We start from the raw sequence: 288,358 nt of genomic DNA on the forward strand, positions 1-288,358 counted from the left end.
ACTTACCGTGCACTGTAGACATAACTTTTGCATTTTGATGTGCAACAGCAAAACTAGCAGGCATTTTTTTTCTTCCTTACAATTTTATGGATAGAAGACTCTTACCTTAGCTCTTTCCAACCTCAATGTATTATTTTTTTCTTTCTTGATTAAGTCAACAACTTCCACCTTTTCACTGAAAGGCAGCGCTTTATGGCTTCCCTTCAGCATATCTACATTGCCAGCATCACTACTCTTGCCCTTTGGAACCTTATTAAGTAAAATAACAGTTACTTACCACAGCATTGCAGTACCATGAATGTCCATCTGGTCACCTGGAAGGCTACTCAGTGACTAAGGGGCAGGTAGTGTATACAGTGTGGCTACGCTGGACAAAGGGATGATTCACATCCCCGCAGGGCAAAGCTGAATGGCATGAGATTTCATCCAACTCAGAGCAGTGCATGATTTAAGACTTATCAATTGTTTAATTTCTGATATTTTCCATTTAATATTTTCAGACTGTGGTTGACTGTGTAACTGAAACCACAGACAGCAAAGCAGTGGTTAAAAAGGTAACCACTGCACTTAAGAACTCGTCTACTTCTAAAAGCTGTGGGTTCCCTTTGCCTTTAGGTTTTCAAGTTAGTTGGTAAATGTGACCACATGTCTTACTACAATTACCCTCCAGAACCAATAAGAAGGATTCTAGCTGGTGCCATGCAGTGTGCTATTATTCAAAGGTATCTGTAATGCCTGGATGTCAAATCATCAAAATCTACCTCTACTTCCTATTTTCATTAATAAAAAATGCAATGCCACAGAAATATCATAAGCAAAGTGAGTTGGCTTTTATAATTTTGTTGAATTTTACCATGCTTTTGACTCTTAATATGAATATACTGTTTGGAGGCCAGAAATTCTATTCTCAAAAGAAATGTGGATAGTAAAATAAGCACTCCAACAAACAATTTTTTGAACCTTCAAAAACAAAAACAAGAAAAAAAATAATGCTACTAAAATGTTTTAAGGCAGTTTACATCTTCCCATTGTTAATGGAGTTACCAAATTCTTTGACCACAGGAGTCTCAAAATATTGAAACTATCCCCAACACTCCTATGCTCTCATCTTCCATGTAAGAAGTAAAATGATATGGAGAATTATATGCAGATCCTTTATTTGAAATATTACTCATTTATACATTATACATTTTAAATCTAAAACACTGTTAGAAATTATTTTCCAGTTCCTAATTTTACCAAAAATATAATGGAAGCCTAAAGAAGTTAAGAGATTCTTACAATAATCTCCATGTTTTCTGGTCTTTCAGAAATTCAACTATGTCATTTCTGGACTACTATACAAGTCTTATTACCATATGCATCCTTCAATGATCTCTTTCTCTTTCCTAGAAAGCAAGTTTATAGAATAATTACCACAATTAAAATTAGTGTTTTACTATCTGTAGATATTTTACAGACTATCTTCTCTATTGTATGCTACCCAGAAGTACAATTAACCTATTTTATGTATACCTTGATATTGTTTCTTCAGAAGAATCACAATCACCTCCAAAATAAACCTGAACCACATTTTAACCTAGTTCTAACCACATTTCAGTTAGAATTACATTTCTCTGTAAATAACCACTCATTTTCATCTGTCTTCCATAGTCCCTCTACTCATTTACCGCCCCTCCACAGCTTACTTCATCTCGATTTATAACAACATTCTTTGGAACCAACTAACTATACATTTTTTTCAAATATCTTCAACTATGGCCCTGCTGAAATCTATTTATTTTTGTTCTTCCCAATTTATATTTAATTTGTTAGTTTTGGGAAGACGGCTGGCAAAATTCCTTTCTGGGCACCATTTCTTCATGAATCCCTTTCTCTATTTAGTACATTACATTTTTTAACAGTGATGTTCACGTCATTGATTTACAGACAGCTCTTCACTTAGATTTTCCCTGGCAATGCAGGTCGATTATACTACTCCAGCTATGTGCCTGAAACCATGGTCAAAACTGCATAGCTTGTGAAATGTTTTTTCTGCACATCGAGATAAAGGGCCATAAAATAATGGGCATCATGACTTTGATGTCATTAGTACCATCACCAAAGCACCAGTTAACAAGAGAATATGTTGACCCATCGTGGCTGTCTTGTGTTTTTGTTTACTGGTTTTTGTTGCTGTTTCGTTATGTTTCTTTGTTAAGTTAGGATGTGCGCTATATGTGGGTAGGTTGTGTGTATTTGTGTTTTTAGTTGTAAATATATGGAACACCTGAAAAAGAAATGGCTTTGTAGTTTTAAATCACCTAAATTCTAAATTATCAGACAAGCAAGCCAGGCAATACTTACTTAAATTCCTCTAGTTTCTCTGGCAATTTCAGACTGGCTATTGCTCTTGCTGCAAAATGAGTAAAAAGCAATAAAGAACAACAATCCCAATTCTTGCCCCACTATCACAAAAAAATGTTTCTTTCTGTTTATGTGTCTGTGTGCATTTGTAATCTCCTCATCAACCCTCAACTAGATCTAAAAAATTCTACTCATAAAGTGAAAGGCTCTAAAAAAGCAGACTTCATAGTCTTGTCTTGGGATAACACATAGCTCTGGATATAATCTTTCCAAGGATCTATAAAGCTACATGTCCACTTTGGTTTTTCATTCTCTCCTTTCATAACTTGGTGTTTTTCAAAGTCATTTTCTGCTGTTACAAAAGAGAATTAGGATTGCAAAATGTCCTTTTCCTCCTTTTACGTAGATATTCATTAAACATTTATTTCAATAAATGATCTCCTACACTCTTCTCTTCGAAATTTTTGGAAATTTGATATATATTGGTCTCATTGAATTGTAAGCAGTTTCGTTTTCCTTCATCATTTAGATTTTATAAGTTTTTCAAGAAATATTAAATTAACATGCTGAATAATAAAAGAGCCAATAAGATATTTTTACAAGCTTTGCATATAAATTTAAGGAAAAGATTGTTGAAGGGCTGACAGATTGAAGACAGTAATAGTTAATGGACATATAGTGCAGGATAAATTACATTCTTTATGGAAATTTGTAGCAAATAATCTTTGAAGACCGTTTTCTTTCATGAGGTTAAACCATGAGAAGAGATTATGAAAACGAAACTTCTATGTTACACTTAAATGAAGAGTCCAGACAGGATTTTTTAAAGTAAATCTATAGTCAAAATGCCGTGCATAAAAACATACTGTGTTCATCTGTGGTTTGAAAGAACCACATGCACTTCACTTGCCCTTGAATTTTAACACCTCATTTTTAACTGCACTTAGTTTACATTTTACTTTCAGAGATTAATCTTCTCTTTTGCTAAGTGCATTGGAAATCATGAGTACTAACTATGTAAATGATGTGAGGAAATATATCCCCCAAGTATGAAATAAAACTCTAACTAGATAATGCTAATAAATATTAATATGTGAAGATAGCAAAGGAATATTAAATACTTTAGAGCTGCCCAAAATAAGAATAATTACATACCTAAAGTTTTCAAGGCAGTCATTCAGTATTTTAAGGCTCTGCAAATATTAACAAAAGCAGAACCTAATGAGAATAGGATGTCCTAAACCTTAGGCCTTAAATCACCATAAGATGAGGAATGGGCAGTGGCTACAACTAAACAGATAAAGAATTGACTCAGTTGGCTAGAGCTGGTAATAAATTCTTATAGACATAGCCCACTTTTTCACGTTTCAATAATCATTTTTTTCCTATAGAAATTACAACACTCCAGTCTTTCTAATTTTTTTAAAAAAGATTTAAGAGCCTTTGGAGAATTTGCTTTTACATGAAACACATTACCCATTTTTTCAGTTTTTAGATAATTGGATAATGAATATAGGAGTAGAGGGAATGGACCGGTGTTGTGTAGAATGTAGAAGCCTTTGTTACCCAAAGCAGAAGGGAAGTTCACCAGCGAACATTCCATGGGTGCCCTATATCTTTGCAAGTTCACACAGCAAAACATGAAATGAGTGGCAAGTTCCCTAATTCCCTAGTGCAAGACAGCATCATAGAGCCAGCTTACATTTATTTTTTATTGGTTCCAGTATTTGAAGAATATCACGCCCACACCATAACAGATTGCTTCAATTCAAGAGGGCATTCTCTCCGCTGCCCTGCATCTGGGTTGTTTCCAATATACTCTAATATTGCTATAAAGTGACCGGACTGATGACTAGGTCAGTGGGGTTTTGTAAGGATTTGTACGAGGCCATACATGTTTTGTTACCATATCAAAGAAGGTGGAGGAAGTAGGTGATGTTAATCTTGCTTCGATATCAGATCGATGCTCATGTTTCTCATCTCATTACCACTTCCCAAACCCCATCTCAGTTCCATCAAGGAAAAGATACAAAATTATACCACCATCCAGAGCAGTAGTGTAATAATAAGCTCTGAGCATGGTTATAAGACGAGGTCTCATCCCTGTGAGAGTTGAGAGGGATGCTGTCCACCTGCCACAGGAACAGTTACCTTGTGGTCTGCCCTGTAAATACAGAAACTGAGTTGGAGACATTAAAAGTCAGTGTTCTTAATCACTGAACCACTGCTGCAGTCTAAGCTGAGCTTCTTGCTTATGGGGATTATGTAAAACCAATATTAAGAAAATGACCTGGAAACAATTGAATGGTCATAGCACGATTGTTACCCTGCTTGCAAAAATCAGAGGCACGGGAAAAAGGGAACAGGGAACTATTAAAAGCAAGCAGCACAAAGCAAAGAGGCTATAGATGTAATTTCAAGTAATTCAGTGAGTTTCTATACAGTGCACAGCTTTCGGCCTCAATAAAAAGCCAACTGTTAATCCCACAATTACCCGGCCTTATCACCACTGTCCACACATGCTGACTGTGGCTGCAGTTCTAGATGATATTCTTTTCATTAGAGAGGCCAAAGGGAAACCTAATTAGGGATGCATCTCTTGAATGGATAAGGGAAAACATAAGGAGTAACACATTAATCCTGATGCTTAATTATATTAAAATGTTTACCATTCTGCATAGAAAATATTGACACTCTAGCTAACCTCTCTTTTATCTGCTCTCTCTTATATAATTGTGAAAACACTATGTTTGAAGAGGGAAAAAAAAAGTGGAATATCCTTCCTGCCAGCTTGTGTACTGAATAGGAAGAAATAATCAACCGAGTTTATTCTGGACCCTATCTGTTCCTGACCACATTCCATAAATGCAGGCATTTGGAAGAAAAGAAATTTATACACAGGTAACAGAAACCAAATTCTGTACTGATGGCGAGATAGGAAAGTGTGACTAAATGAATCCAGGTAAGCCTAAAATGGAGTAATGGAAAGAAGCCCTGATGGAATATTTAAAGAGATAGTCATAATTGCATCACAAACCTATATTATCCACGCCAACAACTAAATTCCTATTCCATAAATTGCAATCTCCCCTTGTCGGAACCTTTCCCAGGTTCGTTTCTTCTTACCTTCTTCCTGAACTGCATGTGTGCACAGGGAAGATAGTGTGTGTGTGGTTTCTTGGTGGGTTTCTCAGCTGTTTATAAATAAGGCCCAGCTATATGGTTTTAGAACACCCACTCAAACCTTTCCATGCGTGTGCTATAAATTTACTATTATTGTTTTGACGTTTTAAGAAACAGATGCATGTTTTTTACTTTGGAAGGCAGGCATCTGTTTTTCAGCATTCTCTCCTAGAGTTTTCTAGCAGGAACACGAATCAAAGAAGCTTTAGCATTGTGCCTCCTGCTTGCGCCCTTCCACCCAAAATATTTTAAGAAACGGAAAAGAGACATCTATGAATAAACTTATAAGCATGAAGACATTTTTCATGCTGATTAAATAAATCTATACAATGTTCACTCCAAAGTAATCTATGCTAATGTAATTTACCAGTAAGAAAAAAGAAGGAAGTTGCGCTCAGAGCTGTGATATATGGAGGGTCGCCTGAGGACCCAGGTAGCTCAGAACTTCAGAAAAAAATGCATAATTCCCAGGGAAAATAAATTCTGTCTGTGTTTATTAAGAAAAATCTAACCTAGATGCATATAATCATTTGTGTCTGGTTCCAGCCATGTTGAATGCCATGGTTAAAGCGGGGGGAGGGGGGGAGGATTATCATGAACTGTGCATAGGAAGAATTCCTTTTGTGTGTGTTGTTTTGGGAGGGGGTTCTGTTCTGATTTTGTTTGGAAAAGTAGATATTGCCAGCTCCATCAAAGTGTCATTTGCAAAATATGAAATTGCAAAGCCCTCAGAACATATCTAGTTCATCTGGAACTTGTAAATATATTAACTTGCTATTCTCCAGGGGGAACATGGTATGTTTTAGATGAATTTTGGATGTAAATTCTAAACAGGTGGACAGAGCAGCAGGAGGGCGATATCAGGCTTCCCACAGGGGGCCCGCACCATATAGTTGTAGAAAATGAATCACAGAGATGGGTGATAAAGGAAATCAGATTTGCCAAGCTGAATATTTGTATAGGAAAGGCGCACCAATGCTCAGTAAATTATAGATCAGGGATTCAAACCATGCATCTATGCAGACTTGCTGCAAGCCACTAACTGTCCTTCACAAAAGCTATGCTCATATTTTCAATTTAATTCTTCAAACCTTGTGCTGGAGCCTAAGTGTTCACATGATGAAAAACATTTCTGTCTATATACATGCATGTGCTGGGAGTACCGTTGTTTTTTAATTACAAACATTTATAAGCTTTCTGCTGCTGACACCATTTGTGACACGGGCAGGAACTGAGTTCAAATGGTGAGGTGATGAACTTTATAGTCCCTCCTAGTTAAATAACACAGGAGAGAGCAAGGGAGTTCTCTGTGTCATTTTCTGGCAAGGTACAAATTGTCCTGAGAATAAATAACGGATGTTGTTGTTGGTGGCATATTCCCAGTGGAGACATAGATCTTTTTGTGGAATTTCCATTTATTGCTGGTATTCCAAGAAATGGCAGGGTTTTTTTTGTTGGTGTGTGTGTGTGTGTGTGTGTGTGTGTGTGTGTGTGTTTTCCTAGTTGGCAATTTGCAGGAAGCTTGAGTGTTTTAATTAAAATATGTGTCTTAACATTTTCAAAACATTGGAAGTTCAGTGATTAAATGGCCTTGGTTTACAAGGCTTCTTTAAGCATGATGAGTGTGTCTGTGTCTCCCAGTTGTAATTGAAGAAGAATACTCAGCAGTATTTGTCTGGTGGTTTTCTTACAGGCACACCGATAGTCCAGGATGGTTTGCTCTACATGACAGGGAATGTAATGATAATAATTTAATTAAGATTTACTGAGCATTTACCACTTAGAAGACATTGGATTAAATGTTTTACATTCATTATCTCATTTAATCCTCACTCTAACTCTGGGAGTTATGTAGCATTATTATCCCCTTTAAAAATGGATGATGAAGCTGTAGTTGGGAGAGGTTAATTAATTTCTCTAAGATTACTCATTCTAATCATTGTTACAGCCAGACTCACAGTTAGACTTCTCTGACAGTGAAGCTATATAAGACCTCTCAATGCAAAGTGTACTGATTGTTTTCCAAATGGGTCATTTTCATTTTTACTAATTACAATTGTAGTGTCTCAGCCTTAAAAAATTACCTCAGAAAAGGTAATGAGCCCATACTGCCTGATTTTACATGGACTTGCTTTCATAGACCCTGGGAAAGATAACAGACTTTCCCCTCAGCAGTCCCCTTATCCCATGAAAATCAGGGTAGTCACTTGGTTCTCATTCCTCAGCCCTAGGTGGTTAGCTTCTTCTTGCTGGAGCCTCTCCTCTGGGCAACCCAGTGAAACAAGACCCATGAAGACCACGTATATGTTCTATTCCTGGTAGCCCTCATCTATTTGACAACAAGGCATTCATCGTTGCTTCACCAAAATCCGAGCTTCTCAACAAAATAGCACTTGATCAGAAGGGCAACCAAGGTAGGCACCTTTATCCTTGATGTTTCTATGTGGGAATTAGAACATAGTTCATCATGCCCTCTAATTGTAGCATGTCAAATGTAAGCTCTCTGTGATCACCATAGAAGACCTCTGCCAACAGGTTTGATGAAAGAGGAAAACAAATTATTTTAGTACTTGGATAAAGGAGAGGATGAGTCTCAAAACACAGCTTTTACAAATATTGTATCCTAATAAGAAGTATCCCTTATTCACTCTCTTGAAGTCTCAAAGAGGCTGAGGACATTCAAAAGTCTTAGAACAGTTTCTACAGGATATACATTGTAAATATGCATATGGTGATGTGGCAAACACTTCAGCATATTTTATATAAGTGACTAGTCAATTTATTTTTTATATCCTGTAATATCTATATCTCTATCGTTATCTATATTGATATAGGTTTTTGGGCTTTTTTTTTTTACTAAACTTTGTAGCAGTTTCTCAGCTTAATAATTATCTTTCAAGCATTGTACTTCAAATGTACTCAATATTACACTTGCTTAAGCATTCAGTTAATTTAATGTATCCTCTATTGTTCATTTAAAAATAATATATGAACAATATGAAATTTTTAAAATTTTAAAATAATATATAATTTAAAAATAATATATAACTTTAAACTTTTTAAAATAATATATAAACAATATTAATTCATAAGTATTTAACCAAATCCCTAATTTAAAACTAAGGATAGGCCCTTAGAAGTATAATGATTGAGTCTGCATGCAAGAATTTTAGGATTTCTGGTACATATTATCAAATTTGCCTTCCAGTAAGTTTTAGAATACTACTTATTTTTCTGTACCAATAGGAATATTGAGTATTATCATTTTCAAATACATTTGATATTTTATTAAATATATTTTAAAATGATGGAAGTATGTTTATATTTAAGATTGTTGCCTTTCTTTTTTATATTTACAGTAATCAAATGTAATACATGAACAACTTCGAAAGGAAGAATGTGTTAATGGCAGTAAAAATATCACTTATGTGATTGAGCATCATTCTAATATTGGATTATTTTAAATGCATAAGGTAAAATGAGCGTAGATACTAATTAAGATAAAATAATCTATGATTACTTATTTCTTACTAAAACAAGTATAAAAAATAAAAATCTTCATGCAAAACAAAATATCTCCTATCCTTTTTAAGAAATTCCCTTTTCTTTAGACTGTCATTGTCTATTTTATTTCTTTTCTACATTTTCTAAAGTATGCAGAACACACTCTGCTAGAGTTATCGATGTGTCAGCATTTCCATCCTTTTTGAGAGTTTATAAATCAGCCATAAACAATGTGATGCTGGCGTAAACTTGGCATGTTTTCTTAGCCCAGGAGCATTATTTTTCCCCAAACTTTTAAAATGAAATACTTTGGCTGCTATGAACCTACAAAGGGGCAAAATCTAAATGTGTTCTGACTCTATATGTATTATGCCCTTTTCCTAAAAAAGAACTGTTCAACAAAAAGAAGGGCAAATTCAGAGACAGTTCAAGATAACAGCTTCAGGGAAGTCATTACAAGTTTGCTCTGTCAAAGATTCCTGTGTTAACAGCTTCATGTAGGCACCAATGCGTGCATAATAATGACTTTAGAACTTTGCCTTCCACTTAGGAAGCAATCTAAGGAAAGTGTGGGGAAACATATTCAAAAGAAAATAGGCAGCATACACAAGTATTTATTTCAACATTGTAACTATTGATATTTTTTCTTTTTATTACCTACATTTTTGTAATCAAAGCTTACTGAACATAGGTAATAGAAGATAACAGAAGTGGCAACATATTACTGAAAAGGAATAATATACACAGATCACTCACAAACATGCTTAACTCCTGTGGAGAAGTCTCTACATGGTGACAGTTTGTTGGGTAGGGAAAGAGGAAGGAGGGGAGGGGAGGGGGGGGCAAAAGTAAAATAGATTTTATTATTGTTGTTTAAATCTTTTAAGCTTTAGAAAAGTCTGAGGTATGTTTTATTTGCTCATCCTAAAATGAAGAGCATTATTGAAATAAAATATATTTTTAATTTCTTTATAACCAATTATTCCATAATTATCTCATTTATAAACATGTCACTGAATTAATTAACCACCTAACTATTGAAAAGCAATTAATGAAGAATTAAAGGAGATATTTAGTCATTCTTTATTTCCTACTTGTAAGACAAATATTTCCCAAATAATGGTAACTAAAATAAATTTTATAGTTTTACCACATAGCTAATAGTCAAAGCTTGTAACAATAAAGTAAATCTTCAGGATTTGTGTGAAGAAATTCAAGTTTGTATCTTCTATACCTTACTTTTCAAAAGGGAAAATGGAGTGAACGTAATTAGCAATCATTTCTTAAGGGAACTCACTTTTTCAATGAAATATTTAGTGTCTTACAACAAAATCATCAAAGGACTTCTCAATAGTGTTCACTGACCTCAGAAATTATATTTCACTTTCAAAGGCTGCCAGTTTAGTTTACCAACAAGTAGACTACAAGAAATATTTAACTTTATGCCTCTGCTCTAGAAAATGCCTTCCCTTATTAAGCATATAGGAAATAAAAATAAGTTTGGATGGAGAATCATATCATCTACATGCAGAAGGAAAGATGTTTCCTAGTATAATAAAATATTATCCAGTTCCTTGTATCTCAGAGGACTGATAAGATATCCTTAACCAGATGGTTTTGACTTGCTCTCATTTCAAAAGGAATCAACCATTTCCAAATCACACGATTCTATTCCCTGACCAAAAATTATTCATCAGCTACATCTCATAGTCAATTCTACAATATGTAATACACTACCCTTAAATCATTTTGAGGGACATATGAAAATAATTCTGATTTAAGATTTAATGCACTGCTGTTACGATCTATAAAATTTCTGACAAATAAAAGAACTTGAATAGCTTACTCATCCTATAGGATTTGTTATCCTCTCTCTTCTTATTTCTTTAGTACAGAAATGCTCAGGTCTACAATACAAAAAAAAATTTAACTTGTGTTTGATTCAACTTTAGATCTGTTATCAAGTCTCTTTTCAGTCTACAGAGACCACTTTACCTTTGCAGGCTTCAAATGAGAAAATTGTATTCAGTGACTTCCAAGGTCAGTTCCATCAACTACACTTACTTCATGTCACTGGAATTCCTATCCCTATAAATTTATAAAAGACAAGAGAACTAATATTTGTGCCTATAATATATGAAGCCATATATACATACTATAATTTAAAGAAGAAAGAAGGCAATTTAGCAGGAGTGGGGACAATGGGCATGTGGGCAAATTCTTCATGTAACCGCTTTGTGCCTTCAAGGCCTGCTCAGGGCCAATCACATACATGCCACTTTCATTTAATGATGGAGTGCTGATGTTCATTCCCAAGTTTATGTCTTGGTGGGTCAGATAACACTCATTTCATGGTGGACATTTAAAGTTACCGTAATTAATTGTGGAGTTTCTGAAAAAGGCCGGTAGCAGGACAAGAGCTGTTTCTCAAAAGGGGAGTACAGGTATCCCTCGCTTTTCACAAGCTTGCTTTACACCACTTTTCTCTCCTTTTTTTTTTTGCCTTTTAATATATTTTGTATTGATTAAGATATTACATATGTGTCCTTATCCCCACGTTACCCCCTACCCCCCCCACTCATGCCCTCACCCCCCCCCCCCGTTGTCCGTGTCCATTGGTTAGGCCTATATGCTTGCATATAAGTCCTTTGGTTGATCTTTCCCCCTTACCCCCACCCTCCCCTACCTTCCCTCCAAGGCCCGACAGTCCAATCAATGCCTCTCTGTCTCTGGATCAGTCCTTGTTCATCACTTTATGTTGTTCATTATATTCCACAAATGAGTGAGATCATGTGGTATTTATCCGCTCTCCAGTTCCATCCATGCTGTGGCAAATGGTAAGAGTTCCTTTTTCTTCTTCCTCTTCTTAAAGAATACCTTTCAGCATTTCATATAATGCTGGTTTGGTGGTGATGAACTCCTTTAGCTTTTTCTTATCTGTGAAGCTCTTTATCTGACCTTCTATTCTGAATGATAGCTTTGCTGGATAAAGTAATCTTGGTTGTAGGTTCTTGCTATTCATCACTTTGAATATTTTTTGCCACTCTCTTCTGGCCTGCATGGTTTCTGTTGAGAAATCAGCTGACAGTAGTATGGGTACTCCCTTGTAGGTAACTGACTGTATTTCTCTTGCTGCTTTTAAGATTCTCTCTTTGTCTTTTGCTCTTGGCATTTTAATTATGATGTGTCTTGGTGTGGTCCTCTTTGGGTTCCTTTTGTTTGGGGTTCTTTGCGCTTCCTGGACTTGTAAGTCTATTTCTTTCACCAGGTAGGGGAAGTTTTCTGTCATTATTTCTTCAAATAGGTTTTCAATATCTTGCTCTCTCTCTTCTTCTGGTACCCCTATAATTCTGATGGTACGCTTGAAGTTGTCCCATAGGCTCCTCACACTATCTTCATATTTTTGGAATCTTTTTTCTTTTTCGGTTGGGTATTTTTTGTTTCTTTGTATTTCAAATCTTTGACTTGATTCTTGGGATCCTCTTGTCTGCTGTTGGATCTCTGTATGTTATTCTTTATTTCAGTCAGTGTATGCTTAATTTCTAGTTGGTCTTTTTTCATATACTCCAGGGTCTCACTAAATTTATCGGCGGTTTCCATAAAATTCTTGAAAAACCTTATAAACGTGGTTTTGAACTCAATATCCAGTCGTTTGCTTTCCTCCATTTCTGTCATTTGTGACCTGTTTCTTTGTCTCTGCATTTTTTATGCTTCCCTGTGTTGGTAGAGTGGTTTTGTGTGCTAGGTGTCCTATAGGGCCCAGTGGCTCAGCCTCCCCAGTTACCTGAGGGGGACACTCTTAGTGCACCCCCTTGTGGGCTTTGTGCACAGTCTTGTTGTAGTTATGCCTTGATTGTTGTAGGATCACTGGGAGGAATTGACCTCCAAGCCAATTGGCAGTGAGAATCAGCTGTGTCTGCAGTGGGAGAACTTCTGTGCTGAAGACACCCTTCTGGGGCAAGACTTGCTTCAGTGGGGCTTTGGTGCTCACTGAGTCTGCCCCCTGAGTGTATCCCTTATGGATCTGAGGAGTTGTAATCCGGGTGGTCCCCCTCTACAACTAGGTACACTGGCTCTTGGATATAAGGAGGTGCTAATTTAGCCTCGGCCTGAGGTTACCCAGCAGGAGCTATGAAGAGAACTGCAGATTCCTCTTCCTTTTTTTGGAGTTTGGAGGTGCCCTGATGAGGCCCAGCTGTGAAACAATGCAAGCTGCTCTGGGGCCTTGGGCCTTCTCTTGGAAGTTCTGGGTCTGTCTGGCCCAGCTGCAATTTTTTAGGTAATTTTCAGGTTGCAAAGGGCCGGGGCATTCATATGCGAAAGCCTCTGCCAGATCCTCAGCCCTGCCCTAAAGGGCCGCATGTCTCAGTGTCCAGGTAATTGCTGCAAGCACCTCTGAGGGAAAGCTGCCCTCAAGCTCCGAGTTCTGCCTGCTTCCAGACAGTCCAGTTTCTCCCCGTATGAGTCCTGGGTCCCCAGAGACTTCCCGGAACCAGAGTTCAGAGCAGTCGGGAGCTTGTGCCTCCCTCCTGATTCAAAAAGATAGCCGCATCTTCAGGTGCCAGCCCCTTTCCGCGTGCGCGAGCCTCCGTACCTCTGCACTTTACATCCGCAGCTCCTCTGGCTCTCAGTGTGCTTTTCTTTCCTTCTAGTTGTAGAATTTCCACTCAGCCAGCCTTCCTGTAGTTCTGGATGATGTCTGTTTTGTCTAATCACACCTCTAGGTAATAAGATCATCTCTTTCTTTCAGAGGAGGAAACTGGATTTTTGAGGGTATAAGTAACTTGTCCTGTGTCACAGAGATAGGACAAAACAGAACTGAAGCTTGAATGCAAGATACATCTTGTTTATTTGAAAGATTGCATTTGTTCAGTTACATCATACTCTTTTTGCATATAACCTGTCCCCTCTCTGGCTTTATGGAAAAACTGTGGTTATAGCAAATATAATAATAATAAGTGAATTTATTCACTTATTCTACATATAACATTGATAATTTACCATGTGTTAGGCCTATGCTAGTTTTGGGAATATAAGTATTAAAAGACATCATAATTTCTATCCTCAAGTAGTTGAATCTAGTGCAGAGACAAATATTTATGCTAGAACTACATATTAGTTAAGTGGATTAGCTTAGAATGTTCCAAGATGGAATCAGGAAGAAACAGATAATCTGAACAGACAAATTATTAGAAACAAAATTGAAGCAGTAATAAAAAACTTCCAACAAACAAAAATCCAGGACCAGATAGCTTCATGGGTGAATTCTGTTAAACATTAAAAGAAGATTTAATACCTATCCTTCTCAAACTATTCTAAAACATTGAAAAGGAAGGAACATGGATTAATCTGAACCTCATAATTTAAGTAAATGTAATATATATATTACCCTAATATGCAAATAGACCAAATGGCAAAACAACCAACCAACCAGTCACTATGATGTGCGCTGACCACCAGGGGACATGCACGGAACATGGTGGGCATTGGCAGCAGGCTGCAGAGTGTGGAGCATGGGTGGGTGTCGGCCATGGTGGGATGGTGGAGCAGGTGAGTGGGGTGCCAGACCAAGGCAGGGTGCTGATCTCTGTCATTGGGTGAGCCTCTGGTGGTTACTAAAACTTCTTTGCTCCCGCGCACTGCAGTCCTGCCTGGCACTTGCACCGCTGCCGGTTTGCTGGTGCTGATTCTCTCACCCACTTCTGGCACCTGGAGCCAGCCCCGATCACTCAGTGCTGTCAGCCCCAATCACCCCTCAGGGCTTCTCCACCTCCCCCTGCTCCTGAGGGGCGATTGGTGCTGGCAGCTGCCACTCACACCCACTGCTGGTGCCAGCCCTTCTTGCACCCACTGCTGGCACTAGCCCCAATCGCTCCGCACCATCAGTGGGCATGAGTGGGGCCAGTGCTGTCATCATGTGGGAGCAGCGGCGGCAGGAGCCAGGCTGCCAGCAGACAGAGGACTGGGGGTCACGGTGGGAGGGACAGGGCAGGGGCACGAAGGATGCCCCAAGACCCACCCCTGTGCCCACCACAGCCTAGTGGCCTACAGTTCCTTTCAAGGTGCACAAATTTGTGCACTGGGCCCCTAGTTAAACATAAAACAGGGTAAACTTATATGGTTCCTTTACATGACATTCAAAATCAGTCATAACTATGTATATAGAAATCAAAACAGTGTTTGTCTTAGGAAGAGTGAGAATTGACTGGAACAGGGCCTGAGAAAAGATTCTAGGGTGATAAATTTTTAAATCATAATTAGGGTATTGATTTATCATTACATTTGTCATAAGTCATCCAGTTGTATTCTTAGAGCTGTAAATTTTACTTCAATTTTAAAAATCACTATATTTAACCACTATTTCCCCTTATTGGAATACAAAAGATACACACTCAAAATTTGAAATAGCTATCAAAATTACCTCTACTCATTTACAGTTGACAATTTATAATTAACTGTTCAAATAACTGGGTTGGAGCACAGGCAGTTGAATCTTCTCTGACATTTAATTGATCATGGTGTGTGTGTGTATGTGCACGTGTGTGTTTTCTAGGTGAGTACTCTTGCATAATTGTATGTGTATACACATGTCTACGTCTGCATTAGTACTTATTTGCACATTTAAGTAAGTTCAAGTATGTCTACAGAGAAAACATAAAAAACATTATTTTGAAGTCTCCATCATTCAAATTGACTCCACACTCAAGTTATTTTTATTGAAATAATACAAGTTTAGGGTTCAGAATAAAAGAGCAGTTTTTTTTTTCTTTTTTTTTTTTTGTTTATTTTTTGCATTCTTCCCCACCCAACTGTCCTTCTCCCCAAAGAAAGCATTTCCAACCATTTGGTCTTATATTTGCCTTATTGATTCCATATTTTAAATATTATTCAATGAAGTTCCATTATGGTAAATCAGATTTAGTTCTTTTAAACCAGTATTCCCATCCTGGAATTTTTTACCTACGATTCTAATGTAATATTTACTTTATTTTTTTTAAAATATATTTTATTGATTTTCTACAGAGAGGAAGGGAGAGAGATAGATAGTCAGAAACATCGATGAGAGAGAAACATGGACCAGCCGCCTCCTGCGCATCCCCCCACTGGGGATGTGCCCGCAACCCAGGCACATGCCCCCGACTGGAATCGAACCCGGGACCCTTCAGTCCGCAGGCCGACGCTCTATCCACTGAGCCAAACCAGCTTTGGCTGTAACATTTACTTTAAATAATTATTTGAGGTTCATACTATTTTGAATTTATAAAAAGAATACACTGCTAAGTCAGATGGATTTTATTTATTTATTTTTCTGGAATGACTAGTAGTTTCTACTATTAAAAATTTCCTTTTTTGTTTGCATACTTATTTCTGTTCTAATCAATCCTATATAATAAGTGTGTAGTATGAAAATTGTCCCCTTGACAGGGAGTTTGACCAGGGGCCAGGGCTGGCGGGGGGGAGGGAGGGAGGCCCCAGCCAACAGCCAGAAGCCACTAAGGACCCTACCAGTGCACGAATTTCATGCACTGGGCCTCTAGTATATCTATAATTTTTTAGTAGCCATATTCAGATATCATATAATTTATCACAGATTTATTTGCAGAATTCTCTTTGTTGAATCCCTTATATCTCCTGATCCAATATGAATTGGTATTCTTTTGGTCCACCACATAGCTCTTGTTCTGGAATTTCTCTTCCTAATTATTTTTTGATTATCTTGTTTTGATTTCCAGTATCTTTGATCTCATGACTTGTCCTTTCTTTTTTTTAAAAAAATTTCTGTTTATGCTTTTTATTTTTTTTTCTTTATTGATTAAGGTATTACATATGTGTCCTTAATCCCCCATTGCCCACACACACACACAATCCCCTCACTGGTGCCTTCACCCCCCTAGTGTCTGTGTCCATTGGTCATGCTTATATGCATGCATACAAGTCCTTTGGTTGATCTCTCCCCTTTCCCCCCACCCTCCTCTGCCTTCCCTCTGGACTTGTCCTTTCTTGTTTAACTTTATCATTTTGGTCAATTCCTAATCAAGTATGCAAAGATGTTAATTTTTTTGAGGAAATTACATATATGATATGTCTCTTTGTATCTTCCCATTGATGTGAAAGACACACCGAGTGGCTGCCTTCTGCATGTGCCCCTACTGAGGCTGGGATCTACCTTGCAACCCAGGTACATGCCCTTGACATCTTGACCAGGAATAGAATCCATGGCCCTTTGGTGCATGAACCAAGGCTGTAACCACTTAGCATCACTGGCCAAGGTTCTTTATTGATTTTAACGAGGGAGAGAGAGAGAGAGAGAGAGAGAGAGAGAGAGAGAGAGAGAGGAGAGAGGAGAGAGAAACATCTATGGGTTGCCTCCCATAAGCACCCTGATCAGGGATGGAACCTGTGTGGTGTATGGGATGACACTCCCACCAAGTGAGCTACCTGGCCAGGGCAATCACTCTCTTTGTGTTTGGGGCAGTGGGCATGGGGAGGGATACCTTTTTCCCTGAACTATCAGACTATTATCCTTGTTTTCTAGAATCTCATGAGCAGTTCTTTCTTAGTTTCACTTTCCAGCTAAACCTGTAGGTACTGGTATGACCACTTATAATCAGCCTTCTCTTAGCCCACTTCACTTCTCTAGGTAAACTCTTCCAAGTCCATGTCTAAATGCCACTGGTATGATAATGACCTCCAAACCCATATAACCAGCTGCCTATTTTTAATACCTTTACTACAATAGCAACTCATAATAGCTAAGAGTAATTGAGTACTTTTTATGAACCAGAAATTTTTCTAAGAACAGTTAAAACATGAGCTAATATATTTGATTTCATAACCTCTAATTTTAACAAAGATGACAGTGAAGTGCAGAGTGCTTAATTCAGTTCTTACTAGTAGATAGCTAATAAGTGATTAAACCAAATTTAAACCTAAGCCATCCACCTCAACCTGCCTATGCTCTTACTGACTACACTGTATTTCTTCTGGATAATTAACTGGTGGAATTTTAAACTAAATACAGAAAGACATTCAAATAAGATTTGTTTCTAGTATGAACCAATGCAATACCTATGTGTGCTTTTATGTAAATATACAACCCATATTTAAAGAGTATACAGATATATGTTCAGGAAAAAAATGAAGTATCAGTTGATTTCCAAGACAGTCAACAAATATATACTTTCCAAAAATAATATTTTGCATGTTTTCTGTTTTCATTCAGCTAAAAAGGCAGTCACAATACAGTAAGTATCAATGTTCAGGAACTGGGAGGGAAGAAAGCCTGGAGGCTGTGGTAGTGGTGGGAAAATATTTATAAATATGAAGGTAAAAACCTATTAAAAATTTAAATGAACTGGTAATCATTTAATAAACTGGTAAGCATAGAGTAACTATTTCCATCACTGAATGAAATTGAAGATGATAAAAGTAGGCTAAAAGTATTTCTACAAGATAAATGAACATGTTTCTTGCTTCACACAACATTTACTATTGATTTCATGTAATTTGGAAAGCAAGCATAACGAATAGTAATAGACTGTATCAATAACTGCAAGCAGCACAAATTGACTAAAAACAACATGAAAAGAACACTACTCACTTACAGCAGACAATATTGGGCGACTGATGATTGGTAATCATCTTAGACATAGTGAATGTCAGTCAGGTCTTCCATGGTCCAGGAAAACTTGAGCCACATATTTGAGGTCTCACAGATGGTTGGAATCGGCAATTCAATACTGCTCAAATCATTTACTTTTTGTGAGAAAACATCTGAAGAGCAATCTCTTAATTTCTTAGGCCATTTCTGAAATCCAGGAGAATTTATGACACATTGATCATGAGCATAAAAGTTATTAGAAGCAATTGTTCTTTAATAAAAATTGAGTGCACATAATGTGCTTATAGCACAAACATCTGCCACTCATGCAGACATTATTCTGTAAACCCATCTAACTAACTCTATTTTCCCCTCTGATTGTATCAGGGTAGCTTGCAGCATGACAGTGATTTGAGTGACAGGCGTCTACCCTGGTACAAGGTGATGCATACTTATATTTTGTTTGTGGGAATCATCCCTTCTTGAAAAATGTAAATTTCTAAATTGATTTTTATTGAAAAGAGGTATATAAGGAAGCAATGTTGGTGTCTTCACTCCTTAAAAGGCCAAAGTTCTAGTCTCCAGCTTTCATAAAAATTTTACTAACTTTTTAAATTAATTTTTTGACTTTGCAATGAAAAAGAATATGAATTATTTAAAAGCTCCAGACAAGTTTTCCTGAACTATTTTTTCAAACTTGTTTTTCATATGCCCCAGGTTCAAAAACACCCTCTAATTCAAACAAATTGGCTTGCAACCTCTCTTCCCCAAAAAAGACTGTTCCTCAGTGCTGTGCCTAGCTGATAGGCTACATAAAACCTCTTCAGTCTGCAGAACCCAGGTTCATGACCATTCCTTTACACTCCTTCCTCAGCTCGCACCATATCTTACCTAATAATAGACAAACATGCAAATTGACAGTACAATGCTATGCCTTAAGCCATGCCCACCAGCCAATCAGAGCAACTATATGCAAATTAACCCAACCAAGATGGTGGCCGGCAGCCAAGGAGCTGGAGCAAGCAGGAGGCTTCCTTGCCCCGATGATGGAGGAAGCCACGGTGGCTCAGAGCTCCACTCAAAGCAACAAAGTTTTAATTATAGAAGGTAAATAAACCCCAGATACCTGCTTCCGGTCATAATGGCCACGGAGCTGGAGCAAATAAAAAAAAATTAAAAAAATAAAAGGAAAGGCTGAGAGCTTCGGTCGCCGGGGTGTTTGATCAGTCTGAAAACAGCCCTCAGCCCCTCACCCAGGCTGACCAGGCACCCCAGTGGGGACCCCCACCCTGAAGGGGGTGTGGGCAGCCTGAAAACAGCCCTCAGCCCCTCACCCAGGCTGGCCAGGCACCCTAGTGGGGACTCCAACCCTGAAGGGGGTTTGGGCAGCCTGCAAGCAGCCATCAGCCCCTCACCCAGGCTGGCCAGGCACCCCAGCGGGACCCCCACTCTGATCCAGGACACCCTTCAGGACAAACCAGTCGGCCCCCACCCATGCACCAGGCCTCTATCCTATATAATAAAAGGGTAATATGCAAATTGACCCTAACAGCAGAATGACTGGGAATGACTGGTCACTATGACACACACTGACTACCAGGGGGCAGATGCTCAATGCAGGAGCTGCCCCCTGGTGGTCAGTGCGCTCCCACAAGGGGAGCTCTGCTCAGCCACAAGCCAGGCTGATGGCTGCCAGCACAGTGGTGGTGGCGGGAGCCTCTCCTGCCTCCTCAGCAACATTAAGGATGTCCGACTGCAGCTTAGGTCTGTTCCCTGCTGGCAAGTGGACATCCCCCGAGGGCTGCCGGGCTGCCAGAGTGATGTCTGATTGCCAGCTTAGGCCCAATCCCCCTGGGAGCCAGCCTAAGCCAGCAGGTGGTCATCCCCTGAGGAGTCCCAGACTGCCAGAGGGCATAGGCCGGGCTGAGGGATACCCCTGCCCCGAGTGCACAATTTTTTGTGCACCGGCCTTCTAGTCTGTATATATAAAAGCCTACACAGCCGGATGACCAGCCTGTAGCTATGACATACACTGACCACCAGGGGGAAGATACTCAACTCAGGAGCTGCCCCCTGGTGGTCATATTGCTCCCATAGCAAGAGAGCTGCTCAGATGACAGAGGGCACCAGACACCTGGCTAATGGCTGGCAAGTGCAGCTGTGGTGGTGTGAGCCTCTCCCACAGACACTCCCCCTGATTGCCGAGCAGTGCCGGCAGCAAGCACAGCAGTGCAGGGATAAGCGGGAGTGGTGCAATGCCCAGCCCAGGCTCAGGCTCCTCCACAGCTGCCTGCTGCTTCCCACACTATTTTGTGCTGTTCAGGATTGACGTGGTCAGGGGGCTGGAGCTCCACGAGCTGGCAGGTAAGGCCAGACTGCAGTGGCATGGAAGTCCACTGATCCCCGCAGGCCAGGCCGAGGGCCTCTAGTGAATATATATATTACAGCCATACAGTACAATGGGAAAGACAATGTCCAAGAAAAAGCATAGCATTCACTACATTTATAAGAGATTAACATCCTCACATCTGCCTCCATAGAAGAAGATAAAATCAGATTTTGAAAATATTTTTTTAATGATTTCAGAGAGGAAGGGAGAGGGGCAGATAGAAACATCATTGAGGAGAATCACTGATCAACTGCCTTCCGCACACCCCATACTGGGATTGAGCCAACAACCCAGGCATGTACCCTGACCTGGAATCGAACCATGACCTCCTGGTTCATAGGTTGATGCTCAACCTCTGAGTCACACCAGCCAGGCCTGCCAGAATCATTTTTAAAATTTAAAATTATTTTGGTAAGGTTATTAGAAGTCATATAAAACTACAGTAAATATCTGTTATGGAATCCTTAATTGAAAATGTTAGTGTACTCTATTGGGAGGGGACTTTTGAGGACATCTGCCATGATCTTGGAAGCAATGCAGAAATTTTCTCAAAGGTACTCCTGTCAGAGTCTTCCAGCATTTGCTCAAACATTTACCTGGATGGAAAATTTATAACTTCATAAGGAAATATTCTATATTAGAAAATATACTGTTGTAAAAAGACTTGCTCATATTAAGGCAACAATGTTTTTGCCTTCACTTCACAGAAAGCACCTCCAAAGCTACACTACACTACACACACACACACACACACACACACACACACACACACACACAACTTTATAACAGAGACCCTGAAAATTTGTATACTCGTGTGAAATGTTATTTTGATGTTTAAGTATAATCAATTATTTCAATTGTTCACACATATATCATAAAAAACTTTCAACAAATATGCCCTTGCAAGATGGCTCAGTGGGTTGGAGTGACATCCCATACACTGAAGATTGTGGGTTCTATTTGGGGTCAGGGCAGGTAGGAGAGGCAATCTATAACTCTCTCTCTCTTTCTCTCTCTCTCTCTCTGTCTAAAAATCAATAGAACATATCCTCAAGTGAAGATTTAAAAAAAACTGTTAACCAATATGAATTTTTTAAAATATGTTTTTATTGATTTCAGAGAGGAAAGGAGAGGAAGAGAGATATGGAAACATCAATGATGAGAGAGAATCATTGACCACTGCCTCCTGCACACTCCCTACTGGGGATTGAACCCGCAATCCAGGTGTGTGCCCTTTCCCGGAATCAAACCAGGGACCCTTTAGTCGCAGTCTGACACTCTATCCACTGAGCAAAACAAGCTAGAGCCAATATGAAATTTAATAGAATTTTAAATGCTATTAAAGACATTAATCATGATGTCTTTATGTACCAAAATTACCTTTATCAGAAAAAAAATCAATTCCCAGTTTTGACAAGACAAATACCATAGGCATGTGGGGAGAAGATGTATAAAGATTTGGATCTCTGCTCTTTCCTTTGGACCATTTTGACCACATCTTCATTCCCTCACAATGTAGCAGACACAATGGGTCATATATCAAACATTATAAACAGCTTTCCACCACCAGAGCTGCCCCATAGGAGAAATGTGGTCCCTTGACAATAAACTCATGCTCTCTTCAATTATATAGATCTGTAAGTTGGCTTTATACATTATGTATTTATTTTCCAAGCAGTAAATTGATGTGTAAGGAGGAGAGAGAATTTTAAAAAGGAGAAAACAATGCATACAAACTCCAATAGGCTTGCATCACTGCATCACTCACTGTACTGTGCTAAAGAAAAAACAAATGTTTCTTTTTTTGTGTCTTGGTTTGTTTTTTAATCCAGTAGCTGCAAGGAAAACTTGGCCCTTGTGGCTATATTTTTGTCTTTGAATACCTGGCACTTTCTCAATATAGTTATTAATCAGGAAAATGTTCCAATGGATCACTTAAAAAGGAATATAGAAATTCAGAATTTAGCCCAACCACATCATTTTAATGTTGATTAAATGGGGAAGACATGAGTAAACCTCATATCTTTTAACTCAGAATTCTGATTGTTTGAACAATATAGGCAAAACAATCAGAGGGTTCACTAAAATTTTTGTTGAGTCATGCATTTTGTACCTTTTTCATAGCAAATGTGTGCTATCTTAAGAAAAAAAATTCAGACACACCTTTCACATAAAATGTTCTCTCCACTTTGAGTTAGGAGGAAGGGGATAGTAGGTAGGCAACAAGACCTGTCTATTCCACTGTCAAGCTTGGGTAATGAAAAATAAGTATAGAACATATATTTAAGACAATTTACATTTTTTTCTTACTTATATTGTGTTACAGAGAGAAGTTAATTCCTTGGAACTTAGTCATTTCCACTCATAATCCTAAAATATATGTAAATGTTTAATTAAATAAATCTTGGGGGCAGAGCATAAACAAAACTAATTGTTTAATGGAGATAAGAAAAATGAAAGTTTCTTATAGGAAAATGATGCAGTATAACACATGGAACAATTTATTTTGATAAAGTTGTAGGAAAGTAAATGACTAGGACAGAAGCATGTAAAAATTGAAGTGTACAGGATGCCAAGAACATAAGATATGCACACAAAAAGCTTGTGGACTAAAGCCCTGCACAGAAAATGAGTAAATTTGCTGTTGACATACTAATCAAGAAGAATGAGGATTTTTTTTATAAATTCTCATCAAGTTGATGTCTTTCTTTTAAGACTCCAAGAATATAGCCTATATATTTAACTCTGTTTTTGTTTTATACACCTCAAATAGTATAAAATATTGAGATATAGAAATCATACAACATAGGCCAGAAGCAGAAATACATTTGTCTTTATCCATTACAATGAAAACACTAGAAAATGATTCCATTTAATTTTATTAATAAAAGTAGTTTATTCTCTAAGAACTATATCCTCATAAATGAGAGACATATTAGCTCAATCACTAATTGTTACTTTGAAGTCATTCAGGAAAAGCAAGTACTACCTCTCTGCATCAGATCTGTGTATTTTCAAATAATTCAGAAAGAAAGGTGACTAAGTGTCCTCGTTCACCAGACACCAGAGTTTCACTGGACATAAAACTTACCGTGTTAAAACTAGGAAAATCTCAGGCAAACTGGAACAGTTGGTCACCCCCAGTGGATCCATAATTACCAAGGAATCTCTAAATGCCACCCATATATATCAGTGGTAGGAAAGAATTCATGGCACTATTTCATTAACTGAAAGCTCAGGAATTGATGATCCCTCTCTATCTTTTCTCCCAGATGAAAAGAGTGGGGATTATTAACTATTAAAAAATGGTAGCTACCTTAGTGAATGTGTTTGTCCTGTTTTTTTTTCTGTTTTTTTCTTTTTTTAACTTTTGGAATCACAATTTCTCCGAATGTAGAGAGAAGTTCCATTTTTTAAAATATATTTTATTGATTTTTTACAGAGAGGAAGGGAGAGGGATAGAGAGTTAGAAACATTGATGAGAGAGAAACATCGATCAGCTGCCTCCTGCACACTCCCTACTGGGTATGTGCCCGCAACCAATGTACATGCCCTTGACCGGTATCGAACCTGGGACCCTTGAGTCTGCAGGTCGATGCTTTATCCACTGAGCCAAACCGGTTAGGGCCTATTTTGTTTTTAGTGTGGGTGGTGTTCTTGGTAGTAGTACATTTAAAAAATAATTATTATCCTATCTAATAAAAAGGATAATATGCAAATTAACCATCACTCTGTCACAAAGATGACAGCACCCATAGCCAAGCACCCAGCCCTCTCAGCCCCGCTGGAGTCCCCCAGTTCCAGGGGGGGCAGCCACTGAGAGTGAGCAGTGTGAGCGGCCTGGCAGAATGCTTGCTTTGTTGCTGCGGTGACAAAGCAAGTGTTCCACCCCAGCCACAGAGGGCCTCTGGGCAGCAGGCACAGATTGTCCAGGGGGCTGGGGAACACTTGTGTCATTGCCCCAGCGACGAGGCAAACGTTAAGCGCCCAGCCACCGAGGGCCTCTGTCCAGGCCAGGCGCTAAACACTTGTGTCATTGCAGGCCGGGCTGAGGGGAACCCCTCCCCCCCTGCACAAATTTTGTGCACCGAGCCTCTAGTCCTTTCATAATGAGGGTTTTTTTTGAAGGACAATAAATACTCTTTTTCTCCATGCGGAGAATTGACTAAGGGAAATCCAGAGCCAACCTACCCAATATGATGCAGTTTGTTACTTTAGGGAACAAAAGCTTAATGGGATAAAGTATAAAAATAGTAAGAAAAAAGAATAGGAACACTGAATTCAGTGAGAGGAGCTACATAAACACTGCATTTTGCAGAACACTGAGGATATTCGCTGACTGAAAGAAGAAAGCCTTTTATCAGTAAGAGAGAGAGAGGTGAAAAATACACAAGGAAAAAGTGAGAAGGAAAATAGTAACTCTCACAAAATTTGAGAGCTGAGGTAAGCAAGAGTGTAGGAAAAAGGGCTGCTTATAATAATCTCAAGGAAGGAAGCAAAGCTTAGTAAAAATAGAAATAACTTGGTACTTAGTCACCGTTAAAGATGTGTGATTCTAAAGTCCCTGAAATACATAGAGTAGGGAAGGGATTTTTAAAAATGTCAATGGACAAGAAAATATGTGTTTTTAAGAATTTGCATGTTTTGGAGAATACACAATGTTCTTTTCATAGGTGATCTTATTCAGCCATTTGGCTTTAAATATCATCTAAATGCTGATAATGACCAAATTTATATCTACAGAACAAGCCTCTTCCCTGAACACCATGCCTGGTTCAAAACAAACATGCACCTTAACAACATTGCCCATGTCCATCCCCACAAACCTGGCCTTCTCCTTCACTTCTCCATCCCCTTCAAACCTTTATGTACTGAGGATGAGAGAAGAAAGGAGAAAGCCAAAAACTTTCAAACGTAACATGCTCAAAGAGTAATACCAGATGCCCATCTTCCCCTTCACCAGTTCTGCTCTTCTCCTCTGTTTTCTACCTCTTTTTATGGTACCATTATTCACACCTTTTCTAAAAATATATATATTTTATTGATTTTTTACAGAGAGGAAGGGAGAGGGATAGAGAGGTAGAAACATTGATCAACTGCCTCCTGCACACCTCCTACTGGGGATGTGCCCACAACCAAGGTACATGCCCTTGACTGGAATCGAACCTGGGACCTTTCAGTCTGCAGGCCGATGCTCTATCCACTGAGCCAAACCCATTATTCACACTTTTGATGCCCAAACACCTAGGAATCTCTTTCTCCTTTTCCCCTTAAAATGTAGCATTCAATCCATCATCAAGCAATTTTACTTATAAAATAGATATGGAAAATAACCTCTCCCTACCATTCCACTTCTATCCCTCCGTCTCCTGGTTTACTCACATGGTCTTCTTCAGCAGCTGCCGCCGCAGGCAGGACCTCAGCAGTAAAGGCATGGCATCCTCAAGCTAAATGAAGAGACCATTTGCAAAGGTTTGGGAAGGGTTTAAGAAAAGTAACAAGGGATGACGTAGCACCCAACGGATAGTAACAGTGAGCATTTGTGCCAATTTCTGGTTGGTCTGGCAATAACATGCTGGAGCCAGGTGCTAACAAGCCTTGGTTAAAGGGGTGGGAAGTCACCTGTAAAGATGGCAATGCCAGTGGAGCCTGTTGCTTGAACCTCTGGATTGCATCCTGCCACCAGTTGTCCACCCAACAAGCCCCTGGACCTGCCCCTCCGGGATGTCTACATAATCGGTGTGTTGGTACTCTCCTTGTGGACTGAGTAGAGACTGGTGTTCTCAAACCCAGCATGGTGGTCACCTTTGCTCCAGTCCACATTACAAATGATGTAACATCTCATGAAACACACCATTAAGATTTGAGTGAGGTTCTTCCTGGGGGCCATGTGGGCTTCAGTGTCAAGATTGTGTCTGTCGCCCTAACCCGTTTGGCTCAGTGGATAGAGCATCGGCCTGCGGACTCAAGGGTCCCAGGTTCGATTCTGGTCAAGGGCATGTGCCTTGGTTGCGGGCACATCCCCAGTGCGGAGTGTGCAGGAGGCAGCTGATCGATGTTTCTCTCTCATCGATGTTTCTAGCTCTCTATCCCTCTCCCTTCCTCTCTGTCAAAAATCAATAAAATATATTAAAAAAAAGAATGTGTCTAACAAAGATGTTTGTCGTGGCAGTGTGGGTAGTGACAGCAAAAATGACCCACCAATGGAAGAAGCTGGCTTCACAGCCAAGGTGATTATCCCGAAACCATACAGGTCAAACCAGTGCCAGATATGCACCTGTGCTGGATTGTCACCCAGCTCACAGTGCTCACAAATTTGCTAGGCTGAAGGAGATTAGTCATCATTCTAAGAAAAAGCTGGAAGGTAGCCAAAAGAAACCTTCTCAAATATCAAAACCTAACAGGTTTAAGAATATAGTATAAATTAAGCAGAAGTGATCATATTAAATTTTCTTTGAAATGCACCAACCATTTAGAGCTAAAATGACTTGTTAAAGACAAAGGAGGTTTTCAAAATACATGCTAAAGCTTCAAACTGATACCAAAATAAATGAAGAAAGTTAACAAAGAGCCACCCTTCTGAGCATTATGCCAATGGAATCAATATACTCATCCTTCAAAGGGAAGGCTAATCTAAGACCTACACGGATTTCTAGCCTTGAGTATTATTAAGGAGCTCTGCATTAACTTCCAATTCAATGACAGAGAAGCTTTCATTGTCTCTTTCTAGCGCTGAATGGAACAAATCCTTACTTTTCTCATTGGATGACTTCAACTGAGTCAGAGAGAGAGAGAGAGAGAGAGAGAGGGAAAAAATGGCATTAGCCACATCACACACTCTAGGGGATTTTAATATCACTGTCATATTATATCCCTCTGGAATGAAAGCACCCAAAGAGCATGAAATGTTATTTCTTCAAAGAAGCTCTTCAAAAGGCAAAAGCCTTTCATTGACATGACTGAGAAATTGTAATTCCTCTTAAGTGGCTATGTATCCTGACCTGAACATACATATAAATTAATATTTTCCCCAAATATGTATCTCATCTGTTATTTGTTTGGAATATACTTTTCTTTGCAAAAGCCCCTTGATAAGCACTGTCAGGTTAAATGTATAAGTAATCAATAATACAGTTTTAAGTTTTCAATGTGCATTTCCATAACTGCAGAAAAAAATACTGGTAGGAGAAAAGGGCTCTTCTTGGTTCACAGAAAAGCAAGGAGTCATTTGTTCTCATATAATGACTCAATTATTTCTATAAATAGAAGAGGTAAATTCATGCATAATTCAAAAGCATGAATAATAACACATTGTATTATATTTGGCTTTGTGCTACATAATTTGGGGGCAAACCTTTACCTTCCTGACATGTAAGCTGCTACCAGAATGATGAGTAGGACTTGGACAAGTTAAAGTGGGGACATGATACAACCTAGAAATGAAGTAGTTTAATAGTTCTTGTGTAAAGAACATCGGCAAAGCTTTCCATTATATTGATCACTAAATAAAATAAATTTCACTCCTGCTTCCATGAAAAATTAGGTTTATAAGCTAGCTGACTTCTTCTATGGGATAAATAACCCTGAATTAAGACTCAGAAAATTTTGATTTTGATTCTGGCTCTTTCTCATTAACTCATAAGCTTTATGTTCCCCTACAAATAGGTTTCTAGACCTCTAGTATTCCATGTAAAAAATGTTGGAACTACATTAAGCCCTCCAGGGTACTTTCCAGATTTTAAAATCAGTAACTTGTAATTATTTCTAACACTGAAGCTAACTATCTCAGGGAAGGAAATTGGGCCCTTAGCACTAGTTCTTAAACTTGTTTCCACTAGACACACATTTAAACAAGATATTTTATTGGCTATTGGCCCCTGTTCTTCTTTTCTTTAATTTTTTAAAATATGTGTTTTATTGAGAGAGGGAGAGGGAGAGTGGGATAGAAATGATCAATGATGAAAGAGAATCATTGATCGGCTGCCTCCTGCAAGCCCCACCCTCCAGATCGAACCCACAACTCAGGTATGTGCCTGATTAGGAATCAAAACATGACCTCCTGATTCATAAGATGATGCTCAACCACTAAGCTATGTCGGCTGGGCTCAATATTTTTTAAAAAATACATTTTTATTTATTTCAGAGAAAGGGAGAGGGAGAGAGAGATAGAAACATCAATGATGAGAGAGAATCATTGATCTGCTGCCTCCTGCACTCCCCACACTGGGGATGGAGCCTGCAATCCAGGCGTTTGCCCTGACCAGTAATCAAACTATGACCTCCTGGTTCATAGTTTATAGGATGACCAACCACTGAACCATGCCAGTCAGGCCCACCTCAACATTCTTGAATCTTACATTTTAGACTTTTTACGTGATCATTATTTTTAAATGTTCCATGTGGGTCTGAAATTCTTTTCTAGTTTTAGATACAGAATTTTTTATGTCTCTCAGATAAATTTTGTACAGATTTTTTTGTCTGCTTTTTAGTGTTTGAAATTTTTATGTTGAAATTTCCTAGGGTTGTGGTAACTTTTCTAATTTCCCCTTGCAGTTTTGCTTTATATATTCTCAGGCCATTTTATTAATTGTCTATATGATTAAAATTTCTATATTTTCTTGATGAATTGAACATTCTGTTCTTATGTAGTGACCTTCCGATGCTTATGATGTTCTGTTAATAATAATAACTCTTTTAGTCCGTTTACCACATAACAGCCAGAGTGATCCTTTAGAACATAAGTGAGAGCATGTTAGTTATCTACTGAAATTGTAATGCTTGCCCTTTGATTCAGAATAAAATTCAAGACCTTTCAATATACCCTCTCTGTTTATTCTGACAACAGCTGCCTCATTTAGCTGCTTTCTTGCCACTTTCCCCTCTGCTCACTCCACTCCGGTTACAGTAGCTTTTCTCTGACCTGGCCAAACACATGCTTAGTTCAGGGCCTTTTGCCAATGCCTGGATGACTCCTTCCCCACACAACTCAATGCTGGGGTATTTTCTTCTCCCAAATCTCCTACTGGAACATCATAAATAAATGCCACTCGCCAACAGACAGGAGTCTCTCTGGCCTTCATCTGTATGTTGTTGTTGTTGTTGTTTTGTTTTGTGGGGTTTGTTTTGTGTGTGTGTGTGTGTGTGTGTGTATGTGTGTGTGTGTGTGTGTCTGTGTGTTTAAAGAATTTTCATCATCACTTGTTTCCATATCAGTTCCATAAAAGGCTTGTTGCCGAAACCGGTTTGGCTCAGTGGATAGGGCGTCGGCCTGCGGACTGAGGGGTCCCAGGTTCGATTCCGGTCAAGGGCATGTACCTGGGTTGCGGGCACGTCCCCAGTGGGAGATGTGCAGGAGGCGGCTGATCGATGTTTCTCTCCCATCGATGTTTCTAACTCTCTATCTCTCTCCCTTCCTCTCTGTAAAAAATCAATAAAATATATTTTTAAAAAAAAGGCTTGTTATTTTCACCTCTGAAGTCTAAGTATTCCCTCCTCCCCTCCTCTCTCTCTCTCTCTCTCTCTCTCTCTCTCTCTCTCTCTCTCTCTCTCTCTCTTCTCTTTCCATCTCTCCTTTCTCTTCTCTCTCTTTCTTTTCCTGTTGAGTTACCTCATTCTTTAACCACTTATTACAACTGATATAGTTCAAGAGTTGCAGAATTAAAAGTGTGTACTTAAATGTTGAGATTTCCTATGGGAGAAAAGAAAATGAATAGAAAGTATAACCGACATATTTTCAAGACATCAGAGAAGAAAATGGACTATAAAGTCAGGAAATTAAAGGAATCAAGAATCTTATATTGAGTAATTAACTATTTTAGAGAGCACAACTGTGGTCTCTAAGTGTGTCACTCAGCCTCTTTGGAAGGGAGAACCAGTGTTGAGAAATGCTGCTAGTTGACAGCCTCACCTGCCACGCCTTTGAGATCTATCAGTGTTTGGTTGAGGCACACCTTTCTTGGGCTGCTCCCACAAATTAACTGCCCACAGTGTGGGACCAGAGCTGAGCCACTCCCCCAATTCAACTAAACTCTAATGAGAAATCATTGCTCTGGGACCCCAAACAGGTCGCTCAAGATTTTCTCAGAGCTCATTGTGTTTTGGGATCTTTCTACCAAATTTGTCTTTCTTCCAGCACTCCTTCACAGGTATCAGAACCACATCTTAGTTTGAAGATGCTCTCTGCCTACTCCTGTACCATCTTCCCTAGGTTCTTTATAGCTATCCCCAACATCTCCATAAATCTATTTTACTTTTAATTCCACCCAAATTGACAATAAGCACCAGAATTTTAATTGGGATAGGTTTGAAATCTGTTGACTATTTATTTATTCAACAAATATTTAGAACCTCTAGTACCCATATGGTTGTCTTAAGAACAACCATGAAATAATAATTTTAAGGCTTAATTAAAGCAATTTTATTTTTTGTTCTTTGAAATTCAGAGACAATATCTCCTGTTCTTCCATTGTCTGAACCATGATTGTAAATTATCAGAGTGTTACCTTATCTCTTGTAAAATGAAATAACTTTCATTTTAAATTATTAGGCTTCATAGACTAGTCAGGGTTGCCAGATAATAATAGGCCATAAAAAATAAAGAAAGCAAGTAGCTAACTACCCAATTAAAGAGCAAAGTAATAACAATGCCAAAGCAGAATATTATATTTCTGAAATGCTTAGATTATCCAAATAATTGAAATTTGATTAGAAACATAAACAACATAAATTATTATCAAGGCTTTTGAAATGATTCTTTCGTAAAATAAAGTCTATTTTCCTTTCCTGCAATATATGTGTCCTGGAAAGTTTCATGCAAATTGAACTTGTCTGATCAAATCATCTATTAAAGCTTTTTATTGAGGAAAATTATGAATCTCTTACCAAAGAATTGTCCAGAGTTTTATACTGCCTTTGCTTAAATCAAGGTAAATTCTCAAGATGGCATATTTCAATTTACTAAAAATGACAAATAATTGGAGAGGAAATATCTAATAATTAAATTTAAAAGGTATATCTGGAGTCTAGACTCCTACAAATTGAAAAGGGAAATGTCCCTAGTTCAACTCGATTTCAGTATTTTTTTTTAAATAACCAGTTCTTTTAAACCAATACTTCACTGTTTAAGATATCTTGGCCCCTGTTCAAGTTACCTTTCTTTTTAAGTACTCAGGAACACATTTTTTTTCTATATGTTAATATACCCTCTTTCCAAAGAATGTTTTTATTACAAATATATAAAATCAATATACTCTGCTACCTTAGGTAATATTGATATAATATTTTAAGTTTTAAAAATCCTAAATTAGATTTCATATAAAATAAATCTTTAAAAGAGTAAAAGATTGTGAAGTTAGCTAGTTGCTGTGGAAGAACCATGATCTGCTAAGTAATAACTGCAACTCCTAAATTTCAAAACCTACTATTAGATAAAAACCTCAAATACTTCCATCACCAGAATAAATTACCACACTAAACTTCCAGATCCCATTCAATACCTTGTTTTCTATGAAACTCATTCTTATTTTCATAACAGTCTGAACACATCACTATGATAATTAGATATATTAAGGTCAATAAAATTTTGATGTACTGTTTACATGAAAAGTTTTACATCTAGATGAGAATAAAGATGGGGGAATACTTATCCCTGATCCCAATTTTGGGGGAGAAAAACTGTCCCTGCTCAGATAGTAGTTTTTGAAATTCAGTTTTACAGAGGGTTTCCAGAATAACTTTTAAAAAATTTTGCAAGCAGATTGTTTCAAAGGGACAGCTCTTTCTCCTGAGATCATTTAAGTATCTGTAAGCATGATAGTGATAGGTCATATGTTAGATTTCTACTGATGATTCAGTACTTAAGGGGTTACACTGGGTTTCCAATCACAGACAGAGCTAATGTAGGATGCAGAGCAGAACTACCTTTGAATTCTCAGTCACTGTTAGCCTTTTTAGCATAAAACTTCATGTGCTATAGACTTTGAAGACATAGTGGTTGAATCCACATATTTTCAGTTTCGAACAAAATAAAAATGTGGAATTGTACAATATCCATTGCTCTTACCTAGGGATGAAGTTCAGAAAGCATTAAAAAGAAATAATAATTAATGCAAACTATTTAACTACGCTCATCAGCATTCCAGCTGCCCACCAGTTATCTGAGAGCCAAGACTGAGTTTAAGTTCATATATATTCTAGAGGTTGTTCCTCATAATCCAGTCTTGACTATTGAAATTATATATTAAGCATTGTTTTGATTCTTCCTTGAATACTTAATATCTAAAGTATATTATGTATTTATTCTCACACATAACATTAGAGGAAATCATAATTCCAAATTTCCTTTAGGAGTTTCAATGACAATATCACACTCATCGAGTTGATATGTCCACCTTCTGACTGACGGAAGGACAACCCTTCATTGCTTCTTTTCAGGATCGAATATAGAAGTTGTTTTTATCTTTAGTTTGATAAATAAATGAATGATTTTTTTTCTTTTAAAAGGGGTGTTTTTTAAATGTAGTGTTTAAACAAGCCAGTCTACTGGAGAATAGCAATTCAGAAAACATACATTTGACTACTCTAGCATTCCTTAGTGATTTAAGATAGAAAATGAATGCCTATAAGATTTATTTGCAAACAAAACTTATGAGGATCTAGGCATGCTCCCAGAGGTAGCCAATAGCCAGCTCTGTAGAGGAACTTGAAGGAGTTCCCATTTGTCTCCAGCCAGACCCTCTTAGTCCTATCGCTCCATCTCAGCTAGCTTAGAAACTCAAAGCTCTTTTTTTAAGTATATTTTTATCGATTTCAGAGAGGATAGGAGAGAGAGAGAGAGAGAGAGAGAGAGAGAGAGAGAGAGAGAGAGAGAAAGAGAGAGACAGAGAGAGAGACAGAGAGACAGAGAGAGAGAGACATCAATGATGAGAGAGAATTACTAATAGGCTGCCTCCTTTGCCGAAACCGGTTTGGCTCAGTGGATAGAGCGTCGGCCTGCGGACTGAAGGGTCCCGGGTTCGATTCCAGTCAAGGGCATGTACCTGGGTTGCGGGCACATCCCCGGTGGGGGATGTGCAGGAGGCAGCTGATCGATGTTTCTCTCTCATCAATGTTTCTGACTCTCTATCTCTCTCCCTTCCTCTCTGTAAAAAATCAATAAAATATATTTTAAAAATCTAAAAAAAAATAATAATAACAGGCTGCCTCCTGCACACCCCCTACTAGGGATCTAGCCCACAACCTAGGATGTGCCCTGACAGGGAATCCAACCATGACCTCCTGGTTCACAGGTCAAAGCTCAACCACTGAACAACACTGGTCGGGCAGAAACTCAAAATTCTTTACTAATAAAGTTCTCATTATTTTTCTCTGCTTTTTTTAATGCCTTTTAAGTGATTCCTGTTTTTTCAGTTCATTTTCCTTGATTTCTATGTGACCAAAGCTTAGCAATATAAAATTATATAAAAATAAATAAAATGATCTCCTAACTTTTAGAATATTTTTAATGCTGGAAAGAGAAAGATATGTTCCCAGATTACTTTACATAATTATCTCCCCTTTTATTGTAAGCATTGGCACATGTAGTCCTGAAACATATATTTTTGGAAGGGCTCAGCAGCCACTAACTGTGGCATGGTGTAATGAGTGCTATAATGATAGAGAGTTGAAATGTTGGTATCTCCAGGGGAGCACAGAGGAGAGAGAAGGTAATTCCTCCTTGGGAAATTTATGTGATACCACCTTGAATGCAGGTAATATTCTTATTTCCTTATCTATGTGGCATTTTGTAACCTGTAAAATATAGGTATTAGAATGTGAAGAACCCAGAGTTCAAAATCATTTAAAGGGTGATTTTAATTTCAGAGAAGTATGGACAGTTTAATTCTGAAGGATTTTGAGTAGGGTATTCTTGCTCTTGGTTATACTGGACATGAAGATTTAGTGTAATGGACTGTGAATTTAGAGTTCTGAATGTGCTAATTTTATAATGCAGGGGTCCTGTGGAAAACCTATGCCTGGGGAATTAAGTTAGACTGATTTATGTTAAAGAAAACTTGTAGAGTTGAGAGCTTCGGGCCAAAATAGCTGTGAAATATAATGCAATATTTTCTTTTTCAAAAGGGGAAAAATTTTACTGTCAAGGACGTGATTCTGTGTTCCTCTATTTTTTTCTGTAACATAGAGATATGCACAAGGATCTGTTGAAGGATTTTATAATTTCTTTGATTTGTTTTCCTTTTATTATTTCATATTTAAACATATGTTCTCGTTTGTATTGGCCCATCCTTTTGTATTAAATTGCATTCTGCACCAATCAACTATTAATTACCTAAAAATCACCCCAACATTTAAAGACTTACAAAAATAACCAATTTTATGTTTTTGATGGTTCAGCAATTGGAACAAAGACTCACTTATGGTTCTTCTGCTCCACATAGTGTTAAAAGAGGTTACTTTGTGTTAATAAACTGAAAGGAGGGCTGATCTTGAGGACCCAAGACAGCTTCATTCTCATTTCTGGAGTCTTTGCTGGCACAGCTGGGAGGCTGGGCTCACCTCGGACTGTCTACACATGGCCTCACTGCATAGTCTCAGGATAGTCAAACTTCTGTATGGCACTGGACTCCCAAAGAAACTATTCCATGAGAGGTGGGTAGAAGCTAAAGTCTTCTGATACTCTAGCCTTGAAAATCACAGATTATCACTTCTGTCACATTCAATTGGGAAATTAGATTTCACATTTCAATGGGAGAAGTAGCAAAGAGTTTGCAGCCACTTCTAGCCTACCACATCTGATGTTTGGTCGACAATTACTTATATTTTTGATATTTGAGAAATACACTCAATGCATTCTCAAAGCCCCCAAAAGTGTCATCTCATTGCAGCACTGGACTCAAGTTCAAACTCTAGGATTTTGATATCTAAATCAGGTTCAGTTTAGTAAATATAGCTAAATTATATTCCAGCTATGTATTTCTACATAAAAATTTTCCCAAAACATATTAGTTTTAAATATCTACACTAATAAAAGAGAAACATTCAAATTGGTGTCACTCTGCTACACCCACAGGCCACACCCACCAGCCAATCAGGAGCAAGTATGCAAATTAACCAACCAAGAAGGCAGCAGCTAAGGAGCTGGAGCAAGCAGGAGGCTTGGGTTGCCCCGGCAATGCTTCCCGCCTTCCCTGGCCAGCCCTGGCCTCTACTCAAGGCTACAAAGTTTCAATTATAGAAGTTAAATAAAACTCAGATACCTGTTCCCTCTGCTCAAGGAAGCGCTTAAAAAAAAAATGTAAAAAAGGAGGGGCTAGGAGCTTGGGTCTCTGGGGGCCATGGCCAGCCTGCAAACAGCCATCAGCCCCTCACCCATAGAAATTCTGAAATACATCTGTGCACACATTGACAATGCATCCATTAGGAACCTCCTCTGATCCTTGGAGGTGATTCCTTGGCTCTGTTCTCTGTTTTTTGTTTGTTTGTTTATTTTTGTTATGCCCTTGAATTTATACTTTCTTTTCCATAAGAAATTGCCAGTGTTTAACACTATGTAGCCTTTTCAATCTGTTTCCTGTTTGTAGAAATTTGGAGCCACTTTTCCTGTCCCTATCCTTTCTAGGCAAAGCTATGGTACAATTCTCTTCAAAACTTTGTAGGTTTTTATAAGCTATATTAGAATTCACTCAAATAAAACATACACCCACAAATTGCCTTGAGACAAGCCTCTCTCCATCATTGGCCAGCTGGACTACTGTTGTGAAATAATGTCTTTAGGTTCATTAAAAATCCTTTTGTCTAGAAAAGAGGATTTACAAATCAAGACCTTAAATTTTTTGAGGACTTTAAAGATGTCATCATCCCTACTCTTAATTTCTTCTTTATCCGAAGACCACATTTTATGGTCTTAGAGTTGGTGTTTTCTTGAGATCATGTCTGACATTGAGACAATCCCTCACTAGGAGAGATTGATAATGAGAAACAGTTTTAATTTCAGCTCTAGTATGTCCTGGTTCCTTTATGTTTCTTCTAAATTCTGCTGGAAGACTAAAACATTTTATCTTTAGGTTACCTCCCTTTTCATGTTTTATCTTAAAGAAGATGGCACTTTTTGTATTCTTCTAGAAATATCTCCAATGAGATTGATGACTTCATTCAGTGACTTTTCTATTTTTCACATTATTGCAGATAACAGGTTTGTTAAATTTTGCCACTACGTAAAAAGAGTGTGTTTTGCTCTAGCTTCTAAATGTTTTTACAGTCCTTCAATTGCTCAAGTTATTTCAAGACCCTTTTAACTTTCAAAAAAATTTCCTCTTTTTTTATTTTTATTTTCTACCTGTCACCTGTGCTCCAAGCCAGTGTCATGTATTTTAGGTTTGAGTAAAGGAGATTCCCACTTCCTGCTTCTAAACTCCATTCTGGTTATCTATTACTATAAAACAAATCACTCCAAAATTATCAGCTTAAACAAACAATGAATTTTATTATATGTTATGATTTTGTGGCTCAAGAATTAGACAAGGTCTCGGGCCTAAAGTTACTAGGTATTCAGCTGGCAGAGGCTGGTATACATGGTCAAATATGGCCACTTACTTGTCTGGAACCTTCACAGGGAAATTTGAAAGACTGGCCTCTTTGGGGACTATCAACTAGGATACCAACATTCTAGTGGCCTTTCTAACTGAGAAGACTTAGGATGGAGGACATTGTACATAGTGTCTTAGGGTTCCAAAAAGAGTGTTATATAAGATCTCAGTGGAAATTGAAAGCTTCTAATGATTTAACTTTAGAAATTCCAGGATGTCACTACTATTTTATTCAATTGGACCCCAAGTCATTACAACCATGATTTTGGTGAGGAAAAATATAGAGTGAGCAAAGATATACTCTACCACTTAACATGAGACGTAGCAAATGATCTTCATTCAATTTTCATGTACCACACATTTTTACTACATAGTAATATTTTGATATGGGCTTTTTGGTATCTTTTAATATGAAGGATGTTTTGAAACTGGCTGTTAATTCTCCAATGAATAATGTTGTTGTGTTAAGATTCATGTCATTGCCCTGGATTGTGTGGCTCAGTTGGCTGGACATTGTCCCACTCACTGAAAGGTTTCTGGTTCAATTACTGGTCAGAGGACATGCCGGGGGTGGGGGCTTGACCCCCAGTAGGGGGTTTACAGGAGGCAGCTGATCAATGTTTAGCTCTCACATCGATGTTTCTCTCTCACACACACACTCTCTCTCTTCCTCTTTCTCTAAAATTCAATTTAAGAAATCTCTTTAAAAAGATTCATATGATATGTTTTCATGAGGAAATTCTTTGAGTTGTAACTAGTCTGCAAATGCATATTTCAAATAATTAATATCTAAGGGTTTCAAATGAGTGCAATTACCATTTCATTTTGAAGTACAGATATTGCTTTGGGAAGATTAAATGTTATGTAGGAGTTAAGTGTAATGGTTATGTTTAAAATTAAATCTGGGAAAGTTTTTCCCTTCCAAAATAAGACCAGCCTATCTCAGCTCGTACCAAGCTCATCCGTAGTCAGCTGAATGAGCCCAGCCAAGAACTGAAAATTACCTAGATGCATCCACTGAAAATGACCTCTTATACTTGTCCACTTAGTAAATGCTTATTGTTTTAAGACTTTGAAATTTTAGCATGATTAGTTGGTGTTTTATGGCCCATAGGCATTTGATATATTACCTTTAAAACTTTTTATTAAATATTTCAAGCAAACATAAAAGTAATGGAAATTCTAAAATGAAGAACTACATATCTAACCATGATAAGTAATAAACATTCCAAAATATTTGAGGTTTCTGTGTGTAACTTACCCTTAAATTCTCCTGTTTTCCTACATTCCAGAGATAACAATCTCTAATATTTTTATTATCCTCAAGCATTTTCATAATTCTATTATGTATTTTTCTGTAAACAAAATATAGCATTGCTTTTTATTTTTTAAAGATGTTATATATCCTTTATTGTCTGCAATGTTTTTTTAATATTCAACATTATTTATTTTTAGTTCTTAACATGTTAAAACACATTGTTCCAGTTCATTCATTTTTACTATTTTTTTAATTAAATCTTTATTGTTCAGATTATTACATTTGTTCCTCTTTTTCCCCCCCCATAACTCCCCTCCTCCCAGCTCCCACCCCACCCTCTGCCCTCACTCCCCACCCACTGTCTTCATCCATAGGTGCACGATTTTTGTCCAGTCTCTTCCCGCATCTCCCACACCCCTTTCCCCCCCAAGAATAGTCAGTCCATTCCCTTTCTATGTCCCTGATTCTATTATGATCACCAGATTATTTATTCACTTGATTCTTAGATTCACTTGTTGATAGATGCATATTTGTTGTTCATAATTTGTATCTTTACCTTTTTTTTCTTCTTCCTCTTCTTAAAGGATACCTTTCAGCATTTCATATAATACTGGTTTGGTGGTGATGAACTCCTTTAGCTTTTCCTTATCTGTGAAGCTCTTTATCTGACCTTCCGTTCTGAATGATAGGTTTGCTGGATAAAGTAATCTTGGTTGTAGGTTCTTGGTATTCATCACTTTGAATATTTCTTGCCATTCCCTTCTGCCCTGCAAAGTTTCTGTTGAGAAATCAGCTGACAGTCGTATGGGTATTTCCTTGTAGGTAACTGGGTTTCTTTCTCTTGCTGCTTTTAAGATTCTCTCTTTGTCTTTTGCTCTTGGCATTTTAATTATGATGTGTCTTGGTGTGGTCCTCTTTGGATTCCTTTTGTTTGGGGTTCTCTGCGCTTCCTGAACCTGTAGGTCTATTTCTTTCACCAGGTGGGGGAAGTTTTCTGTCATTATTTCTTTAAATAGGTTTTCAATATCTTGGTCTCTCTCATCTTCTGGCACCCCTATAATTCTGATGTTGGTGCGCTTGAAGCTGTCCCAGAGGCTCCTTACACTATCTTTGTATTTTCGGATTCTTTTTCCATTTTGCTTTTCCAGTTGGGTGTTTTTTGCTTCTTCGCATTTCGAATCTTTGACTTGATTCTTGCGCTCCTCGGGTCTGCTGTTGGGTGTCTGTATAATATTCTTTATTTCAGTCCGTGTATGCTTAGTTTCTAGTTGATTCTTTATCACAACATTGAGGGTCTCATTAGATTTCTTGAGGATCTCACTACATTTATCGGCGGTCTCACCAGTCTTTTTGAGGGCCTTACTAAGTTTATCGGCAGCTTCTAGACAGTTCTTAAGAGACCTTAAAAGTGTGGTTCTGAACTCAATATCCTCCATTGACAGTTTTGTCCTGTTTCTTTGTCTCCGCATTTTTTATGCTTTCTTGGTACACCCCCTAGTGGTTTTTGTGCACAGTCTTGTTGCCTTTAAGCCTTGATTGATGTCGGCAATACCGGGGGTGATTTGACCTCCAGGATAACTGACTATGAGAGTCTGCTGTGTCTGCAGTGGGAGGGCTTCTGTGCTGGATCTCTAGGGCAGTGCTAATCTAGCGTTTGCCTGAGGCTATCTGGCAAATGGTTCTGCACAGGGCTTGGTGGGGGCGGGTCCCCAGGGATCTACAGGGCGGGCAGGAGCAAGCAGTTATGGCTGCTCTCAGTTCCTTCCCCAGGGGCTCTGCCTCTCAGAGTCCCAGCAATGGCTGCAAATCTCGGAGAGAAAGCTGCCTTCGAGTTCCGACCGAAGTTAGACAGTCCCGCTTCTCCCGTTTGAGTCTTGGTCCCCAGAGACTCGCCTGGATCTGGAGCTCAGTGTCTGAAACTCCCTCCCGATTGAAAACAACAACGGCGCCCTCCGCCGCCAGCCCTCTCCGAGCACGCACTCCGCACCTGAGTATTTCACTTCAGCACTGTGCCTCCTCTGAGTCTGGGTATGATATTCTCTTTCCTCCTAGTTGTAGAATTTCCACTCAGCCAGCCTTCCTGTGGTTCTGGATGATGTCCGTTCTGTCCTTTAGTTATATCTCTGAAGTGGTTGTTTGAGGGCAGCAATCTCCGGCATTAACCTATGCCTCCATCTTGGTTTCTCCCTCTTTTTTCCATTTTTACTATTGTATTTCATTACTTTATATGTCTATGCTACAATTTATTAAAGCATTTCCCTCTATATGGGCATCATGTTATCATCTTAGGCCACCAGACACCATTTTGTATATTAGCTGTATGTAGAAACTTGTTTTTAAATTTTATACCCTACTGTTCTGAGTTACAAAAGCAATGAAAATTCCTTACACCAGTATATATTTTATTCATGTTTCAGGATTTGTCTCAGGTATTTAGCTAACAAGCACCAAATGTAATACTATTCATGTTGACATGTTCTATATTTCACAACTCTGCAAAACTAGCAACATTCGTATAAACAGACTGACCTCAACCACCAAGAACATTAAGACATTTTAAAAAATATATATTTGACTGTTTTGTACAGATTTATGTTTTCAATCCTGGAAAACAATTTGCATTTTTTTTCACAATTTAGAAAAATCAAAACAGACTCCTTAACACTTCACTTTTTAGTCTTGGCCTGGGATCTTTGTTCTAGGTATGAATTAGAATATAGAGAAGTATTTTATGTGAGATTGGTTAATATTACTAAGAAGACATTGTTGAGAGCATAAGTGTGTAATTTTGGCTTTTAAACGGATAATCATGAACTATACATAAAATTAAGTTAGACATTGATTTCATTGTTCATAATCTCTCATAGTGATTCCACATGGTACTTACCTCTCTTATGTAGTTATAAATGTTATTTTTACAAAGCAATTCGTGTGTACTAAGTGAAGGATGCCATTATTTCAATAAGCTCAGAAACATTAAAGGCAATATAATCAAATGAAATTTTGTGACCTCTACTCCCAATGATGCCTGTGCTGCAAAATGTTGACTTAACTTAATATCAAAATACTTATGTTGAAAATATTTGCAAATCTTCATTCACTATTTAATGGAGTTTGATTTTTAAACATGAAATCTAAATGTCTAGACAGACCCATATTAAAGAATCATATAAATAATATTTTATGTCTCAAGATAATAGTGATATAAAGGATTCATAATTGTAATTATTTTTAATAGACCAAAGACATACCTAATTTACTCTCCTTATTTTTAATTGTTACAACAGTTTCTATTTCATCCTCTTGTAATATTATTTAGGGACTTAAGGATCCATAAGAGCTAAGGAAAGAGTTTAAATTAAATAATTATCAAGAATTTCATTAGTAAACATTTTCAAATAGCAATGATTTATTCACTTTTTGATGAAAATTAGTTACAAACATTTATATTTTATCCTGCTTGAATAATGTTTAATTGTATCAACTTGCTACATTCTGTCTTGACTTGATTTTAGAGCTGTCTACATCCACCTATTTAAATTTTGCCTTTAGTCTTTTTTAAATTATCACAATTTTAGAGCAACCCCATTTTCTTTAATTCATTGAGGTATTAAGTTATGTTTTTATAAAGATTTTCCTAATTTTATTGGCTACTTCTATGCTTGTCAATTTTATATTAAAATTATCTATGAATACCATTAAAAGTAGGTATTTATTTATGCTTTAATTATAATATATATTATACTGATTCTGAATTTTCAATATAATAATGATTCTGAATCATATTTTAAGTAACTAGGCATTATCAGGCCACAAATCCTCAAGTTGAAGTCATTACATATTTTTTAAGCAATATTCTGCATTTAAAACTAAACTTAAAGCAACCATTTATAATTTGAGTTGCTTTCACAATCAGTGCATTAATATTCATTAACAGAACAGAATCTAAGGTTTGAACGTAGTGAGCAATTGTCTTCACATTTTAATTCAAATCTATTCTTCTGAAGTTACAGATATTTCTATTGTATTTGAGACTCTTTCAGTTATAGGTTGCTATGCAACGAACAACTCTAAAACATAATAGCCAAAAAAATCTCAGATTATTGTTTTTCCCAATCAAAAGTTGCTTGAGCAACTTTTTTGTTGGCCCCATCTGGACGTCTTCATGCAGCTATGTTCAACTGTCAGTCAAATCATGGCTAAGCTCGGCCTGAATGGTTGAGACAGTGGGTTTTTCTCACCATGTCGTATTTTATTCTTAAGGAGTCTCTATTAATTACTTCAGATCACGGTAATCTCGGGGTTTCAAAGGGGCTAGTCTGGCTACATAATTTGTGGGGTCTACTGCAAATGGAAGAATGGGGCTCTCTTGTTTAACAATTGTTGATTGTTTAAAGATGTTGATATTAGAGTGTAAAACCAATGCAGATCCTTCTAAGTATGGGGCTCTATAAGACCGCATAGCCGCATGCCCAAGAAGCCAGTCCTGGAAAAGAGCGACGGCAGAAATTATAAAACTTCTTGGAGCCTTGAACCTTGAGCCACACAATTTTTCACTGCCCAGATTCTATGGGTTAACACAGTCCCAAAGCCAGGGCGTAATCAGAAGGGTGAATCAGGGTGGGAAAAATTAGTGATTATATTTTGCAATCTACCTCATAGATGTTCTAATTCTTCCCGTTCTTACATCTAGTGAACCTCAACATTTTTTATTCAAAATCAATCTTTAAACACTTCAATTAAATTATCTAATGAAAACAAGTGCACTCTGCTATTTCCAACCCTGTTTACTTAATTTTCAGAATTTAATGAACTAGGGAGGAAAGACTGAAAATGAATAAATAAAATCATTTTTTAAAATTATAGGTTCAAAGAAAAATATACTTGGAAGGAAACAATAAATCTTAAGGGACCATCAAATTGTTTATATGACTATATAAAGATGTCTGCCAGGTAATTTACTACAGACAAATGCATCTGGGTAGGTGTGTATGGAGCTATTCTAATTAAACAGAACAGAACCCTGTAAACCCCAGACCTGGTACAGCTCCAGAGTACTGTACTATAGCTCAGATGAGAATTATCGTCTCCATGTGCAGAACAGACCAGGCCCAAATCTTTAAATCTAAGGAAGATCAGGAAAAATCTGGGGTACTGTCATTTCACTGTGGGCCACATATGTCCTTAGAGCAACAGTGTTAAGGCCACTCTGCTCCAATTGGCAACAGAAGGTTCTTCTATGCTCTTGAGACATTCCATTCATTTTTTTCACCAACGCTTGGATGTCTTTGATATTATTCTACTACTCTGTGATTTTATTACATTTTCTTTAAAGGCAACTTCACCACTAAAGGAAATAGGTCCTAATCCTATGAACTCTGATCTTTCAGTGGCATTCTATTATATCTGCTCAATATTCTGATTCTAAATTCTTCCTTTTTAACGTCTAAGGTCATTTAGGATGATAGTTGTTTTTAGCCTTTATAATGGCTGCCTTTATCTTATTTTTTCAATATCAAACCATTTCTAACAGAAAGGAAATTGACAAACTTTGCTATGAACTGATCACTGTGACACATTTGTTAGACCTATTATTACTAGGAAGGAGGAGAAAATTGAGTAACTGAGAGCCACAGGTTTCCTGGTATCTCCCAAGAAGAGCTCAAGGTTTTTGTTGTTACTGCAGTTTTTCCACTTGAGGAAGACACAAGGAAAGGGGAAAGGAGAGCAGTGATGTCTGTTTCCAACCGCAGGGTAATGGAGGCATGGGATCATTCTGCTGAGAGTGCACCAAAGAGAAGAAAAGCCATTACTTGATGGGGGTTAAGAGCCCCGGGAGAGGCCAGATTGCCAGAGTGTGAATCTCACAACAAGGAAAGCAGGCATGAGACAGACCCCTACAGATTCAGACAGAAGGATGCCTTCCCTGCCCCTACACGGATCCTGAGTGAGGCTGAGGACATGTAACAGGCTGGGCTTTGTGGCGATTTGCAGCTTTCTATATGTTATTTACTACTGCAGGCTTCATTATGTTAATTAAACCTCCTCCTGTCCAGCAGTGTAGAAGCCCAGGAAGAGAGGAAAGGGCTGCCAGGAGATAAGGGGAAGCTCAAACACCAGGACCTAGGCTTTTTTGGTTTGGGATGCAATGTATACTCAAAACTAGATTAACTGGTTTCTGTTCTTGCAAATGAAACAATGAGCTCAGTCCCCAAAAAGACACTGTGGGTAGTAGATACTTTGGAGCCAAATTTACTAATTAGAATAGTCTCAAATGACCCTGCATCTCCTGCCAAGGACATCAGCAAAAAATAGTCCAGTGCTTGCTTTCCTCTGCAGGGCTCTTGCCTTTCCATCCAGCCCACCTCCCCACACCCATTACATGGTATGGTTTGAAATAGGAAGTTTCACACTAGCAATGAGAGAGAATATGCTGCTGAAAAGTTGTGTAACAAGATCCCGTTTTTGTAAAATAACGACAAAAATAAATTATCTACGTGACTGCAGATAGAAAATTGATGGGTAACTGATAAATAGGTTAGATAGATAGGTTAGATACATGATAGATAGATAGATAGATAGATAGATAGATAGATAGATAGATAGATGATAGATAGATGATAGATAGATAATAGATGGATATATAGATAGATAGATGATAAATGGATGGATAGATAGATAGATAGATAGATAGATAGATAGATAAATAGATAATAGATGGATATATAGATAGATAGATGATAAATGGATGGATAGATAGATGGATAGATAGATAAATAGATAGATAATAGATAGAACCTTTGTTTATAATTATGTAATCCTGGAGGAAAATAAACTGTGAACATAAGTTGTGGTCATTGATCAGAGGTGCTATAGAAAAGGGAAGAGAGAAGAGATTAAAAAAACAACAAAATTAGGCAAAAAAGGACACTCCTTTTAAAAAGTTATGAGTATATCATTCAAGTGAAATGCTGCTTGATAAGAGTATTTTACATATACCAGTATATGTAATGAACAAAATTTAAAGAACCTCATGTAATCTGAAACATTGATTCTTAAAAGAATAAAAGTTACTTCTATATTCTTTTCATACAATTCCTGAACAAGAAAGTATCTGAGCAGCCATTAGCAGTTATGATACATTTGCTGAGGCCACATAAATGTCAGGCATTGTTTAAATTGTAGGATCTAACAGCCTCCTTCCTTGTAAATCCTCTTAACACATCAAAAGGGCAATATCATAGAATGAGGCCTCAATGGCCATGAGCAAGAAGCTCTCTGTAGTGGAACCAACTCTACCAAATAACAGTCAACAGCAGTAGGGGTGGCAGATTTTTCCTGGTAGGGATAAAGCATGAAGATGTTCATTTATTCACAGTACAAATGTGAAAGGTGAAAGTCTCTAACCATGTCCTACACACACACACACACACACACACACACACACACACACACACGCGCGCGCGCCTTTCCTCTCTAAATAATAGTCTCAAAAATATGAATGATTTTGTTAAATACACATTTTATAAAGTATTACTTAATTTACATAAGTTTTCATTTTCTTAACACACTTACTTTTGGGCAATGTAAAGTAGGATCAATTCTTTACAGCAATTTAATTATTGCATAGAAAATCATTCCTCTTAAATGTGTACCCACCCAGTTTTTCTTTTCCTCCTATTCTCTCCTATGTAGCTAAAGATTTAATGCGACTCATGGAAATCCTGTAAAAAATTAATTTGGTATCAGTACCTCGGTACCATTGTTCATACACTGGCCAAGCTAGCAATGAGATCAATCAGAGCTTTCCTTCTGACCTAAAGAGAGTGCAATTGTGTCCCAGTGCAGAAGAAAATGTGTGCAAACACAGTCGCTGTTTGGCCATCATTGATTGCTCAAACACAGTTAGGAGAATGTGAGTCCCTTATCTCCCACTGATGGTGACCTTAAAATCGGAAGCAGAGCTTAAGGAATAAAGGCCTGTTTTGGAAAAATCCCACTGCCTTTCTTACTTTGATATTTCTGCAGTCATTTTTTTTTAAATTTCTCATAATTTTTGCCAATCGTCTGTCTCATGAAGATTAAATTTAGAAACTTGGCTGAGTATGAGAAGAAAGAATAGGGATGGTTTGAGCTAATGGGAAGCAGAGAACGGAAGGAGATATCGTGCATTTGACCAAATGAGAAATTAAATGGGGAGACTGGAAATAACTTCCCTATAGATATTTTTTATAGGATCAATAATTACTATAATCAATACAATAAATTACAACATAACTTAGTAAACTATGTTTTTAATCCCCAATGCATTTTTATATTTTCTAAGACAAGAAAATAAGCCTATATGATTTATACTTTTCCCTATCATATACTATTACAGAATATTAACTAGAACAAAAACATTTTCATGTATTATCTGAATCATTTAACTTTACTCATGTAAAAGCGCAATCAGAAGCAACTAAATTATTCTAACTATTCTAAAGTATCCTAATACTGAAATCGTGTTTTCACAATAAACTCATAATTTATTCACTATGCATTACAGAAATTATTTATCCATAGGATTTTCTGCTCATAACTTCCTCTACAGTTAATCTTTGGCTAAAAGAACATGCTTGAAATTATGTTTTTAATGATTTTCTATTGAAATCTAAATGGTATGTTGTTTTTTATTGTGGCAATAACACTTAACTACCCTTAAACAGATTTTTAAGTGTACAATACAGTATTGTTATCTACAGGCACAATGTTGATTAACAAATCTCTAGGATTTATTCATCTCACTAACTGAATTTCATACCTGTTGATTAGGAACTCCACATTTTGCGTTTACTCCAGACCCTGACAACTACTTTTTAATTCTTTGCTGCTAAGAGTTTGACTATTTCTGATACCACATATACTTGGAATAATTCAGTATTTTTCTGTTAGTGACTGGCTTATTTCACAGGTCTATGGCTTTGAAGTCTGTTGTTCTTGAGAATTCATGAAAATTTTGATGAAAATAAACAAAAATTACACTCTCTGTCTCAAAATCTAACTCTGGAACTACTATTCTCTCTACATTTGTATATGCCTCCCAGTTCTGATGGACACTCACCATGGAGGCAGATATGGTACAAAAAAGTATATTCTGGATTTGGAATCAGAAATCGTCAACTTCAAACCTTGTTTGTTCACTTAACTAAAGGGTATGGGGACTCAGTGTTGGAATAGAGGTTGTTTTAAACATTATTTGATCAGTGCACAACTCACTACTGATGTACAATAGCACGAATAAATCTGAAAAGCAAATATTATCAAAAGAAACCAGACACAGAGAATACAATATATATGATATAATTCATAGCAAGTATATGAACAGGCCAACTCAATCTGTAGTGACTCAGAAGGGTGGTTACTGAAGGGTGGGTAAGGAGGATGAGAACAGAGTAGAGTATTGACTGGGAAACTTGGTGGTGGATATGTCCAATATCTTGACCTTGGCGTGTTTATACAGTTATATAAATTAAAAATCTCCATGCAGTATTACTTAAGATTTGTGGGTTTTATTCTAAATAATTTATGTCTTAAAAATGCCACACAAAAAAACATGGAAAGGAGAAGAAGAAAATGAAAATATAGAAAAGCTGAGAAGAACTTGAAGGAAGGCCCAAATCCCCATCTAAGGAAGAAAGAACATGAAATCAAAACTGTACCCCAGTGTCTATCTCTGGATCCCCTCAGCCTGTGAAGAAGGGAGAATGACAACCTAGACGCCAGGGACCCAAGGGACAGTATGTCCTCTTTGAATAAGATTCCTCTCTTGACAACCATGGGTCAGTTCATTCCCCTCATTTTCATGATTCCCTCAAAGTCCAAATTGCGGTACAAGGCATGCTAGGAGTTTGTGAAACAAACAAAACCTCTCTTACTTATCTCTATCTGAAACTATAAAAGTTTAATTACAAAATAAAAATCAAAGTATTCTAAGTTCTTAAAATAAGCTGATGTGTGATATCCACATTTACTATACAATGGACTGCCTGGTTTTCTACATTATTATAGCTTCTAATTCCAAAAGACTCCGCTCATGCGTGCGCGCACGCACACACACACACACACACACACACACACACATACACACACACAGTGTTGCCGGGAAATAACTTACTCGAGAAAGGGCACATCATATTCAAGTATTTAGAAATATATGGTTCTGAAATGGGGTATAATTATTCATTAACACTCACAGAAAATTAATCTGAGGCACCCAGTTCATCTCTTTGCCATTTCAAGTTTTCTCTCTCCATTAAGATACTCATATAGTAATATAAACAAATAGTATTGCATTTTATTAGTTCACATTTTAATATGACATTTGTATTTCATTTTCTAATTCAATAGTTGCCATGTATATTCCTATTATTTATTTATTTTCCTTTTGCCAATAGTGTTTTTTAATAAGAGTTTTCTTAGAAAGTCAATTTTAAATGTTTTGATGTTCTATATAATCAAATTTCCATAGTTCCATAATGATTGCTTTATAACATTTTATGGCTGATTTTATTGCCTTTGTTTTCATTTATAAAATGAATACTATTATAGAAATGTAAAATATAAATGCGAGTGTAGGGTTTACCATATCACTGAAAAGGTTTAAATTCAGAATTTTTGCAGAGCAGTTTGTAAAAACATGACAATATAATCAGAGTTACGGGGCGGTGACTTTCTGATGAAGCATTGTTTTTGTCAAGCAAACATATAAATGTACCCTGAACGATGCCATGTCTAGTTAATAAGCAGGGCCTGATTTCCCCATAGCACCATGGCCCACTGGGACTGCTCAGCAAACCTAAGTGTCCAAGTAATAGTTTTCTTAAATTATCTAAAAATTAAGGTGATACCAATCAACACATGATTCTAGTATTTGTCATTTTTATTAGTTTATTTCTTTGCTGAATGACAACAAAGACAAAACAAGTAGTGCATACAATAAATCAATAGATGAAATCTTTAGTATTTACCTCACTGATTTTCTATCATTTGAAAAGCATGCGTTCACACACAAATGAGAATTAGTGACAAGAAAAGTATGAAACACATTATGCTGCAGAAAAAAATGTATGTTACAGGCAGAACTACTCCTAGAAACTTATAGTATCCAGGACTACCCCTGGGTACAAAACTCCAGGCTGTTGGTTCTCAATCCCAATTAACTTAATACCTCCTCCATACAACAAACATGTTTATAATGTCACTGTTATTTTCCCAATATGAAATTAGCAAGACAATTTAAAAATGAATTATGAGCTGTAATATGAAGGAGAAAATAAAGAAGTTATTTTTAACATACTATCACTTCAATATATGAATTTTAGACATCACTATACTAGCAACTGTAATTAAAAAGGTAGATGCTCACTGCTACATGTGTCATCTCTGTGAATGCTACAGATAAAAAGGCAAATCAACTCATTTTGTTGTATTCTTGCCTCAACAACACGAGAAACGGCGCCAATGGTGATGTGATTTTGAGAAATGGTGAATCACTCTTGGGAAAAGTCTTAAAAAAACAACGTATAGTCTTTCCTCAATTTACACAGTAGTTGCATTACTGGAAAAAAATCTGTGCATACTAAAGCTATTTTACAAAAATACTTGCTTTTACTAGGCTGGGTTGTTTATGAACAGCTCTTTCACTTACACGGGTATCAGTGGTGCATTAGGAAGTCACACAGAATCCGCCACTGGACAGGACTATGTCATGCACATTCAGAGCTTCCAGCCTCCCTGGCAATTGCTAAGTGACAGCAGTGCCTCTGCACTTGTCATGACAGTCAAATGCCCAAGACATTTCCCAAAGGACCTCAAGCGGATTGTACATCCAGTTAAGAACGAACCACTGTTCCGAATAAATCACACTATACCTGTTTGCTACTGAGGCTGAAGCATTCTTCTAAACAATTACAACAACAAAGTTAAATTACTGTGCACGAGAATTCCTGTACCTCCCTTTTTTCCTCTTGCTTTTAGCCTAAGAGCCTTGAGTACAATGGGAAGAAGCAACATATGGATTCACATTCTAGCTGCTTTGACTTCAGAGAGGTGAATTATGGCTTGTATTTTTTTTTCATTTTTTCAGAGGGCAGCTAGCCATGTAAGAGGTTTATGTGTAATCATAAAACATAAGCATAGAAAGAAACTTACCCCATTCACTGTGGGACTTCGATAACAAAGGCTAAAACTTGAAAGGGCAGCTGATGGTTGTGCCAGGTACTTCCCTACGCGGTGTTATAGAGATTAACACGTTTAATTATCAAAGCTGGAAAGTGGTAGGACAAGATTAAAAACACTCTTCCTGACAGGCATGGGAAAAGGGAGTGAAAGGATGGTTACGAACTGGCTGTTGATCTAAAAGCTGTAGAGTGGTATTGTTTCCATTTTCTTTCTTTAAATGTCCGATGACGTAGTTATTTCCTTCTCTATCAGTCATTTCCTTCTGCTCCAACAGCTACTTCAGTGTCTCCTCAAATTACTGCTGTTGTTCAAAGATAATATCTGAGGCCCCTAACATTTAGGTTCCCATGGGGGTCACCCTTACCCTCAGCTTTCTGGTTCTGGAGCTGGCTCTGATGTTAAAATTTTGACGTCTTCCAGAATATGCATTGGCACATTGCGTCTCCATTTATAAATTATTGGCTCTCCACTTTTCTATCCTCAGTTAAATTGTCTAATGGACCTATGTATCCCACTAATATACTTTAGCACAGTAAATTTATAGGTATTTAGGAAGTCCAGAAATATTATGGATCAGAGATTATATAATCCAGGCTATAAATTCTATGAAGGAAGATAAGATGTTTGCTCTAGTTAATACTTTGTATACTAGCACAGTGCCTAAAACCTAGCAGATGTTCAATAATGATTATTAAGTAAATTAAATAATTTAAAAATAGTATATATATATGATTTTTAAAAGCAATAGCTTGAATTTCCTCATCTGATATTATTACTATGGCCATTCTCTCTTTTATCAAATTTGTTCATCTTTTTTCATTATTATCATCCAAACTGGTCCACATTCTATGGTCCTCAGTCAGACCTGATCCTACTTATCATGGGCCATAGCTCCTTGAATTAAATACAGCTTCACATTTGTATGGAAATCATCCCTTTAAAAAAATCTCCAAAATATTTTTTCATTACATTAAAGCATCATTTGCTATGTATTTATCATGTAAACTAAACCTTATAAAAAATAATGTTCCATTTTAAGCATATTTTAATGCTACAATAAAGTTCTGCATTTAGAGAAGTTATTCTCTAAGCACTGAAATAAAAAAAGAAGATAACATTTATATGTATAAAGGTCAAAATTGTACGCTAACTATTCAAAAATTATTTCTTCCATTTATATGTGTATCTGAAAATAAGAGAAAACATTCAATAGTTTGTAAAACATTCATGGCATCATTAAAGTGGCATGCCTATGTAAAGATTTGTTTATTGCTGTGATATGTCAATGTTGGACAATGTGGTATGGAGCTGCAACACAAATTGTACTCCATGGCATGTATTTTTTAAAAAAGCATAACGATTTAAAAAGACAAAACCATTTTAATATAAAATATGTACATGTGACAGTAAAATGCAGTGAATTAACCTTACATTTATAGCAAAGAACATTTTCTCAAAAAATATGAAAAATAGTTAGGAATACAATATTTTAAAACTGTTATTAAGTGTATGCACCAACTGGAACACACCTTTCAGTGAAACTAAAAAGAATTTTCCCCCAGTTCTGATTGTTACTGTTTCATCATTTTAAAGGAAAATCCAAATTTTACAAGAAAAACCAATAACTCAAGCCAAATAAAGCAAAGACCAATTGAAAGTCCCACCTAGGAACAGACCCTAAATTAATTCTCTGAGAGTAGTTATTGGAAGTGAAAATGAACTACAATTTCCAATATAAAAATGCATAAAAATATTCCCATTGGAGAAAAAAAACACCCCAAAAATTGGCTCCGGTATTCAAGTCTCAGAACGGCATATAAAATCAGATCAGAATGCCTAAAATCTTAGGGAGAAATAAGTATTTACAAATGGGAAAAAATTAAATATATTTTTTATAATATTTGAAAGAATATTTTAAAAAGGTAATGAGAATGAAAATAAAAGAAACATGTTATTTTGGCATTGTAGACCATGGCTAGATTATAGTTCTCATAGCTGACCTTTGTCAAACTCAAAATTACAACATAAAACATGTATGAATCTGTATCCTGATTGGAAGACTTAGAGAGAATTGAACCTTTTGTTGATATTGTCTAAAATTCTTCCATATTTACTTTGTCGTAGGGTAAGTCATTCTCCTTTATTAGTTTTTGAAAGCATTCTCACCTGCTCTCCTAATTTATTTTCCTCCCTTACTCACCTCTTAAAGTTTATCTAAAACCAGAAACCCTGTTCCTGTTATGACTATTAGAATAAAAGAGACAGGTGCTGCTATGTCCACAGACATGCTCCCAGTGTGTCATCACATTGGCAGTGTATTTTCTTATAACACGTTGCCAGATTCCTACCCATTTAATAAATTCATATATATATATATATATATATATATATATATATATATATATATATATATATATATATATAATTAGCTGAATCACTATGAGTAGAATTTAAAGAAGGTACTATGTCTATAGATGCTTCTATGTCTTAATATTCAATAAAATTATTTATTTAACTATGTTTAGGTGATTTTGTGAGGATTAAAAACTTTGTCAAGCAATCTGCAACCTGCATCTAATCAGAGAGGTGATAATTATAAACTTTTTCTTAATTCTCCAAAAATAACAGCTAGCTGGACATTCAACACTTTCAAACAAAAACCGAGTGAATACAGAAAGAATTTCCTAGGTACAACATACTGTCTGGGAAATTAGAAGAATGATTTATTTTGCTTTTTTGTTTTCAACTTAGAATTTAATAACCTTTTGAGAAGATGGTTTGAAGCAAAAGAGTGATTAAAGGCATGGACCAGGAACCAGACAAGCTCAATGACCTTGAAACAGCTACTTCTCTGTCTCATTGACCCTTCACTCATAAAATGGCAAAACTGATAATAAGATCCATTCATAGGTTTGGAAAGAGAATCAAATAAATTGATATACTATGTAAAGAGTTTTAAATATTTAGCATTTGGCATATATTAAGGCCTATATAATTATTTACTGTTATGAAGATGATGATGATATTCTCCAACCCAGAAATAAATGATGCAATTTCAGAAACTATCCTAACATGACTGATGTGAATATAGACTTATATATCTATATCTATTGAATTCTTTTTTTTAAAATTTCTTATCAAAATTACATGACATGAGGCACATATGTGTACGCTTTCCCAGTATAACAAATATCTACTATTATTTTCTTCTTTTGCTCTCTAGACTAGACAATCTGAGGACATACCTCTTCAACTTGGTCAAATAGGGGTCACTGCTGGGAGAGCCTTGATAGAGTATATCTCTAAAGATGGCCTCATCGAGCAGAGGGCAGAGTTCTAATGCCCAGAGCTGATTTCCCCAGGGAGGTCTTACTGGCTATGAAGTGTCACTAAAACTCACACCCAATAGCAAGTACAGAAAGGGTTACCATTAACCACAATGTGTTCAATTCTTCAAGTGAGCTCTTACAGAGACAGCTAAATTTAACCCAGGTGCTCCTTTTGTGCCACCAGCAAGACATATTAATTGAAAATAGAAGCCAGGGAGCTTTTGAATATGACATAATAACAGAGAATTCTATATGTCTTTCTGCTGTTTGATTATGTAGACACAGCTGGGAAGAGATTGTCATGGGAGTCAAGACACCATTCTTGATCACCAGGATACCGTTAAAGTTATGCTTATTCCAATTGGAAAAGTAATAGAATAAATGCCAGGTTTCTATTCAGAAGTCCAACCTTGGACAGTGTTAAAAATGAATAAGAATGCATATTTTCATCATTTAATTATTTTTTGGAGTCTTTAAAAGAGATTTTTCCACAAACAACAATTTTACTTATCACAATCAGAAAAAATATTACATTTGGTAAGTATTTCTTTATATCTTATTTTATTTATTTATTGTAGGGCGAGGACTACATTTGTTGATCAAATACGTTTGGTGGTGCTATGATAAGTATATTACATACATATTCTTATTTGAAACTTTTAAGAAACAAGTATGATTATATTTTTTAATTTTATAGTTAGGAAACTGAAGGTCTGTAAGTAATGATGTCACACATATGTAGTGCCCATGGAAAAGAAGGAATTTAAACCTGATTCTGTTGCACTTCAACTTTTATGCTCTTTACACTACCCTGTGCAGTTGTTCTATCTGACATGACTATTTGGGATAAATTATGTATTTTTTTCTTCAACTGATTGTTATGACAGTGTAGTAAATAAGGCTCAGTGTTTTTTCATCTTTCCTCAGTTGTTTTACTTTTTATTTTCCTGTTTCTTCCATTTTATTTAAGTACTAGTGGCCCAGTGCATGAAATTTGTGCACATTAAAAGGGGATTAATTAGAGGAAATCTTTTAATATTGCTATTTGCCCTTTCTCTACAATAGAAGTGCCAGAAATGAAAGAAAATTAGTAAAATGTATATAAAAATATTCCTCCTGTCAGAGTCTGGGGCACGCCGCGGGACCCAGAGTCAAGTCCCCGCCCACCCATGGCGCCTCAAAATTGTGCGAGACCCAGATCCAGCCAGCCCCACCCTAGGCAAGCCCTGCCAGCCAAGCAGCACAGCCTCAAGTTCCCTGTAAAGCCCCTCCAAGTGGAGGGTGTGGCCTGAGGTCCCCCGGCCCAGCACCGGGGTGGGGGGTGTGACCTGAGATCCCCTGGCCCGGCACCAGGGCAGGGGGTGCTGCCTCAGGTCCCCTGGCTTGGTGCTGGGGCAGGTGGGTGCAGCCTAAGGTTCCTCAGCCCAGGCTGGGGCAGGGGGCACAATGAGGTTCCCCATCAAGCCCCACTGGGTGAGGGGTGCAGCCTCAGGTTCCCTGCCCCGGCCCAGCACCACACAGCCTCAGGTCCCCTGCCCTGGCCCAGCACCACACAGCCTCAGGTCCCTGCTGATTGCTCGTTAAGGCTCGTTATTGGGAACTAGGCCTCCTCTGTGGGTGCAGCCATCTTGTGTTACGGAAACCCTGCCTCTGCTGTGGGCACCGCCATCTTTGTGATGGCATGATGGTCAATTTGCATATTTTCTCTTTATTGGATAGGATTATTTCTTTCATTCATCTTTTGGATTACGGGCTAGCATAGCTTAAACAAAGATACTGATTGAATCATGAACACAACAGATTGTATGACCAGATAGGTGGCTTCTAATGGCCATTGATAGCATCAAGATACCTTCTACTATACTTTTAGGAAATCTGCTGGATCATTTCCTCCATTCCTATTCTAAGAAAGCTAACTTGTGATAGCCTTTGAGAAAATTTGGCAAAGTCACGTGGAGGGCATTAAGAGCCACTTCAATAATAATCAGTTTCTGTAACCAAACACCTGCCTCTTGTCAAAAGAAGAGCATCTTCACAAAGTTGAAGCTAAATATGTTACTTTCAAAACTTGCCAATTCATTTACCAAGGCCTCATTCCTTGGGTAGATTTGAGACATTTTAAAAGAAAAGACAGTAGAAAGAAGAAAAACAAGCTATTTAGATTATTCAGTGATCTTGTTATTAAGTTTACTTTTTAGAATATTTTTGAATGCTGAAATTAACATTATTGGTTTTAAAAATCTTATGGGTTTTAAAACTATTAATGGGGAAATGAGATGATATATAAGACATTCTCCAAAATCTAAGAATCTTTATACAATATTCATGATGTCTAGAGCTAAAGGCTAACATAACATCTACAGAACTATGAAGCTCACTCATAAAGCAAGAGTCATCAGTTTTCACATTTCTGGATGAATGAAAAGTATAATTACTTTTGAAATAGGAGAGAGACCATCTCAGAGTATTAAATTAATCTTGCCTTTTATTAATTAAAACTAATCCTGTCTCTGAGTCTATGAGGTCAGGGACCTCATCTTATTAATCATTCTACCCCTAGTACCTACTGCTATCTATGAACTGTGTGGGTGCTTAAAATATATTGGGAAAATGTGAATTAGTAAAATAATAAATGGATAACTTGATACTAGCCACGGGCAGAAAACATGACATGTTTCCAACATAGGATAAGAAAATGGCAGAAACTGAGAAGAAAGATGGGTAGACCACAAAATAAGTAGGGCATTTTTTTTGAGGGGGTCAGGTTTGTTTTTGGTTTTTTGTTGTTGTTGTTTTTGGTGTGTGTGTGTGTGTGTGTGTGTGTGTGTGTGTGTGTGTGTGTTTTAATTTGTCTCTGATTATATGCAAACCTAAGCCAAGGTGTTTGTGAAAGCTGCGTGTTATACTCATTCTTTATGTTCCAACCTCAGAAAAGCGATGTCTCTGCCAGATTCTGGTTCATGTTTTCTGTCTTCTTCCTATTGGTCACTTTCCCATTCTTCTTAATGTCACACTGAATGCAAAGCATACATTGCACTGTTCCTGAATTCCCCGCCTTAAAAATCTGGAATTAACTTAAAAAAAACAAACTTAATCTTATAAACTTCACACCAAGATAAAGAATATCAGTCATCTTAGAATATCCACCTAAATATGTAGTTAAATTCCTTAATCAATAATCCCAAGCCAAGTAAATTTATATAATTTACTAAGTAGCCTTATTCGAGTAATATTTATAATTCAATTCAATATAATTTTCCAATCCAGTCTCTGTAATGAAAAAGCTTTTGTTTTGAGGATTCAAAAATGGTTAAGAAACAGTTCTTGACCTTAAGATCTTACTAATTAAGTGAGAGATAAGATTAGCATTCAAAGAACAGTATTAATATGAAGTAGAAAATATATTCACTTATTTTTGTATGAAGAATTTTTTTTTTTTGTCATTTAGGACTTGGAGGTGTTTTCTAGATAAAAATCTTTTAAGTTGGACCCTGATGAAATGGATTTAAATTCTTCTTTAATGGTTTTTAGTGAGGGCAAATACCATGTTCACTTAAGGGTATAAAGCAACAGGGCCAGACAGATGAGCTATCTGTTCTGCCTTCCAGCTTCTCCCCAAAACCCAGGGAGAAAGGAGAAGGTCATGTATTTTCAGCGGAAGGGATGAGGAAGTGGTATTTCCCTTTTGTAACAGGAAAAAGGAAACCCATCCATTTAGAGTGTTAGAGTTTGATCTGGAGCCTTCTGATCTAGAGTTGTCATTTGTTTGTTAGATAGGAAAGTTGTCAACTGACCCAAAGGAAAACAACATCTGAGTCATGACCCTACTTCCTTCACCAGCAGCCACTAAAAAGAACCTACTGCATTCTGAACTATACAAGTCGATAGGGAAAGTTTGAAAGGGAATGTGAAATAATGTAAAAGATGGAAGAAAGAGACTCCCCAAAAAATCACTTTATTCTCTATTAAGTATTCTCATTCAGGGGAGGAGAGGTAAAGGAAAGAATAACAATGTAAAAGCAATATCAAAAGTGTACTCAATTCTTAGTTTTATTCTTGCCATTTAACCTTTTGCACTGTGCCTCATCTCTAAAACTTTTAGGGTTTCATAACAAATTTTATGTATTTCTTTTGTTTATATTTTTTCTTATTTCTAATTTTTCAATTACAGTTGATATTCAATATTATTTTATATCAATTATAGGTGTGCAACATTGTGTTTAGACATTTATATAATTTACTAAGTGATCCCCCAATAAGTCTACTACCCATCTGGAACCATATATAGTTACTACAATATCATGGACTATATTCCTTATATATCCCAAGGACTATAGTGTAAAAAAAAAAAAAAGGAACTAGACTTAAAGCTTATTCTTTGTTAATAGTTATTTGTCTGGCAATGACTCATAAAGGAAATAGTCACATTTCCTGCTCAAGTTTGAGGTGATTTTGATATTTCATTTTAATGTCTTCAATATTATTGACCCATTATAATTTACAGATAATGGTCATATTGTATGATTAAAAATACTAAGGACATTACATGATTATTTCTTAAATAAAAATGCCATTTTCTATAGTGTGACCTCTGACTTTATGAAATAACTGATCTGTTCACGCAACATAGCGACCATCAATAGAATATGAAAGTACCAGGGATGATATGTGATATGTTTGCAGCAGATGCGACATTCCATGTGACTGAGCACACTGGGCTTTGCTGCTTATTTCAAGCTTAACTGACATGGCAAATCCAATGATACCAAAGAAGATATTTTTTAAAAAAGCATTCAGCCCTCCAGGCTCATTGTTTCAATACTCATTGTATAATTTTACATTTCAATTTCAAAATATCTTATTGCCTTTGTTAGCATTTTAAGGTCTTTAAAGCAAAAATGGCACAGCTATTGTTGCCAGGACTGGAAGAAAAATTAATCTTCATTTTTCCTTTTGCTTGGAAATATTACTTTTATATTATATAAATGAATACAAAATTTTGTCACTTTTTCTGAACATACACTTTTAAATACATTAGTATAATTTACATCACATGTAACGTGAAAATAATATTCTATCGGATTCTACAAGAACCAGAGATGAGTGATTACAAGTAAATCCCAAGGTATGTATGCAATAAATATTTGTTATATTAATAACAATTTATGATTCTTATTTCTACTAATTATTAATTTTTAAGTTTGAAAATTATAGAAATATAATCAAACAGATTCAAATACAGAAAAGAGTAAGACTGATTAACTTCATAAAACTCAAGTCCTGAAATTTATCTTCAAGTATGGTTAGGTCCAGGAACTCAAAAGACATCAGCACTCTCTTCTCTGTTTATATTTACACTCTTTCCCCCGCCCTCACCCCCATCCCTGCATCATGGTTCTACTTTTCTCCATGTATCCTAATTTTCACGTAGGTCCTTTCTTTCCAGCATCCATGGCATTTCCCAATTTCTATCCTGATACCTAAGGAATTAAGAGAGAGGGAAGTCTCTTTTTTTCTAATAACTCTCAAAAGTAGTGTGGGGGTGAGAGATCAACCAAAGGACTTGTATGCATGCATATGAGCATAACCAATGGACACAGATGAGAGGGAGGGGGTGAGGGCATGCTCTGGGAGTTAGGGGCGGCTGGGGAGAGGTCAATGGGGAAAAAGGAGACTTATTTAATACTTTAAACAATAAAGAATTAACTAAATAAATAAATAAATAAATAAATAAATAAATAAATATAAAATGATATTGAGAATATTTCCTTTCTTGAAAATGATAATTTCATCTGAAAAATTACTTTAAATTTCTAAAGAATCTGGTCAGGTTTACCTAATAAATGATATTATTGCTAACAAAGTGATGACAAAATGCTTGAGTTATTTTTCCAGGACTAAAATGAATTTTTGTGCCCTCTCACAATCTGGGACCCCTCGGTGGATGTCAGAAAGCTGGTTTCAGCCCGATCCCGTAGGCCAGGCCGAGGAACCCCCCTGGTGCACAAATTCATGCACCAGGCCTATATATATATATATTAATATATATATAATATTTGTCCATTCTTTCATGAGTGGCTTATATGTGCAAGACGCCTGAATGACCAAGGTTAGGTATACAGTCTGTGGTAACTGTATAAAAAAAAAGGTAATTGGCCCACCTAACCTCTCCCTCAATATGTGTAGATCCAAGTCTACTGGGCCTACCAACCATAGACATGCAGAAATGACATTAAGTACCCCAGATTTCCTGACATAGGTTCCTTCCCTACCATGCCAAAACAGAGTTCAGTGATGATTCATTCATCTTAGAAGCAGCCATGCACACCTCAGTTTCCTGAGGAAGGAACCAGAAAAGCAGGCCAAACAATCCTGAGAACCTGATAAGGTTTAAGTCAGCACCTTCTTCATCAACATTGTCCAGCACCCTCCGCTGACTCCTTTCCCTTGGCACTACTATTGTATAGTAGTTACATCATTTCCCAGGAAATGGAACCCAGAGCCTGATGTTCTCAGTAGAATTGTAGTTATTTGTCTTTGTTACAAGAAACCTGAGTTGTTCTTTAAAAAAATTCTCTTATTGAATGTTAAATCCAACTAAATGCATCTCTGGTTTCAATTATATCAGGATTTCATCTCAATCACTATATTTCAAGTGCACTTAAGGTAATTTGAACACATTCATAATATTTTACTTTTTCGTACTCTACAAATCAGGTTACAAATGTATGTTGAGTTCTTTCAACATCTAATAAACTTGTTTCATCTTCTCCATCATCACAGTTTTTGGTTTCTTCCTATATGAGAGATCGTTCCTAGCCCTTGACTTATATGATTAAAAAGTCACAATTCACATTTTGTGCATATGTAAAAACATACTTCATACAATTTTATAAAGTAGCAACTGATTGAATGCACTTATAGTACTTCGTTATACATAGTTAAAATATTTGAAATGACTTTTTTACTACTTTCACAATGCATGCATTCTATGATTATATTAACATCAGATTACCACTTAAAAGTCTTTGATAGTGAGCATCATGATCAAAATTCATAGACTGAGCATTTCTTATTAAAATATATATTATTTTACATGTCTTGATACTAAAACTCTATTCTACTTATTACTCTATAGTGATAATAGGGTTCAAATTTTCTGAAGGTTGAATCAGAGTCACTGTCATTAAGTGCCTGATTTCATCTCCAAATATATGAATAAATACATCTTAAAAAAAGAATGTCAATTTTGTTAAGTGATATTTTAAGCTGAGAAGGAAGAAAGAAATGATTGGAGGAAGAAAATAAAGGAAGAAAGAAAGAAGGAAGAAAGACAGGGAAAAGGAGGAAGAAAGGAGAGAAAAAAAGGAAGAGACGAAGGAAGAAGGGAGAAATAAAGTGAAAATTGCTTATTGATTTTCCATAAGCTTTAAATGGTATGTTTATATATGCTAACTAAATCTATCTCTGAAAACTATTTTAATAAAGTATACTATAAATTACCCTTAGTTGAAAATACTTTTGTTAATGTAATACAATATGAAAATATAGCTTTATGTGCAATAGATGCTGAATGAGTATTTGTTGAGAAACTCAGATAAAATGGCTGAAACATTTCTAAAATAGATTTCTTATTTTTTTCTCTTTCAAGCCAAAATACACCAGAAGGAAAGCACAAGTTCACAAAAGAAAGAGAAGGGACGTGACCATTTTTATTTAAAAGGACTTGGCAAGTCACTTCTCTCATAGTGTTTGGGAAGACTCTTCATGTGCACTTAGAAAGCTGTGAAAATATTGTATATTGTACAACTGAAAGTGTTACTGACATCCTGAAAAATAATAAAAGTAAAATATAATACTGTTTCAATCACACAAAGTTAACCATAAGGATTTACAGTAATGTAACTTACATGGATAGTTATAAACACATAATTCTAGACACATATAAGAACAAGTATAAAACACTGTAATTAAAACATCCATTAAAACACATATGGACTTAAAAGTCTCACTGAAACTTCACTATTAACTTTTAAAGAATCTTAAAGCTGCCAGTTCAGCTGTTTAAATAATAAGAAGACTTGTAATAGGAACATATTAGATCATTGTATTAGAAAAACCTACATTTACACCACTGTAATATGAGCCTTTCTGATATGTTCCTGACAGATTTTATTAATAATAGAGACCCAGCTTGGGTGTTATTTTAACTACAGTGTATTTCTACGACCCAAATGAATGTATTTGATTGGGTAAACAGCATAAATAAAAGCGGTTAGCAGGAAGTGTGCATATGATGACTATTTTATCTCTCATTCAGAATTCCATTAATGGTCATTATCCCACAGTGTCAGTGCTTAAACACTCTCTTGGAAGAGAAAGGTTGTGTAGCAATGAATTAATAGAATGCCAGACAAAACCTCAAGTGCCCATGACTCTTGAAAAGTGGAAAATAGGATGTTTATTTAGATCAATTTAAAATTAGTCTCACCTGTATCAGTAGATGAATGGATTAGAAAACTGTGGTACATCTACACGATGGAATACTATGCTGCTATAAAAAGGAAGGAACTCTTACCATTTGCAACGTCATGGATGGAACTGGAGAGCATTATGCTAAGTGAAATAAGCCAGTCAATAAAGGAAAAATACCACATGATCTCACTCATTCGTGGACAATAGAGACCATTATAAACTTTTGAACAATAATAGATACAGAGGCAGAGCTGCCTCAAACAGATTGTCGAGCTGCAGCAGGAAGGCCGGGGAGGGTTGGGGGGCAGGAGGTAGGGGGGTAAGAGATCAACTAAAGGACTTGTATGCATGCATATAAGCATAACCAATGGACATAAGACACTGGGTGATAGGGGAGGCTAGGGGACTGTCTAGGGCGGGGGGATAAAATGGATACATATGTAATACCCTTTGTAATACTTTAAGCAATAAAAAAAAAAGAAAAAAAAAAGAAAAAAAAATAAAATAAAAAATAAAATTAGTCTCACCTGTAAGATTATGTCTTAAAACTATCTTAGAAGGTATGTAAGTATACATAAGGAATTAGTCATGGCAATGAAGCCATATTACCTATGGAGCCATAGTAGGGGAAAAGATATAGTATATAACACAAGAAACAAGGTAAATATGGATCAAGTGACCTCACACTGGCTCTACACTACTTCCAGGGCACCCATGTGCTCTGCAGCACTCACATCTTCAGTCTCATTCCTCTCCTCTGCTAGAATGTCTAGTGCCTACCCATGTCTACCTATTATTCAAGGATGCAACTGAGAGATCAATCTTGGTGCACTATGCTGTTCAAAAGATTTTCCCAGGCCCTTTCTGTCTCCTTGCTTCTTTCCACTTTCCCTTTCTTTCTCTTTTTTTTCTATTATTGTGCTAGAAGCAGTGTTATAAATCTGTTTTGTTTTTAGGGGTTGCACTCTTCCTTTCCATACTTTCCTCTTGATATGCCTTTAAACATTTATAATGTATCCAACTTATGATTCATCATTAGCATCAGTTTCCTGTAAATAAAAAGTCTCACAAAAAAAATGGGATCAAAATATCACGTACTAAACTCTTCCTAAAATAAAGCCCATGCTAGATACTTTTACAAATCACCTCGTTGAAAATTTGCAACTATCTATTCCCCTCAACCCAGACTGGGTCCAGGTTATGTGGGAGAAATAACACCTAGCCTCAGCACTGACTTTTCTCTATTGTGTACCAGCTGTTCAATCATGAGCACCCCACTCTGCCCATTGTAAACCTTGGAATTCAAGCCAAATGCAGATAATAATGGACAATGTCCACACATGGCAATAGATGTGAAAATTGTCTCTACATTTCAAAGTGCTATTCAAATATCTGTTATTAGAATCTCTTACAAAGGTACACAAAAGACTACCTTCAATTTTTCACATAATTAACTCTTTGAATTATAAATTATAGCCATTTAAAACTTGTCCCTATAACAAGGTCACTATCAGGTCTTTATGTGTTCTTATTTGGGAGAAAAAAAGGTTAAAGTAAGGATATAAGGATTGGAATTATGCATTATTTGGGTGGTCAGTATCTTTAAGCTTCTTCACTGCAATTGTTTTCTTTTTTCTTTTTTTTAAAATTATCTTTGTGGTTGAAAGTATTAAAAATGTTCACCCTTTTTTCCCCCCATTGATCCCCTCCTTCCCACTCTTGCCCTCTCCCCAGGCCTTTACCTCATTATTGTCTGTGTCCATGGGTTTTGCATAGCCTATATAATAAAAGCCTATGTGGCATCATGCCCTCATGCGACATCATTACAGGATGTCCACCACAAGATGGCCACCACAAGATGGCAAGCCGGGGAGGACAGTTAGGGGTGACCAGGCCAGCAGGGGAGGGCAGTTGGGGGCGACCAGGCTGGCAGGGAAGCAGTTAAGGAATCGATCAGGCTGGTAGGGGAGTGGTTAGGGGGTGATCAGACTGGCAGGCAGAAGCAGTTAGGGGTAATCACGCAGCCAGGCAGGCAAGCGATTAGGAGCCAGCAGTCCTGGATTGTGAGAGGGATGTCCGACTGCTGGTTTAGGCCCGATCCCACAGGAATCGGGCCTAAACCAGCAGTCGGACATTCCCCAAGGGGTTCCAGATTGGAGAGGGTGCAGGCCGGGCTGAGGGACACACCCCCATGCACAAATTTTGTGCATCGGGCCTCTAGTATGCATATAAATTATTTGATTAATCTCCTTCCCACTCCTTCCCTCTGAGACTGGTCAGTTTGTTGCATCTTCCTTGTCTCCTGATCTATTTTTTTCATCAGTTTATTTTGTTCATTAGATTCCACATATAAGTGAGATCATGTGATATTTGTCCTTCTTTGATTGGCACACATTCCTCCTGGAAATGAAACTTATTAAGCCACAGTGGATAAGGCTTCATATTCTGGAAAAAATAGAAAAGAAAAAAAATCAAGGCTTAATTGCCTGTTGGCTAAGGTTTTGGGGACTGGGAAGGGGAGGTGCTGGACAGTGAGACTGAAAAAGAAGAGATAAACGGCCAGTTAGGTTTTGAGTCAGGGCAAATTAGTGGCACTTTTCTGGTTTGGGAAATGGATGAGGAACTTTTGAAATGGTGTAATTACAGCATACTTTATTGAAACACCTGAAAATTTTTGAACCTTAGTAAAGGCTGCTCACACACACACACACACACACACACACACACACACACACACCCCTTAATGAAAGGTAGTGGTACTAGTGGTAGGGATTAAGAAATCAAGACAGCATCAGGTCTATAATAATGTGGTATGCAAAAGGAGACTAGACAAGCAGGGTGGGACTGTTGGAAATCAGAACTGCAAGGGGCTGGTACACCTGTACACATCACCGGGAGGCCTTAGAAACTGGATTCAAATCTGATATTGTAAGTGGTGTGATCTTGGGAAAGTCTTTTTCCCTCTCTAAGACACTGACTCATCAGTAGTAGATGATAGTGACAATAATTTCCACCTTGAGACATTATTGTCTAGATTAAATATGGAAAAAACACATATGACCAATGAAAGATTATATAGATGCACTCCAACCTCCTTAAGCTTTTCTATTCTATTAAGAGTTAAACAAATGTTAAAACTGCACTCCTCCTTCTTTGACTACCTACAGTGTTAATAAGGGTATTTAGGCAATAAAAGTTAAGGACAATGCTCTAGAGAGCCAGGTGGTAGCTTTGACTCTGTGCTACATATGCTCTTTCCACGTGTAGCTCTCTGTGCTGGATCTGTGGTGTGGGTTTCACTGTAGCAGTGAGCTGGGTAGAACTATGCAGGCCAGTTCCTGTGACAGCATGAGAAATAAATGCTGACTATGTCTCTATCTTCTTAGCAATTCCTAAGATTCTGCTTCCCATTGTATTGCAATAAGGGAAATGATCTGATAAACTAGTTTTCATTAAGGTGATATTAAATGATAGTCTAATATATCAACTTCTCTGAGGGATAAATACATGTTAAAAATAATAACATAACATATTCAGATCCATTCCTGTGTTAAAAGCCAATCTTCTAAGCACTCTATGTTTTTTTATATAATACTAGAGGCCCAGTGCACAAATTTGTGCATGGGTAGGGTCCCTCGGGGTGGCTTGCCGGGATCAGGCCTCAGCTCCCAGCTTCACAGCCCCAGAGCCCCACCTGGCACCCTGCCTTGGTCTGGCACCACCACCTCACCCGCTCCACCATCCCGCCTGTGGGGCTATCAATCAAGGCCAGGCCCCCCCGCCTGGCTCCCTCAGTGCTGGGAGCTGGGAGGTAGCCCCGCCCCCCACCACTGCCATCGGTGTGAGCCTTTACTCACACCCACCTTTGCCTGGCACACCTGCTCACCTGCTCCACCATCCTGCCATGGTCCCACTCTCATCAGGGCCCATTGGTGCCAGCAGCAGCTTCACAGTCACCTGCAGCCAGCGCTGCGTTGCCGATGCCCACCATGTTCTGCACTATCCCTTGGTGATCAGTGCACATCATAGCAAGTGGTCGAACTCCTGGTCAAACTCCCAGTTGAATAATTTGCATATTAGGCTTTTATTATATAGGATTTAATTTCACAGAACCACATGGCAAAGTCACTTTTAATATCCCCATTTTGACAATAAAAATGACTAAATTTTATGTGTTAAAGAATTTAGCTAAGTAATGTATCATTGTTAAATAGTGAAACTAAGATTTAAACAATTTTTAATATGTAATAATTATATATTACTAGTAATACCTTTATTAATAGTAACTAGAGGCCTGGTGCACGTGGGGTCCCTCAGCCTGGCCTGCAGGGATAGGGCCTAAACCAGCTCTCCGACATCCCCCAAGGGGTCCCAGATTGCAAAAGGGTGGTTCTCAGGTGATGCACCCTGGAACTGGGCTCCCTTCTCTCTGGTTCTGGGTGTGTCACCCGAGAACCGCAGCTGTCAAGTCACCACAGCTCAGCAGCTCCTGTGTTGATCGTCTGCCCCCTGGTGGTCAGTGTGCATCATAGCTACTGATCAGAGCTTCTGCCCCCTAGTGGTCGGCTGGTCAGCCAGTTGGCTGGGCACTTAGGCTTTTATATATATAGATAGTTATGTTAATAATTAGTATATTTATTATTTATTACCATTGAAAGGATTTTATAATATTCTATCTCAAAACAATTTAGGTGATCTTTTTACTTTCTGACAAAAAAAAGAGAATCTTACCCTACTCTCATGGAAATATTTTCTAACAATCTAACCCTCCATATTTAACCATGACTTTGGACTGTTAATATGCTTGAGCTCTAGACCTCTCTATCAGATCACTTCCTTGTTAAAATCCCTCAAAGCTTTTTTATAACTCATGGAACTTTGTCCATGTTTTGATAAAGACAAGGTGATTAGCCTCTCTGCTTCATTTCATAAATGTAAAGGTTCTCCTACTTCTGTGTTCCTGTGCTGCAGGCAATGCAAGCCCCACACCCTTCATGGCCTACCTACTTCCACTCCTCTCCAGGGCCAAACTAAGTATAACTGTCACTGTAGAGCAGCGGTTCTCAACCTGTGGGCTGCAAGCCCTTTGAGGGTCGGACGACCCTTTCCAAGGGGTCGCCTAAGACCATCGGAAAACACATATGTAATTACGTATTGTTTTTGTGATTAATCACTATGCTTAATTATGTTCGATTTATAACAATGAAACTACATCCTGCATATCAGATATTTACATTACAAGTCATAACAGTAGCAAAATTACAGTTATGAAGTAGCAACGAAAATAATTTTATGGTTGGGGGTCACCAAAACATGAGGAACTGTAGCGGTGGTTCTCAACCTTCCTAATGCCGCGACCCTTTAATACAGTTCCTCATGTTGTGACCCAATCTTAAAATTATTTTCGTTGCTACTTCATAACTGTAATTTTGCTACTGTTATGACTTGTAATGTAAATATCTGATATGCAGGATGTAGTTTCATTGTTCGCGACCCACAGATTGAGAACCGCTGTAAGGGTCGCAGCATTAGGAAGGTTGAGAATCACTGCTGTAGAGAATTCTGAGAGCCAGGCCTGAGGCGGGGTTAGATCTACCTGTCAGAACCTCTTTCTACATACTCCACCACGCCATGCAACACCAACATGGCTCTAATTAAATCTAATTTTTATAATTGCTTGCTCTCTATTTTCCAATTGATAGGAACAGTCCACAAGAGTCTGTCTGTTTTGTTTTTCTTATTTTCACCAATTTATCCATTTTCCTATTATACCATAAACAGTATCCAGTACCTACCAGACATTGTCTTATACTCTCACAGGCACATCAAGCTCAAATTGTCCAAGACTCCGCTCCTTAACCTCTCCCTAAAACCTTCCTGAAAATGTGTCTTCATCTAAGCAGTGACATCCATATACTTATAGTCAGTTACCCAGGGACTATCCTCCACTGCCTGCCTCTCTCCCTCTGCTCTTTCCTAGTCATTAAGTGGTGTGACTTCTGCATATAAACTCGTCACCTTCTCTCCACTTGCAAAACCCAACACTCAATCTGTCTTGAGATATTTTCAGAACTCGCCTGGCCTCTCTGCTCCAATCTTCCCCTCAATTTTTTTTAAACATACAGCTGATCAAGCTAATTTTCTGCTGTAAGACTTTCCATGAACAATTTAACTGTCTTCAAAATATTGCTCCATACATCTCCTGTTGTCCTCACCTACCTCCATATCCAGCCTCCCGTCATCAGAAACATGCCTCCAATTCCCTAGATAAATATTTTGCATTCCATGTGCTGCTCCTCCCCACCACTTGAATTATTTTTCCTCCTTTGGTAATGTAGCTACTTTTATTTATTAAGAATCACCTGTTAATTCCTCTAGGAAAGTTTTCTTATTCATTCTTTTTTAAAAAATGTATTTTATTGATTTTTCACAGAGAGGAAGGGAGAGGGATAGAGAGCTAGAAACATCAGTGAGAGAGAAAAATCGGTCAGCTGCCTCCTGCACACCTCCCACTGGGGATGAGCCCACAACCAAGGTACATGCCCTTGACAGGAATCAAACCTGGGACCCCTCAGTCCTCAGGCCGACACTCCATCAACTGAGCCAAACCGGCCATGGCTCTTATTCATTCTTATACCTTACTCTGTTATTTAGGGTTTGCTACTTCCACAGTGCCCTGTAATCAAATATACACATTTTGTATTGTATGTTGATTATCAATCCTATATAATAAAACCCTTATATGCAAATTGACCAAATAGCGGAATGACTGGTCGTTATGATGTGCACTGACCACCAAGGGGCAGATGCTCAATGCAGGAGCATGATTGGCTAGAGGTTGGTGCCAGGCCGCCAGCCAAGGCAGGTGTCAGCAGGGGTCCCCAGATCGCCCTGCCCGTCAGTTGCCCCACAGATGGCCCTGATCACCAGCCAGGCCTAGGGACCCTACCCTATATATTGGGAACAGTCTCTTAGATTTAAAAATTAAAACCTGGCAAGGCTACTCTGACACTGAAAAAACAGGATGATGCAGCGATGACATGCATGGACTCTGGCTTGCACATTTTGTGGTCAGCCCTGATTCTGACACTTATAACTGTGTGACAAAGCCAATTACTTAACTTCTCTCTGCTTCAGTTTTGCCACCCATAAGATGGGGAAAATGGTACTACTGCTTCAGAAGGATCATCTTACATACTACTTTTTATAATCAGGGCAAAAAAATGTAGCTGCCCATACAACAGCAAGATGCCTTTCACTTGTATGAAAAGTATGGTCACGGGTGCATGTAGCATCCTGGATTGTGAGAGGAATATCCAACTGCCTGTTTAGAACCAACATCCCCCAAGGGGTCCTAGATTGTGAGAGGGATGTCCTACTGCTGGTTTAGGCCCGATCCCCAAGGGCTTAAACCCGCAGTTGGACATACCCTGAGGGCGCAGGCCAGGCTGAGGCACACACACACCAGAGCACAAATTTCATGCACCCGGCCTCTACTTAATACCGAAATAAGATTTGGTCAGAACAATTTCAAAATTCAAATTAGTTAGAAGGAATACAATTTTTCCATTTTTTGCAGTTTTGTGGGGTATTCAAGATTATCATCCTTGATTCGATTTCAGTTTGAGAGAAAATCCAGATATCACAGGAACCCACTGCAGGTGGTGGTTTTGTTTTGGTTTTAGAATGAAATATTTGTAATAAAATCTTTCTAATGGTATCATAAAGCCCACGGGATCTGTAAAAACACTCGGTTCCCCAGGGCTATTTTTTTGTAGCTTTAAAATGTTGGTTTTTGAGGTAAGGCTTTAAAAATGATTTGAGGTACTTCCTGCTTTTTTATGACTACAAAGATAAGATTCCAACCTAATCAGGGTTTTCCTGCATTAAGGGAACCTAAAAGGAATCTCCACAGAAGTGAGCTGTGGTGTGAGAGAGGCACAAACCCTGACCTCTCCTTCTTTCAAGGAATTGGTTTCCTCTTCTTTTCCATCATATGTGTGTGTGTGTGTGTGTGTATGTGTGTGTGTGTGTGTGTAACAGAAAGATCTAAAGAAAGAGATAGAGAGAGAGAAAGAGTTAGAGCACAAGTCCTCAAACTATGGCCCGCAGGCCACATGCAAATACAAATATTGTATTTGTTCCCATTTTGTTTTTTTACTTCAAAATAAGATATGTGCAGTGTGCATAGGAATTTGTTCATAGTTTCTTTTTAAAACTATAGTCCGGCCCTCCAACGGTCTGAGGGACAGTGAACTGGCCCCCTGTTTAAAAAGTTTGAGGACTCCTGAGTTAGAGTTTGATGATGCCTTTCATCTGCATGATTTTTTATTTATCCTCCATATTTTGGGGACTTATGAAGTTAAATGTTTAAAATGTGAAAGGAAGACAGATTTCATTTTAGCTAAACTTCTGTGTCTTTTCAATGTTTCCATGAGTGTTTTGTAAAAATTACTGTTGAACCTATTACTTTACTTTTTATATATAAGAGGTGGTTAAATAAGTTTGGAGATATATATATATATATATATATATATATATATATATATATATATATATATATATATATATTAAATATGCTTTGTTGACTTTAGAAATAAAGTAGGCAACAATTTTGCCAGCAAAGAGGGGTTTATTTAGGGACAGCAAAGAATTGCAATTCCAGATGAGCCCTCTATAGCAAAAGCCAGAGCAAGTCCAAATAACAAAGGAAAGGAACATTACTTTGTGGAGAAAAAGGAGGGAGCAGGGAGAGGTTGTTTTGAACAAAAGGCCATCGGAGAAAAGTGAGCGTTTAGGGAGATGGTGATTTCTCATTGGCTGAGTTTCTGGGGTAATGGGTTTCTTGTAGAAAATGCAATGTACATACTTCTTTTCTTGTTGTGGTCTATAATTGATGATTCTTTCATGTTGGTGATTCTTCTGTTGGGGACTGTCATTGATAACAGTTCCTGCGATTGACATAGAGTGGTACGTGTGAGAGTTCCCCCTTCCGGCCTCCTGACTCCATTTTAGTGAAGTTTCCCTTCATTAATTCTTGCAGGTTTAATTAAGAGAAATCACAGATATTATTACTAAATAAATAAACATTTAAATTGTCTATGGATATATGTTCTGTGGAATATCTATTTACATTATATGCATAATTAACAGAAAACTATTGGCAAGATAAAAATCTATTGGCAGGATAAATTATGGGAAAAAAAACACTGCCTCAAAAAACAACAACAACAACAACTGTCTATCTTTAGTTAACTTGACTGAATTTCTTAATCTGCCTTGTCCTCAGCTCTTTAAAGTAAATAAAATCTACTTCAGACCTGTGTGGATCAAATAAAATAGCATACATAAAGTTTCTAGCAAAAACCTAGCATATAGGAGAACTTCAGTAAATGTAGGAGGCATTATTCCTTCAGACTTTAAAATCATAATAGTTCTAAATGTTTAACAATTGTCTTAGGTTTTCAATCATGGTCATATAATATTTTACATTATCAGAAAAAATGTGGCTCTTAAACTGAAGTCATGTTCTTGGTTAGATACAATGTGTTAGATGTCCTGAGTCTACCTATTAATTTATCGACTCGCTATTTATCATGGCAAATGGTAACACAGTGTAAAATTAATGCCTTTGTATTTTAATGCTACAGATATATCACCTTGGGCACAGAGTATAAAACTCGTCATGGGCAGAAAGAGGAGGGGGAATTCTGGCTTTCCTTCTGGGAGGGTTTCTTCTGATGTGCAATTTCCCCTGCTGTGCAGTAGTCCAACTTCCTCAGCTGTGCACTGAGGACAATGACATATAATCAGTTCAACTTTGTTCCCCACCCACCTTTTTTTTAACTCATAAGTAACCCAAAGCAAGGAATTCTCAGGGATTTTTTTAAAACCATTTTTATTATGGTAAGTTTAAAATAATAAAGTAAAAATATTTACTTTTAATAAGTTTTGACACATACAGGGTGGTACAAAAGTGGGTTTACAGTTGTGAGTACATGAGCCACAGATTTATTCTTGTATTATTATTTATTAATTATTGTATTTTTTCCATACCAATAACTGTAAACCTACTTTTGCCCCATCCTGTATATACCCCTGAAAAACAATCACCACAATCAAGGTAGTGAATACATTCATCAATACCTTCACCACCAAAGTTTCCCCATGTTTTTTGTGATACCTCTTCCTATATCCTGCTCCTTCTGACCCCAGGCAACACTAATCTGCTTTTTGTCACTATATACTATTTTGCATTTTCTAAGGTTTTAAATAAATGAAATCATATAGTGTGTACTCTATTTTTTCATTTTCTTGGTTTAATCATTTTGAGTCATCTGTATTATTTTGTACATTGATAGTTCATTCTCTTTTACTGCTGAGCTGTATTCCATTGTGTGAATATTCCAAAATACATTTATCCTTTTACCTGCTGAAAGACATCTGGACTGCTCTGAGTTTTAGAAGAATAAAACTGCTATCAACATTCTTGAACAAACTTTCATGTCTGTGAGCTTAAGTAAATATATATGTACTAGAGGCCCGGTGCACAAATTCATGCACAGGTAAGGTCTGGCTGGCCTACCCTGATCGAGACCTATCGGGCCAGGCCAGTCAGGGGAGGGGGTACAGGTGGTTGACTAGCCGGTCCATCTCCTGGTCAAACTCCCCGTTGAACTCCCAGTCAAGGGAACAATTTGCATATTAGCCTTTTATTATATAGGATTGAATGGCTAAGTTATATGTCAGATGTACAGTTATATCATTCTAGGAAGTGAACAAATTGTTTCCCAAAGTGGTTGCATAATTTTATATTCTGGCCAGCATTGTGAGATTTCTGGCTCCTCCAAATCATTGCCAACACTCAGCTTGATCAGTCTTTTTAATGTTAGACATTCTAATGGGTATACAGTGTTATCTCACTGTGGTTGCACATTTTAAATTAATTTTTTATTTTGAAATAACTACTAATTCACATACAGTTGTAAGAACTAATACAAAGAGATGCCACATACTCAAATTTTTCTGATAACATCTTGCAACACTATTGAACAATATTACAAACAAGATATTGACATTGATACCATCAAGATATAGACATTTCCATTGCCACATCTTGATTTTTTTAATCGTGTATTAGAATATGTCACATTAAGTTTTTTCTTGGTGGTTGCTCCAGGTATTATAATATACATAGATGCTTTATCATAGTAGACAGGTGTCATTGTTTGCTTAGCTTTTCTTTAATATATTTTTATTGATTTTAGAGAGGAAGAGAGAGGGACAGAGAGAGATAGAAACATCAACAATGAGAGAGAATCATTGATTGGCTGCCTCCTGCACACCCTCTACTGGGGATCTAGCCGAGGCATGTGCCCTGACCAGGAATCAAACCATGACCTCCTGGTTCATAGGTAGATGCCCAACCACTGAGCCATGCTGCTGGGTGATGCTTAGCTTTTTAAGTTTATGTCTATCCTCAAATTTAGGAAGTTTTCAGTTATTACTGATTCAGTACTTTTGGAAATACTTCAAGTACTCTCCTCTTCATTGGGACTACAGTGATATGAATGTTATCTCTTTTGAAATTGACCCACAGTTCACCCTTTCCCCCCAGTCTATTTTTTTTTTCTGTAGTCCAAATTGGGTAATTCTATTTATCTGTCTGAAAATCCACTGGTTCTGTCCCCTGTTGTCTTCATTCTAGTCTTGAACCTTTTCAGCAACATTTTTTAGTTACTGTAATTTCTATTTAACTCTTTTTTATAAATTCTATTTATTTGCTGATATTTTTAATTTTTTTATTTGCTCAAAAGAATTTGTAATTGTTTGTTGAAGCACTTTTTTTTTATCATAATGCAAAAATGTTTATTCATGATTCAAAAAAACAAACAAACAAAAAAACCCTGCAAAGTAGTGATGGCAGATAATTTCCCTAAGTGGAGCTTTCAAAAGTAACAGCAAACAGCTTATGTCATGACAAACTTTAGAAGCATTCTCATGAAATCAAAAATTAGAAAAAACATATAAGGACATAGTAAAATTTATATACAGAATTGAGAAAACATTTTTTTCTCAAACAAGAGTCAATGTGATCTACTCTATTATGTTTTATATATAAATGCTTCTGTAAATTTTGTTGAAGCATTTTTTTTAGAAATCTTGTTGGATAACATCAACATCTGATTCATTTCAATGTTGGCATCTGTTTGATATATTTTTTTTTCATTTTGTAATTTTCCTAATTCTTAGTATGAAGAATATTTTTTACTAAATATTCTAGATATATTTGACTTTATACTATGAGATTGTCAATCTTATTCAACTCTTGAAAGTAGGCGGTGCGCCGGTGAGGCGTAAGGCTAGGACAGTTACGTGTGTATGTATGTTCATCTTCCCATTGTGCCCTGCGGGCATTAGTGCACCATGCAGCCCCACACAGCCTCATTGCAGATGGCTAGAAGGGAAGGTGAGCTTCCCTTGACCCTGCTGACACTTTCCATTCAAAACAAGGTACCTATTCTCATCACCTCATTAACTCCAAGCAGAGGGGTAAGATCTGCGTTCCAATGATCTTGGCTGCCACCAAAAAGGTGGGGAGTAAAGAGCTCAAGTCCAGACCGCTTTATTGCTGCAGGCGGTAGGCAGAAGCGCAACTCCTCACTGGGTCCCCCAGGCTCCAGGAGAAGGAAGGCGAGGCAAGCAGAGTGTTATCAACCCACCTTCTCTACCTTCTGGTTCTTTCTGGGGTGGTTACTCAGCAACCCACTACATCCGAAACCCATGCTGTGGGGGGGGGGGGGGGGTTGTGTGCAGAAACAGGAGTGCAACCAGGTTTGCTTCAAATCGCTTCTTTCAGTGTCACTGCTGTCCTATGGATATGGAAATGTCGTTCCCCCACTAGGCTTCAGTGGCATCAGGATGGGGAGGAAGAGGAATACTTATTAGCATTTACTTGCTACATCTTGCTTTATGTTATTGATGCCAGGTGGGGTGAAGGCTTATTGCCCTGCTAACATCAAGGAGAGGGCCATCAATCCAGGGATGATCAGCTATGTCTGCACTGCCTCCTTAAATCTATTTGTTTCTGAATATGGCATGGAGGCCAGCGAGCCACTAGGCCCCACTGATATGATCTTGGTGGGGGAATGTGAACACCAATTGCATCTGCCACGTGGGTGATGGAAAATCAGCTCCCTTCTCTGCCTGCCAATAGCAGCATTGGTGTCTGTGGGCAGGGAGCTGGGGTGGAGGATCAGTGTCTCTTCTGAAGGACAGGGCCTTGCAAACCAATGTTCCAGTTCTTGGTTCTTTCAGTCAGAAGCTTGGTCACTGCTACTTCCTTCTTGGCCGGAAGCAGAAGTCTGAAATAAATCTTTCAATGAATTATCAAATTGTTGAAAATATGTATTTGATTTGAACTAAAATTACGTTACAGTATTCACATTGCTTACATGCAATAAAATGTAATAAGCTGGGATACATTAAATTACAGGATTAAAAAAAACACAATCACTATGGTATCCTCTTCATGGCTTGAGATTTTTAAAAGGCAGAATTCTTCAGTAAATTCCAATCAATAGCAAGCTGATATCTTATGTCTAGAGTTGGTTTATTTAAAAAGGCAAACAAAATAATAGAATGGGAACAGAGAGATACTTATTAAAATAATTAAGTGAAATTGAATATCAGCTATATACATTTTTGAATGGTATGATTTAATTAGTAGTATTGCAACAATGTAAATTTCCTATTTTTGATAATTGTCCATTATCAAAATGGTTATGTACTAGTAAGATGTTACTTAGGGGAAACTACATGAAGGAACACAGAAGCTACTATTTTCGCAACTCCTCTGTAAATCTAAATTCATCTCAAAGTAAACAGTTAATTTTTAAAAAGTTTCTTACATTCTTATTACATAAACAGTGAGTTGAAATTGTTGGGGAAGAAAAATTTTCCTTCTACATTTTGAGGTCCTTTGGTTGGTTTAATAATAACTAACATAAGACAGATTAACAGGAGAAAAACAAATGCATGAGATTTCATCCTATAATAAAAGCATAATATGCAAATCGACTGAACAGCAGAACAGCAGAACAACCATCTGGACAACCATCCAGATGACCATCCAGGACCACGCTATGACACCCACTTGGCGCCAGGCCAGCCACGGTGGGTGCAGTGTGATTGGTCGGGGGCCTGCCATCACCCCAAAGAGGGAGGCCCAGGCCACCGACCGGTCAGCTTTGGCAGGTGGGAGGGGCCTCCCTCTGCGAGGGAAGCCCAAGTCCTGGGTGCTGGAGGGAAGCCAGTGCCAGCAGCTGGGAGAAGGAAGGCCTGTTCTTGCACGAATTCATGCATCAGGCCTCTAGTAAGAATATGAGAACCAAGGACAAGCCAGACACTTTAGACTGACTTATATGATATCTTGAGCAAAGGAATGGATAGGGTCTGGGGTTTCAAAGAGGAGAAGGATAACTCACGAGAAATTACGAAGTGCATATGTTTGGTAATGAGATGTTTGCCCTGCCATACAGATAGGCCATTCAGATCAAAGTTCTTTCTGATAATAGCTTTTTTATCCAGGACCAGGCCCACTACCTAAATTCTTTTAGGTATGTAAGGGAGAAGTAAAAGTTTTTCTTGAATCTGTTAAGTCTTGAGTGTCTTCAGCCCAAAATAATCCACATAGTAAAGTAACACATTTTGGGGAGGTATATTCTCAATCTTTCAAACTGTCAGAGTCATTTTCATCCTTAATTCTACTCCTTCTCCTAACAGTCACCAAAACTTGCCATTTTTATGTCTGTATTTTTATTTATTTTATTTGTCTTCTGCAACACACTCTTTGCTCAAGTTTCCATTAGTTCTAGCTTGGATTGTTACAGTGGCCCCATGGTATTTTTCCTATGCCTATTCCTAAGAAGGAAAAACTAGTGTAAGTGAGTTCCTCTGTGAGTTGGCTACAACTAACTCATGTCATTACTTGGTAGCCATTTAACTCTTCTGGACCACAATGTCTCAACTGTTAAATGGAAATAATTACAAAGTGACAGTGAGACACAAATTATGTATATATAAAATCTTGGAATCAGCAAAACGCCTGTGCTTTAAACTGCTACTGCATAATTACCTGCTAGATGCAGCCAATCAGAAACAGTTGCTTCCAGGAAAATCATTTTACTCATGTGTTTTAGGTTCATAGGCTTCCTGTTCTCTTCTGGCATAAAAAGAGCCTCCAGTGGTGACACTAAAACCCAAAGCACATTGACATGCCTCAAGCCAAGTCCATCTGGGGATTTCAATGGCCTCTTATTTCTACTTTGTTCAATTTCAGCCATGTACTATCGCCATAGAGGGCTAAAGCTATTAATTTTCATTTTGTCACCTTCAGTAACTTCTTAAAGCCATGTAGCTCTAGAGCTGCCTACAAATTAACCCCAAGTAAAACAAGTCACTTTCAAGTGATTGAATTGCCTTCCTGGGTACATGTAATAGCATTCACTGATTAATATACCTGTGAGTGGATGAATAAAACTAAACTAATAAATGTTTTGAACATTCAGATATCCTTGATGATTATGTTTTGTTTGAACAGAAATAAATTGTTTACAAGTTCAACTGCAGAACACAAATAGGATATGCTCTTAAAATTATTGATGACATTTGAACACCATCATCATCTTTATAATTGTTGTCACATTCTAATATCCTTTATGCAAATAAACATAAACATGAGTATGCTTTACCTCTTCCTTCTAAAATTAGCAATATATTGCTGAATTTTGCTTTGCAAGTCACTGACTCAACCCAAACTGTCCAGATCCCGAACACCTCCGGTTTTTGTCTTCACAAGGAAGAAATCATCCAGCAAATATTTAATGATAAATAGCAATGAGATATCTTAAACTTTTGATTATGTACTGAGCATATTTTTAAAATTAGCATCGATATTTCCAAAAAGATTGAAAATAAAAGCCAGCCTGTCCTAGTAGAATGTTCCAGTTTTCAATAAAAGAAACCCCCAGACAGCACCATATGTTGGCCGGGTAAAGGGGGGAAGGGTGATGAATAATTCAGAATTGCCGCCAGAATCTTAACATCATAATGGTTTTCATACTGCTTGGCTATCTTTTGCTGGACTCACTTAAGTGGCGTAGTCCACGTTTCCACACAGCTTTATGCAGAGAGGAAAATCTATGCGGAGACCCTAAACCTTAACAAATTGCCAAGGGATGAGGCTAGAGATGACTGGGGATCTCTGCATATTTAAATATTCAAGAACCGAACCTGATAAATATGGAGAGTAAGGCAGAAATTAAGTGGAAGGAAAGGTTTCCATTTGCATCCCAGGTAGTTTGCCAGTTCTCTGTGATGTGAAATAAGAACCTTGGCTTTCAATATTGACAGATAAATGATATGCCTCTTGAGGAAGAGTGATTATCCAGTGAGGGCTCGGTGTTCTACAAGCAATTCTGTTTTGGCTCTGGGGGTACTTGGCATAAGGACCCTCCACTACTATCTGCAGTTTGAGAATGCACAGCTGGAATGGCAATGGATTTGTTATTTGTAAAACATCCATGAATTTCACCAGAGGCCTTCTACCAACGTGGAAGCATCTGTGAGTCAAACTGTTCCCCAGCTGTTCACCTACTACCTGCCGGTTCTTGTAGCATAAAGTCCCTATTAATACTGCTGGTTACACTGCACCCTGATGAGCTGGTACAAAATTGTTCCTCTTCTACTGCAGTGTAATGCATGAAATCCCTCAAGATAAATCCCTTAAAATCCTTATTTTAAAAAACTGTCTTCTTGGAACTAGTGCCAGAGTTTCTGAAGCAACTATTCACATTTTCATCCCAACGCTTTCTGTCTCCCAAGTTTTTGCAAACAGGCTGATACATCCTCAGTGCTTTCCCACACATAAAGAAAACGTCCATGAAAGCAAGTCCCAAAAACTAAGGAGAATGAAAACAAACGCTAGACTACAGTTGTTTTAGGCCTTATCTTCAAAAGCACAATTGTTTTAGGGCCGTTTAACAAATAGCTTTTCTCTTAAAGGCTCTGGAAGTTTTAATTTCTTTAACAGTTACACACATATTTTAGGTTTTAATTAAAAGCATTAGTGATAATAATTTGTATCCTTGTACCACTGTAGTATTTTTATTTGAAAACAAATTGCATGTATAAATCATTTAGTAAAGAATATTTAACAGCTTTACTTCAGGAACTAGGAAAGGAGCAGACTTTTATATTCAAAGTAAAACAATAATACATACTGTTTAAATTTGCAAAGAATACTTATTTTAACTTAAATACCAAGTATTAATTATGGTACATGAATGACTACAAGACTTAGTAATTCAACCAACTTTTGCAAATGTTTCCATTAGGAAATCATCTTTGATGATTATGTTTAGTTTTATGACTCCAAAATTTCAACCAGATCATGCTCACTGCTGTAATGCATGGCTCCTCTCCGCAGTTGGCCATGGCTTCCGCATCAGCGGGCCTAGATTTCTTGACATGCAATTGAGTAATCTTTCCAGTACCCAGTGTTTGTTTTTCTCTTGATTTAAGTTTCTTTGGGTCTAAATAATATAGAGTCAGTTTAATAAGAATACAGTTACTTGAGTGTAAAGTGACACAGCTTAAATCTGATATGATATCATGCATTAGCAAAGCAACATTAATAGAGTGTTGCTTCCATGTGGATTTCTAGATTCCATTGTGACTTTTAGATTAGACACTGACCTTCATTTTTAGATTTTAGACATTAGGTTTCTTATACTTATGAAGGGACACAAATATAATGTACTTCTTAAAATAAAATTCGTGGTATATTGGCCACTTTCAAATGAGAATAATAGAGTTGGCTCTCGACTAGATAAAAGACAATAAGTCAAATACCTTCTGCCTGCTTACATTAGAGAAAATACATTACCAACTCATAAGTAGAAGAGTAATTGATAGTATATATTATGTGCACAGGTGGCAAAGATAGCAGACTAAGCTCATTAGATTTGGATATATATCCTGGTTATCAACATTAAGCAAAATTTCTCTAAATATATAACTACTCTTTTCTCCCAATGATTACCCCCTCCACATCATTGCTTTACATACCTTCTTCTCAAACCCAGTCTTTATCAAAGCACTGAGTGGGCACCTCCTCAGAGTCACAGAGAATTTCTTCATAATTTACAACACTTTGGCCACACTGGTCAAGCTCATGACTAGCATGTGGTCTTATACTAGGTCTTTTCTCTGCCTAAAATGCCTTTTCCTATAATTTTATTTTTATGTGAATGCCACTTCTTGTCATTTAATGTATCAGAAATGCCTCCCCTAATTATATAGTATATATTAATTATTCCCCATCCTTCCTGTATAAGGTAGGAATTATATTGGTCTACAACTAACAGAAAACTTAATAAAAGAATAGCATAAATGAATTGGTATTTTTTTATGCATAAGAAATATGTAGGTAGTTATTAAGTTAATTCAGGGCATTGTCCTATCGTTCTCACATGGTCACAGTGTGGATTTTCTTGCATAAGCCACCATTTATCCAGTCCAGCCAAGAAGAACAGGTAAATGGCAAAGAAGTGAATTTGCCTGCATAAGGAAATCAAAACTGTTCTAGCAATTTCAGTTATATATATACAAGTAGCCCTGTGCACGAATCCGTGTGCCAGTAGCTCCCTGCTGCCCTCCTGTAGCTCCCCCTCACTCCCCTCCCTCCCTCATAGCTTGCTGCCCTGCCCCCTCCTGTAGCTCTCCACCACAGGCTTATAGCTCACAGCCCCACCCTCCTGCTGATCCATGATCTGGTCGTTATGCAGTCATTTTCATATTACATGTTTATTATACAGGATTCGGAACTTTGTCACATCACCACCATTAGCTGCAAAGGATGCTTAAATGTATAAAATTCTTATCACTTTGAACAACAGTGATATTATGTTAGCAATAAAAAAATGATAGTGAATGGACAACTAGCAACATCTGTCAGACTTTCATATGCATTTTTTTTGGTGTGTGTTTTTTCTTTGCTGCCTTAATTGATTTACTTGTTTATTTAAGTATAGAATATCCAATCTCACTCTTACTAGCAAAGAGCTCCAGGAGAGAAGTCCCGTCTGTGTTGTTTATCCCTGTGTGCCCACCATCTATAAAACTCTTTGGACCCTTAGAAAATGTTATAAACATTCTCTTAATTTAAAAATATTGGGCTAATTGAAATTAAATAGCAATTTTGGTTTATGTAATCCAAACTTGTTAACCAAGTGCTTCCTGTCTTAAATTGTCACAGAAAATATCTCCACTATTTTCAATGTGTCAATGATCATTTAAATTTTTTGTTCCAAAGAGTTATCATGTAGGATCAGTGATTGCTAGAATTTTCACAATCATTACTTTGTTTTGTTTTGAAAGACTTCTAATGCTTCAAGTGCAACATTGTCTTTTTGGTAGAACTAATAATTGTCATCTCTTCACCACCCCAAGCCCCCACCAATAATAGAAATGTAGGGAGCAACATAATTTTGAACAAGTACTATATGCCAAAAACTGCACTAGATATCACATGCATAAATATTTCAGAAACCAAGAAAGTCCTTTGCTTATTTGTTTTGTAATACTATAAATGAATGAAAGATTAATTATTGGCTTTATAAAATCTCATCATTTAATTTCTAAAATGCAGCATTTCATATATGGCTATCTGTTATATGAAATTAAGAAAACTAGGTTACTTTCTTAGTTAGCTTTAAAGTGAAATAGGCATGTAAACACCTGCTAAATACAGTATGTTCATAAATAGTTTAGTTGGAAAATGTTCAAGTATGTCTTAAAAAGACACTATCTGAAATAAGTATATTATTGAACCATCCTTCCCAAGAGTAGGCTGCCTGAAAAATGGCTACCTTTGTATTCCCTGGTCTTTGATATTGTTGGAAGAAAAGGAAAAATCATTAACTGTTCTACTCTTTTCAGTCCACTTGAGACACTAAAAGCCATTTCTCAATTCTTACCATGTGAAAAGGAAATCTCAAGATAATAAATACAGAGCAATTTTCATTGGTTCTAGTAAATTACAAAAAAATCAGGAAAAAAATGATATAATCCTTTTTATGATTCTCATTACTACACAATAGTTATTGAGGGATTTTATTTTAATTATCCAAACAATTGTTTTTTCAGTGAGAGGACTGAAGAAGTTAACTTGTTATCACTTAACTGATAATAAGAATTAAAGAATTGCCTTAGAAGTGGTGTTAAAATTACAGTCTGAATTTCCTGAATCCAAAGCTTGTGTTTGGACCATCCTTTCACTTGGGTGCCTAATATACTAGTAACTGTAAAGGATCATTAAAGCTTTAGGCACAGGGCACGAGGGTATCATATGTCAGAGGAACCTTAAGGAGAGTGACAGAAGGAGGTGGGAAGAATGAGAGGGAGGGAGAGAGAGAGAAAGAGAGAGAGGGGAGGAGAAGGAGAAAGGGTAAGGAGGAAGAGGAAGTGGGGGAGTGGCATGATGAGACCAGCAGGGAAGGCAGTGTCTCCCCCTGATGTATTCTGTTCTGGCTAAAGGAATGAAGGCTAGGCCAAGTACAGTTATGTAGTTTTAAGGAATTTATTTCTAAGTAACTGCGTATACCACATATCTACCATCATGTAAGAGCCATAGTCCTTCCTCCTTCCCTCCCTCACTCATATCACCTTCTTTGTGTCTCTTGTTTTCCCCCTTCTATTCCTTCAGGTCCATTTTTAACCCAATGCAATCTATGAATCTGAAGCACAAGATCATGCTGACAAGTCTTTCTGCTTCTTTATTTTTCAGGGTGAAAAAATCCACTCTACAGTTGAAAACCCAAATACAGTGAGAAACATACAAGGTATTCGTGGTTCAAATTTAGATCACCAATAAGAGGTAGAGGGTTTTTTTCTGTGAAGTTAAATGTTTATCATGTGGATAGATTGATAGTAGAACTGATAGCAGTGAGGACACTTTACACCAAAACATTTACAATTAAATCTGTAGATGCCATGGGAAACTTTATTGTTAAAAGTTTTGTAGTAGTTTAAGAATATAAAAAGTTTTTATTACTGCATTTCATGTTTGGGAGGAGATTAAAGAATATTGATATATTTACTAGTAAATGTTGAATTTGGGAATCTGACTTTTTTTTCTCTTAAAAATCTTTAAGGGTTATAATACCATTATATGTCTATCATCCTATCTAATAAAAGAGAAACATGGTAATTAGCAAATGACTTCTATGCTTCCCATTGGCTAATCAGGGGCGATATGCAAATTAACTGCCAACCAAGCTGGCGGCCGGCGGCCAGGCAGCTGGAAGTGAACATGAGGTTTGCTTGCTTCAGTGACGGAGGACTCCAATGTTCCCCGCCTGCCTTGCCGGCCTCTGAGCTTGCAGTTTAAGAAACATTGTAAGAAATATAGAAGCTAAACAAAACCCCAGAAACTTGCTTTCAGCCGGCCAGGATCTCAGAGCTGGAGTTATACATTGTTTCGATTATAGAACCCAAACAAACCAGATACCTGCTTTCAGCAGCAGAGGCCTCAGAGCTGGAGCCAGAGCTAAAGCTGGCCCAGAATAAAAAAAAGAAAACAGAAAAAAAGGAGCAGTTGAGAGCTTCAGTCGGCCTGAAAACAGCCCTCAGCCCCTCACCCAGACTGGCCAAGCACCCCAGTGGGGACCCCCCACCCTGATGCAGGACACCCTTCAGGGCAAACCAGCCAGCCCCACCCATGCACCAGGCCTCTATCCTATATAGTAAAAGGGTAATATGCCTCTCAGCACCGGGATTAGCAGAGTCGCGAGGCCTCCCGGCACCGGGATCAGTGTGACCGGGAGCAGTGCTGAAACCCCCTGATCACCCTGTGGCTCTGTGTGTGACAGGGGACGGGGCCACAACCTCCCTATCTGCCCTGCTCTGTTCGTGACAAGGGAAGGTGCCCCAACCCCCTGATCATCCCTGCTCTGTGCCTGATAGGGGGGAGCTCCCCAACCCCCTGATCGCCCTGTGGCTCTGTGTGTGACAGTGTGCAGCGCCTCAACACCCTGATCGGCCCTGCTCTGTGTGTGACAGGGTGCAGCTCCCAACACCCCACCACCACCACCACCACCACGGGCCCTGCTCTGTGTGTGATGGGGTAGAGCCATAACCTCCCCATCAGCCCTGCCCTGAGTGTGACAGTGGCGGCGCCCCAACCCCCTGATCCGCCCTGCCCTGAGTGTGACAGGGGTCAGTGCCCCAACTCCCCTATCGGCCCTACTCTGTGAGTGACAGGGGGGAGCTCCTCAACCCCCTGATCGGCCCTGCTCTGTGCATGACAAGGTACGGAGCCCCAAACCCCCTGATGGGCCCTGCTCTGTGAGTGACAGGGGGCATTGCCCCAACCCCCCAATCAGCCCTACCCTGAGCGTGACTGAGGGTGGCATCGCAACCTCCTGATCCTCCCTGCTCTGTGCATGACAGGGGGCGGCGCCCCAGCTCCCCAATCAGCCCTGCTCTGAGCCCAACCAGGGGCTGCACCTAGGGATTGGGCCTGCCCTCTGCCACCTGGGAGCAGGCCGAAGCCAGCAGGTCGTTATCTCCCAAGGGGTCCCAGACTGCGAGAGGGCACAGGCTGGGATGAGGGACCCCCCCCCCATGTCCCCAAGTGCACAAATTTTTGTGCACCAGGCCTCTAGTTTCCTTATAAAACATTTCTGGTAGATGTACTGATTTTTAAGTATATTAAGAGATTTTAATTTTGCAAAAGATTTATGATCTTTCCTTGAGGTACCTTTATAGCCACTTGTTTTTACTAGTTATTTGAATCTATTATTATTTGTGTTAACTCAATTATTTAAAATGTTGTCTATTTATATGAATTTAACTGGTACTTTTCACATACCTTAAAATTATATTTCAAATTTCTTTTATGCAGCATATTTTCCAAACCTATTTTACCATTTACATACAGACCACATTTGAAAGTCATGCAGTATTGTTTCCTATGACAGAGTACAAATAAAGGAATAATTGCCACTCAGTCCATTTGATTCTTACATTTTAATTTTGGGAAGAAATTGAAGTCACTAAAATTTTTTTCTCTTGACATATCACGGTTAAAGTTGTTCAACTTATGCCTTTAGTCTGCAAACACGAGGGAAAGTGTCCATAAATATTCAGCTGTCTGTGTTATATTAAGAGCAAATATACTTGGAAAAAGATGATTTAATAATATTCCTTTGGGCAATATGTTCTCACCAATTTATGCAAGAATAAATTTATATCATTAAAATGAATTTTCGGAATGTTTGGCAAAGAGCAGCATTATCTTCTGCTCAAAGTTTCTTCGCTAAAAGCGTTATATTGTTCATGGAAATCATGATGATAGTTTTGTTGTGTTTTTTTCTTCTCCTTTCAAAGCTTACTGATCCTTAATGTGGAATGAGACTTTGTTTTGCAGATATTGTTGGTGAGGGGGTTCAGAATGAACCTCTCCAAAATGTGTCACTTTGGCATGTGGGCACTTTTAAGCTAAAGGCACTCAAGACTCAGCAGATTCTAGAAAAAATGTTTACTTATCCCTTAATTACCTAAAAGAATTTAGATAGAGGGCCTGGCCCAGGAAATGAGCTGTTACCAGAAATAACTTTTATCTGAATGACCTACCTGTATATCAGGACAAACATCTAATTATCAAACATCTGCTCTTCTTACCTCCCTTTGAATTACCCTCCTCCCTTTTGACACCCAAGTCCCTATCCCCTGCCTTAGCTCCAGATAGAATATAAGCCTCAATAGCTAGGCTTGTTCTAAGATATCACTGTCTTCGTGGACCCTGTACATACATAATTAAATTTGTTTTTCTCCTGTTAACCTGCCATATCAACTTGATTATTAGGCCAGGCAAAGAACCTAGAAAGGTAGAGAAAAAAATTTTTCCTCTCCTACATTAGACAAAAACCATAAATATTAAGCCATTATTTTTGCATTAGCAAGTTTTCCCAAGGTGACTTTTATCATTCTAAAACATTTTGTTTTGTGTGGTACTCCCTTTTTGTCTAATCACCTCTAAAATTATGAACTCTACAAGAATAATAGATGCTGAATAACAAAACAGCTTGAAATATTCATAACTAAGAAAGCAACTGTTAAATGTTCATAAACAAAGTTGTTTGGAGACTCCTTTATTAATTTTTAATTTATTTTGAGTCAATTCCTTATTACTTCCAAATTCCTGCAGGGGATTCTGTTAATTAGTCATGTGTAAAATATTCATTAAAACCAGCTTCCTATTTTCCTCTTTTATTGCAAATTTACATTTCTAATCTTATAACCAAAATAAATGCCATTGGGTAGAAGAACCACATTAATTTTGATCAGCCACTGAAAATAGAAGTTCATACAACAAAAGATACGGTAATAAAATCCTAGCTAATATTGAGGTACTGTGTTGGTAAGCCCTAATATTGAAATAGCAAATGGTTATCAATTTTATTTTTGACAAAACTCAAACTACACAAAATAGAGTATGATTGAAATCTTAGAACCTAAAATAAAATAATATTGATTTTATACTTTTATGCATTTGCAGATTAAGAACAATTCAGAAACAACATATACTTTATTTACCTTAGCTAAGAAATCAAAGTTACTCAACAATGACAAAGTTATTGTTAAATTAAATCATTGGATTGGACAAGTTTTACTAGACCAATAAACTTCACATTTTACTTTTCTAATTAGATTCATTACTTGTTATTTATTACATTTAAAATATTTTAATTGTCTGCCTTTACTATGGATTATTGCTGTTTTGATTCCATACCACAAATAGCAATGAGTGTAGACAATGAGACATTTATGTGAGCTTGAGATTATTGATGTAGCTATTGAATTTTCCCTATAAGCATGAATCCATAAAACATTCTTATAAATATCGTTGAAAGTAATATTCACTCTGAAACTTTATCATGAGAAATAAAGTTTCCAATGCCAAGTACAATATTGCAAGACAGAAATTCTTGGCCTGGTTGACAATTGCTTTGTTTTTGGATACATCTCCACACTATCCTGCTCTCCTGAAACACTGATAGTCTGCATATGATGCATCTCTGCTGGAAGCCTATGTCCAAATTCCAAGTTTTCAGTTAAGTATTTAAAATGTGTAAAATACAACCCCATTTGAAAAGGTTCCTAAAATAAATTGGAAAAAAGAAAAGAAATGTATTTTGTTGAGAAGGAAAAGGAAATTATACTCAAATAAATGGTATATTTTATTTGTTGGCTTGGGGAGGAGGGCAGTAAATTTACTTTACTACCAAATTATACTCATGGTTAGTGACTATATATTTATAACAGCGAAATATTTAGCAACATTAACTGAAGGTTCTTCAGTTGTCACTTTGTGTTGTGACACTGAGACATAATGGAGGCGATGATGTAGGTAGCACAACTTATTGGTTGTTTTAAAGGTAAAATACTGATTCAATAACAAAAACTAATGATCAGTGTGTGTTTAGGATGTATAGCCCAACATTTTAAAAGACTATTTCTTAATTAAACAGAAATTCTAACAGAAGCCTAGATTTTTGGAAGACATAATAGCAATATTAAAAGCAGAACTCTTAGTAATACATAAAAACATATACTAAAAAAAAAATGGTCAATCATACTACCATATGGCCAATCATTAGAGATCACTTACCAGTTGAATTTGACAATCAGGTAATAGTCTTTAGAATTGCTTATTCTCCCCCAAATCCACCTGCCTGCTTATGATGTAGCCTGCATTGACTACTTCATCTTGAGCACAAGACTGTCAAGGAAGTTATTCTATAGTGACGTACAAACTAGTACATAATCTATCATTCAGGTACTGTACATTTTAAAAATGTTAATTTAATACACTTGTTGCTAAAGAATCCCTGCTTGCCCCTGGTTCTCACCGCCTTCTTTACTACTCATACACCATTGACTTCTCTCTAACAAATTTTCTCAGAATCAAACCACTTGGAGTTTTCTAAATCTCTTTTTAACATCATCATTAGTGTTCAACAACTCTCATTTTCCAACAGTTTTGATAAAGTTATCTTCAGTCAAGATTTTACTAGTATACTTCTGCTATTTTTCAGGCTTGGTCAGTGTGATTCTTCAAGACCATGACTCCCTAACTTTACATAAAGCCCTTTAGGAAAGCTCAGAATCTCCTCTCTGTCTTGTGTCTATAATGCCCCTTCATCATATATGCTCTGTGCCTTCCTGTTTGAAAATCATTTTCATGTCTTAGGTGGCACAGTGATGCATGGCTTAAGAAGAACATGATTATCAACCCTCTCTTTTAGGGATGACGAACTTGAGGTCAAGCACAAGTGTGCTCAGTTAATGGTGGACAGCTGGACCTGGAGCCACTCCATGCACTTATTCTCCATGAAAAGAACTTGAAAGCAAAACTGGAATGGAACAGTGTGTGTGACAGTGTACTATGAGGAAAACAAACAAACAAAAAGACTCAACTCTGACTTGGGTTCCAGTTCCATCTTAACCCTTAGTTAAATTTTCAAACAGAGTTTCCTCATCTAAATCAGAAAATAATGTCTTACTTTGTTTTACAACACTGCTGTGAGACCCCAGATTTAGAAACAAGGCAGGAAAACAATAATAGAGTATATAAGGATAAGTTATTAGAATGTCATTGGTTCTTGCACTAAACTTTTAACATTTTTTTCAACGAAGTTTCTCCTGGCTCTTTCTCAAAATGTTTTAAAAAATCTTCAGATTGTTCTTATTTTTCTAGACTATTTCAGAAAAAAGGGCATGGAATTTTTTATAACCCAACAACATTTTTTCTTAGCATACTTTTTGATAATAATCAGCAAAGTTCTTTAAATTGTGTGTGTATGTGTATGTGTGTTTCTGGGTTTCTACAAGAGTATTTTGACAAATTTAATTCTATTTAGAGTTGGGATGGTAGCTCTCCCAAAGAACTAGTAACAACACTTTTTCAGAACTGAAAGAATAATCTGTTTCTGAAAATATGCTCAGCTGTGTCTGAAGAGACTTAAATGAAGGCTGTGGTTCCTTTTTAGAAACGTCTCCACTATAAGAGTTTCCCATTTAAGACACTGCCATATGCAACTTTTTCTTGCTCCCTCAAAGATTGCATTTCATCTCTACAAAAATATATTGCATTGGGTTCTTTTGAAAGTACTGAAACTTTGGGTCAACTTAATCTCTCTTAATAAAGAACACCCTAATTTTATGTAAAAATATTTTCTACCCCATCCTTCAATAGCTCTTAGTAAATTGAGTATTATAAAAACAAAACACAATTCCTGTCTATAGCCTAGGCATCTGGTAAAAATATATTTTGTTTTTAGTGCACACACTATAAAAATCAACTAAAGCAAGCTACTTAATCATTATTATAAAAGGATATCTGGTCTTTCCAATAGATATATGTTTAAAAAGTTCTTACAAAGTTATTATATCCAGTTTTAAAAGTCTCTATTATCTCAAATATTTTTAAGAAATGATAAAAGTAGAGATCAAATTGGTAAAAATAATTATTTTAAATTTATTTTTCTAGTTTAAAATATTACAGATGTTCCCCCTTTTTCCCCATTGGTCCTTCCATCCCACAACCACACCCCCCACCCTGAGACCTTAACCACACTATTTATTGTCTGTGTCCATGGGTTATGCTGTCCATGGGTTATGCATATACATTATTTAATTGATCTTCCCACACTCATCCATGCCTTCCCTTTGAGACTTTGCAGTCTGTTTCATCCTTTATGTCTCTATTTTATTCATCAGTTTATTTTGTTCTGTAGATTCCACAAATGAGTGAGATCATGTGATACTTGTCTTTCTCTGACTGGCTTATTCTGCTTAGCACAATATTCTCCAAGATCCTCCATTATGTCTCAAAGGATAAGAGATCCTATTTTTATAGCTGCATATTATTCCACAGTGTAAGTGTGCCAAATCTTTTTATCTACTCATCTACTGATGGGCATTTGGGCTGTTTCCAGATCTTAGTTGTTGTAAATAGCACTGCTGTGAACATAGAGGTGCATATATTTTTATGATTGGTGTAAAGGCAGTTTTTATAAAGAAGCTAGTTGTTTTTGTTTTTACTTTTTATTTTTTTATTATTTTTAAATATATTTTTATTGATTTCAGGGAGGAAGGAAAGGGGGGGAGAGAGAGAGAGAGAGAGAGAGAGAGAGAGAGAGAGAGAGAGAAACATCATGGATTGGCTGCCTACTGCAAGTCTCCCACTGGGGATCGAGCCACAACTTGGGCACGTGCTCTTGACTGGAATCAAACCTGGGACCTTTCAGTTCACAGGCCGACACTCTATCCACTGAGCCAAACCAGCTAGAGCTGTTTTTACTTTTTAAATAATTAAGCAATTATTTATCCACAACCCCAATGCATTTTTACAGTAGAGCAAAACAAATATAATGTGATGCTATTAGGTTACACAGCAGGAGTTTTCCATAACAAATAATCTTGGTTTAACTTGACTCTAAAATAAAAAACTATTTTCCACAATCATTTCAAATGTTAACAACAACTTAAGCTCAGAAAATCATGTGTAAAACTTAATGCCCTGACAAGAAATTTGAACACATTTTATTCACATTCAAAATCTGTGGCAGAGGTTGGGGCAGGCTAGCAGGAGTCAATGGGGGAAAAAAGGAAGATGCTTGTAATACTTTCAACAACAAAGATAAAAAAAATAAAATATAATTTCTTGAAAAGCCAGTTTAAGATCCTTACCTATGTAGGTTTTTGGTCTTTGATAAAACTGAGATGCTAATACCAATTCATCTGAATAAATTTTGCATCTTTAATTTTTTTAATCTCTTTAAGATTCAGGTTGAAAGAGGAATTTAGAAGAGAATCAAAGATTAAGAATTCATCATTGCAGAATGACATTTTTTGACAACATAAGTTGATTACTACTCAAAAATAAATCATTTATGATTCAAATGCTATGACTATTTATTTTGTGTCAAACCTGTCATTTGTTTAGCTTTTCCCCCATGGATAGGCAAGAGTAACTATATATTTCTTATTACACAACCCAAATTATTCCTGGTAGAAGAAAAGCAAAAATACTGTGTATCTTAAAATGGGAAGCAGATTTTTCAATTAGCCTAATAAATCACAAGTATAACCAATAAAATTTATAATACCACCCCACTTTCTCTAAAGCTAACACTTTATAAAAAATAATTCATATGCAACATTAGAAAAATATAACCAGGCTATTTAACCAGATGATATTATTAGATGTAACAAAAGAATAAGAGTAGAATGAGTTTAATACCCAAACTTTTCTAAAAATAATATTTCTATGAGGTCCAAGCATTATCTTCATTCCATATTGCCCATGTGAACATTTTTTTTTTTTTTTTTTTTTTTTTTTTTTAGGAAATACCTATAATGCTGACTTCAGGGTTCAACATGGCTTGGTGGACCTGGGAAACAGGAGGAATCAAGAACAACTTCCAGGAAATTAAGTTAGACAGACACTACTAAATTCTGGGCAGGAATGAGTCACATTTTAATTAGATTACAGTGTACCTATCCTATCTAATAGAAGAGAAACATGGTAATTCGCGTACAACCGCTACCCTTCCCATTGGCTAATCAGGGGCGATATGCAAATTAACTGCCAGCCAAGATGGCGGCCGACAGCCAGGCAGCTTAAACTGAACATGAGGCTTGCTTTCTTCAGTGACGGAGGACTGCAACATTCCTCGCCTGCCTTGCTGGCCTCAGAGCCTGCAGTTTAAGAAACATAGTAACAAATATAGAAGCTAAACAAAACCCCAGAAACCAGCTTTCAGCAGGCTGGGATCTCAGAGCTGGAGATGATACAGAGTTTCGATTACAGAACTGAAACAAACCAGATACCTGCTTTCAGCAGCCTCAGAGCTAAAGCTGGCCCAGAATAAAAAAAGAAAAGAAAAAAAGGAGCAGTTGGGAGCTTCAGTCACCCCCAGCCTGAAAACAGCCCTCAGCCCCTCACCCGGACTGGCCAGGCACCCCAGTGGGGACCCCCACCCTGAAGGGTGTGTGACCAGCTGCAAACAGCCATCATCCCCTCACCCAGACTGGCCAGGCACCCCAGTGGGGACCCCCACCCTGATCCAGGACACCCTTCAGGGCAAACCAGCCAGCCCCACCCATGTACCAGGCCTCTTTCCTATATAGTAAAAGGGTAATATGCCTCCCAGCACCGGGATCAGTGGAGCCTCGAGGCCTCCCGGCACCGGGATCAGCGTGACAGCGGTCAGTGCCCAAACCCCCTGATCGCCCTGCAGCTCTGTGTGTGACAGGGGGCGGGGCCACAACCTCCCTATTCGCCCTGCTCTGTTCGTGACAGGGGAAGGCGCCCCAACCTCCTGATCAGCCCTGCTCTGTGCCTGATACGGGGGAGTTCTCCAACCCCCTGATTGCCCTGTGGCTCTGTGTGTGACAGGGTTCGGCGCCCCAACCCCCCCCCACACACACACACACAGGCCCTGCTCTGTGTGTGACAGGGTAGAGCCATAACCACCCCATCACCCCTGCCCTGAGTGTGACAGTGGTGGCACCCCAACCCCCGATCGGCCCTGCTCTGTGGGTGATAGAGGGTGGCACCCCAACCCCCTGATCCGCCCTGCTCTGTGAGTGACAGGGGGGCACTCCCCAACCCCCTAATCGACCCTGCTCTGCTCTGTGCATGACAGGGGGAGCTCCCCAACCCCCATGATGGGCCCTGCTGTGTGCATGACAGGGGGGAGCTCCCCAACCCCCTGATCGACCCTGCTCTGTGCATGACAGGGTAAGGAGCCCCAACCCCCCTGATGGGCCCTGCTCTGTGAGTAACAGAGGGCAGCGCCCCAACCTCCTGATTGGCCCTGCTCTGTGCATGACAGGGGGTGGCGCCGCAACCTCCCCATCGACCCTGCCTTAAGTGTGACAGGGGGCAGTGCCCCAACCCCCCAATGGGCCCTACCCTGAGCGTGACTAACGGTGGCATCGCAACCTCCCGATCCTCCCTGCTCTGTGCATGACAGGGGGCAGTGACCCAACTCCCCAATAGGCCCTGCTCTGAGCCCGACCAGGGGCTGCACCTAGGGATTGGGCCTGCCCTCTGCCATCCGGGAGCAGGCCTAAGCCATCAGGGCATTATCTCCCAAGGGATCCCAGACTGCAAGAGGACACAGGCCAGGCTGAGGGACCCCTCCTTCCCCCCTGAGTGTACAAATTTTTGTGCACCGGGCCTCTATTAAAATAATATTTCCACATTTTAAAACAACATTTTATTTTCTTTTTAAGTTGAATTTACCTGGGTAACATTACTGAAGAAAATTATGTAGGTTTCATGTGTACAATTCTATAATACATCATCTGAATATTGTATTGTGTGTTTATCAACCCAAGTCGAGTCTCCTGTCATCAACATTTACCCGCCTCCCCCTTTACCTTCTTCTACCTTTCCACCCCTTTTCTCTGGCAATCACTATACTTAAAACAATATTTTTAAATATATTTTTATTGATTTCAGAGAGGAAGGGTGAGGGAGAGAGAGATAGAAACATTGATGATGAGAGAATCATTGATCAGCTGCCTTCTGCACACCCCACACTGGGGATTAAGCCCATAAGCAAGGCATGTGCCTTGACCAGGAATTGAACAGTGACCTCCTGGTTCATAGGTCGATGCTCAACCACTGAGCCACACCTACCAGGCTTAAAACAATATTTTAAATTATTTTACTTTGGACTTATGTAGCCTCTAATTTATCACATTGCCCTAATAAACAAACTTGCCTTCCCTTGTCTTGTATTTCAACACACTGAGCAGTTCATCAGCGGCTGATGAAGTAATTCACAGATTCTGCAGATACCAGTCAAATTCACGGGGATGGATTCTGCACTTCCTGAGAACTCACCGAGAAGAGGAAACCTGGCATAACCCATGTGGAAATTCATTTCATCTGTTCTCACTTTATACTGTCTATCATGTATTTACGATGACTAAATGGAAAAGAAAAAAATGAAATTCTACCATATGAATTTCTATTCCATATCATTTTAGCTATCAGTTGTCACACCTGCTATTGGATGCACTTTGGTCAGTTCACATGATTATATATTTTTGCAACCTATATAATTCTATGAAGCCTTGTTTATTTTGCAATAAATTAAAACTTATTTAAAATGTATGCAAACATTCTAACATGTACCAAATATGTGTTTCTAATATATTTAAATATTCTTCAGTTTTAATCCATAAAGGATTGATAACATGTGGCTGTTTTGAAGTTAAAATGACTCACTGTTTCCGTGATAATGTCATGACAGTTCTGCAGGCTCTCGGAAACATACAGGTCAGCACATGCACTTAGATTTGCATACAATTTCAGGAAGTTCTGAGGCTTCCTGTCATCTCCTCACTAACCCTTTCCAGGTTTGAAGTGCCATCAAACCTCTACAGTCCAAATTCTGTCATTAAACTCACAATATTTATTACATTTTTTTGAATATCCTTCTACCTACATATATATCTTTAAATATAATACTATCAGGATTAACCTCCTAAACATAACATAAACATTTACAAAAGCAGATTTTTAAATGATGAAATAAAGATGCAATAAATAATACTTTACGTCTTCCTTACTGATATAACTTCAGAGTGTCATCCTTTCTATTTAGGGGTGTGATTTATAATTAATGACAAAAAGTTGATTCAAAAAAAGTTCTCAATTTGTTTGTTTGTTTTGTTTGTTTGGCTAAATTTTTGTCAGATCTGATTAGTAGTGACGTTTTTACCTCCTAAAATGACTCATTGTACAAGTATCTATATCCCACTTTCAAACCAGTGCTCTATACATACAGGGTTATTACTGTGCGCTTCATGATGATGGCTCATCAACCAATCAAACTTCTGACTGGGCAGAATCTTGCCTAAATCAGAATTTCTTAGCAGGATGTTGAAAATAAGAATATCTTTATATGTATATCTCAATATACATATGTTTCAATTAATTTAGTCATAATCAACTTTAAACAATTTTGAAATGATTCTACCTTAAATTGTTTAAATATTCCCCAGATTAAATACTCTGAACTTTACTGAAAATATTTAAGATAATTTACTACACTTCTGTTTCTATACTCACAGGACATCTTGTTTAGATCATTTTCTTTAGCCATATCATATGATAGAAAGAAAGTATAAATGAGACTGTACTTTATTAACAAAGATACTCTCTTTTGGATTTTTTTTCTCCCACACATTTTTTTAAATATGATGAACAAAGATTTCCTTTGTAAAAAAATACATTTGTGTCACCCATTTTTCAACATTCACTTAGTAAAAATATATCTGAATGCATATTATTTATGAACACCATGCTAGGTACTGTAGACTTCTTTTCAACAATTGATATCTGTTTCCTTCCTTTATATAATAACTCTGTTTTAAGTTATTTGAATTAAAAAGTTTCCACCCAAAGTTCCTGAGACTTTTTTCTACTTCAAATGCACTTGTTCTAAGTTAGTAAAAAATAGGTAGTGAATGGAGAATTACTTAGCTGTGTGTGAGTGAGCACATAAGAATCAGTCCCCACCCTCACAATCTGAGTTTAGAATAAATCCTGGAAATAGTGTTCATTTTTTCAGGGAATATGAGCATTGACATTTTTATAGTAGCATGCTTATTCTTTAGCGGTGACAGAGAAGAAAGAAGAAAAAAAGACTGATATAATCATTTCAGTACTTCAAATTACATCATAGATAGTGATTCTTTTAAATCAAAACATACTTCATAGACTTACTCTGTAAGGTTTATATTCTGTACTGTAACTAAGTATTTTGGGATTAAAAATGACAGATATGGGGTGCATTAGCAAAATGAATAGTCACTCCTTCACACCAATGAAACACTTTTATCATAACAATTTATCATGGACTAGCTCATGATTTAAGAGGAAACATTTGAACTACAGAATATATTGCAAAGGAAGTTATTAAATTATGACTACAGACTCAGTAAGCATTTTCATTACAGATTTTAATATTTTGAAATTAGCCCTAGCTGGTTTGGCTCAGTGAATAGATCCTCGGCCTGAAGACTGAAGGGTCCCAGGTTTGAGTCTGGGCAAGGGCACTTGCCTAGGTTGCAGGATCGATCCCCGGTAGGGGGCGTGCAGGAGGCAGTCCATCAATGATACCCTCTCATCATTGATGTTTCCTATTTCTCTCTCTCCCCTTCCCTTCATCTCTGAAATCAGTAAAAACATATTAAAATGTTTTTAAATTAAACTGTATCACTTGAAAGGTGGAAGAAGGAAAAAAAATACATAGTTGCCATAATACTTCAGATAAGTTAGAGAGGAAGGGAGTTTAACCCTGATTGAGTCAGCAGTTGCTTGCATTTTTCACTCTGCTTTTGCACACCTACATTTTGGGGGATCATTTGTCTGATTTTTGCAGGAAGTTCTGATTCTTCTCACTGCCTGAGTAACTGTTTAGAATTTCCATTGTTCCTGTTCTAACACTTTAGAAATAAATATGAGTCTAAGTTCAATAACCAAATGCTTAAAAAGCAGAGAATTTTTATTAATTCTATGTGGCTTTATTTCACTATTCTTATTAATAGCCACTGGCATTCAGAAAGAGTTATTTTAAGACAATGTGTGTCCAGGAAGAATTCTAGAGGTAAATATGTATAATAAATGCTGATAAATGACAAAAACCCCAGAAGAAAAACATGCTTTTGAGAGAGGGAAGCATCCAGTCCCTCGGTGTTTTACTCACTTCATCAGACATGAAGAACCTCCTCTGCCAGATTCGGGGTGCAAAACTGAGAAAGATGCAGCCCAGGCCCTGAGGAGCTCACACTCGATTGAGGAGACAGTTAATAATCAATTTGGCAGAGGTGCTTCCAGACAATCAGGACTGTCAATATGACATGATACTGGGCACCATTCAGGAGAATCTGCAGGTAGCAGGGCGCTAGAACAGTTCAGGAGAAACTTAAAAATGGCCACAAGAAGAAAGGCATTTCCTCTTCCAGCCTTTGCATGTTACTGTGAGAATATATGATGCTAAGAGAAGCCACAGTTTTGTTACCACTCTAAGGAGAAATAAGAAAGAAAAGCTGGGGGAGGTCAATTAAACTAAACACAATCAAAAGCTCATTCAATTATATTCTGTTTTTATAAACAAAATGACTTAGACAGCTGTAATAACTGGTCAAGAGAATTTGAAAAATCAAATCCTATATAATAAAAGGCAAATATGCAAATCAACAGAACCTCAGAATGACCCATCGCTATGAGGCGCATTGACCACTAGGGGGCATATGCTCAATGCAGGAGCTACTCCCTGGTGGTCAGTGTGATCCCACAGGGGGAGAGCCGCTCAGCCAGAAGCTGGGCTCACAGCTGGTGAGCACAGCGGCCACAGTGGCGGGAGTTTCTCCCACCTCCGCAGCAGTGCTAAGGATGTCCGACTGACGGCTTAGGCCGGCTCCCTGCAGGAAGCGGGCTTAAGCAGTCAGTCAGACATCTCCTGAGGGCTCCCGGACTCCGGACTGCGAGAGAGCTGAAGGACATCCCCCCCCCCCCCGCGAGTGCATGAATTTCATGCACCGGGCCACTAGTATGTGTATATCTATGTATATATGCATACATGTGGATAGATAGATATACAGTTATTTCATCATCAAACACAATTTAAGTCAGCCAAAGGGAGAGATAGAACATGCAACTTGAAGTGAGAAAGTATCCTCTACTGATCTACTTAGTCCTAAATTTTCACCTTAAGTGATTCACTCCCTTGTGTCTTATAAAAAAGTTTAAATATTCTTGCATAGGTTCAGTTATTATTAGCTAATGTAACAATGCACATTATGCACATATTCCACTAGGTAATGATGTAGTGGATCAGGTGTAAGGAAAGGTGGTTGATGTTTGAGAGAGGGCTAAGTAGCAGGGGACCTAGTGAAGGGTATAAATCCAAGGAATGACAAATGTGGAAGCGAAGTTAGAATGAGATCAAATTTGCCTACTTCCTACTTTGTCTGGCTCTACCAGTGAACACAATTTTTGTGCTAAAATCTATTTTGTTCCTTATTAATCAAGTCTATTGTCAACATATTGATAGTTGGAAGTATTCCACAATAATATTTAAAGGCTTATGAAATAACTATAGGCCCGGCGCACGAATTTGTGCACCAGTGGGTCCCTTGTCCTGGCCTGTGGGATCAAGCCAAAACCGGCTCTCCAACATCCTCTGAAGGGTCCCAGATTGTGAGAGGGTGTAGGCCAGGCCGAGGTACCCCACAAGTTCATGATCGGGACGGGGGAGGGATGCTGGAGTTTGACCAGCCAGGGAGGGACCGTGGGAGTTCTCTAGGGTGTGTCTGGCCTGTCCTGCTCAGTCCCGATCAGCTGGACCCCAGCAGCAAACTAACCTACTGGTCAGTGCATCTGCCCCCTGGTGGTCAGTGCATGTCATAGCAACTATTTGACCTGTCAACTGTCTGCCCCCCTGGTGGTCAGTGCCCATAATAGCAAGGGGTTGAGCAGCCTTAGCATATCATTAGCATATTAAGCTTTGATTGGTTGAACAGATGACCAGAAAATTGGACATTTAGCATATTAGGCTTTTATTATATAAAATGATGACAAGTTGCTGACATTATTGAAAATGAATATAAACAAGAATTATGCTTGATGTGTATTCTCATTTAATGCTCAAAGCAAACGTATGAGGCTGATATAGTCTTTAAACTCCTTGACAAAAACCAAGACTCAATCAAAATTTACAGAACTTGGAAGAAGCAAAAGCAAGATTCGAACCCAGGCTTTCTGGATGCATGTACTCTTAACCACTATTTGTGATGTATGGCTCCTAGGAAGAAGCATGTCAGTAATTAGCCTCAGCGTGGCACCTCTTTGCTATAGCAACAATTATTTCAGAGTTTTATTTTTGAGTGTTGAAATAATCCATGGCAGTGTTTCTAGATTTTTTTATACAATCATATCAAATTATCTTTCTGAGATACAGCAAAGCTGCTTTTTATCCAACTGAGTACAGACTAAGTATTTGCAAAGATTAATAATTCATTTTTAAAATACCTGGAAACAATACTAAACAGCTTATTACTAATGCCCCTCACTTAAAAAATGAATATGCAGAAAGTTTAGGATAGCAATATTAACGTTTTCTCTTGAAATTTTACAGGGAGCATAGAGTTAATATTCATGAAATATATTGTAATTCCTAGTTTAAAGGTACTTAATTTAAAGAATATGTGGACTCTAATACAGTGGTTCTCAACCTTCTGGCCCTTTAAATACAGTTCCTCATGTTGTGACCCAGCCATAAAATTATTTTCTTTGCTACTTCATAACTGTAATGTTGCTACTGTTATGAATCGTAATGTAAATATCTGATATGCAGGATGGTCTTAGGCGACCCCTGTGACAGGGTCGTTCGAACGCCAAAGGGGTCACGACCCACAGGTTGAGAACCGCTGCTCTACTAAAAGGTCAGATGTGAATTTTATTGAACTAAAAGAAAGATGTTTTTTGTGTAATTAATCATGGAACTTATCTTGATGCAGACTGAAAAACAGTGTAGCTCATTGCAATTCAACCTCACGAGGATAGTTAAATAGAGCACACATTATCTAAGTACTATCAGCCCAAGGGATACAACAGAACTTAACATAAGCATAAATGTCATAATTGCCATCATTTAATTTGCAGCTGCCTGCTGTGTTGATATAGCTATGATAAATGCTTTAAGAGTTTTAAAGACTGGGACAATATCATGGGTCAACAGCACAAGAAAAGAAGTTACACGATGTAATTGTATTATTTTTTAATATAGACTTATTTCATTTATAGCAAGTATTATTCAAGCACAACTGCATTCTTTTGTGTATATTTTATTCATTTTTATAATAGTAATAAGCTAGATACACTATACATACTGTCTATAACTCCTGTGTCTTTTATTTTTGTATCTCACCCAGAAGTGGACACTACCCTGATTTTTAAAAATATAATCTCATTGCTTTTTATTGTTTTAGCACACATACACCTATCCCTGAGCAATAAGTGAATTTGATTTGAGACTTATAAAAATAGAATTATACCTATGTCCACTTCTGTGACTTGATTTTTTCTCTCTTCATTATGTTTCTAAAATATCCATTTATTTTGTATTTTGTTTTATTTATTTCCATTACTGAAAAATATTCCATTGCGTGAATGTACTTCAGTTATTTATCAATTCTCTTTCCTGTGTTAAGAAAAGTTGTTTCTAGTTTTTTATGGTGTGTGTGTGTGTGTGTGTGTGTGTGTGTGTGTGGTCTTATAAACAGAGCTGCTATGAATTGTTGTTTCTGTCTATCAGAGCTCATGTGAAACAGTTTCTCTGATTATATAGCTAGGAATAGAATTGCTGAATGGTAGATATTAGGGTATTTTTTCTCTTAGTGTATATACCAAAATATAAAATTTCACTTGATCTACATCCACACCAACACCTGATATTGTCAGGCTTTTTACTTGTTGCCTACCTATACTTGTTCCAAAAAAGTTGAGACAACTGTATTTTGTGTTTTTTTCAAAACTATTCATATTTAATTTCCAATTTAATTGAACTTATAGATTCGTTTGTATATATATGACAAGCTTATATTTTTTATTAATTTAAATTTCCTATAAAAAGCTTCCATTAAAATTTCACAATGTTTTATATACAGGTCTTCCAAATTGCATTATATAGTCTAAGGTACCTTTGTTTTTTTTTGTTGATAGTGTAATATAGGGAACATCTGAAATCTGCAGGAGTATCAGAGATAAAAGTGGTCTTGTGGACTATACCATAACTTTAGTAATGGCATAAATTTGTCTGCCTTATGCCCTGTTCTCTTAGTATAGGTGATCTTTCAGAAAATACCTTGGTCCCTTTACACAAAGAAGTGGATGATAGGCAGTTCCATCAAGGCAACTAACACACTTAATTTTCTACAGTATATCCAATTTATATTTCTGTATAGGAACCGTATATGTAATATAATACATATGTATTATATATGTATATATTTTTGATTATTTAATGACTAGGGTCCAGTGCATGAATTTGTGCACCTTGAAAGGAACTGTGGGCCACGAGGCTGTGGTGGGCACAGGGGCCGGTCTCAACTCATCCTCCGCACCTCTCCTGCCATGGCCCCCAGTGGTCCCCTGTCTTCTGGTAGCCCTGCTCCCGCCTCCTCCACTCCCACGTGCTGATGGCACTGACCCCGCTCACACCTGCTGGTGGCATGGAGCAATTGGGGCTGGTGCCGGCAGCAGGTGCCAGCGGGGTTGTTGCCAGCAGTGGGTGCAAGAGGCTGCTGCCGGCCCTGATCAACCCTCAAGAGCAGGGGGAGGCAGAGAAGCCCCGACAGGCAATTGGGGCTGGCAGTCACTGCTCGCACCCCCTGACGGTGCCGAGCGATTGGGGCCGGTGCCAGGCACCGGCAGCAGGTGAAAGCGGCAGCTCCAGCGCCGGCGGTGGGTGGTGTGAGCGGCAGGTGGGACTGTGGCACACAGAAGCAAAGAATTTTCAGTAACCACCAGAGGCTCACCTTGATGACAGCGACCGGCGCCTGGCCTTAGCCTGGCGGCCCCACTCACCTGCTCCACCATCCTGCCACGGCCATTGGCAGGAGCACAGCTAGAGAAAGAAACATCGATGTGAGAGAGAGAAAGAGACACATCAGTTGTTTGTCTCTCCCCCATGAGCCATAACCAGGGCAGAGGAATTGAGTCTACAACCAAGGTACATGCCCTTGACCAGAATCAAACCTGGGACCCTTCAATCCATGTGCTGATGCTTTATCCACTGAGCCAAACCAGCTAGGGCTAGTTTACTGATTTTTAGAGAGAGAAACATCAATGTAAGAGGGTAACACCGATCCTCTGCCTCCTGCACACCCCCTACCAGGGAATCAAACCCACAACTTTCAACCATGGCATGTTCCTTTGACCAGGAATCAAACTGAATATTGTTCCTGGTGCACTGAACAATGCCAAATCAACTGAGCCACACCCACCCAGGCAAACCATAAGCTTTATCAGGTTGCATCTTGTTCACTGTTATACCCCCACTAAGGGCCCAGTGCACGAAATTTGTGCACTTAGGGGAGGGTCTCTCAGCCCAGCCTGTGCCCTATCGCAGTCCAGGAGCTCTCGCAGGATGTCCAACTGACAGCTGACAGCCAGACATCCTTAGCACTGCAGTGGAGGCAGGAGAGACTTCGGCCACTGCTGCTGAACTTGCCAGCCATGAGCCTGGCTTCTGGCCGAGTGGCACTCCCCCTGTGGGAGCGCACTGACCACCGGGGGCAGCTCCAGCATTGAGCATCTGCTCCCTGGTGGTCACTGAGCATCATAGTGACCAGTCATTCCACTGTTTGGTCAATTTGCATATTAGCCTTTTATTATATAGAATTACCTTGCATAGTGCATTGCTCTTAGGTGCTCAATAAATAAATATTCAACGCATGAAGGAACAAATGTTTTATGATGGACATGTAAAATTTGACCAGGATTTTGCCTTTTTAGGAACTGTAGAGTAAGAGTACTTAGCATAGGGGCAGGAATTTCCTTAGTATGCACTCCAGATCTATTCGTTTTTTACCTCTATCCACTAAGCAACTTGCTTCCTGTAACTTGTTGATTTGAACAGTGATAGCTATGTGAGTCAGCTAGGATGTTGGTCAGAAAATAGACTGCTAGATAAGTAAAGGAGTTAAGCTGAGCACAGTTTAGTTTTATCTATTAGAATACCAGGTCATTTTGTGTAAAACAATAACTCTGATTTTTCAACAATTGGTATTCAGATGTTTTTCTGACAAATTGGCCAAGACATTTGGCTACCTCAGGAGACCACTCCTGGAAAGAGGAAGTTTGTTTTCCTGTTGCTCTGACAGGAAGAGGTGGATCTACTTTGTTAGAACGCAGAACCAAATTGTTAGGACACAGCTAAAAAGAATGAGTAAGTTAGTATGTGGTGCTCTTTAAAGTTATGTATCTATATAGGCAAAGTCTCCACGTGTGTGTTTGTTCACCTACTGAGTTTGCCGTGCTGAACACATCCCTTATTATAGGTTGCAGGCAACCAATTTTAAAATGTTGATAGGACAGGTGGACCATGGGCCTTGAGATGGGATCCAGACATTGTCACTCACCAATAGATGGTATTAGACACATTTTATTCTTGTTAATCCTCAGATCTTCATTTTTTAAATAATAAGGCACATTTCACTCATAGAGTTACCTCAAATTGTGCATGAACTTATATCTAACAGATGCTTTAAGGTGGCTGGTAAATAACAAAATATTTACTACTTAGTAGTTATTAGTGTTAATAATATATATGTACTTTGGTATTTTTCTGTTATTTACTTAAAATTTTCCTAGACTAATCTGCCATGTCAATGAATAGTCTCCATAAGTAACATTTAAAAGTGATTGTGAAATTTATTGTGTACAGTTATTCCAGTATCCAGAGCTATTTTTAAGAATTAATACAGCCCTATCCTGCTTGGCTCAGTGGATAGAGTGTCGGCCTGCAGGCTGAAGGGTCCCAGTTTGATTTCGTCCAAGGGCATTTGCCTGGGTTGTGGGCTTGATCCCCATCCAGTAGCTGATCAATGATTCATTGATGTTTCTATCTCTCTCTCCTTCTCTCTTCCTCTCTGAAATCAATAAAGAAATATATTTTTTTAAATAATTAATACACTGGTCTGTTCTGTTAGCACTATATCATCATGTTGATCAATGATTCTCTCTCATCATTGATGTTTCTATCTCTCCTTCTCTTCCTTTCTCTCTGAAATCAATTAAAAATATTTTTTTTAAAAATCTGAATCAGCATTTTATTCAGATGGCACATAGTGACTCATAATTAATTTGAAAACTCAAATCAATTACTAACCTATAAACCTAGACAGTTCTGTGCCAGTTAGTCTAAATAAGCAACTGTATTGTGATAGGGCAAATCTTTTGCAAGAAGACTCTTACTTTAGTTAATAGGCATTCCAATTGAATGGAATACAAACATAACAGTATTGAAACTACTATCTGGATAAGTCTGCATCAAAACTGCATTTATTTATGATAAAACTTAAAAAAGGAAAACCAGGGAACTATTTTTTGTAACAAAACAAAAATTTAGAGCAGGCCTTCAGTAGAAAAAAACAACTAATATCTTATTTTAAATGATCTCCTCAAAGCTATCAACTAAGGGATGTCTTTCAAGATGGAAGATTTTGAATAAGGTATTTGGAGTTATTTTACAGTCTCTCTCTTCATCGTTCTCTGGATGAATGCAGACTCTGAAAGAGCTTCTTCAGCATCAGAGAATAGTCTACACAAAAGTATACACATGAGTTAACATTAAATATATTGACAATTTATTTAAGACAGTGTTTTATAAAATGATTAAATATTTTGCTTTAAATATTTCATAGTTAAATCTACTTTTCAATTTATATTATTTTTGCTTCACTGGAAATATTTTGTTAATATATACTTGAATGAAAAATTTAAATTTAAATTTCTACTCTATGAGTTATTATATATTTATAATTAATTGCATTTGAAATGAATCATCTATTTACTCTGATATTATTTTATGAATGTAAAATTGTTCTTAAATAAAAGAGTAACACTGATATGATCATTTTGAACTTAGCCAAAAATAAATAAAAATAACCATTTTCCCCTATAATTACAATCACTAATTTTATGTAATCAGTTAACATTGACTAGTTGTGGCATAGTTTCCTTAGTTATTTCCTTTTTGTTGAGTTCTTAAGTTGTATTCAATATGTGAATGCTGTAATTAAAGTGGCAGTAATTAATTTGGTGCATAAAGTGTCAAAATTTAGGGATTTATTTTTAGAATATACATAAAGAATGGGAACTACAGAGTCAAAAGATGACAATACTTTTTAGGGTATTGATATACTAATTGAGAAGTTACTCACCAAATCAGTTTGTTTGATTTTGTTTTGTGTAACTCATTAATCAACTAACAACTGAGGAGAATTTGCAGTATGAGACTACTTGTGTCAAGGTATTCTTAGGCATTGCTGCTATTATAATATCCACATGATAGGGTATCACAGTGGGTGGCAACGAGTAAACATAGGGTATGACCCAAAATTATATATCAACTAGAAGCCCGGTGCACAAAAATTTGTGCACTCGGGGGGGAGGGGGAGGTCCCTCAGCCCGGCCTGTGCCCTCTCGCAGTCTGGGACCCCTCGGGACATAACGACCTACAGGCTTAGGCCTGCTCCCTGGTGGCAGAGGGCAGGCCTAATCCCTAGGTGCAGCCCCTGGTCCGGCTCAGAGCAGGGCCGATTGGGGAGTTGGGGCGCCACCCCCTGTCATGCACAGAGCAGGGCGGATCAGGAGGTTGCGATGCCACCCTCAGTAGGGCCAATCAGGGGGTTGGGGCGCTGCCCCCTGACTTTCACAGAGCAGGGCCCATAAGAGGGGTTGGGGCTCCGTACCCTGTCACACACAGAGCAGGGCTGATCAGGGGGTTGGGGCGCTGCCACTGTCACACTCAGGGCAGGGCCGATGGAGAGGTTATGGCTCTACCCCATCACACACAGAGCAGGGCCCGTAGGGAGAGGGGGTTGGGGCGCTGCACCCTGTCACACACAGAGCCACAGGGCAATCAGGGGGTTGGGGAACTCCCCCTTATCAGGCACAGAGCAGGGCTGATCAGGGGGTTGGGGTGCCTTCCCCTGTCAGGAACAGAGCAGGGCCGATAGGGAGGTTGTGGCCCCGCCCCCTGTCACACACAGAGCCGCAGGGTGATCAGGGGGTTTGGGCACTGCCCCCTGTCACGCTGATCCTGGTGCCAGGAGGCCTCGCGGCTCTGCTGATCCCGGTACTGGGAGGCATATTACCCTTTTACTATATAGGATAGAGGCCTGGTGCATGGGTGGGGGCCAGCTGGTTTGCCCTGAAGGGTATCCTGGATCAGGGTGGAGGTCCCCACTGGGGTGCCTGGCCAGTCTGGGTGAGGGGCTGAGGGCTTTTTTCAGGCTGGGATTGCAACTGCTCCTTTTTTTCTTTTCTTTTTTTTTTTTATTCTGAGCCAGCTTTAGCTCTGATGCTCTAGCTCTTAGGCCTCTGCTGCTGAAAGCAGGTATCTACTTTGTTTGTGTTCTACAATCGAAACTCTGTATCAACTCCAGGTCTGAGATCCTGGCTAGCTGAAAGCTGGTTTCTGCGGTTTTGTTTAGCTTCTATTTTTGTTACTATGTTTCAAACTGCCTGCTCAGAGGCCTGCAGCGGCAGGCGGGGAACGTTGGAGTCCTCCGTCACTGAAGCAAGCAAGCCTCATGTTAGTTTCAAGCTGCCTGGCTTCCGGCCGCCATCTTGGCTGTCAGTTAATTTGCATATCTCACTGATCAGCCAATGGGAAGGGTAGCGGTCGTACGCCAATTACCATGTTTCTCTTTTATTAGTGTAGATACCTGCACAGGACAGGGTGTGTCCCTGAGGAAACTTACTGTCTAGTGTGGGGTATTCTACACAAATAGCATCACTGAGGAAGACAAGCATAAGGGTCAAAACAGATAAAGTCCTACACAGGAACACAGAGAATAAAGAAATTAAATTCCATAAACAATTGTAAGTCACAGAGCAAATGGTGTTTCTCATCACTAATGTGCCCTCATAATGTGAAAAGACTTTCAGACTATTCTTATGTTGTTCTATTGAATCTCTATTTTATTTATAACTGAAAAATGTACATCAACTTTTCCTTCACGTTTCCCCCTAAATTTGTTTTTGATCAATTATCAATGTCAGAACATTTCTAATATAATATAAATTGTTTTTTAAGTTTATTTATGATTATGGAAAATACATTTGATCCATAGCAAAAATATGCATGTGCTAGATAGCACTACAGAGACATTTTGTAAAGATGAAAAGATCTTCTTTTTACCCATGTATAAAAATCCACCAATATCAATAAGCTAATGTCATCTAATAATTGCATTTGAAAGTAAAACCAGAACTGACAATTTTACTCAATGCTATTAGTTCTGAGTATTTCACTTAAGATGCAAACTACTTAGGAATCAAAAGACTTTATCTATAAGCCACATTTGCTTCCTCAAAGCCTGAGATTGTGTTACAAAAACATCCTGTGATAGTTATAAATTAATAAAAATTCCCATTATCATTTCCAGCATGTTGTAATGCTTTTTTCATATTACGCTGATAAATACCATCTTATTTTTTCATGATCATTTTCATAATCTATAAAAGTCACCATGTTGACTCTCTAGAAATATTTCAGTAACCCTTTGATTGAACAAAGTTCTTATGGATTTCTTTGAAATCTTGATGGTTTCTCATTATTTTTAATAGACTAAGGAAAGCACCCAGAAAATTGAGTCATGAGCAGTTAAATCACTTGAATTTGGGCTTGCCACACAGAAGTACTTTCGTGTAACATTTATATATCAATCAGGGATGATCTTTTTAATTAAATTTACAACATGAGGCTCCATTATAATAAATTCAATATGCTCAAATACTTTGGATAGACATCCAACATTAAAGCTATTATCTTATAATAAATTTTGAGAAAACAATTGCCTTAATTTTGTTTTGATGCCTGGACTCAATAAATAAGTGAAGGAAAATAATGTGAAAATAAATATTACTATAATTTTGATTTTTTGTTGTACTTTTGTTTGCAAACAGGTTATAGTTTCAAAAATGCATCATACTTGCATCTCAAAATATTTGTCAATATATATTAGAAATGTAGAAATTTGATAATGTCTTTGTAACCAGAAATATGCCATAGGAAGTTTTTACATCAATTGGCCTATGGGAAAATTGGTTTCATTATATGTCATTTTTGCCAAAAGTCATAGTTTTCAAGAATCTATCAGTTAATTGATATAAATAAGAGTTAAGTTCCTATGGTATATCTCTAGTTACTAAAACATCACCAAATTTCTACATTTCAAATATTAATCAGTGAAATAAATGAACTATGCATACATTTTTTTAAAAGATGAATAAAAACAAGAAAGATAATTCTTTTCCAACCTCTTATTCCAATTCAGGGTCACAGGAGGCAGAGCCTGTCAAGATAGCTCAGGGTGCAACATTAAATGAAATTAGGGGTAGCCCACTCTGCCCATTCTGGGAGGCAACACTGGTTTATCTCTCCACCAAGGGTATGAAATCAGCTATTTGCAAGAGTGCTGGGAAGTTCTTTGGGCACCAGGGGAAGTGAGGGTTGGCAATCCCTGCCGCACTATCATGACAGGCTACATTCTTTGTAACATTATTGACAATTATTTCTTTGTATTATTTTTTTTATTCTTGCTTAACTCTAGAATTAATGAAGAAAAAAACATGCCATGTCAACTTTTATGATATGAGGAACAAGACTGACTAAAAGTTACTGTGAGGACTCATTCTTGATTTCCAAAGATAGCTTGGATTAGGGATTCTCTTTCCATCACCATCAGGAGGAAGTTTTCTATCCTACCCTAACTACCCAAAGGAAAACTTTTAATCTCCCAAGGACATTATAGTCAAAACTGATTTTAGGTAGCTAATACAGAAAGACTCCTAGCCCCAGGAAAAAAATTTCTTAGGCTTGTGCTGTAAGAAGGGAAAACAGAAGGGAAAGTCCCCTTCACTGGATTCCAAACCCACCAGGTATGTCTAGCAAAGCATCTCTCCAGATAAATTCTCAAGCCCAAGGTCAGCAATAGAAGAAGAGGCACCGGCCCTCCAGTCTTCCCATCACCCCCAGGGGAGGATTGCAGCTGGAGGCATCTGTGCTGTACCTGAAGTACAGATGTGCCTTCTAGTGGAGAGAGCCCTGCTTTCCCTTTTGGTGGGGTGAATAAGAGATCAATATTGTCCATTGCAGAGGAAGGAATTTGCAGTCAATTTGGGGGCCAGGAAGTCTGAATTTTGAAATCAGCTATTGCCAAGAGTTGTCTGAAAAAGGAGCCGGGTACCTTTGGGCACCAGGGGAAGTGAGGTTTGGCACAGCCACTCCTTGAGAAGAAAGCAGAGGGGCATCTCCAAGTCCCAGCTGCTCACTGTCCAGGAAACCCAGAGTTAGACCCTAAGACCATTTTATTATGCTGTAGTTCTGAATCTCCAGACTGTCACACAGAGTATGCCATGGAGTAGACACTCAATAATGTTGGCTGGAGAATTAATGAGTGAGTAGAGGATACTGATGCTACACCTAAAAGCAAAGCAACATTGAGAAATATACTAAAATTTGAATTATTTGCTTCTTTTCTTCACTAACAAAAAGTTACCTTTATATAGATTTGTTAACCTGTTAGTGTGTGTTTTCTCATGAAAGATAAAATCTTTCTATGACTAACAGGCGACATATTAAGTGGGCTCTAATGGAATAATGCTAAGAGCCTTTGTCTTTAAGAACTATTCATCACATGGAAGCTCAGTCTATGCTGTTTTATGAAATTTACTTTATTTCTTACAATATGATTCCAATCACCTAATCAGAATAGTTTCCCTTAATCATAATATTTTTAAAAATTCTCATAAAACACAGGCCATTTTAACTGTCTTGAAGCATGTGGATAAGCAGGAAGGATGGCCATGGACGGTGGTGTGTTTCCTGTTCTGATATAAATATCAGGCCATGTAGATAAAGCAATGCCTTTGGCTTCAGAAGATAAAGAAGTTTGACAGCCCTTGGGCACACACAGCCACTGGAATCAATGAGGATGTGCTTGGAATAGTGATAAATATGAACTGGGGCACAGTTCTCCAGATAATGCAGGGCACTTAAAAATACTTTTTTTATATTCTATTGCTCCTAGGGTCTTAGGTAATTAATAGAGAAGTTACACAGATTGTTACATTTTTTGGAGATGACTCCATGCTAGAGTGACTTGCTACTCTAATAATAGATTATTAGTTTGAGAGAAAATATACATTAAAAATTATGTCTGGGCAACTTATTTTATCATATACATACGTTGTCACTGTTATGTAGCCCTCAACATACACCAAGAAGTTACCATTTAAGTATTCCAATAAAATAGATGATTTTGGCATGTTATCGCTCAGTAACTTTCTTGCATAGTGAAATTATGAGGTGTACTTTAAATTCAAGGATAAATTTTGGTTAGGAGCAGACATTTTATGATGACAGGGGTACAAAATTCATCCATTTTGTTGACAGCTTTATAAGTAGTTTAAAAAAAATAAAATATGCCGAAACCGGTTTGACTCAGTGGATAGAGCGTCGGCCTGCGGACTGAAAGGTCCCGGGTTCGATTCCGGTCAAGGGCATGTACCTGGGTTGTGGGCATATCCCCAGTAGGAGATGTGCAGGAGGCAGCTGATCGATGTTTCTCTCTCATCGATGTTTCTAACTCTCTATCTCTCTCCCTTCCTCTCTGTAAAAAATCAATAAAATATATTTAAAAATAAATAAATTAAATAAAATAAAAGATGGGATGCAGCCATTCTCTTGACAAGGAGAGTAGGGAAATGGAACAAAATTAGTATATTTACAAGATAAGTTCTAAGATCATAATCATATGGCGCCTCTAAAATGCTACAGTAATGGGCCACAGAACACTGTAAACAAGACATCACTTAAAAAGTGCACACATAACCTTAACAATCTTAGTACTGAAACAATGCATATGATTAACTTCAGCCTTCAAAAACAAAACAGTCAACAGAGGATTAAGGCTTTGAAGTAACATGCATTAGTATAAAGTTTTCAAATGTACTTTCTAACAAATATAAATAAAAACATTTTTATTCTCACAAATATAGGAGCAATGAGAGACATATTTAAAAGATAAATTACTCATACTAGAATACTAAAGTAATTAAAAGTAAATGAAGAAAAATCACAGAAAAGAAATCTGGCCAATAGTATACAATGATTGAATAGAAATCAAATAAAAACTGCTTATGAAAGTATTTAATCAGTAGCCCAATTTTTTCATTTTTCTTAAGGAGAGTAAGTGCCTAGATTAATATAAATGTTAACTACTTATGTTTGAATTTTATTTTTATCTTTAATTCAATTAAGCAAAATGAGAAAACACTTTTAAGAAAGTATTTCAACCTCAGGATTAAATGTCAATTATGTTGATAATAGTTTAACTGCCATTTCTATCTTCCACAGCTAAATAATTTAACATACGACCAACATTGTTACATTTTAGTTTACAATTATTTTAATTTTAAGCATGTATATTTTTATTAGAAAATAAACTTAAAATATTTTAGTAGATACCTGAATATCTACTAATGAAAAAACAGCTTTTCATTCTTCCGGTGTTCTGGGAACTGTTACATTTATGCCCCTAAAAATTAATTGAGAATTTTTCTATACCAGTATTCCTTACACCTTAAATAATTTTGTTTGCCTTTCACAAATAAGATTCACTTACAAGACACGTCATTTAAAATACCCCTTCCCTCTCTAGAATTCCATTCATAGGAAGAAATATTCTTGGAATTATCGCCAAAATTGATCATTAGTCCAGATTTCCATCACTTGCTTGTAAGTCATTCAGTAAAACAATTGTGTTTATCTAATTTCTTATAACAAAGAAACATTTTTATTGACAGATTTTTTTAGATGACATTATAGTCTGTTACTAAAAATAGTATTTGGTGCAATTAAAATTTGCAAAAACAGTATTTAAGAATTTTGGTTGAAAAACTACTACATCTGGTTTTTAAATAATTTTAAAGACATATGGAAACTTAACTCTATATCTTAGCCCTTGATTTTAAATGTTAATGTATAAGTTATGTGCAATGATGCCTTTATGTCACCATGACTTTTAGAAAAGAAAATGGTTACCTTTAGAGCTGTTTAATTATTTCTGTGTTGGCAAAATTATATTAGCAGTTGGTTGGCAACAGCAGTATTCATATCATTTGTGGTTATAGAAAGAGATATGGGGAAATCTCATGGCCTGATGGCAACTTTTAATAATTTTTTAATGAGATAAATTACAAATGATTATAAGCTAATGGTTTTTATTTAGACTTCCAATTAGCTTTCAGTTTTTTAAGCCAATCACTTCTCACTGAAGGATATTAACAAAAGAGATTACAATGGAAAAGTTAAATCTTGCCTGGGATTAAAGATTTGTCACAAAAAGGAAATTGAAGAGTAAGAATAAGAAGATAATTCTCTAAGTGATAGAAAGTTAATAATAATGTGCCCCAGAGAACTAACCAGAGACTTCTTTCTTCAATACGCATGTTACTAATGATGATGATCTGAATAACAAGCAACTAAAGTATGCTGATAGTACATAATTACAATATTTGATTTTCCTAAGAAAAATTGAGCAATTGTGAGGAATTGTAAGAAGATATAATAAACTAGTGATTGCAGAACACAGAGGTAGATGAAGTGTAAGTACAATGCATCACATACTTAAAGAAAGAATTTAAATTAATCCTACCTCCTGATTGATTCTGTAACCTCTCAGGATACTATTTGGACAACTCAATGAAAAAGAGCAATTAACTATGAATAAATCAATGCTCCAACCTGTTAAAGGCATAGCTAAAAAGTTTAACAATATTTAATAGAAAGTGATTTTAGCATGGTTTCATGGTTTATATTTTGAAAATGCCGCCCGTTAAAGAAAATGAGGTCAGTTTAATATTTCTGTGACATGGAAAAGGTCCAAACAAAGGGAAGTACATTAATAAAATAATTTAGAAGTTGGTCACAATGCAAACAATTACATAATGCAAGTGCTTTTTTCTTTTTAAAAAACAATGCCTGGATCAAATATATGTTGAGTTGTCCTTTGGATGCTAATTTATAAATCTTTATGAACTATAGGAAAGAAAAAAAAATCATACAAAACAGGAACATTTGCAAATGTTAAACAGAATAATGGAAAGATTTAGTGAGTTTTCTTAAGGTCACAAAACAATTGAATGACCAGACTGGGAAGGAACTCAGATCTCCTCCCTTCCAGTCAACTCTGAAAATTACCAGATGCTTTTTGCCCCTTTCACTAAAAAAAGGAGTAGCATAAAAGCTAGTCAAGTGTTTCTGTTCATAGTCTGAGAATTCAATTTTAAGTGTTTTTCAAATACTAGGTGGTTTTTTAATTAGAGTATGAAGTTGTTAAAAATACCTAAGTGGAAATGTGTATTAAAACTTAACAATTTATAATGAGGCAAATGTTGATAGATGTTAAATAGACTCAATATTAGATTAGAGAGACACAAATCTCCAGATAGCTGGTTTGAAAATTGTAGAATCTTTATACTGATCATAAGTTTAACGCTAGACAAAAACAAACAAAACGAAAACATACTTCTCCACTGTTTGGGAACCATGAATTACTCTACAAGTAAACTGTTCATCTGACTTTTTAAAAATTAAGTGTAAAAGATTTGAAACAGGAATTTTGGGGGGTGAAAAAGACAGGTTTTAGGAAATTTTAGAAATCAAGAGACCAGCAGAAGGTATATTTCCATAGAATCGGGCAGTTGAAAAGCTGCAACGGATACATTTCCATAGAATGAGGGAGCTGGGAGCAGCAAAAGGTCTATATTTCCAAAATAAAGAGAAGGAAGCCCTTCATCCAGAAGCAGAAGAAAGCCCAAAGGGAATAGGAAAACTGTAAGGAAGGAGTGGGGAGAACCTCACGTGTGAGGTTGGACCTTTGAGCCCAGGAGTTACCATAGTAACCAGTCTAAGGGAATAGCGACCAATCAGAGGGGATATCAAGGCACCAGGATCTGCAGCCTTTATAAGCCACAGGGAAAAGGAACTCAGTGGGACCCTTTCCCCCTCCCCACATGGGAGTCCATTCTGTGGGACTCTTTCCCTCTCCCTACGTGGGAGTCTGTACTTGTTCTTTAATAAATTTCCACCTTTGCTATACCATCTTCTGCCCATGGATTCACTCTTTGACTCCGGTGGACAAAGAATCCGGGTTCCAGTCCAAAAATTCTGTTTTAGATTGATATTTGCTCAATCCCAATAACATGAAATATATCTGGAAAGCTGAAAGACTTCTAAGGCAAACAATTTCTAATTAATCTCCAAAAATAAAAACTTATATTTTTTATAAAGTTTACTATGCACTGTTGTGGATATTTATTGATTTGTTTATTCCTTTAATTGGCACATTTTTTATTACCTACCTATCATTCTAGAGGGGCTGTGAGGTGTCATGGGGGAAAAATAAAACCTATGTTTGTTTGCTTTTATGTTTGAGTTCTAAGAGACAGGTTAAGAAGCATCAGTTGAAAAGTCCCTTATGGAACCTCAATCCCTACCCATTTGTGGAAATTCCCTTACACTGGGGTGCTGATGTCCCACTTTGGTTTTTTTGATTTCAATACTGAGTATGTTGCAATCAGATTATTCTTCCCAACCTTACATATCATTCAATTTTCCTTTTTTACATTTTTACAGATCTTTTGCCAAATGTACATTGTTAACTCTGGGTTTGACTAAATTGATCTGTGGTGGAAAATTTTATCTGATGAATTGTGATATTTAGAGGTATAGTGGTCAAACACTTAGAATCCAACAGTATTATTAACACTTAAACAGAGCCTCATGATAGGGGTCCAGAAACAGCATATGTTCCTTGTCCCAGTCTCTGTGGGAACCATAAATTGCACCTTTGGAGAAAAATCTTCATTTCAGTTGGGCACTGGTTTCCTATACTTAGATGTGTTAAATATTAAAGATGTGGAATACCCAAAAGATGTGACATGTATATTAATAAACTTAGCAACCCACTAAAATATAGCACAGCGGGCATTGCTATTTTCTTGTTACAATATGTGAAATGGTCCCCAAAGAGGTTAAAGAATATATTCAAAATAAAAACTACAGTAAACCTAAGTCTTCACAATAACTACTTACCATAGCAAACTTCAACCTGACCAAGAATCTTTCAAGAAAATGCTATCTAATTTGGCTTCTTATAGACAGACCCAAGATAGAACTAATAATCATAGGTTTGATAAGATCTCACATTGCAGGGTGAGTGTTCATAATAGTGTATTAAAACCACAATTGGGTAGGCAGCTTAAAATGACTTCACTTCCATGTGTTATACTTGGGCAAAAATCAAGCTCTAAGTAATTGTTATATCTTCAAAAGTTAGATATGTCTCAATGGTACCCAAGGGAAGTTTATTGATAAGATTTAAACTTATAGCTATATAGTCTTTGAGAATGCTTTTTAAAGATATGCTTTTATCTCACTTATAATTGAAATATTTGAATGGATTGAAAATTTTAAATCTTCCTTTTTCAATAATTTAAACACAATGGACCCAGAATTATGCAGTTATTTTCTTATATCTATTCCTTAAAAATAGTATTATTTAAGTAATATGTTTTTAATTCATTTTAATTTTTACAAAGAACAATCTTAAAACTATTAGCATCACTAAATACTTTATGCTTGCCTGTGGGCTATTTTGTATTTTCTTGATAAAAATATATGAATAAATTTTTACTTTCTACTTATACACATGCAAAAGAGAAGTTTGGAAAATATCTTTTTTTTAATTGAATTTTAACCCTGATAATTTTTAAGCAATTATAGAGAATGATATTTTTAATTGGCTACTCTTTATTTTTATCTTTAGGATAAAAATTAAAAGTAAGTGGATGTGGCTGATTTGTGAACTATTTTAAGGTAATGATTTAAAATATAGATACTGTGTTTCAGCATATAAATTGTGTCAGATAATAATATATTTCTATATGTGTACCTTTTGAATAATGAAATATTAAATGACTTTGGAAAAATTAGCTTCATATAAATGGAGTCAGGTCATTAGAATACCTTGAACTTTATATTATCAAACTGGGTTCATTAATGTGCTTTTTTTCCCTTCAAAGCTACTCCTCATTCTATCTTTCCTATTTTTGTGAATGGTTCCAACTCTCTTCTGCTTGTGTAACCAGGGATACATCTAAACCATACCCCTCAACCTTAGCAAGGCAACCTGAGATCAGCGTGTCTTTATCTAAGTCCTTCTGGAATCTGTCCCTCTCTCCCCACCCAAATACTCCTACCCTTGTAGAGACATTTTGAGTCTATTTCCTAGATTATTCTGGCTCTCCTGCCTTTGATGTCTCCTTAACATCCCTCATTCAGATTGTTGCCAGAAATTTTTCACTGAATCACTGTCAATTTAAAAAAAAAAAAGGAAATTACCAAAAGGAAACAAATTATCAACAGAATAAAATCCAAACCTCTCTCTCTCTCTCTCTCGTTATTATTTATTTATTTATTGGCATTTAGAGCATTTAAATCACCTTTCAGACCCTCTGAATAGATAACTGGTAACTTCTCATTTTTGCAGTACTCTCCTGAGGGTGTACTATGGAAGGAACACAGGATGGTGACTGAGAGCACAGATTCAGGGGCAAAATAGCCTGAGTTTGAATTAAAGCCAGTCCTTTAGGTTAAATGTGTGACCCTGGGCAAGTCACAGCACACATCTGTTCCTCATTTCCCTCATCTGTTGTGGTTACGGTCTCAGGTGCTTTTTGCAGGTATTAAATTAAGCTAGAAAAATACAGTGGATGGTCAGGAAAATATATCTATACATAAGTATTTATCTCATTGTAACTTGTGTCATTGTGACTAGTTTTAGATGCTGCCTTAGTTGTTTTTTTTAAAATATATTTTTATTGATTTCAGAGAGGAAGGCAGAGGGAGAGAGAGATAGGAACATTAATGATGAGAGAGAATCACAGATTGGCTGCCTCCTGGGGATCTAGCAACCCAGCATATGCCCTTGACTGGAATCATACCTGGGACCTATCAGTCCACAGGCTGACATTCTATCCACTGAGTCAAACTGGACAGGGTTGTTGCTTTAGTAGTTTTATTACCTTAGTGGAGTCCAAGGGTCATTCTTGTTCATCTTTCCCAGGGTATTCCCTGTACAAAGTAGATTCTCAGTAGATGACAAAGCTGTGCCGAATTCTTTAAAGATAAACTGACTTGTATTGATAGTACAAACATCAATCATTTCTTTTATTTAAATAAACTTTATTGAGGTATAATCTACTTACAATAAATGCACCAAGTTTAAGAGTAGAGTTCAGTGAATTCTGATAAATGCATGCATTCCTGTAACCTCCATTCCATTCAAGATGTAGAATATTTTCACCACCCCAAAATTATCCTTTGTGCCTCTCTGCAGTCAGTCCCCACTTTCTACCCTACCTGAGAGAACCACTGGAATGCTCTCTGTCATTATAGACTGGCCATATCTGCCAGTTGTTTTTCATTTTTAAGCTAGACTTCTTTCCATGTTTCAACCTGAATCATCAGTTTCTATATAATATATCGTAGCATGCAAAAGGAAGACTATCTACATTGGACCAGGTCTTATGGGCGTGGGGGTGAGGGTATGGGTAACTTTTAATTGAAAATAGAAACCATCCTTTTGTCATTTCAATGCCATTTAATTCTTGAAACTTCGCTTTTTTGATTGCTTGTTTTTACTCAGTCGTTTTCAGGCACAATCATCACCTCTGGCATGCTAGAGAATATCCCTTATTTTACACTCTGAGCTGCAACAAAGTGAGGGCTGAATACTGGCAATGAATGCTCCGATATTTGGAGTCAGGGGTCCTGACTACTGTTTTGGCCCATGGTTTTTTATGGAACCTTTTCAGTGGGTAAAAGCACGCCACATCCTGAAATGTAGGCTGTAGGAGGGACCCCTATACCTGTCCAGCTCTGGATGCTTCCTCTGGCGGGATGCTGCCTGGGTCTCGGTGGAGGACAGGCAGGCGTTGGGTGGGGTGGGCGCTGTGGCCGCTACACCTGGGGACAGAATGACCCCAAAGAGGGTCTGCAAGGGCGCTGGCATGGTCGCCAAGAGCCAGGCAATGAAGTCACGGTGGCGTGGGGGCAGGGGCCGGGCCGGACGTGGCCGGCAGGCTCGGGGCTTGACACACACACACTCACACACAGAGGCCGGAAAGTGTCCGGAGGAAGCCGGCGCGTCACTGGGGACGGAGCCGGGACCCTGCCGCGCCCGCCCAGCCGCCACCGTCCCGGGGACACCGTCCAACACCCAGTCCAACACCCAGTCGCGCTGCCGCCGCCGCCACCACCACGGCCGCCGCCAATGAAACTCCTCCCGCTCCTAGGTGAGTGCCCCGCACCCCGTCCCTGAGCTGCTGGGGGGCCGTGGCTTGTAGGTAACCGGAGTTTTCCAAGGTGGAGCGCACTTGCCGAGGGCACGGGCCAGGTCTCCAAGGAGCAGGGGCGCAGTTTCTCAGGATGTTTCTCTCTTTGGCCTTTCAACTCTGGAGTGCGATACTAGGGGCCCAGGGACTGTCATTGTTTTGTTTTGTTTTTTTCCCTGCTGACAAAATCCCCCAAATCTTCAAAGTCTTAGACTCTGACCTTTCTTCTGAGCCTTCCCCCGCCCAGAAATTTGGGGAAATCCAAACTGTTAACACTTGAGGGAGTTTCCTGGCCTTCCAAGGGGACTTTGAGCCCAGACGTTGGGTTCATTTAAAATGCCATTTTGATGATGTTGTACAGAAAGAAAATCTATCACATCCTTGAAGGCGAATTAATTGTGGTTTAGACAGTATATACAGCCCTATAGGAGACTGGGGTTTAGAAGCAAGTGTGTAAGTATCTCTTGTTACTAGTCAGGATAGTTTATCTGAGGTGACTGAAAATATTCAGAAAATGTGAATGGTTCATAACTGTCCCTTCTCAAGCAGGCTTGTCTTGAGAAGACCGTAGACAATAATAAAAAAGGAAGGTCCTATGGTCTTCCGTATTTTCCCCTAAAAAACCCACCATTTCCAACTTCGTTTTCAATCACTCTGAAATGTCTTGCTGCTGAATTTTGTTGATCAGGTGTGTGTGGGGTTGCTTTTCCGGAAGACCAATCTTTAACCAGTATGTTGTTTTATTTTAATTTTCTCTACTGGGAAAAAAAATGTAAAAGAATGTTTTTAATAGAAAGGCAGACCATTAGAACATAGAAAATTTAAATTTAAAAAGATCATTAGAACATAGAGAAAAAAGCAATTGCATTTGTCCTTCTGGATGTTATGTGTTGCTCTTCATCTTTAAAGAACACAAATTTGAATCTAAATATACTCAATTTACTGTGATTTCAGCACAGAATCATTCCCAGAGGCGGGGAGGGGAATGCTTTGCAATCAGCAGTTACCTTTAAAAGGATCTCACCTGGGTGAAGGTGATACTATGGCCCAATGTCCTAGGAACACTGTATTCTTTATAAAGCTGGTTGTTGAATTTTAGCTTTGTTGAGATTTCCTCGGTAAACACTGAGATAGAAAAAATGCCTTCATCTTTTTTACTTACTTGCTCCTCTGCTGTTTTTAGCTAAATATTCCCTTGGGAAATCCTTATCATCTAAAGAGAGAGAAAGAAGACTTATTTGTATTATTTTTATTCTAACTCAACATTGGGAGGAAACTTTTCTTTTTCTTTCTGAAAAGGTTTTTATTTTTCTGTTTTCTTTAGTGGGTTTTTCCACTGTGTTGAATTGTTCTTATACTCAAAATTGCACCAGGACTTGTCTTCCAAATGCAAAATGTGAAATACGGAATGGAGTTGAAGCCTGTTATTGCAACATCGGATTTTCAGGAAATGGCGTCACAATTTGTGAAGGTAAACAATCGTTATTAACTCTTTTGGATTTTATTGTAAGGTTAAATTTTGATGTGACTGCTTTTCCCCTGTCCAGAAATTAAAGCGTAATTAACTAAACAATAAGTTTGAATTTCCCATGTCAAAATTTATACTTGATAATATATTTTTGATAATTCCGTTATGTCTTTTTAAAATGAATATTAAAGACTCCCCTTGAACTTAAGCTGGAAAACTAAGTTGCAAAGAGCAGAGTCACAAAGGACAGAGTTCATGACTTCCAGGCTCTATTGCTAAATGTGGTGCTCAGATACTCCATTTAGTTCTTGATTACCTAAATTTGAGGATAATAATAAGAGAGTTCAGGTTTTCCTCAGCTACCCTGAGTGATGGAGAGAGAAAAAGAGGAAGTGAGGGAGGGACAAGAATTTTGATAATGCGTTCATTGTGGAAAAGTAGACCTCATTTAAAAAATTTTAGACTAGAGCCCAGAGCAAGAATACTAGGAAGGGTCCTTCTAGAATGCAATTTAGCCATTTGACTTGATAAACATAATACCAGCTGATAATCAAATTTAAGTGATTTCTTGTCTGTCATCTTCACCACCACCACCATCATCCCTCCTCTTTCTTCAAGAGTCACTTAACCTTTCTTAATTCACTTTATTCATTTTTAGTAGAATCTAGTATTGACTGAGTCAATAGAACAACATTCTATGTAGAAGAGAGAAAGAGAAAAAAGTTTCAAACCATATAAATAAGTTTTAAAATATAAATGTCAAGTTCAAATTAGAACCATGTGGTTTTATACTATTTATATTTAAGATAATATGGACTTTTTCTAATTAAGCCAGGATATTGCACACTGTTAATATGCATGTGTTTGCTTATAGCATAAACAAGTTTTATCTTGTAAATCAATTTGATAAGCTCCTTAAAAAGATTAAATATGCAGTATATTGTAAGACCAAACCTCATTATTATAATTAGTGTAAAGTTTAACAAATGTAGAACAAAGCTACAGTAGCTTAATGTTGCGTTAGTTCAGGCCTTTCTCCTTGTAATATACTCATCTACAAGCATCACAAAATTCTTTCCATGAACAATCTTGGATTTTTATTGTATATTTAATTGAATGGCATTATGGAAAGTTGATAGTTGAGTGATCTTCAAAATACTGCATCCAACATATTAGTGTGCTTTTCTGCTAATCATTACAAGTTGAACCAAGGCACTTCATAAGTAGTGTTGTCTTTTTGTTAATTAGATATTTTTCAACTATTGTGATTACTATCATTAACATCAATAATTTTTCACAATTTGAAGCATCAGCAGTCAACCAGCTGTTATGTATTTGATGATTTCTTTAAAAACATCATTTCCTTGCTGCCTAAGTGAATAGCCAGCTGATGGGCAGAAAATATTTGCCACTGGGAAAAAATACTTCAAGACCTTAGCCTGCAATTTCTTCTTGCACAAAACACAATTCATAATAGGAATAGTTTTTCTTTTCAAGTTCTTTTTAACTTAAATCACCCCCCCTTTGTTTAAACTTAAATTCTCTTTTTTTAGCTTAAATCCCATTCTTATTTAAAGAAAGGTATATATTCACTTGTTTTAATATTACTAACTGAGGTTTATGACAGCCTCTTAAAACTATTCAAACTTTTTTTATCTTTTTCACTTTTTATTAATTCACTGTCAGATTTTTTTTTATTTTTAGTAAGTATATTTAATGTGCTTTTAGAATTTAATTAAACTGAAAATATTATCAACTATTGTTGGCTTCTTTCATCTCTATGTTTCCTGTGTTTCCTGTCTTTCTTTAAGACTGGTATTAGGTAAATAAGAAATCACAGAACAGGAGTTTTGTTTCAGAAGATGTCTGACAGGGGTTCTCAACCTTCCTAATGCCGTGACCCTTTAATACAGTTCCTCATGTTGTGGTGACCCTCAACCATAAAATTATTTTCGTTGCTACGTCATAACTGTAATTTTGCTACTGTTATGAATCATAATGTAAATATCTGATATGCTGTATGTGTTTTCCGATGGTCACGACCCACAGGTTGAGAACCGTAAGGTGCTCCAAGTATTTTGTGCTGGATATGTATCACAGGGTATATTAATTGAGCGATCCGTGGGAATTGTCAGGATATCAAGGGTAGGAACTTCTGTTAACAAAGAAGAGTCATTGGTAGGTAATAAGGAGCTAAGTCTCATGACCAATTGCTGTGTATTAAGATGACCCTGTTGGTAGAGTAAAAATAAATTAGCAAGGGTCAGTCAATCCACAAAAGGCTATTTTATCCAACTTGTCAAAACAATAGTACTTTATATTTGTACAGTGCATTATCTTTTATGTCACGTGTACCAATATACCTCTAATTTTTATATAAACTTTCGAAATAAAAAGTACAGATGCTATCTTTTACTCACAAATACCCTTATGACTGGGTAGAACTGGTTCTGTTGAGCTCCATGTTACAGTCTTTTGCATATGAGAGAAGCAAGACTCTGAAATCTTAAGTGAGTTCTGTAGTGTTTGAGGCTAAAGTGATAAAGCTAAGACTCAAATACTGGGAACTCAACCTTTTCTAGATTACCAAAAATATCAAAATGTTACTAGTCACTGGGCATAATTGTGTAGTACAAGTTTTTAAACCAAATTGATAAAAGAGCATCATTTTAATAGGAATTTATTTATTATTTCAACAACTTATAGAGGTATGGGTGGGAATTTATTTGCACACTTTTCTTTATGGTGCTGGGTGAAGGTAAGACACAAGGTGAAGAAGTTTGTGTAAAAATTGTGGGGTATATTTAAAGACTTTTGAAATGGATCTCTCCTACCCATCCCAGGTAATCAGTTGGAAGGCTTGAAAGAATGTTTATGTATATCTAAAATATGAAATTGCTGGAATTGGAATAAACTGCTGGAGAAGTGAGAAGCTGGTACAAGGGGGTGCTGTACAGCACACGTTTGGGTGGAAGAGACAGTCTCCCTATTCTCATATGAACTTATTAAGTGGGGCTACATTCTTGGACATTTCATGGAATCTGAATGGGGTTGGGGGAAAATGTCCCAGGTTAGCACAGGAAGGATCAAGAAAGATGTCATTGCCACCTTTTATGTATGTATAGAAATCTTTTCATGGCTTGGGACATGCCTATTATAAGCAACATCAAGTATTTCACAGAAAATAATGAACTCTCGGTGCCTACACCCAGGGAGACATACTCTACATTTAAAAACAGTTTTTCATTATTATCTGACTAGTAGCCCGGTGCACAAAATCCGTGCACATTAAAAGGGAATTAATTGCCCTAACCAGTTTGGCTCAGTGGATAGAGCATCGACCTGCGGACTCAAAGGTCCCAGGTTTGATTCCTGTCAAGGGCATGTACCTTGGTTGCGGGCACATCCCCAGTGGGGAGTGTGCAGGAGGCAGCTGATCAACATTTCTCTCTCATAGATGTTTCTAACTCTCCCTCTCCCTTCCTCTCTGTAAAAAATCAATAAAATATATATTTTTAAAAAAGGGAATTAATTAGAGGAGATATTTTAATATTGCTGTTTGCCCTTTCTCTATAATAGAAGTGTGAGAGATGAAAGGAAATTAGTAAAATGTATATGAAAATAATATCAATAAAATTTATTAATAAATAAACAGTAACAAAACAGAGGCATGATATAAAAACAACAAAAACATGATATGAAAACAACAAAAACATGATATGAAAACAACAGTGATGCAAACAATGACTGATAAAGTGATTAAACTTATTCTAATATCTCCCTGTACACCACATTAAGAGTGAAAACACTTTCAGAGTGCTTGACTAATTTCCCTTGTGATGAAGTATTTAGAACTTTAACATCACATGCTCTTCAAACTCGACAGAGAGCAACATATAACTGACCATGTGCGAAAACGGGTTCAGGTAGGAATATGCCTACTCTGTCTAGAGTTTGTCCTTGTGATTTATTAATAGTCATCACAAATGCTGGCATCACGGGAAACGGTCATCGAATCAATTTAAATGGAAGGCCAGTGTCAGATGGGGTCAAATTAATTCTTGGAATCAGAACAACCTCTCCCTCTGCAGATCCTGTTAATACTTCAGCTTCTATAATGCTAGGTCATAATCTTTTGATAATAAATCTGGTACCATTACAAAGACCCCATTTACTACTGATATTTCTCAATAGCATGATGATTGCACCCACTTTCAATTTTAATTTATAACATGGCATTTCCGAAGGAGTAATACTATTAAGAAATTTGATGGGAAAATTTTCCTTTTCAACATCATCTGTGGAGTCAATGGAATCATCACTCAAATATGTGTGAAAATCTCCATTGAGTATATCCAAAATTTATTCATTTAATTTTTGAACATGCTCATCTTTTGGACAAAGAATTGCACATTTGGATATATTTTTAATATTATTTATAGATGTAGTATTTCCAAAGGTAGCTTCAATAACAGATCCATTACAAATCATTTCACTTCCACACTCCACTCCAAGGGTGAGTTCCTGCCTGAAACCTCGCCCTTTAGGAAACAGCTGGGGGAGGGCGCAGCCATTTCCAAGAGGACCCCTGCAGGAATGACTTCCTTTTGGTTGGTCGCGGTTCTGGCCGTGATGTTATACCCAGGGTTTTTATATAAGTAGATGACCATATATATGCTTGAAAAATTCAACTGGAAGAATGTAATAAACTAAAAAAGCTGTATGACACTGGTAAAAGTAGAGAAAATGATGGCACAATAGCTATCTAAAAGTCATGAAGAAGAAATAGACTATGGGTTCAGAATGTGGGAGAAATATTAATTAAAATAGTACACTGACATGATTCTGCCTGGGCTAAAACAGCAGTGCTGTGGACATGTGATTGCTTCAATAACAGCTGGCTCTTTAGTAATAAAGAGGATGCTCAGCAAAATGGGTAAACCAAGAATCATCAGAGTGAAGACAAAACATACAAAGCGTATGTGTCCATATGTTAATACAGTTCCTCATGTTAATCCTTATAACAAGTCTCTGAAATAGGGCTGTTATTACCCTCAACTTATAAATTAAGTAATTTTCCCAGAGAAATCACTTTCAAACAGTGCCACATATGATCCTCAAAGTACAATCTGAGATACGTCTATAAATAAGGAAATTGAATCTCATTGAGATAAAAATGAATTATTTTGGTTCTGCTCCTCCCACTTTGACTCTCTTTTTTCCCCCACTACATGATATCAAAACAACTGATAAAAAAAATATATTGTTCATATTTATAATACTATAGGAATAAGTGTACTAGGAAAGTTAAAACTATTTACATGTTTCAGTATCTTGATTGGTTATAATATTTTAACTCCTATTCCTCTACTGCCTTCATGCCCTGTGTACTGAACAAAGAAATGAGTGAAATCAGGGTGGGGCCATGAGGAGTCTATAAATTGGAGTGAACTTTTCAAAGCAGAATCCACAGCCACTAAACCAGGTCAGTTCAGGGCATGCAGAGAAAGCTACAGTGAAAGTGATGGCTTTTCCTTGTGGTGATGGTATCCTATCTCCTTCCCAGAAAGGGTGTGGAAATCTAGGTGACTGTTTGAGACACTATTTTCCAAAGGCGACACAGATTGGTCTCCCTATTCCCCACTGACGTTTGCTCCAAGTTAAAGCCAAGAAAATACTCCCAAAGTCAATCTTGTCATCTGCCTGGAGGGAATTCTTGAGTGTAAAAATTAATGCCACTTTTCTGCATACTCCCTCCATGTATGCGATTGGAATCATATCTGAAAATTGCTGCGTGCCACCCATGTGTACAGGAAACTGAAGTCTCATGCATTAAAGAGGTTATAGTAGGCTGGCAGGCAAAACCTGGGCCAAATACCTATAATAATCAACATTGTTATTTAATTATAAACATATGAGTCATTTAAGGATAACTAGTCATTGGAAGAAAGCCAACAATACAAAGCACACAGATGAATAAATAAAACAATGGCCTGGAAAATGTAACTCTAGGAGGAGAAAAGAGATTGAGGGGAAAAGTCCAATTTATAACCTCACAGAGAGTCTGGAAAATTTCGCAACTAAACAAAAAATAGAATTGACTTCCATGTACAAAGAGCTATCACACCACATAAGTACTTTCTTCTTTGACAAATCCTAAAAACTCCAGGTTGCTCAGTTCCTGGTACCTCCTTTCTCTAACCTACCTCTGCCTTTGTAGCAAGAGGCATCAAGACAATAAGCTGATAAATTGTCAGTGAACAAATCAATGCTTAAAAATGGCCAGAAGATTGAGGCTAAAGTCTCCATTCCTGGGTTTCTTCTCTTACAAGGGTAATCCAAGACTCATTGTCAAAGACCCAGTTCACATGCCACTTTCTTTGCAAGGACTTTCTTATTCCATCTGTGAAGAAAAAAAAAAACTTTTTATTTTTTAATGTTCCTCATAATTCCCTTTAATTTTGCTTTTATATATAATATTGGAGTAAGTTTTGATAAGGTCTCCCTGCTTTTCAGCCATCCCTGGGGAATCCTATCAATGATCATTGTTTGAGTACAGTGACTAAATTCTTATTCCATTATACCCTTAGAACCTACCAAAATTTCTTGGGTCCAATTTTTAAAATACTTTGGACTGTTGTTGAATGTTTTTTTTTATCTGTGGGTGCCCCATTCTTATTGTACCTTGCCTATGTTTAATTTATTAAGACATTGTGGATGATATTTCTGCTTGGGTGTATCTGTACTCAGATTTGGTTAAATCGTGTCCATTGTTAAAGGCTAATACAGCAAAATTAGCTTAAGTATGATCCCATTCCAAATATTTTGCAGTAAAGAGTATCCATGATAGCCAGATGGGAAATTTGCATGACCAGTTAGCTTCCCATTTCACATTGGTTTTCTCTAATCATTTTCCTACCTTATTTTGAGAGACCTATTATGCAAGGCTGAATTTTCATTTACCTAATTATTGCTCTTTTGAACATTTTCATGAATTAGGAAGTGGTGTGTCCTAAGGCAGGATCAGTTGTAATGCTAGTACTGATGCTCTGTGATGATGGACTTCTGATTTGGAGCCACTCTGGCCCTGATCTTCAGACTCTCATGAATCATGCTGACTATGCTATTTCCTTCTGCATCGCATGTATCAAATATGCCTTTTACACAAAATCCTACAAAGTGTGAAATTATTGGCACTTAGAAAGAAATGATATTTTTACTTCTAATTAATTAGTACTTTGACCGTTTTTTTCTAATTTCAAAAAAGTTTAGTTTATGTATTATTGAGACTGTCTCACATTTATCACTCCTTCCAGTGCAACTGACCTTTCTAAGTACAATTGATATGAAGCTGCATTTAATGATCCGTACCTTTTTAAGATGAAGTTTTATCTTTTTGAATTAATGTGCACAAAGTGAAGGACTGTCATTGAAACAAACTTTGTATTTTTATGAAGCTCTAAATTTGATTAAAACAGAATAAATGATCACATGAATGAATTGGGAAGAAATAAAATAGTTTTACTCTCTGTAACTTTAAATTATTTCATTAGAATTATGATACTTCCAAATATAAAGATTATGAAGAAAATATTATCTCCATCCACAAAAAATGTTTCGTTTTCTATTTTTTAATAAAGAGTATTTAATGAAGGTCTGGGTATACAAGTGTGGATAAATTGAAGGGTGATGGTGAGGCATGGGGACTAACAGTAACCTGGAACCATTCCCATTCCCAGAGCTGCAGAGAGAGGGTGGAGGGAACCCAGAGAGAGCTGGAACCTTGGAGAATAGGTCCCTGTGAAGAGCCCAGCTTGGGGACCCTGCGCCTGCCAGAGGGGACACTAAAGTAGGGAGGTTGCAGGAAGGTTTCACCAACTTCCCTCTCTTCCCAACCCTCAGTCTCCAGCCAGGAACTCCACCAGGGAGTCTGGGGGATGCTTGTGGTCTGTGGGGATCAGCCTCCTGGGGCAGAGTATAGGCAGGGAAGGGTCTTTCTTGTGCTCTCTAACAGGTTTTTAATGTTCACTTCTAGGCCTTTTATCACAACAACTTCTCCATACACGTTTTTTGTTTACTATGCTTTTGCTTATTTTTATTCTTTCCTGCTTGCTGAGAGTGCGTCTCTATTTTCTCCCCATGAAAAGTGGAGTCCTGCATGGCATGCGTCCTAAGTTCTGGCATTAGGAAAGTCTTTCTATTGTCTTCATGCCTGAATGCCCCTGCAGATTGTTGATGTTTTTGGTTAAACTGATCTCTCAAAATTTTGTAGGAGTGGTTCTCAGAGTGCATTCCACTGAGCACTCCTCTTATCACACATGGAAAAGGGTTTCATCATTAAATACATTTGGGAAAGTGTGCTTGCTAGTAACATTAACTTAATGTGCAGAGGAGGAAATCTACATCATTTCTGAAAATGTGTAATTGCAACAGAGATTACATGGAATATTGGAAAGTGATTTTGGTGGAGGAAAAAAAGTTCTTTTATAAAACAAACTTGGAAAACGATGAATGAAGCAAAAACAAACAAAAAACAACAACAACAACAAAACAACAACAAAAAAACAAGAAACAGAATTTTATACTGAGGCCTTTTCAGGTATTTTTTTTAATTTTTAAAAATGTTTTTTAACTCTTCCCAAAAGATATTCACTTCCTTGCTCTGGGAAAAAAAAATTGAGGCATGCAGTAATTAACTAAAATGTTACTTGTTTAGGAGAATGAGGGAAAAATGGTTAGAAAAACATATAATCTCAGATAATTTCTTCTTCCTGTCTTCTTGAGATATGATTTTATATCCTGCATTTTACCAACCATCAGATCAAACTGTTCCCAAAGATCTAAATTTATAATATACTTGTATAATTTGTTAGTCATCTGTATGAGAAAAATACCACTCTATAATGTACATTATATAGCATGTGTATAAATGCATCATGCATTTGGAATGTTAAAAAGTTATAGAATAAAGCATATTGGTCTGGCATAAAAATTTTGATTTTATGAATATTAAAACATTAAGGCAATATTAATGAAATATTTCAGCTCCTTTAAATATCTTGGTCCATTACCATTAAGAAAAAGGGCACCAGCCCTTAAGTAACTGTAGACATCTGTGTAGTTCTGAGTAGGGGGAGAATTAGGATATTAGGATAAAACAAAATCTGTTTAAAGAAATTGGAAATCAAAGAACTTCAACACATGAATGTAATAGATGATGATATTTAATACTCAAGTCAAAGGATTTTCATTAAAATTTGTGTTTGTCTTGCATGTCATTGGTCAGACAAGTTCAATTCCTGCAAAATTCCTTTACATGGGATTTACTGCAGAGTAATGCTATTTTCTATATTAACATAATTTTCCCACAATTTTACAGTAGTTCAGATACTTATATTATCAAGAAATCCAGATTAGTGTATAGTTTCATGGATTCCCTTTATAATTGTTTAAAAGTTCCCAAATGAATTGCTGGAATATACAATGTCAGAACTATTCAACCTTGGACTGGTTTTAAGGAGGAAATTAATACTTTTGACTTTTATTTGCTATGAAAAGAGCTCGTGACGCTCTCTAGGAAGTTTAGAATCTAACCAAACACTGTAGGCTACATCACATTCAAAGCCTTGTGCCATTTGTGAGAAATCAGGAGAACCCAACGACTGAGTTTCTGTACTCTATTTTTTAAGTACACAGATTTAATTTTAAGGTTATGGTTTGACAATAAAATTTGCTATATGAGTGTTTTTGACTGATAAGAAATTGATTTTGTGGCCTTGATACACATTAATTAAAATCTCTGGCAATGTGTCATGGCTAGATTTAAGGAACCACATATTCTGGGAACCCTATCATTTCTTCACATTAAACTCACAGGTCAATCACTATGTTATCATTATAAGGAAGGAAACTACTTTTTGCTACTGTGGAGTCTGAATATTCTCCCCCGATTGCATAAAAGGGTGTTTTATATAAGAGATGTTATATTTATCTGATTCATTATATTGGAGGTGGAGCCTTTTAACTTATTTAAGTGATTTACTTATGGATTAATACAGTACTTTATATTTTCTAATATTTAAAGGTTATATTTGTAAAGTAAGAATACAAGCACATGAGCTCATTTAGACATAAAATTTACTTGTTTAAATTATTCAATGCATTTTAGAATATAGTTTTTAAGAAGTTACAATAGAAAGAAGGTAGTAAGTTGTCAATGTTCTCCATATATTTTGCATGTTAGCTTAATAGGTTGTGTTTATACAGGAAAACTAATGGATTACAGAGGAGAGTTAAAACAAATGATGAAATTTGTAATATTTTCCCAAAGAAAGCCAAAATATATCATTAGTTTGAGATTTTTGTGGGCTTGACTCACCAGATCAGTTACCTATTATGTAAAATAATTATCCTGCCAAGTGGACCTCTCCACTGTATTTCTCTCTTGTGGATATACAGCATCAGAACCAAAAATTTGGGTCATGTGTATGTAGTGACTTCCTGTGGTTGGCCCTCTGCTGATCAAAGAACATCTGAGTATTAAAGAATTTAGTATGAAAAATATAACTCAGGTTGTGTTTAACATTTACAACTTAAACTGGGAAGGAATGTGCTATTTTATTGTGCATTTTTTAATTATTAAAGTCAACATGCATAGACAAACAAATCAATTTTGATGAGATTTCAGCACAGAACGTTAGGTGGTTCTAACATTTGCTTGATAGTTGCTCGTTTGTGGCAAATGTTTTATATTTTGAAATAAGAGAATTGTATAATCCTTTGGGCCGGAAAGGTTGTTATGCCAGGTTTTCTGGTGCCATATGGAGGATAAGTTCTAAAGATAATTTCTGGACCTTTGTGAACACAGAGATCTATTGAGAATACTAAAGAAAGTACAACAAACCTCTGTTGTATATGCCAGGCAGGAAGGCGAGCAGATGCTTGATTATAGTGTTATGTTTGTTCAACTAATGTTATTTTCGTTGCAGCAGTTTCATAATGGAATACCATGTGGAAAAGAATGTGTTTTTATGTGTTTTTGACTCTGAATTTCAGTTTATTAGTGGAAAAATATGTCAGAAAAATTTAGTAAATGCCATTAATTGTTGTTTTATAGTCAATAATCTCATTATACTTATCCTTTGAAAAAATCAGGTGGTTGCTTTAAGAATAAATAAGAATCTGTATTTAAGCAAGGCTTTGGATTATAACCCATAGTCCAATTTCATTATTATGTTGAGAAAAGAAACATCAAGTCTTATGAATTATTGGTAACAATTTTAATAAAAGATTCCAGTGATTCATATATTGCCAATATCTTAATATTTTCAGTCAATTCATTTATTAATGAAAAAGTAATTGTCCTTATAACACTATTTAAAATTGAATAGAAATAAGATACACTTATAGATCAGGATTTAAAATGAAATTTTGAAGTATTATAAGTATTTATTAAATACACATAATAAATATAGGAGAAAACAAAATGACTACTGTTTATTTTAAAGTTGGTTTCAGAAGCTGAAGCATTATGATAATACCCACTATGATAATCAGAGCCTCAATTTTTTTTTTAACTCTCAGGAAAATCAGTTTCCATTGATTTTCAGACAGAGTGGAAGGGAGGGACGGGGAGGCAGAGAGAGAGGGGGAGAGAGAGAAGAGAGAGAGAGAGAGAGAGAGAGAGAGAGAGAGAGAGAGAGAGAGAGAGAGAGGCATCTATGTAAGAGAGACACATTGGTTGCCACCCGCATGTGCCCCAATAGGGGCTGAGGGTCAAAAACCTGCGACTGAGGTATGGACCCTTGGCTGGAAATTGAACCATTGACACTTCAATCTGAGGGCCGATGCTCTAACCACTGAGCACTCAACCAGGGCTGAACCTCAACTTTTTAGATTCAACCTATGACAATTTCAACCAAGATTTATCAAATATAGAATTACAGTTTATTTTGGGAGGTGAGGCCATAGGAAAAGCAGAGCCTCTAAAGAAACCATGGGATCAAATCCTGGTTCTGTCATTTACTAGCTGTCAGATTTGGACCACTTTCTATATATCTTGATATAAATAGTTTCATTGACATCAAAATATTTTTGAGGATTAAAGAAGATAATACAAATAAAGAACTTCATTATGATACTGGTTATATCAAAAGGCCTCAATAAATGATTATTGTTAGTAATGTAAATCTGTCAATCACATTCTGCCAAATTGGTTTTGGTAAATTCATTCTCTTTCTACTTCTCAAACCATCCAGAAAACCAGATTATCTAGGCTTCTCGGTTCTGAGGTTAAAGTTACATGTAGAATAACAAGATGCTCTTCTGCTTTTCCCAAACTCTACAAACAGCAATACTTATATGCATTTCATCATATACCTGGAATAAGGGCATATTCCCTATTTGTTAATAGTTCATTAATTTTTAACTTACATTTTAAGCTCACTGTGTCTGAAGGAAAAAGAAATCATTTACTTATTAGTAAGCTTTCTTTAAAGAGTGAGTTCTTAAAATATTATTTGCACCTATCATTTGGTCAACGTAATTGAAGACTGAATTTAAACTAGAAAGAGATTTTTTAAATGTCAATGATCAGAAAACAGGTTTTTAAAAAATATTAGTATGGATATGTATCATTATTAACAAATATGTTAATATCCATCTTTTTATTGCTTGAAAACAATAGGGTTTCTATGAAGCCTTGAACAAATCTCTGCATTATAAAATTCTAAATATTTTTGTTTAATTTAACAAATCTGCTACTGGAATTTGCTATTTAAAAGTGAATAGATGACAGATATTTCTATATGTGAAGTTTCTTTTCACTATTTTGCAATTTCAAAAAAGGACTTGCATAATACTTTGACATAGCTTATTTAAATAGAGAAATATTTATTTGCATATGTGTGTTTGTGTGTATATATAATATCACTATAAATAGTATCATTTTGTATATATAATATTTATTTTTCATTGCATAAGATTGTTCTGAGAAAAACATAAGGGTAAATAATTTTGCAAAGTGGAAGGATTGAATATTTGGCACAACTTTGTTTCAAAGATGAAAATTTAGTGTCTTACCTCTCAGTATAATCTCCAGGTATATTCCTAAACTCTGAGAGAAATCATGGATCCATAGAAAAACCTCATGAAAAGCACAGGATTTTCAGTGCCTGGGAGAAATGATGTGTATGCATTGATGGGAACTTGTTGAGAGGAATGATTGGAATTACTCTATCATGATTCTGCTCTTCTGTGGCTGTTCAAGCATTCAACAGTGTAATATCTCAACCTGAATAATGATAGATTTGAGTGAAAACATGTCAAGACACCTTTATTTAGTTTAGCAATATTTCTGAGTTATGGTTTAACTTATGTCAACTCAAGATGGTCAAATATTTACTCATTGCATTTGAACCCTCTGTAATTTCTTGGAAACCTTTCCAATAAACGAAAAGTAGAAAGGCAAAATAAGAATCCAATGGATTAAAAATGAAAAGGAATCCTTTTTGAAACTAAATCTCAACTTACTATTTAAAAAAAAAAAAAAAAAAAGACAAAACCAACTTCTCAGCACTTGGCCAGTGGTGGAAACTCCCATCAGGCTCTCCTCAGTCTAAATTACTCCACTCTAATTTTTTTTAACCTAGCATTTCAACATTACTATTATTAAGGAGCTGATGATCAACTGAACTCTTTTAGAAAGTCCTGAAATAAAGTGTTTATATCCTCAATATAATATTTGCATTTTGTTATTTGGCAAGAAAGTACTAGGCTATGACTAAATTCCTTCACTTTTAAGTTCTGTAGGGCCTTGATGTTATCCATAGAAAAACTGGATTCTATTTTCAGATATTTGCATGTTGAATATCACAGTTTCTTCTAAAAATAAAATAAATTGCAGGCCAGTAAAGGTGAATGCAGGCTCATCAGGTGGAGACTGTTGCTTTGGTCAGGAAGAGAGAATATTGGCTTACTCAAGATCAGTGACCAAAAAGATGGAAGAAAATAGATAAGAATCTATACTAATAAAAGGGTAATATACTAATTAGGGCAGACATCTTCCAGACGGCCTTCCAGATTTCCTTCCTGACAGAGCTGCAGCGGCTGCAAAGGACCAAGGTGTGGCTGCAAAGGACCCAGGCGTGGCTGCAAAGGACCCAGGCGTGGCTGCAAAGGACCCAGGCGTGGCTGCAAAGGACCCAGGTGTGGCTGCAAAGGGCTCAGGCTCATGCCAGCAGTGGCAGCAGCAGTGGGGTGATGGGGGTGGCTCCTTCCCCCATCCACCAGGTCACCTCTCACAGAGGGAGGCCAGACTGCAGCTTAGGCCAGGGACCAAGGCAGAGGTGGTTAGGGGCAATCAGGCTGGCAGGGGAGCAAGTTAGGGGCAATCAGGCCAGCAGAGGAGCAAGTTAGGGTTGATGACGCCAGCAGAGGGGCAAGTTATGGTCGATCAGTCTGGCAGGGGGCAAGTTAGGGGCAATCAGGCCAGCAGGCAGAGGCAGTTAGGGGTGACCAGGCAAGCAGGCAGGCGAGCAGTTAGGAGCTAGTGGTCCCTGATTGCAAGAGGGATCCCAGATTGGAGAGGGTGCAGGCCAAGCTTTGGTGACCCTCCCCCCCCCCCCCCATGAATTTTGTGAATCGGGCCTCTAGTGATATATAAGATGTAGAGATCTATAGGTCTTGATGATAAATTGGATATTCCAAGTGAAAAGCAAAAAAATGAGAAGGATATCTCTTGGGTTTGTTATATGAACAACTGGGTAAATGATTATGCATTTGATGAGAAAACATGAAGAAAAATGGATTATTTCTGTTTGGATATGGTATGCCTGATATGCTAATATAAGAGGAGACAATAATACATATTGGTCTGAAACTTAGACAAGACTTATGTAGACAGAAAAAAAAATTGGAGTCATTAGCAGAATGTTGTTGTTAATAGAAACCATGTAAGCAAATATGATTACCTATAGAATCTACATAAGAGATCACTGAATGAAAATAAAGAACTAAGTGCAAGCCCTAAGAGACTCAGAGACTCCAATATTTAATAAATATAGAAAACAAAATTGACATTGGGGATTTATAAATGTGGCCTTAATGGTAGGGAGACCTTGTGTGTTATCATTAAAGATAAGGGAATGGGTATATGAAGAGAAATGGAGAATTCCTGATTCAAATGCTACTGAAGGGCCCAATAAAAGTTGCAAAACACCATATAACTTTTAAGATAAAGATCAATGGTGACATTAGTAAGAAGCACTTTGGTGACGTTTTGGTGATTGAAACTAACCTAGAATGGGTTGAGCAGTGTCTGAGAAGTAAAGAAATCCTTCTAAGTAGTATGGTTATGAAACCAATATAGAAATCAACAAAATGTATAGGCTGTTGGAAAGAATTGAATAGAGAAAGAGTAGAAGATGACCAAAAAGACTAGAAGAAAGTATACATTCAATGAAGACAAAAATGCATAGGCTCTCGAGCACCAGAAAAGGACCACCAGGCTAAGTGAGGATGCAGAGCAGAAGATTCTGGCTTCCTTATAGGCACAGGTTGGCATTCGCATGCTATTTAAAAAAAGGCGGGGGGAGGGGGCGATAAATGTGGCCTGCCAGGAAAATCACAGGAGTATTGCAATATTGAAAAGGAAAGGATAGCAACAAAGAAATTATCCACATAAAATAACCAAGCAGTCTTTGCCAGTGCCTAGAGCAGGATGCTAAATGACAGTTCCAAAGATGCCAAACTTCCTATCTTTTCGCATAGGTAACCACCGTGATTTCTTTCTTACTCAGCTCAGGCTGCTAAAACAAATACCATAGATGATTTAAACAAGCATGCCATACAGTTCTGGAGGCTGGGAAGTCCAAGATCAAGGTGTTAGCAGACTAGGTGTCTGGTGAGGCACTCTTCCAGGGTTACAGATGCCCATTTCCTCTTTGTTCCCTCACATGGCAAAGAGGGAACACTCTGGTCCTTTCATCTTCTTACATAAAAGAGGACTAATATCTGTAATGAGGTCTCTACTCTCATGAACCTCATTGTCCCAAAGGCCTTACCTCCAAAGACCATTACATTTGGGAATTAGGGTTTTAACATAGGAATTGGGGGAAGGGGGACACAAATATTTAATCCATTGCAGTATCCCTTACCAACATTGGCTAAACTGTGCTTTAGAATGTTTATAATTGGCATGGGAATTAGTACATAATAATTAACGATGGTAAATTTGTTTTAATTCTGCATTTATGCTGTAAATTAGGTTTTTCAGACTGCATATCTAATATATGTATATTTATTTACTTATCATACTTATATAAGTCTATAATATGAAACACCCCAGAATGGAAATGTAAAAAGAAATCTATGTAAATAAACAAAGAAATGTTAACATTTCTTCCTATATATGTATGGCTAATTCTGCGTGCATTTTGAGGTACATTTTCTCCACTGTAATTTGGAAACAACTGTAATTGATGAGGTCCTCTTTAACAAATATATCATGGTAGCCTGCCATGGTATATACTGTGTGGCTGTCTTAAATCATGCATGGATGTTGTAATTATTGTGCTTTCTGTTAGCTATGGATTTAGATACTAAGATTTGCAGATACTCTTAACTAATGTTCTTGGGGCGGGGGCCGGAAATTCATCTGAGGTTGAAAATTTACTGTTAAAAATAACACTGACAACTCCTTCCAAAATATCCTTTTTAAATGCTACCAATGTGGCATGATTTATCTATTTTTGTTCCATGACATATGTTGTTGAGATTAAAGTGCTTTCAAAGCATCATATTACTATAGAACACCACTCTTATGGTCAAATTCATCTTTAGACTCTTTATCCAACATCTTTTCCAAGATACATTTTTTCTATTTTTGATCATCTTTTGAGGCATTAACTTAGATTATTTACAGACATTTCAAATAGAACACCAGCTGCTTTTAGTTATGATGAGTCAACAATTTTGAAAATATTTGAATTTGAGTACAAACATAGTTTGCATTTAGATTTCAACTTTATTAATTGCAAAAAATTATTCCAGATCCATCTTTTGAAAGTTTGAATAAGAGAAGAAAAATAATGCATACTGCATTTTAAGATTTTTATGATTTTTGTCATTCATCTTTATTTAGATGAAAAATGAGAGATTATACAAATAGTTATCAACCAATTTGAAGTTACTATCAAAAAAGTCAAAATTAAGATTCTATTACTAAGCAATTTTAAATTCATCAAAAAGGAATAAACTTTATTTTTCATATAGTTTAGAATTACATTTTTGTTTTTATAAAAGTGATGCATGTGCATTATAAAAATTTCAAGTCATTTAAATAGTAGAAAGAAAAAAGCAAAATATCACTTAAATCTCTATGCCCACCTCCCCTAAGCCTGCTTTCATGTAATTAATGAAAATTAGTGTGGGGATTTTTCCATGAACACTTAGGAAAGGATATTATAGATAAGGGAAATGATAGATGATGATGATGATGATGATGATGATGATGATGATGATAGATAGATAGATAGATAGATAGATAGATAGATAGATAGATGATAGACTATTGTAACAGTTGGGTTATTTACTGAAAGGTGCCCACTATCATTTTACTAAAAGTTAACAGAAGTGAAGGAAAATACTATTCTAATGGAAAGAATACAATATATACTATATACTGAAGATGCTCACTCTCATTTTACTAGAAGTTAACAGATGAAAAAAAAAAAAACTTGTAATGAGCCCAAAAGAATTGCTGATTCCAGATTTTTATTTTTAATCACCAGAGAAATGAATTTTAAGAGAACTGTGTACATATAAAAATATATAAATAGAATCAGCCTGCTGAGACAATTTTTTAACGACTTATTTTAATTTCAGACAGTAGTTTGCCTGCTGCTACAAAAGATGAATCAATTACATAGAAACACTTTCTTCTCCCTTCCGTTCTCTTTTTACCTGGTTTTGTTGCTTATGCTATTTTCACTTTGTCAAGGCTTATACTATTGATATTCTCTTCTTCCACAATTCCCATTGAATATTAGTCTTCATTTTATGTTTAAAACCTTTCAATGCTTTGGTTGAGTAATTTTCACTATTGACTCTCCATGTTTTAGGGGTTAAAAAATATCTTCTCTAATTAGCTGAATTTCATTATTGAATCTATTTTATCAAGAAGAATTTCTGACCACTGTGTTCTCTGTAATCCTCTATATATGAAAACCTTTTATATTAGAAAACCTTTTTCTGGACATACTATTTTTAATGTATTTTTTGTTGTTACTGCTTATACAGTATGCTTGTTTTGAATTTACCTGGTTATTTGCTCATCTCTTTCTCAGCATTCCCTAATGTTTACCATTCCTTCCTTCTGTGTTCAATATTCTTTGCCCTAAGGTTCACCATTGGTGGCAAATTTTGCAGTGTTTGTTTATCTGAAGATAGCTGTATTTTTTTGTTTTTTAATTTAATGTTACATCTAAGTTGACAGATAAATTTTACCTTAAATCTGTGAAATTGTATCATTATTATTTTCTAGCAGTCACTGTTTAAAAAGTCTGTCATTATCTGTCTTGACTCTATAGCTGTGTGTATTAGCTTGGGCTTTCTTAACAAAGTACTATAAACTGACGTCAGGTGTCAGCAGCATTGGGTTCATCCTGGCATGGAGAGAGTCACCTTCTTGCTTTGTCCTAACATGTCCAAAATAATGTTTATAAGGTCTTCTGTTTATAAGACCATCTATGCATGTCACTATGATGTGTCCAGGCTTAAATTTCTTTTCATTTTCTTGCTTGAAAAATTGAATTTTCCTAAATGTCAACATTTTTGTCTTTATTTCTATAAAATATTTATTTTAGCTCATAAAATAATGACTCCTTTATTTATTCTAATTGAATGTTTTTCTCTTTCTAGGCTTCATGTCTCTTAAACAACCCCTCCCATCTCTTTGCTTATATATGCTACATTTTAAGTAACTTCTTCAGATCTCCATTAATTTTTTTTTTACCAAATGAGGAAATAACCTTGATGACATGGTTGTGCTACTAAATGAATCAAGCCTGTAGTTACTCAACTGCAGTACTTTTTCTTTTGAGAGATAATTAATTATCTTATGGTTTAAGTCACTTTGAAATGGGTTTTCTATTATTTATAGTTAAAGCACCTTCCATAATTGATAATCAGTATGTTTGCTTTGATTTCCCAACTGTCCCCACTTGTGCCTTGCTTGTAAGGCCATATTAATGTGAGCTCTTGGCCTACTATTCATGGGAGAATGTTACAGCAAGGGGGGTTGTCTGGCTCTAACAAAAATGCCACACATATTTTGCAAAGGTACTTGCAAATATGGGAAATAAAAGTGAGACTTTCAAGTTAGAAAGCTCTCAAGCTTAAGTTAAAGATGTCAAAAAGTAATCTTTAATATAACTATACTAGGGGCCTGGTGCACGAAATTCGTGCACTGGGTGTGTGGGGGGTGTGTCCCTCAGCCCAGTCTGCCCCCTCTCACATACTGGGAGCCCTCAGGCGTTGACCCCCATAACCCTCCAATCGCAGGATCAGCCCCTTGCCCAGGCCTGACGCCTCTGACAGAGGCGTCAGGCCTGGGCAGGGGACCCTCATTTCCCCCCATCACTGGTTCTGCCCCCAGCCCCCTCCGATTGCTGGCTCTGCCCCTTGCCCAGGCCTGATGCCTCAGCCAGAGGCGTAGACCCCCATCACCCTCCGATCGCCTGATCGGCCCCTTGCCCAGGCCTGACGCCTCCGCCAGAGGTGTCAGGCTTGGACAGAGGACCCCCATCTCCCCCCGATCACTGGCTCTGGCCCCCTCCCAGGCCTGAGGCCTCTGGCCCAGGAATCATGCCTGGGCAGGGGACCCCCATCTCCCTCTGATCGCTTGCTCCACCCTCCGCCCAAGCCTGACGCCTCTGACCCAGGCTTCAGGCCTAGGCAAGGGGACCATCATATCCCCCCAGTCCCTGGCTCCGCCCCCCACCCAGGCCTGATGCCTCGGCCAGAGGAGTTGACCCTCATCACCCTCCGATCACCAATCACCGGATCGGCCCCTTGACCAGGCCTGAGGCCTCCGGCAGAGGTGTCAGGCCTGAGCAGGGGACCCCCAGCTCCCCGCGGTTGCAGGCTCCGCCCCTGCCCAGGCCTAACGCCTCTGGCCGAGGTGTCCGGCCTGGGCAGCGGGGACCTGCAGCTGCAGCGGCCCCGCGATCGTGGGCTCCGCTTTAGGCCCAGGCAAGGGACCCCTAGCTCCCGGAACTGCCAGCTTCGACCGTGCCCAGCTCCCATCGCTGGCTCCACCCCTACTTCCTGCTATCACTGGCCAGGGCGGAAAAGGCGCCTGATTCTCCGATCATGGCTGGGGGGCCCCAGGGCCGCCTTTGCCCTGCCCCCCCAGCTCTTCGCTCCCCCCTGGGTTTCCAATCACTGTCAGTGGCAGGGGGCTTCTTCCTGCTTTCCCTTTCACCTCCCTGCATTGTGCCTACATATGCAAATTAGCCGCCATCTTGTTGGCAGTTAACTGCCAATCTTAGTTGGCAGTTAGTTTGCATATAGCCCTGATTAGCCAATGAAAAGGGTATCGTCGTACGCCAATTACCATTTTTCTCTTTTATTAGATAGGATGAACACAAAAATTATGTAACACTCAAAGAAGTATATTGTTTCTCAGAAGGTCCTAAAAGTTGAACTCAAGGGAATTGAAATAGACAGGTGGGGAAGATTACAAAGAAGACTAAAAATCGAGATTAAAAACTGACAGTTGAAAATGAATTTTAATATCTATGGAACGTAAAGTGAAAATGATTCTTAGCTGCCACTTTTATAAAACTAAGGAAAACCAGGATATCAAATAGACTCATATTTCTATAAAACCATATTTCTAGTCATTTTATATCTTTTTTTTGAGAATTAAAATTTTATAATATGGTTAATGTGTTTAAGGAGAGTAAAAGATCATAAATACTACTACTAATAATATTTACTGAGGACCTACTCAATAAAATAACTCTTTTTATTCAATTATGCTATTTTTATGAGGTAGGTTCTTTTATTGTAGTCATTTTATGGGTGAAAATACATAGTTAAATTTAACTTTAATGCCTGAATCTATACTACTGTAAGTCAACATAAAATAATCTGAAACATCATGAAGGGAATAGACATGATATAATCATGGCTTTTAGTCTTCAACCAGTCCTTACTATATCAGTCCTTTCATATTAATTAATTAATCTGTTTTTCTTTCAATAACTTTTTTTATTCTGTCCTTTTTGTAATTTACATGATAATCTGACTGCTTTTGGAGGGAGAGCTTATTGAGGGACAGGGGTGAAAATTAAAAGCTGTTGTAGAGAGAAGCTGATGCCTTTGGCAAGAATTCCTAGAGGTGTCACAAAGATTAATACAATTTTGGAAAATGACTCAACCTGAGACAAAAGAAATACTGTGGGCTCCCGTAATAGACTGTACTGTACAAGCTGCTCACACAGAGGAGATTAATGTACTATTCTCAGGCTTAAATAGTGATGGTATAAGAGGAAATGGGTATAACCGCTAGCCATAGAAATTTAGGTTATATTTAGGGAGAAATTTTCAGGGTGAAAGGTGTTAAGTATTGGAATGAGTGCAAAGAGAAGTTGCCATATCTACTCTTCTAGAGGGTTTTTTTTTTTTTTTTTTTTTTTACAAATAGTATAGCTTCTTGTTTCTTTGAGATGATTTAAACATGAGAGATGAACTACGTGACCTTCCTAGTTTGTTTCCAGCCTTGTAATTCTGTGAAGAAATAATATGTTTCTTCATGTTTCTGTTCATAAATTCCATTAGGCTAAAGTTTAGTGCTCTCAATGGTAAACTAATTACTAAAGATGTCTTCTAAATTTTATGACTTTATAAATAACTCCTCGGTGGCTGTAAAACTTTTCGTTTTAAGAATGTTCAGTAAAACCCTTTCATTGTAGAAGTCAGCACTATTTTTCAGTAAGACAGTCAAATGGACTTGATTTATCGGTTTCTATTAGAGACCGTGTTATATTGTAAGAAGCAGCATTTCTTTAACTAAATATTTATTGTGTCTATTCTTAGATGAAAGGTATGAAACACTAGAAAGAAACAAAGATGATGTCCCTAGCCTTCAGAAGAAAGACCAAGTGAAAATATTATGTAGTAAATAAAAAGGATTGGAACTCAGTGTGAATAACCACAATGAGAAGAGATAGCACATGGGAGAAAGGAATGCCTTCCAACTGGCTCACAGGCACGTGCAGATGGGAAATTAGAAAGGCTGCTTGGAAAAAGATGAAATTTGAACTGTGTTCTAAAACATTAGTATTTTTTACTAAAGTGAAGTTAAGAAAAAATGTCAGAAGCAGTATGCTTAATGGTTCCAAAAATTAGAGACATGAGGTTTTTGAAAATATTTATATACTTCATAGATGTGAAATATTGGCTGCAAGAGAGAGGTGAGAAGAGAGATGCAGTTAAGGTTTGGACTGTGAAGGGGCTTCAGTATCAAGCTATGGGAAATGGACTTAAATACACGGGATTTGAAGTTAATTTTGAAAACAAAGGCTTTTTAAGAAATGAGAGAATATGATGACATTTATATTTGGGGTCTATAACTCTCATGACTCTATTAACAGTGTTTATATTTGAGGGTCAGGGTAACCATTTACAAGTTATCATAAACGTTTGTTTTTACCTTCTTAGGAAGGCTAGCATATTATGGAAATAACTAAGCCAGGTCTAGAGAAGACTGTCATGTTTTCTGGGTTTAAGTCAGGCACATTTGGAGATGTGTTTTTGTTAAATTCAACTCATAACTGATTTGAAAAAGTTGCTGCTGCTAGTGATAAATGACAAGTATTCGCTCCAAAATATTAAAATATAGAACACTGGCATTATTTGTCATTCTAATATCTATACTATACTACATTATACTATACTGAACTACACTATGTTATAGAAGTTAGAATAGAAAAGGAAAAAATAGATATTTGATATTAGATTAACTTTTGTTCTTAGTCCTAACTGTAAGATTTACAGCTTTGTAAAAAGAAGGATTAAAAAAAAAAAGATGATGTCTTTGCGTCTACTTTTCTAACTGATGAAATAGAACTAATAAAATCCAACCCACAGGAACTTTTGTAAGGATCAATTGAAACAACACATGTAAAGCACTTACAGATTTCAGCACCTGGAAAGTACTTGATAAATGTCAGTCTGCTCTTGTGCATATTTGTAAAATACAGTAACGTTTCTTAGGGAATTCTTTGCAAAAGGAAGTATATATCATATATGTTGAAGAATAAGGTTATGAGAAAAAGATGATAATAAAAACAGAAATATCTTGCAGCAATGCCCTGAGGAATTACATGGGAGAGGAATTGAAGCATTGATTATTGCAGGCAATTTTCTACTTGGAAATTGTAGCTTTTCATCTTCCATGTTCTTGTGGGCAAAGATAGTGCCTTTCACATTTACAGTGCTGGCTATAGGGTAGGCAATGCATTTTAACACAAAAATAGTTGTGTGGGTAAAAGGACCAGTGATACAGACAGATGGTCTATGTTAATCCTTTGCAGGGGGCAAGAGAATTCTCCCAGAGTCCTCCAAGCTTCAGAAATATGGAACCTGATAACAGACACAAAAATTAGAGTCAGGAGTACAACTACTAATGAGTACTTTTAAACTGGAAGATAATTGATTATTTGATTGGTGACTTAGGGTCTCAGAGCTGAATGGAAGTTCTGTTATTTTGGATGCTGGAGAAGTTGAACCTTTTCCACATAGACAAGGTAAATGAGGAGATAGGACAGATGATGGAACGGTTATAGGAATTTAAATGGCTGAAAACTTTTGTGGGGATGATACTGTTAATTTTGATATTAATTCCTAATGATCAGTTATTTGTTAATTTTTTGTTTATTTAATGAATGTCTTTTCTGGTCTAGCGACCTATATTTGTTAGTATTTTCTACCACTAATACATGATGGGGGTGACTGTCAGGTATTTTAATTGTGTTAGACTTTGCTCATCAATTCTAGATTAAGGACATTATTTACTAGCACAGTCTATAACTAGGTTCTGGGGGTGCTAAAAGAAAAATAGCACTTATTCTCCAAACTACTCATCAATACACACACACATACTTCTGCTAATACCACTACTACTACACACAGGTTTTTGCACATGGATCTGTTTCTGGGTTCTCTAGTCTATTTTCTATTATATGTATTGGGGTGAGATTGGTTAATAAAATTAACAACTTGTTTTTAAAATGCTTTAAAACTAGCTCATAAGGAAAGAAAAGACAAAATTTGGAAGGAAAACAAAGGAGTAAAGTGGAGATATTTGAGAGAAAATGCTAATGTAAGAACCCAAGGGTATCACCTGTCTGACTTCCGGTAAAACCACAGAAATATGTGCTTTCCACGTGAATTCAGTCTGATGTTCAGAGCTGAGAGGCCCACTCCTGGTGGGAGCAAGGTCCACTGGCAATCCCATTCCTCAACCAGACTTCCCACATGCTTGTTGCAAAACCAGAGACTCAGAAGCAACAGATGGAGTAGCACTGGGGCACAAAAAACATTCAGGGGAAACATGCCCAGGTATATATTGACCATGAAACTATGTTCAAAATCTGATGATTTTTGAGAGATTAATGAGAAAACAGAACTATTGCACAAAATTTGAGAACATTTGCTAATAAACAGATTACATTTGTGAAACCAAACAGGCAACACTGTCCTTGTCTTTCAAACAACAAATTTTATTTCTCAATACATCTTCAAGCATGATTGTATTAAAATTTTTAAAAATTAGACAATGTTAGCTTTTACATTAAAAAGGAATCTCCTAAAATATATAGATTTGCATTTTATCAGAACTCTGGACTAGATAATTATAACCATTAGATTTGTATATTATGAGTTAGGCAAATTCCTATTTTTAAGACTAAAATACTAGACATAAAATAACTTCATAGTTTTACTTATTCATGTTCATGTAAAGTCACTATCTCATTTATTACAGAAAACAATTCTACAGAGATTTGGAAAGGTGCAGTATTAATGTCACCACTTTGTAGGTGAGAAAACACAGATACAAAATAGATCTAAGTGACTTCCCTGAGGTAAACAAACAAACAAACAAAACAAAACAAAACAAAACAAAACAAAAAAACCCCACAAACCTAGTTGTAAATAATTCTAGAATTGGGTTTTATCTTCTCAACTTAATATGTTCTCACTTTTTTAACACACCAATAAGTAGAATTCTATTTGGATTACATACACATCTTTCTTCTTCCAAGATATTAAGTATGAGTCATTTAGCAAGAACCAGGAAGTTGCCATGTTCAATAAGATTGCACAGTGAAGGCATTAGGTATAACTATTATCGAACCCATCTCCACAAGGCCTTTGAAATAAACAACTTTGATACTCTAACAGATAACATCACAGAAGCAGAAAACTGATTTTTATTTGATGAGTTTAACAATATCTCAACTAATAAATTGGCTTCCGCCCTTGCCCAGTGTGGAGATGGGGGGAGGAGGATGTGTAGATGCACTTTTTGGCATGCCAATTTGCAATTACCCCATGACAGAGCACAGTTTTACTATGATTGATGAAACATTTTAGGGGTAAAGGTGAACTTAAATGGAAGAATTTTATTTTGAAATGACATTGCTAACAATAGTGCTGGGGGAAAATAAACATGAAAACATTTTAAATAGATAGTAGGAATAAAGCCCCAATCCAAGCTGTCTGGAATGTCCTTGCTGTTTTCACCTACTTTGGCATCACATCTGGGATGTAAACAACTTAACTTTAAGGTTATTGCTGAAACCTTTTCTACGTTGTACATTGATCAGAAATAGTGTCTGAAATAAAAATGAGAAACCTTTAAGACTTAAGTGGCTTGTCATAAAAGGATATTATTAAACATAAAAATGCACTAACTTGCATACTCTGAGCTAGAAAAGCACTAACCTGATAAAGAATGTACTTTAGCCGAAACCGGTTTGGCTCAGTGGATAGAGCGTCGGCCTGCGGACTGAAAGGTCCCGGGTTCGATTCCGGTCAAGGGCATGTACCTGGGTTGCGGGCACATCCCCAGTGGGAGATGTGCAGGAGGCGGCTGATCGATGTTTCTCTCCCATCGATGTTTCTAGCTCTCTATCTCTCTCCCTTCCTCTCTGTAAAAAATCAATAAAATATATTAAAAAAAAAAAAGAATGTACTTTACACAACACTATCAGGATCACTCTGATCTTGAACCTTGATTTTGAAGTGTGACAAAGTTTTTATCAGTTTCCTTTGCTCTTAAGTATTCATACCTCAAGTTATATAGTCAGTTTAACCATTCCGTATTGGGTCAGATCACTGGTCCAGAAAATAAGGCATTATGCCTCTTCCCAGTGTCTGTACTATTAGCTAAATCATCTTCACACAGCTCAGTGTACCTAACCAGAACTATAAGGCTACAAAACTGATTGAAGAAAGTTATTTACACTTAACCCTTAAGGCAATTATTTCAGGGCTGGAAGTGTGATATTTGAATACACCTAGTATCATTTTCAATTTAAATAGCTATAAATTATTCATACCTTGTTTTGAATAGTAAAAATTTTTAAATTAATGAACTCTTCTACAAATCGAAGAAATGTCAATGTATTTATTGTATGTTCCATAAAACATTGTTTCTTTATGTATTTTAATGATCTCTTGAGGCCTGGATTTTATTATGTGTAAATTTATTTTTACCTTTTTTACTAAAAAAAATCATGTAAAACACTCAAGTGACTGACAGTTTGAGACTGGCCAGACATAAATGGTAGAGTAATAGTTTTGTGGTATGCTTTAGGATAAAGTGGGCAAAGGAAATGCAGAGTATGAATATTTTATTAGGCAGCATAGCCTCTGCATTGTAGTAGGGTCACTAGTATTATTCACACCTCTTACAAATCCCATACCAAGTTTTTAGAAGCTTGTCCATAAAGGTATATGACATACTCAGATTTGGTGCCAACAAGAATTAATATTGTGGTCTCCTCAATGAACAAGCACTTACTATGCATCTAATATATGCCAGATATCACTAATATATAGCCTTTTTCCTTGAGAATCTCAGAACTGAAAAAGGACAAATTAGTAGAGTTCATCAACTTATAATAATAAAATATGGAAACAATATTTTAAAATAATAAAATATAAAAATCAAGCTTTTATGCACACCATAGTTTTCCATATTGTTTTCTTAAGAAAAGGTAAGCTTCCATGGCCATTTTTCTTAAGTACAGTGGCTCCTTTGTTTTAATTAATTAAAGTGTGTTACTTAATTAATTTTATGTAGCCAGAATTTTAAATATGGCATCACAATTATTGTACTTTATTTTGCATATAGTGATATACCTGTCATATTTGAAAGGATGTTATTATCAGAGTGATGAAAAAATCATGAAATGTAATTTCTGCATTCTTCCATTCAATAAATAGAAATAATTTATAGATATACAGATATATACATATAAAAATAAAACAAAATACATGTGAAATTTCACTGATTTTTTTGAAGACTGATATGTCTTATGGGAACTATAGAAAGACAAAGATGTCATTCTGACATAGTCAAGATAAAGTTTATGCTTGGATGGGGAAAATTATAGAGCAAGGAATCGAAGATGTCTTCAACATGGGTCTGTAGGAGCATTTGTGAAATAAATGGTGTGGATACAAAGAACTTGCGGGAAGAAAAATGGCTGTTGCCTTTGAAGCAGATGGTAAAAAAGTTCCAATATTTAATACAGGGAAATGTTGGGATAAGTCAGTGGGAATGTCCAGTAGATATTGAGTTAAAATTCAAAGATGGTTCAAGGGTGGAAGAATATAATGTAGAGGTGTCCGCAGGGATAACAGGTGAACACAGAGGGTGAATGTTATCTCTAAAGAGGACAGAAAGCTGCTGAGGCATGTTATGAACGCATTCAATGTCAGTTAAAATATAGCCTGAAACCCTGCTCCTGCTGTGGTCTCCAGGTCTAGTACCATGACACAGGTATTAGAGACTGCATGTGCATACAGGAAGGTTTTTGTTTTTTTCCCTAGTGTTCAAAGGTTCCCTCTGCTCACTTACCCCCATGCCCACAAAGCTGTGTCCACCCATAGAGGGCACATATTTCTAATACATATGATAGTCCCATATTAAGGACATTGAGGCTAACATGCAGCCCGGGTCCCTGTGCTTCCAGGTTTTAACTGCTAGTAAAACAAGACAAAACAAAACAAAAACACAGGTTGGCCTCTGGTATAGAGTAGGTCATCAACAAATGGTGTTTTGGAATGTGGAACTTAGGTTAAACAGAATTAAGGGGCTTGAGCCAACTATGCTTGTTCAAACTATAGTTCATGACCCATTAGGAGGCCGCTCAGTCAATGTAATAGATCAGGGGCAGCATTTTAAAACATACTGAAATATGATAGAATAAACAATATCAGAGCATGGTACATGACAGAAGGTGTTTTCTTAAGTTTCAATTTATTTATTAATATGTCCACATGTGGGTGTGTAAAATGGCTTTTTTACTATACTTGACTGTTCTAAAAAGTTTTCAAAAATTTACTCTAGGAAATACACAAAGTGGTAATGTTAAGACAATATCTCAAATTTACTAACTCCTCAAGGCAATCACAGTTGGCTATATATATAAGATAATGTTAGGTCACTCAGTAAGGGCGTCAGGGCTGTAATTATGGTTTCAAGAGCAAGGAATCATGTTTATTGTCAAAGTTATGGTGAAATCCAAAGGCCTATGGCTACCCAAAACATGCTTTAAATATTTATTATGGTATCTGTGTGATAATTTAATACACTAGCTATTATTTACCACATCCTATATAATAAAAGCCTAATATGCTAAGTGTTCGGTAGTCCTGTCGGCCTTTAATCAATCAAAGCATAATATGCTGATGATATGCTTAGGCTGCTCAACCGCTCACTATGATGTGCACTGACCACCAGGGGGCAGATGCTCCAACTGGTAGGTTAGCTTGCTGCTGGGGTCCAGCGGATTGGGACTGAGTGAGACAGGCTGGACACGCCCTGGAGCCCTCCCATGGTCCCTCCCCAACTGGCAAACCTCCCGGGTCCCTCTCCAACTGGCAAACCTCCCACGTGCCTCCCTGGCCCCGACGTGAACCAGTGGGGTCCGTAGGCTTTCGCTATCCAGGGCCCCTCAGGGGATGTCGGAGAGCCTGTTTCGGCCTGATCCCACAGGCCAGGCTGAGGGACCCCACTGGTGCACGTATTTGTGCACTGGGCCTCTAGTAAAATATATGCAATTATAAATGGCCGTGGCTACAGATACAGTTCAGAACACATCTGAATAGCTTTAGCAAAATGTCATAGATTTTAAAAATCAAGCTGCAAGTATATGCTTTATTAGAAAAGCCACATTTTTATTTTGTAGACATAGTTCATATGAAGATATGCCTCTAACGATATCGATGCCGGCTGAAGCTTCTAAGCTGAGGCTGGCTCTTTGTTGAAAAGGGAGATTAGCAAGGGACAGAAAGAGGCAAAGTGCATACTTTATTAATATGGAAAAAGTAATATTTTTTACTTTATAACTGAATTCGATTCTTGATTATAATATTGTCAAAAATGGTTTTGTTTTCTTAGTATTTGATTAATACATCATTTTTAAACTTAAGGCGCAATTTTGTAAATGCATAGTTACTTTTAATCCAATATTATTCTAACAATAGGTTTTATCTATGAAAAAAGGTATGCCTCTAAGTGAGCATCTTTTGTAGAAGATTTCAGAGATATTTCAACCAATTTGTAAGCAATGGAATGTGGAATTTAACTCTGCATGTTCAGGATGTTTCATTTATTATTAAACTATGGGCATTATCTAACGTTAGCCAATATTCTTCAAAATGTATTTTGAATGGCTGTACATTATCAGATAATTTTAAAAAAATATATTGGGTATTTAGGCTCTTGCTTATTCTTAATATTGTATTACTTTATATTCTTGTACATAATTTTTGCCAGATCTCTGAACCTTTGAATTGGTATGTGGAAGGGAGATCCTGGGGAAAAGAATATGGCCATTTTATACAGTGACAGGAAATTAAAATGTTAGCGTAACATAAAACGAGTCCTGACCGGTAAGATCAAAGAAAATATAAGTTGAATTCCATTACTTCTGTTAATTGCTATTTTTTTTAAATAGGGGTCATCATACCAGGTTTCCCACTAGGCTAGACACTGTTCTGATACTTGCACTGGAAGAAATAACCAAGGGTCAGAGTTGAGGCACGATTGGAGTAAGATGTTAAGGAAGATATTTATGTCTTTGCATTTCCTGCCTTATGGCCCATTTGATATCAAAGTACAGGGTGGAGCAAAAGTAGGTTTACAGTTGTGATGACACAAAACAGTTTATTATATTACTAGAGGCCTGGTGCACAGATTCGTGCACATTGAAAGAAAATTAATTAAAAGGTGGCTGGCAGGCAGGACGGGGTGAGACAGGCCAGACATACCTTGAAGCCAACCTCCCATGGCCCCTCCCAGCTGGCCGCACCTGGGGCAGCACTGGGGCTTGAGGGTGTCTGCAGAGTGAACGGGGTCCCTCCGGCAGGAGGGGTTCCTCGGCTTGGCCTATGGGGATCAGGCCAAAACTGGCATTCCTACATCCCCTGAGGGGTTCTAGAATGCAAGAGGGCACTCTGCAAAGTTGCTGTCACTCAACAGCTCCTGCATTAAACATCTGCCCCCTGGTGGTCAGTGTTCATCATAGCTACTGGTCAGGTGGTTGGATGCTCGTTTAACCTTTTATATAGAGAGATTAGTAATTTATTTTTATATTCCATTTTATACAAACAACTGTAACCTACTTCTGTCTCACCCTGTATATACCTACATGACTGCCAGCCTCTTTTAAGTATTAATGTGATCTTATTTCCTTGATTTTAAGATGCCATAAATTTTGACATGTCATCAATGTAATACAATATTTTCAAAAAAAAATCCAACTATATCCAATTACACTTACTGAAAGCTTAGATATGTACCCATATATCTACAAAATATAGCTGAATTTCATCTATAATCTAATCTAACAGGTGGTGTCTTATGATGGGGAAATATGGGTCTTTTCCTTTTAGTGTAACAGTCTGTACATTTGATTGATATTTTTATTCCACCAAATTTATTTCATATTAGCGATTTTATAATTTTATTTTTCTCTTAGTTTTGACTTTGTCAGTTTACTTTTTATGCCGCTTTTCCTTGTTTTTTATGAAAATTCAATTGTGAATTTTCAGTCCATTTCTTATTTCTGTTATTCATAAATAAATTCATACTTTTGTACTTTAAATTAGATAATGACACTTCCTTTTAGCAGTGTGCTTTACTTGACTACTTTACTCTGTTCTCACCCTGACCAAAGAAATATGAACCTTATTAACCTTACTATGTCCACACTATTTATTAGTTGGTTTCAGTTGATATTTTGTGAGAATCCTAATTATCTCTTATATTACACATTTATAACATACATTCATCATCCATTTAAATTTATATATTGCAGGGTTTATGGTCTACCACAGTTATATCTTTATCTAATTTTTCCACGTTGAGGTCTGTCTCCTAAATTTCTTGTTATTTAAATAGAACATTATCTTGCATATTATCTTTACATAGAGTGCATGGGTGACCTACTCTCTGAGTCAAGTTATACTCTCTGACCAAAAAAGATCCTATATAATAAAAGAGAAACATGTAAAATGACCGCCCCTTTACTACGCTCACCAGCCAATCAGGCACGAATATGCAAATTAACCCAACAAAGATGGCGGGTTAATTTGCATATACAGGCACCAGGTGGAGAGCAGAGCAGGAGAGCTGGAGGCTTAGGGGGCCGTGGCTCCCTTCCTCGCTCCCAGCGTGGGGAGCACCAGGAATTCTGGGAATAGTAGTTCTGATGGCAGCCCTAGGACCGGAAGCAGAAGCCCAGAGCACAGGGAGCACCAGGAATGCTGGGAATCATAGTTCTGGTGGCAGACAGATCTCCTAGACACTAGAGCAAAGTGAGCCTGGAGCAAGTTACTGTTGTGGTGGGGGATGGAGGGAAAGCAAAGATGAGAGATATAAGTAAAATCAAAGTGTCTAGAAAAAATTAAAGGGAAGATATCCTAAAACTTCCAGGAAATCTCCACCAATGAAGCAAAGAAAAAAGAATGCCTCTATTATTCTGTGAGCAACAAACCAAACTGGGTTGAAGGTCTCAAACAATTCGCTCATATGATTGCAAAGACAGAAACTCCCAGATTGGAGAAGGCTCCCCTGAGGGCTCCCAGATTAGAGAGGGTGCAGGTCAGGCTAAGCCCCCCTCACCCCTGTGCATGAATCTTCGTGCATTGGGCCCCTAGTAGTAATAAAAGATGGGACCATTTTTTTTTTCAGTACTGCTTTTCCCTCAGAAAATAAGTAAGTCCAAAAACAGCAATAGAGATATTTCTATCCATATATTTCTACAAGTGTTTTTAACTCTGATGAGAGTTATATTTTTTACTCTGATTAGAGAATTATTGGATTACAGGCATTTTATCCTAATGATTTATAAATGCTACTGCACTGTCTCTCAGTTCTGTTAGGGAGAATCAGATACTATTCTAATAATTTTTCCTTTGTAAACTGGCAACTATTTTTGCAAATGAGAGCTTATAAGGTTTTTCTCTCACTCACTGACTTTATTCTCCCCTTCAATGTGTATTACTTTAATGATTAGAAACAAAATCAATAAAGCTAGTTTTTAAAAAACTATTTCTTAACCATCACTTAAAGTACCACAAAGACTATAAATATTATTCATATCTGTACCATTACCATTATAGATATAATGGAATGAAAAAATTTCAGAATCATTGACTCATAATTTGAATTGAATGTATGAGAACTTTTCTCCTACCTTCTGTGTCCAATGAACAAGAAAAGTGGTTTCTAGTGACTAGAGATATGAGATGGTTTCTTTTCCTTCTATTTGCCTACTCTACTTATGTTTGATTTTGCTTTTTTGCTCTAAAATGTGTGTTTTAATAGTTCAGACAAAAAGAAGACTAAAAAAGATGGTAAAATAAGATGTGACCATTTTTTTAAATGCTGTCTTTCCCTCAGAAGACAAATGTCAAAACAGCAACAGAGACATTTTTATACATGTTTTCTTTGCCCTCCCCCAGGCTGATAAATCCTTTGCAAAATCTGATCCCTAGTCAAAGACAAACTTTTTCTCTAAACATATTGAAATGGTACTTGGTGCTTCAAACAGTTTAAAAAACTCATTTCCACTAAGTAAAGTTTTAAAAATAATAAATAGCTAACGTAAACATTTTATTCTTGTGTAATCGATTCTGCTTTCTTTATCAGGACTATTCTGACATTTGTATTTGATGTGTCTAACCTTTTCTTTACTAAAGTAGGCCTACTCATTGTATGCCTATGGGAAAGAGGAATTTATACTTTATGTTTTATAATCAAGAATGGAAAAATGGGAAGTATTTTCTCAATATTGTATTTATTTTTATATTTGTCTTCTTAATAACATTGCATATGAGACTACGTGGATGTGGAGGGATGGGTTATGTGTGCGTCATACTCATAGACTGGTCTGCACTTAAAGATTCAGGTGCAGAAGAAATTCCCAGAGGGGAAGAGAGATATAATCCTATGTCTTTCCTTTGGTCCCCTTCTTTGTCTCATGTAGAGGACAGTAATGACAGTTCCAGTGTGGAAACAATAACTGTTACTTTCCTACCTCCTTCCCTATTTTCCTTGATATTTCCTTGAAAATTAAGGAAATTGTTTACCTTGATATTTCCGAGAAAAAATCCAAATCATAGAAAGTCCACAATAGAGGAGGCTCATGATGATGATTTTTCTAAGTTTATTAGAGTGCTGGGTATAAGAAGAGAATTGATAGTCTACTGAAAACAAAGGGTCCCAGCAAGCTGCCTTGGGTAGAGATGGGGGGAGGGGGTGGGAAGTGAGAGGGGATCTTCTGCCTGGCTCCCCCTTAGACATATTTGACAAAGAGGGCCTATTTCACAAGGAAGCACATATTGGTTATAGTCATTGCAGTGTTCAAATTTACAGAGCAATACTGGAATCATGTCCAGAGGGAAAATGTGTGGAAGAGTGATGCTGCTGTTAAAGCTCCTTGCTTTCAAGTTGTTACAATTAATTTGAGCTTCACCAATACTATTTTAAGTGCTAAGAAAAGAGAGGAGAGTATTTTTTTTCTTTTTAACTTACTTTCCCCATCTGTGGTCAGTAGATTGAAAATGGAGTACAAGTAAAATCTTATTTAGATTTTAGCATATCAGTGTCTTACTAAACCAGTAGCATTCGAATTTATTACTTCATATCACCCTTGAAATTGGATAATTGGATGCCCACAACTTGTGTTTTCTTCAAAGCACACTTTCTGATAAAGTACACCTCACCCTACAATGCAAAGATATAACTTGGTCCTTGGAGTCAGGCAGTCTTAAGTATAAAAACCGTGTCCAACAGATTCTCTCTCTAAACTGGCGTGATTTAAGCCATCTGAGAATTGGTTTCCTCTTAAGTAAAACGGAGACATCAATCATTTTGTTATCATAGCAAATAAAAGAAAACGAGCAATCTAGCAGAACACTTGAAAAATGCTTTCTCTCTTTTTATGATTATGAGATGTAAATTATGCTGATCTAGTTTTTAAAACAAGCCCACCATAACTAAATGAATAACCAACTGTAGGTTCAAGATGCCCAAAAATACTAGACAGGGGTTGGCAAAGGAAGCTTACAGTTGTTCATAGGGGGGAAAAACATGCAGTTTATGTTTATTACAATAGCTTTAACTTGAGCGTTTACAATCTTAAAGTGCTCAAATTGCCAGCCTTCAGTCTTTACACATTCTTGGCGTCTACTGGCTATACTCAAGCACACTTTGTCGGAGAGTTCTTTATAAACTTACTTTTGTTCACCCCTGTATTGAGAGAGGATATTTCTGGCATATGCATCTTTTATTATCTTTACCCCTTCTGTGGGTTTTTTGGTAAGCTGGACTGAACCATGTGGAACTTCAAGAATTTTTTCTAGCCAACACTGAAAACAAAAATGTATTAAGGGACTTTGTTGGCCCCTTTTCTCTATTCTCCCATCCTAAATTCTGGACTTTGTCACTCAGTTGGTAGGAATAGGCAAACCCAAGTAACAAAACAAAACAAAACAAAACAAAACAAAAAAAAACAAGAAGAGAAAAGAAAAACAGGGATGCAATAATGGTCACAGCAAAGTTCATTTTCACTGCTGAGATCAAAGCAGGTGGAGTCTGGAGAGAAAGGTTATCCAGAGATAAGTGCAAGGAGGACAGCAGACTTCCTTGTACTGGAGCCTAGTAAATGCCAGACTCTTGATTCAGATGCTTCTCTGCAAGGGAGTCTTGAGGTCCACCTTGTGATTAAACAATTCATGGCATAAGGTTAACCCTCCAACTGATGAAAGTTCCATCTAAATGTCCTATAGGCACCTCAATCTTTCCATGCCCAAAAGTGAACTCACTCTTTCAGCTCAGAGGAAAGCTCCTCCTCTCCTTCTCCTTCTCTCAGTAAGTGAATCAATTTACTCACCAAATCCTTCCAGGTCAGAATTGGGAGTCATCCTTGTTTCCCCTCTCTCTCCAAGTAACACCTATCCGATTAGTCCCCAACCCCCTCTGATTTTTAAAATTTACTTTATTATGAAAAATTTCAAATACACACAAGTAAAAATAATAATATGAAGATCTACATGTAGCTATTATGCAAGTGACACAATTTTCAATTTATGCCTCATCTGCTTTAATCTTACCCCTTTCTTTCTCTCCCAGATTATTAACTTTTTAAAAACTAGGTGCTTCTGAAATGGTTGGTTCTTCGTGGCTTGCAGTGTTCTACCAGGTCTACCTGGATCTTAGCTAGTTTTCCTTATATTTCTAAAACTGTTTTGAAATTCAGATTCCATCTGATTTCTTCACTACATACAATCTGATGATGGCCATGCTTTACCCAATGAGTATATTCCTAAACTCTTAGCAAGTGTTTTCCCACTTTAGACCATGCCTACCAGCTCAGATTCTTAACCAGCAACCTCTGCCCTATTACCCAGTGTTTAACAATAGAGCTCTTGAAAATATGCTGCTTTTGCAGGCTTACAGACATTTCAGTAAACATTTTCTTTTGTCTGAATGGATTATTGGGAACCCTTTTCTTTGTCTAAATTCTTCTTATACGTCAATGCCTGGCTCAGACATTTCCTCCTCTCTAAACCTTCCCTATAAATCACCGTCACCCCCTCATCCTGAAAACTTGTTGAGGAAACCATTCTCTTTCCTGAGTTACTACTGTTCCACTAGATACCTCTTTTATTTGTTACACATAATACATTCTACCGATTTGGGTTTTGCCCGTCTTCTCCAGTAGCCCTGGATCCTTTACGTCACAGACTGTGTGCATGCCTTTGCTCTTGCTGTGCTTAATGCAGTGTATTAGACATAAGCCAGGAATAATTTTTGCTAAGAGAATGTCAAATATTTCTTAGTAAATGTTTTTGAAAAGTTTTAAAATTTAACTTCATTTTCAGTGTATCAGTGAATTTTTCAAGTGACATTCTTATCTAAACATATATTTTATAATCCCACAAGACAGATTAAACGTAGTGATATAAAGATTTGGTATCATAACTGGCAAATTGATTGTAACAATGGAAATAATAGCACAAAAGAAGCAGGTTTCTATTTTCCTATACTACCCCCAACCAAAGAAACTTTCTCCTTGACAATTAATTATTGTGATGCTGGACACTGGAAAGTATAAGGCAATTTAAATAATTCAAATTTATATATTACTTTACAAGATAATTTCTTACCTATCTCTAGGACCTCAGGGGAAAAAAAGAGGTTACTTTCTGATAAATGGTATTTTATGGAACAAGATTTGAGCTCGACTATTAGGGAATTCATCCATATTGTATATATTGGACAGAAGATTGGGTAATAGACAAGAAGATATTTTTATTTCCAAGTTCTTGATAAGGAAGCTAAGAGGTCAAGTGCTCAAACCCACACCGTAGAGAAACAAACAAATGAAAAACCAAAAAAACATTTTCAATCTTTTTTATTTGGCCTATTAATATGTTACTCAAGACTTTTTGAAGTGTGTTGGAGTTCAAATAACATACTGGCATGTTAATTTATTTTTAGAAACACAACTAGGTGATATAAAGTGCCTCCTTTTCTTGGACTCTGACCAATACCACAGACCTAGTGAGTCCTTTTTCACTGTATTTTTGCATATCATTTTTACAGCTCTAGACCACAAGGGATTCATCTTCATTATTCTCTATATTACCAATAACTGATCTGAGAGTACAATTCCTTTTAAAGTTAATATAAACTTTTCCCAGTATGCCATGAAGGCAAGCAAATTTTGTGATAAAAATTGAAACTTTTTATTTTAATAAGACCTCAATTATATGGTCCTGTGTTAACTTGCTTTAAAATGTGAACTCTGACAGCAGGGCACCAATCCTGACTTTTTGATTAATTTTTATATATTTCCCTGTATAGACATAGTCACATCTGGGGACTGGGAAACTCCATAAATATTTGAGTAACTGAATGATTGAATCAAGTCCAATGTATGTGAAATATGTTTCTTTAACTTGATTTAAATGGTTGTGTTCAATTTGTGAGCCATTCTCAGCTAACTTTAATAAACCAGTCTAATTTTTATATGCATACATAGACATATATGTTTGCTTTCTGAGTATATATGCACAATATATCTCTATATACAGAATAGATAAGTTAATAATTAAATACAGCCACACTAATAAATTATTAACACTTCAGCATTTTATATAAGGTTGTTTATAATTTATCTTACTTTATTATTATTTTTTCAGCAATTTTACTCAATTCCTCCAACCGCCATATACTTTATCTTAGGGGTGACAAATGCCTGGCCAAATGCTGAATCTGAGCAAAGTGTTTTAAATATGCTTTTTACATTTTTAAAAGTGTAAATCCTTTATATATGGGGTGAACTTCCCAGTAACACAAACCATATCAGCCTTCTATTGTCTGCTATCTGTTGGAGTCAAATGTTAGATTATACCTACCTGGCCTGCACAAGTTTCTGAGAGCCCCTTTGTTCATAATGTGTCTCCAAGTAGTTGGCCTCCAGGGGGCGCTCAAAATTCTTCTCTTGCTCTGTTCTTTCTATTCACCCCAAAATAAATCAGGCCGCATGCTGGAGATTAGAACATTCCAGGGACAAGGGATTAGAACTCAAAATATCAGAGAGATGCCTATGGTAAGGTATAAAGATGGTTGACTAGTTTTTCATTTCACCTGGTTTTTCTAAGCAATTGAAATGGTGGCATGCCTAACCTAGAGATTTGGGTGTATGCTCAGAGCAAAAACATTCTAGGTGATGCTTGGTTCCTTTGTTTTATGTTTCTTTAACTTGATTTAAATTGTTGTGTTCAATTTGTGAGCCATTCCTCAGTCTAGGATGGGATTCTTACCAGTTTTGCCATCAGATGGATCTGAGTTGAATAAATCCTCACAGTAATGAAAATTTTTATATTTGTTGATCTTTGGACCTCATGGAATACTAAAGAGTCAAGGACAGGTCTCAAGTATTTAAAAGTTTGTTTCTAGAGAGCTTTTGTGAAGTAAATTGTATTTTTTTACACAACATAAAATGAAATACCATTATTTTATTGATGTTGGATAATTTTTAATAGCATGGAATAATTCTTATAAAAATGTTATTACAATGGTACTGTTTAAAATGGAGGTGTCTAAAAAGATGAGCATTATAAATGATTTTTATTTTATTTCTCTTCTTTCAGCCTTCTTTCAAAGAATTACAATAAGTAGCTTAGGAGCATTCAATTATTGGAACTTTTAAAAATGGATTATGGAGAAACTAGTTTGATCTTTTCTTATATTTCATAAAGAAATATCCTATCCATACTAATGGAAACCCTTAGCATTTTGAGATATTACATTATAAATTCTTCACAAATATCTTTATTAACACACACACACACACACACACACACACACACACACGCACACGCACACGGATGAGTGATGTAAACTGGTTCCCAGACTTTGGAAGCTCATTTCTACATAAAAAAGAGATAAGGCACGTTTACTTATGAAGGACCTTACATTTCATGCTAAAAATCAGGTAGCTGTTAAGAATTTTAAATAGGGTATGATAAAAGCTGATTATATAGCAATAAAAATATTTTTAATAAGATTAGCACACCTGTATATAGCACTTACTACAGGTGAGGCACCAGTCTAGGCATGGTCTGCACATCAGCTCCTTTCATCCTCTTGACAACCTGAAGTAGGCACAATGTATTTTCCATTTTACAGTAATCTTCTGATTACAATGAATAGCACATAATAAACATTGAATAAATGATAGTGGTTACTACTATAAACCTTTTTTAATAATATTGCATGTAAGAAAAATAAGACCACTTTGACATTCAGAATACTTAAGCTTGAATCAAACTTTGCCCCTTATTAGTTGTGTTTCTAAAAGCAAAGTAATCCAACATTTTATATTACAGTTGTCTTATTTATAAAATGAGGATAATGCATGTCTAACAGGGTTTATATTAGGATTAAAAATGCAAGTCAGATCATGTATATGAAGTGCTTAGCATGGTACCTGATCCATTGGGAGCCTTCAGTGAATGCTATTAATCATGTCAATCAGACAACCATGTCAGTCATCTCTTGAAGGGGGTTCCCTAGAAGCTACAAGTCATGAAACTATCCTATAGTCAGGTAGGAGGTGAACATACATCACTTACATTATTTTTTTTCTGTTCATGACATCTCTAAACTGTTTCATAATATGTAAAAGATATCTAAACCAACTAATATAAAAATGTAATGCAGGAAAGCCTCATCTTTTGATACCCAATAATCTTCTCTGACCTCTTTCCTCACCCCAATAAAATGAAGGATCCCACTATTTACCCTTGCCATCTTCTTTCCCCACACCCACACTTCCTGCTCTATCTTGCCTATATCTTCATTTGCCTGTCAAGATGCTCAGGTTCTAGAAAACAAAGACAAAGTCATGGTTCTTTTGTTACCCATTAAAGACACAATACCAAAATATCATAACTATACAAAATAAATGGTTAGCCAGGGAAAGAGCAAATGTTATTAATGCAATGGATTTGCCTAATTCAGATTATATTTATTGATTAAGAAAATTATAACATCAAAAGTATAATATTATCTTCCTTTTGTGATACAACCAATTAATTTATGTAAGTTTGTGGTTAATCAAATACATTTTCTTATATTTGGAAATTCTTTCTGGTATTCCTATGAATATCTGGTTTCATTATACAAGTATCATTATACTTGTGAAAAAATAAGTATCTCAGAGACTTCTGGGCTGTGCAACATTTCTTCTTTTCTCTTCTTGGGCACCGAGCTGGCCTATAACCATCAGCCTCCCTTATAGTTAGGTGTGGCCATTTGAATGAATTATGGTGAATAGAATATAAATGAAAATGATGGGTACTATTTATGGTCAAAGCCCATACTCTATTATGCTCTATTCAACTCCCCGCCTGGATAAAAACAGACAGCTGGGAAGCCCTATGGGTGGTGGAGCCTTTAAATGAAAGAAGCCTGGGCCCCTGAACGGTGGGAGAAGCCATACCATAAACCTCAACACTAAACCTGGTTTCTGACTATAGCATTAAATAATCTTTTATTGTCCTGAGTCATTACATGGTTTTGTATATTTAAAGGAGTTGACCTAATATAACTAATATAATAAAAATGATAAAAATTAATATTAAATAATAGGTTGAATATCTTGAAATGCTAACATTTGCAAATTTTATCTGACCTGTTTCATAGTAGTCATTTATGAAAAAAGAGAGGACTTCACCTGCAGTTGTCTGTCAAATGTTAACTTATGTACTTAGATCCTTAGTGCTTGAAAATAAATAAGTGGGAATAAAATTTAAGTTAAAATTAGAATGTAAATAAAGTTTTCATTTTCCTTCTGAAGTCATTACCTCAATATCTTTCCTTCTCTCAAAATAGATCTATAATTCATTAGATATGTTCTATGATATATTTTGGCTTTTAAAAATGATGCTTAGTTAGACAGCAGGATTCAACAGTTAAGAGGACAGGCTTTGGAAATAAAACTCCTGGTTCTGCAATGAAGTGGCTATGTGATGTTGGCAAATTACTTTTCCTCTCTATGCCTTATTTTCTTCATCCCTATGAGAGGATAATAATGGTACCTACTTCCTAGAGTGTAAATTAATATTTATAAAATGTTTGAAAAAAATTCAACTCATAATTATCACTATATGTGTACAATAGCCTGTGTATGAATTAAAGGTTAGCTGATTTATTCTTTAAAAAGAAATTAAACTTTGTTTTGCTAAAATGGAAAATAAAAATCTAAGATGTTTTTAAGCTTGACTTGTTTTTATACCTAATTGCCTATGATTTCTTTCTCTGACCTCAATTAGACTTTCAGAAATGACTCAGTCAACCTATGCTTACACAGTTGCCCAACATCCTGTCTTTCTTTAGTGACCTTCCTTCTCTCTCTCTAACCAATACTTACTTACCTGTACTACATTGGCCAATTTGGATCTATTAATTTTCCAGGGCTCTCCTAGCAAACGAGCACAAAACAACATGAATGTATTTCCTCACAGTTCTGGAGGCTAGAAGTCTGAAATCAAAGTGTTTGAAAAGCCATTCTTCCTCTGAAGGGCCTTTGGAAGAGTCCTTCCTTGTCCCTTACCAGCTTCTACTGGTTGCCAGCTATCCTTGCGTCTGTCTGTGCATAGCCTTCTCCTCTGTGTCTCCTTGTCCAAATTTCCCATAAGTATAAGGACACCAGTCATTGGATTGGGGCCCAGGTAATCCACTCTGACCACACCTTAACTTGATTGCTTCAGCAAAGATCCAATTTTCAAATAAAGTTACATTCACAGACAATGGATTAGGTTTTAAACATATCTTTTTGGGAGGTAAAATTCAACCCACAATAGGATTTTATGGACCAAAAAATATTCTCTTTCACCTCCATAATCACTTATTTTCTATTTCATTTATTTGACAGACTAGAGGCCCAGTGCAAGAAATTCATGCATGGGTAGGGTACCTAGGCCTGGCCAGCAATCAGTTCCGATCAGGGCCTTCCGGCAGCCGGCCAGGGCCTCCCTTCCCTGGCTGCCAGCCACCGGACAGGGTCTCCCGTCATTCCGCACCACCCCCTGGTGGTCAGCGCATGTCAGAGTGAGCAATCAAACTCCTTGTCTCCTGGTTCAACTCCCAAGGGAACAGTTTGCATATTAGGCTTTTATATATATAGATAATATAAATATACTTTCTGACTTCACAAAGGAATTATGAACCTATATATTTTCTGGCAAATCCTATATAATAAAAGGCTAATATGCAAGTTGTCCCCTTGACCAGGAGTTCAATCAGGAGTTGGACCAGGTAGCAGGGCTGGCCAGCCAACCTCCCATGGCCCCTCCCCCTAGCTGGCCCTGCCCCTGGTCACGCCCTCACCCTGATCAGGGGCAGGGCCATACAGCCAACTGCCCATGGCCCCTTCCCCTGGCAGGCCCCACCCCTGATCTCCTCCCCCCAGCCAATCAGCTCCAATCAGGGCAGACTGGCTGGACCCCACTCATGCACAAATTCATGCACTGGGCCTCTAGTTATGTTATACACAGCTAAGGGTTGTCACAAATGACAGTATTTCATCTTTTTTTGTGACTGAGTAGTATTTCATTGTGCATATACACTGAGTGGCCAGATTATTATGACCAGCCAGATTATTATGATCACCCCAACAGTACAATGAAGTGAATTAGTTATGAAAATAATAATAATAATAATAATAATAATAAAACCTTGAGAGAATTTGCTTAAGAAGTTTTTAATATTCAGTATTTTTGGAAATGTCAATGAAGTACTGATGGTGTGGTCATAATAATCTGGCTGGTCATAATAATCTGGCTACTCAGTGTATATCATATCTTTATCCAATCATCCATGGAAGGACACTTTGGCTGTTTCCACTTCTTTGCCACTGTGAATGATGATTTCACTCATATGTGAGATATAGAACTGAAAGCAGCAAATGAACAAACAAGACAGACAAAAACTCAGGCACAGACAGCAGGATAGTGGTTAACAGAAGGAAAAGGAATAGGAGGAGGTAGTAAAGGGTAAAGGGGGCCAAACATATGGTGAAAAAAGGAGATTTTATTTTGGGTGGTAAAAGCACAATTCAATATGCAGATTATGTGTTATAAAATTGTACAGGTAAAAACCTATATAATTTTATTTATCAACTAGAGGCCCGGTGCACAAAAATTTGTGCACTCGGGTGGGTCCCTCAGCCCACCCTGTGCCCTCTCGCAATCTGGGGCCCCTTGGGGGCCCCTTCCCCTGGCTGCTGGCACCAGTTTTCCTCTGGTGCCCGGAACCCAGGCCTTCGCTCTTCGCTGGGAGGGGCCCACACGGTGGGCGAGGGGCTTAGCTCTTTTAAAAATACTTCTGAATGTTTGGTAAATAACCCTGTAGGAATCTACTTTCTGAAACATGCTGGTTGTTAAGGGCTGATTTGGGTAATCAACAAAATGTATGTTAAAATCCTAATCCCCAGAACCTCAGAATGTACCTGTATATGGAGATAAGATCTTTAAAGAGGAGATTACATTAAATTGTGGCAGTTCCAGTGGGACCCTTAGCCCATCTTACTGAAGTCCTTATAAGAAGAGGAATGTTGGGGTCCAGCCCCAGCAGGTCCAGGGGTTCCCAAAGAAGGAATGACACAGAGGCAGCATTCAGGTTATCATCATAGCCAGGTTCTCTTTTTATTGTCCTGTTACATCTATATTTATACTATTTGATCCTATAAACATGCCTCTATAAGCTTTTTTTTTTTTTTGCATCGGGTCCATTTATTGGGGGGTCAGTCAAAGGGGGAGCTGGCTAGGGTGGGGTAGGGCAGCAGCTTGTCTGGCCCCCGAGAAACCTAACTTAAGTCCAGAGCCTCAAGGGCTTAGAAGCCAAAGTCTTCCTCCACCTTTATCTGCACGGGGGCCAGCTCCGGAGTCAGCGGGACTCCTGCCCAGTGCCCCTCCTATGGCACTCGCCGCCTCTTCCAACTGCTGGGCCCCTCGCCAGGGGCAGGGCTGCTGGCTTCTGTGGGCACTGGCATCCTCCTGGGCGGGGACAGCCCCTCTTTCTCTGGAGGCTCGTTCTCAGCGTTGCCTGGTTTGGGGGCATCTCTTCCCTGGCTGCCCTCGTCCTCCAGTAAGATGGTGAACTGGCTGGCCCGGTAGTTGTCACCGTAGGAGTCCAGCACCTTCATGAGGAACCTCCGCTCCTGCTGGAGTCTCCATGTTATCCTCTATATCTGATGGAGCCTGTTCAGGACCCGCTCCTTCGCCTGCTCAATCTCCCTGCAGCGCTGATCCAGCGCCTGGTACTTCCTGCGATTGAGTTCCTGTTGGCGCCGCCCTTGCTGGCCTCAGGCTGCCTCCTCCTCTTCGTCTCGCTCCTGGAGGCTGGAGCTGCCCAGACCCCCAGACACGAACTCCACTTCGGTCTCAAGCTCGCTCTCCAGGATGTGACCACCTTCAGCGGAGGCAGTGCCAGCTCCCAGCCGGGAGGTGCTGAGAACTCCTCAAAGCCCACAGCTGCCATGGACCCCTCTCTGCTCCAGCTCCATTTCTCCCTGGCTCCCGACGCAGAACTTCCAACCTTGCAAGCCTCTAGTTTAAAGTGGCTTGCGAAACTACAGCCCATCTGATTTCACAGCCAGGCACCCAGGCCCTGGCCGCTAAGCCTCCTGGGAGTTGTAGTTCTCTATTTCCGGCTTGCCTCCCTCGCCCCACCCCCACCCCAGTCCCAACTGAAAGGCCCTGCTGGCTGGTCTAACCCTGTGGCCAGGCATCTGAGTCACCTCGGGTCTTTATTCCTGTCCCGACACCACGCCATCTGACCATGGAGACTCTCCTCTTGCGAGGCCCCTGGGTCTCCTTCTGGGTCTCCTCAGCCCAGGTACTGGATCGCGTGCCCCAGCAGCGATACAGCCCTGGTGCCTGGGTCTCCTTCTGGGGCCTGGCTGTATCACCCCCGGACCGGATGGCGTGCCCCAGCTGCGACGCAGCCCCGGGCCCTGGGTCTCCTCAGCCTGGGCACCGGATTGCGTGCCCCAGCGGCAAAAACAGCCCCGGCGCCTGGGTCTCCTTCTGGGTCTCCTCAGCCCAGGCACTGGATTGCGTACCACAGCTGCAACTCAGCCCCGGGCCCTGGGTCTCCTTCTGGGGCCTGGCTGCATTGCCCCTGGGGTCCAGATGGTGTCCCCAGGCAGCTATGCAGCCTGGCCTCTGGCCCCGCCTCTGGGTGTTCTCCCATCACTGGTGATCAGTGATCTGAGAAGCCAGGCAGACATCCGCCTCTTCCCTGCCCCACCCAGCTTCTCCCATTACTGGCCGAGGGCCGGCAAAGGCGGCCAGGTTCTCTTATCACAGAAGCCGGCAAAGGAGGCCTGGCTTCTCCGAGCAAAGGCAGCTCGGTTCTCTGGCTCTTGGCTGCCGCCTGGGTTTCCGATTGCAGTCAGCGGCAGGCAGCTTCTTCCCTCCTTCCCCCTTCGCCTCCCAGCATTGCGCCTATGTTGGCAGTTAACTGCCAATCTTAGTTGGCAGTTAATTTGCATATAGCCCTGATTAGCCAATGAAAAGGGTATCATCGTACGCCAATTACCATTTTTCTCTTTTATTAGATAGGATGTCACTGCAATAAATTTAGTAAATTTTTTAAAAAGAAAAGCATTAATCCAAAAAGAAAAAAAGCATCCAAGGGTAAGGACCATGGGCCATGGTACGGTTTTGTGTGCATTTGTATACTTTTCTATAGGACAGTATAATGCACATAGTAATTAATGTGTTAATGAATAAATGAAGTGATATAGAGCTAGTAATTAAAATTTATTGTAGAGAACAAGTGATAAAAATGTACATGATTAGAACATGTCATTTTTAACTTATGGAATATTTTGGGCTGATTATAAGTATTATAAATTCACAAATTGACATTATTATAATTAAGTTACATAGACAATGTGAAAATATTCCAATATAAATTCACCAGCTATATTCACTAATTTTGAAGTAAGAGATTCTATTTTGTTTTGCAACTGCAAAGAAGCTTTTACATTATAAACAAGAATAACACAAGTATGGAATGTGGTTTCTCTAGTCCTAACTTTTCTTAGAAAACAACATTGTACTGCCTTAAACTATTTAACAGTCAAAATCCCCAATGACTAATGGAAAATAGCCTACTATTTTCATCTCAATTATATAAAAATAATGTTTTAAATTTATATTTGCACAGATGATAATGAGTGTGGAAATTTAACCCAGTCCTGTGGTGAAAATGCTAACTGCACTAACACAGAGGGAAGTTACTATTGTATGTGTGCACCTGGTTTTCGATCCAGCAGTAACCAAGTCAGATTTATCACTAATGATGGAACCAAATGCATAGGTAAGTCAACTGTCTAACTTAAAATGTTACCTATCTCTTAATGCTATTACCTCCATAGATGAAATAGTTTTTAAACAAATTCTGCCATCCCTTGTTTATATTCTAGTTGTTAAATGCTTTCAGAAACTTCATTAATTCCTTTATTTCTCCAATGTTGTTTGATCAGTTACTATGAAACATTTATTTGAGAATATAAGAAAAAGATTTTTTTGAGACAAATCAAATAGTTTGCAAAACAAAACTCATGAACTATGGTGACAAACAACAGAATAACTACTTGCATTTTAAAGTCCAAACTCAAGAAAATAATGATTTGCATCACAAGATACCAATGCTTTTCATAATATGCTGAAAAGGGGTCTACATTTTCTTAGAATATGTTCAGATAGACATTACTTATGAAAGACTTGTTCTAGTGCTTTACTACTTCCTTCAACAAGTTAGTTACACTTAAGATTTCTAGTAAGGTTTTCTGAACACTAGAGTCCTATTTAGAAATGCATTTCCATTTCACTAAAATGTCCTCTGGGAGGATAATACTTTCAATTCTATCCCTAAATGAAATATAATACTGAGTCTGAAGAGAGTATCTAGAAGATGTTTTTAAATGTCCTATTGTAACTTGTTATGCATTTGATTTATCAGATCCTATAGAGTTTGGATTATAGTCTGAGAAGAAAAGATTGTTTAGAAACTTCAATAGATGAACAGTCCCACAGGAAAATTCTCTGAAGTGAAAGACTTGAACTTTGAAAATAAATTATAAATCATCTTACTCATATTTTCTAAAAAGTGTCCAGTTTACCAACAACTTGTATAATTAATTATGATTGATAATTGTCTGTAAGATTAATACGTGAACTGAGGCCCTAAGAGTTAAATCACATAGCCAAGGGTATATATGTATATATAGGACTAGAACTCAGGACTTTCTATGCATCACAGACAGGAATAGTGTGTTGCTTCTACTTTACATAATTAAAAGAAAGAGCTTCAGGTTAATCTAGATCGCACTAAGGCCTTTGATTAGGTCCTTAGTGAGATTCTCATCAGTAACCTAAGTAGAATTCTGGCAGTGTTATTATTAACAACATGATGAACTAGGAGATAATATTCAAAGAAAATTTATCAGTGAAATGTCTTTATCAAAGAAATTATGATATCTCATGTACTTTCAGTTCATAACATTTACTTTGCTATGTAAACAGGAAAGATTTTATTCTCCTCATTTTATAGCCAAGGGAAGTACAGGACTACACTCAATTCATTTAGGATAAAGGGAGAATTAGCTCACAGTCTTGTATCTAGAAAGCCATTGTTATTTCAACATGAGACTGAAGTGGGTGGGCCATAAAATTCTCATACGTTGACGTGAATCACGCAAATGCAGTGAGTCAAGCTTTGCAAGGGCATAATGGATTTAAAATATGAGAAAATAATACTATTTTGCTGAATGATAATATTATCTTTAGTGTTTGTACCATTTTTTATTGGAATGTAGATTTCCTTTATTAAGGAAATAGGATAAACATGAAGTTCTAAGCAGAAACTTATAGTACCTCACTCTGTTCTTCTTGAGCCTACACTCTTGTTGCTAGTATTCTTATAATGTTATTTAATGTGAGTATTTTACCTTTAGTAGCTAAGTTCTAATTTTGTAGGTCTGTATAAATGTTCCATTAAGTGAAAAAAATCTAACTTGTGACATCTTAATCACTGTATTTAATACAGTTTTATTGTGCTCTTCATTCCTTCTCATCTCTAGAAGACATCTTGCATTTTCATCTGATCATGTTTATTTTAATATGCATCAGTTCACAAAAGGCTATATATCTCTGTGTTCTTTATAAGTATAGAATTTCTATATTAGGGAAAAAAAGTGAATCACAGATACAGAGAAAACACACACACACACACACAAATTATTCAATGCCAACATCTTTTGGGGGTATAATACATTTGTAATTTAAAACTATTTCTCCTGCCCTAGGTCGTTTGGCTCAGTGGATAAGAGCATCGGCCTGAGGACTGAAGGGTCTAGGGTTCCATTCCAGTCAAGGGCACATGCCAAGGTTGCAAGCTCGATCCCCAGTAGGGAGTGTGCAGGAGGCAGCCAATGGATGATTCTCTCTCATCATCGATGTTTCTCTCTCTCTCTCTATCTCTCTCTCCCTTCCTCCTTCTCTGAAATTAATAAAATATATATATATATATATATATATATATATATATATATATATATATATATATATATATATATATCTTTCTCCCAATGTTTATTTATTATTGAGATACTGTGGAATGGCCCTAATTTTTTGTTAATTCCCTTTTTTGCTATTTTAAGTAATCAGTAAACACAACAATTATATGAAAACCCAATACTCAGTACTGAGTCCTTCAGTTTCTACTTGTTTTGTTTGATGGATTATTCAGTAAAAAACTCCTTCTCTGGAAAATTGTTATTTCTCACCAATCTTGTTGTCCTTAAGGATTAAACTTCTTTTTTGAGAAGCAGAAGCAACTATTTCTTTTTTCCAGTCCTGTAGTAAAATCCTCAGGGAATTTGAACAGAGAACCATAATTCTAGTCCTTTTATACATTAGTATATCACCTTGTACTATGTTGCCTCTAATTTGAAAGTTTAGCTGATAGTTAAATTTGACATGCCTGATAATTATAGTCATTAAGAATCTCTATAAATAGATAATGAAAAACTGTAATTCAGGGCAAAAATGACCCAAGTAAAATTCTTTACTTTTAGTCTATATTTAAATACTATTTAACACAGATAAGGCGATTTTGTTACAGAATGCTTTGAGCAAGATTTAGCATCATGAAGGATTTTCTTCACCTTGGAATCACAGTAAAGCAAAAGTTAATTTGCCCAGCTTCCGAGAGACCTGGTACAGGCTTGCATTTCACAAATGCAGAAACTGTGGCATCCAATAGTAAAGTGACTCTCCCAATTCCAAATGAGTAGAATCTAAGAATGCCTTCACTTTTACTATTGTGCTTAAGAGCTGTGTTTACTGCTTGTAATTTTTATGTCCTGTTTTCATGGATAATCTTATAGTTTCAGATTTTTTTCTCGTTTTGAATAATATTAACATCCAATTTTGTCTCCGCAGGTTACTTCTAGTAATTGAACATTGTATCTTTTTGAAGTCTGTGAGTTAAACAACTTTAGAAAATTCAGCTATTGATGAAAATTATAAGAATCAAAACAATTAAATGATCATGTTTTGAAACGGAAATTCTGATAATATTCTGGGTTGGCTTATTGTAGACAAAAAAAACAAATATAACCTTAATACTGAAAAAGTAACAAATGAATTTTTGATGTGCAAAACAAGCACATGATTTTTATGATGTGCATACATTTAGAGAAATCGAGTTTGCATTAATAAGCCAAGAGTTAGGTTGGTAGTGGACAAAGTGGATCAATTCTTAAATATGGTATGTCAATTATAGTCCAATTGAAATAATTACATAGTACAATTTTGCTTTAATTAAGAAGGGGAGGGAGTTCTTTTTCTCTCTTTTATAGCTTTGAGAAGTTCCAAGACAGAGCAACCTAATGAGACACTCATTATCAATCTGTTTTCTCCAAACTGGCATGTTCACAGGGCTCCTAATATTAGAAAAAAAAAAAAAAACATAATGGAACCTCTGGACCTGATTTCTAATTACAATATCTACTACATCTTTGACTCTACTCCAAACACCTTCACATACATTTCCTCATTTGTTATGAAAAATAACTATTTGGAGATAAAAGGTATTTTTATAGTATTACCCAGGGCCCCAAAATCAATGAATAACATAGAGTTAGGGGGAATCCATTGTTGTTTTAGTAGGTCCAAGCCAATTATGCCCTGCAAGAAATTGCAAGAGAAGTTAGTGTGGATCTCGCTGCAAATTGGCAGTCATGTTCATTTTGGCTAATCTAGTTTCATCCTGTTTGAACATGGGATAGTCTTTCAATATTTTATGATTCTCTCTATATTGCTAGGTAACAAAGGTGTATAGAATGATAAGCTGAGGGTAGTGGAAGCACCTAGCCAGTTGTGGTAGCCACACACTCCATTACTACGTTAAACTCAATAAACTACTGCTGAGGCCCTGAGTGAAAAGGATATTAAATTCAGCAAACCTCACATCCACATTTTACATAAAAGTAATGGGAAAAAATATAAACAAGTAAGCATATATAAAGAGTTTGGAAAACATTACTTAGATGGGATGATTAGGGTTTGGAAAACATTACTTTGGTGAGATATTTAATATTCTTTCATAACATTTGGAATCTATAATAAAAGGGTAATATGTTAATTAGACCAGACGTCCTTCTGGACGTCCTTCTAGACCAACAGTTCTCAACCTGTGGGTCGCAACCCCTTTGGGGGCCGAACGACCCTTTGACAAGAGTCCCCTAAGACCATCAGAAAACACATATATAATTACATATTGTTTTTGTAATTAATCACTATGCTTTAATTATGTTCAATTTGTAACAATGAAAATACATCCTGCATATCAGATATTTACATTACGATTCATAACAGTAGCAAAATTACAGTTATGAAGTAGCAACAAAAATAATTTTATGGTTGGGGGTCACCACAACATGAGGAACTGTATTAAAGGGTCACGGCATTAGGAAGGTTGAGAACCACTGTTCTAGACAAAGCCGGGGCTGGAGGGAAGCAAACCCTGGTCCCAGGTGCTTGCGGAAAGCCGGTGCCAGTAGCCAGGGGAAGGAAATCCTACTCTTGCATGAATTTCGTGCATTGGGCCTCTAGTCAGAATACAAACATTTGTATAACCCTAATTTTGAATACTAGTCTCCCAGGATACTACCTCATGATTTTTACAGACTACCATTTTGTGAACTGGTGAATTCAGAAGTTGAAATACCTTCTTTGGTCAAAGGCTGACATTCTGAGATACCACGTAGCTGATACCATGTGGTGGTGAGAGGGTTTGAAGTAGAGAAGAGCACCAACATAAGCATCCCAGGCTGAGGAGGATGCACAGGGGAGAGCTGAAGCACAATCAGTTATGAGCAGGATTGTGTACAACTGTGCCCAAAGTATAAGAGGGCAGATAAAAGTTGAGTTTGTACAGCCAAGACTTGTATGTTGCTCATAGATTGGGTGTGGGATGAAGTTCTCAAGGTATGTTGCACCTTTAAATAATTTTGAAATTGAAAGAATCAACACCATGCTTTCTGTTAATCCATAAGAGGCATCTAAAAGTATGAAACATGGGTAATCAAAAACATAGCTTTCTGCCTGGTCTGTGTGGCTCAGTTGGTTGAGTGTCATCCCATGCACCTAGAGGTCTTTGTTCAACTCCCTGTCAGGGCACATGCCCTAGTTTTGGGCTTGATCCCCAGTATGGGGCACACAGGAGGCAGCTGGTCTATGGAGCTTTCTCATTGATGTTTCTAGCTCCTTCTCCCTCTCCCTTGCTCTCTCTCTAAAACTCAATTTTTAAAAAATCTTATAAACAAAACAAAACATAGCTTTTCTTATACATGAAAGAAATTGTTCTGTTCATGATACTTCATGGATGTGTTCACACTTTCTTTGGAGTGTTTTCCCCACTTGATTACAGTTAATGCTACTTCTTCAGCACTGTTCCAAAAAGGACTAGTCTTTTGTTTTCTCATACTTTTTTATCACTTCGTTGATTTCATGAAAAAATAATAACCCTAGTATGTGCTCTTACCTGGGTCCTTCTCTTCAGCTCAACCTGGAATGCTTTCCCTGATGGTTCTACGTATTCCAAGAGTCAACCTACTCTTACTCCCCTCCACTTTAGTTTGTCCCCCCCGCCAACCTCCTTTTTTTTCAGTGGCAGTTTATGGACACATATATAGAAATAAGAGGAAGAGGGTGAGTATGCTGGAGCAGTCCTGTTTCTTTAAAAGTAATGTACTTGGATTTCTGGATAGTACAGATCATGAATGCAGACTTGGCAGAAGAACATGGGATTTTCTACCTTTTTTCAGGCCTGTTAATTGTCTTCTTAAATCTAGTACTATCACTTTTATAGCTAATAGAGTTTTCTTCGAGAATCTGACAAGACATCTATTATTAGTTTCAGTTTTGTGTGGTGTGAGTTTTAATGTTTTCTTGTAGCTTTATTGCATTTTTAAAGTGAAAAATTAGTATCAGCTACATTTAAGATAACTAACTAAATGACATTTTAATGAACTTCAATTACTTTCCTTTTTTATGACAAACAGTATTATGCCACTCTATTAGTTTTATTTAATAATATTGTATACTTAAGAGTACAGATTTATTAATTAATCTAACATAGAGTAGTTCTAACATGTCAGAGCTAGGCTGGAAACACAAAAAAATCTTTGCGTTAGTTTAAGGTAACAATCTGGACTTCAGTTCCTTGGAATCATTCTCTATTGGAACTCTGCCTACTGGCAGAGCATTTATCCTGTATTTATTACTTTAAGACTTATTTCACTGTAGTATGTAAAATTTTTTAAATTAGGAATATAAATTATGTGAGCTTAAAACCTATCATTTTTCTTGTGGCTTTGATATATAGCTACTGAAAAATCAAAGACTTAATTCTGGACAATTTGTTACTTTATCTACATTGAGAATGTATTAAGAATCATAATATAATATAACCTGAACAAAGGTAACATTTGCGGTAAAATTTTAAGGGAGTTGAATCACACATTTGCTACATCTTAATTTTTAGGGTAATTTGCATGCAAAAATGGAGCCTTGGAAAGAAAATGGGCTATTCTTCTTTATCCTCCAGAGTTATTTAAGCTGAGTTGTTATAATTAATTAAGTTTAATATTAGAAAGCAAAGTATTTTAAAAATTGGGTTTTTATTAAATTAGGACTAAATATTACATAGTCAATGATGAAATTAATGACTTTGTTGATGAATCATTCCATTCAGAAAACAGTTCAAGAGTTTGGCCCATGAACAACATTTTCAGTACACTGTCAAAATACATTGGCTAAATCAAGGTTAAACAAATATATGAGGCTAAGGTAGCTTTGTCATTTTTCTAAATGATGGGATTTTCTTTGCATTTTTATAAAATTTTCTATGACTAACTAGACATAATATCAGCAATGTAGCATCTATATGAGTACTAAATTAAAAAGTTGTGTTTTTTTTCAAATATTTCCAGATATAGACGAATGCAGTGAATCAGTTGCCTGTGGTGATCATGCAGTATGTGAAAATGTGGATGGTGGGTATAACTGCTCTTGCAAGGAAGGTTATCAGACATCCACAGGAAAAGTACAGTTCACACCTAATGATGGCACTTACTGCCAAGGTAAATTATCAAATAACTATGTAAAATATGTACTACACAGTTGTAAATTGTCAAAGAGCTATACCTTCCAAGAAATGTTCCAGTATTCTTTACTTGCTTATAAAGTGAAATTAATATATATATATATATATATATATATATATATATATATAAAATTTTCTTTATAGAAGATGTAGACCACATGTTTGATATAAATACATCATATTCCTTAGTGTGACTAAAATCTTCCATTTTCCATAAAATAGTGTGTATTTATGAATAAAAATGAATAATTTTTAAATTAATGAATAATGAAAAATAATTGAATTTTAATGAATGAAAATTGAAAATGACACAGGTTATGAATGTGTTTTTAATGTTTAAATAAGTAAGCAAAATTTTGTAATCAATATAATCACCTTAGGAAAAATATTTTAAAACTTACTATATGATCCATTTTCTTCTACAGAAAATGTGAATGCAGACTGCTATTTAGATAATGCCTGTATTGCTGAAAATGTTGATAAAATTTTAACAAAAGTAAGTAGACTAGTTGAATTAAAATTTTATTTTTATATTTTTATTTTAGTTAAAATGTTTTCAGTGTCACATTGTAAAAAGTGTAACTAGCAATTGATTTTTATGAAGAGTTGAAACTATTTACATATAGAGATCTAAGAATTTTGAATCACAGGTAGGATTAATTTGAAAATCACCAAAGTTTTGAAGAAGACTTTCACATATTTAGCTTATGCCACTTTTCACAATTCAATATAGTCAAAAATTCTTTTCAATATGTAAAGAAAGTTGATAAACAAAATAGAAAAAAAACATACTTTGATGTCAGGCCCATTCCCACATTCTAAGGAGTTTAAATGAATGGATCTAAATTTTGTTCTCTTTAGCAAATATTTAAAAAAGTAGGGCATCTATAAAATTTTTATCATGTGATTGAAAGTGTGTCTCAACAAGACTAATTAACAATCAGCTACAGCAATTTTCATTTTATCGCGTTGTAAAGAATTTTCTGTGGTTGATTACAATCTAATTCAAATTAAGTTTATAAGCATTATAACTTTAAAAAGATGATTTAAAAAATTACCAATTCAAACATGCTGTTCCTTTTTTGAAGTAATTCTTATGTTTTTTAAGTTATTTGGAAAGCTTTTCTAAATAATTTTGTGTTGAAGTGCTGCATGTTATAATTTGGGTTTAGTCTGGTAACTTATTAATATATAGGACAAGAAAACCAAATACAGAATAAATTTAACATGTAACCTTTATTATTGAAAAGATCCAATAGTACTCTAATCTGGTTTCATTTTTTGGAACTTATTTTTGTTCAGATTAGAAACGTAGGCCAACTTGTGGCTTTACTACAAGATGTCTCTAGGAATTCTGTGAAACATCTTTCACCAATGGATATAACTACATATATAGGAATATTAGCAGAATCATCACCATTCCTTGGTTACATGAATAGCACTAACTCAGACAAGGGCGGCCTTTCTAATTCAACTCTTGCTGTAAGTATGCTGAACTGTAACTAAATATTATTGACCTTCAAAATTCCCCTTATATCTATGATTAATGAAAAAATCCAACATTTTTAAAAGATACACATTTTTCAACAGGAATTTGTGAAAACTGTGAATAATTTTGTTCAAAAGGATACTTTTATAGTCTGGGACAAGTTACCTGCGACTCAGAGAATAACTTATCTTACAAAGCTGATGCATGCTGTTGAACAAGCTACCTTATGGATTTCTCAGAACTTCCAGAAGACCACTCAGTTTGATACTAATTCAAGTGATGTAGGTAAGAAGCCAAGCTCAACTTCTAAGCAATGGTATTTTCCAAACAAGCCATTCTCAAAAGGAAGGAGAATATTTAAAACTAGAGGCCCAGTGCATGAATTCATGCACAGGTGGGGTCCTCGGCCTGGCTGGTGATCAGGGCCATTTGGGGCCGTCTCACCCAGTCCCGATTCTGGCTGATGGGGGTCAGCCAGCAAGGGAGGGACTGTGGGAGGTTGGCCGGTTGGCCCCGATTGGGGCTGATGCTGGTCGGGGGCCACCGGCTGGGGAAGGACCACAGGAGGGCTCCAGGGCTTATCTGGCCCTTTCGCCCAGTCCCGATCCACTGGACCCCAGCAGCAAGCTACCCTACCAATTGGAGCATCCACCCCCTGGTGGTCAGTGTGCGTCATAGTGACTGGTTGAGCTGTTGAGCGGTCAACCGAACCGTCGACCAATTGGTCAGACACTTAGCATATTACGCTTATATTATATAGCATACTGTTGATTAAATAGGCTTTTTTTTTCATATCAATGTAGAAAGAAATAGTGATGCATAGTACAAGAGTGACATGAATAAAGAATCACTAAAAGAGGATGCATACATGAGCACTGCCTTATTCCTACAATCTCCACCTTTTCCTATTCCTGAACTGTTGAGCATTTAAATGCACAAAGCATATTACTCCCTTGCCGTTCTGAGTTAGTCATCTCATGACTTGTTAGGATCTACCTTGAGCAATGATAGTAACAGAGAGATTCTCTGGATATAGTATTTTTAAATTTCTTTTTAGGAATCTTTGTCTTTTGATAACTTAAAGCAATCAATATAGTATATTAGAATGTTTCCTGCTTCATGCAGTCTTATACTTAAAGCATTAGGAATCTTGGATCAAATTGAAGATGCTGATAATGTAGTTTCAAGGAAACAGAGTACATCTCTACCATATATTGTGGGTGACATCCTGCTATGCAACAGTAGATATGCAGCAAAAATCATTATCTCATCAGGGTTCATCATTTACTCAAAATTACAGTAGCAAGCATTGTGACTAATATATAGGAGCAAACATTTCTATGATGATCCTGCATGAAAATAGTGAAATTACACCAGTTAAGAAAAGTATCCTACAGGAATTTAATTAGATCCTCTCCATATTCTATATTATAATACCATCCTCTAGGACATTATAATTCTTATACTTTGCTCTGGTAATTATGATATACCGGAGGCCTGGTGCACAAAAATCTGTGCACTCGGGGGGAAGAGGGGGGATCCCTCAGCCCGGCCTGTTCCCTCTCACAGTCTGGGACCCCTCGGGAGATAACGACCTGCTGGCTTAGGCCCGTTCCTGGGTGGCAAAAGGCAGGCCCAATCCCTAGGTGCAGCCCCTGGTCGGGCTCAGAGAAGGGCTGACTGGGGAGCTGGGGCGCCGCCCCCTGTCATGCACAGAGCAGGGCGGATTGGGAGGTTGCGATGCCACCCTCAGTCACGCTCAGGGTAGGGATGATTAGGGGGTTGGGGCACCGCCCCCTGTCACATTCAAGGGTGGGGGCCGGCTGGTTTGCCCTGAATGGTGTCCTGGAGCAGGGTGGGGGTCCCCACTGGGGTGCCTGGCCAGCCTGGATGAGGGGATGATGGCTGTTTGCAGCTGGTCAGACATCCTTCAGGTGTCTGGGTGAGGGGCTGAGGGCTCTTTTCAGGCTGGGGGTGACTGAAGCTCCCAACCTCTCCTTTTTTCCTATTTTTTTTTTTTTATTCTGGGCCAGCTTTAGCTCTGAGGCTTGGCTCCAGCTCTGAGGCCTTGGCTGCTGAATGCAGGTATCTGGTTTGTTTGGGTTCTATAATCAAAACACTGTTTCGACTCCAGCTCTGAGATCCCGGCTGGCTGAAAGCAGGTTTCTGGGGTTTTGTTTAGCTTCTATATTTGTAACAATGTTTCAAACTGCAAGCTCAGAGGCCGGCAGAGGCAGGCGGGTAACATTGGAGTGCTCCGTCACTGAAGCAAGCAATCCTCATGTTCACTTCAAGCTGCCTGGCTGCCAGCTGCCATCTTGGCTGGCAGTTAATTTGCATATTGCCCTGATTAGCCAATGGGAAGGGTAGTGGAGGTATGGCTAATTACCATGTTTCTCTTTTATTAGATAAGATAGCCTCCCTGTGTTCATACATGTTTTATCTTTTATTTTTTATTTAATAAAGGTATATATAAACTATGAGCATTATAGTAAATTAAAAAAATAACCTTGAATCAGATAAATTATAATGTTCAAACATGTTCAAAACAGGTTCATTCTATCTGTCATAAATAAGAAGTTGAAATAACAATGGCTGAAATTGTCTCTTAACTAAATAATATTGATTAAATTAATTTTAGGAAATTTATGATTTCATGCTTTTGTTTCAGCTCTCAAAGCTTTTTTTTTTGATTCACATCACATGAAACATATTCATCCCAATATGAATGTGGACGGAGATTACATAAAGATATTTCCAAAGAGAAAAGCTTCAGATGATACAGATGGTAGGCCTTTGACAATCATATACACAATATCAATGATTTGCAATAAATGCTTATCAAGGATTTTATTATATCACGTGTACATATAATATGTGTGGTTTTCTATAAGCATTTGATGTTTAAAAACAGAATTTCCATATTTGTACTTGAAATTTTCATTTGGATATAAATACCTGGGAATAATTTTAGCTGACAATATCTACACCCTTCTTGTCTTACCTCCAACTTCTGTAACTGTCTGATATTGAGATGCTAATGAAAATATTTTTAAAATGTGGTTTTATTACTTGGTTTGCAGCAGTCGATAAATGTTATGATTTGCGTACAGTTTTTTAATTTTTCTTCAGTAATGCTTCATATTTCTCATTGTGAGACTCAATTTGTGATTGTGTAAGGAAGGCAAATAATGTTCAAAAAGACAGAAAGTTATTTAAACTTGGACTTTTTTTTGCACTTATCATTGCTTAGTCTTCAATTGACCTAAAGGCACTATTTCTTAAGGAATGGAATCACAGAATGCTAGACTAGAAGGTAACAATAATTATCTAACCTAAATCCTTAATTACCACTACGTTTAATAAATTTGTCTCTAGGCATATCAACAGATAGTACAGAACCAGCAGTAGAATGGAGGGAGTTGAATAATTCAGTCATGGGCAGCTTTTCCTTGCCCCCTAACCACAGACAATCTATCAGCTGCTATTTTAATTTAACCATTTATCTGCTCTCTAAGTGAAATGCACTTAGAAAAAAATATCTGCCAGTAGCAGAACAGTTGTGGTTCTTCAAAATATATTACCTAGGGAAAACATGAACTATAATATTTTCTCAAGAATCTATGGGTGGCCATAAATACATATGAAAAATATATACAATAACGTATTTGTTCTCTGTTATAACCATCCTACATAATAAAAGGGTAATATGCAAATTGACCCTAACAGCAGAATAACCAGTCGCAATGATGTGCATTGACCACCAGGGGGCAGATGCTCACCGCAGAAGCTGCCCTCTGGTGGACAGTGGGCTCCCACAGGGGGAGCTCTGCTCAGCCACAAGCCAGGCTGACAGCTGCATGCAGCAGTGGTGGCAGGAGCCTCTCCCACCTCTCCCGCCACCTCTGCAGCACTAAGGATGTCCAACTGATGGCTTAGGCCCGCTCCCTGCGGGTGTAAGCAGTCAGTTGGACATCCTTTGAGGGCTCCCTGGCTGCCAGAGGGACGTCCTCTGGGAGTGGGCATGAGCTGGCAGGTGAACATACCCTGAGGGCTCCCAGACTGCAAGAAAGTGCAGGCCGGGCTGAGGGACACTCCCTGCCCCTCCCCCACAGAGTGCATGAATCTCAGGTTATAAAAATACATCTTATATTTTTGGTGCTACATTGGATTTTGGACCATGTCCTACTACAACTACTCACTGTTGCATGAACTGGTTTATTAACTGGTCTAGGTCAAGTTGACCTAAAAGGTTTTCAGATCCCACTTCTGGCCCTAGTCTGTCCATCAAAAAACCTGGATTAGTTGCCACCTCTTTGAGTTATTATAATTTCACTAGCCCAATCATGTTTTACTAACATTATTTCTTTTTTGATATCCATTTTCTAGGCTAGCAGTTCAAGAAAATATGTAATGTGTCTGAATTTCAGCAAGGTTATCAAAGCCTCTTATGATACTTTTAGGTTAATATAAAAAATATCAATAGCAATATACTTTGGCAGCTTCAAGCTCACATAACCATATCCAAAGATTATTATTTAATAGTACTAGAGGCCCGGGGCACAAAATTCATGCACTGGGAGGGGGCTGTCCCTCAGCCCAGACTGCATCCTCTCCAATCTTGGACCCCTCGGACATCCCTCTCACAATCCGAGACTGCTGGATCCCAACCGCTTGCCTGTCTGCCTGCCTGATTGCCCCAAACCACTCTGCCTACAAGCCTGATCACCCCCTAACCGCTCCCCTGCCAGCCTGATTGATGTCTAACTGCTCCTTTGTCGGCCCAGTTGCACCCAATTGCCCTCCCCTGCAGGCCCAGTTGCACCCAACTGCCCTCCACTGCAGGCCTGGTCCCCGCCCAACTGCCCTCCCCTGCTAGCCTGGTCACCCCAAACTGCCCTCCCCTGAAGGCCTGGTCATCCCCATCTGCTCTCCTCTGCTGGCCCTCTTGTGCCCACATGAGGGTGGTCAATTTGTGTGAGGGTGTGATGGTCAACTTGCATATTACCTCTTTATTATATAGGATGATATTGTGATGTGGAGAGTTCAAGCTTTGTATAATATCCTTTTTTTCATGATTTATCAACATTTGTATTTATAATTTTGATTAATTTATGCTTGTAAATTATTTGCCAGTGTCACAAATTTGAAGGAGCTAATGAATATGGTAGAGTTTTTTTCTATGGTAATTTGTACAAATATCTAATATAAACATATAATGTCTCTAGTTAATAAGTATAATAGTAATCATCCTTTATAATAAAGAGGTATTATACAAATTGACCATCACACCCTCACACAAGATGGCCACACCCATGTGGTCAAAATGGCTGCCCCCATGTGGTCACAAGATGGACGCCAAGAGATGGCTGACAGGGGAGGGCAGCTGTGGGTGATCAGGCCAGCAGGGGAGGGCAGTTGGGGGTAACTGGGCCTGCAGGGGAGGGCAGTTGGGATGACCAGGCCTGCAGAGAAGGGCAGTTTGGGGGACCAGGCCTGTAGGGGAGGGAAGTTGGGGGCGATTGGGCCAGCAGAGGAGCAGTTAGGTGTCTATCAGGTTTGGCAAGGGAGTGGTTAGGGGGTGATCAGGCTGGCAGGAAGAAGCAATTAGGGGCAATCAGGCAGGCAAGTGGTTGGGAGCCAGCAGTCCCGGATTGTGAGAGGGATGTCCGAGGGGTCCCAGATTGGAGAGGGTGCAGGCTCTACTGAGGGACACCCTCCTCCCCAGCGCATGAATTTTGTGCACTAGGCCTCTAGTAATAATATAGTATCTTAAACTTTACAGAAGACTCTCACATGTATTACTTCATTTGGTCTCCACTTTATCTTAATAAATAGCTAGTATATTACTGCAATCATTTTAAAAAGAGAAAGCTAAAGTTCTAAGCAGTTAGTTACTTTATCAAGTAGGAGCAATGACTGAAAGTGGAATTTCTGATTCTAAGAGTAAAGTCTGACTATAAAGTCCTATATGTATATTTTATATTTCTGTACAACAAATAGAGATATAATATGATCTGAGTTGAAACAAGAAGTTTGAAATATACTAGATCTAGATGTTGAGTTGTTCATACATTTAAAATCAGTGATAAGAAACTGCTACAAAAACCCAGGCAATTTGAGCTCCAATAATAGAGGTGTAGTGGTGGCGAACCTTTTGAGCTCGGCGTGCCAGCATTTTGAAAAACCCTAACTTAACTCTGGTGCTGTGTCACATACAGAAATTTTTTGATATTTGAAACCATAGAAAACAAAGATTTATATTTTTTGATATTTATTTTATATATTTAAATGCCATTTAACAAAGAAAAATCAACCAAAAAAAAATGAGTTCGGATGTCACCTCTGACACGCATGTCATAGGTTCCCCATCACTGGTCTAGGCTAAGGGGAAAATAGTCACATGATTGTCTGTACTGATCAGGTTACATGTCTAGTATTGGGTTATGTGTTGATGCACTGTATTTGAGGGGCATCATAGGGTGCTGGTCAATGACTACCTTGAAAAACAATAAATGTCCAATCCTAAGACTGCATAGCTATATGTCATTAATATAAATAGAAAAAAAATTTCAGTAAGCATGAAGTTGACCTCTTCCAACTCTTTCAATTATAAACTTTCTTAATACTATACATCTTTGATAATTCTCTCCCAATCACTTTATAACTAACATATTTACAGAGCAACGTAATTGCTCAAAAATTTATCTTTTGGGTGAATATCCTTCACACTTTGGTTCTTAGGACTGGGATGTAAAGTTACTTACGACTATTTTTCTCTTAAATATAGTTTGTGTAAAAGAGATGTTATAGTCTGTAATCAGTTTCAGAGACACAGAGGTGAGATAATATGTATTAATATGGTTTGATGATGCATGCATGAACTTATAATGACTCACATTTCAGTATCTGGGTGATTTTTGTATGACTCCCAGTGTAAAAAAAAAAAAATGTTCAATTATGTTTATTTTAACAGCTTAAAAATGTTTTTGTTTTATAAATATTTCACGAAATACACTCATTTGATTTATAGGCAATGTTGCAGTTGCATTTTTATATTATAAGAGTATTGGTCCCTTGTTTTCATCGTCTGACAACTTCTTATTGGAACCTCAAAGTTATGATCATTCTGAAGAGGAGAAAAGAGTCATCTCATCAATAATTTCCGTCTCAATTAGCTCAAACCCACCCACATTGTATGAACTTGAAAAAATAACATTTACATTAAGTCATATAAAGGTAAGTTGTGACTGGTGACTATTGATTGTGATTGTGAAACATTCAAATAAGTGGACATCTGTATTGTGTCACTTTAATTATATATAAGTTCTTGAGTATAAAAATACAAATTCAAAATTAAAAGTGTAAAGTGGTTACAACTAATATTCTATATATTTTTATACTTCCAATGTTCTTTAAACTGCCTAATAAAAACCCAAAAAACTAACATATTTGATTCTCCAAATTTAAGCTATACAGTGGGGCCTTGACTTACGAGTGTCCCGACTAACAAGTATTTTGAGATACCAGCTGTCTTTTGGCCAATTTTTTGCATTGAGTTGATAGAGTAATTTGAGTTAACGAGCTCCTTAACCAGCTCTGTCTCGGGACAAATTAAACTCGTAATTCAAGGCCCCACTGTATCTTAGTTTTAGTTTTAAGGACATATATCATTCATTATGGAAGTCTCAGTACCTTTAAGGAATGAATTATAAAAATGTATCAGTGTCAAAGAGATATTACTTGTTTAATGAAGGCAATGTTTGGTTAGTAATTATCATCTATACTAATAAAAAGGTAATATGCTAATTAGACTGAACATATTCCAGACGTCCTTCCAGACATCTTTTCAGACAAAGCCATGGTGGCAGGGCTGAGGCAGAGGCAATCAAGCAGGCAGGGGAGAGCAGTTAGGAGGATCAGGCCAGCAGGGGAGAGCAGTTAGGGGGATCAGGCCAGCAGGGGAGAGCAGTTAGGGCAGGGGTGGGCAAACTTTTTGACTTGAGGGCCACAATGGGTTCTTAAACTGGACCGGAGGGCCGGAACAAAAGCATGGATGGAGTGTTTGTGTGAACTAATATAAATTCAAAGTAAACATCCTATCTAATAAAAAGAGAAACATGGTAATTGGCGTACATCTGCTACCCTTCCCATTGGCTAATTAGCATGATATGCAAATTAACTGCCAGCCAAGATGGCGGCTAATTTGCATACATAGGCTCCAAGTGGCAGAGGAAGCCTGGTGAGGATGCAGGCGTTCTGCCTCAACCCGCTGGTGGAGGGCCTCTGGCCTGCTTGGTCAGTGCCGCCGGTGGGTTGGGGGAGCAGAGACACAAGCCGCAGGGGGGGCCGCACCCAGAAACCCCAAGCCCCACCTCAGCACTGGGGTTGGAGGAGCAGAGACACAGCCCGCAGGGGGCGGGCACCCAGCCGGCCCAAGCCCAGCCTGGGCGCTTCGGTTGGGGGAGCAGAGACACAGGCCGCAGGGGGGCCTCACCCAGCAGCCCCAAGCCCCGCCTCCGCTGGGGTTGGGGGAGCAGAGACACAGCCCGCAACCCCAAGCCCCATGGCCCTGGAGGCGCTGGGGCCACTGGGGTCAGAGTAGCAGAGACACAACCCGGAGGGGGACCAGCACCCAGCCACCCCAAGCCCCTGCCTCAGCACTGGGGTAGGAGGAACAGAAACACAGCCCTCAGGGGTCCCGGCAGGCAGTGGCCCCAAGCCCTGCCTTGGGCTGGGGTCAGAGGAGCAGAGGCACAGCCCGCAGGGGGGCCGGCACCCAGCAGCCCCAAGCCCCGCCTCAGCGCTGGGGTTGGAGGAGCAGAGACACAGCCCTCAGGGTTCCCGGCAGGCAGTGGCCCCAAGCCCTGCCTTGGGCTGGGGTCAGAGGAGCAGAGGCACAGCCCGCAGGGGGGCCGGCACCCAGCAGCCCCAAGCCCCGCCTTGGTGCTGGGGTTGGAGGAGCAGAGACACAGCCCTCAGAGTGACCTGCACCCAGCAGCCTCAAGCCCCACCTCGGCGCTGGGGTCAGAGGAGCACAGACACAGCCTGCAGGGGGGCCGGCACCCAGCAGCCCATAACCCCAAGGCCGCAGAGGCGCTGGGGCCACTGGGGCTGCACCAGAGACACAAACCGGCAGGAAACCTGTGGACAGGGAGATAAACTATCATAACTTTATCTCCTTTTCCACAAGATGAGAAAACTGACCCTGATTATTTAGTGATATGGCCCACACCTTTCTACAAGCACAGGGTATGTTATGATCACTCCCAGGAAGTGATCAGAATACTGGTCAGAATACTGTTTCCAGGGAATAACACTACGGTGGCAAATTATCTAAGAGAGGAAACAAGCTTTTGTGGATTTATTCTGAAGGTCAGAGAACAGACCACCCCAACATATGCCATGTTGTTATATTGATGATCTTGACCTGCAGATGCTTGAAAAACAGCAAATGCAAGGAGAGGTTTTCACTGAAGTCTCCTGATCTGCCTAAAATTGGACCCCGCAAAAGGTTCCCTTGATGGAAAAAGTGCCATCAGCCAGTGAAGACTGACTCCTGTCACAGGACATCACACCCAAACTTTGTTACAAACTATCTCCCCCACCCCCATACATCTTTCCTAAAAATCATGTACTCTCCTCTAAGAGGCCTGCATCTCCCATCCCATCTCCCTAGGAAGAAGGTATTTAAATCTGGATTCTAAGCCACCTTGGGGAGTTATTCATTTTTCCCTGGGATCTCCCACATATACACGAGGTACACATGTTAATGAACTTTGGTTTTTCTCTTGGTAATCTGTCTTTCATTACAAGGGCCTCCGCTAAGAACTCAGAAGGGTAGAGGACAACTATTTTTCCTCTTCCATAATTCTATCTCGGGAAATCAAGTCCTGGGCTGAACAGTGAGTTTGGCTCAAGTGCCAAGCAGTCCTGGCTGAGGGGAGGGAAGCTTCTAGGGGGAAATCAATGATACTGGCATCAAAGTAGGACAGAGGGCACATGCATGGTTGCTGGTGGGAGTTTAAAGTGATTCAACATTTTTGGAGGATGATTTGGCAAAATCGATAGAAATGTTCAAGGTACATCCAAGAGTCTTCTAGGAATCTCATCTGCTGAGATAAAGCACAAGTGCATAAGCCCTGGTCAGAACCCAGGATGCTACTGTGGGCTCTCCTTCCATGATGGGAAAACCTGCTAACAACCTGCATTTTTAGGCAAGGTGGCATCTATACTAATAAAAAGGTAATATGCTAATTAGACTGAACATCTTCCAGACGAGGTTCCGGACATCCTTCCGGACAAAGCCATGGTGGCAGGGCTGAGGCAGAGGCGGTTAGAGGTGATCAGGCAGGCAGGGGAGAGCAGTTAGGAGGATCAGGATAGCAGGGGAGAGCAGTTAAGGGTATCAGACCATCAGGGGAGAGCAGTTAGAGGGATCAGGCCAGCAGGGGAGAGCATTAGGGGGATCAGGCCATCAGGCAGGGAGCAGTTAGGTGCCAGCAGCCCTGAGGGGTCCCAAATTGGAGAGGGTGCAGGCCAGGCTGAGGAACTCCCCGCTCCCATGCATGAATTAGGGGCAATCAGGCAGGCACGCAGGTGAGTGGTTAGGAGACAGCGGTCCAGGATTGTGAAAGGGATGTCCAACTGCCAGTTTAGACCCGATCCTGGCAGTCGGACATCCTGGGATCAGGCCTAAACCAGTAGTCGACATCCCCCAAAGGATCCGAGATTGGAGAGGGTGCAGGCTTGGCTGAGGGACACCCTCCCGTGCACGAATTTCGTGCACCGGGCCACTAGTCATTACATAAAAGGGTACGGTCTTTTTTTTTTTTTTAGTTTTATTCATTTCAAATAGGCCGTTTGCCCACGGATGAGTTAGGGGGATCAGGCCGGCAGTCAGGTGAGTGGTTAGGAACCAGCAGTCCTGAGGGGTCCCGGATTGGAGAGGGTGCAGGCCGGGCTGAGGGACCCCCCACTCCCTTGCATAAATTTTGTGCACAGAGCTTCTAGTTTAAAATAATGTTTGTGTAGATTTGGTATTGATTAGAACAAAATCACAAAGAAGTTTATGATACTTCAGAAAGAAATTAGCTGAGACCATTTTACTCTGTTATTGTTATTCTAAATCTTTTTTCAAATTCATATGTAATTGAAACAATACAATAAAAAAAAAACATGATTAGAAATAATCAAGTACTTAGTTTTTTTATATACCTAAAAATGAATGGGGAAACACAAAATCATAGATTGTTTGCTGCCTTTTTACAGTTTCTTGGGCTTTCAGTAGAATTTCAGCCCTGGAACATGATTAAAGGACCACTAATGCTCCATTTGGAGAACCTTGAAGTTGGCCAATTACATTGACATGTTTATGGGAGAGGGAAAGGACTAAAAGAACATATATGCTTGCCCACAATACAAATGTGTCACTATAAATAAAGACATCTAATGTGGAGAGAAACTAAGTGTAGGAAAGTGCAAGAAAATAGCTCACACCTACATATCGGTAGGCATTATGCTGAGGGAAATAGGAGGTGTGAAATGTTGTATGAACAGAAACTAAACAGATATTTTCAGATGCTAAATGCAAACGACACTTTTGACACCAGAAACCAAACTCTGCTCTTTTGCATAGCCTGATGGTGTTTCTACAGTTTTGGTGGAGGAATGTTTTGGCAGGTGAAAAGATGCCCGGGACAACCTACTTCGATCTCTTTGACACAGCAACAAAACAAATCACACAAAAGTCTTCATTATAATTAATGGAAAAATTTTATTGTTCTAATCTGCCACACTGATCAAAACATTTTCCCAAAGTAATTATCATAATGAAATTTCATCACTTTTCTCTGACAACACACCTACTTATGCGTGGTTCCTTGTCTCTAATAATAAAACTTTGATCCTATTTTTTTTTTCTGAGAAAGTACAAGTTATACATAATACCTTTAGTTTCCTGATTCCCTGAAAATTTACTCGCAACTTTACCAATTAGTATATACTTCTCCATTGCCCCAGAGAAATATTAGTAATAGTTGTCATAAAAATATTATCCTTATTCTAAGTTACTTTTTAAATAACTCAGTTGATTCTTACAATAGTCCTGTGAGATATGTACTATTATCTCCATCTTGTGAATAAGAAACAAAACTCTGAGAAATTAAATAACTTGCCCGTGGTCACTCAATAACCATTTTGTAGAAATAAGTTTTATTCCCACAGTCCTTCTCCATAATCCATGTTTTCAGCAGTTGTAATACTCTTCTGCCCAGTACTGTTCTCTGAAACCCTTTCCTACCAGCCTCTCAAGAAATTATACTTCATTCATGATTTATTCTTCCTGGATATCTCCAATTTGGTGCCAGTGTCTCCACTAACAAATAGGCTCAAGTTTCTGGCTTCCTACCCAAAAGGGACCACACTCTCAGTGTCTCTGCATCTCCTTCATCCAAACTCAGTAACAGCTCTTATTTTAAGTTTCTAAAATAGATATTATCAATTGACTTTGATCTACGGAAAATTTGGATTTTGTTTTCCTGCACACAACTTCCCCTGTGATACACATATACCTACATCTATCCAAACTCCCATGCTTAGATCAAATTTTAGGTCAAATCACTGTTTAATGTGCATATTATCATAATTTAGTGTATATTGTTCACAATCGAATCATGAGCATGAAATGTATTTCAAGCGTTAGTACATTCCTCTAATTTAGCTGGCTTAGATTTCTATTTAACCACTACTAAGTTGTACCCAAACTTTCTGACAATACTCTATATCTCCTCGCAAAATGTTTAAACACGTAAGATTACCTACCAGCTAATTTGATATTCTAGAGACATCCTTCCTCAGCCTCTGTAAACTTGACCTTATCTGGACAGTTTGCTCTTTGGCCTGGACATGGCTTTCACCATCATCCTGAACATGCAACTCACCTGTCTCCTGTATCAGAATCAGTGTTTCCCTGGGCCAGTGTTCCCTCTTCCTTAGTTTATTTAAACATATAATGAATATTCTTCAGTAGCTCTTGAGAAAAAAATATTGAGGTATATTATCTTTACACTTTGATAAATTCCATGACAGAGTTATAAATTGTAAATAATTTTTTTCCAGATTTTTCTAGACCTTGCTCAGTTGTCTTCTAGCTCTTAAAGTTAACCTGGAGAAGTTGATTACAATTCATAATGTGCAGTCTTTTGTGTATGATCACCTTTTTTTCTATCTATAAACTTTTGAGATCTTATTTTTATTCTGAGAGTTCTGATCTAAGATGAACCTCGGTGTAAGACTTTCTCCATGAATTGCATTAGACCTAAATGAGCCTGTGTAGTCAGTTCTATGGAACTTTCTAGTATTACATCTTTGGTAATTTCTTCCTTTCCAGTGTCTCTGTTCTCTTCTCTAGCTGCTCCTATTATTGGATTCTTAGACTTCCCAGGCAAGCCTCTAAGGTGTTTGTTTGTTTTTAAATTTTATTTTCCTTTTTTTTTTCCTGCTAACATTTTCTATTTCAATGTTATTTCACTAAAAACATTATTGCTTTTACCCTGTTTTCACTTACTGGGTTCAATATCTCTCAGACACTATTTCTATTTTTTAAAATAACGTTTTTCTGCTCCCTATATCGTGTTGCTCCTGATTTCCCTTGTTTGGCTTGTTTGCCTTTGTGTCCTGCCTTTCATGCCAGAGCTCGCCCTCAGAGGTGTGGTGCTTCATGACTAGCCCTGGAGCTAGCACGGGCATTGAGAGATTGAAGAGCGCATGCTGAGGTGGCTGAGGCAGTGTGCTTCAGGAGAGAGTTATCAGGCAGGTTCTACCTTTCCTGAACGTCACTACCTAATAGTCATTTCTCTTGGATCTGTGAGTTTCACAAAAGGACTCCTTCCAGTCTCATGCCTATGGACAGAAGCTTCTGCAAGAATTAGGAGAAGGAAGAGAACATGGGGAGCGAAGGTGGGAGGTCAGTGTGTAGACAGTCTCTTAACCCATTTTTAAGTGACACTCACCCTCAGCTGACTCTGGTTTCCCAGTTTTAGAGTCCCCCTGTTTTTTCTGGCTTATCTATTTTCCAACAAGCATGGGGTTGATCATTTTCCTATATGTCTGGGGAGGGAGGATGGCTGGATATAAAGTCAATTTTCTTCACATAGCTTGACCTCTTTGAAGAAATGTTTTGTCATGTCCTTAATTTTAGCTCAATTACTGTCTCTTCAGACTCAGTCCACTTAAATCGTCCTTTTCACCAGGACTCAAGCTGTTGACCCAAGTGTTGGGTTTAGCTTATATCTCATTAAAGCAATACAGTGGGGCCTTGACTTACGAGTGTCCCGACTAATGAGTTTTTTGAGATACCAGCTGTCTCTCAGCTGATTTTTTGCATTGAGTTGACAGAGTAATTTGAGTTAACGAGCTCCTTAATGAGCTCGGTCTCGGAACGAATTAAACTCGTAAGTCAAGGCCCCACTGTAGTATGATTTTGTTTAAAATCATCTGGGTTTCTATCATTCTGAGGGCAGATGCTTTATCTTTTTAACTAAAAATTTCTGGCTTTGCAAACAAAAGCCTATCACCTATTTGATACTCAACCGATATTTTCCTTAATATATAGTTGTCTTAGGTTTGATTCTGTCTTATTCCACTTCCTAATGATTAGTCTTGAATATATTTTTTGCTACCTTTTGGCCTCTTAACACAATACCTACCTCACAAGGCTCTTTTAAGGGTAAAATTAAATAAAGTACATGAGAAAGCACCTAGTTAAACTGCAAACTGTTATATAATTATAAGCAGTTTTTATTTCTACAAGATTAAGGTATTCACTATTCTATTAATAAATAATTATTAAAACTTATAGTTCATTAGGTATTGTGTTATGATTTTTAATATAAATATGTGATAAAGAGAACTATTTATTGAACAACCATCTTATAGTCTATGTGATCAGCCCCTGTCTATCTCTGTTCTTGTCTTCACTGCTTTTTGTAAAATATATTTTATTGATTTTTTAAAGAGAGGAAGGGTGAGGGATAGAGAGTTAGAAACATTGATGAGAGAGAAACATCGATCAGCTGCCTCCTGCACACCTCCCACTGGGATGTGCCCGCAACCAAGGTACATGCCCCTGACCGGAATAGAACCTGGAACCCTTCAGTCTGCAGGTTGATGCTCTATCCACTGAGCAAAACCATTAGGGCTACTGCTTTTTTTTTTTTTAACCTCACCTGAGAATATGCTTATTTTTAGAGAGAGAGGAAGGGAGAGAGAGAGAGAAAAAAAAAAACAACAACAAAAGAAACATTGATCGGTTGTCTCTCATAGCGCCCCAACTGGGGATCGAACCCACAACATAGGTATGTGCTTTGAATGGGAATCAAATCCACAACCTTTTGGTGTACCAGACAATGCTCCAACCAACTGAGCCACCCAGGCAGGGCTTCACTACTCTTTATCTCACTTATTGTGCACTAACTACACTGGTTTCTACATGCTTCTGGGAGATCCTTGTTCTGTCTCACTTCATAGCATTCCCATTTTCCATTCCAAGTCTCTGGGACCATCTGTTCCCCAGTCTCCAGAGCTCATGCTCTCACTACATTAAGGTATTCACTTAGATATAATCTACAGGGGAAGGCCTCCTCACATGAAACTCCATGCCACTTTCTATCTCCTTTCCTTGGGTTATTTTTCTTGTTTAATAATTTCTCATCTCCTCATGAGAATGTAAGGTCAACAATACAAATACTTTTTCTGTTTGTTCAGTGTTGTATTTTTAGAACCCAGATCAACAATTAATATCTATTGTATAAATATCATATAATTATGAGTGTCATGCACTCTTCTAAATGATACATATATAATCTAATTTGACAATAAATCATTTTCACAATAATTTTGTGACCTAGGGTTGATAAAATATGGCATTGTTGCAATGTTAACTTCAATTTTCCCATATAAAAGCATCCTTCATTCATTAGCATTGATTTATGCGTCAGTTTTTAGACATGGTTTTAATTATATTGATATGCAAATGGTATTTTAAATATTACAAAGTGATGCCATATGTGTAACTTTTTCTCTTTTTTCCATCAGTAAAATGTCTCTTTTTCAGACCACAGATAAGTATAGGAGTCAATGTGCATTTTGGAACTACTCCCCTGACACCATGAATGGCAGCTGGTCCTTAGAGGGCTGTGAGCTAACGTACTCCAATGAGACCCACACTTCTTGCAGCTGTAATCATCTGACACATTTTGCCATTTTGATGTCTTCCAGTACTTCCATTGTAAGGCAACTTTCTACTTCATATTTATAAATCACCATGTGTTCTTTTTGTGTCATTTAATAGAATAATTACTTTTTATATATTTTTTTGGGTGTAAATAGCATATTTCATTAATGGATGAAACTCCAACCTTATCTTTTTATAGTCTTTGTTTCTGTTTTTCTTACCTGCCTTCTATGACATATTTAGACTGAATTTTAGCTTATTTTCAGTCTAGGACTTATCTAGTCTGTAAATATGTAGTAGATTGTTAAATATTGATGCATTGACTCATTGGTTTCAATGGTCCCTTTAAAGGCCACTTATACATTTTAATGTATACTGGACTTTAGGGATTTTTGGCTTTGTATACAAAGTTTATTCTTACAATAAAATATAGTTAAAATATTTGATACTGGTCAATAAGAATTAGCACATTCATAACTAATATCATGTTTTAATAGAATCCCACAAGATTTTTAAACATGAAAAAATCTCTCTAAGGTGAATAGCTTTAGAATGTGCATGTTATATCAGTAATATCTTGTATTTATATTACATAATATTTTATATATTGGTTTGATAATCTTAATTAGATTATAGGTTCATTTTCACATAAACATATACAAATAAATCTTCCTAACCATAATGTCAGTCATAAAGATGCTTTCTTTTTCTGAATGTTAAGTAAGCAAAGAAACTTCTATTCTGTATATAAAATATTAATATTCATCTAGTTGTAATAAAACCAACCTTTCTCATTTCAAAATCTCTCAACTAGACACTATATGTTCAGCATTTCTAATACCTTTGTTAATGTGTTTTAGATGAATGGCTGCATAGCAATAAGAATTGGTCTTACCACTGATAAATCTGTTTTAATTAACCATGTTCACATTACAATAATGAATTACCATTCTAATATCATGAAACTGATGATGATAACAGTACTAAACCATATACTAATATATACTATGCCTAGAAAAAATCACTAATTATAGAACTATTAAAGTGCCTCATGATTTATATCACATTCCTCTGAATATTGAGCATTTTCAAGTCATCTAAATGCACATTTGTATTTTTACAGTTTATGGACATTTTGATTAATGTTTCACCAAAAATGAAAGTTCATTATATGGTGTAGTTCCTTTGACAAGCTACTGAGTTATTCTCTTAACAGCTTTATTATTATTTTCCCTTAGGGTATCAAAGATTATAATATTCTTACAAGGATCACTCAACTAGGAATAATTATTTCTTTGATTTGCCTGTCCATATGCATTTTTACCTTCTGGTTCTTTAGTGAAATTCAAAGCACCAGGACAACAATTCACAAAAATCTCTGTTGTAACCTATTCCTTGCTGAACTTGTTTTTCTGGTTGGGATCAATACAAATTCTAATAAGGTATGTAGATCTCCTTACTCTCTTTTTGTATTTTCTAAATGTGTAGTTCCCTATGTATATGTCATAGAAACATGAATTATAATTAAGGGTTTAATGGGCAAACACAATATATACTTTGTTCATAAGTCTTTTCTAAGTTTAATAATGCTAACATATCTAAGCAACCTGCCTATCCATTCTATTAATTAAAATGTCCTTCATTATGAGGAACAATTGGGACAAATGAAAACTTTGCCACAAAATAAAGAAATAGCCTTTTTGTTTTGTTTTGATTTTACATGGGCATTAAACAAAGGCAGGAGGAGAACACTGGAAATAAAGTTTCTCTTAACACAGGGACTGAACATAAAAGCAGCAGTGGTTCATAGGTTGAAATATGATAAATCGGATCTACCTAGTTACTACACTTTATTAACTACCCACTACCCATTTTCACCATTATTAACTGAGGGCCTTATAAAATAGTTTTCCATATTGTGTTTAGTCTGGATCCTCCTTGAAACAGACACTAAAATGGAATTAAACATGTAATGCTTTTATTAGATGAAATGACTATGAGAGAAAATCAGAAGAGAGAGACTTGGAGAGCCATCAGACTATGATGCAGGTCTGATCCTGAGGGAAGGAGAGAGGAATGCAAGTGGGGTGGGTGGAAGCATCTTACCCAGCAGGGGAGTAGTTGTTGTTGTTGTTGTTGTTGTTGTTGTTGTTGTTGTTGTTGTAGTTGTTGTTGTTGTTGTTGTTGTTGTTGTTCTTCTTCTTCTTCTTCTTCTTCTTCTTCTTCTTCTTCTTCTTCTTCTTCTTCTTCTTCTTCTTTTTCTTGTTCTAACAACTTATCTAGTAATTTAATGTTAGAAATGAATTTCATTCTCCTTTTTTTAGTTATGTCCCATACCCAGCAGTGCATTCTAAAGAAAGTTTAGCATGGTTGTTCAGGACTCCTTTCAGAAGACCTTGAGCCAAAGTCTCATGACAAAGAATCCTCTGTCTCTCAGAGACCAGGAACATCTTAAGAGCTTGCTGTGCCAGGTCATTGGCTGGCAGCAGTCTGGGGGAAATATAAGCACAACAATGGTTTTCCTAGTGCAGCATCTGGAGCCCCAGGCCAGCTGCTCTTCCTGCAGGTGGAGACTCGAGAAGTGCATTGTCATGGCCATGGGGCCAGCTGCTTTTTATAATTATTTTATATCTATAGTTGGAGTTTGGCTTATAGAAATAACAAAAGAAGTAGGTACACACTTCTGTATTAATAGAACTAATACAATGGAGACTAGAGAAATGCATTGTCATGGCCATGAGCCAGCTGCTCTTCCTGCAGGTGGAGCCTGGAGAAGTATATTGTCATGCCAAGGAATATGAACTAGCCTCCAATTCTCCATTGTTTTTAGAAATCTTTCAAGTATTAAACTAACCATTGGCTATCCAGGTTTTCTTCTGAAGTAGATGCAGCAAAGCATCTATTTTAAATAGTATACATTAGACATGTCTGGTGTTTGTTTATTTGTTTGTTTGTTTGTTTTGCAATGGTAGTCAGGATACCTCTCAATTTTATATATCTATTTTATATATTTATTCTTATAAAGTGTTTCTTTTTCATTCTATTTCATCTAGCAAATTCTTTCCATTTTCAAGCCATATTTCAGATTCCATGCCCCCACTAAAGTGGTTCCCAAATTTTTATCACCAGTGATCTCTCTGTTCCCAACCTTACATAGTACTCTCCAATGTATTTTAATATACAATCTCATTTATGCCTGAATGATACTGTTTTAATTAATGCATCCTATACATATAAAAGCCTAAGCGACCGAACAACTGTTTGGCCAGTCACTATGATGTGCTTTGATGACCAGGGAGCAGACGCTCAACATAGGAGCTGCCCCGTGGGGGTCAGTGTGCTCCCACAGTGGGAGCACCGCTCAGCTGACTGACGGGTGCCAGATACCAGGCTCATGGCTGGTGAGCACAGCTGTGGCAATGCAAACCCCTCCCGCCTTCACAGCAGTGCTCTACAGGGCAGTGCAGTGGCAGGCGCAGAGGAGCCAGGATGAGTGGGCTTGGGCTCCTTGCTGGCCACCTGCCGGTTAGCGTACTACCACATCCCCTGAGGGGTCCCAGATTGCGACAAGGCACAGGCCAGGCTGAGGGACCCCACTGGTGCCCGAATCTGTGCACCAGGCCTCTAGTAGGTATATAAGTATGTATTATGTTATCTCTCCTAAAATAGATTGTATTAGTTCTATCAATACAGAAGTGTGTAGCTACTTCTTTTGTTATTTCTATAAACCTAACTCCAATTATAGATATAAAGTAATTACTAATAAATAATATTGAACTGAACTCACCTCAATTTACTTGGCAATCTTATAACTTAAAGTGATTCTTCAATGGATATTTTGTAAAATATGTCATCATTTGTTTTATAAATTCAATGTTTGACACTTAATCAAGATATTATGGTTTGTTTACCATAGTATTAGAAATAATTTTTATTCTTTGAGCCTGAATAAAATAGAGTGAAGGCATCTCCAAAACAGAAATCAACTTAAATCATAATATATTCACTAAGACATCATGGCTTATATGTAAATTCACAATTTATCATTTTGCACATAATGTAAATGTATAACTAACTCTCTGGACAAGGACAGTAACTTAATTCTATCACAGGATTGGTGAATATTTTACGTTGATGAAACACAGTTCTTTCATGTCAGCAGTAAGTGGTACATCTTAAAAAGCTGACACTTGCCAGGAATATTTTAATGTGATCAGGCATTATAGAAAGTGGCTTGATTTACAAAGAAAGTCATGATTTTGTGATACGGCAATGTTTAAGCAAACATTTCTTACGTGCCTTTTTTTTTTTTTTTTTTTGGTTTCTAGCTCTTTTGTTCGATCATTGCTGGTCTGCTGCATTACTTCTTTTTAGCTGCCTTTGCATGGATGTGCATTGAAGGCATCCACCTCTATCTCATTGTTGTCGGAGTGATCTACAACAAGGGATTTCTGCACAAGAATTTTTATATCTTTGGCTATCTCAGCCCAGCGGTGGTGGTTGGATTTTCAGCATCATTAGGGTATAGATATTATGGCACCACCAAAGTGTAAGTTAAGATGATCTTAAAGCATTTGAAATATAATTCTGAATTATGCTTTGTATATCACTGAAATTTTTGTTTTGTTAAAGTACATACAAGCACATTCATAGATTTTTATTTATTTTTTACTTTTCAGGTGTTGGCTTAGCACAGAAAACAACTTTATTTGGAGTTTTATAGGACCAGCATGTCTAATCATCCTTGTACGTATATTTAAAATTGTTGCTAGAGTTAAAACAAAAAAAGTGATAAAGAGGGCTTAAAATTTTCAGCCATTAGGCATTATTCTGAGGGGGGAAAATGATTTTGAGCACTTTAAGTATATCACTTATTAACATTTAAATATATTGTATCCCTATGAGAAAAATTTATATGCATCTTAACTACAAATCTATTACAATCATTCACCCCTCCTGGGGGAGGATATATTTCTGTATAACATATACAAAAAAAAAACATTTCCCGCTTATCAGTAGTATCTCAGCATACCTCAATACCTAGAATGTTCCAACCAGCTGATAATCTGGCATTTCACATGTGTTTGTTACTTTATATTTTATCGCTGATCAGTGAACTTTGAAGATTAGACTGTCATCTTTATAGTGTTATCATCCTGTGTACCCTGTTATCATGAAAGTGATTTTACACTAAATTGCAACATCTGAGGCAAGAACCCTCTATTTCTCATGAGCAGACAAGTCATACTGATAGTCCTATTTCAGCTAGAAAGAGGGCCTTTTAATTCTTATCAGAAGTGGTTTCAAACCTACAAATGTGGCAGGTGTTATATGTTCCATTCTAAATAAAAACATTTTTATATGTCTCAGGAGCATTTTTAAGGGCTGTAAGTTTTCAAAGCCATTCTGAATATAATAGTCTGTCAATGAATCTGGGAGGTCAGGCAAGGCTCCAGGATGAAATGAATTGTCGGAGGAGTTATGACCATATTTTGGACAACTTTGTCCCATATGTTTTTACCATAACCTAACTAGCTAATTTTTTTTTAAAAAAAAATTTCCCTCTCACTATTTCCCCATATGTTTTTTATTGTTATGAGGAAGCTGCTAAATGGAGAAGACTTGAAATACAAAGCAGAGAATTTCCGTCCAGGTTTATTTTTTAATGATGGGAATGAAATAAAATGCAGTCAGACACTACATTGGTTTCATTGTCACATAAAATTGTTTATCTTTTTCACAAGAAATCTAGTAATATTAAAAAAAAATCGTTGACTAGATTTTAGCTAATATTATTTCAGAGTTAGTGTGTTATAGTGTCCCATTCACATATTTTCATATGTCATCCGATATGAGTATTTTGTGTGAAGACATGTTGTATGTATTCTAATTTTACTGAATCACTCTACAGAATGGACTATCTCTGACATTTTTTCATACAAGTGAAAGTTATGTGGATCAGTGATTCTTGTAGTTCAGATGAAAAGTAGAAAGTTAGAAACTATACTGAAAAAAGGAAAAATAGCAGTCTATCTAAAGTAAAAAAGAGAAAATGTTCCCTGAATTTTTTTTTTTTTTTGCTTTTGCTTATATAAAGGAAAAAAACAACCTGTATATTATCTTATAGTAAAGTCCGCAGACTTTAGATGGGCTTATCTAAAAATGAGTCTTGCAGACTTTCCCAGAAACCTAAATGAACAATGTCACACTGTCCTAGTTTGGTATTAATGAACCAATTTATCTTTCATACAGTTTCAGTATGTAATTATTCCTTTCAACCAGAAGGTCAAGCTACTTAAGAAATGTACGAGGACACTCAGTTTTACTCTAAAATTGTTTATCATTTGTATTATCTTTAAAAACTTCAGAAATTCCTTAAATAATTACTGAATTGAAGTGAATTCATTCACTCTAGTTGTTCCTGACTTTCTGTGCTAATGCTGGCTTTTTTCATTGTCATTTTTTTTTTCTTCATACTGTTATTATTACTAGTACTACTGCTATTATACTGCTTTATAACAGAAAAGTCAGGTGAAACTTTTCTGACAGTCCTAAAACAGTATTCAGTTCAAAGATTAAAGAAAAGAAATATTGAGTGCCAGGCATTTGGAAAAGAGCCACCAGCAGGTTGGGTGGCTTCCCGTGGGCCTTACAGAGAGACTGTAGGAACACCTCTAACCTAGGAAGAGGACTGGAGAGAGGGGCCCCAGGCTAGTGGCTCAGAGTTAGGAGTCCTTGGCCTTCGGGAGAGAATAATATTCTCTATGAAAAAGTTTTCTCTGCTTGTGAGAAGAAAGTTAGGTGCTCCCCATTCTCCTAAAGACAAGCTGGGGAGGAACATTCAAAAGGTTTGTAGAAAATGGAATCAGAAATGGTAAAACTATCATCCTGATCACACATTGAATGCTAATGTGACTCTGGAATTTTCATGATGAGCACATTCTTTATGGGAGCTTGACCTTTGTCCCTTGACCGTGGACCAAACGTGAATATAAAGACTAGACCTGCTTTCCTTTGGAGTTGCTTGCAAGCTGCTTGCTTACTGGAGTTTCCCTTGATAGCAGGGAAGGATAGGATTATTATATAGCCTGCCCAGGAATAAAATGATGAGGGAACACACAAAGTTATTAACTGTTCTTTACACACAGAAAAGTTAGAGAAGTGGAGAGAAGTTGTAGGGCTGCCTGGAAGGTTGCCAGGTCAAGTGAAGTTATGTACAACTAAAATAATGGGTTGAATAGAGATGAGGTTAAATGGTGACATGGCTGCCCTTCTCTGAAGAATAGAAGGAGCCAAGATGTAAAGGAAATACTATAAACATCAAGACAATCACATTTACTGTCTAAGTGGAGGTCATCACATAAGCCAAGATTACCAGCAGTAATGAGAACCAAAATAAACCAAAGTGATGCCACGAAGCTTCCTCCATCACCAAGAGGCGATTAGAGCCTTCTAGCCCCCAAAAGCAGAGGAGTTGAGCTTTGTCAGTGAAGAAACAGTACGCTGCCTTCACACTCATCTACACAGATCTACTTGAAAATCATCATTCTTATGATTGGGAATATACTAGTAGTTAAGGATGTCAAGCCCTATCACTAAGTTTACCATGCTAATTGGGTGTGGATATGATGGGGAAAACAAACAAACAAATATATATTATCCCAAATCACTGTAGCATTAATGCAGAGAAAACAAAATAAATGACAAAGAACAATATATAATGAAAGATAAGTGATACTGATTTGATATGGAGAGATTAATGTGGGATATAATAATCATTCAATGAATCTTCATTGAGAGGGAAGGACTTGTTTGTGGATAGGCCAAGAAGCAGATTCTGCTTAACATGCAATAGATTCTAGGTGTGGACCTAAGTGTCTACCAAGCTGCTTGTATACTTGCCAGATTTCCTTTTCAAGGAAAACAAAGGGCACAAACAAAACAGTATCCATTCCATATAATAAAGAGGTAATATGCAAATTGACCCTCACGCCCTCTTTTCACAAGATGGCCACTCCAACATTGTTGCAAGATGGCCTGCAGGGGAGGGCAGTTGGGGTGATCAGGCTGGGAGGCATAAGTGGTTAGGGGCAATCAGGCAGGCAGGCGAGAAGTCCCAATTGCGAGAGGGATATCCAACTGCCAATTTAGGCCCAATCGGCCTAAACCAGCAGTTAGACATCCCCTGAGGGGCCCAGATTGGAGAGGGTGCAGGGCCTCTAGTTGTAAATAAAACAATACCATACAAAACAAAATTATCATCTGCGTTATTAAAAATATTCAACAGTCATATTTTATAGATTCATCACTCCCTTGGTTAGATGTCAGTATTTATCATATTTTTACCTTCATACTTGTACTTGTTTCTTCTCTATTTTCATAGTCAAACCATTGTTATCCTGTATTAAGATTGTAATATTACTAATAGAATTTTTAAATGTGTAATTTATTGAGCAGCATTTGTTTTTGAAACACACAGCTAATACATTAATACTTAGTCTCCTTAAATATCACATTATTATCCAATTTTATAGTTAACAAAAAATACGGTTTGATTCAAATGTTAAGTCATTGGTCCAAGGTTCCAAGTCTACAGATAATATTGATGTTAGAACTTAAAATTCTCTGTCTTAATCAAAAGCCCATTTTTCATTTTACTTTGCATCTTTTGCAATTGTCTTCTAACCTATCTTTCTCCTACCATTTTCTCCCATTTGTTTAATCTGTCTATAATAAACTCAGATAATGGGAACTATTAATAAGAAAAATAAGGATGTTTATGCTAAATTGTAATATATTTCTGGCATTAATGTAAATATTCTCTATGTGTCAGCACATTCAATCTAATCATTCAAACAACTCAACATGGCTGTGTGTATGTGGGCACACACACCCAATTTATTTTATTTTGAAGTTGGATAGATTGAAGCATAGAGTGATTGCATATCTTATCCAACAGCTAGTAATTTCCTGCTGGGGTCCAACCCCAGCAGGTCCAGGGGTCCCCAAAGGTGTGGACGGAGTCGGCGAAGAAGGAATGACACGGAGAGAGCGTTCAGTTGATCAGCAGCCTAGCCAGTATCTCTAGCCAGGATCTCCAGCCAAGTTCTGGTCTGGCTCTCCAGAGAGGTTCTGCTTCGGATCTCCAGCCAGGTTCTGTGGCCATGTTCCCTCGCTAGGTTCTCCAGCCAGGTTCTGTCCAGGTTCTTCAGCCAGATTCTGTAGCCATGTTCCCTCGCTAGGTTCTCCAGCCAGGTTCGGTCACCAGGTTCTAGTCAGGTTCTCTTGCCATATTTCTGTAGTCAGGTTCAGTCCAGGATCTTTTGCCATGTTCTCTCCAGCAAAGTTCTTCTGTCTGTAGGTTCTGTGTAGGTTCTGTCTTCTGAGTTCTGACTTCTAAGTTCTGTGTTCTAAGTTCTGTGTGTTGCTGTCTTGTTACATCTGTATTTATACCAGTTGATTCAATCCTATTAATCTCTATTACAAAGGTTAGGGCGTTTCTTATCTCCATTCCAGGGAGTAAAGATTATGTAGCTTAAGCATGATTGTTTGTAGTTAAAGTGATTAACTACCCGCCTGGCACTTAGTTAAGGAGTTTCATCCCCTCCCTTACTTCAGGGAAAAATCCCTACCTGGGGAAACAACCTTTCTCAGAGACCTTGGTTAAAACACATAGTGCCAAGAAGGTGAGCAAACATATTAAGAACAGTATGCCATATATGCCTGGTCCCTTGAAACAGCAAGCATGGACCGGCTCCCGGCAATTACCTGAGCTGGAACTCACATTCATGAAATTGAATCTATGGCCTATCTTCTTAATCCCAGTTCTGATAGTTTTTTGTTTCTGTTTGTGTGTGTGTGTGTGTGTGTGTGTGTTTGTGTGTGTGTGTGTGTGTTGTTTTTTGCCAACAGACCGAATGCCATAGGCTGGTACATAAAATTCTCAGAAATCTAGCTGAACCTTGCCTATGTTCAGCCTTTTTTCACACTGCATATCCCCCCAAAACAACTCCTCCAAGAACTGTATGTCCCTTAGAATAGTTGCTATTCCTTGGATATTTTCTTGGGCCTTTGCAATCAATAATCCTGCCACTTCCTGCAAAATTTTTCTGCCTAATATCTTATCATTAATTAATACACAAATTGGTGAAAACCTCTCCAGGTTTATAACTAATCTACAGAGTAAGGACTAGGTTCTGTAAGTGATATTTTCTTGCTTTTATGAATGGAGCACCGAGGCATGTCTGGTTTGGTATCCAATATAATAAAAGGCTAATATGCAAATAGACCAAATGGTGAACAACCAGTCGCTATGACACACACTGACCACCAGGGGGTAGATGCCCAATGCAGGAGCTGCCCCCTGGTGGTCAGTGTGCTCCCACAGGGGGAGCACCACTCAGCCAAAAGACAGGATCACAGCTGGCGATCACGGTGGCGGTAGCACTAAAGATGTCCGACTGACAGCCCAAGGGCAGTGGGCTTAAGCTGTCAGTCGGACATCCCCCAGGGGCTCCTGGACTGTGAGAGGGTGCAGGCTGGGCTGAGGGACCCCGCACCCCAACTGCATGAATTTTATGCACCGGGCCTCTAATCCTATCTAATAAAAGACAAAAAGGGTAATTAACTGTACCTCTGCTACGCTTCCCATTGGCTAATCAGGGTGATATGCAAATTAACTGCCAACAAAGATGGTGGCCGGCAAACACGCAGCTGAAGCGAACATGAGGCTTGCTTGCTCCAGTGATGGAGGAAGCCAAGGTTCCCTGCCTGCCGTGCCCAGCTCTGAGCCTGAAAGCAACAATGTTTCAATTATAGCAGCTAAACAAACTCCAGATACCTGCTTTCATCTGGCCACGGCCTCAGAGCTGGGAGCTCTGGGTTCACTAATTCCATCTATGAATCACCACATTTAGAATAGTAAGATTGTAACTATACATAAAAATGTCTAGCCATGCTTTTGAAAGATTGCAATAAGAAAAAGGCTTCTGGATCTTTGTAAAGAAAGCTGCAAACTTAAGATAATTTCTTTCTTTCTTTAACATTTTTCATCTTTAATGCAGTATTCTTTCAACTAAAACCATGCAAGGGATTAGGTTCAAGTACAGAAATATAAAAAAGAATTTGCAAAAATCATTTAACTTTTAAGTAGAAATTGAAGTTTTTCATAGACATGTTCAATATTGAAGAATAGAGTTTCCTTGATTGAAGCAAATATGAATTAAACTATGTCCAAATAAGGTATTGTCATTATATAATATAAGCTTTCATTTAAATTCAAATTACAACTCTTATAATTGAGCATTTCTGTATTACTACTCTTACCCACCACTTCTCAAGTTTTCCAGAACTGCACTTAGTTGTTTGTAGTGGCCTCCTCCAGTTGTTCTGTCCATGTCTACACTACCTTAATTCCCTTTCACCAGGAAACACCTGGTAAAACCCACTCAAAGTTAATGCCTCACATAATGCTTCCAAGATTGACATGTTTATATATAGTTATTATTATGTGATGCATTCTTAATACATTTTTTTATTTTCACAAATTTCCCAAGCTTGAAAAAAAAAGAAAATATTACAAGACTGTGTAAAGTAAAAAGTAAACATTTCACCCCATACTCATATTCTCAATGACTACTCTTTTTCTTAATGGTTACTCTGCTCCTTCCTGACCTTTGCTATGGCACACTCACATAAGGTTAATAAATAAATTTATTTACATAAGTTTAATAAAGAATTTTGTTTATAAATTCAAGCAATCTGAACTATTTATAACCTGCAATATATCATATTAATACTTCTTTGTTAGAATATACAATTCTACCATTTCTTATTATTGCCTCCTATGACTGTGCTCTAATTTATTTAACCTCTTCTTTACTAATGAACATTTGTTTCAAAGAGTTTCTTATTACAGATAAAACTGAATGGAGGATTCTTGTTCCAATATAGTTACATATATGCATAATGTAAAATTGTTAGAAAGTGCTTCTTAAAAGTAGAAATGCAAGTAGAGGCAGATTTTTAAATTTACAATTGCCTATGAAACATTTACTTCAATTGATACTTCTACCAACAATATGAGAATGTCCTTTTTCTGACATTTTTGCCAACAGTACATATTGTCTACTGTGCTGTCTAAATGGCTAAATTGCAATATATAAAACAGAAGAAAAGGTTATGATAGACCACAGTTCTGCAGCAGTGGCACCATTGACCAAAATTTTGGACCAACATTTTATAGAAGCTAATCTGTACATAATAAGGAGTTTAACAGAATCTCTGGCTTCTTTTCACCAGATGCCAGTAGCACCACCACCTGTATACTAGAGGCCCGATGCACAAAATTCATGAAAGAGTAGGCCTTCCTTCTCCTGGCACCAGCACCCAGGACCCAGGCTTCCCTCCGGCTGCCGGCACCCTGGACCCGGGCTTCCCTCAAGGAGGGAGGCCCTGCACACCTACTGCAGCCCACTGGTTGGTGGCTTGGGCCTCCCTCTTTGGAGCAATTGTGGAACCCCCCCCGATTGATCACCCCACCGGCCAGTGGCCTGGGCCTCCCTCTGCAGGGCGATCATGGGGCAATGACTGGGCCACCTTGGCTGGCCTGGTGCCAGTGGGTGTCATAGCATGGTCCCCAATGGTCGTCCGGATGGTTGTCTGGATGGTCGTTCTGCTGTTCAGCCGTTTGGTCGATTTGCATATTACGCTTTTATTATATAGGATAACCAAAAATGCCTCCAGGCACACCAAATGTTCCATGGGGGACAATATCCCCATTTCTATTCATTGGAAACCACTAGTTTAGACTTTGATATTAAGTCTCTTATATAAAAGTTTATTTTGCCGCTTGCTTTAAATGGCATAAATATTTAAAAAAGAATTAAAATTATTGTTTGGGTAATGTCTTTTAGATGACCCTACTGAAGCTATATTAGATACCCTACCCATTATAAATTTTAACTGTTGTGGATAACAGCATTAACATTTTAATTACATGTTTTAATTTAATGGCATCATATTTGTTAGGTGCATCTTTTTGTGACCTTTGTAGTTTAAGGTGCTTTAATATTCTAACCTTTCCTCCATATTATGTATTAACAAACATTTTAGTACATGTAACATCTAGCTACCTTTTTCATATTATTCTGACCTTCTTAGAACTATAGGTAGCTGGGATTTTAAAAGAAAAAGTGGAGTTTAAAAACATCTTAAATAATGCACTTGTAGTTTTCAATGTATTCCCATACATGGGAATTATATTCTTACTGGAATTACCTTCATAGATAATCTGCTTGGGACTCATACTAAAAATTTCATAAAAATTTAATAACTTCACATAAATTAGAGATAAAAAAAACTGAAAAAAAATTCCTTAGGTTTCCCAAACCCTACTAGAAATAACTGGCCATGATGAAGTTTGTCATTGATATGTTTTATGATCATAGCTTTACAGTTAGGGGTGCTGTACAATGAAAGGGAAACTATGGATATTGGTAGTGCAAGCTGGTCCTTAGAATTGTTCTTCGCTTTACATTTGTATAATCTTCTAGTCTTTACAAAACCCTTTAACATCTTAGTTAATCCTCACAAACATCAGTAGTACATCAAAACTAAAATGGTAATAGCATTGGGTAAGAGATAAAGTTTTTTTATTTTCACTAGATTTAGTGACTGTAATCTTGACTAACGAATTTATATATACAAATGGACACCCTACTATTTATGGCTTTTTAAAGAACTGTACCAATTCCTTGAGAAGGTCTGGTTACAATCAAGCAAATTATGTGTGGTCTTAGGTAGTAACAGACAAAACCTTCAAGCTTCTACTCATTTAGAACTTATAAAGACCCTTAAACTTGGCCAAGGGCACACTGCATGTTCTGATCATTCTTATACTTCTTTTTTTGAAAAAATATTTTTCATTGATTTCAGAGAAGAAGGGAGTGGGGGAGATAGAAACATCAATGATGAGAGAGAATCATTAATTGGCTGCCTCCTGCATGCCCCCCCCCCCCCCTTGCTGGGGACTGAGCCTGCAATCCAGGCATGTGCTCCTGACCAGAATCAAACCCAGGATCCCTCATTCCACAGGCTGATGCTCTATCCACTGCGCAAAACCAGGTAGGGCCTTACACTTCTGATCAGCCTCCCATCATAAGTGTCCTTGCCCAAGCTGATCTGCAAGAAGAGTGAGCAAGGCCTTCTTTGAATCAGTATTTATTAACATTTGCAGAGCACTTCTCCTACATATCTAAAAATATTAAATATTCTCTATAAGTATTTATTATATCCCTCTATTCCCTTCAATATTTCCTGTAAAATATAAATTACTCATTTTGAGAGAATAGACTATCTCTATGGCTCTGTCTTGATTTCTGTTTCTCATATGAAAATGTTGTTTCTAGTTTCAGGGCTTCCCAAGAAAAGAATATTTAAAATTCCTTCTGATGAAAAAAATATGCCTCCTGATGGTATTAGATTAAAAAAAAAAAGAGCCCAAGTTGTTTGATATTAGGGAACATCCTTTAGTCATTACAGTTTAATTCACACTATTTCATTAAGAACCACCATTTTATCTGTATTTTAATTAATCGGAAACTGAGGCTTGCAGTGCTTAAGCAATTTACTCGGGATCACGCAGCTACTAACAGGTCAAGGCAAGCTCAATGATTTGCAAAATTTCATTCTGTGCTGTTTCACTACCACATAGCCTTTCCTCTTCTCACACACAGGAGAGTGAAGGGAATAGTTCTTTGTTAGGTTCATGAAACACTTGTTCCTATCTCTTGAATTCCACAAATGGGTTCAGGGTGAGTTTTGAGAGACCTGGCACCGCAGACCTTCTAAAAGTTATTTATAAACTTTCAATTCTTAATTTTACTTAGCAAAGATGTCAGAATAAATTACATTGCATCGTATTGAAAATGAAGGAACTCTTGAACTTTTCTTCCCTAATTTTGTATTGCTTTAATCTAAATACTTGTCAGAATATCCCACAACTAAACAAAATATCCCATCTAAAATCCTGACTGCATCAGATTATAGATCAATATATGGAATACATATATTGGATGTTTACTGTATTTAAATTGATGGGTATTAGTAATCAATTTCCAATGCCCTGTACAACATCTAATTGCTCAAATCCTTTTTAAAAAAATTTTGTCTAATAAACAAAAAGCTGAAAAGTGAGTTTAAAGCTTCATCCATTTAAGTTGTCCTTAATTTTACATTTCTAATGAACAGTTATTTTCTTCTAGAGGGAAAAAGTGTGTTTTTTTGGAATCTTTGTAAAATCTTTATGATTTTCTCTAATTAGTATTAACCTATTCATATAGGTAGTATTAAATCAAAATAAAATTTCAGGTAATATAAAAAGAAAAAAAAACCTGGGGAAAAATAGGTATAACATTTTGAATATTTCAGAATATTTATCAAGTATTAAAGTCCCAAGTAAGGCTGTGCTAGTAAGTAAGGGGGACAAATGGAGAAACCTTGCTCTCAAAAACCATCTCCAGAAGTCACGTGCAAGTAACTTTATGACAATATATCAGTAAGTTTGAAGCAATATATTGGAAAAGCAAAGCTGAACATTTCTTCAGCCCTGTTTACATGTTTCTTGACTTTTTCATTGCTCTTGGGGTCAAGTCTAAAACTTTTAACAAAGCCTATGATAAGAATTATATTGAGTGATAGTGGGTGATAAAAGTACTTCGAATTGATTTTATTGTATTGGTAGACCTATAAAAAATCTCATTCAAAAGTCTATTTTGAAAGTAATTTTTTCTACAATGTAAAAATTATCTGGAATAGAGCACTATGTGCCTGACAATGACAGCATTTGGGATCTTTCTTCCACTGCTCCCTGACACGGAGGACGTAGTTGTCCCTAACCATGAAGTATATTTGAATGCAAGCTGATGCTCACACCATATCTGGATAGGGTCTGGAAAGAGAAGTGAGATATCGCTGATTATCTTTCATATTTCAACATGTGAAAGTTAGAATGATCACTGCACATGTGAGTCTCACACAGTCACTAAAACACTGCAGGAACTGGAAGAAGAGCTTACCAAACTTACCCAAGCTTGTCTAAGTTTTGTAAGCAAATTAAAAAAACTCAGACAAATGCTGAACTGAACAGAACACAGGGCAACAGACATGAAAATTACTGGCCATGGCAAATAGGGATAAGGCGGGCACTCTACCTTTTAGGCACCTCATGTTCTGGCACCTGCTGCTCAACCTCGTCTCCCAAGAGAGTCCCATAGACCTTTGCAGTTTAATCACACTGGCTGCTTCACAGCTTCTCAGAGGTTCTATGTACCTTCTCATGTCAGCACCTCTGCACCAAAACACTCCCTGTGGCCTCCCTCTAGCCACCCTTTTATTCAATTAACTCCTGTTTGACTTTCAGATATCAATTCAAACTATACTTCCAGAAGTCCTCTCTGGCTCAGCTCAACAGTCTAGATATTTTTGTCACATGCCTGCATAGAAGCTCGTTATTTTCTTTGGAATACTTTCCTCAACGTAAAATGACACATTAGTGTGAATCACTGATAAATAACCGGTTCATATCTGTCTTCTCCAGGAGACTAAGTGCTGTGAGAGAAAAACCTTATGGAATTTTTCTCACTATATTATCCTTGAGGTTTATCAGGTAGTAATCACTCAAGTAATATTGCTGAATTAATAAATAAATGATGCAAGCATAGTAGTTAGTCAAAAGTGTCAATTTCTTTCCCCAAAGGAAATTTAAACAAATCATCGTCATGGAAATGAGATTTTCTTGAGAAGATTTCACATAAGAAATAACACAGGAACATTCATTATAGCCTATCACTCTTTATCTCTTTTTTTCCTTAGGAATGATTGCTCTAGCTATCATCTACCTATCATTATCTATCTATCTATCATCTATCTATCAATCTATCTATCTATCTATCTATCTATCATCTATCTATCTATCATCTATCTATCTATCTATCTATCTATCTATCTATCATCTATCTATCTATCTATCATCTATCTATCTATCTATCTATCTATCTATCTATCTATCTATCTATGTATCATCTATCATCTATCTATTTATCTACCTACCTACCTATCTATATCCACCTATCTATCTATAGCATGCTTTCACTAGGAATTTAATTGGCATTTTATGTTTAACTGAATACAATGAGGTCTTGGCCAAATAATGGCAAAGGTTTTCAAAAACAATATGATTGGCAAAAGTCCCACACCATGGGTTCTTTCTATGCACTGGATTTCTAATATGTAAATGAAGACCATGATGCCAACTCTATATACACAGCTACTATTTTAAAAATAAATTAAAATTGAAAGAATAAAAGTAGACTTTAAATGTTGAAAATAAAATTTTTAATAAGTTAGGGAGCAATTATGTCTCTTGTTTTTTCACCTTTTTAATTGGTAATAAGTTTAGTACAATTTAAATTTAATTATGCAATTTCTATCTAGATGCTGAATAACAATAAAATATTTCATATTTTTTATAAAATTAGTTAATTCTTACAAACCTCTGTCTTCATTTTATACCACATGTATATATAAGGAACATTTTTTTCTTGCTTATGTTAACAAGAGATGTTATGACTCAGTTTTCATTATTGCATTAAATCAAACAATTGCTGGAAATACTCTTCACATATTGTTTTTCTCCTTTACCTTTGTTCCTTTTCTATTATCTTTCTATTACTTATAACCATCTAGAGTTAAAAGCATATAAAAAATAACCCCATGACATTCACTTAGACCCATGAAGGTCACTTTTATAAATTTTTAGTTCTCTCTACCTTTTGATTCTGTTTTAGAGACCAGTAAATTATTTTTTAAATACTAAAAAAAATCAGCTATTAATATATTCCTAATGCAAATATGTTAAAAAGATGAAGTGTAAATATTTTTAATGCCTAAGATGATTACATATTGGAATGGAATCTATAATAAACTAGAGAAATTATTTAGCTATTCATACATCAATAAATGTATAATTTTTTATCTTGAAAAATTACATACGTTTACTAGTGTACTAATATTTTAAGCACATTACATTATACATTATGTAGGATAGGGTAAAAGTAGGTTTATAGTTGTGAGTAATCGAAACACAAAGTTCTTTTATTATTTATTAACTAGAGACCCGGTGAACAAAAATTTGTGCACTCAGGGGGGTCCCTCAGCCTGGCCTATGCCCTCTTGCAGTCTGGGACCCCTTGAAGGATGTCCCAAGCTGGCAGTCAGACATCCCTCTGGCAGCCTGGCAGCCCTCAGGGGATGTCCACTTGCCAGCAGGGAGCAGGCCTAAGCTGCAGTCGGACATCCTTAGTGCTGCAGAAGAGGCGGGAGAGGCTCCCACCACCACCGCTGTACTGGCAGCAGCCTGGCTTGTGGTTGAGCAGAGCACCCGCTATGGGAGCTCACTGACCACCAGGGGGCAGCTTCTGCATTGAACATCTGCCCCCTGGTGGTCAGTGTGTGTCATAGTGACCAGTCATTCCCAGTCCTTCTGCTGTTAGGACAGTTTGCATATTACCCTTTCATTATATATGATAGAGGCCTGGTGGATGGGTGGGTTCTGGCTGGTTTGCCCTGAAGGGTGTCCCAGATCAGGGTGGGGGGTCCCGCTGGGGTGCCTGGCCAGCCTGGGTGAGGGGCTGATGGCTGTTTTCAGGCTAGCCACACCCCCTTCAGGGTGGGGGGTTCTTTTGGGGTGCCTGGCCAGTCAGGGTGAGGGGCTGAGGGCTGTTTTCAGGCTGGCCAAGCCCCCCCCCCTCCCCCCGGCGACGGAAGCTCCCAGCCTCTCCTTTTTTTCTTTTTTCTTTTTTATTCTGGGATTATTTACCTTCTATAATTGAAACTTTGTAGCTTGGGCAGGCAGGAGGGAAGCTTGGCTTCCTCCATCACCAGTGGCAACCCACTCCTGCTCACTCCAGCTCTGTGGCTCTGTGGCCATGGCCGGCTGAAAGCAGGTATCTGGGGTTTATTTATTTTCTATAATTTAAACTTTGTTGCTTTGAGTGGAGCTCAGAGCCACCGTTGCAGCTGGGAAGCTTGGCTTCCTCCATCATTGGGGCAACCAAGCCTCCTGCTTGCTTCAGCTCTGTGTCTGCCGGCCACCATCTTGGTTGGGTTAATTTGCATATAGTCACTCTGATTGGCTGGTGGGCATGGCTTAAGGTGTAGCAAAGGTATGGTCAATTTGCATGTTTGTCTTTTATTAGTGTAGATTATTATATTCTTTTCCATATGAACAACTGTCAACCTACTTTTGATCAACCCTATATATAATGTATATTGTAAAACAATTGAAAATATAATCTATAAGATTAAAGATGTAATGACAGTATTTAAATATGTTCAATATGGTCCTTACTAAAATATTATTAGTATTATGTTTTTAACACAGAAATCCCAATGTCTAGCCCTAAGTTCAGTTTATTTTAATACTTAATGGTTATCAGAGCTGAAACCTTACAAAGATACATTAAATCTGTGCTTTAGTATGACTGGATGGTAGACATACAACACTGACTACTCTGTTCTAATACTACTTTCTTCAGAAATTTAATAATGCTCCCTAATTGCACTTTTATTATTGAAAAATATATATTTAGATTTATAAAGAAGATGTATTTGTTTGTGCCATAATATTTTCCATGTATTATTTCAGTTAACTTCATCATAAAGATCAGAGCATTTCCTTAACGGGACATGACTTTTTAAAGCTATCACTATTAAGTAGGAAACATTAAAAGAGACTTCAAAACATGTATCATTGACTTAAGAAAAATTATGTGTTTACTTGATATGCATGACTTTAAATATGATTAAAAGCTGTGAATCTTAATGCATATTTCAAATATTCCTTTTAATAATTTGAATTTTTAAATAATATTTTATTAAATCTGATTAGATCTTCATGGATTTTAACCTGGCTGACTTACATGGACATGCAAATCAGCTGGCAAATAACTCACTCTAGGAGTAGGAAAAGTGTCAGTTTTGTCATTTTCTCATTTGAATATTCATCAGTATGAATTTTAACCCACAGTGCACTTGTAGACATCTTGGGTCTTATTTTTGATTTGTATCTTGTATGTGACTCTATCTGACAAGTTAAAAACGAGGCTACCAGTGTCATCTTTATCTTAAGTATTAAACCTTAATGTTCTCCTTAGAAAAATATCAGTGGGAATTCTAATATGTTCTTCCTGTGCCCCAATAGATTATTGTGGCATTGCACTTTGGAGTCCTCTAGCATGAACCTGGTAACCATATTCAAATGCTAAGGGATAGAAAGCAAGCTCTGTTTTTCACCAGAACAGGAAGAATTACCACCTTCTTAGATCCTTTGACCATAGAGAACAATGAGGACAGGTATCTCCTTTGGGGATTGCTGGCATAACATACTAAATCCTGTTCAGTGTTAACAGGATCTTCATCAGTTGTCAGAAGTTCAATGAACCCTAATGCCAGTTAACTAACCACATCACTACTCATTAATGTTTTACTCTTCTATACTTAACCATTTTTAAAATGAAGTAACTTTTAGCAGTTAATATAAATGAATGTCGAAACAGTTAAATTATGGAAATTTTAGATGTCAATTTAACTTCTCTTTATTGGTCCTTCATTTGTGGTTTGCTAGTTTTGTTAAGTTCTTAGGAGTATAAACTCTGGAACCAATATGAATTTTGGCTTGGCTACTTCCTAACCATATCATCTTGGCCAAGTTATTTTACCTCTTTATGCCTCTGTTGCCATAACTGTTAATGTAATGATAATGATAATGATAATAAGAATACTTACCGCATTATGTTGGTATGATTATTAAATGAATTAATAAAATAGAGAAGACTTGGACTAGTGTCTGGCATATAGAAAACACTCTTTTATTTCAGAATAACTATCCATCCATTTGATACCCCAGTGGTCAATGCACAGTGGAAGAACATTGCTGTCTTCTAAAGTGTAAACCTTAAGATATTAGTGAAATATCATGAGTACTGTTATTCCCAGAGTAATTTATAAAAGATGTTCTTATGATATTTACAGCCTACTTAAATATATTTGTTATATTTTCAGGTTTCATATGTTTCAGATTACTCTTAATATATGTATTTTTTTTCATATAATTATAGACTTCACACCCATTTCTCTTTGGTCTGCTCTCTACTGAGCCTGTTGGTAGTAACCTGAGCAGAGAAGTATCCCTTGGCTCTGTAGATATCCCCAAGGATGCTGAATCCCAAGCTTAGCGAATGCTAACAAGATGAGGTTTGGAGAACTGCTTCTTAGCAGTGTCATGTAGAGAAAAAAAGTGATCCCATTCTCTAATTCTGACCATAGGTCAACAAAAACTGTGGTAATATAACTTGTCTATTTTCACTAAATTTGTGTTAATAAAATTTTACATCTAAGCTTTGAAAATTTTATTTCCAACCATCACTTTATTAACAAAAGCATTTAACAAGTGCCAGCCCAACCATCACTTCCTAGCACAGCTTCACCATGCACAGGTGGAGGAATTCTGTCAAGTCTGGGTGTATTCTTTACTCAAACCTTTTAGACGTGATTTCAGCTGCTATACACTTTGAGAATATTTTATCAGTCTCAGTACACATGTTCCACAGCAGTTGCCACATCTAAAAATGTATCCATTCTTCATTTGAGATCTTTTCTCAAACAGTTATGGATCAGCCTATCTGAAGAGGGTGATGTCCTTGGGATTTTCTACTTAGAAGTCAGTGTCCTCAGATGTAAAAATAAATTAAAAGCCATGAAGTTAATGGTTGCCATACAAAACACAGTGTGACCAGTTAATTTGAATTTCAGATAAACAACAATTTGCTTAAAAATAATACGTTATTTATCTGAAATTCAAATTAACTGGGCATCCTGTATCTGGCAACCTGATGAGAACAGCCTATAAAGGAAGGAATTACAGACAAAATAATTGACAGATACTTGAAATTCAAAATGCATTTCTTATTTCCTGGGAAGGAAGTCACTTATTAACTAAAATTTATCTGTATCTTTGTATTTTAAGAAATATAGAAGCAGAATCCACAAATAATATAGAAGATTTTATATAATTGACTACTCACCAAATATCTAGAACATTAATAACTAAAGGCCCGGTACATGAAATTCATGCACGGGGCGAGAGGGGGTGTCCCTCAGCCCAGCCTGCACCTTCTCCAATCTGGTATCCCTCTCACAATCTAGGACTTCTGGTTCCCAATTGCTTGCCTACCTGCTTGCCTGATTTCTCCTAACTGCTTCTGCCTGCCAGCCTGATCACACCCTAATCACCCTCCTGCCAGCCTGATCACTCCCTAACCACTCCCATGCCAGCCTAATTGATGCCTAACTGCTCCGCTGTTGGCCTGATTGCCCCTAACTGCCTTCCCCTGCCATCCCAGTCACCCCTAACTGCCCTCCCCTGCAGGCCTAGTACCCCCAACTGCCCTCCCTTTCTGGCCATCTTGTGTCCACATGGGGGCGGTCATCTTGTGTGTTGGAGTGATGGTCAATTTGGATATTACCTCTTTATTATATAGGATAAATGAGTTATCCTATCTAATAATAGACAAACATGGTACCTCCGACACGCTTCCCATTGGCTAATCAGGGTGATATGCAAATTAACCACCAACCAAGATGGTGGCCAGCAGCCAGGCAGCTGAAGCGAACAGGAGGCTTGCTTGCTCCAGTGATGGAGGAAGCCAACGTTCCCCGCCTGCTGCTGCTGGCCTCTGAGCTGCACTCTAAGAAACAATGTTGCAATTATAGAAGCTAAACAAACCCGAGAAACCTGCTTTCAGCCAGCCGAGCTTCAGAGCTGGAGCTGCAACAGTGTTTCAATTATAGAAGCCAAACAAAACCAGATACCTGCTTTCAGCAGCAGAGGTCTCAGAGCTGGAGCAGAGCCTCAGAGATAAAGCTGGCTCTCAGTTCCAGTGACAGCCATAGAAGGTAAATAAATCCCAGAATAAAAAAAAAAAAGAAAAAAAGGAGAGGTTGGGGCTTCAGTCACCCACCAGCCTGAAAACGGCCCTCAGCCCCTCACCCAGACTGGCCAGGCATCCCAGTGGGGACCCCCACCCTGAAGTGGGTGTGACCAGCTGCAAACAGCCATCATCCCCTCACCCAGGCTGTCCAGGCACCCCAGTGGGGACCCCCACCCTGAAGGGGGTGTGACCAGCTGCAAACAGCCATCAGCCCCTCACCCAGGCTGGCCAGGCACCCCAGCGGGACCCCCACCCTGATCCAGGACACCCTTCAGGGCAAACCAGCCAGACCCCACCCATGCACCAGGCCTCTATCCTATATAGTAAAAGGGTAATATGCTAACTGACCCAAACAGCAGAATGACTGGGAATGACTGGTCACTATGACACACACTGACCATCAGGGGGCAGACGCTCAATTCAGGAGTTTCCCCCTGGTGGTCAGGGCACTCTCACATGGGAGGAGCTCTGCTCAGCCACAAGCCAGGCAGATGGCTGCCAGAACAGCGGTGATGGTGGGAGCCTCTCCTGCCTCCTCAGCAGCGCTAAGGATGTCCGACTACAGTTTAGTCCTGCTCCCTGCTGGCAAGTGGACATCCCCCGAGGGCTGCCGGGATGCCAGACGGATGTCTGATTGCCATCCTAGGCCCAATCCCCAGGGGAGCAGGCCTAAGCCAGCAGCTGGTCATCCTTTGAGGGGTCCCAGACTGCGAGAGGGCACAGGCCGGGCTGAGGGACCCCCCCCCCAGTGCATAAATTTTTGTGCACCGGGCTTCTAGTTGATAAATAAGCATTTATTTTATAAATTTTATTTTAAAAATAGGAAACACTTTAGTATAGGGTATTTTGCATATATTTTTAACCCTGTATTAGTTTTCTATTGCTGTCTTTTATTACTATAAACTTAGTGGCTTAAACAACATAAATTTATTAGCTCACAGCACTGTAGGTCAGAAGTCTAGGTGCAGTGTGGCTCAGCTAGTTTCTCTGCATAGTTTCATTCAACTAAAATCAAGGCATCAGTCATTCTAGTAGCTCTAAGGGAGAATTTATTTTCATGTTTATTCAGGTCATTGGCCAAATTCACTTTCATGCAATTTTTTTCCTGGCTGGCTGTTGGACAGGAGTCAATCTCAACTTGTAGAGACTCCCACATTTCCTGGCTCACTTTGTCCTCAGTCTTCTCTGACCTCTACTCCTGGCTCATCTCTCCTGCCTTCTCTTGTCCTGCATCTCACAGAGTCTTTTCTGTCTTCCCCTTTTGCCTCTAGGGGCTCACAGATTTACATTGGGCCCAACAGGATGTCACCGGGTGACTTTTTTATCTCAAAGTCCACAATCTTAATTTTATCTGCAAAACTCCTTTTGACATATTCACATGGTCCAGACATTAGGGTGTGGACATTTTTTGGAGACTGGATTATTCTGCTTAATACTCCAATCCGATGTGAGTAGCATTGTAACTAAGCATTTACTTGAATGATTTTAATTGGGAAATAATAAAAAAAAGGAAATCAGACAGAAGACAAAACTCTATTTGATTCCAATCTAGCTAGTACAGAATTTTTTTTAATTAAAAGATTATTTAATTTTAAAACTTAAATTGAAAACTACTTAGTTGCCTCTGCAGGGGTCTTGTGATTGAGAATGAGTCCATATTTTTTCATGGCCTCTCAGAAGGCCTGAAAAACTCCACCTTTTGTCCTTAGCAGAAACAAATTTGTCCTGGGCCAGTTCATTTAAAGGCAATAAAACTACTTGAAAGGACACAGTAGTTGTGATCATGACACATTCTTAAATGAACCAGATTCCTTTTGATATATATGAAAAATTAAAGCCTGGGTCTAAAAGTGCTGTAAGAGAAATTGTCTCATTCTTTTTGGTGAGATCTGACATCAGCATATAGATGGCTTCATCAATTATTGAGGGAAAGACTAAGAAAAGAAAAATGACTGATTGGGATGCCTCATTTTGAAGTCTGAACGTGAAGCCCTTGGGTTGAATGTACCTGTAGGTCGAAATCTTTCAGAATTAGATCCTGTTCTCTCCAGCTCATCTCGTTAAATTTTTTGTTTTAAAAAAATAAGGCACTTAAAAAATTTTATCACACTCTGTGAAACATCAGAACATGTGTGCCAAACTTTGAAGTAACCACATATGTCAATGAAGTTAAGGAACAGATTTCTGTACAGATAAATACCCTTAAGATGAAGCAAGGGGAATTATTTTAAATTTAAAATATTACTTTTATTCTCAAGGGTTAACTTTTCATGACTTTGAATGACTTTTTCTTCACAGCTACTTTCATTCTCTTTTGTATTCTAAAGTGCAGCAATGAATTTCAAGAGTTCTTGTGTTTTCCATGTGATGTCCTTGTCTTGTTTATTCCTAGAAAAGTATTATGAACCCCTACTTGACAAGCTAAAACTGTTTTTTTTTATTGAGACAAAGATGATAATGAATGACTTTGTTCATTTGCAACTCATTAATTAGCTCTTGTGCTTTTGTGGCATTAACACCTAGAGATAAATAATAAGGGAATCACAACTAATAAAACTACCACACATATGTATACACTAATGAGCCAAAGTGGGAATAATTTTAAAGGCATCATTTTCTTAAACTTAGTATTAATGATTTTCAAATATTTTTAAAAATTATACATTCAAGTTATCAGTGATGTAACTGTTGCCTGTAGCATAGTGCTAATAGTATTTTTCCAACTATTTAACCTACAATGCAGATTCTCTATTCTCTATTCTCAAAGCCATTACTTCTGAAACAATTATAAACTATTTCTTATCAGAAATAATTTTAATTCTATATAATTTTGTTTTCAACTTTTGTTTTTTATTTCATATCAGACCATTCATACTTATTTCATAAAACATCCCCCCCAAAAAAAGAGACATTTCCATATCATGTAAAATGCAGACTTTCAACTTAATTTCTACCTCTAAGTAAATAAGGTCATGTGCATTTAGGTGATATTAATTCTTTTTTTTTAAAATATATTTTATTGATTTTTTACAGAGAGGAAGCGAGAGAGATAGAGAGTTAGAAACATCGATGAGAGAGAAACATCGATCAGCCGCCTCCTGCACATCTCCTATTGGGGATGTGCCCGCAACCCAGGTACATGCCCTTGACCGGAATCGAACCTGGGACCCTTGAGTCTGCAGGCCGACGCTCTATCCACTGAGCCAAACCGGTTTCGGCGTGATATTAATTCTTTATTTACATTTTTAAAATCTATTATAAAAGGGACTTAAACTAGCATCCTATCCTATATAATGAAAGCCTGATATGCAAATTGTCCCCTCTGGTGGTGGTTCAACCAGTTAGACTGCTCGCTATGACATGCGGTGACCACCAGGGGGCACAATGGAACATGGTGGGTGTTGGTGATGCTTTGCTGGCAGCGGGCGGCAGTGGAGGTGCTGCTGGCCCTGATGGGCCCTGACAAGAATGGTTCCATGGTGGGATGGTGGAGCAGTTGAGCAGGTGGTGCCAGGTAAAGGCAGGGTGCCAGGTGGGGCTGCAGGACTGTGAGGCTGGGGGCACAAGCTGGGGCCCAATCTCCACAGGCTACCCTGAGGGACCCCACCAGTATATATACTGGAGGCCTGGTGATGAAATTCCTGTGCCCTCTCACAGACTGGGAGCCCTCAGGGGATGTCCCACTAATGGCTTAAGCCTGCTCCCCATGCTGGCAGTCAGACATCCTTAGCGCTGCCGCTGCACTTGCCAACCGTGGGTCCGGCTTCTGGTTGAGCGGCACTCTCCCTGTTTTAGTGCACTGACCACCAGGGGAAGCTCCTGTGTTGAGCATCTGCCCCCCGGGTGGTAAGTGAGTATCATAGTGACTGGTCGTTCCATCGTTGGGCTGAAACCAGATCTCCAACATCCCCCGAGGTGTCCTGGATTGTGAGAGGGCACAAGCCGGGCGGAGGGACCTCACTGGTGCATGATCGGGGCTGGGAGGTTGGCCAGCCGGGGAGGGATCATGGGAGGGCTCCAGGTCATGTCCGGCCCATCTCACTCAGTCCTGATTGGCCAGACCCCAGCAGCAAGCTAACCTGTTGGTCAGAGTGTCTGCCCCCTGGTGGTCAGTGTACATCATAGTGAGCGGTTGAGCAGCCTTAGCATATCATTAGCATATTATGCTTTCATTGGTTGAACGGCTGGCTGGACACTTAGCATATTAGGCTTTTATTATAACTTAATGTTAAAGTTTTGTTTAAAAAATAATACTCTGATATTTTTTAAAATGGTAAGGAAGACTTTATTTGGGACTATTGTGATGGGTGTCAAGGCTGTCACAATAGGGGAGACAGATTCGTTTCAACTCAAAATACAATAAAGACATCTGGGGATGATAGCCAAGAAGCAGGTTGTGTGTTGGGGGTAGCTTGAGGTTGGTGGGTGAAAAATTACTAGAGGATACATCAAGATTAGGGAGAATTCTTGCTATACACTTACTTTAACAATATTCTTATTGAAAGGCAGGTCAAGATGATCAGATGTCAAGGCTGGGGGATGAGGAATTTGATTAGATATCAAGAGTAGGAGGATCCTCTTTAAGCTGACTTAGCAGGATTCTTACCAAAACTGGACTGTGCAAGGATGGGCACTGAAGCCGTAGGTCAAGGCCTAGAAGAGGGCTCAGAGGAAACTAACATTTAGTGCAGGAAAGTCTGTCAGTTTGCCAGTGACGAAGGCAAGGGAAGGACATGTTGGCCTACAGAATCAGCATTGTTCACATGGTAATGAATACCATCATTCCCTACATTTCCATGGAATTGATCTCAGGTCTGATTTATCATTTGTGTTCCAAATTTTCATAAAAGTACACTGGGAGGCAGTATGTGGACAAGCAGCATTTAAGCGGAGGTAGTGAGGGAAATAGCTGGGGAATCTCTGAGGGCCCAGCAAGTACAATCACCCTCAAGGCATGCTCTGTGTGCTGGAGGAAGGACAAAAAATCCAATGTGACATGATCAGAAGGTGGAGTAGGACTTGAGGGAATAGTTATATCATTTCAGATCCTAGAGGCTATTGTGAAATCTTCAGGTCTAACTCTGAGATGGAAAGCCATTCCCGGGTTCTGAACAGAGAAATGGCCTAACTTACATTTTAAAGAGATCTGTCTTCTGTCATGAGAAGGGACTGTAGGAAAGCAAGCTAGAAGAGGGGAGACTGATTAAAAGGCTTTTCTAGTAGCCCAGGGAGGCACGATGGCGGCCCCTTCTAGGGTAGGACTTGTGAAAAGGGTGCGTGGTAGAGATATTCTAAATATGAATTGAAGGTAGAGGTAAAGGGTTGGCTGATAAATATGCCTGATCTGCTAGAAAGAGGAGATAACTTTATTTATTTATTTTTTGTTTGTTTTGGGGGCAGGAAAGATTGCAACAAAAATAAGTTCTTTGAAGAAAGTCTAGCAGTTTGGGTTTTGACATTTTAATCCAGGATGCCTATTACATTTATGAGTGGTGAGGTCAGACAGGACCTAAGGATAATATTTTGAGTCACAGGATGTGATCACCTGGGAAATGAGTGTACATGGGTAGGTCCAATGGCTGTGACCCAAAGTGCTCATTTATTTTCTCTGTTTTGCAATTCTTTGGTTCTGGTCATTTAAGATTGGCTTAGGAATCAAAACATGAGGGTGTTTCCACCTGTATTCTTTACAATGCAAACAATTGCATGCACTTAACTGAATAGTTTTGAACTTGCCTACTGACTGTTCATCTTCTCCATTACGCTGTGATTTCCTTAAGGAAAAGCCCTACAGTACTTTTTGTATGATTACTAAGTAAAACAATAAATAAAAACTTTTGCATTTAAGATAAAATTCGAGAACTATCTCTGTCTACCTGGCCACCTCACTTCATGGGACTCTTCTCTGTGTTTACTACACCCCAGCCACTGTTATTAATTACTTCAAGGCACACCACATTCTCAACTCTTTCATTCCTCTTTGCTTTTTTCAATTTCCCTCATAGAATGTATTTCTCCCCTCATTCTTGATCTGCTAATGTATTATAATTGATCAGGTACTAGTTTAAACGCTAAATCTTGAGAGGTACTTCCCAAATCTTCATTCTAATCTAGCCTCATATTGCCACTCCTAACAGTCTAAATTTGTGACTTAATAGCACTTACCACAGTTTGTAGATTTATAAGTATTTGTATGATTGTTTACTACCTTCTTCTTAATAAGTTTATGAGAACAAAGGACAATGTTTATTTTGTTCATTAATATGTATCAGCCCTCACTACTATACCAGACACTCAATAGACCCTTTAGAAATGCAAATAAAGAGTTCCATATATTTGTATTATTATCAATGTTGGTGGATACCACAATCATTGTGTGATTATTTTCATTTCACAAAACCATAATACCTTTTTATAAACATGTTTAAACCTCTTTTCTCTTACAATTGGAAAAATACGAGTTTATGGAATAGGAATTAGTTTCCTACTTGTGCAGCAGCACCTGGTTTTACAAGTATGTAAAACTTGTACAGAAAAGAAAATGGGATCACCTATAGGGAATGTTCCATTTCAGAATGGGATCACCTATAGGAAATGTTCCATTTCTATTCTTTACCGTATGATGTAGAAGAGCATGTCCAAAATGTATCTGCACTTCTGAGAAACCATAGCAATACAAGCAACTATTTTTCAAATATATTTTATTAAAAACAGAAATTTAAGAAACTATTTGATGACTATTATAAATTACTCCTGGGAAAATGATGCATTAGAGAATAATTTTTATCATTTAAAGTTGTTTTATGTTATAACTCTTCCTTTGTTGAGATAAGTTCAGTATAAACATCTTATAAAAGTTATTTGAAGCTTTCAAACCAATAATGTGTTGAGTATATTATTTATACTAACAAAATTCTAACATTTTTACTACTTAAAAATTTATATATTTATACAACTAAATACAACCATTGTTTACAAATTTATTTAAAGCAGCAATAGGTATAGAAACCTAGAAAATATGATACATCTCTTTTTCATAAGTAGTAAAGATTATTTATAAAATTAAATTGTCATTTCAATTAGTTATTTGTGTATACAATAAGATGAAACTGTCAACTAAATCTGTTAAATATACTTTATCTTCTCACTGCAATTGCTAAAGTTTTTTTCTTTGTATGAAAGCATTAGTGTAATTAGAATTAATTAATCGTATAATTAGAAGTAATAAACATTTGGAAGCAGGAAAAAGGGATTAGGCCTTATTTCTCTAAGATTTTGCTCTCAAGGACTTCTCCATGGAGAAATGACAACATAAAATTATCTGAGCCATTACATAAAACTGCTTTTTATAACAATAATTACTAAATTTTATTTTGAGAAGTAATATAAAATGTCCTAAAATATGTAATAGAATCTTTCCATAACTATGAGCTCTTGAATACTCGTTTAAGAATTAGCTGAAAGTTAAAATATTACACTTTGCTACTGTTATTACAAAATGGCTTTTGAAAATCTGTTTGGAATAATAAAATATATTCAATAAAGGATTAGTATACAAATTATTTCTATAATATTTAATATTTAAAAATTATTAATATGCTCATATTAATATAGATATTCAATTGAAATATCTGTCTCAATTAGTCCTCTGATACTTAAATATGACTTACAGGTTTCCAAAAATATAGGAATACTAAATGTTTATCAACAAAATGTATATATACCTTCAAACAAAGATTTCATTGATTAACATTTTAAAGTTTCTGAAGTTTAAATCTAGGGAAATCAAATCTCAAATATTAAAAGAGAGAGCTAGATGAACTATATAAAAGAAAGTACATTCAAACATTTTCTAGCAATAGAAAGTGTTTTGTTGAGTTTTCTAATTTCCTTTCAATTTATATTTTCATTTAAAGGGTTGGCAGAATTATCACGAACATGTTTCCTTAAAGAAACAAAACACGATTTAATGAACAAATATTTGATTTCTCAAGTGTCATAAAGTTTTTCAAACCAAAAGTTATCTGAATATGTATATTCACCATAATATTGGCAGCGGATGATACTCATCAATCTATAGATGTGATAATTAAATCTGAAGTTTCTTGAACAGGTTACTTAGTCCAATTTGGTAAATTGTACTAATTACCATGTGTACTAACAATTTTCAGTGAGAATGTAAAAATCAACCACAGATTTTTTTTGGCTAAGTGCACCAGAGTGTTTGTACTTTGTAATGCACATAAAAATGCCATGATTTTCTGGTTTCTGATATTTGAAATCTTTACTATTTGTTTATTTCCTTTATATGCATATAATTTACTATGAAAATTATCATCTCCTTTGAAATTAATTTATTTTCTCAGGTTAATCTCTTGGCTTTTGGATTTATCATATACAAAGTTTTTCGTCACACTGCAGGGTTGAAACCAGAAGTCAGTTGCTATGAGAACATAAGGTACATGTTCCATTAAGTCTACTTTTGTGTGTGTGTGATTAAAAGCTTTAGTAACATAAGGTACAAATAACTTTTGAAAGGACAAATTTTGAACGATTTTTCATGCTTTCTTCCTCTATGCTTAAAGTACTTTTTGTTAAGTAGCATTTAGTATGTTTAATAAGCCTACAATTACCACTCATCAAATGGTAAGTAAAACAATCTTTTTAAGCATACTTCTCTTTGAAAGAAAAGACAATGACCATTTTAAGAAAAAGTGGGCCTTAGTGATTTTTTTTTTTTTGCAAAACACTTCTCAAAGCTTCGTTCCTGAGATTCTTCCTTGTGTTTCCTACTTTACATGCGGCCATGATTTTTCCTTTAACCCCTCTCTTTAACATTGATTTATTAAGACTGTGAAAAAAGTTTGTTTAGGAAAAACTTTAGTGTATCATAGGGAACATTAGACATAACTGATGTTTCGGTTGCTTGGAAACACTACTGTAGTTTCATTACCTTGCACAAGATTTATAGTTAGAATTTAGCAAATGTTTGATTGATTACTTTCTTTTACTACTCACCATTCATAGTTTCACATAGCGTGCTGATTTTAATTTTCTGAAGTACACTGATAAAACATCTTCTGCATAAAGAATGCTTAGACTAAAAAGAATAAAAAAATAATCATTAGTTGCCTCATTCTTAAGGTAGTGAGCAGGATTGAATAGTGGTTTACCAAAAGTCATAAGCTAAAGGCTGAAAATAAGTAAGAGTGAGTATGGGCATGCATTATCTTTTAATTTTTAAGAAATTAGTATTTTGACATGAATTTATTTGGAGGTAATGGTATTAGAAAAGCTATAAAATAAAATCTAATTTTATATTTTACTAAACCAGAAAGGAAAGTTTTCTTTGATGTCAGGTATACAGTGGGGCCTTGACTTACGAGTGTCCCGACTAACGAGTTTTTTTGAGATACCAGCTGTCTCTCGGCCAATTTTTTGCATTGAGTTGATAGAGTAATTTGAGTTAACGAGCTCAGTCTCAGAACAAATTAAACTCGTAAGTAAAGGCCCTACTGTATGTGCTGACCACAGTTTGCATGGTATACTTTTTAAGATTTCTTAAAGAAAATATTCCCTAACAGACATATGTGTTACCTTCGGGAATTACTGCAACATTCGATGTGAAATCAAAGCACACACACTGCAGTACACCAGATAAAAATATTTTTAAGATTAAGAAAATTCCTTGATAAATGGTATATTTTAATAACACTACCTTGATTTTGGAAGCCCATCCTTGCAGGAGCATGCTCGAAAGGCTGTCCCATGTAACTGTGCAGAGTTTGTCAGAGTTTATCAAATTGTTATTGGTTTTTGCAAGATTTCTCACTTATACCACAAACTAGTTTCCCACATAATATGAGGAATCAGGGATATGAGTACACGTAACTGTCTTAACTGGAACATTTCAAACACATTCTAGGTCTTGTGCCAGAGGAGCCCTTGCTCTCCTGTTCCTTCTTGGCACCACCTGGATCTTTGGGGTCCTTCATGTTGTACACGCATCAGTGGTGACAGCTTACCTCTTCACCATCAGCAATGCCTTCCAAGGAATGTTCATTTTCTTATTCCTGTGTGTTTTATCGAGAAAGGTAAGCGGTTTGTTATATTGGCCAACTCTATGACATATTCATATAGCATCAGTTACCAAATTGATAAAAACCCTTATTCTCAATAAAGGCATGACTTGTGCCTTAATTACCTAAATGCAGTACATTTTAGTATAAGAAAAAAAAATCAGAACACCTACCTGTTCTCAGAAAAAATGCTTTTTGTAAACTTGCTACTAGGAATATAAATATAGCTTATATTCCTTTGAGCATATTCTCACAGATAATTACAAGGCGTTAATAATTTAGAAAACATAACAATGAAATGTGATCTGAAAATAATTTGATGTGATTGTTGAAATTATATTTAATATTTCTCTCTTCCCTTTTGCTTTTCTTTAGATCCAGGAAGAATATTATAGGTTGTTCAAAAATGTCCCTTGTTGTTTTGGATGTTTAAGGTAAACAGAGGGAACTATGGATAATTATTGCTACACAAAAATAAAAAAGCCAAGCTGTGGATGGCCAATGCATGAAAATGACTCAAGCAAATTATCCAATTAATTACCAGATAATCAAATATTTAAAGTCAGTTTTTCTGTTTACAGTGTAGGAACTGAATATAATAGGTGAAATTATGTACCATGTAGCTACAGTATGCTTCCCTACATGACTTAGTTATGTCAAAAATAATATTACAGATATTTGGAAAGTAATTGGTTTCTCGGGAGTGATATCACTGCGCCCAAGGATAGATTTTCTTTCTAACACAAGAAATATATGAATGTCCTGAAGGAAACCACTGGCTTGATATTTTATGACTCATGTTGACTTTAAAACTAGTCCCCTATCACCTTGGTAATGAGCTCTGTTACAGAAAGTGGAACATAAGAGAATAAAGGAGCAGAATATAAAATAGTAGAAAGGGAATGACTGTCATACAATGGAATGTATTTTGAATGAACTTGGGTGCTTTTTTTTGTAAACTAGATGAGAAATTATAAAGATAAAATAAAGAATTGAATAAACACATCTTACCATTTCATGAATTGTTCTGAACATAAATTTCTACCAAAATAACTTGCACCTAAAAAATAAAATAAAAATAACTTGCACCTGTATTTGTTACATTCACTTTCTTTTCCAATATTTCTAAAAACTGCACAGCTTCACAAAAGAAAAACACACACATTTCTGTTCTGTTTTTATGTTAACATTAGAATGAGGCATATGCTATTTCTATACTTGTTTCACAGATTGTAACTTCAAATGCATAATCAGTAATGCACAAATGTGTCAAAATATAGTATTGTTCATGCCTGTAAATGTTGTTCATGCCTGTAAATAAAGCTGAAGCTTTCTATTCTATGACCTTCAGTGTAGTGAAAAATATTGTATCTCATTAGACTGGTATAGTTGAGTTCCTTATTTTTTAATTTCAAAAATATTATAGTTTATATTGCAATATTCCCTTTTAACTTACCATTTTTAAAAGGGCATTGTAAATAGGGAAGTATTCATAAAGTGAATTTCTTTTTTTTTCTGTTCAGAAAAGTATACACTTCAAAGTGTTATTTATGACAAAGAAATCACTAAGAACTTCAGAAATTTTCACAGTGAATCTATTTTCTGACAGTTTTCCACTATCTATTAAAGCATATCTGTTTAAATGTACTGCTGCTATCTATCCTCAAATTGTCTCATTAAAATGAAGAAGAACTGACTAAGATTTCAAATATGTCACTGTTCTGAGCCTACCTGTAAAAGTATGCCAATACGCTAAATGCTGTGATTTTAATTTCTCCAGCTGTTGAAATGCAGTCTGTCAGATCTTTCTCTAACAAATAAAATGTTATCTAAATGAATCCTCTACTGCTTTGCTACGTCCTTGAGCTACCTGCCATTTTTAGACAATCCATAATCATAACTTTTTATTATTTTTTTTAATCTCTTACATAGTAAACCTAAGAGCTATTATTGTCATTGTCATTATAGGACAGTGTTTGGGGAATCTCATATGGAAAAGTAATTTGTTCAATCCATGGGGTGGTAGGCAGAATAATGACCCTCCAAAATGTCCACACCTTAAGTCATAACTTATGACTATTTTAGGTTGCATGGAGAGAAGAATTTAGGTTGATAATCAGCTGACCTTCACATTGGAAGAGCATCATGGATTTTCTGGTTGGCCCAATGTAATCACAAAATTCCTTATATAAGTAAAAGAGGAGGCATAACAGGGAGCTTGTCAGAATATGAAACCTATATTCTTTCGCATGAGATTTCAGGCCTTCTCATATTACCCTACCTCCCTGGTTTTCACTTTTGCCCTATCAACGTTTCTTTAGTCATACCAAACTGTTTATTTTCCCCCAAACGTATTATCTGTTACCTAACCCCCTATTTCTGGAATTTTCTCACTGTTACCATCATTACTCTGACAAACATCTACTTATCACTAATGTATCTTTCTCAATGAAACCTTCCTTGATTCACACAAAGAATTAATACTTCCACCTTTTTGTCATTGCTGTCTAGTAGATATCTATTTTACCATTTATCACATTGCATTGCAATTATTTAGTCTTTGAACATTCATTGTACCAAGTTTTGTTCTGCCTCAAAGGCAGGTACCTCCTCTTTTTTGCTTCCTGAGTCAATATTACTGCCTTCTGCTGTCTTGTGACCACACAATTGATGTGATAAGAGGGTCCGGACCCTCTGAACTAGTCTGCATTTTGCTCTTTCCCTTTAGGTTTTCCATACTGGAGTCCATGAGGTAAACCGGCTTTCTCAGGTAAAGCCCTCCCTGCTTGTCTCTTACTGTCACGCAGTGAGGCGGAAAGAGATGACCCAGCAAGGTCAAATTGATGAAGTGGAGCAGACAGGAGAATGAAGCTGCCTTGAGTTCATACTAAAGCTTAACTCAATTTTCTGGGAAAGAACTTTGGGGATTTGTAAGGAGCTTGCCAAACTACTAATAGAGTAGCACTTCATTATCTATTTGGCTTTTTATTTTATTTTATTATGGTTTAAAGTATTATACATGTCTCCTTCTTTCCCAATTGCCCCCCCATCCCCAGCCACTACCACCCCCGAGGGCAAGTTCCCACCGCCTCAGTATCTGTGTCCATTGGTTATGCTGATATGCATGCATACAAGTCCTTTGGTTGATCTCTAACCCCCCCTCCTCCCCTGCCTTCTCTCTGAGGTTGAACGGTCTGTTCAGTGCTACCTTGTCTCTGGATCTATTTTTGTTCATCAGTTTATGTTGATCATTATCTCATATATGAGTGAGATCATGTGATATTTATCTTTCTCTGACTGGCTTATTTCACTTAAAATAATGCTCTCCAGTTCCATCCATGCTGCAGCAAATGATAAAAATTCCTTTTTTATAGCAGCATAGCATTCCATTGTGTAAATGTACCACAGTTTTTTAACCCACTAATCTGCTGATGGGCACTTAGGCTGTTTCCAAATCTTAGCTGTTGTAAGGGATCACAATATCAGATATCAAGCTATATTACAAAGCCATGGTTCTCAAAACTGCCTGGTACTGGCACAAGAACCGACATATAGAACAAGGAGCAGAATAGAGAACCCAGAAATAGACCCACGCCATTATGCTCAATTAATATTTGACGAAGGAGGCAAGAGCATACAATGGAGTCAAGACAGTCTTTAATAAATGGTGCTGGGAAATTTGGTCAGATACATGCAAAAAAAATGAAACTAGATCACCAACTTACACCATACACAAAAATAAACTCAAAATGACTAAAGGACTTAAATGTAAGACGGGAAACCATAAAAATCCTACAAAACTCCATAGGCAGCAAAATAGCAGACATATGTTGTAGCAATATCTTTACCAACACAGCTCCTAGGGCAATGGAGACTAAGGAGAAAATAAACAAATAGGACTACATCAAAATAAAAAGCTTCTGCACAGCTAAAGAAACCAACAAAACAACAAAAAGTCCACTACATGGGAGAACATATTTGCCAATGATATTTCAGATAAAGGTTTAATCTCCTAAATTTACAGAAAACTCATACAACTTAACAAAAGGAAATAAACAATCCAATCAAAAATGGGCAAAGGAGCTAAATAGACACTTTTTGAAAGAGGACCTACAGAAGGCCGAGAGACATGAAAACATGCTCAGAGTCGGTAATCATTCGAGAGATGCAAATCAAAACAACAATTAGGTACCATCTCACACCTGTCAGAATGGTTATCATCAACAAATTAACAAAGACAAGTGTTGGCGAGGATATGGAGAAAAAGGAACCCTCGTGCACTGCTGGTGGGAATGCAGACTGGTGCAGCCACTGTAGAAAACAGTATGGAGTTTCCTCAAAAAGTTAAAAAATGGAACTCCCATTTGACGCAGTAATCCCACTTCTAGGACGATATCCCAAGAAACCAGAAACACCAATCAGAAAGGACATATGCATCCATTTGGCTTTTATTCCTCATGTACCACTTCCTCATTTGATAGTGAGTGGGGTAAATATTGGGATTTGATACTCAATCTATAAAATATATCACACATTCATTAATAAATATGCATTTAAAGGCTCTTCATAAACAAATGGGGATGATAGAAGGGTTATAGAATCTCAAGAGATTAAATCAAAGAACTCAATACATTAAGTTTGGCCTGAAACAATGAGACAAATAGATACCAAAGAGTATAAAATAAATTCCCTGACTGTGTTTCCCCCTGCAAAAAAAAAAAAAAAAAAAAAATGTTGGTTGATTACACTGTGATTAGGAAAATATATTTACACACAATATAATATTTAGAAAAAGCATAAGAAAGTCTATAAACATGATCTGCATGCTACACATAACCAAGAAAATATATATACTAAGTTGATGATATCATTTAAGTCCCTTTTAATTCAATGCTATACCCCGAAACTTAATGACTCTGCATTCTTTTTCCTTTTTTGTTTTTAATTGATTTCAGAGAGAGGAAGGGAACCAAGATATAGAAACATCAAGGCTGAGATTCATCCATAGGTTGCCTCTTGCACAACCCTACTGGGGACTGAGCCTACAGCAATCCAGGCATGTTCTCTGACCTGAATTGAACCCTGACCTCCTGATTGATAGGTTGACACTCAACCATTGATCCACACCGGTCAGGCACAACTCTGCAGTCTTACTTTTTTTGTGAAGTCAATCTAACTTACTGTACCCATTTTCAATGCCTTATAAAATAAGGTATTTTTGTGTATCAATATTATTCTCTAATTTCTCTAACATGAGACCTTTGAGAGAAAAATGAATTATGTATTAAGTATGGATCCAGAAAGAGTACCCATTATTCAGATTTTCTTCTATCTAGCATGTCTTCCCTCATGAAAATTCTACCCATTATTCAAAACACCTTGCTATAAAACCTCTCTGATCAATTTGATTTTTATTAATGCCCCCAGTCACTATAACTATAGCACTTACTGATTGTACATAATAATAGCACTTAATTTGGGTCATTGTGAAGTCATCATGCAGTGTTCAAACTTAAAAGTTTTAGGCTTTAGATTACAAATACGAGAAAAATAACAGGGATCACACTTTAAAAAAAAAGTTTTCTCCTTGGAAGGTGATACAGATTTCAATTGTTAAATTGCATGACCTCATTTTATTCTCAGAGTAGCATATGCAATTCTATCCTCACTTTTCAGTGTGAAAAGTGCTCAATATCCCACAGCTAGGAAATCGTTCAGACTGGCAGCCCCAGCTCTTTCTGTTCCCCCAGGCGACTGAGAAACTTGCTGACTCAGATAGGAAGTGACTGGATTCTTACCCAGGCTTTTTGCCTCTAATTCCAGGGTATGCCCCACTGTTCCATGGCATTGGACAATATTAGGGCACTATTCCTGTTTACAATTGCATGCTTTTATGACAAGTCTCTTCTATATGCATATGCAATTTGAAATAAGGCAATTTCATTTTTTAAGGTGAATTTTTTCTTCTTTTCTCTTTGCTTGGCCCCGTTTTCCCTGCACATTTATTTCTATCCCTCAATTTCCACCCGCATCCTCAACCAGGCAATTCATTTTAGCTACTTGATACATATTCTTTCATATTTTTCTTCGTGTTTATATCATCATATTCAAATCATTAATGTGAAATGACATTATAAAAACGTGGTACCTGTTTTACTCAGCTCACAGGTATAGCTAATTCATTCTTTTTAATGACTGAATAATAGTCCATATTGAGGATGGATCATAAATTGCGCAGCTGTATGCAACCTTAATTAATTCAATAATACATTAGAAAACTACTATATTTTTCAGAAGTAATGTTCGTCATGCAATGTGGCTTGGTTTTGTTGTTGAAAAGAACAAACACCAATACATTTTTTTCCTACAATAGATGGGGACCCTTGTGGATAAGCTAAAACACCATAACCCTTTTATTGATATAGATTTGCTTGTTACTTCTGGTAAGTATTCAGTGAAAACCATATCAGAGATTTGAGGTCCAAAAAGCTCCTTGAGAATTTTCACTTTAAGTAAAAATGATTTTAATCATTTACCCTAGATTGAAGGCTTGAGCAAGCATTAACTTTGGTAGGCAGTCTGCAAATACAGAACATTTTATTTGGTAATTCATTCAGATGTTATACATTATAGGTTTGTATGTAGTTATCATTCACATAAAATGAAAGGGTTAGTTTAGCTGCAATGGCTCTCTTCCCATGCTAACGTAACAGGATTCTAATTCTGCCCCCCCCCCCACTTTGAGGCATTGTAAATAATAACATCTACAAAGTATATTACAATTTATACACTAAAAATAAGGGAAAAAATAATAGGCTTCTTTCAAAATTGCCCTTAAGAAATGTGGATTTATTTCCTATGGAGCTGCAATTTGCAATATATCAGTATCCAAGGGCCAGGCTGCTCAACCTGAAAATGTTATTTTCTTCCTTTTTCTTAATGTATCAGAATGGATCTAAAAGGACCTCCAATATGCAGGGAGTCAGTTTAGCTCTGAAAGCTTTAGATGATAAGAACAGAGCCTTAAAAAGGACTCCCTGTTATTTCTGCCCGCTGTGAAGAAAGAACCATGCACTGCCATCACTGTAAATAGTGTTCAAATTCCCCTAAAATTCCCCTGGTTTTCTGTGCATCTTGGCTCCTGTGCGGTCATTTATTCTGTCACTTCAGCCCACAAGCAATCATGATAACTACATCTTTCACTCAATCTAATGTAGGAGGCTTTTCTGCAAGACCTTCAGTGACCAAGTAAGGAAAATAATTATTCAAAACAACATTGCTTCTTGTTTCTCAAGTGTTGTTGTGGACTCCTCTGCAGAACCACCTAAATGCTCCCAAATTTCATCTTCCCACTCAGATCAATTTCTCAGATTCCCCTAAGGAACGTGTAAATAAACAGCTACCTCTCACATGTTAGACCTATACTTTCAGAAGGGAGTGGGTGCTGTGAACACTTGCACAGACTCTGCAGTCAGATTGCCTGGGCTAGAATTCCATTTCTACCTCCTGAGGTCCATGATCTCAGGCCACTTATGGCCCTGTGCCTCAGTTTCTCATCTAGGAAATGCCGATAATGACAGTACCTACCTCATAATGTTGTTATGCAAATTCAATCATCTAATAGGTCAGTGATGGCGAACCTGTGACACGCATGTCAGAGGTGACACACGAACTCATTTTTTTTGGTTGATTTTTCTTTGCTAAATGGCATTTAAATATATAAAATAAATATCAAAAATATAAATCTTTGTTTTACTATGGTTGCAAAGATCAAAAAATTTCTATATGTGACACGGCACCAGAGTTAAGTTAGGGTTTTTCAAAATGCTGACACGCCAAGCTCAAAAGGTTCGCCATCACTGTAATAGATGGAAGATAATCACTACAGTGCTTAGCACATAGAAATTGACATTGAAGTATTAGCTATTATTATTATAACCTGGGTGAGCAACTATTGACTGTGCAACTACTAGGTGCCAGCTACTGTTCTAAACATGTGGTAGAATTCACTTGTAAACACCAAACTAATAAAAATAGACATAAATTTGTGGTAAGGAGGGAGGATTTCCACACTATTGATTTATCAGCAGGTCATTTCTGAAATAAGCAAGGAACAGTAAAAAAAAAAAATCTCTATTTTCTACCACTTCCTAATCTACCTTCCCAACCTCTACCCTGCCCCATCCTAAAATTCTAATTCAAATCACTCTGTCATCCATTGTGAAGCTGGTAGGATGTCAGAGAGAATTTTAAATGTACAACATTACTGACATGTCCTTTGGAGAGGGGCTTCCCCCAGGACCCACACTGTTTGGTACATGTAAAATATCTGTTCCTGCAGGGATAATATTCTACAACGTAATTAAAATTCCTTTCCTGTACAAAGGTGCATCAATATATTTTTATTTAAATATAAATACTATTATCACTTACATGAATTTGAAAAACATAATTTCTTCTTTAAACAGTGTATATAAGAAAAGTTAATCTGGAATTCTCAGCTTTCCATATATTCTCATAAATGAGAGAGAAATGTATACCGGCATTATTCAGGTACTTCATCGTCTCTGTTCAGGACACTTTGCAGTCATATAATTTGCTCTTACTTAATGTAAAACATGGAAACTATGCTCCTTTATAACATAGTCTTGATCTTTTTAAAAGCAAAAGCACATGATCTATTTTGATACTTAGAAAAAATAATGCAGGAATCTTTAATAGAAAAAAAATCCTATATAATAAAAGCCCAATATGCTAAGTGTCTGGTTGTCTGGTTGGCCATTCAACCAATCAAAGTGTAATATGCTAATGATATGCTAAGGCTGCTCAACAGCTGCTATGACATGCACTGACCACAAGGGGCCAGACAGTCAACCGGTAGGTTAGCTTGCTGCTGAGGTCCGGCCAATAGGGACTGAGCAAGATGGGCCAGACATGCACTGGGCCTCTAGTTCTTTGATAAATGTCTATTACTCAAATGTAGACTGTATATGAGTTTTGTTTTACCTATTATTTCTGCTACTTGAATGTTCAGCATTGTTTCCTGAACAATATGATGAATATTTTGTAAGTATATAAAGGTAATTTCTAGTTTCCATATTTAGTAAGCTAGAAATTGCAAATTTCTGAGCTAAATGAAGTAGAATTTCTATTAGTTGCTAATTTAGGAATTTAGATATTTTGTTATATATGTCAACCTTCTTCGCATACCTCATCATTCTGATAAAGAATGCTTCAAAGTTTAGAAATGTAGTTCTTTATTCTTTGTGCTAAAATATATAAAACATGTTTAGGATTGTGTGATTTTCCCCCCCAAGTAGATTTGCATATATAGCTTGAATACATAGAGGCATTTCCTACCCACCTCCCCCCTAGGAGATGTGAAAGTAAAATAGAAGCTCTTTCTTGCTCACCAAATCTCTATTTTCTTGAGAGCAGGAATATAACATTGTTTCTTAGCGGCCCTCCATTTTCTTTATAAAACTCAGAAAAGTTAAATGGATAATATATAGTTTTTGACTAGGACATCATGTGTATTTTATATACAAAGAACTATGCTCATTCAAAGTTCTTACAAAATGAATTTAAGGCCCTTTACAAAGATGGACAAAACTAGCAACTAGATAATATAAATGCAAAGCACATATGAGAGTTGAATCAAAAGAAAAACAAGGATATAGTCATATAATGGAGGTAAAAACTATAATAAAACAATAATGCATTACTCATGCAAGTTAGGTCTTTTATGTGTTGCTGTGTGACAACACCACCCCAAAACCTGGTGCCTTAAAAAAAGTAGTTTATTATTGTTTCTCACATTCCTGTTGGTTGATTGGGCTCAATAGGGTAACTCTCACCTACAGTTGCTCATGAAGCTGCAGTCAGATGTTCACTGAGGTTGCAGGCATCTGACATGCTCGTCCATTATAATCTCAACATGTAGTGCTGATGAGCAGCTGTTCATGGTCTCTCCATGTCATTTAGGTTTCACACAGCGTGGATTCTGGGGTCCTTGAGAGATATTGCAAAAGCAAGCATTTCAAGAGGCCTCCATAGAGGTTGAAAGGCTTTTTAACCTCTGAAGTCATACAGTTTACTTCTGTCAAAGCAGTCAGTCACAAAGCCCATCAAGACTTAAAGGGTTAAAGAAATAGATCCACCTTTTAATGAAGAAATGACAAGGTCACATTGCATAAGAGCATATAGAAATGGGAAATATCATTGAGGTCATTTTGGGAAAAATACAACTTGCCACATTTTTATCTTCTTGCCAATATCTGTATATCATAATGATATCCTTCTATTAGACAATGCAATGAGCATCATAAGATGGTTTCCTGGTGTCCTTAGTACAAGCCAATTAAATCACACTAAAAGAAAAATTCAGCAAAAGCAATAAAAGCCATAAAAGTCTCAAGTTATATGACCTAGGTAACTATTTTTTTTTAATATATTTTATTGATTTCTTACAGAGAGGAAAGGAGAGAGAAAGAGAGTTAGGAACATCGATGAGAGAGAAACATCGATCAGCTGCCTCCTGCACATCTCCTACTGGGGATGTGCCCGCAACCCAGGTACATGCCCTTGACCGGAATCGAACCCGGGACCCCTCAGTCCGCAGGCCGACGCTCTATCCACTGAGCCAAACCGGTTTTGGCAACTATTTTTACTATTATATCTTAATCCAGAGGTAGATTTAAAAATCCGTGTCTGTATCAGTATTTCTCATACTATATTCTAGTATTCTGAACACCAGTACTCAGATCAATGGAAATAGGGGTCCCTTTGAAAAGAATCTACACTAATAAAAGAGAAAAATGGTAATTGGCGTACGACGATACCCTTTTCATTGGCTAATCAGGGCTATATGCAAATTAACTGCCAACTATGATTGGCAGTTAACTGCCAACTAAGATTGGCAGTTAACTGCCAACAAGATGGCGGTTAATTTGCATATGTAGGCACAATGCAGGGAGGCGAAAGGGAAAGCAGGAAGAAGCCCCCTGCCACTGACAGTGATCAGAAACCCAGGGGGGAGCTAAGAGCTGGGGGGCAGGGCAAAGGCGGCCCTGGGGCCGCCTTTGCCCTGCCCCCCAGCCATGATTGGAGAATCAGGCACCTTTGCCGCCCTGGCCAGTGATAGCAGGAAGTAGGGGTGGAGCCAGCGATGGGAGCTGGGCACGGTCGAAGCTGGCAGTCCCGGGAGCTAAGGGTCCCTTGCCTGGGCCTAAAGCGGAGCCCACGATCGCGGGGCCACTGCAGCTGCGGGTCCCCGCTGCCCGAGCCGGACGCCTCAGTCAGAGGCGTTAGGCTTGGGCAGGGGCGGAGCCTGCAACCGCGGGGAGCTGGGAGTCCCCTGCCCAGGCCTGACACCTCTGCCTGAGGCCTCAGGCCTGGTCAAGGGGCCGATCCTGCGATTGGAGGGTGATGGGGGTCAACGCCTGAGGGCTCCCAGTATGTGAAAGGGGGCAGGCTGGGCTGAGGGACACTCCCCCCACACACACACCCAGTGCACGAATTTCGTGCACCGGGCCCCTAGTAAAATAATAAAAAGCATTCCATAAGTAAAATTTTTTGAGAAACCTACATATTTTTCCTATACCCACTGCCCCACTCTGCTACTAACTCTGAGTCAGCCTGTCAATTGTTTTAATAGATAAAAAGTTTTGAGAATTATTGCCATTTTAAAAACCACACAAATAAAAATGTTGATGTTATTTTAACATAATTTTGCCATTCTTTTTAAAACTCAGAAAACTTTCCCACAACCTTGAGTACACCAATTAAGATCTGAGACACCTCACAGATCATAGATTGGGGGGGGGGGGGGTTGTGATGTGATACAATGGGGTTTCCACATCCTTATGCTGTCACTCATCTACAATTATTGACTCTATCAGTTGAGTTGTCCAGAAATATTGAGAATAAACTCTAAGCCAAGTACGTTTTAGATATGAAATAATATCCCTTTGCATTCAATCAATCCAGGAAAATAGTAGGTGGTCCATTGTAAAAACAAGTACAACAAATGGGGGATCCTAAAGCTTTATTAAAGAGGCAAACCAAGGGAGTCCTTTCTGAGAACATATCAAATGATAGGGTGATTGAGAGCCCAGAGATCAACTCTATATGTAGCACAGTGGAAAGAGTTTAGCAAAATCATTCCTGGTCAAGATATAGACAAATATCAAGCAAGATGGCTTTTGCAAATAAATTGATCTTAATATTAAATACAAGGTTACACGTGTAAAATCAAAAGTCAGTGTAAACATCTACAAATGTCCTCTTTCACTCATTCGATAACTTCTAGTTTCAAGGTTAGAACATACTTGCATATATTTTGCTGCCTCAACACCCCCTCCAAAAAAAACCACAAAAACTATAATTCTAAAAATTAGGTAACCATATTTCTTTTTATAAAATAGCATAGAAATTATTTTTATTACTCTTCATATAAATATGATTCTCAATCTAATCATTGTAAGACAGTTGATATTTTTTTTCTAAACTAATGTGAACTAACATTTAGTAAATAAATGAATGCATTTTAAAGGTTATGTAATGGTCCCAGCTCTGGCACTGGTCTACTTCATGTTGCTTACAGAATAATATTTCTACAAAGAATTGTGATTTGAAAAAAATAGAAAGCAAATGTCTGACATAAAAAAAATTTAGGGGAAAGAGTTTATAATGAATCTATTTTAAAAGTTTTATATATTCAGTGAAACCAAACAATGTCATATTTTCTCTTTCCCTGACCACCTGAGTCAAAAAGCTATGACCTAAAACAAATTGTACTACACTGTGACTAGATTTTATCAAACCCAGATCTAGTTTTGACACTTTTTTAAGGCAAAATAACTGATTCAAAAATAATACAAGTGCTACCCAGATATGAAAGAACTTTTGGGTCCCTGTTTCACTGTGACAGTGTACCAAAGAGAAAGGAAAATTATGAAGTTGTGTTTAAGGGAAAATGAATTTCTGAATTATGAGGAAATAAAAGAAACTTTAAATGAATGTGGTTTGCAGGCATGCCTCCCCTGGAGCTACACAAAATTGAAAAGCCATCTACCGAATCTTAAAATAGCATTCAATGATATCTTCTAGTCTACTCTTTAATGGATGATTTGTATGGAACACATCCAAGTGAGATGAGAGTATTACAAACTACTGACTCAGACTTAATCACCCTTCAGACCCAGCAGGAGGTAGGTAGAGATAATAGGGGAGGAGTATAAAATCCCATGTTTCAGTGTTTTATTCTGCAACCACCCAAGCACCACATCCAGTGAGCGCGGCACACATCATCATGTGCCTTGGCCGTATATTATGCTTCTCATTTCTAAAGGGAAAATAACCACCACCAAAAAATTAACCTGCTTCTCTAGCACTATATCTGCAATAAGCTAAATCTCAAAGTAAGTAGTTATTGCCTTTTTGTGGCACTACACAAACGAACATGCTTGAAATGAAGAAACAGACAGCTATTTTAGTTTTAATTTAATTTGTTTTCAAGAGGTGACATTCAGTTATAATATGATTAAAGCCAATGAAGAGACCTTTACTTTTAAATAGTAACCCAGCCACTTAAAAACACACACACATAAAATAATGTTATTTTATAAGCAAGGAATGATAGCTAACATTAAAAATCTACCACCTTCTGAGAAACCAAGATGGCAGCATAGGTAAACACTGGAAATTGCTGCCTCTCACAACAACTTCAAAAATACAACGAAAAGACAAAACGGACATCATCCAGAACTACAGGAAGGCTGGCTGAGTGGAAATTCTACAAATAGAAGGAAAGAGAAAAGCACACTGAGACTCAGAGGAGGTGTGGAAGTAAAGTGCAGAGGTATGGAGGCACATGCGGCAAGGGCTGAATTGGGAGGGAGCCACAAGCCCCCGACTGCTCTGAACTCCAGTTCCAGGTGAGTCTCTGGGGAACTATACTCATACGGGGAGAAACTGGACTGTCTGGCAGTGGGAAGAACTCGGAACTTGAGGGCGGCTTTCCCTCAGAGGTGCTTGCAGCGACCAGGTCACTGAGATGCCCGGCCTCTTAGCACAGGGCTGGGGATCAGCTACAGCCCTTTGCTCCACCCTGTTGATTTCCTGAGACCCCGCCCCACCCAGGCTGTGGCAGAGATTTTTGATATGAATGCCCTGGCCCTTTGAAATTTGAAAATTACCTAACAAACTGCAGCTGGGCCAGACAGACCCAGAACTTCTAAGAGAAGGCCAAAGGCCCCACAGCAGCTTGCATTGCTTCACAGCTGGGCCTCATCTGGGCACCTCCAAACCCCAAACAAGAAAGGGGAATCTGTAGATCTCTTCATAGCTCCTGCTGGGTAGCCTCAGGCAGAGGCTAAATTAGCACATCCTTAGATCCAAGAGCCAGTGTACCCAGTGGTCAGAGTGGGACCATCCAGATTACAACTCCTCAGATCCATAAGGGACACACTCAGGGGGCAGACTCAGTGAGCACCAAAGCCCCCCTGAAGCAAGTCTTGCCCCAGAAGGGTGTCTTTAGCACAGAAGTTCTCCCACTGCAGACACAGCTGATTCTCACAGCCAATTGGACTGGAGGTCAATTCCTCCCAGTGATACCTACAACAATCAAGGCTTAACTACAACAAGACTGTGCACAAAGCCCAATAAGGGGTGCACCGAGAGTGTCCACCTCAGGTAATTGAGGAGGCTGAGCCAATGGGCCCTACAGGGCACCTAGCACACAAAGCCACTCTACCAACACAGGGAAGCATAAAAAATGTGGAGACAAAGAAACAGATCACAAATGACAGAAATGGAGGAAAGCAAATGACTGGATATAGAGTTCAAAACCACACTTTTAAGGTTTTTCAAGAATTTTATGGAAACCGCCAATAAATTTAGTGAGACCCTGGAGGATATGAAAAAAGACAACTAGAAATTAAGCATACACTGACTGAAATAAAGAATAATATACAGAGATCCAACAGCAGACAAGAGGATCCCAAGAATCAAGTCAAATATTTGAAATACGAAGAAATGAAAAATACCCAACCAGAAAAGGAAAAAGAAAAAAGAATCCAAAAATATGAAGATAGTGTAAGGAGCCTCTGGGACAACTTCAAGCGCACCAACATCCGAATTATAGGGGTGCCAGAAGAAGAGAGAGAGCAAGATATTGAAAACCTATTTGAAGAAATAATGGCAGAAAACTTCCCCTACCTGGTGAAAGAAATAGACTCACAAGTCCAGGATTCACAGAGAACCCCAAACAAAAGGAATCCAAAGAGGACAACACCAAGACACATCATAATTAAAATGCCAAAGGCAAAAGGCAAAGAGAGAATCTTAAAAGCAGCAAGAGAAATACAGTCAGTTACCTACAAGGGAATACCCATATGATTGTCAGCTGATTTCTCAACAGAAACTATGCAGGCCAGAAGAGAGTGGCAAGAAATATTCAAAGTGATGAATAGCAAGAACCTACAACCAAGATTACTTTATCCAGCAAAGCTATCAGTCATAATTGAAGGTCAGATAAAGAGCTTCACGGATAAGGAAAAGCTAAAGGAGTTCATCACCACCAAACTAGCATTATATGAAATGCTGAAAGGTATTCTTTAAGAAGAGGAAGAAGAAAAAGGTAAAGATAAAAATTATGAACAGCAAATACATATCTATCAAGTGAATCTAAAAATCAAGTGAATAAAAAATCTGATTAACAGAGTAAACTGGTGAATATAATAGAACCAGGGGCATAGAAAGGGAGTGGACTGACAATTCTTGGGGGGAAAGGGGTGTGGGGGTGCAGGAAGAGACTGGACAAAAATTGTACACCTATGGATGAGGACAGTGGGAGGGGTAAGGGCAGAGGGTGGGGTGGGAACTGGGTGGAAGAGAGCTATGGGGTGGGGGTGGGGGAAAGAGGAACAACTGTAATAATCTGAACAGTAAAGATTTAATTAAAAAAAAACAACAAATTACCACCTTCTTTAAATACACCCATGCCTGAAACACCATGCATGTATGGGGTTCTGCTCTTTCTTAAAATGTTAGAGATAAATAACAGCCTATAAAGACTAGCATCTAATAATATAGAAAGACTTCTACAACTCAGATGCCTAAAAATAAAAATTAACCATTTTTCTCATTCAAAAGTTTGTGTTACAAAATAATTAAACATACAATAACTCACAACCAACTTTCTTACAGAAAAGAAAAAAAAAGTTCTTTAAAAATCTCAAAGTGTGTGTTGTTTTTTTTGGCACTGGTAATTATTGTCAGTACCATATATATTTAAATTCTGTTTTTGATACTTAAATTTCATATTACTGCTTTATTATATAATGTGGTGTGTAGTGAAGAACTAATATTAACCAAAGAGAGGTCTGAGCTTTGCCTTCAATTTTTGGATGCTAATCTTCAGGTTTCTGGAATGTTCTGCTTGATAAGATTGTCTTTGTGGGCCTGGGGGCTTTGGCCGCCATACAGCATAACAACATAATTTGTAATGAAAGATTTGGGCCACACTGTATTGGTTCTGAGCTCCAGAGGAACTAGAGACTGAAGTTCTTGGGAGGAGCTGCAGACTACAGGTCAGCAGGAAGTATATAATCAAGCCCCAATAAAAATATTGGGCACCAAAGGTTCTGGTGAGCTTCTTTTGTTGAAAATACTGTGTGTATTGTCTTATATCATAGCCTGGAGTATTTATATAATGGAGAGAGAGAGACAGACAGACAGACACACATAGACATACACAGGGAGAGACAGAATTCTTTTTGTGTGTGTGTGTTTTTGTATTGTTGTCTTTTTAAGAAATTGGCTCATGCAATTTTATGCTAACTGGAAAGTTCAACATGTTTATGACAGACTGGCAGTTTTGGAACTAGGAAGGATTTGATGTTCCAGTCTTGAAGCAGAATTTTTTTTTTTTTATTCTCTTGGAAACCCAATTGTGTTACTCTTAAGGCCTTCAACTGATTTGGATTAGAGTCATCCACATTATTGAGGATAATTTTCCTTAAAATAAATTGATTGTAGATGTTAACCACATCAACAACAAAAACTACATCTATACTAGTGTTTGAGTAAATATGAGACTATCTGGGAGGGCACATAAAACTAACAATCACAGTAGCTAACTAGTGTGAGTGCAACCCCAGAGCCCCGTGAATTTATGACTTAAATGAGGATAGTCTTGTGGGGATTGTGTCCTCTAATGAATACAGTCAACTGATTTTTGACAAGGGCACAAAGCCAATTCAATGGAGAAAGAACAAATGGTGCTAGAAAAATTAGGTATCCATATTATTATAAAACCTATAAACAGACTTTATACATTATGAAAAAATAACTTAAAATGAATAGTAGAGTTAAATTTCTAACTACAACATTTCTGGGGGGAAAATCATGGTGAAAAAATCAAATTTGATGATGAGCTTTTGGACCTAACAAGAAAAGTACAATCCATGAAAAAAAAATTGATAATTTCAACTTTTTAAAAAATGAAAACCAATGCTCTACATCTACGAAGACAGTGTGAAGAGAATGAAAAGACAAGCCACACACTGAGAGAAAATATTTGCATGTCAATCTGATAAAGTATTTGTATTCAAAATATACAAAGAATTCCAAAACTCAACAATAAAAACCAAATGATACAATTTTAAAATGAGAAGAAACATCTAAAGCAGAAATATGGTAAACAGGCATATGAAAAGATATTCAACATCATTTGGCATTAGGAAAATGTAAATTAAAACAATGAGATAGCACTTCATGATGATTAGAATGGCTAATATAAAAAAAAACTGATGATATTTATCTCTGGCAAGAATGCAGCACAACGGGAACTCTCATTCATCGGTGGTAGGAATGAAATGGCACCACTATAGAAGACAGTTGACAGTTCTTCATAACCTAAATATAATTTTAGCATATGATCTAGTAATTGTGCCGCTAGGTATTCAAGCAATTGATTTAAAAATCAATGTCTACACAAACCTACACATGAATATTATAGTAACTTAATTTATAATCACTGAAATATATAAACAAACAAGATTTTCTTCAATAGGTGAATGGCTAAACAAATTGTGGGATAACCATGCAATGGAATGCTATTTGGTGATTTAACATAATGAACTATAAAGTCATGTAAAGATATGAATGAACCTTAAATGCATCTTACTAAGTGAAAGAAGTCAGACAAAACCTATATGTTGTATAATTTCATGCATATGACATTATGGAAAAGTCAAAATTATAAAGACAACAAACAAATCAGAGATTGCCAGGAAGAACTGGGAGGTGGGTCTATTAATTGGGGAAAGGAAATACAAGGGATTTTTTTGTAGTACAATGAAACTATTCTGTCTAATATGGTAATGGTGGATACATGACCTGGCATTTGTCAAAACCCATAGAAATTTACTAAAAGTGAACCCTAACATATGAAAAATTTAAAAATGTATTTAAAAAGTTAGGAAATTCCAGGATGCAAAATGTGACAAGAGAATATAACTCTTTTACATATTTATAATACAATCTCACTGAAAGAGAGTGGGAGAAAGTGAAGTAACTGGAAATGAGTACAGTCTATAAGACTAAAGGGAAAAAAGCAATGTATGTAATACTGTATTCTAGTTGATAAAGTTGCTTTCTATGGAGGAATGGGTTAACAATTTTGAAATCATTATACATGAAAACTGGAACTGAATAATCAAATAAAATTATGATGGATGGTGATAGCCAAATGTTTCACTTTTGGGGTGAGAGGTTATAGTTAAGCAAAGTGAGAAGGCTAAAATGATATATGTGATAATGTATTACAGTTGGAGACATCAGAATTAATGGGTTAGCTTAACATAGATAGAGATGGTTATTATAGAAATGTGTGTATGTATTCATGTGTGCCTGTGTGTCTACATGGATTGGTAGATATACATCTATTTTAATTCTGTCATCTGAGAGAGCCTAACACAATGATAGCCCAACAACAATGAGCACATCTAACTAACATTCATATCTTGGATTTAAATACCATTAAAAGGAATTATGACCTCATGAATAAATGGGTTTTCTAGGAATGGGGAAGGAAATATACAAGATGATCAAGTCTGAATTGTCTGATAGTGACAAAAAGTAAGAAAGTGGCAAAAATATTCTTTTTAATTAGTCAGAATATGTCAAGGAGACAGCGGGTTAATAGCAAGAGCTCCCAATAACCAAATCTGGAATATGAATGATCTTTGGTGGAGTTAAGGCAACACATTGGAGAAAAGTTCTTTTCAAAAATTGTAAAAATTGTATATCCACATGCAAAAAAGAAAAGAATCTACACAAAATCCTTATAACCTTCACAAAAATTAATTCAAAATAAAACATAGACATGTATGTGAAACACTAAACTATAGCATTCCTAGAAGATAACAGGAGTGTAGTGAACGGCTGTAGGGTTAAGCCTGGGACTGCCCTGTTGGCAAAGCCACAAACAAGTCCCAGTTTGGAGGGCACAGTCCTCTAAGCATAATTAGGCTTGACCTTATGATGCCCCTAGATCCTATCTGGGTAGCTAATGGGCTGTGGGAGATGCAGCAAGTGCTACCAAAACAAGTAAAACTCACAAGAATATTGTAACTATGGTAACCACTACCTTGTTTACCTCTGGCTATAAAATAAAGGCTCAGCTTGCAGTCTGGATATCTCTCTCTGTGGCCTCAACCAGGCACAGGAGATCCACCTAGCTTATTCTCTTTGTCTGTCTTTTCTTCATCCTTCACCCTCCCTCTGGCTTTCAAACCCTTGGCTGAGCTGGCTCGGCACATAGGAGAAAATATAGGGAAATCTGGATATGGCAATGACATTTTAGCTACAATACCAAAGACACACATAAAAGAAATAGTTGGTAAGCTGGAATTTATTAAAATTTAAACATTCTGTTCAGTGAAATACACTGTCAAGAGAACATAAAGCCAACCAACAGACTGGGAGAAATTATTTGCAAAATACGACTTTGATAAAGTATTATTATTCAAAGTCTAGAAAGAACTCTTAAAACTCAACAATAAGGAAATGAACAACTTGATATAAAAATGGGCAAACAGCCTAAACAGACGCTTCACACACAAAAATATACATATTGCAAGTACGCATATAAAAAGATGCTACACTTCATATGTCATTAAGGAAATTAAAATTCAAAGATACCAGTACTGGAATAGCCAACATCCAGAACACTGATAACACCAAATGCTGATGAGGATGTGCGGCTACAGCAATTCTCACTCGTTGCTGGTAAGAATGCAAAATGGTACCGTCACTTCAGAAGACAGTTTGACAGTTTCTTACAAAATTAAACATACCCTTATCATGCAACCCAGCAGTCACACTCCTTGGCATTTACCCCAAGGAGTTGAAAATGTATGTCTACATAAAAGTTACACACAGATGTTTATAGTATCTTTATTCATCATTGCCAAATTTTGGAAACAATTATGATGTTCTTTAGCAGATGAATGGATAAATAAACTATGGTACATCCATCACCAAAGAAAAATGAGCTATCAAACCATGAAAAAAAATGGAGAAAATTTACATACATATTACTAAGTGAAGAAAACCTATCCAGTGAAGCTACATACTATTTGATTCCAACTATATGATGTCTGGAAAAGGAAAAACTCTGAAGGCAGTAGGAAGATCAGCAGTTGCCAAAAATTAGCAAGAGAGAGGGATAAAGAAGCAGAGAAAAGAGAATTTTCAAGGCAGTAAAACCATTCTGTATGATACCATAATTGTGGCTACATGTTGTAATATATATGTCAAAACTGACAGAATGTACAATACCAAAAGTAAACTTTAATGAAAAATACGGACTTGGATGATAATCACATACCAATATACTTTCACTTATTGTATCACTGATACCACTCTGGTTTGCGATGTTGATAGTGAGAGAGGTGGTTCATGTGTAGGGACAGAGGGTAAACAGGAATTTTCTACATCTTCCACTCAATATTTCTGTGAAGCTACAACTTCTCCAAAAATAAAGTTTATTAAATTAATATTAATTGAAGTATTGGATTATAGTCCAAAGTATAAAATAAATATCCACAAGCCCATACTGATAGAAATAAATGGCTTATAATAAATGGAAGAGAGTAGACAAATCTCCCATGTAGTAGAATTCCAAATAATTCATGTGAATGTCACCACCCTTAGAGGTGGACCTTAACTTCCCACCCATCAACTGTGACTTTGCATAGTGAGTTCTTTCCAAAGATTACACTATGAAAAATAAGAATGAAAGAGTAACTTCACAGTGGAGAAACATGACAAACACTACCTCAGTCAGGTGACCTAAGTCAACATGTACAGTGATATGTCGGGTTGCTCAACTAAAATCTTGATATGATAAGAATGGCATTTTATCTCTATAATCTTCCTCATCAAAGTCCATAATCTGATCTAATAATGACAAAACCATAGACCAGTGGTTCTCAACCATCCTAATGCCACGACCCTTTAATACAGTTCCTCATGTTGTGGTGACCCTTAATTTCATTGTTACAAATTGAGCATAATTAAAGCATAGTGATTAATCACAAAACAATATGTAATTATATATGTGTTTTCCGATGGTCTTAGGCAACCCCTATGAAAGGGTTGTTCAGCCCCCAAAGGGGTCGCGACCCACAAGTTGAGAACCACTGCCATAGACACATTTCAATTGAAGAACATTCTACAAAAATCCTGACCAGTACTCCTCAAAAATGTCAAAGCCATCAAAAACGTAAAAAATCTGAGAAACTATCACAGTCAAGAGAGCCTTTGAAGACAGTGACTAAATGTATCATGGTGTCCTCAATAGAATTCAGGGACAGAGAAAGGACATTAGATAAAAACTTAGGAAAGCCACTAGCCATTTGGCTCAGTGGAAAGAGCAATGGCCTGCGGGTTGAAGGGTCCCAGGTTTGATTCCAGTCAAAGGCACATGCCCAGGTTGCGGGCTCAATCCCCCGTATGGGGCGTGCAGGAGGCAGCTGATCAATCATTCTCTCTCATAATTAATGTTTCTATATCTCCCTTTCCTTTCTTCTCTGCAATCAATAAAAATTAATTAATTAATTTAAAAAATAAAATAAAAATTAAGGAAACCTAAATAAATTGTGTAATTTAAGTAATAACAATGTATCAATATTTCTTTATTATGACAAATTTAGACTTGGGGTATATAGAAACTGTGCTATCTTTCCAGGTTTTTCGTTAATCTAGAATTTTCATTCTAAAGTAGAAAAGATTATTTTTAAAATTCAATTAGTTTTTTTAAAATGTTATCTTGTAATTCAACTTCCGTGACATAACATGAAAAAATATTTGCAAGTGGAGAACAAGTTTTACATTTTTTATTTATAAAGTGAATTCACCATCCGACTTCTGTTTACTTTCAAATTCTGCTTCATTACTCAAACAACATATAAAAACAGGAGATAAGCTCAATGTTTGACCTGAAATATAATTTACCACATTAACACCTACCTAACAGTATATGCATAATTGTTATAACTGACTAATCTTGTTAAGGTTTGATCCTAACAATAGTAACCAAATTTATTTATTTTTATTTTTATTTTTAAGTTTTATTTTATTGTTTAAAGTATTACATATAGTATTACATAGGGAACAAAATTTAAATGTGTGATAGAGCAAGGGTGAACTATGGGTGTGGGCGTGGAATCAAAAGACAGGGACATTTTTTAGGGTCAAAGGGAGGATGAAGATCCAAGCTCATATAAGGAACAATACAAAGAAGACAAGCAAAGTGATAGAACACTTCTGAGGCAAAGAGACTTCAAAAGGGCAAAGAAAACTGTAGCAGCTGCACTTGGGATTCATGATAAAAAAAAAAAAGTAGAGGCTTTATTTATGATGCCTAAGGAGTCACCTGCCCTTGAAGGGTGTTGTCAATAATGCTGAGCCCAACAACTTTTTTATTCCTTAGCTCTCAGAGTCAAAACTTGAGACATGGGCAGGAATCATCTTAGTCAAATTATCTTATTCAGGTTTAGCAATTTTGAGAATTGAAAGAATGCAGAGCATAATAAAGTAATCATATGTATACGGGGCATGTCCAATTGGACATGTGCAAATGCCCCCCTTAGATCTTTCAGGAGAAAGCCCCACACAAAGAGAGGCACAAAAAGAGCCAACTGAGTACACCCTTTTTGCTCTCTTACTGATACCCAGTGATATCTTTCTGACTTCTTTACTTCAGTATATCTAAACCTGGTATGCTGACTGATCTTGACTCCTCATTTCTCACCTTTGAATTTAACAGGGTCTATACCTGCTTTGTTACCTACAAAACCATGTCTGGCTATTCACCCTATAGAACTGTCATTTGACCCAGTGATCCTACTTCTAACAATATAGCCTAAGAAACCCAAACCACCAATCAGAAAGAATATATGCACTCTTATAGTAATAGCAGCAGTGCAATTTATGATAGCTAAGATCTGGAAACAGCCCAAGTGCCCATCAGTAGATGAGTGAATTTTAAAAAAAGCTGTGGTACATTTACACCATGGAATACTATGCAGCTGTAATAAAGAATGATCGCTTACCCTTTGAGATGGCATGAAGGGACCTAGAGAGTATTATGCTAAGAGAAATAAATCAGTCAGAGAAAGACAAGTATCACATGTTCTCACTCATATGTAGAATCTAAGAACAAAATAAACCGATGAAGAAAATAGATCCAGAGACATAGAAGCATGGAACAGACTGACGAATCTCAGAGGGAAGACGGGGGTTGGGATGGTTAGAGAGAGATTAACAAAAGAACTTACATGCATATATAAATAAGACATGGACACAGCAATAGTGTGGTGAAAGCCTGGCAGGGGGTTGGTGCAGAGTGGAGTGGGGGTCAATGGGGAAAAAGGGAGGGATGTATGTAATAATTTCAATAATAAAGGTAAATTTTTAAAAGTGTGTTGAGTCTGATTCAACACCCAATAGTGTTCCCCAATCTTCAGTTTAGGTTGACAACACCTCTTGATAGCCCCACATAGAATCTAAGACACAAATCCAGTTTATACACCTCTCAGAGATTTTATCTCTATAATGTACTCCTTCTACTTTTGTGATGCCTCCTAAAATAACTATATAGTTTTGTTTTAAGAATCTTTTAATTGTATACCATTTGATAGTGTGTACACATCTATTTATTCATCTGATTCTTGTACAAACTCAATAAAATGGTCAACTAATACTTAGTTAACCATTGTTAAAACTAAGTTCTAAGAATGTTACTTACTCTGGATCCCATAGCTAGTGACAGGAATTTCAAAGCCCTAAACTAAAAGTATATTACATCAAGTAAAACACATTCTGTTAGTCTGGTTTGAGAACTATAATTGACAAGACAAGTGTGAAAAAACTTAAGATCACAAATATGCCAAGTGAAAACATTTTTGTTTCCACTGCTATTTTCGAAAACTACATTTTTATACTACCTACTAACACTTGAAATTCCCTCAAAATAAACTGCTTTTCCCAGCTTCCCTTCACTACCAAGTGCAGTCATGTTCTAGATTTATTATGAAGACTGATAATTTATAGGAAGCAAAAATTTATGATTAAACTCTAATTACAATCAGCCACAAAATTATTCTATTTTCTTCTACCATTTTTACATGTACTCAATGCTCTTCATGTTTTCTACCAGACTTTCTAGTCATTACATGACTATATTTTTATTTTTGCTTCTTCTTTTACTCCTCACTATAAGTAATTTTAAACATGGGTACAATAATAATTTTTCTTACCATATTCAGTTTAAAACTTTCAAATAGAATACATTTTAAGCCCTCCTATTAGTCCTTATCTAAATCTAAACTTTGCAGAACATTCAAGAACCTAATAAATTACCCAGTTTTGCAATTCATCTCTATTCATGTCCATATATTTTAATCAAGTTAATTTTTTTCTGTTCTCCTAAGTAGGTGCTGATCACTAAACTCTATCTCTGTGTTTTATTTTACATTTCTTTCCACTAATTAATATCCTTCACTGACTTGAAGATCTGAAAATTAAGATCTCACCTTTTTAAAGGAATGTATCTGATTTTCTCAGCTACTATTAATTCCCGTTTACTGGGATTTCTTTGGCCAATAGGTTATCTATAATTTATTAAGAAAAACAGCAAGTGAAAAACAAAATGCATCCTATGTAATAAAGAGGTAATATGCAAATTGACCAATACTCCAACACACAAGATGGCTGCCCCCATGTGGACACAAGATGGCCGGCAGGGGAGGGCAGTTGGGAGGAACCAGGCCTGCAAATGAGGGCAGTTGGGGGAGACCAGGCAGGCAAGGGAGGGAAGTTAGGGGTGACCAGGCTGGCAAGGGAGGGAAGTTAGGGGTGACCAGGCCAGCAGGGGAGGGCAGTTCGGGGTGACTAGGCCGGCAGGGGGATTGGGCCTAAATAGGCAGTCGGACATCCCTCGGGGGTCCCAGATTGGAGAGGGTGCAGGCTGGGCAGAGGGACACCCCCCACACATGCACAAATTTCATACACCAGGCTTCTAGTATGATTATATTTTAAAGAACTTGTTTAGGTATTTAGGTTTGCATGTATTTGAATGAATACAGAGAAAGGTTGTGGAAGGATTTGAGCTATAATTTTATTATTAACCATATTAACCAAATTGATTATATCTGAGAATTATAAGGAGGTAAGGATTATTGTAATTAAGGAATATTATTTTTTAATCAAATTTATTGAGGTGACATTGGTCAACATGAACATATAGGTTACAGGTATGGTATCTAGATTAATATTATTTTTTAAGCATTGTTTCAGTGATTAAGTCACTGCCCACTGCATTCTACAATTCCAAATTGGCATTTTCAATGTTTACCCTTGTGAATGGTCTCCTAGATATTAACTCTCCAAAATAAATGTGAATTAGGTGGCACAATTTTAAGTGTGTATTACTTTTATGCCTAATTTCAAGTTTCAAATAAAAATTAGAAGAACCTATACATTGAACCATTCTTCAGTGAGTCTTTTTGGTTTGGGCAAAATGCTTCACCTCTCTACATGTGTCAACAAGCCCTCAGAAAGTCATGTTGCTTGCCTGTTAGAAATGACTGAGGACCATGTCCTGATCCCAACTTTTAAATATTTATCACCACCTTAATTATTTTTCTCTCTTTTTAAAATGATTGTTTTAAATATGCTTTGATTAATTTTAGAGAAAGAGAAAGGAGGAGAGAGAAGCATGGATGAAACACCCATTAGCTGCCTCCTGCATGCCCCCTACTGGGGATAGAGGCCAGAACCCAGGCATGTGCCCTGACCAAACCAGCAACCTCTCGGGTGTACAGACATACTGGTCAGAGCTTTTCTCTCTTAAAAAAAAAAAATTATTGTTTAAAGTATTACAAACAGTAGTACATATGTCTCCTTTCCCCCTCATTAACATTTTTAATTTTATTTTTTAATTACAGTTGCCATTCAATATTATTTTATATTATTTTAAGGAATACACAAGGGTGGTTAAGCACCTACATAATTTACAAAGTGATTCACCCAATATATCCAGAGCCCGCCTGGAACCATACAGAGTCATTACAACATCCTTGACCATCTTCCCTATATTGTACTTTACTTTACATCCCATGGCTCTTTACAGTTACCAATTTGCCCCTCTCAATACCGTCTCCTTTTCCTCAACCTCCAACCACCATACCCTCTGGCAACCATCAGTTTGTTTTCTGTATCTATGACTCTGTTTCTCGGTTTTGTTTTTGTTTTTTTTGTTTGTTTAATTTGTGTTTTAGATTCCACGTATAAATGAACTCATACGATATTTGTCTTTTTCTGAGTTATTTAACTTAGCTTAGTACCTTCTATAACATTCCCGCCAATCTGATCAGAAGAGTCATTAAGCATTGGGAAGCTATCTGAAATTCTAATCTTCATTCAGAGAACTGAATCATTTTACACTGGCAACAAAAAAAAAAATCATTTTGTTTAGTAAAAAGAATGATTCATTAATGGGTTGCATACTGAAAATAAGGCTCCTGTTGACCACTTAACATGAAAGTTTCTGAGTAAGTATTATTGATCATCAGCCTCATAGTAATAATGTGGAGAATTTCCTATTTAACAATTGCTTATGCTCTTTCACGTTGTCTATACAATGGTGATTTGAGCACTGACATGTCTTGTACTAAACTGGGCACTATGCCACACAGGCTCCATAATATCTGGTCTTCATGCACAAGGAGCACATTGCTAAGCCAATGTGACACACAGAAGACGATTAGAGAACAAAGCATTATGGAAAAAAAACATACAAACTAACTAATGAACCTGGATAACAAGGTATAGATAATAAGACAGTACATATATTATTGGGGGGGAAAATGATAAAAGGGAGGCACAACACGGGACGAAATCCTTGCGGAAGCTGTATGAAGATGATAAAACTTGATTCTTGTAGAATGGGTGAAGTCTGGCTAGATGAGTAAGGTGTCAATAGTGGAAAATTAATAAGGTTTACCGCCTTGGTGGAATATGTATTATGGGCAAGGTTGTAGAGGTGGGAACATGTATAGTATGTGAAAGCCATAGAAAGCAAACTGCTCTAATTAGGGCAGTGAGCAGATATTGGGGAGTTGTCAGCAATAAAAATGAAAATTTCAGGAAAGGTATTTTCAGGAAAACTAAAATCTAGGGAGAGAAAGTTTAAACATGTTTACAGCCAAAACAGAAAGTCATGTTAGGTTCTTGAGCTGTAAAGTTACAGGTGCTCTCACCCAGTGGCTCGCTCAGGAAGCCAAAATGGATAACTTTTTCTCTGCACTGAGCTAACAACTAACTGGATCAGAGTGGGTACCCAGTGATAAACAAAGGATCTGCCCAATATGAATGATGATGATAATTATTAGTTAAACCAATCAGATCGACTGCATAAAGGACTGTATGAAGAGTAAGAGTTTTTTAAAAAAGAGTAAGAAGAGTAAGAGTTTTTTGAAAAGGAAATTTGTAGATAGAAGCATATCAAGAACCCACATAGGCCATAAGAGAGAGGAAGAGAGTAGACAATTACTTCCAATAACCCCTTGTATTGTAAGGTGGTCAGAGCAAAACTCTGTTCTTTGGCTCAATAAGCCTGGTATTATGATACTGATACTTTAAGAATATTTATCAAGCATTATTGCAGAATCTGGGGATAAGTTAAAAAAAAAACAAAACAAAACAAAGGGATCGTCAAGAAATATATTGAAGCAAACAAGATTGAGGAACATGAGGCCTACAGACTTTGGTAATAGGAGTAAGCATAAGAATAAAGAGAAATGAATGTGTGACCCTAAGAAACCAGACTCTGAAGGTCTGGGTTATTGAGCTGACCATCATCACAGTTAACCCCCCAATTGAAGTCCATAGGTAAATATATTCTTTATAGAGAAATAATTAATGCGTGTCCAAAACTTTATGATGAGAGAGAGAGATTTTCTTTCATTTCTTTTAAAATAATGTAAAGAACATATTGTCGAACCACCCACCCACAATTAGGCAATCAGGTTAACTTAAATAACTGTGTCTATTTGACCCTGAGAAAAACTACAGTTCGCTTACCAATGATCAAAGAATGACTTTCTCAAAAGTCTCGTGTTGTAAAAAGTAATCAAATCATAATGAACAATAAAAAAAATAACAAAGCATATCACCCACAGCGATATTTAGGTTCTAAACACAGCCAACCAAAGCATTGGCTTAAAATCTGAACCATAGTTTGGGGGCCTGTGCTGTTTTATATTCAGTTCTGAATTTTCAGAAGATCTGTGCTCCTTTTGGCAGAGTGACTACCATGCAAATTCCTCTGTGACTCTGCTGAGCTATAAACCAGCTCATTGCAGCTGGTTTTGTGCTCAGCACTGCTGCCAGGGAGCGTTGGAAGAAAGAAAGAATATATTGCAGTCTTTTCTCAAATGTTAGTGTGGGTAGGAGTCCTTAGGAGCCTTGTTATAAAAGCAGATTCCTAAGCCCTATTCCAAGAGATTCTGATTCAGTGGGTCTGGGATGGGGCCTAGAAATCTGCATTTTAATAAGTTCTCCCCAGGTGAGTCTGCTACAGGCAGTCCATGGACAATGCTTTGTGAAGCTCTGAGTGCTTTATGAAACTCTGCTTTGTGAAGAGAATGAACTAAGTGCTCCATCCAGCATGTCCCCATAGCAGATCCTGCTTCCCTTACGTCACAGAGGATATCGTATTAGTGTGATTTGTTGATATTTGTCTCACTGGAGTGTGAGCTTCTAGAGGGCATGTCTTGGTCAATTAATTTTATGCCCCCAGTGCCTGGAACAGTGAGTTTATTGGAAGATAATCTAAAGTTGATGCCACAAGTGCAAACAGAATGTTTCTCAAAGACCAAGAGAGATAAAAGAGCATTGCAGTTTCATTAGAATTGACTGCAATGCTATTCCCCTGCTAAAATGTACTGATTTGAGCAATGTGCCCACTCCTACTCTAACTTTTGGGACACTGTTCCTTCTCTTTCAACATAACTAATATTACAAAATTGAATCACCATCTTCTCATATAAACTCATCTTTCTATCCACAGTGATTTTTTTTTCTTTTTGAGAAGTAGGCAACTGTGTGAACTTGAGCTAACTTTGTCACCTAGGTTCCTGGTCATGGTCATAGGATTTGTTCAGAAACAGGCACAAACTCAAAGCAGTGCTGCTCAGTCATTCCAATGATTTTTTTTTAAGTGGAGCTAGTGTGATATGGTTTTTCCTGTGTCATAATTATGCACCCAGTAAAATCATGTCCCTTTCTGGTCAAACACCAAATATTGACATTGAGCCTCAAGTCTCTCGATGAACTGGCCTCTTTCCTTTTCTTCCTCTGGCCTCCTTCACCTAAACTCTGCTCTAGTCAAGAACTGCAAGAACTCTCTAGTCAAGCTCTAGCCTCAGTAGCAGTGCACTGGCTGTATTTTTTGCCCAAAATGCTTTCTCCACCCCCACTCCCATATCTATATGGTTCACTCCTTCGCCTTCAAGTTTTCATTTGGAACTAGCAACTACATACCTCAAGAACACTACTGATCTCCCTTTTCCCTACTGTAATTCCTTCTCGTTTTATAGAATTTATCACCTTCAAACATACTAAAAATGTATTTTTATATTATGAGTATTTATTATTTTATTCCACCTAAATTCTCATCTAACGTGAGCTGCAGGGATCTTTCCAAGTATCTAGAGTAGTGTATGACACATAGTAAGCACACAATAATTCTCTCATTCAATGTGTCCAACCAACATTTGAATGTTTCTGTGTTCCAGATAGTTAAGCAAACAGGTAAGTCTCTATTCTTATAGAACTCACTTGATAGGGAAGAATATAGATAACTAAAATGTACATATATAATATAATGCCAAGTACTGAGAAAAAGCTTAAAAAAAAACTGAGCATGAAAAAGAGATAGAGAGTACAAGGTGTATAATTTCAGAAGGGGTGAGCAGGGTCCTAAAGAAAGTGAGAGAATGAAAATGTCAAGACAGACTTTGAAGCCAAGTGACTAGAGCTTGAATCTGGCTATGCTATTCATTAATTGTGTGACATTGTGACATTACCTTTCCATAAATTAGTTTCTCTCATCTGTATAATGGGGATAAAAATACTATCATTCTTGGAGGTTTGATGCTGAGTATTAAATAAATTAATACCTACAGTCTATAGAACACCTGAAAATAATAAATACTCTATATTTAGGTGAGGATCTGAGATGTATTATTGCTAAGAAAGCTTGGCTGCCCCCTTTGTGTCTTACTGTTGACGGTTTCCCCTTGTCCTCTTGAAGACAATTTATAATTGCCCTAGGTTCAGTATTTAGTGCTTCTCATTTCACTTTACATGCCCTCTCTGGGATCTCATCAGGCCCCAGCATGAACTATCAAGTCACTTCAAATTAATGCCCAAATCTACTAGCTTACAGTTATTGATTAGCTCACAATTCTGGGTCAGAAGTACCAACTGTGTCGACAGAGCTGTGTTCCCTCTGTAGAGTCTGGGAGAGAATTTGTTGCCTTGCCTTTTTTATCTACTATAGTCCATTTGCTTGCCTTGGTTCATGGTCCCATCTTCCACTTGAAAGCTGGCAGTCTAGCATCTTCCAACTTTTCTATGACCCTGAGATCTCCACTCCCTTCCACTATTACATCTCCTTCATTCTTTCCCTTAGAGAGACATTTGTGATTGCTTTGGGGCACACTCAGAAAATCCCGGATAATCTCTCATCTCAAGATTTTAACAATATCACATTTACAGAATCCTTTTTTTTATCAGATGACATATTAAGAGATTCTGGGGATCAGGATATGGACACATTTGGGGGTAGGGTATTATTCAGTCTACCACATTAGCTTTTATTTTTCTCCTAAATGTTATAGTTACATAAAATAGCCCAATGTTCTACTTCTCAAAGTTCCAACTCTACCTAAAATTATTTTAAAATGTAATCATATTGAATATGTAAAAGCACATATTCAAGGAGGCTACTCCCTCTCCTTCAACTATGTATAAACATTGTGCCAGCCAATCTATTGAGGAAACAAGATAAAAGGATATTTTGATGCACAGAAATGTGACAATTGTGGGGAAAATGCCTAGATTCAAATCCTGGTTTCAATATTTGGCTAAGAAAAATTTAACTGAGCTTTCTTCACAACGATATACCTCAGATTCTCATCTAAGTATATAGAAATAATAATAGTATTTGTTTAATAGATTCCTTTTGATAACTGAATAAGATCATTCTTAAATAGTGCATGTCACATAGTAAGTACTCAATAAATCTTAGCTAGTTTTCTCATCCCCTGTATTAATCAAGACAAGCTAGCTTTCTGAAATTAAAAATAAATCTAGAATTTCAGTGATTTACAGCAACAAAGGTTTCTTTGTCATTAATAGAATATGCCTCTCATGGGTCAACAGGCTTTCTGCTCCTCAGCTACTCAAGAGCCAGACTGAAAGAGAAGTCACCTTGTCAGATATGGCAAGTCATAATGATAGAAGAAAGAAGAGAGCTCTGGAGGTCAGACATTGGTGATTAAATACTCAGGCAAGAAATTAACACACTGTACTTTCATGTATAATTTATTCCCTGAAATTATGCACATGACCCCACCCAACCCCAAGAGGACAGAAAGTGCTCTCAATGTGTATGGAAAGAGAAAGAACTGAAATTATTTGAGTAATAGCATGGATGACAAGTACCTCTCCAAATTCAAACTATTCCAGTTCTTGTTAGATTACCTTTGACATTACTTTTCCAGGCTCTATTTTCACTTCAACTGCCATTTATATATCTATGCTTTAAATGCTATTTTGCTTGGGCTGTTGCAATAATCTTAGTGGTTTTTAATGCATCCTTCAAACTGTAGATGGTCCTAATGATATCACTTCCCCCTCCAGAAGCTTTTGAGAATAAGGCAGTTTAGTATCATAGCTAAAGCCCTGGCTCTGCAGTCAGACAGATCTAGATTCAGACAGATATGCAATTTGCCAGATATGTGACTTTGGGAATATTACTTAAACTCTCTAAGCCTCGGCATGGTTTTGAGGATTAGGTAAGATAATGTTTATAAATTACATATTTACTCACTGTAAAAATTGATATTGCTATAGTTTAATAAATGTTAGGTCTCATTGTCTCCACTGCCTAAAGAAGAAAGTTCAAAAAATTTTTGCCATAGCATTCAAGCCTTCTGTAGTTTGAGATCAATTTAATTTCCAGTCTTGTTTTCTCTGTTTCACTTTCCCTCATAAACTTCAGATTGTATCTCTACCATCCTGCATTCCATCAATACAGCATAAACTCTCTTTCCTTTATGTCTTTTCACAGGCTGACTCGTAACCAGATTTGCCCTTTCTCTCTTGATCCTGTAGAAAGTTCCCCATAGTCCAAAGCCTATCTCAACTGCTAGACTTCTCCATGAAGCCTTTAATGATAATCTAGTCAGAATGAATCACTTTCTATTCTTCTTCTTTATACATGTACTAGAGGCCTGGTGCATGAGATTTGTGCACTGGAGGGGGGGCAGTCCCTCAGCCTGCCTGTGCCCTCTGGCAGTCTGGGACCCCTTGTTCCTTACCACCAGCCTAGGTGGGAGAGGCACCCGCCACTACGGCTGCACTAGCCAGCCCTGAGCCCGGCTTCTGGCTGAGCAGCACTCCTCCTGTGGGAGCACACTGACCACTAGGGGGGAGCTCCTGCATTGAGAGTCTGCCCTCTGGTGGTCAGTGAGTGTCATGGAAACTGGTAGTTCCCCCATTGGTCGATTTGCATATTATGCTTTTATTATATAGGATTCTATCAATTATCTTTTATTCCTTGGGTTACAGGCCTTCTTTTATTGCATCCTTAGTACATTCTAAGGTCGTTGATTCAAATAATCACACAGGAACTGAGGTGCCGCAATGTACCCAGAACTGTGCAAAGAACTGCAGATATATTCATTAATAAAACAGATGTGGCCCCGCCCTCTTGGGCTGCCCTTCCCCAGTGGGATATCTTGCACACGGGTTTCTTTCCTACAAGAAGCAGTCCAAGGAATCTTCATGTCATCCCTGATTCTCGCTTTTGGATTCTCTTGCTTCAGTCAGTTTTTTGTTTGGTTGGTTTTTTCTTTGTTTTTTTTTTTAAAGTGCCTCTTGGTTTTTATCTTTTTATATATACTAGTACATGTTTTTGTGGATTTCAGAGAGGAAGGGAGAGGGAAAGAAACATCAATGAGAGAGAATCATTGGTCAGCTGCCTCCTGCACGCCCCCCACTGGGATCAAGCCTGCAACCCAGGCATGTGTCCTTGACCAGAATCAAACCAGGGACCTTTCAGTCTGCAGGCTGATGCTCTATCCACTGAACCAAACCGGCTAGAGCAACTTTGGCCAATTTTAAACATGAGGTACTTATACAGGCTTTACAAATGCGAAGGAGTGTGAGAGGATTAACTCATGCTTCTTAGTATAGTTACACTCCTGTTTTTATGTCCCAGAATCAAGCTTTGCTTCATGAACAGCAGGACTATATCGTGGCTGTGTTTTGCTAGGCATTAAAATATGTGTTGGGGAAGGACCAGATTCTCAGCCTGTATAACTATAAACATTTTCTCCAAATTGCCTACAGTGGGATCCACCCCACAAAGAATATATACAAAAACAAAGCTTTGAAGCAAGGTATTTCCCAACTTGAAATGGAATAAAATATAAACTACCTAGCATCACTCCAACACTTCTTTTTTTAATTAGCTAATGAAATATGCCAAGAAAATGTATTCTCAGCCCCAAGAGATGCCTTCTCTGTGAAGTCTTACCTGTTCACCTCAGTGTTCCTGGCAGAAACTTGCACTTGATCATTTGCATTCCCAAGGTGTGGAGAAAGGCCTGTCTCAGGAGCCTGACAATCCTGGATTCAAAAGATATCTTTGTCACTTCATAAGGTACACTTTAGCCATGTAACGTGATCTCTCTGAGCATTAATTGTCTCATTGGTAAAATGGAAATCATATCTATTTCATCAGATGGTTGTGAAGATTAGCAAGATAGTGTATATTAGGTGCTTAGCAGGCATGTGACATTTGGAATCGCTCAGGTTATGGCAGTGATTAGCTCCTGTAGTTTCCTCTGTAGCAGCCTGCCTTGCCAGACCGTGGGTCTCTTGGGAAGAACAGTGAGGATTTTTGAGAATGATTATTTCGGTCACTACCTCCATTGCCTTGCACAGTGCTCAGAAAATATTTGTTTAATAGATAATTTATAAACTGCGGCTGTTTATGAGTCATGCAGGTTTTCTTTGACATTCATTACCTACTTGCCGGTAAACCCTTCTGATTTCACTGCCTGACACTTCTTATTGAATAGTGACCCGAAGCTGGAAGATAGTAAGTGGACTGTTATTTGAATTGGTGTTAGAGGATTAAGGATTTACATATGGTGAATGAGATATAGATTCAGGCTCCAGTGCTAAAGAAATAATGTTATATTCAACTTGGAGAAAATGATTTCAAATAAAAAAAATTTAACATTAACCTCAGAATGCCCCTTAAAATAAATCAAAGCATTTTTATCGCTTGCTTTGAATTTTCCTCTGCATGTGTGTGCAAATATTCCAAAACAGTCAATCTGTTAAGGAGTAGTACTTTTTGCCTGTGAATAAATGTATATGCCCTTTTAGAGAGCATGAATATAGTGATGGTACAAATAATTGTAATAGAAGGCGAAATTCTAATTTAAAGGTGCAAGGTCCCCATTTTTAATATATTTTATCAATTTTTAGAAAAAGAGGAAGGGAGAAAGAGAGACAGAAACACTGATGAAAGAGAAATATCAACATTGGTTGGCCACCTCCTGCACACCCCTGCTGGGGATCGAGCCTTAACCTGAGCATGTGCCCTGACCAGGAATCGAACCTGTGACCCCCTGGGGCATAGGTCAATGCTCAACCACTGAACCACACCAGCTGGGCAAGGTGTCCATTTTATAGTCAATAAAATTTGAAGGGACAAAAGGCAGTTTCAGTACTTTTGTCTTATAGTCAATAAAAAGCCTCTTTTCCTTTTTAGGCAGTGTTGGTTGACGTCAATCAATCTACTCTATCAATGAAGCAAATCATTATTAAACACATGGTACTATTGTTGCAGTTCTCCATGCTGTCTTGAGCACGAAATGGAAAATAAAACCAAACATTTATTTTTTACTTTAGGAATTAAAAAACGACAAGATATAAAGGAGAGTGGATTTTCAGACTAACACAAAAAGTTCTTTTTCATCTTTTCCTAAAACCAAGAGGGAATTACCTATCTATAGTATACACTGTCTCCAATGAGGCCTTTTAAAACTCGCTCATTAAATACACATAGCCAATTCATATATGACAGCTATCACCCTGGCAAATAGAGCAAACAGAAACAGAAATGGTAGACATAGCCAACCCAGAAGGAAAGAAAATACAAGTCTATTTTACCTCAAAGTCAGTGAGAATCAAGAAGGTTGAGAAAATGGAAAAGAATGAAAATATTTGCCTGTCCCTCATATAATCAGCATAAAACAATGCTGGCTACATCATCTGTACTCAAAGAATATTGGCTAATCAGCTTACTCAGGGACAAAAAACTGAAGTCTCTGGCTACTGGAAGTATATTCTCCAGAACAGAAGGGCTTTTGACTAAGGCCAGAAAGCCTTTGGGACCACGGGAGACAGAGAAGGCATCTGGATGGAGACCACACAGATTCTTGAAGCGATCATACTTATTAGTCATCGAAGCTCAGAAAAGCAGAGCCTGGAAAGACAGTAAGCTGAGAAAAAGACTGGCTGGCTCCTTGCATTCCGGCATGGAAGGGTTTCTTTTTTGGCACAAGAATCTTCCAGGTCTGTAGGAAAGGTCTCCCAGCTGTCACAACCCTCTCTTCATTTCCCTAGTTAAGTGCCAAACCGGAAGTGTCAGTCATGAAGACCCATTGCTGCAGCGCAGCTGGCATTTACTCCTCACTGCCTGGGCATGGAACATTCTGGAAGAACCTACTTCTACAGGGTCAATGGGGACCAGCTTCAAATCCAGGTGGTGTTCTGAGGAGCCCAGGAACAACAGGTGCCAGGGACACTGAGCAGTACCCCTGGGTGAGGCAGAGGAGCTGCGGAGAGAAGGGTGGGAGGGAGCAGAAAGTTCTGCTGTTTTTAATGTGTTTGAACTGGAATGGAAAGGGAGATATTTCTTCTTGGAAGCGAGGCCCAGGAGCAACCTCTGCTACTATGGGAACAGCTGTGGTAGCTCTTGGGGATGGCTAAGTTCCAGAATTCAGAGTTGGCAATCTGAGAAACCTCTCTAGTTTTTGGCTCTGAATTGAACATCATACTAAAACTGAATGTTTAAATGGAATAAATAACACTTCAAAGTCTGTTGTTTCAGGTGCGACATCTCCCTACTAAGTTTAAAGATATAAGAACAACTAGTATACTTTTAGTTCCTTCATAACCAAAAGCAGTAGAAATACGAATTTTAAAATCCTTATGGAGATTTCCATCACTATGCACTAAGACTTGGGGATTTACACATGTAATTCCCATTTACACTAATAGGCATTAGAGTATGCACACCAATTCCCTTGTGTCTAAATGAGAACATAACCATATGGATACTAATAAATACATTTTTAATCCTGATTTTATGCAGATTTAACATATTTTATACAACACTTAGCAAATTCTTTGGAGACAAAAATTGTCTCAACTAATTCTCCCCAACAGAAGCAAATGCATTTATACAAACTATTATTTCTATAAGCCATTGATTTCTTTTGCACAGAAGAGAAGGTTTGACTAAATTATTGGCAATAGTTTACATGTAAGAGTGTTTTTCAAGTTCAAAATGTTCTTTTTTTGCAAACACACCTTCTTTACATGTAACAACCTCATGAACTATCAGCTTATCTTTCCAGGCGACATTTTAAAATTAACTTGTGACTTGATCTTTTTACAGTGCTTCAGTGCCACCTCCTGGAATAATCCATAAAAGTAAGAGATACAGAAATTGAATGAACCTACATTTTCCAAGACAAGAAACAATTACTGAGTTACTAATGTGAGTTACTAAGATTCACAAAGGAAAATAAGCAATTTTTTATAAATAAAAAAAGAAATAAAAGAAAAAGAAAAGAAGAACTTGTCAAAGAGAAAGAAAGGTTTTCATCTGATTGTTTGTTTGCATGGATAAAGGGAGAACAAAATTGGAAGGGATCAACCATGGGAAGTATAAATATAGAAGAAACTCATGCAAATCTGGGGATTTTTTTGCATTGAGAATTCAGATGATTTTTGATAGACACATAAACCCCCAAGAAAAATTTTAAAAAACTAAAGATTATTGTGTATACATGAGAATGAAATATTCAGGATAAATTACCTCAAAATCATAAAAATAGTAATGGACAAGGTAATTTATTTAGGATGCACTAAAAACTGCTCTAATATAAGTGACAGGGATTTAAATAATAATAGGGTTACTCTTTAGAATCCAAGTTTCCTCACAAAAACATAATCGAAACAGCACATATGGTGTTTCAGAAAGAAAATTAAATTTTAAAATTTTAATTACCTTGAACTGGGTGTAGAATGAAATGCAAAGACACAATCTTCAGCAGAAACAACTATGAATTTAACCGAATTTAACAACACAGCTTCTAACAAAATGCATGGAGCCTATCAAGACCTGGTTTCTGAAATCTTGTCTTCTCAGGTGAGTTCTATGAGCCATCCAATAAGCACTTCAGCGTCAGGACATTATAGTTCATATGGTCTCCCAGCCTTGGCCCCCTCCCACTACTCCTTAGAGAAAAAAAAATAAAGGGGGACAACTCTCCTTTTTATGTAGAGATTTAATTTAAGGAAACAGTCTATTGGAAATTCAGGTCTACTTGTAACAATGAGTGCATATTAAATTTGAATGTGAGGATCTGTGACAGTTAATTTAAAAAATGTAATGGCAGCCAGTAAGCCTCATCACACTAAGCTTAATGATAATTGTTAAAAGATAATTAGAATTTTTTTTAAATTTCCCCATTTTAATCAATCACAAATTTATTAGAATGTTTTTGAAATAAATTATTTTATCTTGCTAGCACCAGAAAGAAGAAATTTAAGAAGAAGGGGTTGAAATATATAGTGTTTTACTTTTTCTTAACAACCTTGAAAAGACAGCCTCTTTGAGCAAAACAACACTAAAACAATGAAACATTTTTATTTGAATTAGATCATTGATTGTTTTACTTCCATATCTTAACGTGCTATAGAACCATTTCACATACATATGCACCAATATATGCCCAGAGACACACCGAAGAATCTTTTAATTCTTCCCTCACTTTAAAATTAGGTAGAGGCCACTAATTTTAGGTGGGCCACTTTGGCCTCTCTTCCAAACTGTAGCCACCTGTGTATTGTCCTTGAATGGTACGTGGAACAATAGCAGCTATATATGAGATTGCATCAGATTGTGAGCATTTTTCCCACAGTTAGGAAAGTTGTTGGAGAAGGATAAGAGCTGCTTCTATAAACACAACCAAAGAAGAAAGTTAAAGTGAATACTTTTTTTCTTAAACCAGCATTTCAAGCATTTTTATGTCTATTCCACAAGAAAAGCCCTAATATTAGATAGCTCTTTCCACATTCTTAGGTACTATAATAGTATCTCCGTGATGCGCATGCCCAGCTTCTATTAAATACAAATGGTGGCTCCACACATACATCCTGAGGACACAGTAGCCATGGGCAGATTTTACTCCACACATAGGAATGCGGAAATACCCTTTCCTTGATGTGCTTTAGGCATGCATTGAAATGGATTATATGTCCATTAATGTACCTCATGAAAACAGGTTGTTGACCTGTCTCTAAATTATATGGATGGAGAACAAGGAGACGGGGTTCAAGCTATCACCAATTCAAATTGGCTTAAGAGAATCTAAGAACAGTTGATTAATTCCCAATGGGTGTGTCTACATTATACATTTCTACCATTACCATTATGCATTGCACACCTCTATTATTCATAAGAATATGATTCTATAATTCTGCTTAGCTTTATGATCCAATGGATACACATTAAGGCACATCTATCTATCTATATAAAACCCTAATATGCAAATCGACCAAATGGCGGAATGACCAGTCACTATGACACACACTGACCACCAGGGGGCAGATGCTCAATGCAGGAGCTGCCACCAGTCCGCAGGCCCTGACAGGTGGTGGGGGCAGGGGGCAGGGCCAGCGAGCGGGTTTCCCCAGGCCAGCCAAGGTGGGTGCGAGCAGAGGCCCTAATCACTTTGCCAGTTGCTCCACAGATTGGTCCTGGTTGCCGGCCAGGCCTACTGACCCTACCCGTGCATAGATTTTGTGCATTGGGCCTCTAGTTAATATATAAAGCCTAAATAATAATCTCTTAGATCCATCTTTACTCCTTTTTCATGTCTTCTAGCTGTAGCACATGTCTAAAATTCTCCTATAGCCTTTTCTGGAAATGTGAGGATTATAAGTATATCTTCATGTTTGTGTTCATATCAGCTCATAGACAAATTCACTCTAGGATATTATTATATTGAGTTAAATGAATGATGGATTTCCACTCAATTTTGCTATACCCCAAGAAACATTCTACCTCCAGTGTTGTCTTAGCATTTAAAACATTCTTTTAAAATATTTTGTTTTATTATATTTAAATAAATTATATTTAGCACTGCTCAGGGTATAGGAAAGACAAATAAGAGATCACAACTAATAAAAGATGGAAGATTCATGAAGAAACAACCCACTGTTTTCAGGGCTCTAAACAGGAGCTAATTCTTGAAGGTGTGTGTGTCTGTGAAAAATAAACTACATATATTACTCATATGAAAATGCTTAAAGGCTTTGAAGGGAAATAGAGAAAAAATATTTTAAATATCATCTGTATTACAGAATATATATATCGTTTTCTCACTATACTTGTCTTAAAACACAAGTTTCGTGTCTATGAAGTCATAAATTATGAATTATTGGAATATTGAAAACTGACAAAATTTAAAGTAGCCTTTCCTTTAAGAGAAAAAAGTTGTCATTCTACAACTTTTAAAAAATAAATAGTTATAAAAAATTAAAACCTTTAAGTATCCTTTCTTATATTATCCTTTCTTAGTGATACCATTTAAAACTTAAAACTATAGAAATTATACAAAATAGACTGTCTACTAATTAACAAATGAAAATCTAGAATTAATCTAAATGTCCTTCAACTGATGAATGGATATCCAAATATGGTACATCCATACAATGAAATACTCCTCAGCTATAAATATGAGCAAACTATTGTTACACACAACCTAGATGACTCTGAATGAGAGAAGCCAGTCTTAAATCTTACACCCTGAATGATTTCATTTATATGACATTCTTAATTCACTTCTTCAACAAATGTCTATTGAAAGTCATTTTTATCTTATTATTATGAACATAGGCTGGTGAGCAGTCAGACACACCTCTTCTTTTGTGCAAATTCCCAACATGTTGATTATACTTTCTCACGTTTAACTTCCCTTATCCCTTTTAAGCAAGATATTATTACCTCTAGCATTCCCCTGAAACTGCACTTATAAAGGTGACCAATGACCTCCATATTGTGAAACCCAGTCCTGAGCTTACTTGAATAAATATCTTTTGGCACAGTTACTCACTTTTTCTTCTCTAAGCTTCTGGAACACTACTATTCTTGTTTTTTCTCCTACCCCACTGACCACTCCTTTGCTAGATAGTTCCCATAACTCAGAATTCTCATTGTTTTCCTGATTGGGAATTAAGTCTTTCTGCCTTTTCTCTATTAATATTCACTTCATAGGTGATTTCATAAAATGACTTCCAAATTAATAAATCCAGTGCTGTCTTCTTCCTTATTTCTTATAATCTCTATCAAATTGACTACCTAACATTTCCATTTGGGTGTTGAATGGGTATTTCCAAAAATAACAATTCTTGATATATACACTGCTATAAATAAAAAGAACAGCAAAATATAAATAAATAATCTTTACTCCATGTGTACTCTTCTCTATCTCAGGAAATGTCAATGCCATCATAGATTTTATTCAGGAAAAATTGGGGGGCCAACATTGACTCCTCTCTTTCTCTTTGAGAAGACAGGTATATAATGAGGCTGAAAAAAGATATTGGATAAACACAATATAACTATAGGCTACATAAAATATGGTTAAACAGAGTAAGAGAAAGCTATTGTTTTAAACAGTGAGTTACCTAATTGGGTTTATATGGAAATTGTATTGGATGAGTTTGTTACAAGACAGAAGAAAGGACATGGTTATGACCCCAGGACAATATTACTGGAGAGAAATGATGATATCCTGGTATTCTAGATTGTGTGAAAGTTAAAAGTAATTGGATTTGTTTATGTAGGACTTGAAGGCTTATAAATCATATAACTGGGAAGGTGGTAATTTCACTGAAAAAAAATCTGTGTTGTTTATTTTGTTGGGGAATTGGAGGAAAATCATTTTTTTTTACTTTGGCCATATTTGGTTTGAGTTACCTTTATCACACGTATAACATAAAATCATCTAGCAATTGCATATAGTTGTCAGCAATTTGGGAGATGTGAAAATAGAGACATGTACTTCTGAGTCACTTGCATTGAGAAAAATTTAATCCATAAACACACACACACACACCCCACCCACACACAGAACAATAACAATAAAAAAATACCCAGAGGTAAGTGACCTGAGAAGTAATGATAAAGAGCAGTGGTCGGAAAACTCATTAGTCAACAGAGCCAAATATCAACAGTACAACGATTGAAATTTCTTTTGAGAGCCAAATTTTTTAAACTTAAACTATATAGGTAGGTACATTGTTATTAACTTAATTAGGGTACTCCTAAGGCTTAGGAAGAGCCACACTCAAGGGGCCAAAGAGCCGCATGTGGCTCGCGAACCACAGTTTGCCAACCACGGAATAGAGTATTGTATATATTATAAAATTAGAAAAGAAGAGTACTTAAGACTGACCTTTGGCAATATCAATGTTCACTTGGTAGGTAGAGAAGAATAAACACACACACACACACACACACACACACACACACAGGAGAGAGAGAGAGAGAGAGAGAGAGAGAGAGAGAGAGAAACAACAACACAACAACAAAAACACCCAGAGGATCAATGACCTGAGAAGAGGGAAGTGAAGCATATTATGACAGGAAAACCAACAAAAGAGTTATTTCAAGAAGGCTGAGTCAAAAGCTCAGCATCCTGATGAAAGTTCAGGTAAATTACTGATAATTGTCTGAAGAATTTAGAAAGACAGGGATCATGTGTGGTCTTAACATGTATTCCTTTTGTGAAAGAATGAGGTCCAGATATTAGCAGGACTAAATTAGTAAGTAAATTGTAGGGAAGAAAATGGAAAATTTTAGGCAATTATGTTGAGAAATTTGAATAATAATTCAAATCATTAGCATGAAGCTAGAAGCAGCTAACTGTTAATGTAGGGAAAGCAGAAAAAAAAATGAAATAGTCAAGCTGACCTGAATTTGGGACATTTACAGGTGAATGTGATGAAAAATAAAAATGAAGAGAAAAGAATTTTAAGATATTGCCAAGAATATTGTTGAAATGATGAATTTTAAAATTTAACCCAGTTGGCAAGGCATGAGATGTAGCTGTTGATAAATAAAAGAATGAATGAATAACTGATATAAATGCTATTGAACAGCTGAATAAAGAACAGTTAAATTAATAAACTGAGCATATAAGAGGATATGGTAAAGAGTGTGAGGCTTGAGTTGCTTCATTTAGAGGTAAAGGAGTTGGAGGTGATGATATGATGTTAGGAATAACCACTGGAGTATATTATTAAAGTAAAGTAAAGGGAAAGTCATTGGAGTTGAAGAGGTCAGAACACTGAGAAGCCAGGACAATGAAGGATTCATTCTTGAGCATTGAAAATATATATGATTATGACAGTAAATTAGGCAACACAGTCTTCAATACACTGCCTTCAGGTAAAAATAGTTCGAGTCTTTTACAAGAAAATGGAAGAATAATGTGCTAGTGGTGATAGTGGAGAGAAAGGGGGACACAAAAGTCTAATTCCTGGTCATGAGTTATGTTGGGAGAAAGTAAACAGGAAAGGGCAGAAGAGGTGTCCACAGTGAGATAACCATTGCTGATACAATGGAGCTTGCCAAACATAGAGGAGCAACTCCAGAGGATGCCAGTCATGATTTAGAACAGCGGTTCTCAACCTGTGGGTCACGACCCCTTCAGGGATCAAACAAACCTTTCACAAGGGTCGCCTAAGACCATCAGAAAACACATACATAATTACATATTGTTTTTGTGATTAATCACTATGCTTTAATTATGTTCAATTTGTAACAATGAAATTGGGGGTCACCACAACATGAGGAACTGTATTAAAGGGTCGAGGCATTAGGAAGGTTGAGAATCACTGATTTAGAAGGTGCAGGAGTGCAGGAGGATAGTTATGCAGAGTGGTGTAGAAAACATGGAACATCGGATCACAGACGGTCCAGAAAGACAGATACTTGGAACTTTAACTGATTTAAATAGGGATCAGAAGTCTGTGGAGTTAGATACAATTTTGCCGAGGACTATGAGTATTTATTTTATCATTTGATCTGGTTAACATAGGTAGATTCCAGATGCCTGAAACACTGCATCCTAGCGGCTTGGATGTTAGAAAACTCTTGCGATTGTCAACTATATACACTGTTGGTATATAGTTGGTTGGCAGCAGATCCACAAACAGTAAACTCATTTGCTGAGCCTTCTGAATGATAGTTAATTCAAACATTTGACAGGTTCATGATTTAGAAACAAAAAAAAATTCAAAGACTATTAACAAATGTAACCAGCCTTGGCTTCTAGATTAGAAAAGAAAGATAGCAAGGGAAAAAGAGAGATAATAGGGAAATTTAAAAGAATGATAAAGTATGAAAATGTATCAACTTTTGGCATGATTAGTTACTTCTTAAATTAAATATAGAGTTGAATTCTAGCATACAAACTTTGTCTTTAGGGTTGAAACTTCTGGCTTATCACAGAATGTATCACAATGCTGTTTCCAGGTAGACATAACAATGTCTAGGTGAAAATAAAAGGGGAATTTATTCAGAATAATAAATAAATTCCCTTTTTGGACTTGTATGCATGCATACGAGCATAACCAATGGACATAAGACACTGGGGGGCATGGGAGGCTAGGGGAGGGTCAAGGGGAGAAAAAAAAGGAGACATATATAATACTCTTTGTAATACTTTAAGCAATAAAACAATAAAAAATAAATTAATTTAAAAGGGGGGAATTTATTATTCGGAGCCTCTTTTAATTAGAGGGAAAATCACCTCCTAGGAGGCTCAATAGATCACATTTCAGATCCCACTGACCATAACCAATTCACATGCTCGTGGCCTAGCTGCTCATACAGGGGCATTCAAAGTATGTTTGTGGGGAAAACTCAGCCTCTATAGTGGGAACTTCATGACATTGGCAAAGAGGAAGTGAGAGGAAGACTAATGAATGGATCACCAGCACCATCTTCCTAAGGAAGGTTAGGTATCCTCTTACTAAGTTGTAAGAGATGTGTGTATGGTGTGTGTGTTTGTGTACCACATATATATGTATATATAATACACTAAAGTTATTCTGTACATGTGTTTTTCCAGTTTATCAAATGTCTCAATTTTGTTTATATGACCTATTGTTCTTCACAGAAACTTATGTTTTTGTAGGCCACACTGCCTTTTATAGTTTCTGGCTTTATGTCATGCATAAAAAAGCTGGCCTCTATCAAAACTTCTAAATTACTCACTTCTCTTTTCCTCAACTGTTGTCAAAATTTGACTTTTTAATATTACACGCATTTCTCTATCTGAAATGGATTTCAGTGAGGTATGGATTTCCATTACATTTTCCCCCAAAAGGCTAACTAGTTTTCTCAGCATCATTTGTTGAATAGGCAATGTGTTATCCATGATTTTGAAATACTGCGTTAATAAAATGCTAAAAATCCATATAAAAGTGAGATGGGTCTCAAATTCTTTTTTTATTCACTGATTTTGTTAATGTTGCTAAAATCCTGTATTTTAAAATATGAACAGAAAGCAGAGAAAGGATAGAGATAAACCTGCCAAGTCCCATCTCAACTATACAGGGAAGATTACAGGTGCACACCCACCTTATTAGATGAACCCAAACAACTTCATGCATGGATAGGAACTTTCAGCCTGAAGTCAGAAGATCTGAAAATGCCTGTCCCTAATTTTGTCAGCCCCGTTCAGCTACAGGCTCTAAGGATGTGCTGTCTATAAATTCGAGCCCCCTCTGCTGCGCAGCCAGAATATTTTTCATCCATAACAAATAGTTATTGATCTCCTACTATATTCCCTGCTCTGTTCTAGGGACAGAAGAAAAATGGTTGAGACAAAATCCATGCTTTTACTACACAAGTAACCAGGAAGCAATATCATTTACACAGTGGTAAGTACAAAGAAGAAATGTAAGCAGGGTGGTGAGATTGGAAGTGACTGGAGTCTGCTGGGATTTCCAAATAAGTGGTCAGGGAAACCTGACCTGAGCGCTCAGCAGAAGCCCAGCCAGGAGAGCCTGGAGGCTGAGTGTTTCAGGCAGAGGCAATTTCAAGTGCAAAAGTCTAGGGCTGGAATAACTTTAGAATTTGGGTTATTTGAGTAAAACAAAAGGCTGGAGTGCCGTGAGGGGTGGCAGTGGGGAGAATGGGAAATGAGGTTGGAGATCAGAGCAGGCAAGCAGACCAAGGAAGGATGAAGGCCACACCCACTGGGGGAGGTTCTAAATAAGGTTGCTGCCTTGAACTCAGGCTTGCATAGATCCAGGAGATCCTTCATGAGCTTTCTGCTTTAACTTTCATTACCTACTCTACCCTTTTCCTGCACCTGGTCCCACTGGACCCATTGGTAGTGATGATCAGTGGGGAAATGACTCGTCTATAAGTTTATATAAAATATGTAAATTTGTTACTTCTGTGAATTTTTTCCTAATACTATTCTATTTCTGGTGTTTTGTTGCACTCTTATGACAGTAATAATGGTGCTTAATATCTATTAAGGCTACTTACTACACACCACGCAATGTTCTCAGGGTTTCACGTGCATTAAGTCATTGAATCTTCACAACAATCCTGTGGAGCAAAAACTGTCATTATTCCCATTTACAGGTGATGGGCCTAAAGAGTAGACTCTGCCCAAGGTCACACGGCTAATAAATGGAGGATCTGGGATTTGAATATAAGGAGTATGTGTCCAGAGCACAAATGCTGAGTCATTATACTTTGCTTCCTCCCCAAAGCATTTGTCCATGATGCTGCGTATTTGATGCTAAGTTTCTTGAAGAAGCAATAGAAGAGAATTAGTTAAGAAATGCAATTTCCTAATAACAGGAGCCTACAATGTGTCTATTATCAGGCTTTGTACATGTGTTTCTTTATTTAATACTCCCAGAAACATGATAACACAGGCATTTCTTCTGTTGGGTGCCATAACCAGTTTCTAATATCACTGCACCACTACATCTCAATGTCTAGCTATGCCCCGAACACCCCCAAGGACATCCTGGGACAGAGACCTCAGGTCATTTCTTAGGCTGGAGGACTGTATGTTTTTACCTAGGTGGTAAATATTCAGGCTGGCCATCAGTCCAAGCTCAGGTTCAATGGCAATTCTTCTGAATAATGGAAGACAACAGATATCTAGTGTCCCTTTCTGATTATTGGAGCTCATTGGTTTACAGCTGCAATTAGGCAATTTTTTTTCTGATATACAGGAGATGTTCAATCATGTTCAATCACTGAATGAATAAATAGTGCCCCTGAAATGTTAATAAAATCAGTCTCTTACCATGCTATTTCTATTTTCCTGGAAATTCAAATCTAACTCTCATGTTCTCTTCCATTTCCTTGGATAAGCCAGGCGCTGTTTTAGGTGTTTAACAAATAATTTGGGATTCTGAAATTTACAACCACCCAATGAGGTAGGCACTAAGGTGCTCCATTTTTGAAGATTAAAAAAAATAGTAGGTATAAAGAGATTAATCTACCTTATAAATTCACTAAACTAATAAATAATTGAGCCAAACTTCAAATGAAAAATCCGGTCTCTAACTTCTCATTTATTAATCACCTTGGCCCTTCCTTAATATTGGTTGTTTTATCACTGAGAGCCTCTTCATGCCTCACTTGTTTTATGGCAAAGTGAAAGGACATTGATAATCTGCATATATTATAGTATCTTGATGCCATTAACTCTTTGCTTGTAGTTATTTCTATTTTTTCCGGAATTCACACTCCACATAAATATTCATACAAATACCCAGAACTGCTTATATTCTGTCCATAAGTCAGTTCTTTTCAGAGTTCTCCTGTTGCTAATGGCATCACCCAAGGGTAATTCCACAATTGATGGTATCCCACAGTCCCCCAGGTGGTTCCAATTGCCTGCTACCATTATCCCCAGTGGACTTTCATTGCCAACAGTGGAGCCAGACATTTAGAGTCTCTGATCACCCATCTGCAAGTGCCAGCAAACCTTCAAGATGTAAAACATCCTGTCTCCATGGATTGATAGGTCAAAGAGAAGGATGTGCTCTCCTCACTTCCATCCATGGACTAACCCCAACAAAGTGACCTAGACCTGAAGTGTTACACTATTTAGTGACACAACACTTCCAATTCGCATGTCTGTCCATTTCCGCAGAGGACACACTGGGTCTGAATAGGCTCTCAAATCAGCTGCTTCCTGTGCCCCAAACCAGCACTCCCCTCTGATGGGCCAGTCATTGCTGCTGTCTGGCCACCTGTCCATACTCTCTCCTTAGACTGGGTTCCCCATTAGAGTCTTCTTCTGTTCTAACATTGTCCAGACTCACTCTAGTAGATCAGACTTTTTATTTGTATGCTAAACTTCAGTGGGGCAAAGGAGGGCAAGGTTCTAATGATTCCCTGTGCCCCACTGACAGAAGACTTTGACCTGTCACAGCTCCATACAATAGCTCCAGGCAAGCTATTCAAAGAACGCAATTGCCTGACATCATCTACTAAAGGACCCATGGCCTTGACTTTGCCCATCCCAAACCACAGTTGTCATGCTGATTGATTTGAGATTTTCTTGGTCTGCAATTGTGACTTTTTTCCTATCCTTACCACATTCCAAAATTCAAGATATTAACCAGCACAGATATTTTGAAGTATTATGTTCAGATCTTTAATTCAATGTCCATAAATTCCAGATCTTTCTCTCATCCTCAAAGGTTCTCTTACTTTTAAAAATCTTTTAACATTCTTAATTGTTACTAACTTAACTTAAAAAAAAACAAAACAGAAATATATTCGCAACTTCAAAGCTCCCACTATCATAGAGTCTTCTTTCTTCTTTCTTTCCTCATTTTTCTTATCCCTGTAACTCTTCATCCTTTACTTCTTGCTTCCTCACTCCAACATATATTGACCCATTCCCTATTGGGTTTCAGCTACCGTGCTTCAAAAATGCATATATTTCTTTGAATGTGCAGTTAACATACAATTTACTAGTGTTCTAAATTTGCAACAGGACCACACGGAGGGACATGTAGATATGGATAGGTAATTTACTTGATCTTAATCATTGAACAGGATAAAAATATTGAAGCAATTATTCTTCTTTGAATTCATCTATTTCCACAAAATCTCATTAGTTGAACCCAATAGCCTTCTTAATCCCTGAGGCAAGCAAAAACTCATACCTAAATCATATCCTGAAGTTTGACAGACAGACCAATTTTCCAAAAGTTTAAGGTTTTCTATTAAAGTTTCTCCTCGGGTTTTTTATTGTTGTTGTTGTTATTCATTTGTTTGTTTCTTGATAAGAAAATATGCCACTCCAGCTCACACATATTTGTCATATGGACCTTAAGCTTTTCTAATCTCAACTTATATCCTTCCAAATTATTAGCCAGTACCTCAGCACCATTTCAGTCACTACTCTGAGGACATAGTAGTAATTTTAGCAACCATAATGAACAGTAGCACATAGTTTCTACAAATTTCATTTTCTCCTCTACTCTCCTTTTACTAAATCATCTGTAGACATTTCTTTCTCTTCAGATCAAGTTCATGAATGAATTTGCAGTTGTCATTTTGATTGGCAGTAGAGACAGTGTTAGGTTATTATAAATGACCCAAAATAAAATAGATCTCAGATTTTCAGAGCTCAGTTTACTGCACATATGTGGAAACTTACATAACACATACAGTGTATTTCCTTAGTACTTCATGTACTTTTGTTGAAATTTAAAAATGAAGAGTAACTATACTGACCTACTAATAAATATGTCTTTCTTTATTCATTTAATCAGGGTAAGATGTTAATGTTGCCTCTGTGTAATACCTACACATAGTTTAAATAAGTTAGCAAGTGAATACTCAGTGACAGAAAGTGTTGAAGTTAAAATTAGATCTAATTTAAGCCATGGAGATAAAAATGTTTATTGAAGAAGTACATGTTTTTTCATGGAATAAAATAATGAGATAAGGGCAGGAAATCTATGCACTGCATACAAATAAAAACAATTTTAAATTTGATGCCATTGTGTTCCTAGGCTGTATATCCCCAGAGGTATCTTTTGAGAATAATGGTAGTAAATATTAATGACATGAACATAAAGTTTCAAAATATTTTTTTAATTCAAAACCCCCTTAATAAAATGGAATGAGCAAAAAGGTTAGACATCCAGGTTCTAGTTTCATATTTTTTATGCATTTCTTTCTTTTTATAAATATATTTTATTGATATTTTTACAGAGAGGAAGGGAGAAGTATAGAGAGTTAGAAACATCGATGAGAGAGAAACATCAATCAGCTGCCTCCTGCACACTCCCTACTGGGTATGTGCCCACAACCAAGGTACATGCCCTTGACTGGAATCGAACCTGGGACCCTGGAGTCCGCAGGCCGATGCTCTATTCACTGAGCCAAACCAGTTAGGGCTATGCATTCCTTTATTAATTACATCCACCATGTGCCAGCTACTGGAGTGATTGAGATAAATAAAACACAGTTGTTGCCTGGAAATTGCTGTCATTTATGTCCAATAAGTAGGGTTGTATGATTTTGCTCAAGTCAATCTTTCAATTACTTTTTTTGTAAAATAAAGAAAATGCGTGTTCTGAATATCTAATCTTATTGATGTGAGTATCAAATGTACTTGCAAAAGTTCTACTTAAACTGTTACCCACAAATACAAAGGTCCTGAGGAAGAGACTATGACTTCTTGACTGCCTCCCACCCCTTCTAAGAGAAGTAGTCTCTTGTATGTTAAATAAAAGAAATTTAAATTCATGAGAAGAGTTACATGCTTTTCATGAGCATTGATTTCTCTAATTAAACCCAGGATAAAAACAACCAAGCTAGGACTTCTGGTTTTCAGTCCAGCATGTAAGAAGCTTTGGAATTGCCACTCTGTCCTAACAACAAGAAAAAGCTGAGCAAACTATAAAATCAACACCTCTTCTTAGATCTGTAGGAGAAGAGAGGCCATGGGGAAAATTGGAGAGACCAACAGGCAAATGCAGGGAGTCACAATTTACCAGAGCAGAGGTCCATAAGCTGAAACCACCATGGAAACCAGTGCTGAGGTGGGAAACATGAACTGTAACCGATGAATTGCTAGAGGCTCAATGTGGACAAATCTGGAAGTTAAATGTTTCAGGAGAACCCAGTTTTCAGGGGATCCCCACACTTTTTGTGAGTTTTCCTCCCTGGACCTTTGCATGGTTCTCATAGTGAATATCAGAGAAATATCTTCTTGATATACTGAGAAGGAAGAGAAAAGGAGCCATTTTTAAATACTTGAGAGCACTCTGTTCTTAACAAAATCTGCCCTAGGGAGAAACTATAACTGGAGCCTAGCCTGCTGGGATTTCATCAGGGCCTAACTGGGGGAGGGAAACAACTCCAGTCCCCTCCAGCCATCCTGACCCACCTTAGGGGGTGGGGAGAAATGAGAGGCACTTTTCAGGTTCACAGTCCAGAGCTACAGACTCACTAAAAGACTGAGACGTAATCATAGGATGATAGAACATTTCCACTCCTCTCTCACCTTACCACCGTATTACTAAAGGCCTATTCTCAGCCAGTCCTTCTACCCAATACATCATGTCCAGCTATCAAGAAAAACTTTCAAAAGGAAATTTATTAAAAAGAAACAAACACAGTTTGAAAATACAGAGCAAGCATTAAAACCAGACTCAGATATGGCAAATACATTGAAATGATCAGACCAAGAATTTAAAACAGCTGTGATTAATATGCTAAGGGCTCTAATAAATAAGTAGACAGCATAAAGAAGAGATGGGCAACGTAAGCAGAGAGATAAACATTCCAAAAAAGAGCCAAAAAGAAGTGCTAGGGATTCGGGGGGAGAAGGGCAAGAAACTGAAATGAAAATGTTTTTGATGGCTTTATTAGTAGACTACATACAGCTGAAGTAGAATCTCTGAGCTTGAGGATATCTCAATAGAAACCTGCGACACTGAAGAAAAAAATGACTTAAAAAAATCAACAATATCCAAGAACTGTAGCACAACTGCAAAAGGTGTAATAGACACATAACAAAAATACCAGAGAGAAAAACACTGTTTAGCAGAACACCTTGCACCAGTTACTTATCCCTGTTGAGGACTCCAATAACAGAGAGGATAGCAAAGTTCATCACTATGCCAACCATGAATACTAGTACAAGTCTTCTGCACACTGTATCCTCACATCAGTCACCAAGGAAAACATAACCCAGTCAAACACTGCATGGAACGATGCTTCACTTACACAGAGACAAAACAGGTTCAATAGTGGCTGTCAGGACTCTGGCTCACTGGTCTCTCCTATCAGCAAATGCAGGGCAATATGCCATGCACACCCCTCTTGTGCCACAGTGGAAGACCCCATCCCTTCCCACCGAGGACAGTTTAGTTAGCCAATGGCCATATTGACACACCCTGAAGCAAAACAAAAGAGCATGCACTGAGGATGAAACAGGAAAGATATTCCAACAGAAGGTGATTAGCTCAGCATAGGCTGCGTGGGCCTTTTTATCTCTGGGTAAGGAAGTACACCAGACCCAAGATCCATTTTGAAGCAGTTGAGCGAGGTTTGAAATACTGTGCACAAAACTGCCTATCCCAACAGAAACAAGAAAACATATTTAAAATAATGACTGAGAATTTTTTCCAAATTAACATCAGACATTAAACCACAGATCCAGGAAATAGACAACAGCAAGCCAGATGAATGCCAGAAAAATGAAACCCAGGCATATTATTTTCAAGCTACAGAAAATCAATAATACAGAAAAATCCTGAAAGATGCCAAAAAAATGCTCAAAGTCACTAATCATCCAACAGATGCAAATTAAAATGACAATGGGGTAGCATCTCATACCTGTCAGAATGCGTACAGCCAACAAATGAAAAGTGCTGGAGAGGATGTGGAGAAAGGGAACCCTTGTGCTGTGCTGGTGGGAAAGCAGACTGATGCAGCCATATGGAAAACAGTATGGAGTTTCCTCAAAAAATTAAATATGGGACTGACATTTGACCCAGTGATCCCACTTCTAGGAATATACCCTAAGAAACAGAAAACACCAATCAGAAACAAAATATATACCACTATGTTCATAGAAGCACAATTTACAATAGTTAAAAATCTGGATATAGCCAAGTGTTCATCAGATAAGTGGATAAAAAAGCTGTGGTACGTTTATACCACAGAATACTATGCAGCAGTGAAAAAAAAGATATCTTACCCATAGAGGGACCTGGAGAGCATTATGCTAAGCAAAATAAGCCAGTCAGAGAAAGAAAAGTGCCACATGATTTCACACATATGTGGAATCTAATGAACAAAATACTGTTGAACAACATAGATCCAGAGACAGAGAAACATGGAAAAATCTGAAGAATCTCAGAGGACAGGTGGTGGTGGGTGGGTGGGAAGCGACTAACCAAAGCATATATATGCACATTTGCATAACCCATGGACACAGACAATAGTGTGGTAAAGGCCTAGGGTGGGGGGTAGCAGGGGACTAGAAGGGGTCAATGGGGAAAAAGAGGGACATCTCTAATACTTTCAACAATAAAGATAAATTAAAAAAAATCTTAACCTATATAGGAGCAAAGATAAGAATCACATCTGATTTTTCCTCAGAAATAATGCAAAGAAGAAGAGATTAAAAACATTTTAGTGTTGAGAGTAAAAAAGAAAAAAAAAATCTAGAATTCTGTGCCCTGTGAAATTATCCTTCAAAAATGAAGAAGAAATAAAGGTGTCCTCAAACAAAAAACAGGGAATTTGTTGTTATTAGACTTTGCAAAAAATGTTGAAAAGAAGTCCTTTAGAGAAAAAGAAAATGATATAGGCTAGAAACTCAGATCTACATGAAGAAGGGATGTGCATAGGAGAAGGAATAAATGAAGATAAAATAAAAACATATTTTTCTTATTTGATCTAACAAGTTTGTTCAAAGTAATAATAGTGACAATGTATTTGGCTATGTATGTTTATACACACATACACAGTGGAATATTACTCAGCCATAAAAAAGAATAAAATCTTACCCTTTGCAAAAACACAAATGGACCTAAAGGGAATAATGCTAAGTGAAATAACTCAGAAAAAAACAAACACCATATGATTTCACATATATGTGAAATCTTAAAAATAAATAAATAAATAAATAAATAAATAAATAAATAAATAAATAAACAAACAAACAAACAAAACAGAAAACAACCATAGATACAGAGAACAAACTGATGGTTGCAAGGGGGTAGAGTGGTTGGGGGCTGATGAAAAAGGGAAGAAATTAAGAAGGGCAAATTGGTAATTACAAATAGCCATGAGATGTAAAGTACAATATAGGGAATATAGTCAATAATGTTGTAATGACTGTATGGTGCCCGGTGAGTGCTAGACTTACTGAGGGAATCACTCTGTATATTATATAGATGTATAATCGCCAATTTGTATACCTTAAACTAACATGAAATAATATTAAATGGCAACTGTAATTTTAAAAGTTAAAATTAATTTTTAAAGAGAAAAAAATAAAGTAGAGATAAAGATTTATAAACTGGACAGGGTCCTCAGTTATTCTATTAGGCAGGCAACCTGACTTTCTGAAGGTTCACTAACTTGTGTAGAAAGGCTAAGCATTTTCCCAAAACCAAAAGACTAACTGAAAAATGGACAGTTTCACTGTATGTTTTTTTTTATTTATTTTATTTTCATTTGCAACTTGAAATTAGGCATGAAAGTAATACATACACTTAAAATTGGAGCCACTGATATCTATACCTCCAGGATACACCTGTGAGGTGTATTTTATTCTGTGTCCAGGAGACCATTTACACGGTAAACATTGCAAATGCCATCTTGGAGTTGTATAATGTCTTGGATAATGATTTAAACATTGAAACAATATTTTTAAAAATTAATAATACTCCTTAATTTTAATTATTCTTATCCATTAAAAGTTACTCTGATGTAATCAACTTGATAAGCATCGTTAATAATAAAATAATGGCTCAAATCCCTCCACAACCTATCTCCTTGTTCACTCAAATATATGCAAACCTATATACCTAAAAAAAGTTCTTTACAATCAAAACAAATACATTTTGCTCTTCATTTGCTGCTTGTCTTAATAAATTCTAGATAATCCATTGGTCTAAGAAGAAATCTCATTTAATAAGAAATTGTTGCTCAATGGGTATAAGGTTTAGTTATGCAAGATGAATAAATTCTAGAGATTGGCTGTACAACATAGTGTCTATGTATATGTAACAATACTATATGTGCACTTAAAAATCGGCTCAGAAGATAGATATGTTGTGTTCTTATCACAATAAAAAAGTATAAATAAACTTGAACTGGAAAAAATTAAGATATGCTAATGGTTAAAATGGTGAAAAGATACCCATTATCATTTTTCATAAGCAAAACAGACTAATAAATTCTGATAACTAAGGTGATAGAAGTCAGAAGTTAGGATAGTGGTTACACTTCGCGTGGAGAAATGACTAGTAGGAGATCCAAATGAGGCATCTGTGGTGTTTACATATTCTATATCTTATTGTGAATGGTGGTTGCTGTGTCGGCAAATCTACACCTAAGATTTTTGCACTTTTTTAAAGGTAATCACATGTAACCTAGTGACTAATACTTCAAATGCTAAAAAAAAAAAAATGCCAGAAGAGAGGATATCTCAAATGATCTTTATGAGCCTGAGGGCAGGAGGTGGGGGAGGCATGAAAATGTATATGGAATTTCTATGTCTCCCAGACAAATATGGTAACTATAGAACCTCAGCTTCTTGATGAGATAATTCACCCAACTGAGGTCAGTGTTCTAGATCACAGACTATGAATAAATATCAGAATGACTGGTGGCCTGGTAACACTGAAAAAAAGACTTTGTCTTTTCTTGCGTGTTCCTTTGTAACTCTATTCCCCTCAATACTTCTAAATCTCTGGCTGACAACAGTACTGTAGAGTATAACATGTAACATATATTGCCATAGGAATTGGGGATTTGGTTTGTCCTCTATGCATGGGCATATTTACTCATATGTTCTATTAACTCTGACACTTTAAAAATGTTAACAAGTATGCATGGCTCAGGATTAAATCAATGTGACCCTTGTGATGCAGAAGAAATATCACTCCCTCAAGTGCAATATACTCAGGCTACACAGATATTGCAGGATCCCCATCTCTCACCAAGCATCTGAGAAGATGCCTGTGGCTGAGAGTAAACCAATTGAAAAATTAGGGAGAACACAATTGGAAGCTTTAGCTCTTTTGAAATTTAATTTAGAAATTTTTATTTTTGGAATCGAATTTCTTTCTGGAAATTAAGCACAAGTAAGTTATCTTGCTGAGATTTGGCACATTATGAGCGAATAATGTAATATTTAGAGTATTTTGATGCTGTCACTTAGGTCTATTATTTAACCCTTGATGTGCTGTGTAAGACAATATGACTGTCCTAGTTTGAGTTAAGGGGAAAATGTTAAATTCTTAGCCTTGGGTATAGTGTAGCTTTGTCATTAATTAATATACCACTTTAACCCTACTTTGGAGACTGTATATGATAAAACTTAACTGATAATGTCTCATCTTACATGAATACACAGAAAAGCAGATTTTGATAACTGGGATAACATTTATAAAGACTAGACATTTTCTTGGATTTGTTTTCCTCCTGAGAGGATGTATATGTTTACCAGGAGAACTACTAAGGACCAACTGAACTGAATTTATTGGCTTGAGACTCTGAATTGACACGGGTTGTAGAAATTTGAAATCCAGAAGCACCTGAGAGAAGTCCTGTTTGTAAGTTGTCAGATAAGCTATCATTTTGATGATTAACATTTTTTTATATTATGTATTTTACTCCTTTGAAATGAAGACAAGTATCTTTATAGCTTCCTTTTGCTATTCAGACAAAAATTTTGATAACCTACCCTTTCATTAATGTATAACTCTTTTATCCTATCTCAGATTAATGCAGTGGAGTCCCATTCATCTCTCTCTAGTTGAGAGAGCCTAACTATAATGTCCAATTTCCTACATTTGGCATCATTTATCTTTAAGACCTAGGGACCTGATATAAGAATTTCCTCTTAGTAACATCTCTTAACTCTTGCATACTTAGTGCTCACTGTCTTATTTTCAGTAAACAATCCCCATTTATTGTACATGAATGTTTATAGAAGTTTTATCTATAAAAACCTCAAACTGGAATATGTTCATAAGTTAAATGGACAAACTGATACACCCATATAGATATATCACGGTGCCCATTGTCAATTTTTTCCCCTCTGACTTACAAATCCATCCTTCTTCACCCTGCTTGATGATACGGTTAGCTTTCTTCTTTGCCGCAGGCATGTGTGCAGCTGTGTTAGTAGAGGGCAGTGAAGAGACACTGAAAGGCCTAGCAGAAGGTCTTTTCTTGTTTCTCACCACGTTTTCCCTCCTTTCTCCTGCAGCGTGTGGTACTCCTGGTAGAGCTTACTTCCCAGGAAGGTTCCATCATTCCTCTGTAGGTTGAAGCCCAGTGAATTCCACTAGCACCCCAGCTGATTTCACAGGGAGTCTTGCAGTCAATCCAGCAGTGGATTCCTGGGACTTTGAGTAGCATCCCTACATGCAGTTTCTTACTGGTAAGAAATGGCTTTCAATTCAGTGAACCTTTCTGTCATCCAGTGAGCCATTGAAGTTTGGAGATGAATTATATTCCTAATTTTGAATCCCTGGCAATTTTTCTTACTTCCTTACATGCCCAGTCACTCATTTTAAGCATGTGAAAATTTACCCAGGATGAAGTCATATTGTTTGTTTTAAAAATATCCAATCAATTATAAATCTAAAAGCAGAGGTTTCTGATACATGCTGAGTCTCCTTCTCAGAATGACTGATGTTAAGAGAGGACAGTCTGAGGTCTGAAGCCAAGATTAGGGATGACCACAGTGTAAATCTGATGTTATCCATAATTTCAATTCTTTATTCTACTTTTCGATCTCATATTCTCATTCAGAAGTAAGAGGCATGTGATTTCCTAAGTTGTTATTTTAATATAATCTGATTTTAAACGTCATTTGAATAAGTTAAATTTGGTTTTTAAGTGTTATTTCTTCCAAAGCTCAATAATTAGAAATTGTTTTCAAACTTTAAAACATTAATAGTCATCATAAATATTATTTAGTAGTTATTGTATATATACATATACATATACATATACATATACATATACATATACATGTGTGTGCACATATATGTGATTTCAAACAATGAAAAATTATCCACTTGTCTTGGTCCAAAAGATGTTAAATTAAAACCTCAGTTTGAAAAATCATCACTGATAACTTTTATAAAACAGATTAATAATCTCTTTCATTTTCTGAAAAGCACTTAAGATTACTCTTGAGATAAGCTCATCCTACTTTTTAAAAAAACCTAGGTGTGTAGTAAATTTAGCAATGACTGACTGTAATGCTGAGTTAGGGATTACATGGGTTTATTTTGCAGTTAACAATGTCCTTCTTTAAAACTACATAAGTGAACATAATTTCTCACAGATCCAAAGAGAAATTCTGTCCTGACTCTAACTCAAGATAGATAAAGGCAGAAGCAAATTGCTCTGCCATATAGAGAGCTGAGGTCATTGAAATCATTGCTCCATTGAATGATGTTTGAAATAAAAATATGAACAAAACTGAACAAAAATAAACTTCATGCTACATGATCCAAAGAATACTTCAAAGTGAAAGAAGTAACCAGTGATTGACATTTTTATAATTATCAGATTAAAGAGAGCCTTGTCTTCTAAGGACATTTTGCTTTTAGATAATTAGGTAATTTCGCATTTTCTAAGGTAAAATGAAGCTTTCTCTCTGGGGTGGCCCAAAGAGGTCTGATTTAGCACAAAGAACACTTTGGGTGTTTAATTGCTTATTTTATCTTTCTTCTGACCTAATGTCATCCTGATCATGTATCATAGTTACCTGGAGATGAAAAATAAAAAACAACAACAGAAACATTACATTCTACACATGTCAAATCTAATGACATATTCAACTGTTGATTTGTGTATTGTTCTTATCTAAGATGTTATTATGTTCTACCAAATATCAATTCTAGATAGAAAAACAAAACAGATACTACTGAAAAGGTAAATCTTTCTGGCATAGTAAGTCCTTAAGGAAAAAACAAATTATATATATATAATTTATTATAATTTATTATAATTTATTGAATATATATATATATATTCAATAAATTATAATTGAATTTTAAGAAAGTAGCTTTGGTTTTATTACATCAACAAAATTTGTATAAGATCACACTTTATATCATATGATAAATAGTACCAAATTTTGTGGCAGAATTTAAAAAAAAATCTACATAGCAAGTCCTTTGTTATAAGATTACAGCATTTGAATACTAAATAAATCTTATTGATGGTCTTATGTAACTCTTTCATATTATAAATGGGAAAACTAAGGTCTAAAAGCATTAATATTAATTAATCAAGGTAAAAAACTTACAAAGTGACAATATAATATCCCAATCTTTTGGTTCCCATGTCAAAATGTTAATGCAAAATTACTAAACAAAAAATAAAGACCCACATATTCCCATATTTCCAAAATAGCAAAGGAACTGCACAATACTATAATATTGCAAGAAAATTTTTATAGAATATAAATATGGTTCATTTTATTCTAAGCTATATTTGTGCTTTTGACATTAAAACATGGCCACAAGATAAAATTACGTTTACTATGAAATTAAAGTGCAATTAATTAGCAGGATCGTTTATGAGAAGCAACCAAGAGAATAGCGTGAGTTGATTAACTTTATAGCGGATTGCAGTCAGAAGTGTTCACTATAGACAAGACACCTATGTTTTATGTAAACACCACGCCAGTTGATCAGTGTTACAGTTTGGGTTTCTACATGATGATTAGCAATATACTTTCCCTAAAAACATTCTCTCAAAAGTTAAATGAATAAAACATATGCATGGAATTAGTGCTCCATTTTATAATGAATTGAACTGGTTTTCTTGTGGTCATGTAATTATTTCTTTGCAATATCAGCTGTCACTTAAAAATTCAACTATAATTTATGTTGATGAGTTTTTTGGGGAATTTGAAAAAAAATATGGATTCTGCAGAAAACATGCAAAATTAAGTATAGAGATTAAAAATTCTATGTGATTTTTCCTCACACGATGACAATTTAAATACTAGCTACTGTCCTGAACAGTGTTCTCAGCTGTTAGAGCATTGGCTCATGCACCAAAGGGTCTCAAGTTCGATCCCCAGTCAAGGGCACATACCTGGGTTACAGGTTCGATCCCCTAGCCCCAGCTGGGGTGAGTGCCAGAGGCAACCTATCAATGTGCCTCTTTCACATCAATGTTTCTTCTCTCTCTCTCTCTCTCTCTCTCTCTCTCTCTCTCTCTCCCCACCCTTCTCTAAAAATCAATGGAAAAAATACCCTAGAGTAAAGATTAACAAAAGTAAATAAATAATAAATAATAGCTACTTTATGAATAAGTCAGTGTGTACCAATCACCAAATACCAAAATTAAAAATTGAGAACATTAAAAGTACTGTTTTTTAAGTTATCGCTTACTGACATAGACTATATTAATCTTAGGAAACATATCGCAGCAACAAAAGACACTAAAACAGAACATGTATTCGGAGATATGACATGAAGTCATTTCCATTCTAATGATGTATTCATAAGTCAAAGTAAAAGCCAATGTCACCTACCATAGCTGCCTATTTGATTGTTCTGGTGAAAATTTACTATGGTGGCTGGAAGCAATTTTCTTTAATGCTGTTTTTGTCCCTAAACAACAGATGAAAGTGGCATCACTAAAACAGAATTTAGTGGCATGAATACAGTGAAAGGAGTACCCAAGAATATCTGCTGAATTTCAGCTGTCATTAATGTGACTCTAACTGAAAAAAAAAATATGTTTGCAACAAATAACACTCGCACAAAAGCATTATATCCAAAGTGATAATTAAAACTAATTTCCATTTCATATGTAGAGGATTCTGCAATTCAAAGCATACTGAGTTAATTCTTACACATTTATGCTCTGTTCTCTTTTATTTTTACTATTAGCAACCTTGCCAAGTACCAGATGCACATTAAATATATTAAAGCGGTGATTCACACATGTCAGCTTTCCTTATCACCAAGGAAAAGGATCAGAGTTTCCCTCACAACTGTTAAAATAACATCTTAACCTCTAAACGTCTCTTCTCAAGAGCTTTTATAATTTTGTGGAACATTATTCTTGGTTTCCTAGTGAGTTTCTTATTGAGGAACAGTCTATCAGGGAGGAAATTAACTGATGACCCCTTTTTTGTTTTTGTTTTTTGGTATTACATATTGAAAAATAATTACAAAATAAAAAAAATATAGAAAAAACTAAAGAAGATGGGGAGGGAAGGTGTCCAGTATCAAAGATGAAACCTTTGTAGACCTTTTTTTGTAGAATTTTATGCTAACACATATCAACATGAGTCATTTGCTGGTTTTTCAAATATAGCAGGGAAATGTTAGATCACATAGGCCCTAATTAATCCTGGGGCTGTTTACATAATGGTGCAATAACCACTCAATCAAAAATGTCTCAAAATCAGCTCCCTGTAGTCACCCCTGAGGTTTTATTAAAAAATGAAGAAATTAACAAGTCATTATTTTCCTGGAAATATAAGGAAAAAAAGCAATAAAATGAGGCTCTGGACTTGGAGACTCCTGTAGCCCCTTTATATATAGTAGGTGTCTATTTGTTGCTTTCCAATCATGAATTGCTGGATATATTTTAGAGATATACCATACTTTCACTTCATTAAGGCAGAGGAATAAGGCGAGAATGCAGGATTCCCAAGGAATCCTACTTTCTCTGTTTTTCTACTCAGTTTCATATTTTGATGCCATATTTTCTACAAAGGATTTGAAAAGACAAAAAATTTTCAATGCCTATAGTTTTACATGTGTATCTTGCCTCAAAAATTGAGGATCTATTTAATTCCACTCAAACTTACACTGTAAGAGGGAGACTGGCCACAAGGTTAAAAAATGATTATGCCCCACCATCTACACCCCAAAAAAACACACATATGTTTCGATCCCCATGCCCAATGTGAAAGTTTTAGGAGATAGAGTCTTAGGGAGTTAATTCAGACATGAGGCTGGGTCTTCATGAATAAGATTGGTGCCCTTATACTAATAAAAGAGACCCAGGGAACTCGCTCACTCCTTCTGTCATCGGAGGACACAACAAGAAGGCAATGAACTGGGAAGTGGGCCCTCCCCAGACACTGAATCTGCCAGCATCTTAATCTTGAACTTCTCAGACTCCAGAACTATAAGAAATAAATTTATGTTGTTTATAATCCACCTAGTATTTGCTCTTCTGTTAAAGCAGCCTGAACTGGCTAACACATATGGTGAGATATTTCACTTTATCACTTGAAAGAA

General features: G+C 37.2%; 1 protein-coding gene and 1 pseudogene across 2 annotated transcripts; one reads left to right on the forward strand and one right to left on the reverse strand.

Moving 5' to 3' along the window:
• The first annotated feature begins 119,026 nt into the window (after window positions 1–119,026).
• ADGRL4 (adhesion G protein-coupled receptor L4) lies at window positions 119,027–227,463 on the forward strand. Of its 2 annotated transcripts, XM_059689083.1 has the most exons (16): window positions 119,027–119,201; window positions 120,565–120,711; window positions 167,267–167,419; window positions 174,603–174,752; window positions 175,201–175,271; window positions 176,078–176,257; window positions 176,366–176,549; window positions 178,936–179,052; window positions 183,298–183,503; window positions 192,379–192,552; window positions 193,737–193,940; window positions 196,827–197,047; window positions 197,178–197,244; window positions 223,913–224,004; window positions 225,472–225,640; window positions 226,001–227,463. In XM_059689083.1, exons 1-16 carry the CDS (start codon window positions 119,180–119,182, stop codon window positions 226,061–226,063), a joined length of 2,220 nt encoding a protein of 739 aa, XP_059545066.1. In that variant the 5' UTR covers window positions 119,027–119,179; the 3' UTR covers window positions 226,064–227,463. The 2 variants fall into 2 exon arrangements, with proteins under 2 accessions (XP_059545066.1, XP_059545067.1); XM_059689084.1 differs by lacking the exons at window positions 119,027–119,201; window positions 120,565–120,711; window positions 175,201–175,271 and having other exon boundaries at window positions 167,280–167,419.
• Window positions 164,835–165,577, reverse strand: LOC132229462 (TCF3 fusion partner-like; annotated as a pseudogene).
• Window positions 227,464–288,358: the final 60,895 nt, after the last annotated feature.

This window comes from Myotis daubentonii, chromosome 3, assembly GCF_963259705.1.
Source record: "Myotis daubentonii chromosome 3, mMyoDau2.1, whole genome shotgun sequence".
Taxonomy (NCBI): Eukaryota; Metazoa; Chordata; class Mammalia; order Chiroptera; family Vespertilionidae; genus Myotis; species Myotis daubentonii.

Excerpts from the sequence above, each read along its gene's own strand:
- ADGRL4 (XM_059689083.1), top strand. The coding sequence starts at position 119,180 with ATGAAACTCCTCCCGCTCCTAG. Across the intron at positions 167,420-174,602 it reads TGATGGAACCAAATGCATAG|ATATAGACGAATGCAGTGAA; the intron begins GTAAGTCAACTG and ends AAATATTTCCAG. Across the intron at positions 224,005-225,471 it reads AGTTGCTATGAGAACATAAG|GTCTTGTGCCAGAGGAGCCC; the intron begins GTACATGTTCCA and ends AACACATTCTAG.